Here is a 288,358-nt window from a genome sequence, read left to right as displayed (position 1 = left end):
GGGGAAACCAGTTCCCTCGGATTTACGCTGACCTCTTGGCAGAGCTGCTGCTCCCCAAGCACGCTCACTCAGTTCTGCGTTCTTGGCACCTGCCTGGATCAGACACGCTTCATGTTCTTGCATCATCTGCATTTCTCAGTCCCCTCACTCACATACAGACAGTCCTGCTGGCCTGAAGTTAATATTGCATGACTGCTTTCTGAAGAAAAAGGAAAAAAACAAACTCCTTTTATTTTTAGACTATGGCACAGCTTCAGATGATCCTGGACTCATTTCTGCGTCAACTGACACTTGCCATTAATCTCATGGATCTGTAAAGAAACAGTTATAAAAAATGTTTTGACATCCTTTATCTCTGGTAGAAAGGCCCTGGGAGCAAGCTGAAATCCAAGTCAGAAGCAAGAGCTGTTTCTCCCTGGTGCTTGTTCGCCTGTCAGCATCGCCTCTGCCCACTCTCCCAGAGAAGTCAGGCTTTCTGGAATGTGGGAGGAGTATCAGATGGTGTCTGTCTACATCAAAGACCAAATAATGCCGTTACACAGAATGTAGAGGTGTTGTGTTTTGATTCTTTTCAATAATTCTTGCTATAAAATATGCCTTCACAGTCAGAATATACCTTTTATAAATGCTCTTTTAGTAATGGCTAGTCTTTCTTTGGGAAACCATAACGATGCTACTGTTTTCCTTCACCTAGAAAATTAAACATCTATATAAACAGAGGTTGTTTATGCATAGAAGTCTTTCAGAGTGCTAAGGTAGTGCTGCAGCATATCCAGTCTTCAATATAACCCACTGGGTACAGACCAGCTCCATCATTTGTAAGTATTAGCATCTGTAGGCTAAGTATCACTGTCAGAAGACAATATATCATGCTGGATCTAACAGCCCAAGAGAAGCGAGGCTGCAGCAGCTCCACATCCCCAGGTCCAACCAGCAGTGAGGCTGAAGATGTGTTCCTAGTAGGCACATGCACACAGAGCACATATATATGACATATATACATCTACACATGCCCAGACACACAGTTCACAGATATACAGAGCACTCACGAACACTGAGAACCCACAGGAAATTTGCCTTTCTTCCCCCTTTCTTTTTGAGACTCTCCCCTCTTCTCTCAAGGTTCTTTCTCCACTGGCAAACCACAGCACTGCTAACTTTCACACCCCAAAGTGTCTGTGCACAACGTGATCACCTATTTTTTTTACCAAAACTGAAGAAACTGTAATGCCTGTTCCCACAAAATGTCAAAAGGACTTGTTACATTTGACTATTTTGCTAAAATGATTAATGCTGCTTTACAATTTATTTTCATTAATGATACATTGGGGCAGACTTGTTTTCTATTACTTAAGCATAAACAACCAATAAGTAAAGCATTTCTCTATTTTAGGTTTGGAAGAGACAAGTCATGCTGCATTTTTAGACTTTGAACATATGCCTGAAGCAAGCCATCATCGCATTCTGGTTTCCTCAAAAATGGGGCTTTTGTGACTATAGTGTGCATCCATCCATCCATCCATCAGTCCCTCTCATAATTTGTGAGCCACTGTCTAATATCAGTAAGGTTTGACAGAGATTTGTAGTTCAAAGACAATTAGGTTCCTACAAGTTTCACCAGTTTTCATGAAACCTGTAGGACATAATTGTCTTTGAGAGAGAGGAAAGCAACCTAAATTAGTGTCCCTCAAGGAAAGGCCCCAGTATAAACTCAACAATCTTCTGTTTGCCCTGCCAAACAGCATCAACACAGCTCCATACTGGACACAGCTGTACTTAGGTAATGTATTAAGAGAGCCTTTGTGTGGGAAATGATGGTTAGCTATTAAGTGGGGGGTTACTGGAGGCATTACAGGTGCAAAGAATGTCGCAGGGGACGCAGCAAGAGAATCCCGACACAACATAGTGAGTGTAGAAGGAGTACACAAAGCCTTAGAAATCAGGCATTACTAGTTCCATCATTAATGTAATAAGTTGTCCTTTCAAGACTTTAGTGCAGTAAGTCTCTCTTCTTTTTCTTAAAGAGACCAGGACCTCAATTTTGCCATTTGAGGAAACTTCTAATGTCTGAATTTCCATTTCAATGTGCAAAAAGGGCTCTGTACTTGTGCTGTCTGAGCTGGGATGCCTCATGTAAAAGCAGGAAAAAAGAGGACATTGGATGAACAAGCTTGCCTAAAGTGTGCCTTGCTTCATTGCTTGTGGTCTTCAAATACTGAACTCTCTTACTGAAGTTACTAACATGCACAGGTGTGTTGCCGTAGAACTTCTGGCAAACAAACGTTAACCCAAATTTCAAAGGTCCTTTGGTACACATAAAAAAAAAAGAATAATTTAATATGAGTTTATCTAGAGTGTTTCTCATGTGTGCACAAAAAGCATTCTGTACTAAAATCAAAATTGTGTGCTGTTTCATGACTACTTACAAGTTACTGCTGCTGTGCTGCTGTGAATGAACAGCAGCAATCCTGTACACAGAGTCTGGCTACGAACCACTAGGATGCTCTTTGAAATTACTAAGATGTCAGTTATGAAATTACATTTCTGGAAAAAAAAAAAGGAAAACAAGGAGACTTGCAAAGCTCAAGAAGATGGGCTTATTAGTCAGTGCTTATTCATGCACTGACTAATGTGAGATGTCACTTGTACAGAACACCTCTCCACAGCCTGCAGCACTGGAGGCCCACAGGTGGTCTCCAGACAGTTACAGTCTTCTCCTTAGATCAGAAAATATTCTCTTTAAACTATATTGATGTTTTGTACAATGCACAGTTCAAAATTATAGCTTAGCCTTCCCTAGCGTGTTGTGTCATTTTCCTGAACTCATCACTCTTTGGGAATTTGCTGTCTATACTCTTTGCTTTCTTCATTCTTCCATTTCTTGTCAGTATAAGAGAATAAAGAGGAGACCATATGTACACAATGGACGATTCTGTCCCAGAGCACTTACAACACAAACTGCTGTTGTAAGCTGGAATCTCATGTTTTGGAGGCAAGAGGATCTAGATGTACTAAATAACAAGATACTTCAGAGTGCCAATGAAGGGCAACTCTGAAAAAGGCAAAGGCAATCCTTGGGTGTATTAATTACGGTATTTCAAGTAGAGATATGAAAATATCAATGTTATTGTGTGAAGCATTTCTGCTGTCTTCTCTGGGGTAATGCATATCATTCCAATCAGTTATACCCAAAGGGGACACAAACTGAAAGACGGCCAGGATGTCGCTGAATTTGGAGACCCTATCACATAAGGGTGGCTTGGCTTATTTGATCCAGCAAAGCAGCACTGAGAATTGATTTGATCATTGATCACAAATACATCGTTGCATTGTTATGAAAGAAGAATTCTGTCAAAGTGGGAGAACAATTTGTCACTAATAATTACAGGCTCATAATATATAACTTTAGGGTAGAGAACTAGAAAAAAGCTCTGAATAAGAAGTAAACTGAGCTTCTGAAACAGCCTTCCAGCTGTAATAGAGGATACAGCGGCGGCAGCAGCGAAAGCAACGGCAGCAGCGAAAGCAGCGGCAGCGACTTGAGGTTAGTGCGGGGGCGAGGGCGACATCGGGCTTAACCGGCCGGTTTTTCGTACTCTGGGCCCCCCCCGAGCCCCCCGCGAGCATCAGCCCCGGGCTGCTTCCCTCTGACCCCAGACCCGGACCCGGAGGTTCCCGGCAACGAATCAGGAGAGGAGGGGGCGTAGCCGGAGGCACCGCGGAGGCACCGCGGGGGATTTAAACGCTCCACCCCCTGTTATCGTTGATAAAGAGCCTCCTGGAGGACAGGGACTAGTCCCTGCCCAGACGGGAGTGGGAGAGGGAGACTCAGCAGTGCCTGTGTGAGTCTGCAGTGACTGGGTGTGTCCCAGGGCAGGAGAGGCTGCAGTTGTTTGCAGCTCGTTGGGGAGGGCACTGACTCCCTCCCAGTGCACAAGGCGAGGAAGGTGCCAAGGAGCTGTGAACCAGGGGTGCCACCAACAGGTATTTCCCAGTTCAGTGAAAGAACAATGGTATCTACCCGGTGGAAGAAGACCAAAATGGATGTGGGAACCCAGACAGAGCTCCCACGGAAGGAGGCGATGGTGCAGGTTGCGGGCTGCAGGGAATGCTACACCTTCTCTGTGGTGTCAGGGGGCTGTGTGTGCTGTGAGCAGGTAGATGATCTGCTTGGCCGAGCGGCACAACTGCAAAGCCAGGTTGAAAGGCTTCAAGCCGAAGTAGAAAGGCTTAGGAGCATTCGGGAGGCTGAAATGGAGATAGACTGGTGGAGCCAGGCTCTGCCCTCCCTGCAACAAAAATGGGAGCACCTGCCGGAGAGCTCCCAGGATCGAGGGACCCCTGTACTCTGCCCCTCTCAGGTGGAAAACGATAACCTAGAGGAGAGGAGTGAGTGGAGGCAAGTCTATGGCCGTGGCAAAAGGCGAGTGCCCTCCTTGCCTACCTTGCCTCCACAGGTGCCTCTGAGCAATAGATATGAAGCCCTAGTGGAATACAGCCGGTCCAACGGGGATGTGGTGGAGAGGCAACCTATATCAGAGGTCCCACCACAGTCAGAAAAACCTGATGGGCGTATAGCTACCTCCTCCACAAGGAAGAAGAGAAGAGTTTTAGTGGTTGGAGACTCCTTCCTAAAGGGATCTGAGGGCCCAATATGCAGAGCTGACCCCCATCACAGGGAGGTCTGCAGCCTGCCTGGAGCCCGAATCAGGGATATCACCAGGCAACTCCCCAACCTGGTGAAGGCCACAGACTACTACCCCCTGCTGATCTTCCAGACAGGTGGGGAAGAAGCTGCATCCCGTAGTCTGAGGGGGATGAAGAAAGACTACAAGGCCCTAGGGCGGTTGGTGAAAGAGTCTGGAGCACAAGTTGTTTTCTCCTCCCTCCTTCCATTTTCAGGTGATGACGTGGGATGGAATAGTAGGATTCTCTCTATTAACGCCTGGCTACGAGACTGGTGCTACAGGCAGGGCTTTGGGTTCTTTGATAATGGCTGGTTTTATAAGACACCAGGCGTGACAGTGATACATGGGAAAGGTTTATGTCGTAGGGGCAAAAGGGTTCTGGGACAGGAATTAGCAGGGCTCATTCGGAGAGCTTTAAACTAGATTCGAAGGGGGATGGGGTGGTAGCTGGGCTTGCACCACTGGGGCAACGCTCTAGTGTTGAGGTAGACCAGGAGGCCCCCCATCCCCCTGGGGTGAAATCAGGGGGTGAATCTGGGATGAAATCGGTGTGCCCAGCTCGCTCCCTGAAATGCCTGTACACCAATGCACGCAGCATGGGGAATAAGCAGGAGGAGTTAGAAATCCGTGTTCGGTCGGGGCGCTATGATCTAGTGGCAATTACAGAGACTTGGTGGGACGCCTCGCATGACTGGAATGTGGTCATGGATGGCTATGTCCTGTTCAGGAAAGACAGGCCACTAAGGAGAGGTGGTGGAGTTGCTCTTTATGTGAGTGAGCAGCTAGAATGTATTGAGTTCTGTCCAGAGGCGGATCAGGAGCGAGTTGAGAGTTTGTGGGTGCGAATTAAGGGGCAGGCTGGCAGGGGTGATACAGTTGTGGGTGTCTATTACAGGCCACCGGATCAGGATGAGGAGGGTGATGAGGGCTTCTACAGGCAGCTGAGAGCAGTCTCGCAATTACAGGGCCTGGTTGTTGTGGGGGATTTCAACTACCCTGATATTTGCTGGGAGGCCTACTCAGCCAGCCATCCCCAGTCCAGGAGGTTCCTCCAGTGCATTGATGATAACTTTCTGATGCAAATGGTGGATGAGCCAACTAGGAGAGGAGCGCTGCTGGATCTGATCCTCACTAACAAGGAGGGTCTGGTTGAAGAGGTGAAGGTTGAGGGCAGCCTTGGTTGTAGTGACCATGAGATGGTAGAGTTCAGGATCTCATGTGGCAGGAACAGAATAGCTAGCAGATTCACAACCCTGAACTTCAGGAGGGCCAACTTTGGCCTTTTCAAGCAATTGCTAGGGGAAATCCCATGGGACAGGGTACTAGAAGGTAAGGGGGCCCAAGATAGTTGGTTAGCATTCAAGGACTGCTTCTTCCGAGCTCAAGATCAGAGCATCCCAACAGGTAGGAAGTCAAGGAAGGGTACCAGGAGACCTGCATGGTTGAACAGGGAACTGCTGGGCAAACTCAAGTGGAAGAAGAGGGTGTACAGATCGTGGAAGGAGGGGGCTGGCCACTTGGGAGGAATATAAGTCTGTTGTCAGAGGATGTAGGGAGGCAACTAGGAAAGCTAAGGCCTCCATGGAATTAAACCTTGCAAGAGAGGTCAAGGACAACAGAAAGGGCTTCTTCAAATACATTGCAGGTAAAGCCAACACTAGAGGCAATGTAGGCCCACTGATGAATGAGGTGGGGGTCCTGGAGACAGAGGATAAAAAGAAGGCGGAGTTACTGAATGCCTTCTTTGCCTCTGTCTATACTGTTGGAGGCTGTCCTGAGGAGCCCCGGACCTCTGAGGCCTCAGAAGAAGTCAGGATAGAGGAGGAATCTGTCTTGGTTGATGAGGGCTGGGTCAGGGACCAATTAAGCAACCTGGACGTCCATAAATCCATGGGCCCTGATGGGATGCACCTGCGGGTGCTGAGGGAGCTGGCGGAAGTCATTGCTAGGCCACTCTCCATCATCTTTGCTAAGTCGTGGGCAACGGGAGAGGTGCCTGAGGACTGGAGGAAAGCGAATGTCACTCCAGTCTTCAAAAAGGGCAAGAAGGAGGACCCGGGTAACTATAGACCAGTCAGCCTCACCTCCATCCCCGGAAAGGTGATGGAGCAACTTGTTCTTGGTGCTGTCTCTAGGCACATCAAGGATAGGGGGATCATTAGGGGCACTCAGCATGGCTTCACCAACGGGAAGTCTTGCTCAACCAACTTGATAGCCTTTTATGAGGATGTTACCCGGTGGATAGATGATGGTAAAGCTGTGGATGTGGTCTATCTCGATTTCAGTAAAGCGTTTGACACGGTCTCCCACAGCATCCTCGCAGCTAAACTGGGGAAGTGTGGTCTGGATGATCGGGTAGTGAGGTGGATTGTGAACTGGCTGAAGGAAAGAAGCCAGAGAGTAGTGGTCAGCGGGACAGAGTCCAGTTGGAGGTCTGTGTCTAGCGGAGTCCCTCAAGGGTCGGTACTGGGACCAGTACTATTCAATATATTCATTAATGACTTGGATGAGGGATTAGAGTGCGCTGTCAGCAAGTTCGCTGATGACACAAAACTGGGAGGAGTGGCTGACACACCGGAAGGCTGTGCAGCCATTCAGAGAGACCTGGACAGGCTGGAGAGTTGGGCGGGGAGAAATTTAATGAAATATAACAAGGGCAAGTGTAGAGTCCTGCATCTGGGCAAGAACAACCCCATGTACCAGTACAAGTTGGGGACAGAGCTGTTGGAGACCAGCGTAGGGGAAAGGGACCTGGGGGTCCTAGTGGACAACAGGATGACCATGAGCCAGCAGTGTGCCCTTGTGGCCAAGAAGGCCAATGGCATCCTGGGGTGTATTAGAAGGGGTGTGGTCAGCAGGTCGAGAGAGGTTCTCCTCCCCCTCTACTCTGCCCTGGTGAGGCCGCATCTGGAGTATTGTGTCCAGTTCTGGGCCCCTCAGTTCAAGAAGGACAGGGAACTGCTAGAGAGAGTCCAGCGCAGAGCCACGAAGATGATTAAGGGAGTGGAACATCTCCCTTATGAGGAGAGGCTGAGGGAGCTGGGTCTCTTTAGCTTAGAGAAGAGGAGACTGAGGGGTGACCTCATTAATGTTTATAAATATGTAAAGGGCAAGTGTCAAGAGGATGGAGCCGGGCTCTTCTCAGTGACATCCCTTGACAGGACAAGGGGCAATGGGTGCAAGCTGGAGCACAGGAGGTTCCACTTAAATTTGAGGAAAAACTTCTTTACTGTAAGGGTGACTGAACACTGGAACAGGCTGCCCAGAGAGGTTGTGGAGTCTCCTTCTCTGGAGACATTCAAAACCCGCCTGGACGCGTTCCTGTGTGATATGGTCTAGGCAATCCTGCCCCAGCAGGGGGATTGGACTAGATGATCTTTCGAGGTCCCTTCCAATCCCTGGGGGGAGGCCACAGCCGTTTGCAGCTCGTTGGGCAGGGCGCTGACTCTCCCCCAGTGCACAAGGAGAGGAAGGGGACAAGGAGCTGTGAATCTTCTGCTGTGAGTCAGCAGCAGCAGTGGCAGCGATAGCGACCGAGGTGAGTGTGGGCGAGGGTGAGATCGGGCTGTACCGGGCAGGTTCCGTACTCAGGGCCACCCGAGCAGCAGCCCCCGAGTCCCGTCCCAGGAGAGGAGGGGGCGTAGCCGGAGGCACCGTGGGAGATTTGAAGGGCCCCCTGGGGAGCGCGAGCGACCCGGAGCGCGGCGAACAGGAGCGCACAAACAGGGGCATGGCAGTTTGCGCAGCAGATCGCGCAGGCAGGGCGAGCAGAGTAGGTGGTCAGGAAGGTATGGTTTCCACTCGGCGGGGCCCTAAGTCCCTTGCGGGTGCCAGAAAAGACATGGCAACCCAAACGGACCTGCTGCGGAAGCATGCGGAGGTGCAGGTGGCAGGCTGCAGGGAGTGCCAGAGCCTGGCCCTGGCACTCAAGGGTAACGGAGACCTCACCTGTGTGAGGTGCGAACAGGTCGATGACCTGATCTCCTTGGTGGCCCAACTCAAGGAGGAGGTGGAAAGGTTAAGGAGTACAAGAGCATCCCAGGAAGAGGATGGTGGGCAGTGCTGTTCCCTGCCTGTCCTGGGGAAAACGGACGGGGCTGATGCTCCCTGGGTAGTAGAGGATCCTCTTCCTTCTCCACAAGGAGCAGGAGGAGACCTAGGGGATGGGGGGGAATGGAGGCAGGTCCCTGCTCAGGGTGGCAGGCAAATCCCATCCCAACCTTCCTCCCCTCCCCACGTCCCCCTGCAGAATAGGTATGAGGTGCTGGAGCCTGAGCGTCTTCCTGAGTGTCAGGAAGACACAAATCTAGGTGAAAGACCCTCTACGGGGCTATGTAAACAGAAGCAACCAAGTAAGAGGGTTGCAACCAGCTCCAAAAAGGAGAAAAGAAAAGTAATTGTTATAGGCGACTCCCTGCTAAGGGGATCGGAGGGCCCCATATGCAGGCCAGACCCCACTCACAGGGAAGTCTGCTGCCTCCCTGGGGCTCAGGTAAGGGATGTTGCCAGGAGGATTCCTCAACTGGTGAGGCCCTCTGACTACTACCCACTATTAGTATTCCAGGTGGGTAGGGATGAGATTGAAGAGAGAAGTCCCAGGGCTATCAAAAGGGACTTCAGGGCCCTGGGGCGTTTGGTAAAGGGGGTAGGTGCGCAGGTGATATTCTCTTCAATTCCTTCGGTGTTTGGTGAAAACAGGGAAAAGACTATGAAAGTACAACAGATTAATATGTGGCTAAGAGACTGGTGCCGTAGGTGGGATTTTGGGTTTGTTGACCACGGGGCGGCTTTCATGGCACCAGGCCTGCTTATGCCGGATGGGGAACAGCTGAATCAGAAGGGGAAAAGGGTTATGGCCCAGAAGTTGGCAGGGCTGATCAAGAGGTCTTTAAACTAGGTTTGATGGGGGAGGGGGATAAGACCAGGGCAGCCACAAATGAACCTAGGGGTGACAGGCCTGCGTCAGGGGCAAGGCCGCTAGCCCAGCTGAAGTGTGTTTACACCAATGCACGCAGTATGGGCAACAAACAGGAAGAGCTAGAAGCCACTGTACAGCAGGAAGGTTATGATGTGGTTGCCATCACAAAAACATGGTGGGATGACTCTCATGACTGGAGTGCAGCTATGGATGGCTATAGGCTCTTTAAGAGGGACAGGCGAAGCAGGAGAGGCGGTGGGGTAGCGCTGTATGTTAGGGAGTGCTTGGACTGTGTTGAAATTGAGGAAGATGGTGAGGATGACAAGGTTGAATGTTTATGGGTGAAGATCAGGGGGAAGGTCGGCAGGGCGGACATTACGGTGGGAGTCTGTTATAGACCACCCAACCAGGATGAGCAGACGGAAGAGGCGTTTTACAAGCGGCTGTCAGAAGCCGCCTGGTCTCCGGCCCTTGTACTCGTGGGCGACTTCAACTTGCCAGATGTCTGCTGGAAATACAACATGGCAGAGAGGAAGCAATCTAGGAGATTCCTCGAATGTGTGGAGGACAACTTCCTCATGCAAGTGGTAAATGAGCCCACTAGAGGAGGGGCCCTGCATGACCTGTTGTTTGTGAACAGAGAAGGACTAGTGGGAGATGTGAGGGTCGGTGGCCGTCTTGGGAGTAGCGACCACGAAATGTTAGAGTTTTCGATAGTGGGGGAAGTAAGGAGGGGCAAGAGCAGAACTTCTGCCTTAGATTTCCGGCAGGCTGACTTTAGCCTGTTTAAGAGGCTGGTGGACCGAGCCCCTTGGCAATCGGTCCTGAAGGGCAAAGGAGTCTAGGAAGGCTGGACATGCTTCAAAAGGGAATTGCTAAATATTCAGGAGCAGGCTGTCCTGGTGTGTAGGAAGACAAGCCGTCAGGGAAAAAGACCGGCCTGGTTAAACAGAGAACTTAGGCTAGAACTTAAGGAAAAAAAGAGAACCTACTTGCTCTGGAAGAAGGGTCGGGTAACTTGGGAGGTCTATAGGGACGTGGCCAGGTCGTGTAGGGAGAAGATTAGAAGGGCCAAAGCTCAATTAGAGCTTGATTTGGCTGCTACGGTCAAAGATAAAAAAAAAGCTTTTACAAATACATCAACAGCAAAAGGAGGGTCAAGGAGAGCCTCCACCACTTGCTGAATGAGGAGGGTAGTGTAGTGTCAAGGGATGAGGAAAAGGCAGAGGTGCTCAATGCCGCCTTTGCCTCGGTCTTTAATGTCAAGACCGGTTGTCCTCAGGAGACTCGGGCCCCAGAGCCTGAAGTTAGGGACGGGGGGCTGTGTGAACCTCCCATAATCCAGGAGGAGACAGTTAGTGACCTGCTGTGCCAGTTGGACACCCACAAGGCTATGGGCCCGGATGGGATTCACCCCAGAGTAACGAAGGAACTGGCAAATGAACTTGCCAAACCACTCTTGATTATCTACCGGCAGTCCTGGTTAACTGGAGAAGTTCCAGCTGACTGGAAATTAGCAAATGTAACACCCATCTACAAGAAGGGTCGGAAGGACGATCCAGGGAACTATAGGCCTGTCAGCCTGACCTCGGTGCCAGACAAGGTGATGGAACAGATCATCCTTAGTGCCATTACACGGCACATGCAGGACAATCGGGGCATCGGGGCCAGCCAACATGGATTCATGAAAGGCAGGTCCTGCTCGACCAACCTGGTCTCCTTCTATGACCAAGTCACCCGCTTAGTAGATGAGGGCAGGGCTCTGGATGTAGTCTATCTAGACTTCAGTAAGGCATTCGACACTGTCTCCCACAGCATCCTCCTAGACAAACTGGCTGCCCGGGGCTTGGATGGGTGGACTCTTCGATGGGTTAAAAACTGGCTGGATGGCCGAGCCCAGAGAGTGGTGGTGAATGGGGCAAAGTCCTGCTGGCGGCCGGTCACTAGCGGTGTTCCCCAGGGCTCAGTTCTGGGGCCGGTGCTGTTCAATATCTTTATAGATGATCTAGACGTAGGGATTGAGTGCACCCTCAGTAAATTTGCAGATGACACCAAGCTGGGTGGGAGTGTCGATCTGCTGGAGGGTAGGAAGGCCCTACAGAGGGATTTGGACAGGTTAGATAGATGGGCCAAGACCAACGGCATGAGGTTCAACAAGAACAAGTGCCGGATCTCACACTTCGGCCACAACAACCCCATGCAGCTCTACAGGCTGGGGGAAGAGTGGTTAGAAAGCGGCCCAATGGAAAGAGACCTGGGGGTGCTGATCGACAGCTGGCTAAACATGAGCCAGCAGTGTGCCCAGGTGGCCAAGAAGGCCAATGGCATCCTGGCCTCTATTAGGAATAGTGCAGCCAGCCGGTCTAGGGAACTGATCGTCCCTCTGTACTCGGCACTGGTGAGGCCGCATCTTGAGTACTGTGTTCAGTTCTGGGCCCCGCACTTCAAGAAAGATGTTGAGGTGTTGGAGCGAGTCCAGAGGAGGGCGACCAAGCTGGTGAAGGGTCTGGAGGGTCTGACCTACGAGGAACGGCTGAGGGAGCTGGGGTTGTTTAGCCTGGAGAAGAGGAGGCTCCGAGGTGACCTTATTGCAGTCTACAACTACCTGAAGGGAGGTTGTAGTGAAGCGGGAGTTGGCCTCTTCTCCCGGGCAACTAGCGATAGGACAAGAGGACACAGCCTCAAGCTTCACCAGGGGAGGTTCAGGTTGGACATTAGGAAGAATTTCTTTTCAGAAAGGGTTATTAGACATTGGAATGGGCTGCCCAGGGAGGTGGTGGAGTCACCATCTCTGGATGTGTTTAAGAAAAGACTGGCCATGGCACTTAGTGCCATGGTCTAGTTGACATGGTGGTGTCAGGGCAACGGTTGGACTCGATGATCCCAGAGGTCTCTTCCAACCTGGTTGATTCTGTGATTCTGTGAATTCTTCCTAAAATCAATGGAAAATACTCACTAGCAGCTGGATCAGACACCTTAGAAGAAAATCAGGCAAAAAATGGTGCCTAAAGTCCTATTTTCTGCTTTCAGAATGAGTCACTCAAATGACAAAGACGGCTGGCAAGACTACACCTCGAGGACACAGACCACAGCCAGAGATGAGGTATAACATCTGCTGCCTTCCTAGAGCTTCCAAAGTCTGCTAGTCTCCTTGATGCAGAGGAGCAGTCATCTGTTGACTCAACTCTAAATCTGCCTGTGGACATTAAAGTATCAGCACTCCATGATGTGTCAATAAATTTCTCAACAGCTCAAATGATGCTATGCCAGTTTTAGCACAGCCCCTGTCTGGAAGGTCCATTATCACCAGAAAGCCTTCCTTGGCACAGTTCATTCACTCCACTGGAACTGTACAACCATTAACCATAGAGGTCCCTTGGTACTCCTGACATGGTTATTTTGGTCCATATTGTTCAGGTAAATAATATGTATGAGAAAAAGGACAGAAAATCTACTGGCTAGTAAAATCCTCTGAAAATATTAATGAGAAATGAATGAGCTGAATGTCCTGAAGGGGACATATGGTGGCTTATACAACTGTTTGCTCAAAAGCTGTGTGTTCTACAGCTCCACTCTTTGCAAATTATAACAAGAGACTCAAAAATATTGGTCATTGTGATGCTAGAGGTTCACAGAACATGTGCAAAAACTATGACTAGCAAAACCCCCTCCTCTGTTAAGCACAATTCTACTCTCCTGTGAAGGTACCTGATTCTCTACATACTCAATACTGCAGTGTACTTGGCCATGTCAGGGTTGTCACTGTCTTCCCAGTGCTGAGTCCTGTAAAGCCTGATGTGATAAATAGTGGCTTTTAGGCACTGAAGTTCATGTCTGAGAATATAGCATACCTATAAACTCACTGTTCTACATCAAGAGAACCAGCATCTGAATGATTTAACAATTCCATCTGCCAGAATTATTTTTAGACCATAAAACCTCAGTGTTCCTGAAATAGCAACAGAAAAAAAAAATCAAAGCTTTTAGCACATAATTTACTATGGTATATCGGGACTCATAAACTGTGTGATTTAAAAAGTTGTTTAAAATCACTACTGGGTGCCTTATATTGTGGGTGTTACGTTAAATTTGAATGTGCTGCCTCTGTAATTTGGATTGAAGAGGAGTGGGGCAAATGTGCTCTTAGTTGCTTTTCTACATGTATGTAAGAGCTGAGTATGGCATAATGATGCAAGAACGGGTGTTTCCAGGGAAAACTAACTGTTGATGCAAAGCCAGATGAAAATCCACCCTTCGAATAATTTAGTCTTGATATTAAAGCAGCAAGAGTGAATTTACTCTACGTTCCTTAAATGCTTGTGGTGTGATCCTGTGTCACAAGGCTCTGAGGTAGGTGCCCCCCTGGCCACCTCCTCCTTTAAAGTGAGGTCACCAAAACAAGGCTGTTCAAATCTAAGCTGTATTAAAACTGGATGCAATGTTACATAGCTATAAATAAACATTTCTTTATAATTCAGATGTGGTCATCAACTTTGTAAGAACACATGGTATTATTTATAATACCTTTTTGAATGAAATGGCCAGGTTATGTACATGTGTACGTCTGTCTTTCTCTGCATGCAATTAATAAATGGTTTGCTAACAGGTAAATAGTGTGTTGCTAGAATTTGGTATCTATTGCGGGTTAACTAGAGTTATACTAGCTGACCCCGCATTGACCAGGGAGGGTTGGACTAGACCATGTCCAGAGGTCCCTTCTAACCTTAAATATTCTGCTATTCTGTGATATTCAAGTATTATGTACAGAATGAAACATACTTGCTATCAACCATTTGGTATTTTAAATATCATTGAACCCTTGGAAGCAGATTAACTGAGATACAATGTGAATATACATTAATGAAGTAGCTATGGATGCATTCCCATTCCAAAGCATATTGCATGTTTGTTCAGTTTTGTCCACCTGCATCTCTCATCATTTGTCTCTTCATCTGTGTATCTTCAATAGCACCGTCCCTTGTCTATTTAAATCTCTGTGCTCACCCACAGCTACATGCTGCCCTTTGAATTCCAATTCATGAGTAATTCGCGTATGGGAACACGATAGTAGTGCTCTTGCCTTGTAATGAATGTGGCCCCACATTGAGAAAAAGAACCCTTTTCTTGTTCCAGCGAAGAGCTTGTCCCACTGTCCTTCAGTAACTCAAGACAGTCATGCAAGCAGGTGTGAGCAGCCAGAAAGGTGACCTCGTTAGAAGGGAAAAGTACTGCCAGAAGAAAATGGCTGCTGGCCTGGGAACTAGGCATGTGAACCAGAACATCCTTGCTGGTGCAGCTGGCACCTTGAAGTACAGCTGGGTACCTAGAAACCACAGATATCCTGAGCTACCATTGATAAGGGCAAAAACAAGGAACTGTAACAGCAACTTGCCATCTGAAAAGGTGAAATGTAGTCTGGAAAAGGAGGAAAACATCCTGAGAAGGTCAGTAGCTGCTATTGGATCTTCAGCTCTAAGAGCTGTTAGTATATGCTGCATGCACTTTTCCGTTTCCTAAACAGGTCTGCACAAACTTTCTATGAGATCTTGGACCCTCACCAGAGATGACTGGCTGACTCCAAACTCTTCAAAGTGAGAAGATGGATCATCTTCAAAGTGAGACTCTGTCTGCTAGTTTATTGGTTCCCCTCTGGGCCCACTTGCGGGGTTGATTTGGTTTGCCCTCCCACTTCTGGGATGGTTGGATCCCCTTCTGAGATCTGTTTAATGCGCTTGGTACTATGCATATATATATATAAGTAATCAATCACAACCATATCTGCTGTTATATTATTGATGTTTGCTTCATGAGTAAGAAGTTTGTAGTAAATTGTAGTACTACATATATATGCTTGATGGCTGCTATTATTGGGTGCTGCTATAATTGGGTGCTGCTCTAATGGGTTGTTGCTATACCTGCTCTAGTCTTGATTGCTAATAATAACTTGTAATAACTTGATATATATCTGCTTTATTAATCATAGGTATACTTGCTAGTGGTGATTTTTGTGGTATTGGTGGTAATCTGTAATAAAGTAGAGAAATATTATGGAACCTACAAACCCACGGTCACAATCTCTATACACCTGCAGGCCGGGTAACCCTTTAGGTCACGATGGCAGGTATCCGGAAAACAGTAGATTAGGGGGCATAGCCAGTCATATCACGGACTTCCTGACTGATGAACAATGCCTGTAGTCTCAATAAATTCATGAAATCAAGAACCAGATAGAATCAAAGGCTGTTTCTGCACTGTTGGAGGCTTCTGCCCCGAGGCAAAGCCAGGTGGTGCACAGAGTGGACTTTCAGCAACAACTCAAACCAGTTCAAGGATCACCCTGAAACTCTGCCAGAAACCAAAAGATGGTTGGGCCAGTTCCAAGATTTGAAAGGAATACTGTAATAAAACTTTAATGAAGGAAGACCAGTCCCAGATCCTGTAATAATGCTACAATATTGATTTAAGTTTTCTCAGCATCATGGGCTTTTAAATTATTCTCCTATACTTGTAAAAATATTGTTCAACTTCTACACTCCATTTTTCTATAATAATAGGAACACAGGAACACAGTATCTTGCCTTTATTGTATCCTTTCAGGGTTTGCAGGGCTAAGTCCTGCCCTGGCAGAAGAAATCCAAGAGGAGAAGAGGGAGGAGGAGTTTTATCTCTGCCCAAGGGCTCATAGCTCTTCTTTTTCAAGACAACTCGGAGTCTTGAAAAGGCCCAGAAAGCTTTGCACGTCTCTACCTAAGTCAGGGACATCCACCTACAGTCCCCGGTTTCATTTCCATTACGGTGTTGGGGGGTGCCTGCCCACTTTGTCAGGGGAGCCCCTGGGAGCTCCCTCCTGCCAGGCACGTTTGTACTTGGTGTGGTGGCCAGGACCTGCTGAGCCGGGCGGTGGAGACGCAGGCTGGGGCTTGCTGTCTGGGTGATGCTGCTGTGGTGGCTGTGACATCACAGGGGACAGGTCACAATGGGAGCTGTCCCCAGGGACATCACCAGGCAGCCCTGCTGCAGTTTGACTTGGGCGATCGGTGAGTGCAGCACGCAGGGGGAAGGCTGGGCTGGATGGGGGACGGGGCAGATGGCCAGGGGGTTTCTAAGCCACAGCGAGAGCCAAGCCCCTCAGGGCAGGGCACAGTACCGCCCTCGGGGCTGGGGACAGCAGTGCTGGGGGCTGCCCGTGGTGGCAGGTGCCCAGAGAGGCTTTGGGGATGTGCTGGGTGCCCGTGGCTCTGTGGGATGCTATTGTGTGGCAGGGATGGGGCCTCGGGAGACTCTACTCGCGTGTCCCTTGCCCTTTCATGGGGCACAGCCCAGCCAGGGGCTGGCCATCAGGGCGGCTTGGGCAGGATGGGCCCCGTGCTGTCTCTAGCCAGGGCCTGCAGCCCATTCAAGCCCGTCAACACCCGTGCCCAAGTGCTTTCCTGGGACAGCCTGTGGCTCCCATCCGTGCAGAGCTCACAAACCTGCCCTTGCTCTCTCCACCTGCCTCACCCCCTCTCCTACCGGTCCCCAGCTCCATGCAGTCCCTGCCCTGCTCCCCCAGCCCCGTCCTCCCTCCCACCCAGCCCTGCTGAGCCCTCTTTTCTCCTGCCTCCTCCAGGCCATGGGTGCGGCAATCGCCTTCGTCGTGGCTTTGCTGGCCATACACCATGCGCTGAATCACGATCACCCGACAGAGGTGACCACGGACAAGCGGATGCAGCAGCGTGAGGAGTATCCGCGTCAGGAGATGACTCGGCTGCTGCAGGAGATTGAGCAGAGCAGGGGCATGGAAGACACACTCCTTTCCGTGTTGCAGTTGTGGCCATTTTGGAGCATTGCTGGAGTCCTGGTCGTGCTCGCTGTGGCCCATCAGCTGACCAGGAGACAGAAGCTCACCTCTGACAGCTGCAGTGAGCAGGGCAGCTCCAGCAGCAAGGAGGAGAAAGGCCCCAGTGGTGCAAAGAATGTCATCAGGTCTTTGCCTGCGTCCACCCCATCGCCAATGCAGGGCCTGCCCGACATGTGCGAGGTGCTGAAGGAGCTGGTGGGTGACCTCCTTGGTGTCTGCCGAGTGCTCTGCAAGAAGACTTCCATGCCACAGATGCACCCAGCCATTGGGATGGATGGCACCTGTGAAGCCTGGAAGGTCCACATGAACAACATCGCCTACAGCCTGCTGGTGGTCCTGCAGCCACCCCCCGGGCACTCTTTCAGCGTGGAGATGGACACCATGGGGCAGCCACCAGCAAGGAACTCCAGCGTCCATGTGGTGCTGGAGTGCACGTGCTCGAGGGAGCAGCTGCTGGGGATATTTTGTGCTTTCTCCACCACCCCGACGACAAGCTGCCGAGGGATCAGAGCCCACCCATCCTACACAACCTCTGCACAGACTCCTACTTAGATGTGGAGGAAATCGCCTCCTGGGTCCAAGTGTTGGTGAGATCAGCCTGGCTGCTTTTGCCTCAATCACTCCACTGCCAGCTAATGGTGCTGCCCTCCTCCCGGTCCTGCAGGTTCCAGCTGACAAGCACCTCCAGGATGAACATCTGCGCTGAGATGGTCTTTGGAGTGCAGCAGGGCAGCTCAGGCCCCTACCCGAGCCTTGAATAGGCGGACGCCAGCTTCACCAGCAGCACGCCATGGATGGAGAGCTGTGCTCTTGTGGAGATGCCACCCTTCAGAGTCAGGGCGAGGCACACCCAGCAGGACAATTTCTGCCTCAGAGGTCTGCAGCTCTGCACCAACATCCTGGTGGTCACAGGCTTTTCCACCCATGCCTGTGACCATGAGGACCTGGTTTCCTCTCACACTGGTGGGGCCTAGGGGACAATTTCGGACACTGGGACAGAGAATCTGCCCATCCCAGAGAGTGCCTGGGGGGTCTGTGCTGCAGATCTGAGCAAATTAGGCACAGAGATGACAGCGCTCAAGAGGAGCTCGGCATAACCAGGGCTTGGGGAATCTGTGCCAGTCCGGCTGAAGCTGCCATTGCAACTGAGGCTCCTGTTACCACCTGTTACCAGGACGACCCATCCTGTTGGAAAGAGCTGATCCCCTCTGTGACCTTTACACGATGCAAAGATGACAATAAATTAGCTTGGTTTAACCAACCCTCTGTCTGTGAGTGTCTGTGCAACGCTTTGTTGGGGAATGTAGGTAGGTAGCAGGTTGCTGCCCGCTCAGATGCAGGAGCAGCGGGGTGGCATTTTGAGGTAAGTAAGTAGTACCAAAACAGAATGTTTCCCCTGACCCCTTTTTGCTTTCCAGTTTCCTGCTCCGGTTCCATTCCAGGGTGAAGGTGCCTCTGTGCCTGTATGCTGGATGGGAGGGAACGAGGGCAAGGGAGTCAGGCCTCTCTGAGGAGTGACCACTTACAGGACAAGAACCCATGGGCACAAAGGAAAAAACATGAAATTCCATCTGAACACAAGCAAGCATGTCCTGACTTTGAGACTGCTCAGCATTGGTGGAATGAGTCCCACAACTGGAGTGCTGGGATGGAGGGCTACAGGCTGTTCAGGATGGGTAGGCAAGGGAGGCGAGGTGGGGGTGTCATGCTATATGCAAGGAAGAGGTTTCATTGTACAGCCCTTACAGTTAGTGATGATGTGGTCAAGAGTCTCTGGGTGAGGATTAAGGGGCTGGAAAACAAACAAGATGTTGTAGTGGGTATCTACTACCAATTGCCCAGCCAGAATGTAAGCACTGATGAGTTATTCTTTAGGCAATTAAGAGAAATTTCTGAATCGGTAGCCCTTGTCCTTATGGGAGATTTCAACTTCCCAGACATCAACTGGGAATACCATACTGTGGGGACGAGCAGGTCTTGGAAATTCTTGAAGTTTGTAGGAGATAAATTCTTGTCACAAATACTCAGTGAGCCAACTAGGAAAGATGCCCTCCTGGACTTGCAAACAGGGCAGAAGACCAGCCTGGTTGAACAGGGAACTCCTTGTGGAGCTCGAGGAAAAAGTTAATTGTATGATCTCTGGAAGCAAGGTCAAGATTCGCAGGAAGAGTACAGAGCTGTGGTTCATATATGCAGGAAGACACAAAAGGCCAAAGCTCAATTAGAGTTGAAACTGGACAGTGTTGTGTCAGATACCAAGAAGGGCTTTTTTAAGTACATTAATAGCATGAGGAGGTCTAAAGAAAATATTGGACCGATTCTTATTGAAGATGGTCTCCTGACTAATAAGGATGAAGAAAAAGCAGAGGCATTCAATGCTTTTTTTGCCTTGGTCTTTAACAATACATATAGACCTTGGGCTCCCTGGTCCCCTGAGTCTTTTACTTTCCATTTGTAGACACTGAAATTGTAAGGGACCAGCTGTATCAGCTGAAAGTTCACAGGTCCATAGGGCCTGATGGGATTCATCCCAGAGTACTGAAGGAGCTAGCGGATGTTATTGCAGGAGCCCTCTTGATCATCTGCTAAAGATCTTGGGAGTCTGGGGAGGTCCCTGCTGACTGGAAGCTAGCCAGCGTTATTCCAGTTTACAAGAAGTGTGTGAGGGGAAGATCCAGGGAAGTACAGAGCTATTAGTCTGACCTTGGTTCCCAGAAAAATTATGGAGGAGATTACACTGGGTACTACTGAAAGGCATTTAAAGAATAATGCAATCCTCAGGCACAGTCAACATGGGTTCACAAAGGGAAAGTCCTGTTTAACTAATTTGATAGCCTTCTATGATAAGGTCACCTGCCCAGTGGATGAAGGAAAGGTGGTGGATGTAGTTTTTCTGGATTTTAGTAAGGCTTTTGATATTGTCCCTCACAGCATCCTTCTGGAGAAGTTGTCCAGCTGTGGAAGGCTCAGGGGGAACTTATCAATCTATATAAATACCTGAAGGGAAGGTGCATGGAAGATGGAGCTGTTTTCAGTGGTGCCCACTGACAGGACAAGAGGCAACGAGCACAAACTGAAATAAAGGATATTCCATTTAAATATAAGAAAAATTTTTTCTACTGTGATGGTGGTTGAACACTGGAACAGGTTGCCCAGAGAGATTGTGGTGTCTCCATGCATAGAGATACTCATAATCTGACTGGTCTGAGCAACATGCTCTATCTGACCATGCTAGATGATCTCCAGAGGTCCCTTCCAACCTTAACCATACTGTGATTCTGTGAGATGCTCCATCCTGAAGAGAAGGATCATTATATACACAATTCTAGCCCAAATTTCTAGAGATCACAGACTCACAGAATCACAGAATCACAGAATCACAGAATGTTAGGGATTGGAAGGGACCTCGAAAGATCATCTAGTCCAATCCCCCTGCCGGAACAGGATTCCCTAGATCATATCAAACAGGAACGCGTCCAGGCGGGTTTTGAATGTCTCCAGAGAAGGAGACTCCACAACCTCTCTGGGCAGCCTGTTCCAGTGTTCAGTCACCCTCACCGTAAAGAAGTTTTTCCTCAAATTTAAGTGGAACCTCCTGTGTTCCAGCTTGCACCCATTGCCCCTTGTCCAGTCAAGGGATGTCACTGAGAAGAGCCTGGCTCCATCCTCTTGACACTTGCCCTTTACATATTTATAAACATTGATGAGGTCACCGCTCAGTCTCCTCTTCTCCAAGCTAAAGAGACCCAGCTCCCTCAGCCTCTCCTCATAAGGGAGATGTTCCACTCCCTTAATCATCTTCGTGACTCTGCGCTGGACTCTCTCTAGCAGTTCCCTGTCCTTCTTGAACTGAGGGGCCCAGAACTGGACACAATATTCCAGATGCGGCCTCACTAGGGCAGAGTAGAGGGGGAGGAGAACCTCTCTCGACCTACTAACCACACCCCTTCTAATACACCCCAGGATGCCAGATTTAGAGTCAGTTCCCAGCACTGCTGCAAATTCCTATATAAACTGGGAAAAGTAATTTATAACTATGTGCTACAGTTGCCCTGTCGTTAAAAATATACTAATTTGTTATTGTTTATGCTACTGTTGTATCATCCCATGGAAACTCAATGTTTAACTAATATTACTAAAGATTAATAGGTTAGCTTTTTAGGTTCCAAAAAGGTGTGTCACTCAGAAAGCAGTCACAGTGATAACATAATCTTGGAGTGAAACTGCAGAGTTCTTCAAAAGACAGACAAGCCAAGCTGCAAATGGACAACCAGACAGAGCAGCCAGTGTATTCCATAGGCACGTACAGACAGCAGCCCCAAAGCTGTTAAACAAGCACTCAGTGATGGTGATGAAACATTTTACAGCACTTCTGATGAATGAATGAATATCTTGCACACATTCCTGAGAGGTAATGCAGTATTGTAAACAACTGTATTATGTAGACAGTTTCAAAACCAGCTACAATAATTAAAATTAAAGCAGTCAGTATTCAAACTACTAAAGCTTTTTCATGCCTGAAGAGCCAGTAACTAATCAAGTAACTAATGTAAGTTAGAGAAACACTCAGGTCAGGCCTTTACTCAGTAACACAGAAACCCTGGATGCAGTTGCATGTTAGGGTCAATCACAACATGCCACTCGCGCTCTGCCAACCCAGGTAAGTTCTGCCAGTCTAGCAGGAGCCACACCAGGTTCATGAAGGCTTCTGAATGACACGTCATACCTCCTTCCTTCATGGGATGCTTGTGATCTTTACAGCATGACAATATTTCTTGACAGCTTACTTCATATTATAATTCTCTGCATTTAGGAAAAGCCTTTCATTAGGGGATCTCAGAGAGCCTTACAAGAGATGGATTTTTTTTTTTATAGTGAGTTCATATAAAAACAGATTTAATGTCCTGACTCCCCTCCTTTACTCAGTAGCCAAAGCTATTTTTTTAATAGGTACGTCTCATTTAACTGTCCCTCATCACCAAGACTGCCCAAATTTCTGTCTGCTCTCTCCCTGTTCTATAGAGGACGTTGAGTGGGAAGAGTGAATGCCATTCATGTGTGCCAAATAACAGCACAGGACTGCTCACCATCTAAACTTTCTAAAGCAGGGATCAAGTGAGAACCAAAGAGTGAAAAACAAAGTCTCTCTTTCTCTGAAGAGGAATTAGTTTAACCTGTAGGAAAAAAAAAAACCACACACAGAATCACAGAACAGAATCAACCAGGTTGGAAGAGACCTCAGGGATCATCGAGTCCAACCGTTGCCCTGACACACCCTGTCAACTAGACCATGGCACTAAGTGCCATGGCCAGTCTTTTCTTAAACACATCCAGAGATGGTGACTCCACCACCTCCCTGGGCAGCCCATTCCAATGTCTAATAACCCCTTCTGCAAAGAAATTCTTCCTAATGTGCAACCTGAACCTCCCCTGGCGAAGCTTGAAGCTGTGTCCTCTTGTCCTATCGCTAGTTGCCTGGGAGAAGAGGCCGACTCCCACTTCACTACAATCTCCCTTCAGGTAGTTGTAGACTGCTATAAGGTCACCTCTGAGCCTCCTCTTCTCCAGGCTAAACAACCCCAGCTCCCTCAGCCGTTCCACACAAGAAACTACAGTTCAGTCTACTGTATCTTTCAGAGGATACTTAAGGATAAACATGTGAGAAGGCATTATTGGCACATGTATCTCCTTTTTCAATATATTTAATTTAATTGAGCTGACTCTTGAAATCAGCAGACCAATTTTTTATTAATTCCATCTTAAAATAATTGTCACCATTACTAGAGTGCATTCCTCTCAGTAAGCTGGTGATTCTGCATGGTTTTACCATGACAGAAGTGAAAACGTGACCATCTACAGGAAGTGCTCTGTGTCACAAACCCAATAATTTCTAGAATTTTTCCTTTTTAATGAGATGTCATCTAACAAACAGGCCCACAGGACAATCTAATGTCCCTGCCAGTAAATGCTGTTAAGCCTCCTGTCTAAGGACAGGCCTGACAACATGCCATCATTAAGAATCATGCCAAAATCCTCAGCAACATCAGAGTGCTCCTTCTAAAAATTCAAAATTCTTCCTTATATGATAACATCTGGCTAACATGAGGTGATCCAAAAGAGGTGTATGCCTATACTAATTCACAGACATGTTACCTCCCATGTGAACGGTTCCAAAAGTTATTTTCATCCATTTTCAATTATTACGTAGCCCAAAGAAGCCCGCAGATTGCACAACAATCAACAGATGACTTGATAAAACAGTTTAATATCTCCTTATGGTGTTTCCATTATACACACAGATATTGCAGCTGATGACTCTGGTGCAACACCACAGAGAAATTTAGGTTTTAAATTCTATTTAAAGACTTAATTCTTGGTGGTTTCAGTGGAAAGAAGGCAATTTAAACAGGATTTAGATATTTAATACCCTTAAGGATGTAAGCCTTTGTCTTTCTATAGTAGATAGATCACCATCACTTTCTGGACAGTTCAGTGTTAATAATTTTAGCTTTTGGCTCTTTAGGCTCTGTGAAAGGTAGTCATTATATATGATCCAGAAATTCTAGGAGAAATTTGGATCATTATCAACTATATCTATTAAAGCATTAATAACTCCACCATTAAAAAAACAACTCTATCATAATGTCTGAACACAGACGAATAGAGCTAAGGAGCCCATGTGAAACTTCACCACTGTATTTTTTTCTGCTGCTTCGCACTGCATTTTTTGAATGTACATTAAGCCCTCTGAAATAGAAAAATGTTTTTGTCTTGTCCTGTCTAGCAACTATTAAATTTGTAGAGCTTTGAACTTTATAGACCTAAAGTTATTGGAAAGACTCTTACAGAATATATTGGGCTTTGGATTAGTACCACATTAGAAGTACTTCCTATGCAATACGAAGAGTTTCCTGACATTTAACACATTGAATCCCCCGAGGATAGTCATTTAAGAAATTGGTTACAAATGCAGTTAATCTAATCTCACTCAAGGAGCTTCTCAGTTAAGCAGCTCTGATTCCCCTTTCAGTGGGGACATCTTGGCAGACTCTACTTAAAAATCAAGCTTAAAGCAGCATGGAAAACAAAGGTCTCTGAAGGCTACTTAAATAGTTAGGAATCAGGTTTTCACTACATGGAAAATGATACCAACCTGGCTGTAGTTCATTTCAAGTATGTCCTCATAAACGTTGTAGAATTAAGAGTTCCCTTTGCTACACTGAGTAATCCCCCATGTAAATGAACATTTTGGTGGTTTACATATTGGAGTTGAGACAGTCCCTCTTCCAGAGCTCTGCGTAAAGCTTTTTAGATTACATCTTTTTATGGATATATCGTCACATCTTCTGATGCGAATCCTTCTCCACTCATTTCAGTAGTTCCCTGTAGTTAGATGAATTATTCTGTGACACTACTGCTTTTCTGAAGTCTTTGGCCTCTTTTTGTTCCTCTTGCCGTCCAGGCTTCTTTCTAATTTGCATATGTCAGTCTTTGTTGGCTTCATTTGCTTAATTAAGAGTATGGTTCTGCTTTACTAATGAGAACAAAACCCAACTCCTAAAAAGCTTGTTAATGTAGAATGGAGAAACTGTGTTATGATTCTAATTCTTGGAAAGCAATCTAATCTCCAGTACAAGATTAATATTAATATTAGGAGGAAGAACCTTCTCATGCCTCAAGATATAAGAAATATTCCTTATGTTATTAACTATGCTATAGGAACCTTAACTATATACAAGCTACTATCAGAAGGCTGAAGATCAACACTTCCAAATTTGAGTGCTTCAAGGTAATTACTTTAAGCTGTTCCTATTATAGGTCTGATTTTTATGGTGGTACCCCCATATACACATCCCCCCACACTCTTAATGGAAGTGAAGGAACATATTCGCTACACCTGAGAATGAGCCAACCTTATTGAGAGGCCTAAACGGCATTCCTTAACACGCTCAGCTTTGATAATTTTAGTTTGGATTCAAGTTGTTAAAAATCAGAGCACACTGAATCCAAGCAAGTACGCTGAATGGCGCAGGCGAGCTACTGCATCCCAGCGAGCTGTATCTTACTGTGTGCAGTGTCACATGGCAGTCAAAATTATTTTGGCTCTTACCAGTGGCATTAGTGGTATGCTACAGGGAGCAGAGACTAGGACCAGCGAAACGTGACAACTATAAATGGAGTGGCTGAATATCAGCTTCAAAGCCAACATGTAGGAAAGAGCACCAGGACTCAAAATAAAATGCTGATGTCACATTTGAATCCCATATATATGGGATCAGTAAATGAAGGACACTGTCTAACCCTTAGGGGCATCCAAGGAACATGAGTGACAGCTAGAAGCCAATGCATTTTTAAAAAGTCTATGTTTGGCCATAATACTCTTAATTCTATTTTGAAACAGCTAAAACTCTTTGTATGATGAGAAATTCCAAGGATTTTTATTTGTCTCCAATATACTTTCACATTTCTCCTTATGTTGTAACAGCCCCGTAACCAAATATTACAGCCTTTCTTGTCAGACAAAATCAACAATGAGCATTTTAGAAAAAAATATATTTTTTCTGTAGCTGTGTCTCACTATAGGCAGTTGTCCTGGTTTGGCTCAAACCAGGCCAAATAGTCTTAGAGAACCCAAGGTCACTGCTTACAAGTAAAGAGCCGAAGGGGGTTGTACCTGCAGGGAGTAGTGGACGGGGCAGGTGACCCAGGATTGACCAGCAAGGTATTCCATCCCATACATGTCATTCTCACTTTCCTGTTTATCACTAACCCACTGCCTCCTGGAGGTGGGGCCCAGGAGGGAGGGGCCCTCCTGTCTCCCACTGATTGGTACCAGCTTTGCCAAATCTCCAGTTAAAAGCCTGCAGGTGTGATGGCAGTGGAGCTATTGCATTTTGCCCTCTGCCCGTGCTGGGTGGAGCTACTGCATTTTGCTCTCTGTCTGTGCTGGGGGGAGGTACTGCCTTTTCCCCTCTGCCTGTACTGGGGGGAGCAACTCTGCCTGAGGAGGATTTCCAAGCTCTTGATCTTGGTTTTGTACATATTTGTATATATTTGGTTATTTCTATTATTATTGTTATTATATTCTTTTTCATTATTATAGTTTATTAAAACTGTTTTAACTTTCCAACCCAGAAGTCTCTCTCCCTTTTCCCTTTCCCTTTCCCTTGGTGGGGGGGGAGAGGGTTAACAGAGAGCATCTGCCACCTGGTTAATAGCTGGCCCAGCTTCAAACCGTGACAGATTTATTGGCGCCCAACGTGGGGCTCGAGAGAAGCTCCAACAGGTTGCTCTGATAAGTTGAATCCTGGCTCTGGTGGGAGGAGACCTGGAGAGCTCAGCTGAGAGAATATCAGATTTCTTTCTTTGAGATTTACGAGGGGTTGGAAAGTTAAAACAGATAGTGAAGATGGTGATGTCATTTTTGAATGCTGTGTTATCTCATCTTTTTATGGAGTTTCTTTCACAATTGAGTATTGCAATGATGCCTTACCTGCCGTGGGCACTGTGTTATTGCTTGCTTCTTATGAATGTTTACATGCAGTTTAGCAGTGGGCGCTGGTGGAAATGTATTGTTTTGGTATGGGGTTTGATACTGATTTATGCTGTGATAAACTGGGCAGTTAATATTCCGATCTCTTATCTCTATGACACAATGATGGGCAGCTTTAATCGCGAATCAGTAGCAGCAACTTCATCTGCACGCTCCAGGCGCCCTTTAGCTGATTCTGTTAATGATTACACTTCCAGTTTTACTTTGGGAAATAGTACCTTCTCCTTTTCTGCCAAGCTGATTCCACTAGATTTTGCGAAATTAGGATGGTGCTGTCTAGGTGGCATGTTTTTATTTTTGGTTGTCCTGAATGTGTTTCTGATGTGGGATAAGATTAAATATCGGTGCAGGGACAGTTGTAAGTGTTATGCAGCCACCTCAGATCCTACAGTGTGTACTGCCGCTACAGCCTCAGATCCTACAGTGTGTACTGCCGCTACAGCCACTAAACCCACTGAAACCTCGGCAGCCTGTACCACAGCTGCTACACCCCCCAAGATGGCCACTGTAGCTACTCAGACTCTCAGCACTCCCAAGACAGCCACTGCATCTACTCAGACTCCAGCATCTATCGAATCTCTACCAATTGCTCCTGTAACCAGGAAGAAATACCAAAAGAAATCAGCTCGTGAAGTGAAGGATGATGACTCAGAGCCTTCTAAGGCAGAGCCATCATATGACCCAGGTGAGGGCCCTTCTCAGGCAGAGTTAGGGCCTGACACAGATGGGGGTTTCCTCGATCGTCCTTTTAAAGCAGACCCATCACAGAAGAAAGGTCCTTCTAAAGCAGAACTATCACAAGAGGACTCGGACGTAGAGATAACCTACCACTCCTTATCCCTGAAGGACCTGAGAAATATAAGGAAAGACTTCAGCCGTTATGACAGTGAACCTATTATTACCTGGTTGCTCCGATGCTGGGATAATGGGGCAGACAGCATGCAATTAGATGGCAGAGAAGCCAGACAGTTGGGATCCCTGTCCAGAGATGGTGGTATTGATAAAGCGCTCGCAAGAAAGTCAAACACTGTCAGTCTCTGGAGGCGACTCTTGTCAGCTGTAAAGAGCAGGTATCCCTATAAAGATGATGTTATGAGCCACCTAAGCAAATGGACCACTATAGAAAAAGGTATTAACTACCTTAGAGAACTGGCTGTGCAAGAGATCATTTATAGACACCCACGGGACATTGTAGATCCTGTAGATCCTGATGAAGTGGAATGCAACCGATCCATGTTCCGGAAGGTTGTGAAGAATGCTCCACCGACATATACCCATACATTGTCAATATTAGTATGGGGAGAAGATGATATGGCACATTCTACTGTGGGCGAAATGGCTAACTGTATGCGACAGTATGAAGATAGTATTTCTTCCCCACTGCAGGCACGCATCTCGGCTGTGGAAAAACTGACTAAGGAGAACAAGGACTCATTTAAACAACTGTCAGACAAACTGTCCAGGATCGAGAATAAACTTGACTCTCTACCTACGCAGGCGCGCGTTGCAGCTGTTAAGAGAAAACGTTCTCCTACAGGACCAGCTCAAAGGAAAAGGAACACATCACGAGGTATCCTGTGGTTTGCCCTGCGTGGTTATGGGGAGGACATGAGCAGATGGCATGGACAACCTACCAGTACCCTACAGGCACGAGTACGTGAGTTGCAAGCTAAAAGAAATACCAGAGAGAATTTTTCTAGGAGGATGGCTGCTCCAGTTACCAGTGAGCAGGACCCCAGTCAGGGGAGATGGGCCTCAAATCACTTTTTCCCAAGTGTGAATAGGAGAAATGAAGGTCCAGTCCCTGGGAGCAGCACGAATCCATTTCTTGATTAGGGGGGCCCTGCCTCCAGCCAGGTGGAGGAGAGGGACAACCGGATTTATTGGACTGTGTGGATTCGATGGCCTGGCACATTAAAACCACAAAGGTATCGAGCCTTGGTAGACACTGGTGCACAGTGTACCCTAATGCCATCGGATCATAAAGGGGCAGAATCTATCAGCATTTCAGGAGTAACAGGAGGATCTCAAGTGTTATCTGTATTGGAGGCCGAAGTGAGCCTAACTAAAAATGAATGGAAAAAGCACCCCATTGTGACTGGCCCAGATGCTCCGTGCATCCTTGGCATAGACTACCTCAAGAGAGGGTATTTTAAGGACCCAAAAGGGTACAGATGGGCCTTTGGTATAGCAGCTGTAGAGACTGAGGACATTAAACAGCTGTCTACCTTGCCTGGCCTCTCAGAAGATCCTTCTGTTGTGGGGTTGCTGAAGGTTGAAGAACAACAGGTGCCAATTGCTACTACCACGGTGCACCGACGACAATATCGTACCAATCGAGACTCCCTGATCCCCATTCATAAACTGATTAGACAATTAGAAAATCAAGGAGTGATTACCAAGACTCGCTCACCCTTTAATAGTCCTATATGGCCAGTGCGAAAGTCTGATGGAGAATGGAGATTAACTGTGGACTATCGTGGCCTAAATGAAGTTACGCCACCGCTGAGTGCTGCTGTGCCAGACATGCTAGAACTTCAATACGAACTGGAGTCAAAGGCAGCCAAGTGGTACGCCACCATAGACATTGCTAATGCATTTTTCTCTATTCCTTTGGCACCAAAGTGCAGGCCACAGTTTGCTTTTACCTGGAGAGGTATCCAGTATACCTGGAATCGACTGCCCCAGGGGTGGAAACACAGTCCTACTATTTGCCATGGACTGATCCAGACTGCACTAGAAAAGGGTGGAGCTCCAGAACATTTGCAATACATTGATGACATCATTGTGTGGGGAGATACAGCAGCAGAAGTTTTTGACAAAGGGGAGAAAATAATCCAAATTCTTCTGAAAGCTGGTTTTGCCATAAAAAGGGGCAAGGTCAAGGGACCTGCCCGGGAGATCCAGTTTTTAGGGATTAAATGGCAAGATGGGCGTCGCCAGATCCCGATAGAGGTGATCAACAAAATAACAGCAATGTCCGCACCAACTAACAAAAAGGAAACACAAGCCTTCTTAGGCGTTGTGGGTTTCTGGAGAATGCATATTCCAGATTACAGCCAGATTGTACGCCCTCTTTATCAAGTGACCAGAAAGAAGAATGATTTTCAGTGGGGCCCTGAACAACGACAGGCTTTTGAACAGATTAAACAAGAGATTGTGCATGCAGTAGCCCTTGGACCAGTCCGTACGGGACAAGATGTTAAAAATGTGCTCTACACCTCAGCTGGGGACAATGGTCCTACCTGGAGCCTCTGGCAGAAAGTGCCCGGGGAGACTCGAGGTCGACCCCTAGGATTTTGGAGTCGAGGATACAAGGGCTCCGAGGCCAATTACACCCCAACTGAAAAAGAGATACTGGCAGCATATGAAGGAGTTAGAGCTGCTTCAGAGGTAATTGGTACTGAAGCACAACTTCTCCTAGCACCTCGACTACCAGTACTAGGCTGGATGTTCAAGGGTAAGGTTCCCACTACCCATCATGCAACTGATGCGACGTGGAGTAAATGGATTGCATTAATTACGCAGAGGGCTCGAATAGGAAACCCTAATCGCCCAGGAATCTTAGAAGTAATCATGGACTGGCCAGAAGGCAAAGACTTCGGAATGCCACCAGAAAAGGAGGTGACACGTGCTGAAGAAGCCCCACCATATAATGAACTACCAGAGGATGAGAAGCAGTATGCGCTGTTCACCGATGGATCCTGCCGTCTTGTAGGAAAGCATCGGAAGTGGAAAGCTGCTGTATGGAGTCCTATACGACGAGTCACAGAAGCCACAGAAGGACAAGGTGAATCAAGTCAATTTGCAGAAGTAAAAGCCATCCAGCTGGCTTTAGACATTGCTAAACGAGAAAAGTGGCCAAGGCTGTATCTTTATACTGACTCATGGATGGTGGCAAATGCCTTGTGGGGGTGGTTAAAGCAGTGGAAGCAAAGCAACTGGCAGCGCAAAGGGAAACCTATTTGGGCTGCTAAATTGTGGCAAGATATTGCTGCTCGGCTAGAGAAACTAGTCGTGAAGGCACGTCATGTAGATGCTCACGTACCTAAAAGTCGGGCAACTGAGGAACATCGAAACAACCAACAAGCGGATCAAGCTGCTAAAGTGTTCCAAATAGATTTGGACTGGGAACACAAAGGTGAACTATTTTTAGCTCGGTGGGCTCATGACACTTCAGGTCATCAAGGGAGAGATGCAACATACAGATGGGCTCGTGACCGAGGGGTGGACTTAACCATGGACTCTATTGCACAGGTTATCCATGATTGTGAAACATGCGCCGCAATTAAGCAAGCCAAACGGTTAAAACCTTTGTGGTATGGGGGGCGGTGGTTGAAATATAAATATGGGGAGGCCTGGCAAATTGACTATATCACACTCCCTCAAACCCGCCAGGGTAAACGTTATGTGCTTACCATGGTGGAGGCGACCACCGGATGGTTGGAAACATACGCTGTGCCCCATGCCACTGCCCGGAACACTATCCTGGGCCTCGAAAAGCAAATCTTGTGGCGACATGGCACGCCAGAGAGAATTGAGTCGGACAATGGGACTCATTTCAAAAACAGTCTCATAGACAACTGGGCCAAAGAGCATGGCATCGAATGGGTATATCACATCCCCTATCATGCACCAGCCTCTGGGAAAATTGAACGGTATAATGGGCTGTTAAAAACTACCCTGAAAGCAATGGGGGGTGGAACCTTTAAAAACTGGGATAAACATCTGGCACAAGCTACCTGGTTAGTTAACACCAGGGGATCTATCAATCGAGCTGGCCCTGCTCAGTCAGACCTTCTACATACAGTAGAAGGAGATAAAGTCCCGGTGGTGCATGAAAGGAATCTATTGGGAAAAACTGTCTGGATTCTTCCTGTAACGGGCAAAGGTAAACCCATTCGTGGGATTGCTTTTGCTCAGGGACCTGGATGTACTTGGTGGGTGATGTTGCAAGATGGTGAAGTCCGATGTGTCCCTGAAGGTGATCTGATTCTGGGTGAGACTACTTAAGTCTGAACTGTATGTTGTTGCTGCATAAGTGTCTTTCAGGTTAAGACAGTGGTGATGAGACCGGAGCTAGCTTCATCAAGTGGCGTCCAGTAACCTCCTCGAGTCTGACATCTTTAACCTGCAACCCGTGGGCACGAACCATGACAAAAGAGAGACTGCTAGCCAGAAAGACTGCTGAGAGACTGCTAACCAGATGCAAACCCACAATCCTGAACCAAATGAACTTGATGGACTTTTTGCATAAAGATGAATCATAGACTAGTGATATGTATATATATATTTGAAAATGAAAGGTAGTGGTGATCTGAGTATGACATGAATGGTATGGAATAAGGGGTGGAATGTCCTGGTTTGGCTCAAACCAGGCCAAATAGTCTTAGAGAACCCAAGGTCACTGCTTACAAGTAAAGAGCCGAAGGGGGTTGTACCTGCAGGGAGTAGTGGACGGGGCAGGTGACCCAGGATTGACCAGCAAGGTATTCCATCCCATACATGTCATTCTCACTTTCCTGTTTATCACTAACCCACTGCCTCCTGGAGGTGGGGCCCAGGAGGGAGGGGCCCTCCTGTCTCCCACTGATTGGTACCAGCTTTGCCAAATCTCCAGTTAAAAGCCTGCAGGTGTGATGGCAGTGGAGCTATTGCATTTTGCCCTCTGCCCGTGCTGGGTGGAGCTACTGCATTTTGCTCTCTGTCTGTGCTGGGGGGAGGTACTGCCTTTTCCCCTCTGCCTGTACTGGGGGGAGCAACTCTGCCTGAGGAGGATTTCCAAGCTCTTGATCTTGGTTTTGTACATATTTGTATATATTTGGTTATTTCTATTATTATTGTTATTATATTCTTTTTCATTATTATAGTTTATTAAAACTGTTTTAACTTTCCAACCCAGAAGTCTCTCTCCCTTTTCCCTTTCCCTTTCCCTTGGTGGGGGGGGAGAGGGTTAACAGAGAGCATCTGCCACCTGGTTAATAGCTGGCCCAGCTTCAAACCGTGACAGCAGTGTATAATACATCTCTGGGAAGAATGAAAGCTTGCCTGTTTTAGAAGCTATGTATTTCTTTTGTTGTTAGGAGTAACACAGGTATGGCTTCTCCTGTACGTGTCAGTAGACCTGGAAACATTGCTAACACCAGAGTATCTACAGTTTAGCAATCATCTTAACAAATGTGTTCCATTACATGACAACTCTGTCTTGTAATCCCAGATGCAATAAAGATCCTTTTTTACACCACTTAAGCTTGTTAGGAAGAGGGGAGCTTTAACCACTCAACAATTTTGGCAATTGTAAATTGCCTCATTTAATTTGGTTTAGGGTGTTGTGAAATATGGATTCCCTGTTACAAAAGATCATGATCTCATCTGTTTCAGTCAGGATAATTTTCAACAGAGTAAAATAGAGTAGCCCATAATCTAGATCATGTTGCAGACACCAGTCAAAGCTATATGCTCGAAGACATAAAACGTCCACAATACATTCAAGTAATGTTTCACACGGGGGAATTTACACTTACTTCCAGGTGGTGTATACTTTATGCCTTTAATCAGGAAAACAATTGTTTTTCTTCTTACTTAAGGCAATTAGAGATAGTATTCTAATGTATATATCATCTGAAGTGTTATCTTCCTAAGTGACCGAATTCAGTGAAGGAATTCAACTGGAAGTTAACTTGCAGCAAAGAATTCCATGGGTTAATTATGCAACACTCCTATCACTTCTAAATCAATTGCCTCTTAATTTCAATGACTGTCCCCTTAAGAGGGTGAAAAGGATCTAATTGCCTCCCTGTGGACCACTTGTAACTGCTTATCCCTCTGAAATTCACTTTTATACTCCTGTGCGGTAGTTCTGTGCAGTTTAACTTGATTGTGTATCAAAACGCCTTCCTTCCCCTTAGTTGTTAATTATTTTGCCATCTCCTCAGATTCTTTCCGATACATTTTCTGACAAGATGTCCAAAACAGAATTCTATATTACTCATAAAAACACAGATTGGGCTGATACAACACATTTATTTTTTTTCTTTTTTTCAGAATTTTCCATATCCTTTTCCTTTATACAGCCGAGGGTACTAGAGATACATCTTTACGTTTTTCTCAACATTACTGACAAAAACTACTTTTGTTGAGGTAGAATTCAGTATAACAAGGTTATATCCTTGTGTTACTAATAGCTCCAGGTAAAGCTGTATTGATTCAAACACAGAGGGATGTAGCTTCTGGAGAAGAGGGACCAACAACAGTATTTTAACAGATAATCCTGTATTTCACAGCATCTGAGATTAACATTATATACCTTGGAGAAGAGCACAGAACTTTGGCCTTTCCAGAAAGGCCCATATATGATCCTCAGCCTAAAGTGTCAACAGCCTTTACTTTTTATTGGTTTTTTAGGGCTCCCACAATTCTTTTCAACACACAGAGGTCAGAGAGAGATGGGGATTCTGCAACCGTTTCTTATTGCTGGGGCATGTACAGTGCACAGGTGGTTACTATTCCAGTTGTCTCATGACACTCAGGCTTTCCCTCAGCATTTCCCTTGGCTCTCTGACAAAGCTGAGAACCTGTAAAAGAGAGAAATAACCAAGGGTTAGCTCTGTAACAGCTGAAGATAATCTAAAACTGTATTGCTGATTTTGCAACCTTCCTGTCTCACATTCCTAACCCTTTGCACCAACCCCTGAGCTCATTTAACCATCCCATGAAACAGGCCAGTGTTCATTTAACTGAAAACCAACCTGGCAAAAATTTCATTTGGTTTGTCCCAGTTCAGGTCTCTGATCTAGGAATGGAAACACACGACTGCCAGTACCTGAACAAGGGATGGGGGAATAAGGTGTGGCCTGGGGAAACTACAACTGCGGGATTGCAGCAACCCAGAATGAGATTCTCTTAAACTGCAGGGAACTTAATCTTCACCCACCTGGAACAAATGCTGACCCTACAAAGGTCAGTGAGACCAGAATTTTACCCTAATTCTTAGTATGTTTCCATTTTTATATATAAAAGATCATGTTTCTATAGTATTTCTATGAAGACGGTAACTCAAACTATTGTGTTTTTTAGCTTTCCATGTATTTCAGGGTATCAGGGTCAGAAAATATTCATCACAGTCTGTCTTTTTTCATTGATCTGATGATCAGCATTCTGACACGGACTCCACATAAGTCTAGCTAGAATCAAAATTCAGTATTTCTTAGGGCACAAACCAGAGTATTTATCTTGTTAGTATTTGTAATAAATATTTTATTAATAATATATAATATCTAAAGCACCTACATATTGACATCTGGCATTCTAAAGTCTCGTCATAATAGCAGCAGATATGACGTGTAACATTAATTCTCATTTCAAACTTCTTGTTCCATTTCTGTTTGATTATTTGGGAGCAGTTTTCACCATTTATACCTCAAGACAGAGATAAACCAGCTGCAGCCTGGAAAAAAAAAACACAGTACAAAGAAGTATTTTATTTAACATTCCTTTTAGAAAAGCTGATGGCTAATCAGCATCAGAGAAAACTTGTGTATAAATGCAATGCAATGCTATGTTAAGTGATGTGGAAATGCCAATAGACTGTGAAATACTTTCTAAGGAGTTGTTAACATGTGCCTGAGGGTACACTGCTGAGTTGCAAATTTAAGGGGCATGTTTTCATCAGTATTCCAGCCATATTTGTTAGTGAGCAAAGGAGAATGGTAAATAAAGCTAAAAAAACATGAAAAGTTGCTATGAATTTTAGAAATTCCATGTACTGAGGAATGCAACAGCATAATCTTTGATTTTTTATTACTTTCTTAGCTAATGGTCTGAAGTCCAGCCTTAAGCACACACACCTTCCTCACACAATGTTGTCATTTATGCGTACTGTTATCTTAATGCTGGCCCAGAGCCTAAGCATAACATTAGTATTCAACTCTAAATAGGCGAACAACATCTTTGATATCACATGTAACCATCTACATGACTGGAGAACTGAGGCTGCAGGTTGTGAGACTTCTGGAATTGAAATTGATCATTATGTATTTTATAAGCCACTATATGTATCTGTGATCAACTAAGAAAATAACATTTGAGCATTCTCTAGAGCAACCTAATACGATGTCCATGTCGTCACTATGTAATTAATGCTATGAAGATGAAGCACATACTCAAGCAGGTGGCACGTTCACACTCTTGAAAAAGAGGCAGAGAAACTTGGCTTTCCAAAATACTCAAAAATGTCTTAATATGTGCCAAGCGTAAGCCCAGGAGTGGCAGACTTTTCTGGCAGACTTAGGATGGCGGAATGAAGCAGTTAGCACTTGCTGCCCACCCTCTGCCAAATACTACCCTCTCCACAGGTATGCCCATATAAACTGATTATTGGCAGGTCCCCACGTAGTCAGTCATTCAAGAGAAGAGCCACACAACAGCTGGGAACAGTAACTTCTTCAACTATTCCAAATAAATCTGCCACAAAATACGAGTCGGCTGTGATTCCCCAAGAGGCTGAGCACATGCAGCTTGAGTTGGCTGGAAATCTCCATTCAAAAAAACCTCAAGGCTCTGCCAAAGTGTGAGGACGGTGGTGGAAACACGAAAAAAATGGTAAGACTTGCTAGCCAAGTTAATAAAAACTAAGTCAAGTCTTTGGCAGAGGGAAAAGTAACAATTCATCAGTTCCATCCCCCATTATGAGCTGAAACACGGAAGCTCCAGGAGCACCGGCGCCAAGTGTTACCAGTCTACCTCAGATTTGGATTTCTAGCCTCTTAAATACTTGAGGCACTTAAAAAAGAAAAAAATCTCTTCTGAAACTCCAACTTCACATTTTTCACAGGAGCCTCCACAGACTTATTTGCTACTTCCAAGCCTATGCCATTATTTGGATATTTATGAGAAATTAATGAATAAGATATCTATACACATTAGCTACATCATTTCAAGTCATTATCAAATCTATACTAAAAATCTTAGGATGTATGCAGAGGTCAGTGCTTTAAGAAACTACAAAGGCAACCCTTGCAGGGAGAGAAAATATCTTCTATGAACTAATGCAGTTGAAAAGATGTAAACATGATTCTGGGCACATAACATTTTATTCATGTATGTAAGAGAGAATACAGCTTTGGTGCACAAAAACGTCTTATGGCAAATGTAGAATCTTTATTTTGTCTTCAGCACAAAATATTGCCATCATAAATACATACAGATTCATTTATTTCTGAAAAATCCAAACAGATGAAGAAATCTGTTTTCAAATGGGTAGTTTGCTTTTTACTGGGCACTTGGCAATCATTCAAGGAAAATGTAACTCTGTGAAGTCACACATTGGACAAGGGGAAAACCCAAATCCATTTAGTGCAGAAGTGAAAAAGTACAGAAACCTCTTACCATAATCCCCGCATAGTTCTGAGCTGCCCTCCATGTTCCTTAAGCACAGTGCCTACACAAGCCAACTCAAGACAGGTTCTTGGGGAAGTTCTGACGTTTATCCTGAACTGCATACACCTGCCTGCATGAAAGTCTCTATAGCCCTGTACTGCAGTGCTGATTCTTTCTGCATTTGAGAATCTAAAGCTTTATTTCTCTTTTTTTCCCTGCTATGCATTCTCCCAACCCCCAAAGAAGAATCCCCCAGGGCCTCCCATGCCTGTTTTACAGGTCAATTGGCCAAGAACACACCAAGAAGATTGCTGTTACTATATACTATACTCACATGCTGTGCAAGGCAGTCCTGTCATACCCATCTATCCTGATGGGTTTTTTTCCCATTTGATATGAAGAAACTTAACTCGCTTTATGAATGAGGCAACTTAAAAGGACAAAAGCACAAACAAGCACCCACTTTAGGAGTTTCTGCTGATTAGATATGTAAGTTTTGCCTTGCTGTATCATGCAGAACTGAGGGTATACTCATTATTTATACTAATAGCATTGGAAGGAGAGAAAAATAGAATTTATCCAAAGTTATATACGAGACATGAAAGACAGTATGTGGTCTCCTTACAGCTTGCTGACCATGTTAATTTAAGCAGACATCCAACTTGGCCTCAGGGGCAACTCTGGGATAAACTCACAGTTTGTAAAGCACCTCAGCAATTATCTGGAGTTAAATGGCATAAAGCTATGGGAATGTGCATCAGATATTAATAACATAATCATAAACGTTTAAGGGATTAGGTTAAGGGTGACCTTTAAGTAAATACTGCAGACAGGAAGGGCCTTCCCAACACCTCTATAGAAGGAGGAAATAAAGGACGAGAAGACCTGCATAGCCTCTGTCGCAGGAGCTTACTACAGCCGACTCAATCCCTACTAAGAAATATGGTGGCTCCCAAGCAAAACTAAAGGTCTGTCCTGTCCATAACTTAAGGCACACAGCCCGTGTCCCAACAGCTATCACCGGGACAAATTCCCCACAGCTGCTACGTTTAGCGATGCCGTGGGAGTCAGAGGCCGCTGCCTCAAGGTCAAGAGAGCAGGAGCTGCCGCGCCACACGAGAGGGTGGGGAAAGGGGCGACAGCGCAAGCACCGGAGCTCCCCCCGGCCTGTTTCCGCACACACCCGCAGCTCCCGCTCCCTCAGCGTCCCAAGGCCACCCCCTCTGCCCGCACACCCCCTCTCCCTTGGGGTCAGGGCGGACTTCCTTTCCCCCCAGCCCGCCTCCCCCTATAACAACGCCGGCGACCGCCCCCACAGCCCCACTGCGCCACCGCGCATGCGCCGAGGAAGCCCACGGCCGGGGAGGGGGCCCGCGCATGCGCAGCCCGCCTGGCGGCGCCCAGCCCGAGGGCGACCAGAGCCGCCGTGTGGCGCCCGCGGCGGCCTGCGCGCAGCTCCCTTGCCGGGGCGGGGCCGGCTCCTGCGGCCGCCCCAGCGCAGCGCAGCGCAGCCCCCGCCGGGCCCGTCCGAGTCGACGGCATTTCCGGGGGAGGGAGCGGGGCGCGGGCTGACGGGGTGCGGCGTGGCGCGGCGCGAGCAGAGTTGACTATATATGGTCAAAGGCAGGGGAGAGCGGCGGGCCGCGCGGGCGCTTCCTGCTTGGTGCCGCCGCTGGGCGCCGCGCGGCTGAGGCGGCGGCGGGAGAGCGAGAGGCCGCGCCGGGCTGCTCCGCTCCGCCTGCGCTGCGCGGGGCTGCGCTCGTCTGTCCGCCCGCCCGCCCGCCCTTCCCGTCCTGCCTTCTCAACGCCACCGCCCGCCGCCGTAACAAGTGGGCGAAGATGCCGTACGAGATCAGTAAGCCCCCGGCGGGGGGGAGCGGAGCGGCGAGGTGCCGGGCTGGGGAGAGGGACCGGGACTGGGCGGTTGTGGGGAGCCCCGCTGGCTGCGGGACCGCCGGGCGGCCCTCCGCCGCCCCAGAGGCGGGCGCGGAGCCGGCGGCTCCTCACAGCCTGCTGACAGCAACAAGTGACCGCGCCTGCCGGCGGGGCGTTTGCCTGCTCGGCTGGCGGCCGGCAACGGGGGGGGAGAAATTAAACCTCTTATTTTTTTTCCCCCCCTTCCCGTTTCTCCTTTTCCCGTAGAAAAAGTGTTCGCCAGCCTCCCGCAGGTTGAACGAGGCGTTTCGAAAATTATCGGAGGTGATCCTAAGGGCAACAATTTTCTTTATACCAATGGAAAATGTGTCATCATCAGGAACATAGATGTAACGTATCCTAATTTATTTTGTTTCGTAGTATAGAGCTTTTGCTAAGTTTCATTTTGTTTCCCAGCCCCTCTCATTTAATAGCCTGGGCTTCATTCACACTTAGTAATTTCAATTGAGGTCACAGATCTGTGATCAGCAGCAGGGGAATAAGCACGGAGCATGACTCAGGCATAAAACCAGGGGCAGCGACTGTAAAAACCTGTGGAAAAATCTCGGTGAAATGTGCAGTTCTCTCCCTCTCTTTGCATAGGATTTATAGATGAGAGGATGGTATGTTCTGGTTGGCCCTGTTTATCTTCTTAAGTATCACTATTACAAGTGTTGTGTTTGCCTAATAAATGAACTCTTCCCTATTTGCTGTATTGGGCCTTTAGCTTGTAAGAGAAGCATGCAAATACTTGCAGACACCTATCTTTAAATGTATTAGTCCATTTCCCCCTTGTGCTCCAGGAATCAAAACAGTTGTCAGTTGCTTGACTGTGTGGCAAGCTGTCTATGTGTTGAGTTCTCAGCCCTGGTTACAGGGAACTTTTCTCAGCGATTAAATATTAGAATGCCCCAGTTAATGTTTTCAGTGGTGTCAAGGTTTGGTTTTTTTTGTTTGTTTGGTTTTGTTGGTTTTTTTTTTATTTTTCGGTGGTAACTAGAGAAATGTTGAGTTATTTAAATTACTTCTTTTCAAAGATGGCATCCCTTTGAGAAGGATGGAGGAAGTATTACATGTCTAGGCTATTGTCTTGCTACTGGTTTTCAAAAAATGCATTTCTTTAAAGTAAATACTTGTTCTTTAGAAAATCAAATTCTCCCCCTACGTTTACTTTCCTTTCTTACTGCAGATTTGGCCTGCAGGTCATACCTCTCTGGAATTTTTAGGTCTCCACAACAATGGATTTGTTTATGGGTACTTCTGTAAATCACCTTTGTAAACTGAATTTTTATGAGCTATTTTCCTGATTTATGTCATCACCCCCCTCTATATTCAGACACTTCTGCATTGTTATGCCATAATATAGAAATGCTACTAATAACTTAATTCTTTGCAAATTTCTTGTTTGATATCAGTTTAAATTCATCCACTTAAAAATGAGCTTGCACTCTGGTTTCAATGTCTAGGTATAATGTTATAATAGTGTTTCACTCTTGGTATCAAGAAAAGTTCAATTTTCTGAAACCAGAAGCCCCAATTAAACACTGTAATGGCACACAGTGTGATGAGAGAAGAGAGAAAAGCCACTCTGCTTATGTTACTGTTTTTGCCCAAGTTATGGATTGTGACTTCCTCCCTTGCACTGTCAGTAGTGCTCATATGACCCTATTTCGGAGGTTAAATTGGAAGAAAGCGATTTGCTTTTATCTTCCTGAATCAGCTCACTGAAGATTTTCCCAGTGCAAATGTTAGTTCCAGCATGAGCCAGAATGTAGAGCACATGGCATGATCTGAGCACGGGTGAGGTGGGAATGTGGGAATTCAAATTTTTAGGCTGTTTAAACTCTCAAGGGAAGTTGGGAATGGAAGTCATAAATCTTTCAGTTTTATGGTGTAATTCATGCTGATATGCAAACTTACCTAACTGGCAAGGAGAGTCTGCTACAGTTAATAATTGACAGCTGACACTCTGCAGACAACTACAGAATGTATTGTAGCAGTGACACAAAAACTGACCAAAGCCTGTGCTATGGCTTTTGTGTTGGAGAACGTTGCAGTTTGTTTGGAACCTGGCGTGGCAGTGTGTTCGCTCTTAGTTGAGAGTCATGCCTTCTCTGAATACAGAAGCCTGTATGATAGTTTGCAACAACCAAATCAGATACTGTGGGGGGTCTGTGTGTAATCCCTTCATGAACAGTTCTCCAATGAGATGGATGTGCTCTAATTAAAAAAACAGGTCATTAAAATGCAGTGATCACCTGTCTCTTAAGTCAGAAGTTATCTAGTACTAGCTAATCAGTGGTGATGAATGTAACCTTCAGGGTTAATGCTTGATCTTTGAGCATGAGCTAGATACTTACTTTAATGAGAAAAAGTCCTGGAACAGTGCTGGAAAAGCAGTGTGAGTCAGAAAGACTAGTGATATTTGTAAGGTTTCGTACCTTGTTAATATTTTATTGTCTTCATGGGTCTAAACCTACTTTGAAGCTTGGAACTTCAACTGCTCACTTTCATATGTGGCTCTGGTTTCAGTGTTTGAAATAAGCCACATAAGCTCACTCTTCTTGTTGAGTCTGGTATTAGGTACTGCATTTGTCCCAGCTAACAGTATAATCTTATCCTAAAATCTCATCAGAAGTGGGGTGGTTTTGGGTTTTGATATGAAAGAGGTACAAGTTTAAAAACTGACTTTACAAGCAGAAACAATGTTATCAAATAAACAGCATTTAAATTGGCAGCTCTAACTTATTACCTGGTTTCCTGAATCTATTTACTGTATCTTAAATTTAGGAGTCTATCTTTCATTTAACCCCTTAAGTGGGTCTGTGAAGTCCAGTCTCTCATTTTAGCTTCCTGGACTCTTGGAGATTCTTGCTGTAAAGTAGCAGCTACTAATGTATGCCATTACTAACAAAGTGTGGGGGGGTTTGAGCTCCCTGAACTTGTAGGTGATGCAGCTATAGCACAGGGAAAACATTATCTTGTCTTGCTTAGATAAAATCCAGTTGCACACAAAATGGCGAGTGACATGTATGCTGTAAATGCAGATGATTGTGACTTAAGTAGGGCTATAATGCACTCAAGCAATGTATAAAAGCAGCTCTTTTTCACTCCCGCTTCTTGCATGAGTAAGCTGTATTCTGTCTCCTGAGATACAACAGTACTGCAACAGCAAGAACTCCTGCAAGCAGGAGACTGCTTTCTAACACAGAGCAGGTGTTTTAGTTTTTTCTGATTGGTTGGCTGAGTCATGCCATAACATCAGGTGGTTTTCTGGTTTGGTTGTATTAATTATAGCAGTTAAAATGGACTTTTGTTTTGACCATATGAGTCAAGTTTCTGGAGCTGGAAGATACCTGTTAACTGGTAGAAAAAGTTTTCTAAGGAGTAGTGTTACTATTGTAGCATATATGCACTGTATTTGGAAACTGTGCAGATGGCATTTTTTATACAGTTAATTGGAGAGCAGATTTTGCCTTGATATCATCCTTTTCTGATTTGTGCGGCACCTCTGTCGTGTAACACTACTGATCTGCTACTGTGGCACTGAGTCAGTTTGATTGTCCAACCTGCATCTAAAAACATGTTTAAGACTGAAGAGATAAAATTGTGATGCAGTGACAGTGAATTTCTTTCAGAATTTCAGTACAACTCTTGATACTAGGGAAAATGTCTTTTCCTGTGCTAGTCTACTAGCTTTTTAATCAGATGGCAATCAACAAGAAAAAGCAAGCCTTGCACACCTCATTGGTTACTGAGTGATCTTGACTACAGGGTGATGATTAATGGCCATGCAATATGGTCAACTGTATGCTTAATTTTCATACTTAACTATAGTAGAACTTTTGCATGTGTGTTGCGAAGCACAGCTCGCATTTAGTATTCTACTTGAGTAACTGCCTTACCTGGGCCAGCCCCATAAAAAGAAAGTCCAGTGCTTGGCCTACTATTTTGGAGAGTGTCTTGCTACCTTTCAGCAGGTATTGGAGAGGAAATGGTCACAGCAGTTCTGGCTGTTAGAGGAAATACTTTGATTGTTTCAGTTGTTAGAAATTAGCGTGTTGTTTTAGTCGTACTGGACAGCCGTGTCCTGCAATGTGTACAGCACTTCTCAGTTGTAGACAATAGCTCAATTTAAGCTGGAAGGAAGGGTGTGAGAGAAGGAGCATTAGGAGAAATTCTGAATTTTATCTTCGAATGTCTGATTTTACTCATTTGAAAACCAGGTAATACAACTTAGTAACTTCTTTTTTTTCCTTTAAACTAGAATCCTGCAATTGCTGACATCTACACTGAGCATGCCCATCAGGTTGTAGTTGCCAAGTATGCTCCCAGTGGATTCTACATAGCATCTGGAGGTAAAGTATCAGTGCGCATGCTGCATGAGATATGTGGACAGAGCTGTAAAGTGCTTGACACAAAAGTTAGTGGCAAAACAGTAGTTACGCTTCACATGTGTGTACAGAGCATACGTAGTGAGCGTGACATGCTTCAATGGAATTACGTGTATATGCCTGAGAGAGGAACAGTTTCTGTAGTTGTTCCTCTAACCCCTTTCTAAAGCAGTGAGTTTAGTGACATGCTTGGTATTTGTAAAATCTATTATTTAAATCAAAAAGAACCTGAAAAAGAACTTTAAATACTTAGTGTGAAGCGTTAAAAGAGAACAGATCTTAGTGTAATGAAGACTTGTGTACATGCAGCAGAATGAAAAGTTATTTCTGAAATACAAGATTATTGTTTCTGTTTGTTAAGAAACTTTTATACTTCAGGGACAGGGGAGGGATTCTAGAAGAGTGTATACTCCTTTCTTTTCCCTCCTCCTTTCTTTTTCCTCCCCCTTTCTTCCTGACCAAACTTGGCAAGTCTTGGTGTGATTTTTCTTACATTTGTAACCTGAACTAAAAAAAGCTTTCTTCGGTGAGTTAGCAGAGGAGGAGGCTGACTCTCAGTTTCCATGTAATGCATATTTATCAATAGTCTGAGAATGGGTAATGTGAATTTCTACAGCATTAATTTCCTGGATTGTTAGCGGAAATGGCTGTATGGTTTACAAAGAACTAAACAAACACTTTTAATAGAAGCTACCTTCAAATAATTGATCTTTTTTTCAGGAGGACTGGTATACAGTTAAGAATATTGATAAATGCGATACTATAACTTCTATTTCTTAAAAATATTTGCAGTTAATCTGTGGATTTTTTTTTTTTTAATCTGCTTGCCAGTGTCAATTAGAAACACTTCAGAAGCAAGTAATGTGCCCAAATACACAAATGCTTTCTAAGTAGTGTATCTGAAAACAAAACATTCTGAATATGAGCTCCTTGGAAAGTGAGTTCAGACTCATGCACAGGTCTTAGTAGAATGGGAGGTTCTCTCTCAGCAATTTAAAGGGAACAATATTTTTAAAAATCTAAAGTGTTCTATCCTTCTGGCTTCCTGCATATCAGAATACATCCTGTATTAGGGTATGTATCTTTTGAGTACTGGGGAAGCCTTAAGAACACTGATAGCATAGCTTTTGCTTTTTTTTCCCCCCCCCACTTTTTTCCCCACTCCCTGTCTGAAAGGAACCAGAGCCAGGATTTTCTTGGCTCAGTCTTGTGTGTGGACCATATGTCAAACTGAATACCTTCTTAAAATCCAGTTCACACCCTTTATTCTACAGACTTGGTGCTCTAGGTTTGTGCTGTACATAACCCTCAGAATAACCATCTATTTTGTTCTTGTAGCCTTGTAGATTTTCAGTCCTCTGTAAAAGAACAGTAATATATACATAGTCTGATCTGTGAAGAAGTTTTTCTTTAATGATCAGCTTAAAGAAGCTCCTTGCTCCTAGGGGAGTATTCAGTTGACTTTTTGCAGAAGTTGTCTCTCATACCCAAGTAAATTAATTTAAGCTGCAGTATTTCCCTTAAAAAGTGTCTTCTGTATGTCATTTATAAATAGTTTTGTGATACTGCTGAGCATGGGGTCTGAAGATAGTATCAGGCTGTTTAAGCTGTTTCTAAGTATAACATGTAAGATTCATTTCTCTATCTATAAACCTGCATAAGCCATGCATCTGCATTAATACTTCATGTGCTTGGCAAGACAGACCTTTGGCAATATGCTTTGTGGCTTTTATGGTAATTTCTCTTACTGCAGCCATAACAGATGTAGTAATGGGAGATACCACAAAGTTAAAGCTATATGTGTCCTATCTATTCATAGATGGAGCAAATGATTAAATTTTGAAGTCCACATTAAAATTCTGCTCCAGTAACAAATTCTCTATGTAAAATGGAGGATTCTGCATCTGTCCTTTTAGCAGCAGTGGAGAAGATGAGTCTGTGATCAGGTCCCAAAGGTACAGGGTTGCTATAAGTTTAAATTGAACTGTAAAGATGCACCAGTAAATGGTGAACAGAACTCAAAAACGTCCTGCTGAGGTGAAAGGTATATATTTTAGCACATGGTTTATTCTAAAACAGTGGCTTTTATGAAGGGTCCAATAGATACAGAATTTGCTGTGTAGGTTTCATTAGAGATGTGTAGACCTGTCTGTATATGGAACAATTCCTCTGGTTACAATGTTGCACCACAGTAATTGCTCTGCATAGAAGCAAGCTCTAGGGCTGTGTAACACTGAGAGGAAGCCGTGACCGAGGAAGCTTTCATTATATTAAGTCTTAAATTGTTACAACCTGTGCTATGTCTGCTGCTTGTGACATTATGTTTTTTGAATATTCTGTTGGATTCCTTTGTAGTAATCCAGATAGTGCAGGTTAAGTGTGTATATGCTTCTGTATAGAAAAAGTATGCCGATGAGTGTGCATGAATCGAGTTCTGTGGGCAGAAATCTCCTCGTGTGTTTACGTATACATGATATTTGTATGCAGAACGGGTTTGCTTTGAAGGTACAAAAAAGCTGAGGTATGAATTTTAGTGCATCAGCCACTGTCCACCAAATTGCTTTCTTACTGTAGAGGTAGGGTAGCTTACTTCCCAATGAAGTGTGGGTAAGCTATCTTATAGCTGCTGGGGAGGGAGGGCTAGTTTGGGGTTTGTTTTCTGTGGTTTGTTTTTCTTTGTTTGACACAGATACTTAACACACACTGCATGATAACATTAGAGTTCCTGCCCTCTTACTGTGCAACTTTTTCATGTGTCTGTTTGCAAAAGTTGTCTTTGTATTTATTGCTGCATGTCTTGAACCTTAATATCTGGTTAAAAACATAAATCAGTGGAACGGATGTAGTCTTCAGTGTTCCTAAATTAAGTGATTTGTAGTAATTGTAGTCAGGTAAGATAATAGGTCCCTAGTACAAGTATTCAGTGTGGTTGAAAAGCTGTATCCTGGCAGATTGTTGAGTCATGTGTCTGAGTCATGCTGGAACAACAATAGTTATATTCTATTTTATTATGGCAGATGTCTCTGGAAAGCTGAGAATTTGGGATACTACTCAGAAGGAACACCTACTGAAGTATGAGTATCAGCCATTTGCAGGAAAAATAAAGGACCTTGCCTGGACTGAAGACAGCAAGAGAATTGCTGTGGTTGGAGAAGGGAGGGAAAAGTGAGTAAATCTTCTGCATGCATGTGTAGATATATGTATACACACATACATATACTGTAAACGTCTGTATTCTAACAAAGCAGGTTCTTTGCAGAAAGCTTTTAATTCTTCAAGGGAAGAAAATTATGGCTTGTTCCTTGTTTAGACTTCCAAGTTGTGCTGTTGTGCAGCAGAACTCTTTATGCAGTATTTGACAGCTGTAAAAAGTACTTGGAAAGTACAGTCCTATTAGAATTGCTCAGTTTAAAAATAGTGTGGGTCTTGTTTAGTTTTTAGAGGTGGGTTTTACTTTCAATGATAGCTGTTCAGTATGCCTTTTGGTGGATTTTTTGTCTAATCCTGATAGAGTAGGAAGGGAGAACCACAAGACAACTCTCTTTCTGTCTTCTTTCACCCCTCCCAAATGGAGAGTACATGATTGAATAAGAGTAAAAAAAAAAAAAAAAGAAAAAAGTGTATCTGAACTTTCTGCATCAGCAATGCTACCATAATAAGGCCTAAAAATATGGACGTTAAAAGAAAATCACAAGTTGTCCTTATCTGACTAAGCGAGGTGCCCATTAGAGTCAGGTTTGTGTCCTTTCTTTGATGTTGAAAGACTGACAGATCTTTAAGGCAGAGTCCAGACCAGGTAGTCTTATGCCTAAAGGCCTGAAAAACATAGTGTGGTCCTGTTCACAGGCCCCCTGCACCATTTTTAAATCGCTGTCGTGTACTGTGTCCTGGCATTTGAGAAAGATTCTTTGTCCTTCATCCCTCCCTCCACCCCCACCTTCCCCTGGGTAGGTACTATGGAAGTTTTCTCTCCTACTTCAAAAACTCTGCCGGTTTCCTGTTAATTGGATGCACTTGCAGCCTAGAATTTTGCTGAAGTGATTCTATAGAACCGCTTTTTAATAGCGATGCTCTGGCAGTTTAATGCCGCTCTATTGATTATACCGATTTTTTTTTTTTTTTTAGGTGACTTAAAGTAAGAACTGACAAAAATGTTGTTATGACTCTTCTTCCTTAAACCTTTAAGTGATAATAGTTGTAAAAGTGATGGTACCCAGTCTAGGCTAAATACTCATAAATGATCTGATGTTGTTGTTATCCTAGCTTTCTGTGTTCTGTGTAGTGACTAGGCAGACGGAATAATTTACTGCTTTCTTTTATAAACCAACAGACTTACTGAAGAATATCTTTTTGATCTCAGAATTTTAGAAGCTCTACATAAAACCTGCTTGTCTGTCCCCTTCAGCAAATGTCTCCTATTGAAGATAGATTCTCTCTCCAGCAAGATCTCAGCCTTCAGGGAACTGTGATGCGCTTGCATGAGATTAACGAGATGACCTAATTTCTTTAAGTGCACTCAAATCTGCTGTTTACAGATGCTCAAGGAGTTAATCTACATGTAACTTTTATGAATTGTAATTATTGTGTGCTTTTCTAACTAGATTCGGAGCAGTTTTCCTGTGGGATAGTGGTTCTTCTGTTGGCGAGATTACTGGGCACAACAAAGTGATCAATAGCGTGGACATTAAACAAACAAGACCATATCGTCTGGCAACTGGCAGTGATGACAACTGTGCTGCTTTCTTTGAGGGACCGCCATTCAAGTTCAAGTTTACAATAAGTGTAAGTTTAAATTTAGGTGTGGCTCTGTTAAACTGCAGCAAGTTGACTAAAAGCTTTCCAACAAGCTCGAAGTTCTTGTCACAACTAGCTGTTAAAACAAAAGTTCTTAGCGCTCTCTTTTGAGGCATAATTGGTGTCAAGTGGCTCTCTTAAACCCATGTATGAGTATAACTGAAGGCTTATCTCAGGCCAAGAAAACTGAGATAAATGGCTAGTTAAGAATAAAACCTGAAGCACTTTCTCTGGGTTTTGGGTTTTTTTTTTTTTGGCTCTTCATCCTCTTCTATAAGTTAAGAAGTAGGATGTTTCATTGGCCCTATTGCTGCTTTTTGAACTCAGCTTCCCAGTGCATACCTGCATAGAATTTCTTAATACTCTCCAAGGTGCTTGATTCAATAAATATGGTGGCGTGAATGGAATTTTCCAATCTGCTTAAGAGTGCTCAAATCTGAAATCCCAGGGCAGCTTAGAAAGGGTGAGTGTAGATGTTTGAAAATGTAACTGATTTCTACAACAAGGAATAGGTATGTAACTTCTGTGGGCAGTTTTCTGTTTCTACATTCCTTTTCACTTTTTGTTTCTTATTCTACTAGTTAAAATCTCTTATGTAAATGAAACAAAGTCTGGAACTACCACTTTTAAGACATTCATTGTTATTGAGGCCAAAGAAAACAAAAAGCCAAAAGCTTCTGCAGCTGTTTCTGATGGCAGATGTGTCTTGCCTTAAAAAAAGGATATTGCAGTAGTAAACTCAAAATGTTTAGTTCTTATTTTATTTTTAAAAACACAGTAGTAGGCATTTTATTAAGTATGTGCCTTGAGTAGTCTTCATACACTGACTTTAGTAAGGATTCCATTCCAGTTCTAGAAAAGGAATTGTTTTGAGCTCTGCAATCCAATGAAGTGATGTAGTTGCCTAATATATTTCTGAACTTAAGTTGATACTTGCATTTTGCTAAGCTGGTTCTTTTGGAACCCTGAAGTCTGAATTGCTTACCAGTGCTGCTTAGACTGGTATGTGATGCAGTCTTGCTTTTAAAGTGATATTTGAATTGATGTATGGGATTCTGGTACAGGCTTTTACATGGTTTAGATTAGAGCTTGAGGTATCATCAGGAAAAAAAAACCACTATAGTTAAAGAAAGTAGGTTAGAACCTGCCTTTCATAATACTAAAAATAGTCTCCCAAATCTCTTTGCTTGGGAGCTTTGGCCTCATTGTGGTGTTTCCCTATTTACCGTGTGTTTTCTAGTTAGCATGGTTTGAATAGTCTCCTACTTGTAAATAGTCTATTTGGGGAGCATACATCAGTCTTGCCTGGTTACTTCACAGAGCTAACACTAATGCAGTCTCCCAGAAATTGAATTCCAGTCAAATAATAATTTATTCTTCATGCTTGTATTTTTTACAATAAGAAGGGTAAAGTACTCTTCTGTGTATAAAACTTGCGCAATGAAGCAAGTGTCAAAATTGGGAGAATCTTGCAGAAGAATTCAGTGACCAGAGGGGAAGAATCCTATGTTTGCATCTAGGCTACAGCTTGAGGGGTTTTTCCTACCTATCCCTGAAACTGGCTACTTGTTCACCTGGTATTGTGCTAAATTGTTTGAACTATATCAGTATTGATGTCACAGTTTCTTCCCTGGGCTGTTCATGATCCCCATGATCCTCTTCTGATAGAGGCTAGACTTGCGCTGTAGCAATTTTCTACAGCAGGCATCTCCTACACAGCTAATTTATGGCTCACATTTAAGAGAACTTCATTGTTACTGGATTATCTTCTATGTAAAAAGGTCTGTTCTTATTTTGTGTGCTGATTCTTACTATTTTCCTACAGGACCATACACGGTTTGTGAACTGTGTGAGGTTTTCTCCTGATGGGAACAGATTTGCTACAGCTAGTGCAGATGGCCAGGTAAAAAACAAGGAACCTTTTTGTAGTGATTTTAGCATGAGAAGATTTTCTTGTGCATTTGGGGAATAGGATTAGTATTGTAAAATCCCTGTTGCTTCTTTTTGATGCCAAGAAATGACTTGCTTAAACTTTTAAGTATCCTCCTATAAAGCTGCAACAACTGATGTCAGCCAGACTATTCTCACTCAGCTTTTTTCCCCATTCCATCTCCCTAGTATATTATAGAATCATAGAACGGTTTGGGTTGGAAGGGACCTTAAAGATCATCTAGTTCCAGCCCCCCTGCCACGGGCAGGGACACCTTCCACTAGACCAGGTTGCTCAAAGCCTCATCCATCCTGGCCTTGAACACTGCCAGGGAGGGGGCAGCCACAGCTTCTCTGGGCAACCGTGCCAGTGTCTCACCACCCTCACAGTAAAGAATTTCTTCCTAAGATCTAATCTAAATCTACCCTCTTTCAGTTTAAAACCATTCCCCCTTGTCTTATCACTACTTGCCCTTGTAAAAAGCCCCTCTCCAGCTTTCCTGTAGGCCCCCTTCAGGTACTGGAAGGCTGCTATAAGGTCTCCCTGGAGCCTTCTCTTCTCCAGGCTGAACAGCCCCAGCTCTCTCAGCCTGTCTTCATAGGAGAGGTGCTCCAGCCCTCTGATCATCTTCATGGCCCTCCTCTGGACTTGCTCCAACAGCTTCATGTCCTTCTTATGTTGGGGGCCCCAGAGCTGGACGCAGCACTGCAGGTGGGGTCTCACGAGAGCGGAGTAGAGGGGCAGAATCACCTCCCTCAACCTGCTGGCCACGCTGCTTTTGGTGCAGCCCAGGATACAGTTGGCCTTCTGGGCTGCAAGCGCACATTGCCAGCTCATGTTGAGCTTCTTGTCAACCATGACCCCCAAGTCCTTCTCCTCAGGGCTGCTCTCAGTCCATTTTCTGCCCAGCCTGTATTTGTGCTTGGGATTGCCCTGACCCACTTTACTTCTCTTCCTGGTTATTTTGGCAGGAACACATTAGACTTTTGTAATACGCCTGTCCTTGTTATGATCCCGCAAAGCCTGGCTGAAATATTGAACTCGTAGATAGCAACCCAGCTCCATGCGGCCTCCCTACTGATGAGGACAGGTTTGACAATGACACTGTTACCATAGGTAGCTCCTCCTAAGAAGGGAGATACCCATGACTGCAGTACTAAGCAGCTGCCATCACAGCAGGAGTCGAAAAATGTAACATCTTCCAGAATTTCAAATGTCAGGATGTACAGAGTGTTTTAGTGTGGTTATTTACAATTTTCATCTCATTTGTTTAGCCTTAAATATTAAATGCAGGAATACTTGGTGCTTCTTCATAAATCTAGTGTTTGATAAACCTGCAGGTGTGCCATGTAAAAAAAGAATGATCTGTGTAGTGCAAGTAACAATGTTTCAGTTCTTGTTTTTTTTTCCTGTTACTTCTTTTCCCTTTAAGTTATATGTCTGTGTGCTCTCTTAAAGATTTTTGTCTATGATGGGAAGACTGGAGAGAAAGTGTGTGCTCTTGGTGGAGGCAAAGCTCATGATGGAGGTATTTATGCTGTAAGTATAACTTCATTTGTACAAATGGTCTGTAGTATTTCATTACCAAGTTCATGGACTGTGAAATCTTGCAATAATAAATGCATTTACTATCTTGTGGTGACATTTTTTTTTACAGATTAGTTGGAGCCCTGACAGTAGTCAGTTGCTTTCTGCCTCTGGAGATAAAACTGCTAAAATCTGGGATGTTGGTGCTAATTCAATTGTCAGTACTTTTAACATGGGATCAAACGTGTTGGATCAGCAGCTGGGTTGTTTGTGGCAGAAAGACCACTTACTGACTGTCTCCCTGTCTGGCTATATCAATTATTTGGACAAGAACAACCCAAATAAGCCTTTACGTGTCATAAAGGTAGGTTAAACTTCTGTTATTGCAACAGTTTGTGCAATAAATGACTCAGTGTTTGAAGTTGTCTAGACAGAATAACAACTTGAAAAATGGTATTGTTAAATTAGCATTGCCAGACAAGCTATGTGTGACTGACTCTTGGAAGTCATGTGAATCAAGAAGTTAAAATGTGTGTGATACTGTTCTTTGTGCAAATATACGGACTGATTTTGATTTCAATTACAGTTATCAACTTATCTTTCATAGCAGCTTTTAAGCATTCTTGAGATGAGAAAAGAAATAATATGGATAGAAAACTACCAGTAATGTCTCATTCTGCCAGAGCTAGTGTGTTGTGAACAAGGTGACTAGGGTTACTGGGCAATTGAGCTTTAATTTTAGGAATTAGAGTTCACTGATACAGCAGTCTCACGGGAACTTACATTTTTACATGAACTAGAAACAGATGTCCCAGATTCTTGCTATTGCTGCTATAATTCTGGCAGTTGGTGTGGGTACGTGGCCGTATTTAGTCCTCTTTCTTGAATCATAAAGTATCTGGAAAGCAAACTTCGTTGATGAAAAGGCCATGAAAGTATTTTGTCCCAGCAGGCTAATAAGGATATTCACGGTGTCTATTCCTTCTCTTCAGGAGCAGTACATGGAAATAGCAATGCCGCAACAGTTAAAGGACTGCACCGTTAATTAGTGATTTGTATTCTGAGTGGCTTTTAATGCGTGTGAAGAAATTAGGTGTTATTTTCTGAGTAACCTGTAATTCTTCTCGGATAGGTTTGACTTATGTATGTGTGAAGATGAAAAATTGCCTATCAATAATTACTGTTTGTGTCCTATTCACAGGGTCATAGTAAATCAATTCAGTGTCTTACAGTGCATAAAAACAGTGGGAAGTCCTATATTTACTCTGGAAGTAATGATGGTCATATTAATATCCTTTGAATGATAGTGTATTTGTTCTAGCCTTACAGTCTGAGAGAGCTCATTAGGAGAAAAAAGCTTTGCCAAAGACAAAAACTTACGTTTATTGGTCATGAGTATTTTATGTCTGAAGTTTATTTTGCTTTCCCCTAACTTGCCTATTTTATTGATTGGCTTTAAATTTTCCTGCTAAATATAAGCCAGCTCTTAATTTCTAATTGTCAGTTCTTTGTGGTAGATAGATTGTTAGCACGGAGGAGCAAGTAAATATATAAATTAGCCTCTTGTAACTTTCCATTTACTCTGTCATACAGGCAAAATATGTATTGCTGTCTCTTGCTGTTACATGCGGTAGGTAGATCTTGGCATGTGCTGAAAGTCGTATATCTTGTTTTTTAGATGTTTAGGACAAGAAAAATAAACTCTTGTTGATCTGTCTCTGACCCGTTAACATGCATTTCTCTTTACAGTTGTGTTTTTCCCACTTGTATTTAGGTGGTTTTTTTGTAGTTCTGTGAGACATTGATTGTGTCTTTATTTGATATCCCAGATGTCATCAGGCTTTCTCACTACTGAACAGAACTTGTACTTCTTTTGAGACTCTGTTTCAGTCCTCTTGGTTTCTGGAGCAAAACACTGTGAATGCAGCCTGGTTCCTGAGGGCGTGTTAAAGGGTGAGGACGGGTTGTATTCAGCTAGGAGACTGTTGGCTTTTCTTCAGTGTTGAAGCTTATAAATAAAACTGCAGTCCTTCGTCCTGCTTGCTGTGATGCATTAAAATGGTGTCATGTAAAGGACTTGTTTCTTTGCAAAGCTGTAGTATAGTGTTTTTAGTTCAAGCTGGTGTTAACATATAACATCAGGGCAAGCCAATGTTGCAGGGCTGATAACTATAATTCTTTAAGAAGTATTTCCTGTTGTCAGACCTAATACTAATTGTTCCAGTTTTTGTTATGTTTGTGGTAGGTCATTTAGCTTGTTACAGAACATCAGAGGTTCATTTAATAAATATTTTGATGTTGGTTGAACCCTGGTACAGGTTGCCCAGGGAGCTTGTAGAGTCTCCATCCCTAGAGATACTCAAAACCCAAAGGAATGGGCAGCCTGTTGTAGCTGACACTGTTTTGAGCAGCGTATTGGAGTAAACCATCTGGAGAGGTCCCTTCTAACCTTAGGTATTCTTTTAATTATTTAACTTTTTATGATGCTGTATCTGACTGCATCAGTGTCCTCAAATGTTCCTTAATTCTATTATGCACATTATTGGGATTCTGAAACTGGAGAGAATGATGGCTTTTCTGGGAAAGGCCATACAAACCAGGTTTCTAGAATGGCAGTGGATGAAATGGATCAGCTGGTCACCTGCAGTATGGATGACACTGTGCGCTACACCAACCTTAGCAAGAGGGACTACAGGTTAGTTAAAATACTGCCTTTTATTGTAGTATTGCAGCCCTAATTATTTTACAGCAAGAGTTTTGTTGATCTATATGGTAAAGAATTTTATGCTGCAATTTATTCAGGTTTTAAGTTACCATGGAAACTGTAGAAATCATTGCTGTACCAACCTTGCTTTTTCCTGTGACAAGAAGAAATGCATCCCAGACTTCTCAATTTGTCTCATCCCTTCCACATGTTAGATGGAGATCTGCCTTGTATTGGGTGGCTTAGTTAGGGGACTGTGAGAAGGATGCCTGTTTTGTGATTCATAAATACCCAGGAATATTGGTAATAAATGTGGTTAGGAGGGTGGTTAGTTTCTTCATGGAAACCACAATTGAAGAAAACAACTTAAAGGAATCCTATTAAGATCACATAGTTAGTTTAAAAAAATTAGACTCTAGTGTAGTAACATTGACTTTCGCTTCGAAGGTGTGTACTACCTGATAAAGATATTAATGCTTTAAGCAGTAAACAGAAGGAAACTTTGCAGATTATTTAAAAAAAATTAAATTATGCATGTTCTTGATCATTAGTGGGTGATTATTTGAATAGGCAATTTTAAATAATGGTAGGCATGGAATAATTTTTTTTTTTTCTGCTTTGTGCTTCCTGCTTCTCCACCTTGGCACCTTCTTCCAGTGGCCAGGATGCTGTGAAAATGGATGTTCAACCAAAATGTTTAGCTGTGGGTCCTGGTGGTTATACTGTAGTTCTATGCATTGGACAAGTAAGTATTAACTTGTGGATTATCAACACAATTGCTCTGTTAATAATGCTGTGTATGGTAACATGATGGTTTCTGACAAACCTATTTAGTGTGGGATCACCTTGCACATCTGCAGAATTTCATAATAAGAGCTATGGGGAACATAATTAAGCAGGATACTTGATAGGCTTGTCTTTTTGCATCCTGTACCAATTTGACTGTCTTATGTATAGATCTAAATTTCACATGGTTTCTCGTGTGGATGCTTCTGAATTTGTTATCAATACAGCTTTGTGCTGGGAGCCTACACCAGTCTGAATCATGCTCTTCAGTGACGAGATTTTGGGGAAAGGGTGTCTTGCTCCTGCTTTTTTTTTTTTTTTTTTTTTTTTTTTTTTTTTTGCAACTAATGTAACTAACCAATTAACTAATGCTGTTGTAGAGCATAAGTAGCTCTAGCTTGCTTGCCACTAGCATTCAGATCATGCAAAATCAGAGAGATTGCACCAGGGCTGTCTTGTATCAAAGTATGCTTGACTTCTAATGATTTATGCCTTCTGGATGATAGTTTTATGCTTGGGACTTTCAGTAGTGTTGTCCAACCATGTTTTCCATGGGAGTTTTAATTCCAGTTGTCCATAGTATAGAACTGGATAGCAAATAGCCTTTAAAATTTAACACTGCATTATTGACTTGCTACTAATTTGGTCCTACCTCCCTTCCTTTAACAGTGAACCAGGAAGGGAGTAAGCATTGCTAAAAATACTGTTTTGTCCATGTTTCTTTCATGCTCAAACCAAATAAGGCAGTAGAGCATGCCCTGCACTACCTAATTTAGAGCACATAAGTACTCCAGTACAGCAGATTAGTTAGTCACCACACATAGGCATTTCTTTCTTTTTTTTTTTTTAAAGAATGAAACTGTTCCCTTAAGATCAGAATATAGTAAACTTGTGAGCAGTCAGAGTGGATTTGTATTTATGACTAAGCAATGTGGCTTAGTCATACTTTTTTATTAGGCACTTTGAAGAAAGGTCTTAGTTTTTGGTTTTCTATTTACAGATTGTCTTGATGAAAGATAAGAAAAAATGTTTTGCAATTGATGACCTTGGCTATGAGCCTGAAGCTGTAGCCATTCACCCTGGAGGAGGTACAGCAGCAGTGGGAGGAGCGGTAAGGTTGCACTTCCTAAAACTGTGCTACTTGGAACACTTGAACTAGGAACAGAAGCATTTAATAATAGTAGGTGTGTGGTGTTGAGAAGTAGTTGGTGGCAGTTTCTAACAACAGCAGTATTGTAACAAGTAAACTATGTGTAATTGGTATTCTTGGGCTTTCATTCCCTGGGTTCTCCCACCCTTGTGACCTAATGTCCATTTAATTTTTTTATCTTGTATTTGCTATTTTAAAACTGTCAAGATTGTTTTTACACAGTTTATGCTTAAAGTAGGCAAATTCTAGAAATCGGGTCTATATTCTAGACTTGGATTACAGCCAGCATAAATGATGGGTTCTTTAAACTATTTCTTAATATAAGCACTACCAGATAGAATTGATGCAAAAAGTTCAAGAAACTCAGTAAGCCTTCCTCTTTCTATTGTAAAGTGATTTTTATAACTTCCCTCCGCTTCTTTACTATTAATTTGCAGGATGGGAATGTCCGTTTGTATTCAATCCAAGGAACCTCTTTGAAAAATGATGATAAGTCTTTGGAAGCTAAAGGTCCTGTTACTGACCTGGCGTATTCTCACGATGGTGCCTTTCTTGCAGTCTGTGATGCAAACAAAGTTGTCACTGTCTTCAGTGTCACTGATGGCTATGCGGTAAGAATTGTTGTATCAGGAGTTTTGTTTGTTTAAAAACAAATTGACTGACATCTCATTGACTGACTTAATTGTGAAATCATTGATGTATATTTGGTGTTCCTGTGACTGTTTACCTGACTTTTTGAATTGGTGTTGCTTTTCACAGCAGCCTATGTGAAGCCTTCAGATCATAAGAATAGGTGAGGAAATGTACAGTGTAGGTTGACTATTGGGAAAACACTCAAACCCATCTAATAAAAAACACAGAGTTAAATGGGGGAGGGGTTGGATTTCCACAGGCTAGCAGTAGTTAAATACAAAACATGACAAAATATGCAGGTTCCTTATTCAGGTCAACTGAATCACTAGTGTGTTTTAAAGGAAAAAAAGTCAACCAAATACACTCATGCCTGTTAGAGAATTTGTGTTCATTTTTGTAAAATGGACAAGAATGCAGCCTCAATTTGATAAGAATCATGCAGTACAATAAAATTTAATGAAGTAAATAAAGCAGAGTTGGCAATAAAATTCTGCTGGCTGTGGCACACAGTTCCATGGTAAGAACTAAGCAATGAAAGGGATACATTATGGCAGGAAATCTTTTATCCTTCAATCTAGTGTCTTTTAACCAAGAACCAAAAAATGGGCAATTTCCACTATTTAGTCAGCAGTCAATATGTGTATCAGCTTGTAAAGTCATTAAGCTTTGACTGAAACCACACTGAAGTAAAAAATGCAGGATGGCGTTCCACAAAAACATTTCAGTTTCTAAGTAAAAATTGAAAGAATTTTGCTTTTAGAAACATCCGTGGGGTTATTTTAAAAGCCTCTAAGTAAGAAGTGATTTGTTGCATCTGCACTTTACAGATCCAGCTTTCATAGAAAAAGTCTTAGCGTTTTTTACAAGAGGTTTGCATTTTATTGGCCTGATGAGTGTTTAAATAAATAGCATAAAGTGGAGCCACCACTTGGTTTAGGGCATCCATCTGCACCTGAGATGTACATTGTCTGGAGTCTTGCAGTAGCTTATTGTGATGCTGCACCTTAAAAGCCAGTGATTTCCTGAAGTAGCTTAAACTAATGAAATAACACCATATCTCTAACTTTCAAATAGGAACATAACGTCTTTTACGGACACCATGCAAAAATTGTTTGTATTGCCTGGTCACCAGACAATGAACACTTTGCTTCTGGAGGCATGGACATGATGGTGTATGTTTGGACCGTAAGTGATCCAGAGACCACAGTCAAGATACCAGGTATGTTTCCTTCACAATCTTACTTTTGGAAGTTGCTAGTAGTTCTTGAAATCCAACACAGTACCTGTTTTCTAGAACTAATGCTAAGCAGGCTTTGAATGTTCCCAAACTAATTTAGCCTTCATGTTAATCTCTGTCTACCTACGATAGCCAGAACTCTTCTGTTATTTTGTAGTCACTGTTAAAATACACTACTAGTGTTTAATGCAGCTGAAAATCACATTTGGAATATGTGCATAAGTTATTTTGTTGGCCTGGCTTTTCTAATTCTTTTCCGTTGTTTCACGCTGCCATGCAGATGCTCACAGACTACATCATGTAAGCGGCTTGGCGTGGTTGGATGAACATACTCTAGTAACAACATCCCATGATGCTTCTGTCAAAGCGTGGTCTATCTCCTACAACTGAAATAAGCCCTCTCTTTGGAAGGACCTAATCAGGGACTAGAACTACTGCAGCGGAACATAGCATTTCTCTTAAAGAATCTGTATTGGCCTCTGGGTCTGCTATCATATCCTCATATCTTTACAGGGTGTTCATATCTGTAATTAAATGTACTTTGAAAGCTTTAGCCAGTAACAGTTTGCACATGAAAAGCACTTAAATTATGTCTGGAGCTTAACCTTCGTGCTGAACATTCCAGAGGCAACAGCTGAGCAAGATGGTGTGAAAGATTCAGGTGTGAAAGATTCAAACTCAATCAGTTGTTCTTTTCTAACCAAGAAACATGAGACTGTACAGCATGAGAGTACTACTTCTCATTTTTTCTAATTACAGAACATTTCTGTACTAACGGTCATAGTAAGAGTATTTAGTTGTGATCTGAAACCAATCAAGCTGTGTGCAGCTACTGTATATTGCTTTGCTTCTCTGTACTGCACCAAACTGTTGCCTCAGAATTTCTCCTCCAGATAACAAAATGGGGTACATACATAATAAACTTTTTATGTATTTTATGTCAAAGCTTTGTGGTTTATTTTAAGGTGGAAGTGTGGGGTTTTGATGTACTTACTGTTGTGGGTATAATGTTTACAAGTAATCGTTGTGGCAACTTCTTGCTTCAGAGACACATTTGTTACTTTCATGAATTAAGAATGTCTGGTCATTTCAATGTCGGAGAAGAAAATCATTCTGTTTCAAAGATTAAAGATATTTTCTGTTTGAAGGAGGAGAAGCATGTTATTGTTTTAAAAAAATGCAGTACTTCTACCACCTTTTCGAAAGTACAGGAATTAAAGTGAAGCATTGTTATGACTTGAAGTGATTTTTGAGAAGATGGTGTTTGCTGAGTAAGTTTTATGCCTTTGCATGTGCGGAACAGTTGCATGGAAGCCGTTACCTAATGCAAACAGATCATGATCTTGTGCTTAGTTCCCTTCTCACACTCTACAACACATTTAAGTGACTTGTAGCTGGGAGTCCAACAAGGATCGAGGAGGACACTCTGATGCAAAGTAGTAGGAAGATTTGTTACCATCTCTAGTGGCCAAAAGAAGTTGTTGCTGTGCAGAACTTTGGAATACTTTTAGAAAAAATTTTTCTCTGCTAAGTCTTCACCACCACCCCCCCTCCAGTGCTCTTTGGTTTTTATTAAGCTTTTCTTTCTGTGTGGAATTGTGTGCTGGTTTTTTACCAATCGTATTTCTAATGACACTAATTATACAGCAAATAAAATGCTTTTGCTGCTTCTCATACTGTGGACCATTGCTCAATTGCTGAAAAAAAATCTGCCTGTCAAAAATGATTTGGTGAAACATCTTTTTAAAAGGAAAAATGGTGATTTCTTTTTAGGAGTAGTGATCAGATGTCTTCTGCCACGCAGACCAACATACACATTAGAACAGTTGTCATAGGTTTTACCTAAGAAGCAGAATATTTTGTATTATGGTTTCTTTGTGCTTACTGCATCTCTCCATTAGCAATTTTGCATGTCTGCTTATTAACAATGCAAGGACAAGAGAAGTTTTGGAAAAGGGCATGTTTGAAATTAGGCATGAGATCAAAATGAGCAAGATTGCTCAGTGTCTAGTCCCTAAAACTTGTTCTGCTATTGTTGTTGTGCCAGTCCCTGTGCAGTTCATCCATTGTTCCCCGAGTCTGATCTGAAAGAGTTGCTATTGAATCTGCTCAGTGGGTTCCTGTTGTAGTTGAATCCCTGTCATTTAAGTAATGATAAAAGGGAGCGGGGCGGGGGGAGGAAGTTATGCAGAGGGCTGTGGGCAAAGAACAGAATTCACTGGCAAATCCTGCTTTTTGTAAGAGAGGGGCCTGCTAGCAAAATGTGTTTTTTGAGGGAAATGGCATCATTTCCTGAAGCCTCCTACCACTAGTAGTCAGTTCTTCCCTGCGCATCAGGGCTTGTGCACCATGTCTGAAAGGTGATGTGTAGGACGAGGTATCTTTTGATTCCTGGAAGACCTTGTAATGTTGCTCATGCAGAATGCCTGTTAGCTAGAAAGCCTGTATTAAGACTTGTGTTTGGATGCCTGCCTGTGGAGGTGGTTTCTCGTGCTTCAGCTTCCATTGGATTTGTTTATTGGCATATGGCCTGAGCTTCTAATTCCTTAAGGACTAATATGGTCTTTGTAGTTGGATAGCAAATCCTGACTACAAAACTGAAAAGAGATTCTTCTGTTGAACCAAATGTCATGGCACAGGCTGCTTGTTGATCCAGCATAGGCAGATCACAAACTTGAGTCGAAGGAGCCTGGCTGTACTGTTCTGAATCAGGCCCCTACATTACTTGTATTTGCCCTAGACTGAAAAAGTCTTGCACTAAACTCAACAGTCAAGAAATAGTGACGGGGCAGGAGCACCTAGCTACAGCATGACTCTTGCACAAACAACCCCAAAGTTGGGTTTTCTTTCACTGAGCTTTCCACTGATAACTTAATGTCAGGTGTATCATGCTTTAGGTTTGTTTTTTTTTTCCAAAAGGGGAAACAAATACTGAACTCTTATTTGGCTGTATAAAGCAAAAGACCTTTTCCAAAGAGAATGCAGACCTTTCTGGAGGTAGCTACATCGAAGTAGAGCATTGCTGAGTTGAAGCTTTCTCCTCAACAACCCTGTTTGGTCTGAAAACTGTAGACTGTCAGCCTCTGTAAAACAAGAGGAATAGCCATTCACTGTTGGGGTGAATATAAAATGCATGTGTAGGAATGGAAGCCATTCTCTCTGTGGGACAAATTGTGATTGTTTCAGCCATCATTTTTCTTTCCCATTCCCTGTGAGACCTCTTCTGCCTGTGATGAAAGAGTGTGGAGATGGCAGCTGGTGGCAGGCTGCTCTTGCAGTGAGATATCGACCCCTTGGCCTGCTCTGGAACAGAGAAAGAGGCAGACTAGACTGGATGGACTGTCATGAGGTCCTGACTTCCATGATCCCTAAATTCTGTTCTTCAGCAGTACTGTACAGATGTAGTGACCTCAAAAGGAAATATGTGAGATACTTGACATGAATATGAAATTAGACTGTAAGTGGGAATACAAATTAAAAAAAAAAAACACAACAACAACACAAACCCCTTAGGTGTTGCTATATTAAGAGTTGTGAGTATTTTAATGCTAGTTCAAGCCCTGCCCAAACATGGCTCCTCAAGCCCCATTACTTCTAAAGGTTTCAGTTTTAAGCATGAACATGCTTTTGAGCTCTATCTGGCGGTTACTGGAAAGCAGGTGTCACTTCACTGTGACTGGCAGCTCAACTACTTTACAGTGAAAATGCAGCTTAATTAGACTAGGGATAGATATGGAGAACTAACATGACTAGTTATTCCTCACAAGGCTATATTGCAGGGGTTCTTCTCCCTTCCTCTTTTAACAGTGTGGTGTAATCCCAGTTGCCTGTTCCATTTCTGCCATGCTTGTACAGAACATTGGCCTTCCAAGAAGCTGGTCTATACTGTCAGCCAGAAACTAACAGCAGCTGTTCTGTGGAATATCATCAGCAAATCCTAAATGAGATCTTTAATTGGCAATGGGTAAATGGAGAGGTAAAGAACATCACAAATCCATTTGGAGATGGAAGTTGGTGGTTTTGTAGAAAGTTGGACACATGATAGAATTATAGATGGACCCACAACAGATGTTCTGGCACCTCTGTTGCTGCGCCAAATGCTTTTGCTCTTAACCATTAGAGCTTCTCAGAGTGAGGGGAACTGCCTGAAAATCTTATTTACATGAATATTTTTCTGAAACAAAATGCCAAAGCTGTGGGATCCTTCAAGCCAGAATTGAATTTTTTTGAAGTTATGTTTCTAAGCAGAGAATCCAAGAATTTCTCCTACTGCTTGTGTTAGCATGTCACTGCAGATACTGTTTCATGGTTGTGGCACAAGGAAGGATTTGCTGATCAAACCTTTTCCCTGTGATAAATTTAGCCATGGCTGTCTCTATGATGAAAATATACTGAGGAGAAAAAGGTGCCTTCCTTGTGCCCAGGAGCAGAACGATGCAGTTAACTGGCTGGGCTGAGAATAAGTCACAAGTTCTCATATATACAGCAGATACTTGTACTAAGAGTGCAAAGCTCCCTGGAGAGGCTTGGGAATGAAGCTAGTCAGTGAAAGAATCCTAGAATCAAAGAATATCTCAAATTGGAAGGGTCCCATAAGTATCATCAAGTCCAACTGCCTGCTCCTTGCAGGACTACCTAAAACTAAACAGAATACAGAATACAGAATCAACCAGGTTGGAAGAGACCTCTGGGATCATCGAGTCCAACCGTTGCCCTGACACCACCATGTCAACTGGACCATGGCACTAAGTGCCATGGCCAGTCTTTTCTTAAACACATCAGAGATGGTGACTCCACCACCTCCTTGGGCAGCCCATTCCAATGTCTGGTGACCCTTTCTGAGAAGAAATTCTTCCTAATGTCCAACCTGAACCTCCCCTGGTGAAGCTTGAGGCTGTGTCCTCTTGTCCTATCGCTAGTTGCCCGGGAGAAGAGGCTGACTCCCACTTCATTACAACCTCCCTTCAGGTAGTTGTAGACTGCAATAAGGTCACCTCTGAGCCTCCTCTTCTCCAGACTAAACCATATGACTAAGAACATTGTCCAGACACTCCTTGAACTCTGACAGGCTTGGTGCCATGACCACTTCCCCAGGGAGCCTGTTCCAGTGACCGACCATGCTCTCAGTGAAGAACCTTTTCCTAATGTCCAATCTGAACTTCCCCTGATGCAGCTTCATGCCATTTCCTTGTGTCCTATGACTGATAACCAGAGAGAGGAGATCAGCACCTCCCCCTCTGCTGCCCTCCTTGAAGAAGTTGTAGACTGTGACAAATAAATGCATGTCTTTTGCATACTAAAGGCAGTTCCTTTGAAATACCAATATTTTTACTGACAAGAATGAAATCAGTTGCACCAGTTCATAGATGTGTTGGTGGAAGGGACCATGAATACCCCCTTCATCCCTCCCATCTAGTCTAATCTCATGTATGAAGTAGGGCTATGAGCAATACTAGACCAGGTCAGCTGTGTTTTGTGTTCTAGCTAAGTCTTAGAAAACTTAAAAGGATGGAGATGATGCAACCTCTTTGAGTACTCTGTTTTGTTAGGCCAAGTTTTGCCTAATGTCCAGCCTGAGACTCCCAAGCTGTATTGTGTGGCCACTGTCCCTTGTTTACATTTTCTTTTACTAACAGGAGGAGGTTGAACACTATGGCCTTGGTATTGTCCCCCTGGAATACTTTCTTTGTTACCTGCTGGCCAGCAGTTTGATGTTAAGTTGTTGATTGCTGCTCTCTCAGCCCAGTGGTCCATTCCTCCAGCCCACATAGCTCAGCTTCTAAGAGAGACAGCTGTGGGAGGAGGTGTCTGAGGTCCGGATGTGCTGCATTAGTCCTTCACCTCATCTGCATTGCTATCAATGGTGAAATGCAGAGCTATCAAGTGGTTCAAGTGCGATATGCTTGTGGCAAGTCTGTTGGCTATTCCTTTGTCCTGCAAGCATTTAGGATTGAATTCCAATGGGAAGTGCTCTGTCATCCTTCTGTGGGCTGCAGTGGAAGTGAACTAGCCTCTGTTCCCTGGCTCTTCGTTTTATTCAAAGTTGCAGCAGTGTGTTTGGTCCATCAGCCTTTTCCCAGTCATCAGGGCCCTCCCATGATAAGCGTGATTTTTTCAAGCATGACAGATAGCTATCTCGTCATCACATTGGCCAGCTATTTCAACAACTCTGGGTGGGACTTCAATGCATCCAGTTTTTAGGTAGACCCTAATCTTGCTTCCTCCTGATGGCCACCCCTCTCCTCTTCAGAGCACACTGGCACACGCGGAGGTCTGGGACCAGGCCTGTCTGTAAAAACCAAGGCCAAAAAGTGTGGAGTACTTGAGCTTTTTCTATCACCTGGTGCCAGGTTGTTTCCCTCATTTAACATCAGGCGCCCAGTTTTCCTTGAAAAATTCAAGAGAAAAAACTGCACTGTGTACTGTTACAAATACCTGAAGCACTGCTGTGTTCCTCTATTAAAGCAGAGACAGAAGAAGAAACTTTGTTTATTTTTTGTGGCCTGGTTTCCTGGGACTTGCAGAAAGTGTATTGAGTTTGAGGAATATGCCTCACTTTGAAACTCATTCTGAACTTACAGTCTTTATTTCGGAAATATTCAATCATAGAATCGTAGAATGGTTTGGGTTGAAGGGACCTTAAAGATCACACAGAATCACACAGAAGCACAGAATGGTTGGGGTTGGAAAGGACCTCTGGAGATCACCTAGTTCAACCCCCTGCCAAAGCAGGTTCACCCAGAGCACGTTGCACAGGGTCATGTCCAGGCAGGTTTTGAATATCTCCAGAGAAGGAGGTCATCTAGTTCCAACCCCCCTGCCACGGGCAGGGACACCTTCCACTAGACCAGGTTGCTCAAAGCCTCATCCATCCTGGCCTTGAACACTGCTAGGGAGGGGGCAGCCACAGCTTCTCTGGGCAACCTGTGCCAGTGTCTCACCACCCTCACAGTAAAGAATTTCTTCCTAAGATCTAATCTAAATCTACCCTCTTTCAGTTTAAAACAGTTACCCCTCGTCCTGTCACTACTTGCCCTTGTAAAAAGTCCCTCTCCAGCTTTCCTGTAGCCCCCCCTTCAGGTACTGGAAGGCTGCTGTAAGGTCTCCCTGGAGCCTTCTCTTCTCCAGGCTGAACAGCCCCAACTCTCTCAGCCTGTCTTCATAGGAGAGGTGCTCCAGCCCTCTGATCATCTTTGTGGCCTTCCTCTGGACTCACACCAACAGGTCCATGTCCTTCTTATGTTGGGGGCCCCAGAGCTGGACGCAGCACTGCAGGTGGGGTCTCACGAGAGCAGAGTAGAGGGGCAGAATCACCTCCCTCAACCTGCTGGCCACGCTGCTTTTGATGCAGCCCAGGATACAGTTGGCCTTCTGGGCTGCAAGCGCACACTGCCGGCTCATGTTGAGCTTCTTGTCAACCATGACCCCCAAGTCCTTTTCCTCAGGGCTGCTCTCAATCCATTTTCTGCCCAGCCTGTATTTGTGCTTGGGATTGCCCTGACCCACATGCAGGACCTTGCACTTGGCCTTGTTGAACTTCATGTAGTTCGCACAGGCCCAACTCTCAAGCCTGTCAAGGTCCCTCTGGATGGCATCCCTTCCCTCCAGAGTGTTGACCGCACCACACAGCTTGGTGTCATCAGCAAACTTGTCCATGTCACCAACAAAGATGTTGAACAGCGCTGGTCCCAATACCAGCCTCTCCTCACTGGCTCCTCTATCACTTGGAGAAGGAAGTTATCATCAATGCATTCCAGGAACCTCCTGGATTGCTTATGCCCTGCTGTGTTGTCCCTCCAACAGATATCAGGGTGGTTGAAGTCCCCCATGAGGACCAGGGCTTGTGAACATGAGGCTATTCCTGTCTGTCTATAGAGGGCCTCATCTGCTTAGTTTCCCTGGTAGGGTGGCCTGTAGCAGACCTCCCACTATAATGTCTCCTGTCCCTGTCATGTAGCTGTAATAACAATTACATCCTGATGAGAGGAAGCTCGTAGATGGCTGTAGGTTCATGAAGTTCTACAGTTCATGGTTCACACTAGCTCCCTATAAGCCAAGCTGAGAGAGACACACACACACACACACTGTAAAAGCCAGGCTTAGCTGTTTTCTTTTATCGTGGCGTAGGTTAGCTGGCAGCTAAGTATACTGCCTGTAACTGTGAGCGTCTGCAGTAGGGTTGGTTACTGTTGGTTCCGACCAGGCAGCTTGCGCTGTGGGCAGTCAGCCCTTACATGTCTGTGAGTTAGACCGGTCCGTTCTGATTTCTGTTAGAGAAAGATAAAAGTCTGAAGTGCGGTTTATCCCTGACTCCGAAAGGGATTTCTTCTTGGATCCCCAGAAATTCTTGTCATTCCCGATTGCATGGTCTGCATGATTGCCAGGCAAGGCTGTTCCACATGAACAAATGAGTCATCCGTATTTAGCAACCCCTGAAAACACGGCTTATCAACACTATTCAGGCTGGGTTGTCAGAGGATCTGACTACCTGAGAGTTGCTTAATGTGTCTGCCAGGTCTCAGTGTTTGCCTGTTGATTTGCTTTACTCCGTAAAGCTTGCAAGCATTAAACTGGGAAGGGGGGAGTCTCCTCAGGGTAGCCGGAGTGAATATTTAGGCCAAATAAATATTAACAGGTGTCTATGCTGTGATTCACATGCTCTGAAGACAGGCCAGAAATAACACAGATTTCTAGGCTGGCTTATTTAACCTTTGTTTTCTGTACCCTGTTGCCTATATGCAGCCTGCAGCCTGTGCATGACCTATACAGAACTTCTAGGGGCTTGCTGCATATGTTGCCTCTGAAGGTCCGTCATATGTCTACTGACCCTCAGGGGGGCAGCACTGGCTTGCTGCTGTTCTGCTAGGGTCTCAGGATCACTATCAGTGCAGGGACCCTGGAGGTGGCAATTGTGTCAGGTACGACCCCACAGGGCAGGGGTAGTGGTTTCAGGATGGGGAAATTGTATGGGGAAGTAACGGGAGCCAAGTGGGTTAAAGTGTAAGGTACTCAGACACAGTCTTTCTACACATTTCTCAAGAGCATCCTTTTGGGGGTGGAAAATGGTCCCTCCTGCTGAGTATTTTTTATAATCTTAATGGAGAATCCACTTCCAAGCAGTTAAAAAACAAATCTTAAGTGCGCACAGCAGACTAAGCTGTGCTTCAGTTTACAACTAGAGAAACACCTGCATCATATAAAAATGTAAAATAGGAAGATCAAGGTAAGGAAGGGGTTAAGAACACACCTGATCAGATCATACATGTACATATTTGATATTTTTTAGACTTAGACAATAGGAATGAAAATAATGCCTATAAATGACAAAAAAATGGCCAACTAATAGTTACATCTTTTCAACCAGTAGTTCAGGGCTGCAGCGCCAGGAGGCAGCGCAGCGCTGCCGAGCGCCCGCCGCCGCCAGCTGGCTGGCCCGGCCACACCGGCGCCTCGAAATTACTTCTGTTTCGGAAATGATTTCCCTGTTCCCTTCACCCCGCAGCACACAGTAACAGGGATAGTTCACAGCCCCGGCCAAACATAGCTCACATCTTGGGTAGGTCCATACATGCTACCCAGCTCTCAGAATCACAGAATCAATCATTTAGGTTGGAAAGGACCTTTAAGATCATCAAGTCCAACTGTTAACCTAGCACTGAGAAGTCCACCACTAAACCATGTCCTGTTCTTTTACCCAGCGCTATCGGTGAGCGAGGTCCCACAGAACAGGGCAGTGTGTCTAACAGGGAAGAAGACTGTTTGACAAGCAGCTGATAGTCAGTACATCATGTCAGACCAGCATATCACCATGCCAGCAAAGACGGTTCTTTCTATTACATACTATATAGAAAAAGGCCACTAAGGGAGCTAGAACTTAAGCAGGTAAAAAGAAATGAAGAAATGAATACCTTGAATACTGTGTTCTGTTTTGGGCCCCTCACTACAAGAAAGACATTTAGGTGCTGGAAAGAGTCCAAAGAAGGGCAACAAAGCTGGTGAAGGGTCTGGAGAACAAGTCTTATGAGGAGCGCCTGAGGGAACTGGGGTTGTTTAGCCTGGAGAAAAGGAGGCTCAAGGAAGACCTTATCGCTGTCTACAACTACCTGAAAGGAGGTTGTAGCGAGGGTGTTAGTCTCTTCTCCCAGGTGACAAGCGACAGGATGAGAGGAAATGGCCTCAAGTTGCACCAGGGGAGGTTTAGATTGGATATTAGGAAAATTTTCTTCACTGAAACATTTATCAAGCAGTGCAACAGGCTGCCCAGGGAAGTGGTGGAGTCACCATCCCTGGAGTTATTTAAAAGATGAGTAGATGCGGTGCTTAGGGATATGTTTTAGTGGTGGACTTGGTAGTGTTAGGTTAATGGTTGGACTTGATGATCTGAAAGGTCCTTTCCAACCAAAATGATTCTATGATTCTATGAAAAGTTACACAGTGTCAGAAATATGCATTCATAAATTTTTACTGTATTTATATGCCTATGTTTAAGGGCAAGTCTGTAACAATCTTTCCTTACAAGAGCGGAGAAAGTGATGCCTGATCAAACTTAAATCAAAGACAAGGTGATGAGTCTTCAGTTTACAAGGCAGGAGAGAGGAGCTGGTGGAAGAAGATGCATGTACTGGAGCTTTGGCACCTGGGGTCACTGTAGGGGTTAAACAGTGCTAAGAGGATCAACGAGGTGTTTTATCAGTTAAGAAAAACGCAAAGCTGAAAACAGTGGAGGTTTGTACAGTGGCTTTGATACTGAAACAAAATATGAACAAATAAGCTTTATTTATCAGGGGATCAGATCATATATGGCTTACCAGCAAAACAAGTTAAATCAATTCCTCTTTATTGTGGTCTGCACAACTTGAGTTATCAATGTCTAGGTTAACAGAGTCAGTGAAAGCAGAAGTGAAATCTGCAGTGTGTAACAAGGCAGCAAAATCAATTGTACAAAGGGCTGGAACTGGAGAGAGTTGCTGACCCTACCCTGATAACCATGAATGCACAGAGAACGTCACAGCTGGGCTGTGCAAGAGTCAATGACCAGCTAAGCCAACAAAGGGCTGATATGAAGTAAAGGTCTTTCAAGGTGGTTAGATTATACTCCTTGGCAGAGGAGTGCTATTGGGTTTTGCCAGCAGCCTACTGCAGCTGACTGGTTTGGTCATGCTGCAGACACAGTCCTGCAGTGGCAATGTGGGCAGGGCCCCAAAGGCAATGAGGGATGTGCCATCAGTAGATTACTCGAGGGGCACAGGGATAGCAGCTAACCCAGAAGACAACATTTGACCTGACTTAGATCTCCTGGCAGCATAGCTGTCTCCAGGCTTCTTGGTGATGCAGGTATGCCTGAAAAAATCTGAAGAACAACGGTCCTTCTACACAGGAGATGACTGAGAAAACTGAGGCTTGCCCAGGGCATGTACTATTCAACTATTCTTGTTCTCTTTCTCACAGATGGTCACAGCCACCAAAGAAGAGGAAGGGCTTCCACACACAGTGTCCCTTCATAATGTTGTCAGTTCATCCTCTCACATGCAGCATTTCTGGCAGGGCAGTGGAGAGAGGCTGACCACCATTGGTGATTTCAGTCACCATCTCAGTGTTCTCCCAGAACAGTTCATCCTGCTCTAAGAATACACCAACCTACAGATCATCTAGGGCTGGAGGTCGTCTCTCTTAGCTGTAGCCTCCAGGTCTGCTCTCCAACTCCAGCCTCTTTTCAAGGACCCTTCTCATAAAACCTTATGACTCTGGGAAATCTCCTCGTTTGCTCATCTCTGAAGGTGTTCAGGAGGACTCCTCTGTACCTGGTTACAGGATACCAAAAAGGAAATGAGACTGAGGCCCGCACTGGATACAAACAAACTCAGCTGAGTTGGGTTGTCAAGATCAAGTCCAAGACAGAATGGCCAGGCACAGTGCTGGACCATATAGCTGCTTGATTTGCAAGTCTAGTGTGAACAAAGCTCAGTGTCACAGTAGCTGGCTGGACAGCAAGAAGGAAGGTTGCCAACAGGCCCTGCCCAGCCTATGGCCCTGGAGAACATGCTAGTAGGACAGGGGAGCTGTGCCTGCCCTCACCATAACTGGGCACACTCCGCGGAGACACTGGGAGAGACGGAGGTGGGCACGTGGGCTGGGAGGCCCCAAGGGGAGAGCACCGGGGTCTGCAGAGGATTCACCTGGGGACAGAGGGAGACAGTTTTCCTGTGCATCCAGAGGAGACTATGTAGAGTTGGCTGGATTTGTTTACAAACCTTTTTCATCCCACCTTTGCCAGAAGATGGAAGTTTCTTTATCTGAAAGTCCATAGTTCGAATCTGTGTTATAATCTAGAGTCAAAGCTCTTTCCATGTGCCAGCAGTGTGCATTTTAAGGAAGAAGCACAGGCAGTTACATTTTTGAGTCAGGTTCCTGTCACAACAGCTGGGATTGGGGTGCAGGTTTTGTACGATCTGAGTTTTGCGTATCTTGCCTGGCATTTCTGTTTTTCCCGAAAAAGTCATTGGGAGCTTGGGGGGGCACCTATATCATTAACTGGTTTCAGTTCCCACTATTTCAGCTGTTAACAAGTTCAAGGGTTTTTTATCGTTTCTTCTCAACAGCGGCCCATCTGCAGAGAAGAGACATCATGGCACACCTATATGGACAAGTGGCTGAAAGAGCATTTTTTTAACAGCAAGTAGCAAAATACCTCCACCTCAGCCAGACAGACTGCTCTGTCTTCTCCAAGAAGTTCTTGGATTTTATTTGATGAGGTTTCCAACACTGACAATGATAAGAATCTGCTACTTTTTGCCAGACCTTAGCCAGATCATGGCTTTTGATTAGTGTATCTTAGAACCGGACCTCCCTAAGATCAGCATTCCAGACCAAAAAACCAGGCCTCACCTTTTAAAGTATTTCTGCTAGGCGCCTATTTTATCCCTTATTCAGATCAGGCGTCTGGCTGGGTGTCCCTGTGGCTGCTCTCCTGTTCTGCATGCTCCACCAAGAGAAACAAGATCTCACCAGCCAGCACTCGCTAGCTCCAACGTGACTGTTTTCGTTCCCAGAGGGTCTTAGCCTGTCATCACAAGGTCCTGCTAGACCTTTGGAAATGCTGTCCTGAGATAGAAGCTACTTAATTTAAACTCTTTAGGTCACAGAATCACAGAATCACAGAATCAACCAGGTTGGAAGAGACCTCAGGGATCATCGAGTCCAACCGCTGCCCCTACACCACCCTGTCAACTAGACCATGGCACTAAGTGCCATGTCCAGTCTTTTCTTAAACACATCCAGAGATGGTGACTCCACCACCTCCCTGGGCAGCCCATTCCAATGTCTAATAACCCTTTCTGTAAAGAAATCAGGTCATCGCATCTCTTCCTGTTCCCTTGGAGTAGTGTCTGAATGACCTGACCAATGCAATCTCTTACGTAAAATAAGAGATGGACAGCACAGATCACCCCATTTCTGTTCCAAAGGTAAGGAACTACTGCCAGGTTTATGAAAGGGAAGCTTGAGATAGAGTACACCATGTGCTCTCACTGCTGTTTTTTCCCAGATCCACGGGGAGTTTAGTAGAATGCAGTATCCACCCGGCACTGCGGGACAGATGTCACATTTATGGGCTAATCCTTTTTTTGACATCTTTTTCTTCTGCCTGGCGATACGCATGTGGAGTAACTACGGGGGGCAACTTATTGAAACTAATTATTGGAGGCACACTTATTGAGAGTAAAGTTATATCCACACCTTATAGAACTAAGAAAGCATCTAAGGTGGGACAAGATCGGCATGTAAGGAATCTGTTCTGTGATGGTACCCCAATCAACCTGGCCTGCATACTTAGATGTTCGTGCACCAAGGGAGCTTGGTGTGCTAACTCTGAGAGAACAGAGGGTACGAGGCAGATATGGGAACTTCATGGTACCTTGTAGCCAATAAATCACATAGCCATTGTTAAATAAGAAATAATACGCCGTTCCACCCAGAACACTGGTCGCTGAGCCAGTGATTGGAGTGAAATTGTGTCCTGTGGATGAACTTTGCTCATTATAATCTCATTATAATACCGAAACACACCCCCATCCTAAAAGCCACCCGCCTCCCTCTGCCCCTGAGCATGCTCTCTAAATTTTTCTTAGCCTATACCTTTAAAATCAAAGCAAGAGAATTTTACACCAATCAGTAATAAAGGTATGTATGACTAGAGTCACTCAAGCTCCACCTAAACATAGAAAATAATGTAAAATGCCTTTAAGAAAGAGGCAAGGTGGGGAAGATACCATCACTGAGAAATCAGGGAGACATCACTATGGACTTCTGGGATCAGTCAATGGGCTGAACCTCTCTTCCCCACCCACAGAGATGCTTTTGGGTAAGACTCGTATCCATGGTTATACCAGATGCTTCCCTGGGAAACTTAGAAATCAAGCTTGTATTTGTAATCGTATTAGTAGCACTATACAGTCATCTTGCAACATATATATGTTCATAGGTACCTAAGCGTGCTCTGCAGACAGTGTATTCATCACAGGCAATCTAAAAGAATCTGTATCTGTTGCTTAAATAAATTACCTTAACTGTGGAAGTGGTCGCGAGGATTTTGTTTCGGTGGATGCGCCCAGATTTATGGCATAATCTGGAACCGTGTTAGTTCACTGACCACTACTGGGCCCTGCGCTATGAGTGCATCCGGACCTGTGTTAGTTCAATGTATTAGCTGTTGAATGCAGCCGGACTGATAGTGCTGATTTTGGCCTATTTTAGTCAAAATTTAAGGTATCAAATTGGGCATCGCTCAGAGGAGGCTAAGCTCAGCTGCCCTCAGCCCCTCTAATATCTGAGGACAGGCTGGAACGCAAGGGGGTTCAGTTCTGCCAAATTAGCGCTATTAAACGCAATAACGTGGAAATGTAAGACTGGCTTCGAGTGATTATTTACAGAATGGTGAGTCTGCTTGCCCACGTATCATTGCTTTCAAGCCACTGTATCACCTTGGCATTAAACTAATATAAGTATTAACCTCTGGGACACTTGCATGATATTTTAAGCAGCAATGCTGCAATACTGGGCTTTAGGATATAGTGTGCCAATCACTTACCAAAATTAATTAAATTCTGCCAAGTATTTTTAACTTTCTGGATATTTTTAAGGAAAAGAAAAGCAAGTTTGGATAATGGGAACCTGAATGTCAAAGATAACATCTCCTAGGAGTTGTTTCCTAAATGGTGATAGATTCTGATAAATATAATAGATACTCTTTTTGAATATAAATATATCTGTCTGATTTTGCATTGGGTGGTGAAGTTCACAATAAATCATTAAACTTTAGATTATTAGACTATGATGGCAGCATAAAAAAATGCTATACTTCTAAGGCAGATTAATGTATAGATTATAATTGTCCTAATTCAACTCACAGTGATTTGATTTCTCCATAGAAAACAGGATCTTAAAGAGATCAGTAAGTTACATTTTGGCTGCTCTTTCAGGTGGAACTCAATAGCTTAGAATTCTTCAGCTGTAAAATCCTTCTTCTTTACCATGACCTAGGCAAGCCCTGTAATAACAACAATGCACTCACTGGTATGTGTACTGGAACAGAACTTTTTTAAAATTGGAATTCCAGACCTAAAAATCTTCCTGTATTTTTATACGGGTTTGTCCGTTATTGGCTAATGCATGACGTATCAAATACTTAGGTGATGTGTTTTGATGACCAGCAGGATGCTAGTGCAGTATGTATTACTGAAAGTACGTAGAACTGGTTTGCACTATTTATTTATCCATTTAGCTCCTTGTTTTGCTCTATCGTCTGTCTCATTTGTTATTAGTACTTGCCCTTTCAATACCGAAAGAGAGCCCAAATATCCACCGGCAACCACACTGCGGGTATTTGGGGAGGATTGCCTTTTAGAGCTGTGCTGACAGTGTGCCCACCTCCCATTCACAGCATGAAAGGTCTCACTTCAAGTGGTTTTGGTAGAAGAGGAGCCTGGAATCACTCAACACCAATGTATTTCTCTGCTGAGTCACACATGCCTGCCTCACGAGCATGGCAGGGTTGGTACTCTGCCAGTATGATGCTTTGCCAAAATTGTGTTCTGCAGAGTGTAAGTGGCCATTTGTCAAGTGCAATCGATGATATCCTGATGATTTAGTCAGGTTCATTTGATTATAGAAGAGAGTTTTTTCTTTGTGTGCTGTAAGTAAGTGAAACAATTTCCTGTTTGCTGCACAACTTCCACATCTCTTTTGCAATCTGTACCATCATGTTACACCTACATTATAACCATTGCTACATGCCAGTAGATTTTACAGGAGTATTTTACTTGATGTTGTTGCTGTTACCTTATTTAACACAGTGCTGTCTTAGTACTTTTTTTTCTCATAAATTGTATCATTTCTTTTCTTAGGCAAGAAAATATTTCCCCTGTCATTTATTACCTGAGAAGATGGTAATGTGTCATGCTAAAAATATTGCTAAAGGAAACAATTCAGGCAACTCTTCTGTGGGCTGTAGTTTGCTTTCCAGTGACCCCTGATGAGACACCTTCCTGCGTGGTATATCTCACTGAAGTTAAGGTCAGAAGGAACTATTAGGTCATCAAATTTTGGCCTGATGCATATCAAAGGCATTTAAATTTCACCCAGGAATGTCTTACTTGTTACATATTAAGTTCTCAGGTGATGAAACTACACCATTGTCTGGTGCTTAACAAGACTGACCCCTCCCTCTACCTCCAGCAGAAATACTATTTCTTGCTCTCACCAGGACCAACAAGCCTGGAGGACAAAGACACCATGGCCGCATACCTACTGCAAAATAAAGCAGAGCCAGTTACATACTGCAAGGTAAAGCAGGGTCAACGTGGTGCTTGGATTGGTGAGTGTAACCTCTCCTGAGCATTACAGTTTCTGGGCTCCTAAGACACAATTTTGAGTTCAACATGTCTGAAATAATGTAAGAAGTTCTGCGTTGCAACTCATCAGGGGCATAGTTCGATAACATGATATGACCTCAGTGTGTTGCATGTCTTCAGGAATCACCTGAGGGTACGAAGTCTGCTGGGTTAATGCTGGAGGACTGTGTAAGGTGGAGGAAGCCAAACCTGGCAGAGTTTTGTCCATAATGCCTACGGTGAATGGTCCTTGTAGTCTGCTATCTTCCAGATGGGGTCCAGTTATCACCTCATAGAGGGCTAACTGGGGCAGATCAAAACCATGCCACAGACTGACAGTTGCTACAGTGCTTTAAGTTGCTGCCTCTCCCTGTTATTTAGCAGCATACTCATAGCTTGTAACTGCGTCAAGCAGCAGTTCTGATTTAGGGAGAAGGTGATTCCAGCTCAGATTAAGAACCAGTATGGAAATGGGACCTGGAGCCCCAAACACAGTAAGAAGATCTGGCACGTCTTTTCACCCTGGACGCACGAACCCATGAAGAAATCACACGCCTTCCTGGAAAACATATATGCAAGCTTTTTGTTGACTAAAGATGGATTTTTTTTTTTGAACAGTAAGTTTTTTGAATAAATGAAAAATGGATGGTGACGGAATAATTCTGTCTTTTCCTCTTAAAAGCACCAACAGTGAATAAAGGGCAAACCTACTTAAACATCACAGGAGATTCCTTGATTCCGTAACAAACTGCTAGACAAGAAACTGGCTGGATGTAGAATCCCCTGGGATGCCAGGAAAAGCTGATTTCAGTCAAGTTATACTGACACAAAAACTGAAGGAACACAGCCATTGATAAAGCAAAAACACAGAGGCAATATTTTTTTTTGTTTCTGTTTCCTCATGCTTTTTTCACTGTGGCTTTGCCACAGCCGTTAAAACTACTTGACTTTTAAAAATAATCATTCTCTTTTAATATGTATAATATCTATACAGAACAGTAGGGTGGCTGATATTGGAAGGGGCCTCTGGAGTTTATCTTGTCCAAAACCCTTGCTCAAGCAGGACCATCTACAGCCAGTTGCCCAGGACTGCCTAGATCATGTCTAAACATCATAACAGTAGCATAAATATTTCCTCCTGACGCTCATGCATGACTTTTAATTATCATTTCATCATTTGCTCTTTGTAAAAGCTAATTTGTTCTTTGCATCATCCCCAGCCAAACTCTTTGAGTGTCTTTAAGTAAGACTAATAACTCCAGCAGCGCTCATCTGGGGGAGTCTGTGTACTCTGTGTTTCCATGTTAGAGACACCAAACAAAATATTTACTCATTTGTGGAGGATTGTTTGCTTTTTTAAATTATGTTCATAAAAATATTTTCAATTCTTTTGTCTTGGAAAACAATTTCTGAAATGTAGACTCTGTCGTGGTCTAGATTGGTCTTCCTGAATCTGCCAGTTCCTTTAAAAAACTATTCACAAACTGTGAACAGCCTTTTGGGATTCTTGGCAATACAGTCTACCATATTGTTTGGTCTTTCTTTTCTGATAATTTTTAAAGAACTACTTTGCCAATGTGTCCTAAATTCCCCAATTCATATCCAGCTCCAGTTTGATTCATGACAGCACTCAGCACAAAACATCTGTGATCAAATCAAAACGGTGAACTAGCAGCAAAGCAATAGAATTTAATCTTTAAGTAACTAACTGGGGTGCTGCCTGTGACCATGTTATTCACTAAAAAAAGAGGGATTCTTCCTTCTGAAAGCCATGCTACTGCATACGACAGCCTTCCTGGCCTTCTCAGGTACTCAAGGGTTCTGCTGCAGATTTCAATCCAGTTTGCTGTGTCTTAGATTATGAAATGTTTCTCACAATGTGCCTTGAATATTGAACACAAGAAAGGAGTTAAATGTAAGAATCCTTTCCCAACAGAATCAGAGCATGATCTCCCTTCTGCATCCTGGTGACCAAGCTGTACAGCGCAGTTCACTGGTCCCTGACACCCCACTCACTGCACAAGGGATCAGCCTGTCTTCTTTAGAAGTCCAGGTATCTTGTAGTTTAACACATTTTTAAATAGCTGTTTGGAGTCCTGCTGTCACTATTACGAACACAGCTTGTGCAGCCCTTAATAAAAGCAATTATCTAGATGTAACAAGTAATAACACCAAAAAGTGCTTCTCTAGAGCAAACCAGGCTCGTTGTCCCTGTGTGCAATTTGTTTTTCAGCTGCCTTGAAAACGTAATAGCAGAATACAACCTTGAGGCCTTACCTGTGAACAAACAGCAACAGAAATCTAAAGTGAGGGGAAGCTATGGCATCTTTGAGCAACCATGGCATAACAAGGTTAAGACAAGTATTGAGGTGAAATATGTGGTGGCAATGCCAAGCCAGGTTATAGGTTAAGAAGGGTCATTAATTTTGCAACAGTGGTGCCCTTTGCAAGTAGGTCAGGAGTGTACGTGTTAGCCTTAACCCATCCCAATTCCAGTACCTTCAACTGCAAAGGACTCATAACAGTCATGAACTGTTAAGTGAAAAACATGAGAGTAAGAGCTACAGTTTTAAAAACTTGGACTTTTTATCAGTAAACAAGAATTACAAATCTTGTATGGTTTTCAGTACATCAACATGTTATAACATTTTTCCTTATTGCCATGATCAGCCCAAGACTGTCCCTAGTAAGTTATATGACAAGACGCAAAAGTTTGGAACAGGCTACTTTATTGCTTGTGCAATTAAATCACAACCACTATAGCGTTTTTAGTTCCATGATTAAGCTTTTGCTACATACTGCTAAGGCCTTATCCTAGATATGACTAAGGGATACCTACTCCACTTTCTGTTTTCCTTTTTAAGGAAAAATCAGCACAAATCAGCACAAATTTGGAACCTTTTGAGACAGGAGGGCAAACGCCAGGGATTTCAAATTTCTGTTCCTAATCCTAATCAGGGAACGTCACTGGCATCTTTGGAGACTAGCTGCAGCTTGCATTTGTCTATGTATTTATAATGTGTTATTATTCCTACAATCTGCTAGAAAGGAGAGAACTGGCACATATAATGTCATACCTGGTTATCATATAAACTTCACCCTCTGTAATTGGCTGGACCCACCTCTGTGCTCTCACTTGGTGCTGAGATATGGTATAGTAATGGAAAACTGGTGCAGTTTCCTAGCATAAGCTCTCCAGTAAAACACCTGGAGTCACATGGTCCTTTACCTCTAACTGACACTGACATGGCTGACACCTCTACCAAGGGACTCTGAACCCAAAGAAATATCCTCTCTGGACAAAAGAGGGATCTTTTCTGTTTGGAGGGATCTTTTAGTGCAAGCCCCTGAAATTACACTTTCTTTCCTCCAAGCAAACAACTGTTCTTATAAGGGTAGGCAAGGAATCTTCTGAAACCTACTGTCTTCCTTACCATCTGAGCTGGTAAGCTCTTTAGGGAGGGAGAGGAGTTGTTTCTGGAAGCCCACGGTGAAAGCCAGGTGTCTGCAGAAATAAGCCTGTACTTTGCAGCATTTAAAAATGCATAAATGTATATGCTTTTATGATAGCTGGACAGCTGTAAAACTCAAAGAATAATCTGTATCAAATTAATTGTTTAGCTCAAATGGACTCGTAATTCTTTTATGTTTTCGTCCATGTTAATACCATCCTGAATTTTAAAGATTCCACTTAACTGAGTTTAACAAAGACAAAGCAGCAGATAAAGAAACCTCCAGACTTCCATTTTATTGAGTTCCTTTCCCACTACTTTTCAAATTGAGCTGAAAGATTGTGTTGTATCTGAAATGTAAGAGAAGATGCAGAAGTCATTATTGTAATTGATGCCAGTAACAAAATGTCCATTGGTTTCAATAGGCTCAGGATTCATATGAAGAAATCTGATTTTCATTCATTTGTATTTCATTATAGAATCACAGAATCACAGAGTCGTTTTGGTTGGAAAAGACCTTTAAAATCATCAAGTCCAAGCGTTAACCTAGCACTGCCATGTCCACCACTAAACCACGTCCCTACACAAATTGTTATCCATCACAAATCATGGAATCACAGACCTGAGGTCCTGTTGCTTCAGATGTTGTACAAATGCAAAAGATCTCTTCACTTTCTTTCTCTCTCCAGAAGTGTACTTCATACATGTAAGGTACTTCTTTCTTTCTTATATGTAAGATAGAAATACACTTAAAAGAGAAGTCGATGTTGCATGACTCAGAGCTGTAAGTGATAGCTGGGCCCATGTTTACACGCAGGTAAATTCTTTGCTGTTAGGAAACTCAGATTATATTTAACAAGTTCCACAAGTGCATTCAAGGTAAAAACTAGGGTCCAGTTCCAGTTATTTTAAAGCCTGTGTGTAACAAAAAAAAAATGCTGTACTCCTTGCGTCTTACTGCAGACCTGCCCAAAGGACTAACAGTGCAAAATGGGGACGACTGAGCTGCCTCAGGTGCAAAAAGGAAAAAAGGCCATCTTGGCTCGGTGCTCCCCTAAGGTGGACGAGCAGGCGGACAGGCCACCTGGTGTGCTTCGTGCCATACAGAAGGGCCCAGGGAGACATCAGTGCCACACTGAGCGTGCAACCATTTTGTCCAGCCATGTTGCATCAGGATACTCCACAGAAGACCTGTTCTAAAAGGTAAATTTGAAATGTAAAACAAGTCAAAAGCCTTCATTTTCTAGAAAATTGTTCAAATTAATTAACAATAGACATAAGGCCAAACTCAGCCTTTGAACTGCCCGAAAGCTGTGACGAGGGCATTTCCTTGCAGAGCTGAGCCTTAGGCCACTTCACCGAGAGAACCGTAAGGAAGCCCTATCATACAGTATTTGATATGAGGGTAGATTTAATCTTTATTAATGAATCAACAGGGGTTTCACTAGAAGACTGTATGTTGAATTAATGTATTCCCACATTCACTATCCATGCTTTCTGGCCAGCAGCACTCAATTTTGAGGTGTTGTGATTAGATCTGACCTGCCAATTCTGTGGAAATTGCCTACTCGTGTTACTGCTCAGTCTCTTCGATGCGGTGTCTGTCCCAACAGCCATTTGATGCAGTCAGAGAGAAAATATTCTTCATCTCCTTCACAGAGGATATGGACAGCCTTATACTAACATGTTAATATGTTTAACATTTGTCCTTTTTTAACATTACTTTTAATATTTGAAGTGAAATTTTCATTTAATACAAATTAGAACCTAGTAAAGCATGCAAACTTCAACTAAACATGAACTCATGGAAATTTCTCCTTGTTGAGCAGCGCCATGTGAGCAATGAAGAAGATTTGTATTTCATGTTCATATCGAAAAAAGTTATAGTTTATGCTTACTCCTAGTATCTTTATTTTAATTCTGTGTTCTTCTCTTTCATTCAAAATGTTTATAAGATGGCTTGTAGTAGACTTTAACTTTGATATATGCCAATTATCTGGTAAGAAAAGCCTGATTCAGATGAGATTAAGAGAACGTCACTAACTTATTTTGTTTCCAATGTTTTCTGGTATTTTCTTGAATTTTTGAGATATTCTGATGTTAGAAGGGAGTCCATAGTGAAAGTTCAGAATGATGCAAATTTCATTAGATTGACAGGAGATGTGTCAGATCTCTAAGGAGTATGCATATATCGCAGACATCTGAGCCAGCAAACAGACAAAAAATAATTTGGGCAGGAAGTCACTTGCCACCTCTGCCTCTTGGCTGTAATAGCCATTTTGGCATCAGCAACTTTCTCTTTCCCAGTGCTGAAATCCTTTGTATATATCAGAGAGATCAGTCACTGCAGACATGAATCAATATAGAGGTGACTGCTGATCTGATTGCTCACAGACTCTGTGTTTGTTCATCACCTCTGGCTTTTACAAAAAACTTTTGAACATATTTTGTTTTCTCTGCTTCTGGAAAGAAAAGTTCCTTACAGTCTCTCTCCTAATTCTTCTGGGCCATTTATGAAGGGGTTCTTCAAATAATGGCTGTTCTTTCACAGTTAGGTCTGTCCCACAAGGAAAAAGGTGCTGAGACCTTCAGGTTAAAAATTTAATAATTAACAAAAAAGATTCACAACTAACAAGATACCTTTAACCGTTCCAGGTTTCAGCAGGTAGTTTTCACATCTGCTATCACAGAATGTAAAAGACCTCACTTACATTGTTATACCAGTTCAAATGTAGTTGATATCCATCTCATTTACAACAACTTAGGTCAATGTATGGAAAGATGTAACTATTCTCTGACTGTCCCAGAAAAAGATCGAACTGTCCATGAGAGAGGTGCGATATATGACCTCCCCCAATCCCCAACCCTTTGCTTCCTTCAGGTCTCATTTCAAAACAGCTTTAGAGCATTTTTCTTTAAATACTTAATAAGATGCACTTTCAAATAGGAAAAATTAACCCAGCTAAGAGAGTCTTTTGGGATGTTAAAAAAAAAAAAATCATAGCATAAAAAGATGAAATCCTTACCAGCAGTGTTAACAATGTTTATTTTTTATTGAAATGTGCTTTTCTGTGAGAGTTCGTCATTTTACATAAATTTGAGAAGTCAAAAAAGGCAAACTAAAACCAAAAAATTCCAATCATTAAAAATGGGGAAAACAATCCTACCTTTCTGTATTAACTTTCACTAAAGCAGTAACAATTTTGGTGTTTAAAAAAAGGCAGTTAAAATGAACCAGGAGAGAAGCTGTTCCAAAGCAGCTCTACTTATTGATGTGCTTTGTGTAAACTCTCCTGTTTCTTGCTGTTCTCATCTTTGCTTATTCTTCTCCTCACTTCCTTTCCCAGAGGGAGTTTGCATTTCCTGACTCACAGTTTATCTTTTGAAGTAAATGTATAGGAACAGGAATAACTATATATTGTTAACAATTCAGGAAGTATTAACTAATTAACAGTAGTCTGGAAGAAAAGGAAGAGAAATGAAATGAGATCTGCTTGCAGGTAGGATCAGAATTCATAGGTCAAAGCCAGTCAGAGCATCTTGACGTCATTATACACAGCTGCAAGATGTTCAGGGTTGTATAAGGTAGAAAAATGGTTTTCCCCAGGCAGTTGTTTCCTGAAACTAATACGTAGTCTTTATACTAATCCTGGGAAAAAGGAGTGGTTACTTTTTTGTTTCTTTGATGTTTGTATTTGCTCTTTGTGTCATTTACTCTGTGCAAGAGGAAGGAAATTCAAGATATATACTGTGGTGGAAATGCCCCAAGGAAAGTGGCAGAGATGGATATAGACCTGAGTCATGCTCCACCTGTCCACCACAGGTGTCCTACTCTTCTGTTAGCTCAAAAAAACCGCTGTCATACTTATCTTAAAACATGGCATATTTTAACTTTCTGGATTATTTCATCTGCTTAGTAGGAAGTCAGGAACACTCTGATAGTTTGTCTTTAAATTGAAAATTTCTGCAAACATGTTCATTTGGACTAAACCTTCATTGAGAACCAGGAGAATATGACGATGGTAGCTCACTCTGCCTTGCCTCCAGAAGACAGACTGCATCACAGTGACTGGAGCTCTCTCTAGGACACAGGAAACCACTAAAGTTGTTTCTTGTTAGTATAAGAAAGGCAGGAGATAAGAAGGTATATTAATGGAGAGAATTTCTTTTCTGGGAGAAATCCTGTGGCTAAGGCTTGTACAAAGCTCTAATCTCTTAACCTGGGCTTTCTTCCAACAACGTTGCAGTAAAGCATTCTTGACATTAACAGTCTGATTAATAGACCCAGCAGCTGAAATAGAGGATGAAGAATTTTGTTATTTCTGCAGATGGACTTTCAAACCTTGATCCTGTTCTGTTCAGTGTCAGGCGTGCACCTACGGGCCCTTTGCTGACTGCAGTGTTTCTGAGAGTGCATTTTAAATGCAGATAGAGAGAGTGCAAAAGGCAGTGTTCCTTTTTTTCTACATCATGTATTTGGTAGTTTATTGCTACATATCTTCAGGAATACACTCTTCTCATTTGAACATTGAAACCTATTAAATGCTCAACAAGTAGCAATGCAAGTGGTTTCCTCACTACAGTGTAGCTTATGCCCTAGAAGCTGTGGCCAACTCCTGTCATTTACAGGGAGTTATTCTACAACTAAGAAGCACTTAATTTTACGTATATTCTTTTAAGGTGGACTGTGAGAGCCTACACCAAATTATATTCTTCGCACAGTGTTGAAGTATTGCATTTCTGAATCTGCTTTTAAAAGACCGTGATCTGAGTTGATGACAGCTCTTACCCAAGAATCCAGGGGTCTGAATCCAGTAAAAAATGGCAGAAATGTCTACTCCAGTTTATGCTAGCTCTTGATAACTCCCATGGCCTGTTCCACTAGCTGAGAACTGACTGCACTGGCAAAGCATTTTTGCATTCCCTTGCCCAGAAGCTGGAGTTAGGGAAACAGAACGGGAGCTCTCAGGAAAGAAATTCCTACCCTGAAGCTAGAATATAGAGCCAGGCAAAGAATCCCACAGATTACTGCTGTGTTGGTCCTTAAAGCAGGCTGCTGTTGCCACTCGATTTACAGTGATATCTGTTTATATTTGTATTTTTGCCCTGCTCCCTGAGTTCTCCTTCAGTTACAAACCCTGTAACAGCCCCATTCAGGGATGCTGCCTCAGTCATAGTGGGCCAGCATTCCTACTGCAGGAAAAAAAAGAAAAGATTTATTAACTATTGCACTGTGACCAACAAAGTACCTGAATTGTCAGGAGTTGGAAGAAATCAGAAAATAAATTATTTTTCCCCAATAGGATATTATCAGGATCTGAACAAAGAAATTAGATGTTAGAAGAGAAAGGAGTACATCTTGCACAGGAAGACCTTGGCAGGAGAGAGAAAAGAATAACAAACAGGGCCTGGTACTCAGCCAGACAAAAGTTCAGCAGAGGAACTAAGCTGCACTTACAGCAGCATGATGAAGGAGAGGGGACCTGGCTTTTCTGGGCTTCAAGAAAGGAATTAGATGTGAAGGGTGAACAGAAAGAAGGTCATTGCATTTTGGAAATGGTACTATTTCTAAATGACCTTTACTTTCTTGTTCCTATCCTGAGAACAAAGGACAATCGAATGTTAAAAACTCCATCCAAAGACTATCTCTGTGCATCTGCTTGTTTACATCAGTCATCTATAAACCCAAGATCATCAGTAAATCAGAAGATTCAAACTTTAAAGGGACTGTGTCACTCTGAGGGGTTACTACTAGACCCAGGGATAGGCAATTGGATCAAGGACTCTTGTCTCTCAGGTGGCAGCTGGAGGCAGGAGAGCTATTTGGTAAGACAGGCAGTCACAGCCTGGGGGGCCTGAAACTTTTGGAGGAGTTGGTGGTAGTATCTTCTTAAGCAGTATTCAGCAGGGCAGCTCATCCAGAATATTGAAATAGTAACCTGGAGATCCAACATAACAGTAATCTCCTTGTATTGCTTTCAATGACTCAGAGAAAGGTTTCACTGTACCATAATGTTGAAAAGTATAATTAACTTTGTTCCTAAATCCTTTTCATTTCTGTCTTGATTTTCTTGGAATAGAATGAACCTGAGGTAACAGGCAGGAAATTTTAAGACTTGAATTCTGCAGATGAAAACTGAACATATAATTCCTGGACTAGATTGTAAGACTTATGTAATGCAATATATAAAAATGTATTCTGTAATGTAATATGGAAGTTATATACTTTAATATCAATTGGACTTGCAATGATTGCAATTATATATTAAAATACATAATGCATATAATTTATCGTCATATACAAAAAGTAATGATGTAGTAAGCCACAGAAAATTATAAGGCTAAAGACTCCGACATGCTAAATGCTGTACCCAGCTTCCATATATTGCAGGCTATTCCACAAGGTGGTCTTTTCAGACCTTAATTGATAAGAACTCAATGAAAATGAATTAGATACTTTATTAATCAGGATTTTACAGAGCCTAGATGGAAAGTTTAGCATCCACTATTTAACATGACTTTGATGATAACTGCAGCCTAAAACCCACCAGAGTAGGGTTGGAAACTGCTCAGATTTCATCATTGTAGTGTGAAAACAGTGACACTGAAGATGCTTTTCATACAAGAGAAGCCAAAGGTTTGAGTCCTCGGAGTTTCTGTCCTTACAGATAGATCATCTTTGCACCCTTCATGAGCTTCCAGTCCCAAAACACTCTCAGCAAAAGTCCTCGTATATTCCACCAAAGGTGAAGGGAGGTGCTTATTTTCAGCCTAGAAATAGCAAATGGAGGTCAGCTGCAATATACATCTGTTATTGTCATGGATAAGTATAGATGAGGAATCACTTTTTATGAAGCAGAAGCTCAAGTGTAATTTGAGTGTGTGGTTGTTCGTGTCAAAGGGAAGAACTGCATATAAAAGAAAGTCATAGAATCATAGAATTGTTTTGGTTGGAAAAGACCTTTAAGATCATCAAGTCCAACCATTAACCTAACACTACCAAGTCCACCTCTAAACCATGCCCCTAAGCACCACATCTGCACGTCTTTTAAATACCTCCAAGGATGGTGACTCAACCATTTCCCTGGGCAGCCTGTGCCAATGCTGACAACCCTTTCGGTGAAGAAATTTTTCCTAATATCCAATGTAAAACTCCCTTGTCACAACTTGAGGCCGTTTCCTCTTGTCATATCATTTGTTACTTGGGAGACTGACACCCACCGCACTACAACCTTTCAGGTACTTGTAGAGAGCAGTTAAGTTCTCCCCTCAGCCGCCTTCTCTCCAGACTAAATAACCACAGTTTCCTCAGCCGCTCCTCATGTGACTTGTTCTCTAGACCCTTCACCAGCTTCCTTGTTCTTTGGACATGCTCAAGCATCTTAGTGTCTGTCTTGTAGTGAAGGGCCCAAAACTGAACACAGTATTCAAGGTGTGGCCTCACCAGTACTGAGTGCAGGGGGATGATCACTTCCCTAGTCCTGCTGGCCACACTATTTCTGATACAAGCCAGGATGCTGTCGGCCACCTTGGCCACCTGGGCACACTGCTGGTTCATATTCAGATGCCTGTTGACCAACACCCCAGGTCCTTTTCCACCGGCCAGCTTTCCAGCCACTCTTCCCCAAGCCTGTAGAATTGCATTGGGTTGTTGTGACCCAGGTGTAGGTCCTGACACTTGGCCTTGTTGAACCTCATACAGTTGGCCTCAGCCCATCTATCCAGCCTGTCCAGATCCCTCTGGAGAGCCTTCCTACCCTCAAGCACATCAACACTGCCACCCAACTTGGTGTCATCTGCAAACTTACTGAGGGTGCACTTGATCCCCTCGTCCAGATCATTGATGAAGATATTAAAGAGAACTGGCCGCAATACTGAGCCCTGGGGAACACCACTTGTGAGCAGCCACCAACCAGATTTAACTCCATTCACCACAACTCTTTGGGCCCAGCCATCCAGACAGTTCTTTACCCAGCAAAGTGTACGCCCATCCAATCCATGAGCAGCCAGTTTCTCCAGGAGAATGCTGTGGGAAACAGTGTCAAAGGTTTTACAAGTCCAGGTAAACAATATCCACAGCTTTTCCCTCATCTACTAAGTGGGTCATCATGTCATAGAGGGAGATCAGATTAGTCAAGCAGGACCTGCCTTTCATACACCCATTCTGACTGGGCCTGATCGTCTGGTTGTCCTGTATGTGCCATGTGATGGCGCTCAAGTTGACCTGCTCCATAACCTTCCGCAGCACTGAGGTCAGACTGACAGGCCTGTAGTTCTCCAGATTCTCCTTCCGGCCTTCTTGTAGATGCATGTAGATCCATGACATTGAGAGCAAAGTTTATGGTTTTATATCCTATAAACTGTGTCCTAGCTATTTAAAAAAAAAAACCTCTTCTTGTATGTGTTTCAATGTATAAATGTTGTCCTTTTCCTTTTTTTCTCTGTGACAGCTCTGTTACATGAATGTTTTATAGGGCATAGCTAATATAAAATATTTTTTATATTATTGCAAAATCTGTGGCAAAATCTGTTGTTCCCACAACAAGCAACAGTTAACCATACAACTACTATCTTAACCTGTAATCTAGAATCTTCCATCTATTAATAGCTGCATTTGGAAAGCTGTTACTAGTGGGCTAGGAAAACAATGGACAGAATAGAAGTCCAGCTTTATACAAAATGGACTGTCTTTTTCTCATTATTTGAAGACAGAAAGCAAGTCTTGGCTCAAAATGGCTTGTGTTTCACTTGCATGGTGACTGTAATTCTGGAGTGATACATTTGATGATCAAAGGGCTGGAGAACCTGCCCTATGAGGAAAGACTGAAGGAGTTAGGTCTTTTCTTCCTGGAGAAGACAAGACTCAGGGGAGACCTCACCACGGTATTTCAGTATTTAAAGGGCAGCTACAAAGAGGACGAGGCTCTCTCTTCACAAGGAGCCACAGGGAGAAGACAAGGGGCAACAGGTACCTGTTGCACAAGGGGAGGTTGCATTTAGATATAAGAAAGAAATTTTTTACAGTGAGAAAAATTGGTCATTGGAACAACCTCCCAGGGATGTGGCAGAGTTCCCATCACTGGAGGTTTTCAAGGTGCAATTGGACAGGGTCTTGTCTGGGCTGAGATCCCTTCCACCCTGGGCTGTTCTATGACTCTATGATTCCCAAAAATGACCTTTTAAAAAAAAATTTCCTGGCGTTCAAGAATTTCATTTTGAAATATGTTTGAAGGTTCCTACGCAATGTGACTGAACGATACATATTCACAGGTATTTTTATTTTCAAATTTGTCATCCACAAAACATAGCATGCTAAGAAGAATAAGGATTCATAAGGCACTACAAATTAAGACATATTAAGACCACCAATACAAGGTCAAGGCTGGTGAGAAACTGAGTCTCTGTAATGTAGAATTGTAAAAGAGTATATGATTTTATAGTTAAAGACTATACCATAGTACATATACAAAAAGACCCCCCAGGAATGTCAGTGGTACCTTCAACATTAACTTCCGAGTCTGAGTAGTTGGGTATTTTACTGTGCAATCACAAGGTACAGGTGAAGTGAGGGAGAGGGTGGACATTCCTCATTCTTGAACATCAATGGCTCTTCAGTACAGGAAATTTCTTCCAAATCCTCACATGTATCTTCCAGTGAAGGGAAAAGGGACAGAGTGGGTTCTGTTAGGTCCTTGTCCTTCCGTGCATTATGGATATTAAAATGAATGAGTACACTGCTAATACTGCTGGATTTGAGTTCAGCCAAGCAAGGAGCCCAGCCAGCCCATAGCAATAGCATTTGGGTTTTAGGGAACTGCAGGTATTCCCAGCCCAATAATCACATTAACTTGTGCTTATATTTTCTCAGCCAAATCTGAGAACGATGTGCAATTACCCACAATATAATTACAAACAATTAAGAACAGTTGCATTTCTAGTAAACATGTTTCCTTATGTCTTTACAAATGCCGAGTCTGACTAACCAGTCCAAGTTCTAGTAGGAAGTGAATACCACGACCCATGTACTTACGAAGTGCCCTAATTTCCAATGAGTCACGTTTACAGACAAAGCAAAGGAAATCATCACCTCTCAATTGTGGCTGTTAAGTACAAACAATAGGCCACCTGGGCTGTATGGATGAGAAATGCGTTTAAAGAATGAACAAACTCCATATATAAGCAGGAAGCTGAAATAAATGGAAAGACGTCCATGATTTACTCAGAGATGGAAGAAGCCTGCATAGCCTGAAAACAGGAGTGAGTAGAGTCTAGCCAATGTTTCCTGGCATCATCTTCCACAGTTTTCCTACTCCTCCTCTATCCTTAAGGGGAAAAATCAGACATGTTGTGTGACTCTGCATGCTCTGTGAGAAGGGACAGTACTCTGGGAGATCTCTCCCTGGAGAAGAAAAGAGTCCTTCATGAATTAAAGTAGGGAGGAAAACAAAGAGGAAGAGGAAAACAAAGGAAGAAATTAGCATATGGGCATTAACAGCACTAAAGGAAAGTAAAGTAGGTTCACAAGAGCCTGAGGAAGAATGCCAAGGATTTCTCTAGAAGCCATGGTTTGTGCAGACACTAAGGCTTCAAGCCTTCAAGTGAACCTCCCAAGCTATCATTTTCAAATGAACCAGGAGAAATCCAATATACACAAACCAGAGAAGCAGGATTTGAAAGGATCCCAGATGTGAACTCAGAATCTCTGCTGTTTATTCAGTGACGTTTTAAGAGCTCGTGCTGCGCTGTTACAGTGCCAGGTGACTCTCTTCCCAAGATAGAGATATCAGGGTGGTCTTTAATAAAAGTAGGGGTTTATGCTGGCCTGTACTTCCAATTTGAGCAATAAGTTATTTCTTCATCTGAGGGTCATATTTCCACCTTTGGTTTTCACTTTGCTTTTTTTCACATATTGTAGTTTATACTTATTTCTTTGAGACACTCTGATTTTGAGTTCAGACCTAAATATGTTTTCTGTATGTGGCCCAAAGAGACACTTTAAGCTAGTCAGGCAGGAGAGGTTAGGAGTGAACAAGTGCTCATAGCCTTAAAACCTCTTTCCAGCAAGGTCTTTGTGTAGAATGGTGTGATGTTGAATATCAGAATTGTGGACTTTACAATATCTATGCCTCAGTTTCCTCATCTCTAAACAAGGGTTGATGATAAAGGTAAAATTATTCATGTACTTAAATGATGTGTAAATCAGGTGTCTAATATATGCATAACGTCTCAACTTGGAGATTTCTTGAATTTAAAAGGTACTTGAAGAGCCACCATAGGTTCATTTCTATCAGAGGGAAAAGTCTCCCCTCAATTCTACTTTGTTATACACAAAATCAAAATATTCCGTATCTTTACCTGCTGGCTGAAAAGCAAAGTGCTGGCATGTAGGCGAGACACCAGGGACATCAACTACTGTGCAGTACGGAGCAGAAATAAGTATTTGCGTTCCATCACGGATCAGGGATGGCAATAGAAGGAACTGAACCTCCAAAGGACAGCAAGATGACTATGGGCAGAACAAGGCTCCCAGAGGGCCAAAGAGAGAAGGAAAGGGGACACAGGTAATTAAGAACCAAGCAAGAAAGATTAGAGAGCCAGAAGTCTCATCATGAGCAGAGGGCATTGTGTGGCCAAGAGGGCCAACACCCCAGCTTCTTGCCTGTCATAGAATCATAGAATCATTTACGTTGGAAAAGACCCTTGAGATCATCAGGATCAGGGACAGCTGGGTGACATTGTGTAAGAAAGGTCAGGACTTCAGTGGATTAGAGCTCTTCCTGAGCATGTGTGATATGTTGGTGCCCATAGGGAAGGAAGGATAAGAGGATATGAAAGTAGTGTTAAATGTAGCTGGACTAGAAAGAGAGAAGACTAAAAACACACAAATAGCAGGAAAGAAAAGATAATGACAAATAACTATCTAATTGAGTAAGCTATATAATCACGAGAGCGTAAACCAGAAATAGGTTAACGTTAGGGTGGGAACAGATCTTGACTTTCTTTCTGTGAACTGCTCCAGCTCATCAGCTAGGTAGTCAAAATAATCTCCAATACGAAAAAAATTCATAATTATTATCCAACTCCAACATTCAGACCATTTCTAAACCCTTATCGCTGGCCATGTTTACAGACTGTACCAATAACTGGCTTTACCTGCAGTGCAGTCAGGCTATGAAATGAAGCAGAAACAAATCATTACTTAAGGTCCTGGAATCCATAATACACTTATAATTTGGCACAGAGATCTCAAACACAGTAAAATCTATATGAGCTGTTACCTCCAATCTTCAGTCACCTTCTGCACAAACCTTATCGAGCTAAAGTCTGTCGACAGGGAGTTAAATTTTTGAGGTTTGCCTGACGTACAGATACTTCTGTCTTTTAGAAAAGTAAATGATGTACAAAGTAATTTAGTGCCAACTTACATCCTGATCCTTCAACTCATACATTTTAAAGGGGCTTCTAGTTCAAACCTATCAATGAATCAGTTACTTCTAGGATGATTTTGTGAGTTGCTTGGAGCTAACTCCTCAAACTACTAACTCGCCCATGGTTATGGATCTGCTAAAAAAGAGTTCTCAAATCTTCACTTGCTCTTAGCAAACTGCAAGATGTAAAGAAAATATGACTGGCAGAAGTTTGGGAAGTGCCTATTACAATGAGCTTTTCATTTGTATTAGTTAAACATCCAGCAGTTCAAAGTCCAGTGGAGAATGATGAATAGCCTGAAATATTCTGTGGTTGTTAATGTGTTTTCCTCAAGACTTGATTTAATTTCTAGACTTAATCAGAAAGATTTAGGATTTGTACATGTATATTCCTCATCCTAACTAGAGAATTAGACTGGAGCTACAGTGGACCATTGTCAGTATGACAATGGTTTTATTAGTTTGATTGGTTTTGTGGTCTTTATATTCAGGAAAAGCCCTAAAATAAATTGAAGTATGCCAATTAGAAAGTGCCTTTGGTAGTATAATTTATTTCCTTAAGGGAATTTGCATAATTTATGTTGTCAAAAGCTATATCTATTAAAAACTTTTTGTCATACAATCATAAAACAATTTAGGTAGGAAGGGACTTCTGGACTTCACCTAGGCCAGCGTCCTGGACAAATGGTGTGGGACTAACTTCAGTGTTAAATCAGGTTGCTCAGAAGCCAGCGCTTCTCCAGGTACCTCTTCCAGTGCTTCATTGACCATTGTGAGCATTGTCTTTTCATATCTACAACCAGAATTTCCCCTTCTGCACCCGGTGATCATTGCCTCTGAGAAGAGTTTGACTATGTCCTCTCTCAGCTTCCACCTACCTCAGGAAGTGGAAGACAGCAACTAAATTCACCCCTAAGCCTCTTCTTCTCCCAACTGAACAAGCCTGGAGCTCCCTCAGCCTCTGCTTCTATGTTGGATGCTCCAAGCCCCAGAGAAGCTTCACAACCCTCAGTTGAGCTCCCACCCATCTGCACATCTCTCTCTTGTTCCAGGGGACCCGGAGCTTAACAGGGTATTGCAGAGGCAGCATCACAAATGCCAAGTCATTGTCCATTACCACTTCCCTTGGCTTACAGCCCAGGGTGCCATTAGTCTTCCTCCTGTAATCACATTTTAAGACCAGTGCTTACTCATACAGATATCTTAGAATACTAAAGAATTAAACTAATGAATTATTGAACAGATATCAGAGCTATAATTTTTCTTTGAGAATCTAATTTGGGAATTCCTCTAGGTTGTGTGAGTTTAAAGATCTGTAGTCGTATCTCGGAGTAGCTAAATCCCTACCATAGACTAATCCTTAACTATAAGAGGTAAGCATTATGAAAGAATTCAGGATTCGCTTATCATGTTCCTACAGAAATCACCAACCATTTTTTTATGCTTATTTTTGCCTAAGTTTGCTTTGTTTGAAATTAGAGAACTTCTGAAAATACTGAATAACCAGCAAAATTTTCTGTTGATTTTGCTTTAAAATGAATATAATTCATGTTATATTTTAATTTATTTTTCAAGACCAATCTTCATAGAAAAATGCTCAAGGAAATTGGTTCATTTTTCCCAACAGTCTCTAGGTGTGAAACTTCCTCTTAGAGTGGGATTAAGTGTTCCTCCCCTTCCAGGAGCACTGGAGCAGGGGGAATGCAGCTGAACTGCTTTGCTTAATTAGTCAATTTATCTGAATTAAGGATGGACCAACACTCCTAAGACAAGTAGTATAAGAGAGGGATGTCAGTGCTGAAGAGGAAAAACTGAAGACTTGTTGGAAGAATGTGTAAGAGAATAAATTTCAACCTAAATTAAGAATATAGTAAGTAAAAGATTATAACTAATAAAGCAGGTGCTTTTTTCCCCGTATATTTATGTAGTTCCTTACAAACTGGGATGTTGAATTAGGGCATACTGTTAGGAGAGGAGTGTATCTGTGCAGGGGCAGATGGGTGGTTATTTTGTGCCCTTTTCCATTGTATATAAATACAGCATGCTGGCATAGGTTGTGATCTGTTTAAAGCTTGTATGACCAGACTCCTTACATGCTGACTGATACTGTCTCCTTATAATCACTTAGATGTCTCCATATATATTTTTTGTCTTGTATTTCAGGCAAGGGTTTAATTTGAGGCATGCATATTTTTTTTTAAACATCTCTACAATTGTCTTGACTCACATCAGATTCCAGATCTTTCTTCCATTTTTATGTCCACCTTCACACCTGTTACTCTGTTCAAATTACTCAGGATATGGATTCTAGATCAAAAAAGAAACATTGCTAAGCAACGGTAAACTTTTTAAAAAAAATTTATTTATAACAGACCTTAAAACTATGAAATGCTTATGTTCCTTGACCTGCCTACAACACATGCACAACTTCCAGGAAGGGTCTTTTCCTTTGGATAACTTTCTAGTAGATACTGCTGCTAAGTAACTGACACTGGTCGTTTGCATCAGCAATAAGAATCCCAGAAGCCCCATCCTTTGAGACAGATAATTAACCACAATTTATTCTTCAATAAAACTTAGCATTTACTATAAAATCCCAGAGGCATATTTTTATTCCACAAAATCTTAGTTCATCACATTATGCATAATGGAGCATATTTATTAGCATAATCTAGTTTAGTAATGCTACCTCTCACATTAGCATGTATTTAGTGGGATCAGAGAGAGGTGTTGGAACAGGAAGTTCTCAAGCAAGACTAAACTCTGGTTTAGGTGCAGATAATCTTCATAAGAAGTAGAATAAAGCAACAATCAATGCAAATAGTAATAGTAAGGAGCAGAAATATCTGTTACATAAATGTTGCATTATGGAATAATAGATATAGCTTGTGCTTTCTACAAATTCAAGTAAGCATTTGTGCATAGTTAACATAGTTCTTGAGAAGGAAACCAAGTTAAAGGCCAGATCTTCAATTGTTCAAAATATAAATATTATACACTGAAACCAAATTTAGGTTTTTACTTATCTTCTAGGATTTCTTTCTGTGTATGAATGTAGAGTCACTTTATACTTATATGTAGGTTTTGGAGGTTTTTTGCTGTACTATGCTCACATAAAGCATTGTATAAATTAATCCACATAGTTCTGTAAATTGTACTCCTTGTTCTGTGCTCCAAAACTAAGTATGGCTTGTTCTAGTTCAGCATAAGGTTAGATACATATAGAAAAAGATTCCCTGTTGAAGATAAGGACATATGGCTGGACTGCATATATACTTAAATGAATATTGAAGTGCATGAAATTTCTTCCATTATTTCAACAAGTTTCTTCCACTATTTCATCAAAGTTTTAGTCTCTGGATTAAGCTCTCATGCAGTTCCACAGAGAAGCCCTTCTGGTACAGGAGACATCATGACCATCAGCAGGCTGTCTCTTGAGATCAGAGATGAAACATTGGGTTGAATACTTGTGTATTGTTTACAGCTATGGACTGTGTCCTTCCAGGAGGTATCTAAACTCAGTTTAACTTGACCAATGAAGGGGTGAACCACCTTTGTTACTTACCCTGTCTCCCCATTTAGCCTGGGTCTGGGGGCTAAACTATAGCCAGCTGTTCTATCACCCAGTGACCCCTTCCCAGCCAAGGAGGGGAATCAGGAAAAGGAAAGGAGACATGTGGGCTGAAATGGAAACATTTAATAAAATAACAAAACTGATATTGATACTAATAATAACTACACAGAGTTATACTCAGACCAATGAATGCTGGATGTCAAACACTGCACACCAGTCAGAACAAACAGGAGCACAGGCCTCAGGAGCAGAATGATGGAGAAGACCCTCCAGGGATGGCAACCATTGGGGAGGAGGGCTGTCTATAGCAAACTTCCCAATTTATACCGAGCATGACGCTTACGGTATGGAATACACCTGTGGGTCAGCCTGGGTCAGCTGCCCTGGCTTTTGCTCCTCCTACCTTTAGCACCTGGCTAACTCAAACTGCTAACGGCCTTGATCACTATGGAAACTCGCATACCATGGCTGGCCGTGAACTAAAACAACGTGTCTTATCAGCTTTGTTCTCCCCGTATCAGGTGCTGCAGGCTTCTCAAAAATGGAGCTTTTCTGAACAGAAAATTGATTCTATCTCAGAGAAACCAGGACACCCTGCTAGCTGAAAATTTTCAGTATCTTGTCTTGTTAGTGTATATGAGCTCACAGGAAAACTCCTTAAGATGTATTTTAGTGTGGTCTGTGCACAGCCTATTTTTTCCTGTCTGCAGCTACTTCTACAGTGACTACAGGAGCATAGTGCCGGGACTCACACGCTAGCGCAGTGAACTGGTATAACCCCCCAGCCCAATGTGAAAGGTGAGGTCTCAGGGTCTGGTTCTGTGCTGTGCCCTTCCCCACGTGCAGCTTTGTGGCCACTGGGCTGATGTGGGCTGATGTGTCCTCTTGTCTCCGAGCCAGCCTGGAGCCTCTCCACTCTAATCTCCTGTCAATCCGGCTCCAGGCTTGAAAGCTGATCAGTTCGTGACTGCAGATTAACAGGATTATATGGGGGTTTATTTGGCATATTATGTTTAGCTCAACACAGGATTTAGACAGAATTGGAACATCCAAAACTGACTTTATAAAAGCCCAGCCAACTTTGATTTTAAACGCAGTTGCATGAAGCTGATAGTCCTAAACACAGGAGGTAACTCTAGGCATCTGCTGCTTCTGCAGTACCCGTAGTGCTCAGTTTGGGCTAAGGTGAGAGAAACGGTCTCAACCAGGAATCTCCTCTGAGCACACTGAGAAGCTCTCTGAGCAGATATACTCACTGCATGTTGTAATGCAGCAGCTAGGGCCAGACCTGACAAAAAGAGGCAGCCATGGACACATAGCTGGAGGAGCAGCTTCAATGCCTTCTTCACTCCAGCGACTTTCAAAGGCTTGCTCATCCCCAGTCACAAGCTGTTGGCTGCGCTCAAATGGCTGAAGGCAATAGGACTGTGTCACTCTGCAAAAGATCACAACAACAACAGCCTTTCTTGTGCCCATTTGGCAAGAGTCTATCCCAGGCTGTGAACCTGGCTCTCTACTGGAGTGTCATACCCACCTATGCCATAGCCTCAAGCTTTCCCTTAGCTATGCTTTTTTCTCTAGTGAATCTCATCTTCATCGCTGTGCACTGGATATCCCTTTATCAGGACAGGTTGGAGCAGTGCCTTTCCAAGTGTCTCATAGTCTGAGCCTGATCTATGAGGGAACTTGAGGAATGGGACCAAATTTCCTTATGCTGAGGAAGAGACTGAAGCCAAGTTTCCCACTTCCTAGGCTGTTATGGGTGATGGTAGTGGCATTGGTGGAATCATAAGTGTCCTGAGTTTTTAGGGGAAAAACAAACAGGCAGTGGGTGTTAGTCTGTTCCCAAAAAGAACAGCTGCTGTCATTGTCCTCACAGCAGGTTTCTGAGCTAAAAGTCTCCAAAGCAATAAGAATGACGTGATTGTAAGAGACAAACTCAGCAGCACACTCTGTGACTCACTGTCCATGGTATATGCTTTTCTTTGAAGCAGTTGCATAGTCCTGAAACACAAATTCCCCAGCAAACTCTTCATGGCTCAGCGATGGCCTTGAAAACTAGCATAACTGTTCAGTACTTCTTGAAAATCCTCATCCTTTAGTGTGGTGATCAGAAGGTTCCAGCAGGATGAGATGCAAACGTATCGTCGCATGACTAACCAGGACTTGTTCTTTCTTCTTTTGTTTGTTGTTCTCATCTTATTTTCTTCATCCCAAGTGCTGTGAACTCTCTACCAAGAAACTATTTATCTAGTGGATAGTGAAGTAGAATGCTAATCCTGGGGCTTGTAGTCACTACTGTGTAAATATTTAATATAATGATAATGGCTCTTTGGGAAAAAGAGTGTATCACCCATAAGTGTTACTGGCACTGCTATTACAGCCTCCTGGATCCAAGCCAGAAGATCTGGCAGATGTTAGAGGAAGCACACTTAGATCCTTAAGTGAGGCACTAACATAAATACAACAGCGTGTTCTCTTTCAGTGCCTATTGAAGCAGTGTGTGGTCACTTTGGCTGGATACTGTTGAGTCTGTGGAAGTTGCTAATCTCTGTGATAGTTGTGAGCCCAAGGCTGAGTTTCAGTAAAGTTCGGGCAGGGAAAGATACTGATTTGAAAAGAATTCTGAAAGAACCAACTTGATTCTGCAGTTAACTTCAAAAGTAATTAATTTATTAGCATCCGTGTGACTGAAGCTGTAAAATTCCGGATTTCTTAGATGTGCTTATCCTTCAGATACTCAGCTTGTGTCTCCCTCAGAACTCTCTGTAAGGTAAGATTAAACAAAGAATAGCAAGTACAGAACTGGATATTTCAATGAATATCAATTCTGTGTTAGTGTTTTAATGACTAATATAGAAAACTCGTTTTTCTTAGCTCAAAGACCTTCTAAGATAGGTGCTATTGTCTTTTTAAGGCTTTTGTTGCAGTAAAACAGATTGACTGACAGAAAAACTAATGAAACAAAGCAAATCAATGCATGATTTGTCTAACGACTTACTACGCTGATCTTTGTTCTTTAATCTTTATTTTAGTACACTTAATTGCTTAATATTAAACCAACAGATTAGCTTAGCTGCTGTACATTTCTTCACCTGCTAGCTGACTTTGTTCCTTACATACCATTCAGCTTCTTCCCTCCTGAGAAACTTAAGGCTAAGTACTCATCAGCCCAGTGCAGGGAGAGGATGTGCAGAACGTAGGAAGAGTTTTCTTGGTGAACAGAGAGGTACGTTTTATGATGTATTTGGTTACTGTACTCAAGAGGGACAGAGTGAGACCTTAGCAGTCTGTAGCCAATTGGGAGGGCAGGCATGCCTCCCCCACCGCATCAGCCAGGCACTGACTGAATCCCACTTGCAAACAAGGGGTTGGCTGTCTTTCCTAACACTGCCCTGAGCCCTTTCTGCTGACTGGAAGGAAAGGAAGAGGCTCTTCACTTTCTCATCGTTTCTCTTGAGTGCCAGCACAGCAGAGGATGCCCCGCAATCACTCATCTGTTTACTGATTCACAAAAGGTTTGTTTTTAAGGTAAATGTTCTTATTGAGAGGAGTCTGTGCATGTAATGCTACAGCTTTTATCTTCTGAAGGCCCTGTTCTGTAACCACGGCACGCCTCTGAGGCAACAAATTCTCTAACGCTTTCTTTAATTGATGTAAGTATAGATTAATCATATGCTGACTTGGCAAGTGGCCTTATTGCAAATTGCTTCTGTCTTCAAGCACAGTAAAATGCTCATTATAAAAAAAAAAATTAAAAATCCTGTGGAGTTTCAGCTCCTTGGCACAAATTCTGAGTTGTAAACTTGGGGTCTGGCGTAAGTATTGTAACCAGTACACTAAGAAATAGTGTTACAATTGTAAGATGTAAAGAAAAAAGGGAGTAGGTATGGCAGTTTCTTAGAGTGTGTAGTAATGTACCTGGAAACTTGCAACAGATAGATGGGGACTCTTGTATCCTTGCTTGTTTGTATTTAAGAGGGCTGATCAAATATTTGTGTAAGTTAGTGGGAATTTCTCCATTTGATCTTATGGGATTTAGTTTAGGTCTAAATACATTTTTTAAATGGTGAAGGAAATTTTCTTAACTGGGAGGCAGGAAAGTGGGGTTGGGAAATCTTTGCACCATATCCTTCTTAATAAAATAAATTACGACATTCCTTACTCAGTCAAGGGGCCTAATTCTGTTTTACATATGTTACTTACGGTGAGGCAATTAATGGAGGAAAGATTTAAGCTGTTCTGAAAACCACTGAAAAGTACTGTAGGCTTAAGTAGAGGTTCTGATCTTGTATCTCTTTTTATCCAGTATCTTTTTGAGTCCTAATATAGAAGAAAGTAAATCACAGAAAGCACCTTTTGCTTTGGCACACAGTGTGAAAGGCAAGCAAAGATCACAGACTGCCTGAAGTCTGTCAAGCAGATCAGAAAAACAAACCCATCTCTTTTTAATAACATTTGGTGTTAATTGATTTGGAGTAAATTTTCACTTCAAGATTTTTAAGAGGAACAATACCCCAAGGCCTATAAAATACCTTCCTCCTGCAAGTGCTTTCTGGGGCATCTGTCCTCAGAGGCAGGAGGCAATAACTGACAAAACCAGAGGTGGAGTCTGTAGGCTTGCTTACCAGCTTACTTTGAACTTTTGTTTCCATGTATTTTTTCAGAAATGGTCTCGTCGGTTGTCCCCAGTGTTTCGGACTGCCACATAACGGCTCAGTCCTCAACAGACTTTATTTGGAAGAGCTAGAAAATCCACTTGCACTATGTCATAGAGTTCAAAGCTCTAAGGCTGCAAAGCTGGAAGTTAGGCTGGCCAAGAACCGCAGTTTGGCAGTGAGCATTTCCCTCTCGTATTGGTAGACTATCCTAGGGAATGTATTTAACTGTAATATAAGAGGATGAGACAAGATGTGTATAAAATCCAAATGTTCCCAATAGTCTCAGAGATCTGCAATGGTTGGCCTGACTTGCCCAGTACCACTGGCAGGGAACAGGAGAGCCAGCTGATGCTAGCTTCTGCATGCAGCCCTGCTTGCTCCTTAAGCAACAAGGCTCTCAGGCTTCTAGTCCAGACAGTATTAGCTTTCTCCCTATAAGCCTCTGTTCTAGTCTTGCCATCCTTGTATACCCCATTCATCCCTTCCTTTCCTCCTCACACTGAGGAAGAGTTTTGGTCCTCAGCCTGAGGATGAGTTTTTCTCTGTGTTGCTCAGCCATAGTGGTGAGAGGGCAAGGGCAGAAGAGGAGGAAGAAGGTGGCTGTATGGAGAAAACCAAAGGACAGAAAAATATGCTTCTCAGTTCTGGTAATCTGTGTGTTTTGGTTTGTTTTGGGTTTTTTTTTCCAAAACAACACCTCCCAAACAGCACTGTGCTGAAGCATGGGGTGCTCTCCCTCATCCAGTGCCAGACCCTAACCACCTGGTTATCTCTCTGTACCTCAGGGATGTATGTTTCCTAGTGACTCTCATGTACTCTTATAGTAACAAAACATCAAATTACAGGTTCTAAAACTGTACAGCAAATCACTGAAGATTAATCTTCAGTCCTCCTTCATAGTAAAAACAGTGGCAGCTAAGAAATAGAAAAGAACTCCTTATTTCTGGTGCTAGGCTATAATCCAAGCTGCTTGAAAAGAGTTTATCTCTACTTCTGTCTTTCAAATCGGACAAAACTGGTCCACGAATGACAGAGAAGAAAATGGACAAGTAATGGAGCAAAGGGTTTTCTTTCTCTTCCCCACTGCACTGAAACAGAAGAATCCTACCGAGGGACACGGCACTCTCATGGTTTTGTCTTAGCAGCCAGAAGTTATTCCTCGTTCCTAACCCTGTTGTTATAGTGAAGAGGGCAATGAAGCTTTTGACTCATCCTATGCTGTTACTAGGAAGAAATTTTATGAACAAACATCACAGACAATGGGTAGAAGGAAATATATTAGAGATTTGTTTAACCAGGGAGGTGTCAAATCAGCTTGCTATAATGGCAGAAAGATTTAGTGTTGCGCCACAGAGTTTGGGGAAGAAATGTTTATTACTGTTCCATTACTTTATTACTGCTTCTTAGTTTACAAATTGGAAAGGTTTTTTTGTGGTCACACGACAACTAAAGATTTTTAATTTAAGTTTAAAAGGAAGAACAAATAGGTAATATTGGAAGATACCTGGATTTCCAGCTGAAAAGGAACTTCGGGTTCTATAATAGGAAGCTATTCCAGTACAAATTTTTTTGACTGCAAGCTGTTTTTCAAAAGGATTAAAAAATAACTTATTGGAGCTCTTGAGCAAGTGAAGCAGATAGAATGAAATCATAACACAGAGCATGTATTGCCAGAACACTTTGAAGAGAGAAGTATCAACTCTTACACTCGGACAAAGGGTTTGGAGTCATCCTACACTGCTACAGAAAATGAGTGGATCCTTTCCATGCAAAAACACCTACCAGTAATCTTGAGGAGCAACTATAGCTAAAAAAATGTTTTATCTGCCGAGCTGCCAGTATTTCAAAGCAATCCCTGCAAACATGAAAGAACATGTTGTAGGGAAGAGGGCAGCTTAAAAGAAAGTCACAGCCAGATTCCTCCCTCCATGGGTTTTGGAAAAAAAAGAAGTTAAGCAGCATGTGATCAAAAGTTGTGAGGTCTTGTTTTCAATCTCTGTAGTTGTTTGAATCTGTCACATTATCCCTTTCAATACTCCAAGCATTTCCTTGGCAACCTGAGAGAACAATTCGTATCAGTAGTTAAGATCACTTCAGCTTAGAGGTGATGGTGAATTAGGATAGGTTTGGATGGTTAGTGTCCAAACGCAGTCGGAGTCTTCTCCGTATTCCCTTTCACGTACAGCCCACAGCAACAGAGAAGCATAGATCTGAGGAATAACATCATATATAACCTTCTATCTCGAAAATCTGTGGTCAGTCAGACTTGCACAACACAAACAAGTCTTGATTTGGTCAGAGAGGGCTGTGGCTTCTGTGGAACTGTGTGTACAGGCATGAGTCACAGCAAAGATGTGCATGTAAATGTGCTGCAACCTAACCTCCGATTTGAGAGATTATCTCATCCTTGTATATCCTATCCCACAAAGGATACTAGGCTTTAATCAACCAATGTAGGTCAAGACAGAGGTCACTTAATGAGGTCTGAATGCCATAGGGTCTGGTGTGGTAAACAGTCTTTGACATTAGTATTTGTTCTTGTGGATTTTGGGGTGAAGTGTGAGCATAAGGCAATCTCCCAGAAAGAGATGAGGAACAGTGCATTATGTATTCGTTCCAACTAGAATTAGGTCTCAATTACTTAAACACAGAGAAAGGAGTTAAAGAGTTAAAGCTAGGGTTTCAAGCAAAATTGAGGCCAGCATAATTGCAGACAGCAGGATGCTGTGGTCGTGCTTTGCACCTAGAGGGAATCAAAACGACAAACCAAGCCACGAGGATGTGGGGGCCATGGAGCAGAACTGAGCCTTGGATAACATTATGTTCGGTCTTGCAGAAATTTGAGGAAAGGCAAGAGACAGGGACAGCAGCTTAAGGAGTTTCAGGAATGAATTTTGTGCCTTGTTCGAATGCTGTGGGGGGTGGAATGGGAAACTGTAGTAACAAAAAACAGCCACAGGAAGCTGAATGGAGGAAATCACCAAATTGCCCAAATTTCTGTTTCGAGAGAAGTGTAAAGTCTCTCAGATGTGCAGAATGTGGCATTTAAGCTACCTTGCTCCCTTGAGGATTGCTGAGAGCATCTCAAACTAGAGTTGATACCAGCACTGAACTATTTCAAGGAGTAACATATATGCAGGGTATTCCATGGAAATAGCATATATGTCTATATTGTATGGCTTATGTGACCACCTAATGCAGTTATGATGGCAGGAACTGTAGTGAGAGAGGTTATGTCCATATGATATGTCATCATTTTGCTTCCTTTGAGACAGTAAGAATTCATACAGGAGTAACAGTGGCTACATTAAAACTTTGTCTAGCTTATTCTGGCACATTAGATAGCTGTTTCTTATGGGCTGGCTAGAAGCTGCATGCCTCTTTTGCAAGAGTAATTACACAAGTTAGGTTTTGCTGTTCCTGCTTCCTTGGGTCAAGCTTTTGCAGGCTAATGAAACAATCAGGCAAGTTTCCAGCTGTTATTACTGCTTGAGAACTGATCTGTTCTCTGTTAGGGAAGAAGGGGGAATAGCAAACAGAGTCTGTACTAATCAGTGAAACATCATCACGAGTTTCAGTTTAGACAAATTCATGGTGTTTCCCTCTTCTGTGGTGGCTCTTCTCTCTACATCTGTTAAGATCTTGAGTACAAAGTCAGAAAAAATTACTGCAGTGGCATTATTATCATGTTTGCTTGCAGATTATCAGCTTGTTCTGGTGCAGTTGATAAAACAGTATTTGGTTCAATTTAAATGTCATACCATTTGTTGATAATCGGTTATTAAACTACAGGGTGGATATTTGCTCTCAGTGTTTCTTCAAAACACCATGTTATGCTTTTTACACTGTTTAGTTTGAAGCTTAAACGTCATGCAGAAGATTCTTTCAGGAACAGGGTTCATACATTGTCTTCATCTCACCAGTTGATATATGATGTGTTATGGAAGATCAATGAGCAGTTTGAGACTTAACCATCTATTGAGCAGACCTCTTACTGTTGTATATCAGGCTTGTGAGTTCCACATTCAGAATTTAACTGTCAGGGTGGTGGAGAGAAGAAGAGAAAATGTGCATAAGGCCAGAGAAGTATTTTACTCTATATATGTATTGCTAAAAGCTCTCATAAGTTCCTATAAGACATGTCTGCTTCTACAGTTACCTTCCTGGCTGAGCCAGACCTACTATCGCTAATTGAGAATCCACTCTATTTCATAAAACAAATAAAAGCAAAATAGTTAATGAGTTTACCAATAGGTTTATTTTCCCTGTGCCCCTCCATAGTGAGACTCAAGAGTAACGGGATTGCAGCAGTTTGTGGGGCTCAGGAGCACACCCTACACATCTGATGTGCACAGAGCTTTGTTGCGCAACGTCAGTGAACAAAAACTATTCTGAAAGTCTAATGTGCATGCAGTCCTCTCGGAGAGGGATTGGGCTGTGGAGGAAAAAGGAGCAGGCATGACAGACACATGATATTTAACACTCTGATGGGTTGTATTCCTCAGCCACAAGAAACAGGCAAGTACAAGAATCTATACATTTTTACATAATTGCAATATTTCCTGTTTCAGGTCTTTAGGAATAGATAGCCAGGAGCTGTCAGACCCCTCTCCCTCAGAGGAGCGGGGGACGACACTAAAGATTCTGCTGTACCACAACTGAAGTAGAAACAGCATAAGCAATTATCAAATAAGGTGGGAGCGAAGGGGAGAGAACTTTAAGTAAACCCATTCTGAAATAGAAGTAAACAACTGAACAAGGAACTTTATTGCAGGAATCTTGGGAGGATGGAGAAAAGGTGAGGAAAAGAGGGATTAATTAAATATTGCCCCAAAGGCAAACTAATAACTCAGTCTGATAGTAGTTCAGTCTTCCTCAGGATGTGATTACTTCTCTGCTTTTCCTTTCCCACTCTCAGCCTCTTGCTCTAAGAGGGGGTATTTAAATTGTAGGACTATACTAGCAACAGGCTGCTTCTGTAGGCTGCAGTGCTCTGTTTTGTCGATAACTCCCCTTTGCTGGCTTTCCCAGCAAGCAGTGATGGCTGTGGTGCCCTGCTTTTCTCTCACCTGGAGGGTCTGGCTCCAGCTTGGTTTTGCCTCTGCCCTGAGTGATCTCTTGCACCAGTTCCTGGCAGTACTGCAGCACTCCACTCAGGAGAAGTGGAGAATCTCTACCAAAACAGATATTTCCCATGCCGAGAAATTCCTCTTTAAAATAAACATACCCAACCACTCCAAACCACTATTGGTAGGGGAGAAATCTAAGGCTGAGACTGCCTGTTACAACATTACATGAGGGGAGATTCCTTGGGCACACTGGGAAGATTATGGTGCAACCACAGTGGTGTTTTTGTTTGAACTGCAGTAAATCAAGATATGTTCTGGCTTGTGAAGCAGAGAAGTCTTGGAGCGTGTGAACTGGATGTCTTGTAAAGTTTAGGAAAATGAGAACTGTTTTAATGACTAATTTAGATACAGCCTGTAAGGTATAATTACTTAATGTAGCACAACAGGAGTGTGCCCAGGGAACCAAACAGTTGATGCACAAATGTGCACAACTTCGATTAGGAAGGGTATGGCCGATAAGTCTCACAACACAAGAATTAGGGATCTCCCAGAGAAGTCATCAGAAAAGAAGCTAAAATTGAACACCTCATGTATTGATCCTGTGGAACTCATTGCCATAGGATGTTGGACCAAAAAATATAAATAAATTGGAGAAGTGAAACAGGAGCACGGAAAGTGAACCCAAATACATACTGCAAGTTAGGAAGTTCCTAAGAAACCAATAACCAGAAGCTGGACAGGTGAATTGAGGAAGGCTTCTCCTATATTTGCTTTGTTTCTAGTTGCATCCTTGAATATCCGCTACTAGCTATTATAAGACGTGACTACAGGACCAGACCAAATAGAGCGCTGGCTAGTTTTATTAAAGTGAGACTGTTTGTGTAGTTATCTCTACCTTGCAAAGGTTCTGCAAGGAAAGGACAACTCAAGGGAAAGGGCACATCTCCTTCCTAAGCTAAGGAGTCCTTAGTATACTTAGTCTCACACAGTAGCATTCATCATTTCTGTCCTTCTCTGCATCTTTTTCAGCTCCCCAATACTTCTGTGAGAGGAAAGGTCTGCAACAGAATGTATTGCTCGCTGCAGTTGGGATTGATAGCAATATAAGGACACTTTTCTTAAGATTTATTTTAATGCTTTGCTTGTTTTGTCTGTCTCAGAGAACTGAACTAACAGCTTCCTAGGACTATCCACAATGGTTTCAAAATCTTCCGAAATTAAAAAAACTACCTACCTGTGAGTCCATTACTGTATACGTATGAAGGGGTTTTTTTCTACATTCATTAATATGCATGTATGAGCAACGAATTTTATGTGTCACTTAAAACACAAAGTGACTTTCTACAACTCTCCGCAATCAGCTTTAGATTTTACTGTCCCCAGTACACTGTTACGCAAACATTCTCCTCACATCTGCCCTCCTTTTCAAAATAACTCAATGGTAGGTTGAGCAATACAGTCCCCAGATAATGGTGGTATTGTGCATCACTCTAACGTTTGGTAGAATTAATTTTATGCAGAAGTAGCTAAACTCAGCAGTATGACCAATATCTAGTTTAGCATGGTGGTTTAGTGCCTGCGTAACTTGCTTGTGTGCTTAGATAGCATGTTTTTGCATCTGGTCTGGAACAGTGAGTTACCTTTCGCAGACTGGGTCACACAAAGTACTTACAACCTTGATTTTCATTATAACCATAAACGGGAGGTGAGGGGATCTATACCCAAAACTCTGCTATGCAATTACCAGTTATTTGAATATTTACTTGGGGAATAAGCTCACAACTTTGTACGTGCTTCCTGATGGTTTAGTGTGTACTACCTATAGATTCCTATTTCAGTTCTCAGGTTAATGTTTTATTAATTAACAACGTAAGTCTTAACATGAAAGTAATGCCCCTTGAACCAACAGCAAAGTGGAATGCAGTAACAGTGTTGTTCCCGGATTTTTCGAAATACATGGCATGAGTCATGCACTTGGATATAATTCAGTCACTATCACGTCCTGTTGGTATAATTGGCAATAAAATTTGAGCCTCATGAAATGTCCTCGCTTCTTCTGATAATCTAGTGACAATCTTACTGTTAATGACTTGCCTTATATCATATCAGTGTTCTTCTTTTCATATACTAGCTTACACCATGAAATTACAGTACCTTGCTCAACTTGCAAACCTTCATGAGCAAGAGTGGGCAGAGGTCAACTCCAACTGAACTCAAAAGCCAGTACTTAAGACTCAAGAGACCAAAAGGTTACCACAATGGGAAATGCTTGAGCATGAGTGAAGCGGAGAAGGTGGAAAGAAACCTTATATGGTAGCTGTCAGTAGCAACCAAAACAGAGGATATTTGGCTATCATAGGGTGTTATGAAGACTTATAACTTGGTATGTTACCAAGTTATAAGTCTTATAACTGAGGTATGTTACCTGAGAAGCTGTGTATACATCTGTCTGGAAGCCTGTGTAGTTACAGAATAGGCTATCTTCTCACTGGAAGAGCTGTCTTGCTAAGACCCATTCACCAAATGCATGATACCTTCCTGTGGGGTTTAGGGATCTTCTCTGAAGGCTCAGGGTGTGCTCTTCAATGTCAGTAATCAGTGCCTGCAACAATGCAGTGGAAAACACTTAAATGGTCCTTGGGTAGGCCACTCTTCCTCCCTGCCCTTAATTAGAGTTGTGTTCTGTCCATTACATTACAATCAAAACCACAGGGAGAGCACAAGAAATAAGATTTATGGTGCTATTTCATAATATGACGTAGAGGATTTGAACTTGTGAGAAGTTATTCCTGAAAAGTCATCCTCAACTTTCAATCCCACTGCAGGAGACATGCCCAGTTCCTTGTACTAATGGGCTTTAAATGTAGTAAACATTGTGTGAAGAGGAGCAATGTAAGTTCACCTGTCTCAAGTTATTCTTCCTCTCCATAGGAAGAGTTTGGATACAAAATAATGGATTTCTGTCAATGCCCTTTTATTCCATAAACAAAGATACCTTATTCACTTGGAATCAGCGAAATTAATTTCATTACTAATGTCTTCCTGGAATATGCTGTTCTGCATATATAAAAATTTCTATAAGTGATTAGACCACCTAAATAATTACGTGGTTAAGAAGTATTACCATCTTGAGCAAAGACTAACAATTAAGTTTACTGAAAAAAAATTGTTTTACAATTTGACTGCAATGGAAGGAAGGACTATCTTTTTTCATGGAGAATTCCTTTTGCTGTTACTAGTGCTAACCAGCCAAAAGAGTTCTGCTTTTGACAAATAAAGATATTATATTGAACTCTTGTAGTGTCACCCAGCTCACTTTCTAGAGATCATAGTTCAAATGACTCTGGTTTCCAGAGCAGAAAATCACGGAATGGAAACACTGTTATGCTCAAGATATTGTTTATGGGCAAAGAGGAAGTACATTTTAGATCTGCTTAGAATTTACTGTTAACTGTGAGCTTGTTACTATAATCGGAATTTAAGAGTCTCGTTATTAGTCCAGGTCTATTTATTACAGAGGCAGAGAGAATAACAATGTAGTCAGAGGTGCTATACAGATGCTCCTCAGCTTCTGCTCCTCTCCCTGGTGTTATGCTCATCCATCCCCTGCTCCTCTGGGTCCTAAGGTTGATGGTTTCACCCCGGTGGGGGGTGGGTTATGACAAGTCATCTGCACCTCCAGCCCTTTGTTCTTTTTTCTATTGGTCTGCAGCTTCACGTGGCACCTGAATTTACTATGTAAAGGTGCCTTTTATGTATGTTAGATACTATTTCTTTGTTGACTATGTCTTTGCTTGACTGCCGGTCACCTGGTGGCAGTGGCCAGTTTCCGCCAAGAGCCTTGATCTGCAGACAAACCCTTGGTGATGAGGCAGGTCTGGAGTTCAGATGAGAATTGAAGTCATCAGGTCAGGGGCAAGCCCGTGACCCCAGCACCCTGAGTCGGGCACAGCCCTGTGACCAACAGGCAAGTCCACAAGTGACGCAGCAGGTCCGAGTCTGAGCTGCAAAGTCAGGCCTGCTAGGCAGGGTAAAGGTCTGGGTCAGCTTAACCTGGACCGAGGACAATGGCTGAGAATGTCCTCTTACCATGCCCTCCTGAGTAAAGGTGGAGGGGAGTCCCTGCTGTTCAGAGAGGCTCTCCTCACAGCTGGGTGCCTGCACCCATCCTCAAAGTTGACCCCGAGCCCAGGACGGGCTATGTGCTTGGGGCCCTGACACCAAGAACTGCTGAAAATGGTAATAACTAACAGACTTTGACCCCAATAGCTCTTGAAATGCAAAGCAGGCACTTCAGCCATCAGCGTTTCCAGTATTTCATAACCCCTGGAAATGTAAGGGAGTTTCACATCTTTACGTTCATGTAATTGAAACCTACTGAGTGTGACGAAATATTTTTTGGTAACATTTTTAAAGCTACAACAAAAGACATTTAGCTGTGATTTCCAGGGGCATTTAAAGCTTGGGAGAGGCGGGAGGGTCTATCTCGCTATTTTTTTCTTTTGTTCTCCAATTCCTCAGAGTGGGAGAAAAACACCTATGTTCACAACACACAGTATTTTACCATAATTCTAGCCCAACGGGAACTTAATCTGGCTACAGCTGTAAAAGACAATAAAAAATGTTTCTATAAATACATTAGCAACAAAAGGAGGGCTCAGGAGAAACTCCATCCTTTATTGGATGTGGAGGGAAACATAGTGACAAAGGACGAGGAAAAGGCTGAGGTGCTTAATGCCTTCTTTGCCTCAGTGTTTAATAGTAAGACCAGTTGCTCTCCAGGTACCCAGCTCCCTGAGCTGGAAGACAGGGATGGGGAGCAGAGTAAAGCCCCCATAATCCAAGGGGAAATGGTTAGCGACCTGCTACACCACTTAGACACACAGAAGTCTATCGGGCTGGATGGGATCCACCCAATGATACTGAAGGAGCTGGCAGAAGTGCTCACCAAGCCACTTTCCATCATTTTCATCAGTCCTTGCTAAACCGGAAGGTCCCTGGTGACTGGAGGTTAACAAATGAGACGCCCACCTACAAGAAGGGCTGGAAGGAGGATCCAGGGAACAACATGATTGTCAGTCTGACCTCGGTGCTGCGGAAGGTTATGGAGCAGATCATCTTGAGCGCCATCACATGGCATATACAGGACAACCAGGCGATCAGGCCCAGTCAGAATGGGTGTATGAAAGGCAGGTGCTGCTTGACTAACCTGATCTCCTTCTATGACAAGATGACCCATGGAGTGGATGAGGGAAAAGCTGTGGATATTGTTTACCTGGACTTTAGTAAAGCCTTTGACACTGTTTCCCACAGCATTCTCCTGGAGAAACTGGCTGCTCATGGCTTGAATGGGCGTATGCTTTGCTGGGTAAAGAACTGTCTGGATGGCTGGGCCCAAAGAGTTGTGGTGAATGGAGTTAAATCTGGTTGGTGGCTGCTCACAAGTGGTGTTCCCCAGGGCTCAGTACTGGGGCTAGTTCTCTTTAATATCTTCATCAGTGATCTGGACGAGGGGATCAAGTGCACCCTCAGTAAGTTTGCAGATGACACCAAGTTGGGTGGCAGTGTTGATGTGCTTGAGGGTAGGAAGGCTCTCCAGAGGGATCTGGACAGGCTGGATAGATGGGCTGAGGCCAACTGTATGAGGTTCAACAAGGCCAAGTGTCAGGTCCTGCACTTGGGGCTCAACAACCCCATGCACTGCTACAGGCTTGGGGAAGAGTGGCTGGAAAGCTGCTCAGTGGAAAAGGACCTGGGGTTATTGGTCGATAGGTGACCTATATGAGCCAGCAGTGTGCCCAGGTGGCCAAGGTGGCCAACAGCATCCTGGCTTGTATCAGAAATAGTGTGGCCAGCAGGACTAGAGCAGTGATCATCCCCCTGTACTCGGCACTGGTGAGGCCACACCTTGAATACTGTGTTCAGTTTTGGGCCTTTCACAACAAGACAGACACTGAGGTGCTTGAGAATGTCCAAAGAAGAACAAGGAAGCTGGTGAAGAGTCTGGAGAACAAGTCTTACGAGGAGTGGCTGAGGGAACTGTGGTTGTTTAGTCTGGAGAAGAGGAGGCTGAGGGGAGACCTTATCGCTCTCTACAACTAACTGAAAGGAGATTTTAGCGAGGTGGGTGTCGGTCTCTTCTTCCATGTAACAATTGATAGGATGAGAGGAAATGGCCTCAAGTTGTGCCAGGGGAGGTTTAAATTGGATATTAGGAAAAATTTCTTCACTGAACAGGTTATCAAACATTGGAACAGGCTGCCCAGGGAAGTGGTGGAGTCACCATCCTTGGAGGTATTTAAAAGACGTGTAGATGTGGAGCTTAGAGACATGGTTTAGCGGTGGTCTTGGCACTGCTAGGTTAATGGTTGGACTTTATGATCTTAAAGGTCCTTTCCAACCAAAACGATTCTATGATTCTATAATTATATATGAAGCTTTAATTACAGAAATTAAGGTAGTGACACTTTAAAGTCAATTCTTATATTACATTATCTTTCCCTGCTTTTAGAGAGGAATACTTTGGTAATGTCACTTAACCTTCAAGAGAATAAATGTTGAGCTTCTGCTTGCCAGGTCTTACGAATCTGTGGAGAGAATAATTTGTTACACAAATATCTCTGTGTTATTTTTAGTCCCTAAATTAAGAAAAATGAGATATCAGACCGAAAACTACAGCTAGACAAGCTAAAAGGGTCTGCAGCTTGAAGCGAAGCTGCGATTTGGGCTATTTAAAATAACTGGGCAGGTTGGATAGGGCAAAGTTTATTTTCCTAGATTGATTTCCAGGACCAACTTTCACAAGAAAGCAACATGAGTATATATTTCAACTCTGGGCTTGCTCTGCCTCCTTTTTAGGCACATTCAGCATTGTGAGGAATGTGTGGACTCTGGGCTCGAGCAGCACTCATTGCTCCCAGGGGGTTGGAGCTTGAGCCCTGCAACTCAAGTTTTGAGCAAGCTGGAGACTGGCTGAGAGCACAACGCATGCAAAGGCACTTTGTTTCATTCCCCCTCTACAGAGGTCAAGAGGGATGTCTAAGGCTAGAAGGAGTCATTATATTGTCAAGGATGATACTGTGAGTCAGAACATGGAGCTTCATGTGGAGGAGCCTTGTGTTAGAGCCTGATGTGTTAGCAGTTTAAGTGATCTTTCAAAAAGATCACTAGTTCTCCTCTGAAGATTTCAAGGGAGTAGTAAACAATTCCTAAGTGTAATAGGATGGCTGATTGGAAAAACTGTTTCTGTAGAAACTGTCTGCCTGTTCTCGATGTCTATAATGAGACTTGAGGAAAAGATGTGTAAAAAATTCATCTGTATATCTGCCTGTTGGAAGCAGGTTTTGCTACTACATAAAGAGAGGAGGAAGGCTCAAGCCCATTGTACCCTGGTGAGAAGACATTTCCTTGCTTACAGCATTAACAAATACAACGGAAGCTGCTCAGACATATCACTTTTGGGAATTTTGAAAGTATTCTCCAACATTCAATGAAAAAACCCTTAGATGCTGGGTATTCTGCCTTCTTTGGGATTGAGCCCAAAATTCCCACCCTAGAAGGTCTTCATTTTGGGGCATAATCCTTCTTTATAACAAGGGTTACTCTGAGCATGTTTCCTTTCCACCTGGAAAGAGCCTGTACCCAGGAGCAGCTCTGATCTTAATTCAGGGCATGACCTTACAACATAAAAGCTTTTACTTGTCAATATTTAATTCAACATTTACTAAATGGCAGGTGGATGCTAGTCTGACTTCACTAGAAATAACTTGGCAAAGATTTAACTAGCTTTAATCTACATGGAAGGTAATGTTGGAAATAACCTTAACATAATGATAACATTAAACTCATGGCTCGTAAGATTTTTCCCAAATGATGACATACCAGACTTGCATGTGTAAATGAGAGAAAATGGTTAAAACAACACTAATGGCCAACACAACAAAGGGTAATTATTAACCACTTTTTCTTCCAAATAACTGGGAAATACTTTGCTGTAGCTGATCCAAGGCACTGTTATGAAATAATCAGTAAAAGACTGTTTTCAAATAGTCAATATTCTTGTTCTGGTTTTCCCCCTCTGAACTGTTACACACTCTTGTGTATTGGTAATGATGCCTACGTGCTAAATAAAAATGTTTGGTGTCCTGTCTTTTCTCTTAAAACTATGGTTTTAGCAGTGCAGAAACACGATGCATTTCCATCAAGGACATGCAGCCATGAAAGACACCAAATTCCAGTTTTGGGGGTTTGACTAAGTAAGCTGGATGTTCTCACTTCCACTAGCAAAGTATTTACGTACATGCTTAATTTTCGTACGGAATTAGGTTTAAAACTAAAGTGTGTACTACTGCTTTGCCATATCAGGGCATTTTTATAGAACTAAAATATAAGCATCAGTTTGGCTTACCAATTTGAGACTGAATTTCCAAAGAGACCTACCTGCATTCACACATATAGCTACAGACACTGTATACTCTCTAGTTATCACGTGTACTCCATCATTTCTGTTTCTAACTTCCTAACAATGAAAAAATTCATCTCGAACCTGAAATTAACATTTCACAGAGTTCTATCTGAATATTCAGTTGGTGAGTTTTTAACTTAGTCTTGCTTGTAAAGATTCTCTCTATTTTTTTCTGTTGTGTATAAATTTCAGTTAAAAAAATCTTTGCTTCTTTCTTGTGTGGCATCTAACAAAGCAATTCTCGTTTGTCCTCTTTCTTGGTCATGACTGTGTAAGTTGCCCTTGAGATGGTTTCTTTGTATTCTTGCTCAAGTTGATACAGGCCAAATTTATAAACTTGAATCTAAAACTTGGGAAAACTTGGATCGAAGAGGTAGCTTTGTTTAGTCTGAAAGGATTAGTTCTAGCACAGAGTGAGCTGCTCTTCAGCAATCATTGAATTCATGCTTTTTGAACAGGCACATCTTCCCAAAGCTTACATAACCACATATAACTGGTTTTATAATGTAGCAATGCCAGCTTTATAGCCTTGTCTTGTGTATTTTCCTGTCCTTGTGCTAATCATGGGACATGCTTGAGCAACAAGTCCTTTCCACAAATGACAGATGCTACTAAGAAGTAGTGCACCTTGCTTTTAGATGTCACAAACCTAATCACTTTAGATGAATTTAAAAGTTGTGAAGATTTCAGTTAAAATGTAGATTATGTAAAATGTAAATTAAATGTATATAGGTCTGGAAGGTATCATCTATCACTTGCATCTAAGATACAAGATATGTTTGAACCTCACCTGCCCACTCCCTCACTCTCACTCCAGAGAGTGAGGACAGAATCTCCTATTTCCTTACAACCACTGTAACACCTGTGTTACAAATGTCTAAGGTACAAGCCTTTCTTTTTTTCCTGTTAATTGTAAGATATTGGGTGCCAAGTTTAAGACACTTTTAGATAAAATACACTAGGGGATCTTATGGAGAACTTCTTTCCTATCCCCCCAAAGTGACATTTTGTCCCTCAGTTCAAGAAGGACAGGGAACTGCTAGAGAGAGTCCAGCGCAGAGCCACAAAGATGATTAAGGGAGTGGAACATCTCCCTTATGAGGAGAGGCTGAGGGAGCTGGGTCTCTTTAGCTTGGAGAAGAGGAGACTGAGGGGTGACCTCATTAATGTTTATATATATGTAAAGGGCAAGTGTCGTGAGGATGGAGCCAGGCTCTTCTCAGTGACATCCCTTGACAGGACAAGGGGCAATGGGTGCAAGCTGGAACACAGGAGGTTCCACATAAATATGAGAAAAAACTTCTTTACGGTGAGGGTAACTGAACACTGGAACAGGCTGCCCAGAGAGGTTGTGGAGTTTCCTTCTCTGGAGACATTCAAAACCCGCCTGGACGTGTTCCTGTGTGATATGGTCTAGGTAATCCTGCTCCAGCAGGGGGATTGGACTAGATGATCTTTCGAGGTCCCTTCCAATCCCTAACATTCTGTGATTCTGTGATTCTGTGATTTTCATTGATTAGCATCTTGTAACCGTAGAAAGATGCCTATGTTTAGCAGAAGCAAATGTGATGGTAGTATCTTTTGAGAACTTCACTGAGATTTAGGTAACAGGCTCAAAAGCTATCCATAGGAGCTGCCAGAACAATCATAACCTGAAATACAAACCAAGCACCACATGCTCAATCATGTCACCTTCCCTAAAAGAACAACATTACTTCAAATCCCAGCCAGAATTTACAGTTTCAGCCAACTCACATCTGTACAGCTGCCTCTCTACCTAACGCATCTTGGATATCTTAGCATCTGCAAGCTTACAGATGACCCAATTAAATTAGCTATTAAGGTCCTTGAGGAAATGTTGATGAGCCTAACTTAACACACATTGGATTTTCAGAGAAAGCAATACACGTATCAGCAGGGAAAAGACAAAACAGAGTGCACCTTTTCACACCAAAGAGTGTTCTTATCTCTGCTTAGCTTTGGGATGTAAGGAACTGATAGTAAAAGCAAAGTCAGAACTGCTACACCCTTGTCCTGAGCCATATTTTGTTTAGTACTTAAACTAACACTGATATGGAGTTCCTCTCCATGGCACAATGCCAGAAGGGCAGACAAGGAAAACCTCTTTATGAACGACTGCAGTTTTTGTTACCGTACAATATGTCTTGTCCCAGCCTTTCAAAACCTTGCAAAGGGATGACTCCTGACAAGTACCACACACTGTCTCACACGCACGAGTACTGGCCCAACACGTCACTGTTAAAAGCCATGTACACCACGTGGAATGCTGTGGGTGTTCCTTCACCTGGTCACTCATAATCGAGTAAAAGTATATGAATGCAAGCCCTAGCCTTAGGCACTTGCATTTCAAATGTCTATTGATTTGAACGTGGGAAGCAAAGCTTTTTCACATTTTGTGGCGACTGAAACAAAGACCTCTTGTATGGTATTGCAGCCATACAAGGCAGTTTGGTTTTTACTGGGTAGGAAAGATTTATTGCATGAATTCCAGCTGAAGCGTCATCCTATTCTTTGTTTTTACTGTTAATTATTTATTACTTCTGAAAAAGGTATAAATGAGTTAAAGCTGGCTCTGAACATAATTCAGTTATTTAACTGTCCCTATTTCAGAGCAGAAGGCTGCTGTAGCAATCCTGGAGAAGGCTACTTCTGAACTGCACTGAACTTCAGAAATCACTGGAAGCGAAGAATACTTCGGATAAGTGGTGAGTAGTGCCTAGAAGTTGGACTTGATACTTTGGAGCAACTTCTCAAACTTGGCAATGTTCTCAATGGTTTGACTCGGTGAGGAAAGAATAGATATATCTTGGTATAAACCAATCTTGTGAAATTTGTAAACAAATAATTTCCTGTGCTAGTCAAGTACTCAGCTTCTATATAAGCAGTCATTAGCTCTGAAATCTCTGTCTTCCTCTTCTGGACAACAGATTTCTGTAGAAAATAGCTTCAATTTTTCCCCCAATTTATATTAAAAGAAACCACAAAACACTTAATTTTGAAAAAGAAATTCAATCTTTCCCCTTCTCAGTGCAAGAGATCAGATTGTGACTTGTATGAAATACTGAAATCCAGATACAATAATTCGTCATCTTGTAAAGACACTTTAGGACAGATACTACAGATAGAGATAAAGAGAGACATACACATTTTTAAATGCTGTCAACTGATTACTTAAGAGAACAGGTATTTCTGGAAGCTGGGGTGTCTACAGTATTTGAGATGAACTCTTGCGAAAAGGTTCAGTACCATAGGAATGCTCTGTGCCAAGTCAGGTCATGCCACACCTGACTCCAGCAATGGTATTTTAATATTGGGACTGTTTGACATTTTCCATAAATGGTATAAGAAGCATTGACTTGTACAGTCTCACTTGCCCCAGAATAGATCTAGCTTAACAAAACTACTTGAGAAGAAAATAATCCCTTCAGTTCTTAATAGACTTGCAGAACACCTATTTTAACCATATAGTTATATCACTTACTAGGATCTAATATATAAATTGTTCCTGATTTGGGGGACACACAAACTTGAAATGTATTCTTCACATTGAATGTTCTAATTAATCAATCTTTTCATTAATTGACAGTGGATTTCTTTTGTGTGAGTGTGTATGTGATTTACAGTACCAGGGAGAGGAGCACATTCATTGAAGTACACGCCGTAGACTAGTGACAGAAGCATCTAGCTAGAAGCACAAGGAACACCTCAGCTGCAGTCTGTTACCTTGCAAGGATGGCTCCTTTTCTGAAAGGCACAAGTGGTCAGACACGGAGAATTTTGGCTGTGAGTTGAGTGGAAAAAGGTAGCAGCAGTAGCTCTAAAGCACACGAGCTATGGGATAGGAGTGAGATTCCAAACCTTTCTCCTCCATCCTCTTTTACTAGAGTTTTAGTGTTGAATAAAAAAAAAAAAAAGGGTCTTCTGAAGCATCTACCTATTTCCAGTACAATTCATAGGGAACCAAAGTTCTCAAGTTGGACAATTTTGCCTTCCCAAAGGCAAAAATTATTAGATGTCAGTCTACCATGGCCCAGTAGGTCTTCCTGAGTCCATCTGGGTTATTTTTACACCATGTTTTCCAAATCTTTGTGATTCATACCCTGTTGCAGTGCTGTCTCTCTTTGTGCTTCTTTTTCCCATTTTTAAAAGAAACCAAACTATTCTGTGCTACACCTGAAAGAGGTTTACACCGAGGAGTGCAAAGCAGTCTCTTTCTGTCCCTGAGAGGCTATGCTGGTTTATAATTATGAGGTTTTTTGTCAGCTGGAAGCTGCTCTTCTGACTTCCACATTTTCCCTGGGCATAGTAGTGCAATATTGACACAGACATAATCTTTTTATAGAGGTAATATATTTTGCACTTGGGAGACAGACACGGAAGCCGTGTATCCCTATCATGAGGAATTTGTGTCAGCAGAACCTTTTATATCGCAGATGAACTGTCTGAAGCTTGCTTGTGTTGTGTCTTGGGTGGAGTGACCAGTGGCTTAGTGTAAGTCCAGGCCACCTGAAGGAGATGATGGCAAATGGGCCCTGACTGGGTACTGGCCCAAACAGTGCTTTGCACTCAGACTGGACAACAACAATAACTGATCTATTCCAGGTCTTACAATCTTCTTAGTTTGAGTTTTTTTCTTAGTAACTGTGACTTATAACTCAGCTTTTCTGAGATGGTCAATTTCTTGGTGATTTTGTCATCTAACATAAAAAATATGGCTATTTAAAATCTGAGTTCCTCTGAAACTGCTGCCTTTGCATATTTGCTTTTTGTAAACATGACAGCTTTCCGATAGCTTTTGTTTTTCCTGACTTGCAGTCAGTTAATGAATGCTGAATGTTCAATAGAAGTTCAAAACCAAACCCAGACTACAGTAAGTTTATTCATACCTCCCTCAAGTCAGTTTGCTGTGCCAGTCATAATGCTCCTGCTCTCTGAACTGCTGAGCCATCCTTGCCAAGGTTAACAATTTGTAGGAGTCAGTTGGATTGCATGTCCTACTAACAAACTCAACGTATACATTGCTAAATAAACTGCTGGATAAGTAGGTGAGCAAACTGTAGCTCTGTTTGTAATGCTGGAATGGAAGGTGCCCACTGGCCTGACATAAATGAGCCTTTCCTGATTCATGGGTCACCTCCTGACTAACTGTACAAGCTAGGGAGCAGACAGATCTAATCTTCTATGATAAAGAATGAATAATGAATGAATATTTCTGGATCCACAACTTAAGCAACTTACCTGGTACTAGCAATATGAACTTCAGGGGGAAGGAATACACTTTTCCGCCCTATCTGTTAAAACTTTTCAGTGAATGGCCACCAGCAGCAGCAGTGAAAATCTCAGACTTTCATTCCCCTAAGTGGAACGTTGTTGCTTTAGATTTTGTCAGATGCTGCAATCTGAAGATCAGGTTTCTGCTTGCTTGTTATGTCTCTTTAGATGCTTAGCAGACTGTTTCTGACGGAGCCTGTACTGTTTCTGTTTCAGTGCCATGCCCCATACACTCTTTGTCTTGTATGATCTTAAATTCTGTTTTGATCATGCTTTGTTCGTGCTCTGTCAAAACCTTCATTAATTTAATTATCTACATATGAAATAAGGTATGAATAAGGTATAGCATGTGGGTGCTGCAGTGAGCAAGTCTGACATTATTTTTGGTATGCTTGCTAAACGTGGCATGGGACAGGTGAAATGTTTCATAATGAGACTAAGCATCTCTTACAAAGTGAAATACATTTGCCTTGAAAGCTCTTTTTGAAGAGTAATTAAGCAGGAATTAACTAAGGCTCTTTGCAGCAGAGGGTAAGGAATTGTTTGCAGGTTTATGGTATTGACTGCACTGGAAGGTAGAGCGGGAAGAAGGTAATTTTTCTGGCTTTTGCGCTTATAGGATGCTGCCACGTCTCTAGCTTCTCTTGCTTAAAAGCTCAGCCTGATTTCTTGGAACCATCTGAAATAATAGCCCCAGGACCGCCAATGGCAGTACTTCTTTCAGACAGAATTTCTTCTTAGAAAACCTCTTGTATGTGTGATGGCCTCAACACAATTTCCACTCCAACCTGCTGTTTCACTAAATTGCCTGTTACTCCCTGTATATCATAGCTCACTATCTTGTAGACTCTTGTCTACAAGACAACTTGCATTCAAGACTGGATCTACTGTTACTGATTCAAAGGAACCGACTCACAGACGGACTGTAAGCCAAAGCACCTTGCCAAGCAAGCAAAGATCTTGAAATGTGCTGTCATCTCAAGATGTTGAGACAGAAGGACCCAGTAATCCATATTCCAAATGAACTAACAGACCGACAGACTGCCCAAGATCATACAATGAAGCACAGTGTAAATAACAGATAATCCACTGTCTCCGAAACCCCAGAAATCAGTTTAGTTTCTTAATAAATGATGATTAAAATGTCCTTTAACACTATTAAAGCACATATGGTTCTCTTCAGGCAAGAGTTTTCTTGACAGAGCAGTAAACAAATGGACCCCTCCTTTGCAAATGCGTTCAGGCAGTGTCCCAGCTAATATAAGGTCTAATAATCATTAGAATCACACCACAAATTAATCCAAATGTCCTGGTTGCAACTCAGCCATAGTAATGTAGTTCCACCTGACTATCTAAACTCCTTTTGTAGTTGCAGTGGTCTGATGTTCCTATTCTAACAGAGACAGCGTGTCCACTGAAGGGCCTGATACCATAGTTACTTTCCTCTTCATGCTTTAGTTGTGCTAAGAACTAGTATTCCTGCTCCAAAGAGCATGCTGCCCTCTGAGTAGACTACTTAAACACAGTTAACATATATTTTTTTGGTTGCTTTTACCTGCATTCAGTTTGGTGCTGCTGTGCCTTCCTGAATGAGGGTCTGACTTTCGAAGGCAGTAGCTATGCTTCTTATACACTTTTTCAAGTCCTTCCTGGGTCAGATTTATGATTTTATTAAAAAACTGCGTCAGCTGAACATTACCACAACTTTCCCTCTTTTCTTCCTTAGCTATTACCTAAGAAGGTAACAGAATGGAGAACAAACAGCAAAGCAACGGTGAGATTAAAGAAAATAAGGCAGTGAAGAAAAAAAAGGTGAGTGAATTCCCCAAATCTTCTGTTAACACATTTGTTTGCTATTTGGGGACTGGAGGCAGAAAATAACTACTTGGAACCTGTGTGAATACTTGCAGGCATGGGCTCAGTGTCCTAAACACAGGAATGCTGCAGTTTCCTTTCTCCCTTTGGTACCTGGATTGCTAATGGGCTTACTGTGCAGCTGCATCACAGGCATCTAATTTTTTCCTGTGTTTCTCTTTATATGTATGTCTGGTTTTGAGCTAGCCAAAAAACTGTTTAGACACACCATTCTGGGATTATGTGACTTTAGGATAGGTGAAAGCCTCAATTTTATGGGAGGGACTCTGTCATCAAGGACAGTGGTAACATTTTGGAGGAGAGTTTCTGTGCCTTCCAAAGGAAATTTTGGGAGGATGTATTCTGTGGAAAAAAGCTTTGATTTTGTCTCTGACACTTTTCTTCTACAAGAATTTGCAAAGCTGTGTATTCTTCCTTTTTTTTCTCCTTCCACTCTGACATATAAGAGAAGAGCAAACTGATGCTTCTTTCCATGGGAACATGGAGATTTGAGCAATGGGAAGCTGCCAGGATGAAAATTTGAGGGGTGTAGAGAGTAGCATGTGTTTAGTTTTTGTAACTTACTAACGGCGATTGTAAAAGGTCAAAAAATGTGAGTGTGTTAAGGTGAGAAATTATGTATGCATTAATCGCATGCAGCCATATTATTTGTATTTGAGCATGAACTGAACTACTTGTACTGTGCTATTTAAAAAGAAACTAAATAAAACACAGGTGTCTGATTCATCTCAAATACACTCCATGTATTTTAGAGGCTTGACTCTCCTAACTTGACTTTTTTACTGCTTATGACCATTCAAAGAGATTATAAATGATGTCCTGATCATCTATCTATGCTGACGTTTCTCAATATGTGTGATGATTTTACATGTTAATGAGCAGCATCTGGCTTTCTATTCAAACACTGCTCAGCTTGATCCGAGCCAAAGACACTTCAAAGTTGCAGTATCATAAACTGCTTTCAAACCTGCAGTACTTTATGGCATTATTTACTGCGTCTTTGAGAGCTCTAAGCTAGTTGTGAGGTACGTAGCATGTCAGAAGTGGAAACAGCACAGATTTACAGTAATATTAACTGCAGTCATCTGTGAATAGCTCCCAGATGCACTTAATACTCATCCACTGCCAACTAGAACGTGTAGTTTTAACTCTTAGCAGTTCAAAATTCCCATGTTTGCAAATAGGTGCCTTCAAAAGTAATAGCCGAAAGCTTTTATCTTCCCAGGTAGCATGTCTAATCACCATCTGTCACATAGCAGTGCTGTGGCGTGTCAGACCCAAACCTCCTAAGCCTGTGGAAACATCCATACACCGTGTGGTTAACATCTTAACTGCCTACAGGTCTTGCGGTATCTTCACTTTCCAGCCTCGGCAACACGGGAGAGCTCTTCCCCTGCTTACAGATAGGCAGCCTAGCTTTCCAGACGGCACCCGCGGCACAGGCACCCCCACCACCCCCTGGTCCCCCCGCCCCTGTGTCCCTCGGCGAGGGACCGTGATGAACACCCCAGTCCTGACATTCCCCTGCCCTGCTGGGTCAATCCCCGCTGAGGGAAAAGGCCTGCCGCGAAGCCACAGGCACGGCGCCGGGCACGCACATTTGCTGAAGCTCTGAACGAGCACGCAGATAAAGCAGCTGGGGCTCTTCCCTCCGCCAGCCCTGACCGCGGCCCGCGGGCGCCCTGCGCCAGGCGCTGCCTCTCTCCCCTCCCGGGAGCCATGTCCTCCCGGGGCCGGCGTTGACACACGGGGCCACCGCCGCTGCTCGCCCGGGCACCCCACTAGCGCCAGGCGCGGCCCCTCCGCCCCGCGCCGCTGCGGCCTCCGCCGCCTCCCGCGGCCGCGCCCCCGCTGCGCCCCGCGCGCTGCCCGGCGGCGATGCGCGGCCGCTGCGCACATGCGGCAGCGGCATGGACCGTGCGGCGGGGCCCGAGACGGCCACGCTGGTGGTGCGGGCGGAGGGGGGCGGCCGCCGCGCAGGCAGGAGCGTAAGTAGCGCGGGGCAGCGCGGCGTCCCCCCGAGGGTGTTTTGCTTTGGAAATGACCGGCGCTGTTTAAGCGGTGGGGGAGCGGGCAGCGGGGCGGCAGCGAGCCCGGCGGCGCGGGCGGGGAGCTCGGCCTGCGCTGCCCGCGCCTCGGGGACGATTAACCGGAGAGGGGGGTGATTTCAGCCCTTTCCCAGCGTGGCGGAGAGGCAGGAGAAGCGAGGCTGGTGCAGGGTGGCTGCGGGAGCCGGAGGGACTCCCCGCCGCTCCCCCGAGAGCCGGGCAGAGCTCAGATTGCACGGCGGCGGCGCTGAGCCCTTCCCCGCTCGGAAAGTTGTTGGTGCCGGTGCAGGAGAGGCCGGCGGCGGGCAGGCGCGGGGGCAGAGCTAAAAATACCGCGGCCGCCGAGCCGGGACCCAGAGGACGGGCGGAGGGCAGCGCCCGGAGCCGGCGTGCGCCCGCCCGGGGACAGCAGCCACCCCCGCGGGTGAGGCGACAGGCGGTGGGAGCAGAACAAGGCGAGGGCGCACGGTGCTTCACCGCTTCTTCCCGAGACCACCCGTATCGGCAAGTCCTCAGGGCAAGGGCAAGCCCGGGGAGAGAGGGCTGGAGGTTTCCCGTCTCCTCCGGCAGCCCCAGGGGCAGGGCAGCCCGAAGGACTGCCGTGTCCGCGGGCGCACCTGCCGGGAGCACCCGGCTTGCGGCCGCGCTCTGAGCTCCGGGTGCCTCAGGTACCTGGTGCTTTCCTGAAAGTGGATCTCGTTAAGGGTATCAGGTAAGGTGCTCCAAAATACAGGTTCCTAAGGTCAGTAGGAAGTCTTAGCAATATCCATTCAAGAGTATTAAAACTTCCTTATGTACGCTTACAGTTGTGTTTTAATCTGAGAAGGGGATTGTAAGTAACTAACCAAAATACAACATCTAAACTGTGTTTTGAAAACTGAAATGCAAACTGGCATGCCTTTTAAAAAAAAACAATTTAAGGCTCATTCTAGCTGACACGGATGCTACGTTGAACAGGGATAGGAGTTGGGAAGAGCATCTTTCAGAGCACAGTGCCGTGGGATCTGTGGTGAGACCAAAACTGTGGATTTCCAGAAGTAAGCAGTTCTCAGGTATCTGGAGGGCTTTGCTGTGAACTGACATGCAACTTTCCTAACTGAACGCTTATTTCTGTGGTGACGGTCACACCTACCTGCCCTTGTGCTGACGGCAGCAACGCGTGAGCACACGGATGTCGGCGAATTGAAGGAACACCTATGAGGGAGGCGTGGTTGCTGCCTTGTTTCCTGATCACTGTAAAACACATTGGGTTTTTTTTCCTTTCCTTTTATTAACGTTGCCACAGGGTTAATATTTTTCTGAGCAACAGTTTAATTTTTTTTTTTGCATTCTTGCTTCATTGTGCTTTCGTCTTTTATCTGGCATTGCTGAAGCCTGAGCAAATATTTAAAATGGTGTGTGAGGAGACATGCCATGGAGAAGCTGAAGTTCGTGTTGCAAGAACTGTAAAACTCTGAATCGAGTAAGTCTGAGGTTTTCTGCAGCAGGCTATATACTTGAAAAATTCTTGGTATTGAAGTAGGCTCTAAACCCAGCTATTTGCAACACTTGAAAATAAAGTGGATATGAGGTTTTATAATTTGGCAGCACTTCCATGAGTTGTCCTGCACTATCTTCCACTTAGCCTGGCGTGCATTTAATTTGCCTGTGCTGAAAGGTTTAAGCATTTGCTGGAGTTTTTAATTAACACTAGGCTATCTGGTCCAAATCATTTTGTTTGCAGGGTTTTTCTGATGGGCCTAACACTGTTGGAGCAGAGCCCTTCAGCAATACTGCATCAAGATTACCGCAAAGCACTTGTGAGCTCACGCTTATCATTTGTGAACCCATTGGGAGCAGCCTGGTAGACCTCCAGGAATAATCTCCTCAGCATCATTAGTTCAGAGTAGTAGCAATCCCTCCTAAGTGTAGGAACACTTGCGTGTAGTAGAGAAATAATGGGCACCTAATTAGGTGTTATCACCACAAGCTAAATAAAGCCTTGTGTCAAAACTTCTATTTTTTGCTACCAAAGTAATGGTGCAAAGCTTTGTGTGTGTGGCAGGTTCATTTTAAGGAGCTGGCTAATAATAAGAAATTGCATTTGGCTTATGTAATGAACTCAATGGGATATATTTCTTACAGGGGGCTTCACTCTCCCCCCTGCCCCATACACTTCCTTCTGACCTGACTGGAAACAGGCTGGTTAATGAACTGGGTAATCTCTTAAAAAGTTCCCACATCATGTGGAAGAAGTGAAAAACGCTCGGCTGCCCCACAGGGCATGTTTTGAGCCCTCAGGAGTGGCAGATGCGGGGCGTGGCAGACCCCACACACGCTGGGCTGTCCGCTGCAGCCCCTGCCCTGGCACCTGACTATCTCATCCCTTCTTCGTGGATTAAATTGAGTCTGCGATGACAGTGTGGAAATGTGAGCTCTGGCACATGCTAGCCACCACGGTGTGTTCACTTGCCCAGCCATGCCTCTCCTGAGACTGGTGGAGCTCGTTCCAGTGCATCGTCACTGCTGCTATGCCATGTGCTAGCTACGCAAACCTAGTTCATGCTCCAAATCTTAATTTTCCAAAGCGGACATACAGCTTTGTGCAGTTGACACAATGTATTGACTCATTAACCTGTTGTGTCTGCTATAAGTGATATAACTGAAGCTGAGTTTACTAGGCCTGCTTAAGCAGATCTTTCTCTTTTTGAGAGGATTGAGGCTTCAGTGAGTGATGAGGCAGGGCATAAAATGACAGTGAGCTGTGCCTGAAGTTCTAGGTTTTTAGCAGAGTTTGTTGTTTTTTTTTAAATTCAAAACACATTAAAAAGCCATCCACTTTAATGTATTCAGAAGTCAAAAAAGGTGGGTTGTCATCAGTGATCTACGAAATGACATTCATAACCAACCAGCCACCGAAACACTTAACATCCCTTGGGAATGGCGATGGTCACTTCTGCCGCTCTCTGTGATCCAGCGGGAGAACTGAGTGGCAGAAAGTCATACTGGGGAAGGTGGAGAGGACCCTGAAATGCAAAATCTCTCTGAAAGTCCAGTACCTAAGCAGTCTTACCTTATATTCCACAGCTGGTGTGGAGGAAGAAATTGTTAGCAGAGGCAGGCTAAGAACAGGATGAGGGGGATGAAGGGAGGAGAGCTGAGAAGGGGGAGTTACAGGTGTGTCACTAGTGAAAAAGGGCAAATGGCGTCTCCACAGGAGTGTGTCTGTGGCAGCAAATTACTGTTGGAAACTTGCATTTGGGTTACAAAACCTTGTTTGTAGACATGATTTTATTGTTTGGCGTAACAGTTTCACTAATCCTTATACTCCTGGGAGTGGGGGGCACACCATCTCCCCGGGGTTTCACCTAAGTCAGGCCTACCCACAGACATGTTGCATCAAATATACGCTCCTCGTTGCTTTGTTGCGTTAATGGTCTATTGCCAGCAGTTCCCTTTGCCAAGGGTATGCTTCTCCAGCATTGTACTTTTTGGGGCGGGGGCTGATGGGATGCTTGCAGCAAAAATCTGTGAGGTTGAAAGAAGTTCAAATGTTCACTTATGCCTTAGTAAGCGTTAACTGAGATGCTGTCACTTCAAATTTACTGTTCCTCAGTTGCAGCAAGTGGAAGTGTTTCAGGCCACTATTCTGCAGCAAGGAGATCTGCCTGCAGGAGCTAAGCAAGATAGCGATAGGAGTGTTTAAAACCTGGGGTTCGTTACTTTGAAGTATATTAACAATGGCTGTATCTTTTCTTTGTTTTTCAGAATTGGTCTGGGAGTCTTATCGTAGCCTCTTTAACTGGTGCTTTTGGGTCGTCTTTTCTTTATGGTTACAATCTGTCGGTGGTGAATGCTCCTGCAGTGGTAAGTGACTGACAGAACTGGAGTTTACTATCAGTAGAGGGCAGCCATGTCCAGCCAGTGTGTGCTCCTCAACATCCTGCTTCTGTCATCCTCCTGGTGTAGGAAAAGAGGTTAAATCTCATAAAGTAACTTTCCTTTGCCTGAAAGCTGCTTTCTGCTGTCCATGCAGTTTTCACATAAATTCAGTAGCTGTCAGGAAACTAAACGCCGCTGTTGAGGTGAGTGGGTGCATGTGGTTTGCTTCTCATTCTCCCCAAGCTCAGACTAATACTGAACCTTCTTGCACACTTCTGTGTGATAAGGTATTTTTAGTAGTCTGTCTGACTGGTGAGTGCTTGGTAGCTCTATGCACATGTTCAGCAACTTCTGTTCACGTCGTTCAGTTCTGGAGGGTTGCACAACATTTCATTCCCACAGTACCGATATTATAAATAATGCCTCTGGCTTCCTCTAAATAATGGACCTCTTCTGCGTTTCGTGGTGATGCCTTGTTTGGTTCTGAATGCGAAACTGCTGTGTTGACCATCTGTTGGCTGCAACATATGGAATAGATTTGATGAATAGAGTACTGTGAAATCAGTGTACAATATTTGGGGGGATTTCATTAAAATATCAGTTATCACAAATGAAAATCTGAACGTTTTGTTTTTACACTGGTTATCTAGAGATCCTCTTAATTCAGTCAAGCAGTGAGCGATTCAGTGGAGTTGCAAGCAACACTGTTTCGAAAAAGTAGCTAGTAAATTTTGGGAACTAACTGTTGAAATTCCATTTCAAAATAGTTCCTTTCCAAAGCTAAGATCCTTCTTTTATGGAAATCTCTTATTAAAATGTGTGGCTAAGTTTCGACCTAAACAGGTTGGTCACATTAAAGATGGATGCAATATTTATGCAAATAATGAAAGAAGAATTTTTTTTTCAATTTATGTTTCATATGTGTATTTTATTTGGTAAACTTATGACCCAAAGGACTAGGAAGAGACTCACCCTGTAGGAAGTTTTAATTGCCCCCTTTGTAGCTTCTGGGAATTTTCTTGAAGTTCCTGGTACTTTTTGTACCAATAACACCGGGTTGGACAAATTGGTTATTTATTCTAGCACGGCATGTCTAGGCATCACTTCACCTTGCAGTCATCAGAAGATAAACACGGCTTAGAAGAAATCAGCAGGAAGCTGAAATGCTGTGAGCAGTGGTATTGATTGTCCTGATGGTAGACATCCTCTATGTGCTGTCTCAGTACTGTCAACAGAGCAGTGAGAATGATCTGATTTCTAAACTTTTAAGTACCATTTAAAAAATGGGCTGTCCTGGTAATCAGAGCTCTCCTGTCACTTTCTGCAGGAGTAAAGGAAAGAAGGGATGATAGGACGTGCTGTTTGGCAACGCTCAGACACCTAGGTTTGAACCGTGTGATAGATTATAGTGGAGACCAGAGTGCGGGCGAGGAGGTTGAAGGTGCAGCTGGATCTTGATGAATGCTAAATTTCAGGTGTCATGGTTAGTAATGCTTCCAGGATTGTCCATTTTTGCTTGAAATCTTTACTGTTGCTTTTGGACTAAACTGGGCACCATGCTGATGATGGGTTTGGTCATACTATTGACAGGTATGCATGAAGTCTTCCTTTTTCCAGCATGGTGTTTCAGTGTTTGATTGAGAACTTCATGACTTTCATATTCATGTTAAGCTATACATTAGCTAGGGCTAAGAAGTAGTCCTACTGACAAAGAGAACATAGTCGTGTAGTTCAAAACCAAAATACCAGTGTGGCCTCTGGTCCTCTCTCTAGCCCAAGGATTGATCTGTGTCATCTGTTTGCCTAGGACAGGCCGCCTTCCTGTCCCTGTCCCCAGAGCTGCAATGACCAGGTTGAAAGGAAGAGTCTGGGCTCTGCTCACAGCTGTGGTGGGGAGGAGCGAGCCATACCAAAGCTGTGCTTCTTGCCCCACAAGAAAAGGAACCTTTGCCCCATCTGTTTTCCCCCATATGTCACCAAATCAGACTGCTGCAAGGTGACCCTTTGGGACCCCTCACTGACGTGAAGTGACTGAGGAACACCAAAGGGGAGCAGCTTTTAGCTGTAAACAGCACTCTTATTAAGAGGTTATTATATTGGGAGTGCAGTACTTCCTAAAAGCTGCAAGCTGAGTTTCATTTATAAACTTGGTAGGACAAATAACTTGTTCTGGTAATGTGCAGCTGACAGCCTGCGTTGTACGAGCATCACTCTGTATGATGTTGGATATCTTCTGCCCCTGTTTACTTCAGTATAATTCCTTTTGATGTCTAAAGTCTTCCAACCTTAGAGAAGGACTATATGATGCTTTGAGAGGTGTTGAAAAAAAGCTTGATAATGACTGTTGGCTAAAACATGGGATGTTTCCAGGATTCTAGAACTGAACACACACAGAATCACAGAGTCACAGAATGGTTAAGGGTTGGAAGGGACCTCTGGAGATCATCTAGTCCAACCCCCTGCCAAAGCAGGTTCTCCTAGAGCATGTTGCACAGGGTTGCGTCCAGGCGGGTTTTGAATATCTCCAGAGAAGGAGACTCCACAACCTCCCTGGGCAGCCTGTTCCAGTGCTCTGCCACCCTCAAAGTAAAGAAGTTCCTCCTCATATTCAGATGGAACTTCCCATGTTTCAGCTTGTGCCCATTGCTTCTTGTCCTGTCACTGGGCACCACTGAGAAGAGTCTGGCCTCCTCCTCTTGACACCCACCCCTAAGGTATTTGTAAGTGTTGATAAGATCCCCTCTCAGTCTTCTCTTCTCCAAGCTGAACAGACCCAGCTCTCTCAGCCTCTCCTCATAAGAGAGATGCTCCAGTCCTCTGATCATCTTTGTAGCCCTTCGCTGAACTCTCTCCAGTAATTCCTTATCTTTCTTGAACTGGGGGGCCCAGAACTGGACACACGTCAGCACGATGACTGTGCTGTGGGGGGAAGTTCATTTAAGACTGAAGAGTTGAAGAACTGTTTGTAAATTCTCGTGTACATTTCCTTTCAGTGCTCAAAGTTGTGCCGCTCATCAAACTGCAGGGGAATACTCTGCAGTTCTCACCGGTGAACTTTACTGCAGCTCATCTCTTAAGGTAGAGTCAGTCCAACTTCCTTTTTGTTGCAAGGAGGGAATAAACTGTACCAGCTCTGCTCAGAATAGAGATCACTTCCCACTCAGTCACCTACGTCTCTGTGGGAAAGAGCAGTGGCCCATCGCAGGTGTGCTTCCTCCTGCACACAGTGCTCGACCACACAAGAAACCCAGAATTAGAAGTCTCCATGGGCTTGTTGAAAGAGTTACCAGAATTTATTAAAAACCTATGGGAGTTTGGCAGTAGGAAGACAAATGCTTTAATTGAATGCAAGTTAAAGCTGTCTTTTTCTGAGCTGAATTTCTACAGTTCATTCCGTGGACTGGTTGTGGGCAGGGTCTGTAGAACAATGATGTGCTTTGTGCTCTGTGCGGGAAGGAAAGTCTCTGCTACTTACTGCCACGCAGCGCTTGGCCCCTTCCTGTGCGCGGCTGCAGCTCTGCATTCCTTTTAAAGCTGATATGGTGATATTGAGACTATTGCGAAAATGTATAGCCTGCTGTGTCAGCCAGTTCAATAGTTGTCACTGTGTGTGTGACCCTTGTCACTACGAGTAAGGTCATTTTTCTTCTCTAAACATAAGCTCATCTCTTCCCTTGGTGTAAGTTATTTACAGTTAGAGAGACAAGGGAAATGTTCCCTTATATTTAAAATATATCCTTTATATATAAAAAAATATATATCCCTTATATTCCACTTCTATTTCCCACCCTAGCACTGCTACCTTAATGAGCTGAGGCAGCAGAATACGAGATACTGATACCAGTCAGCTACCATTCCTTGTAGGCTTTGGTTAGGGGCTAAATTTTTTGTATACAGGTTTATGCTGTTAGCATTGTTCAGACAACTGATTAAAATCCCAAAGGAGACTTTCCACAGAATTCCATGGATTCAAATCCAGTGGATTTGTTGGATCAGATGTGTTTTGTTTCACGTGCAGCTTCTCAAAACCCGTATGTGTTATTAGCTTCCCACTTGGGAATCCAGACACAGGTGATGTACATGCCAGCACGTTTATCTGTTACTATTGTTATAGTTTGTACTTTCTTTTCCTGAATATGTGCAATTATTTGATGGCTCCTTGTAAATAACAAAGCTATGCTGAGAAAATTAGTCATAACACAAGGGGAGAATAATTTGCATACTATTTTTAACCATTTTCATTAGCAAGAAATGCTAATAGTGTTCTAAAAACGTTTTCTCTTAGTATTCATTACTGTCAGGAATGAACTTCAAATAAAAAAAGAAGATATCTGAATCTAAATATAATCTGAGTATTGGTGTTAAAGAGATAAGGTGCATTACTTGATCTAATGGCAGATTCATTTGGAAGTTTACTGTGAGATTCTTCTAAATGGACCAAGCACTGAATTTTACTTTTTTTTTCTTTTTTTTGTGTGTTTTTTTCTCTCTGTTTGTATAGAAACATATAAGATAGGATGGGAGAAATAGCCCTGTCCTTCTTTTAATTCAGGGCACAGGAGGCCTACTAGATAAAAGGAAGACAGTAAATGGTGTGTTCTACCTCCACCTTTCTTAGGTAGTTTGCAGCTGGAGAGGTGGTGTTTCAAACTAAATAAAGTCCTAAAATCAAATAGACCATATGTCCAAGGCTGGAATACCTGAAGTTTGAATTTCCTAGTTTGAACAGGGAAAATGTGGTGTTAGCCTTACCCTGCTGAGTGCTGCCCCAGGATAATTTAGTAGCTATGCCATGCTGGAGGAAATCTGCGAAGAAACTGGGGAAAAGTGCCAAGATTAAACTTTGATACTGCAGAGCTTGTTGGGGAGCGGTGACACAGAACAGGTGGGAGCGTTACAGAAGTGTGCTGTGCCCTTCTGCAGTAGTGGCTGCCTGGTGGCATATCCTCGCCAGAGCATCACACACCACGGTGGCATTGGAGATTTGCTTGATTTCGAAATGGGAACAGCATAAAACTGAGGAAGCTTGACTAAAAAGAAAGTAAATAGGCGATGTCTCTGCAGGCAATACAGAGACTGTGTAAAAATGTCATACTGGAGCTGTGACATCTTTACCTTTTAGAAAGATTTAGAAATTAATTTAGAAATTAAACATCAGGGAAGGGAAGTTGTTAGAAGGCATCTTTCAAAAACCTGCAGCTGTGCTCATGTGAGGAAAGCAGAAAAAGAATATAAACTCTGACACATCGAAGGCTAAAAAAATGAGCTGGTCCTGGAGTTTGGGTACTTTCAGTGGGCACAAAAAATGTCCAGACAGAGTGCTTGGGGATATAAGGATGATAAAGGAAGCTGAAAAAGGATGTTCAGAAGATAAAAGGACAGAGCAAGAAACCTGCATTAATGTTTTGGATTGGAAAAGTCTGGGGAGATCCCATGCTGGAACCTTCTCTATAGGGAATGTATTCGAGAGCTGAAGTGTCAGTAGAGATATGGAATAAAATCAGTGATAATTTTTTGTCAGATTGCCAAAATATGTTAACATTTGTTCAAGACCAAAAAAATAACTCAAAATATAGGTTTCATGTCACAGTTCACAGCTTCTTATTAAATAGCCTCAGTAACAGAGAGATTGAGAGGGTTAATGTGACTTTAAGAAAAAAGTAGTTTTTAGGGGGAAAACTTGGAACATACATGCTAAGAATTAGTTATTTGTATCTGACAAACTCACAGAAACTGTAGGAGAAAAGTGAGAATTTGGGGAAGAACTGGTATGGCTTTGGCAAAGGAGAACTCAGGCATCTTTCAGACTTCTCCAGAGATTCAAGAGGCACTTGGACTTTCAAAAAATACCCTGTAAGGGCCCTTATGGAAGGCTTTTAAAGAAATTAAGCTGCCATGGGAGAAAAGTGTAGGTCTCGGAATAGCTGAAGAGTTAGAAGATACGTCTCAGGTTTTCATTTCTTAAGAGAACCAGCTTGTCTGGCAGATAGATTCATATCAGGATCTTAGGTGTCTGATTTTGTGTTTGAGCAGCTTTCATTACTGAAAAGATATTGCTTACCTTGTTTAGCAGCCTGAACTTCGTTCAAAAAGCAGCTTTTGTAAATTTGAAGGGGAGAAGCTGTAACATACAATTGAATTGGGGTTCTTAATTTTAATGGTGTCAGACAACTAGCTCATTTTGACTGATACTGTGGGCTTTTTTTTCCCCCATTAGTATCAAACCAACAGCTGTCAGCTCTTCCCTCCCTCCTCTAACAGTTATTTGTCTTGGCTGTAAATTCTCTGGGAGAAAAACGTTATCTCTCATTGCCTGGCTTAGTAGGTCCTTGGTTTTGTATGGCTGCCAGATGTGGCAGTGTCATAAATACAATGCAAAAGTGGACACAGCCTCTCTTCTTCCCTCAATACATGAATGCTAATTGTTTTAAATTCACTCTTTTTTTTTTTCCTAGTGTTATGCTAAAGAATTTGTAGAATCACTCACTTTGACAATACTGGCCTTTTGGGAAAAATAAACTAGTAAAAGGCACTTAATTTTGAGCAAATCTGAGATCTGCATTCTACGACTGAAATACAAAATAGAGATGATAAATGTTGTTTCATGGTGAGCACAGTGTAGGGTTTTGCCAAAAGGATTCCTACTTCTATAACTTGTAAAGGATCTTTACAAATTTTCCAGGGAATTTCCTAAGTTATATGTGAACTCCCCTACACACCCCCAAACCTATCAACATATGGCTTTTGGTGCTGTGTCCTGTAAGACAAGCCAAACTCTTCTCTTGATGTTAGTCTTGTTGCCATCTGGCAGGAACTGGTTGCAACTCCCTTCCTCTTTGTTACCTTTGCATTTCTGCCAATTCACCAATTTCTTCAAGGCGTTTTCACCTCTACCTGCTACTGAAGCCTCCTCTCCCTCCTCTCCCTCCTCTCCCTCCTCTCCCTCCTCTCCCTCCTCTCCCTCCTCTCCCTCCTCTCCCTCCTCTCCCTCCTCTCCCTCCTCTCCCTCCTCTCCCTCCATTATTGGCACTATAGATCAATTAAAAAGCAGTAAAACTATTTGCTCTTAACATAACCCTCTGATTAACGATCGGTGACTCAACAAATTGATTAACAGTAGTTAGCATTTAAGCATTTGTGCATGTTCTTTTGTTTTGAAAATCATGGCAAATTACTTTCAGTGCAGTTTTGCTTGGCTTGTCCAAAAAACCATTACACTAGGATGTGGTACGTCACCTGCCTGAGGTTAAGAGTATGTATGTGCACAGTGAGCGGAGCTCAGCTGATGTGCAGTACCGTGTCAAGCATGGGTGGCACGATGTTGTGGAGTCTCCCTCCTTAGAGATATTAAAAACCTCTAAGCATGGTCCTGGGCAGCTGGGTCTAGGTGACCTTGCTTGAGCAGGAAGCTTGGACAAGATGGCTTCCAGAAGTCCTTCCAACCTCAACCATTCTGGGATGCTGTGTCTGAGCCCTTAGCCCCAGTTCGGGCTGAAATGTTTAAGTATGTGTACACAGCAAGGCTAAAACAAACTGTTGTTAATGTTGTACTGACAACCTAAATGGTAACATCCTTGCTTTATGGGAGTTTCTCATTTATAAGCCTCTTCTACATTCATGTCTACCTGTAGTTTTTTCCCCACCTTGTTTATGATTTGCATGTAGTTAAACATATGTATGCTTTGACTGGTTCAGGTAGTCTGTATTGCAGTTGCATCTACAAGTGAGGCCCCATTTTTTGGAGGAGGGAGATAGAAGAGCAAGGGTGATTCCTGCAAGCAAGCTGCTGGGTTTTTTAGTTCTGTTTCTGTCAGTTGTGTTCTTAAAGAGTTATTTTTACATGTATTATTGTTATGTGTTTTCTTTCAGTATATCAAGAAGTTTTACAATGAAACTTGGGAGAGAAGATACGGCTTCTCAGTGGATGAAAGCACACTGACTCTCCTCTGGTCTATAACCGTTTCTATTTTTGCCATTGGTGGCCTTGTGGGTGCCATTATTGTTACCCCAATTGTGAAGTTCTTCGGACGGTAAGTGTGTTGGAAAACTTCTAGTTTCTAAAGCAGTTTCTGACTTGGTGTCTCTAGAAGGCTTTACTTTTGTTTTGTTTTGTTTTTAAAAAACCCTCTTCACCAGAATGCAAATTTAAACGTCTTCAAATTAGGAAAGCTCTAAGCTCTTAAGAGTTCCAAATTTCCAAGAGTAAAATTAACACCTTTCTCTCTGGCCTTACTGTGCATCATTTGAGTGCAAAAGCCATTTGCTCTGAATGGGCAGTAGGTTGAGATGTCAAGGAGGCTGAATTGTCAAGACTGCAAAAGGAAAATAAAATAAAATAAAATAGTAGAGATTTCACAAAGGATTGGCAGATACTTGTTTCATGAGTCTGCTGAGTATCTTACTGTACACAAATAAAGCTATCAACATGTCTCATTTGCTTCTCAGCAACATCTGTTGTCATATGATAATAAAAATTTGGGTTTTTTTCTTCCTTTTGTCAACTTAAAATACAGTTTGAAGAACTAAACTAGGGTGAAGTTTGTGTTCGGTCTTCCCCAAGCTTGCGGATGCCTTACCTGCTCTATGCAATGCAGAATTGGACCAAGTCTTGACCATAGGAAATAGGAGTATTTTAGGAATGTTTGTGCTGGTGTGTGTTTGCGTTTTTGCTGCAGGTACTAACTAGATATTTCTGACAAATTTTTGTTTCATACAGTCTTCCAAACAGAATTTTAAAAGTAATTTGTAATTTACCTATATTTAGAAGGGCATAAAAAAAAAATCCATTCTAGCATTCATCTTAACTGCTCATTTGGCTTTTCCTTATTTGTAAATTCTATATCGTTTGATAATTTTTGCTCAGTTAAGTCACTGGAGAAGGTGATCACAGAGGCTTAAATATAAGCATCCACCTCCACTGTTCTTACCTTTCTGTTCTATGTTTTCACTATTTCCATCACTTTAGATTGTACTCTCCTAGGCCTGTTTGTCATTCTCCCAACTCTTCCACATCCCATTTTTGACCTCAGAGAGTATGTTTTCAGGTTCTTCCATTTCATGCTTACAGCAAGTGAGTATTCTCTGCTCTGTAAATCTATTATCCCTTCTTCATTGATTTATTCTGTTGCTTCACTTCACCATTTGATTTTCAAATCTTAAATATTTTTCATAGTCATACTATTTTTTTTAGGTTTGCAGTTTCTTCAGCCAAATTGTCAATTTGGCTTTTTACACACTGCTTAAATATATGAAACTATGCCTGACTCAGAGTGATTAATTCCCAAAATTGTCAGTGAGTCATCTTTATTTAATAAAGTGAAGTAAAAAATGGATTTGTAGAAAGCTTGAATTTTTGGTGAAGAGTAGAACAGCTTTGTGTGCAGGTTTGTTAAACTGGTAGCTGATCTCAGTCAGGAAACGGCCTCAAGCTGCACCAGGGGAGGTTTAGATTGGATATCAGGAAAAAATTCTTCACTGAAAGGGTTATCAAGCAGTGGAACAGGCTGCCCAGGGAAGTGGTGGAGTCACCATCCCTGATGGTATTTAAAAGATTGAGTAGATGTGGTGCTTAGGGACGTGGTTTAGCGGTGGACTTGGCAGTGTTAGGTTAATGGTTGGACTTGATGATCTTAAAAGTCCCTTCCAACCAAAATGATTCTATGATTCTATATGAATACCACTTTGATGGGAGCAGATCATATTTCCAGGGCAGAGCTTTAAATCTTGCAGACTCTATCCCTGTTTGTTATGTTTATCCCTGTTAAACCATGAAAATAGCTCTCTTAGGGTGTATGAGTACTTGATTAGAGACGGGAAGGGATTGCGTCTCTCAGGGACACTGGATAAAGGCTGCTCATCAAAGTGTGGTTCTTGAGTTTGCTGTTCACACTGCAGTATATTCATCTGGTCTGGGAAACCAGACTGACATGTCAGCGTGGTAATTGAGGAGCACGTTATGAAATGGTGACAAAACAATAAAATACTTTGCTGTTAAATTGTTCAAGTGTAGGTTGGAGGGATGTATGTATGATGAAGCTGAGCTCCATTTATGCTGACATGGAATAATGAACTAAGGGAGATCAAAAGCATTAGCCAGAAATAGTGTGTGACTTTAAAAAGAGCACTCTTGAGTCGTATTGCTGTAAGGTTAATAACATAATTTGCAAATTACCGGATTACTAGGCCCTACTTACTTCAAGGGAGATGTAGAGTAATTTTTTCAGAGAGCTTTCATCCACATAAGCATAAGTCCCAAGTCCAGTTGTGGCTGTGACACTTCAGAATTCAAATTCTCTTCTTCTACCAAAGAGCAGCTGCTGTTGGGTGTCCTGAACACCCGGAGCGATAAGCTCAGGGGGTTTCTTAGGCCACTCCTAAGGAAGTATTTGCAGGAGGGGGACAAGGCCTTTCCTCAAGCGTGGAGAACCATTTTGAGTCTGAAGCGATTAAGGGAATTTATCTGGATTTTCTTAGTCATGCTACCACTTCTTTTATTCTGAAGTCATCTGTAGTTGAAATGGTGACCCACTATTTAATCTGTTACTGGCTTCGACAGCTTGTTATTTGAACACTTAGTTTCCTTACTATACTTCTTGTATGTGTCGTATTTGCTCCCATGTGGAGCTTCTTTCTTATTACTGAACTTTGAGACAACAATCCATTTTTTGAGGAAACTTTAATTCTATTATTTTCCTGGTTGTGAGTTTTAGACAAAAAGTTTATTAATTCAAATCCCTAATTACAGTTATTGCAGCCGTGGAGGGCACATAGTCTCTAGGATTGTGTTTTGGCCTCTGGAACTATCCAATGTCATGAGAGCAAGTGGCAACCTTGAAATCACAAGAGATTAATCATATGTGATTTTGCAAAAGGCCAAGGACAATTCTGAGGAAGGATTCTCAAGTGTTTTCAATATCTAAAATACTTAAAAAAGAAGGCAGAAAAAATCCTTAAAGCCTGGCTCTGTTTGTGTCTAGCTGATGGGTGAACTGTCTGTCTCAGCTGGAATGCTTATAGAAACTGATTTCTATTGAGCAAATGGCTCTTCTCTTAGGACTATTTCAAGCTGAGTACAGGATTGGAAGTTACATTCCTGCAGCAATACAGACACCCAGTCTTAGAGAGAACCAGTTTTGTTACTAAGTTGCAAAATTTACTGTTTAATTTAGGATTTAGCAGCTTGTGACAGACACTGTGCGCTCAATCAGAAGTTTTTGAAAGCATCTGCCTTTTGGAATGCATAAATGCTTTATTTCTTTTGGCTGGAGAAAATTCTGAATTATTTGAATGGAAGGAGCAAAAGTCTTCGTATCTAAATGAATGCTAGTCTAGTATTTTTAGTGCAATAGCTGCACCAGAACTGTGTGGGGCTCTGGACTGGAACTTGAGTCCAGGTTCTCTTTCCCACCTCTGGCACTGTTTTCCACGTTAGCTTTATGTTGAGTTCACTTTGCTGTCTATTCTTCTGTTTACCCAGTTACAAAAATAGAGATATTGGTGTGCTCTATAACCTTCAGCAAGACTGAAAAATGAAATGTGCTATGTGAGAACTAAGTATGATGAATACACTTCAATAGCTTTCATGTACCATTTGGACAGTTGCTTGATCAGTTTGTGTTTTGGGATGTGAAAGAAATGGTTAGGCTGACCGACGCATCAAGGTGTGTCTTTTCTTATGGTGTCTTCGTTTTGCGGTTTGCACGCTTATACTTTGTAAGTGTGGTGAGCACAGTTACCTGACAAGACTGGTTGGACTTTCCTGAGGGAAAGTGTCTGCTGCAACGCTTCATGAAGTGTGATATCTTTGTATCACTTATATTAGAGCTATACAAGCAGTGTTTCGTCTCGGTTTTTTGATTTGTTTCTTTTTCCTGTGCCTTGCTGCTAAGGTAATACAGTTTTGCCCTACGTGACCAGGAAGGCACGGCTTTTATATGATCATAACAAATCTGAGTAGAACATGACTTGATTTGAACTAAACTGAGACAGCATGGGGAGTTTGGAGGGGTTTGCTGTATTTTTTTCCTAGAAGCCATGATGAGATGACGTTCCCACTGTTTATGTTTGTGGTGGGTTGGCCCCAGCTGGCAGCCAAGCACCCACCCAGCTGCTCATCACTCCCCACCCCCCAGGTGGGAGGGGGGGATAGGAGAGAAAAAGGAGGAACAGGAGCAAGAAAACTGATGGGTCAAACTAAAGAAAGGAAGAACACCAATTACTGTCATGGGCAAACCAGACTCAGCTTGAGGAATTTAACTTAATATATTGCCAGTTAGCATGCGTATTTAATTACTGATCAGGTATTGGGAAAGAAGACAAACATTAGGATGCTTTTCCTTCCACTTTCCCAGGCTGAACATCACTCCAGGCCTCCCCCTTGGTACCACGGCAGGTCATACTCAGTTCCTTCAGCAAGAGAACAGGCAGTGCAGGGGGTCGGGATCAGTGCGTAGCAACTTCTCCCTGCCACTCCTTGCACTCTTCTCCTGTGCTCCAGTGTGGGTCCTTCATGGGCCACAGACCCTCTGGGGATGTACCTGCTCAGTCCTGGAGCACCTTCTCCTCCACTGGCCTTTTTAGTCCCCTGTTCCATCTCCTCACAGAAGCCACCCCTTCAGATGAATGTATAGCACTTGTTTGACCTGAACGAACATTTTGTTTCCATTTTTGGCATTATTTGTATCACTTAAACCCTCTCAAATTATATCCATTTGAAAAATCTGTTTCAAATGGTAAAATCATCACTCTTGGTAGCTATGTTGTATAAACATATACTTTAAATAAGCTGTCTCTCATTTTTTGATTTTCAAACCATGTTATTCATTCAGTGTTCAAAAATCACTAGAAAGCAGGAAAAGTAATTAAAAATACAAGTATTAAAAATATTTCCTGTCAAAAATGTATTGATCTGTTGTAAGAAGTTGGATGCCTTGTTCAATGAGTAGGAGACTTCCAGTTGGTACCTATGTGTTGAACTTGAGAAGAATGAGGACTGCTGGGTTGGTTTGTTAGCTGCTTTAGAAAAGAAAAGGGTAGACAGCCTTCCTGGTCATTGCTCCTCTTTTGCATGGAAATTACAATATATAGAGATTGAAAATCCATTGAGAATACTTACAAATTTAGTACCACTTCAGTTTTTCAATAAAATTGGTGTATTCTCAGCCTGTGTCATTTACTGTCAAAGTTAATGGATTTCTCATAATTTACATCATCAGTGATGTTTATCTCCAGATAAATTTGTTTTCAAATCAGTTGTTTCCTTCATATGTTGTTGAGTGGGATTGGAGGCTTCAGTAGTGAGTTGTACCTCTAGAGCCAAAACAAGACTGTGCTTAATTATGTGGCTGCAAAACCTGGTAAAGACAAAGCTCAGTTGCTTTACCGTGTATGGCTAAGGGACGTGATGCACAGATTGAAAACATAGGGTATGATCATTCTCTTGCCATGTAATTGTGAAAATTATGGTGTTTTGTCTTGTGTTAGATCATAAGCAATGCAAAGCAGCTATCTCATTGTGATGTGCCCTAGAGAGGCCACGACATCTCCAGCAGATATCACTCGGACTCTGCTTGGGAATCGCAAGAAACTTTTCAGTCCCTTGCAAGGCTGAACCTGATGATAATGACTTCTCCAGCCATTCACCTGCAGGCTGTAATTTAGCAAAAAGCCACTTAAATCCATATTTGTAGAGAGATGTGTATAAGGAAGCAGTGATTCTCCGACTTCTAGGTGGGTTTTCTACTCCATCTTTCAATAGAGAATCATTGCAGCAGAGCTATTGATCTTATGTCTTTAACCATTCTTCTCCCATGTGTTCAGGAAATGAGACCTTGGATGTCAGTGTTTGAGTGTCAAAGGCCCGTGAAATCCTACGTACCATTTCTTTTGTAAAGTATTTCCTTTTGCAGAAGTTATGAGGCTTAGGAGTCACTTTTGAATTAATGAGTCCCTCAAACTTGAGCAGAAAGTTTTGAAAGATGAAAACGATAAGAAATGCAGCTATTGGTGTAGTGTGAATGAGAAATTGAGATATTTTGAAATTTTTTAAATATATTTTTGTGATTTTGTTTATATTTTTTAAAAAGTAATAATCTTCTATAAAGAATATTTATTTGAAAGAAATATTTTTTCATGTTTTATTTGACTGCTATAGAATGAAGTAATTTAAAAATTGAAAAAAAAAAAGATGTAAATCTATATTTTGGTTAATTTCAACAATTTTTGGAAAAAGGTTGATTTTTATCAGTTGTGTGAGCCCAAGTGTTTTTTCTAACTCTACAAGTAGTAAGTAATTTTCCTCAATGTATATTTTTAATATCATGGGTTTAAGGATGGCTTGTACTGACATAAATATGTCAGTGTTGGGAAATTCTCAAAATGGCAAAAACTGTATGTAGCATAAAAATGCCTGTAGTTATATCAACTCATTGCTATTTGAAGTATATTCTCTGGTTCCTACATACATACGTTTACCTGGAGTACGCTTGTTTATATTCATATACAGAGTCTCAGACATGGCACTTGGGTTCTTAGGATGTGTAGGATGATGTACTGCTGTGTGTGTGAAGTACAGCTCTTTAGTTAACTATGATATGTTTTATTTTAAAGGTGTGGTATAGGTTTGGAACAATATCCATTTGGGTATAGTACTATATTTTGGAACTCTACACAGCATCTAAGAGGTAGTGTTTGTTAGGTGCTTTTTGTTTTTATTTGTGGATATTTAAGAGTAATAGCCTAGTGTGCTTTGAATATGACTAGTTTAACTGTCACGAAGCTGGTATCTACATAAAATATCTTTTCCTTTTAGGAAATGTACGTTGCTGCTCAATAATGTGTTTGCAGTGACAGCTGCATTGTTGATGGCCCTCTCTTTGTTGGCGGGGTCGTTTGAAATGCTCATACTGGGCCGCATTATAATGGGTGTTGATGCAGGTAAGCTTTTATCGTGTTGTATGTATCTGAAATACTTGCGCCGTGCATCACCTTCCTCCTCTCCCCCAGTTAGATCTTTACATTAAAGAGGCATTTGGGGGACTAGCCACACTGATTTCACTGGGACAAAACAGCAGACTGAGGGTTGGAGGATCTGATGTTTGGAGAAGACACTGGAATGGATGCTGGTCGCTGCTGTCCACCCTGGTTGTTCCTTCCCCTTTCCTCCTCCAGCCCCGGTAGAGCATATCTGTCTTTATGCCATGGAAAATCCTTTGGCTAGGAGGGTGTAGTCTATTTATTAAAGGTGCTTGCTGCTTTATGTTTAGAAGTTGTTGGATCCCATGCTAATACCAGTAGGATTAAGTGGAAGGTTTGGTACATCATCATTTGCTCCTAGCAGCATGGTCTTCCCGGTTTAAAAGTAAATCACGGAGGCACTGCTGCACCAGAATAGTCTTGCAGCTAGCAGTGAGATTCTCGTCAACTTCACAGGTCACTGGATGGTGAGAAATATTTACCTAATGTGGAGACAGACTTGATGAATTAAGATGGTTTTACACTCTCAGTGTACTTACGTGACTCTAAACAATGGAAAGTGCTTTGACTTTTTCATCACCAAGCCCCCTTTCTGGCAAGCTTTGGCTATGTTGTTAGCAAGCATAAACTATGGTTGTTTGAAAGTGGATGTGTCCGTCACTTGCAGTGTGAAGTTGATGGGTAATTTTGGTGCTGCTAATTTTTGTCTCAGATTACCACCAAATGACCAAACTTCTGGAGCTGTGTAAATATTGTCAGTGTACTAACCAGAGTCATGCATTTGTTTTCTCCTGGCTTTGAGCAGCATTCTTGCCCTTATTTTATGCCTGCTATTAAGAGTTCATTGCAGTTGTAAGCCTGTATTGAGAGGAACATCTGCTAATACCGTTTACAGTAAAAAATATTTCATCTGACAGTGCGCACTCTGCCTGATGCAGTGGGATTTTTTTCCTTACCTGCACCAGTGCAAATGTGATTTTGCTTCCTTTGGAATAAGCAAATTTAAAACACAGAATCTGTTCTCCTGGTGACTCTCATCTCTGAGTAACCTTTGGTGCTTCTCATCAAATATCAGCCTACGCACATCACTGTAGATCTGTAACAGATAATCAATCCCATGGTTATTAAATGGTGCAAGAGTAATTAGACATGCAGAGAAGATAATTCATATTATCTGTGGATAGATATAATTCTGTTCTTTGCATGTTTTTATGCCAGTCTTGTGAGCAGATTAGTGCTCAGACTCCTTTAAATAGACATTTGGTTTTGTACCTGGCATAATGAAAAAGTGATTTGACTTAATATATGTTTTTTCCTTCCTTCATAGGCATTTCTCTGAGTGCCCTTCCCATGTATTTGAGTGAAATATCTCCTAAGGAAATCCGTGGTTCATTGGGTCAAGTCACAGCAATTTTCATCTGTATCGGTGTTTTCGCTGGTCAAGTTTTGGGGCTGCCAGAAATATTTGGGCAAGTGAGTATTTAACAGATGTTTTCTGTGGCAGAACACAAGCATGCTTAAAGTGTTATATTTTCATATTTTGACTGAGTTCTTTACAAAAGTGGAAAACAGAAACACTTATTGTTTTGTTGTGAAGCAGTTTGAAAAATTGTTTCTTCCATATCTTTTAAAAGCGTGTACATGTGACTCAGTTTGGTAGACATGGCAAGCAGTTTAACAGCTTGAGCGGCTTGTGTCTGTGCATATGCAGGTTTTCCCACCCCACCCCTCTTTCTTGATGTACATTTATTTTTTGCTGGTTTCCAGTTTCTTTGAGTACCATGAAAGTGCTTAAGAGTGTTTGCGTTTTTCGCTTACCGTTCTTCAGTGTGAGATAGAACTGAAAAAAGCTTGGTTAGTGTTCTTATGAGGACCTACATAGAAAGACTCTCGCTCAATTATTATAGAGTTCCTTGTAATGCACTCCTAATTTTAGACTAGGAGGTGGAAGAGCAGAGTTAATATATACCTTTATAGAAAGAGATTATCTATTCAGATATAAGAGGTTATCTTGCTGTCATAGGCTGAGATTAGCTTGGTGGCCACTGGATGTCGTCATTTCTCTGAATAAATAAAGTCGAGGTTTATTCAGGCTGGCACTTGGAAATACTTTTCACCCAGAGATGATTCTTCAAAGCAGTGTGGGGGAAATGTCTGCAACAGTCCTCTTGCAATTAAACCTGAACGAAGAATCCCTTCTGACAGCCAGCAAAAGTAGCATACAGTTGAATAGTGAGGAGAGCTTGTCCTCCCATGTCCGTCCAAATTCAACCCCTTTGTAAACACGTGATACCATCCTCCCTGACACTTTTATTTTTGCCTGACCAGCTCTCCCATTCTGTCCCTTTATCCTTGGGCTCGCTTATTCTCGTCAGCTCTCCTGGAGGCAAATGGTTTGACTCAACTTACCCTTTAATGAAGGACAGATTATTCCCCCTTCACCAAAGCAACAGATTTTAGGAAAAAGCTGAAAATGGCTTTCCCTGGCCGGCATTGTGTGGCTTCTACAAATGTCCCTTCTCTTGCTTTGAAAGGTAGTCTATTACAAATGAGTGTATTAAATGTCAAGAGGCTGATTCACAACTGCTTAGAATATACATCAGCTCTTAAGTAGTAGATTTTTAAAATTTTTTTTCTTTTTGAAGCATGCATACACTTTAAAAAGTGAGGTGTCGTGAAAATTCTTATTTCTCTGTTAGGTCTTTGGGATATTTTGAATAGGAAATACTTATTCCTTGGTTTCAGCTCACTCTTGCTCGTCTTATTTCTCTTCTCCCCTTCCTTCCCTTCCACTCCCAAATTGTGGAGGTTGCGATTCTGCTTCTACAACCTGCTTTATTATGCAGTTAATTAATATTACATCATTAAAGATAGACATTAATTTATGTAAGAATACACATTATCTTTAGAATTAGTTCTTTTCAAGGTGGGTAACATCAGCATGTAAAAGGAACAAAGTTTTGGCTGGTGCGAATTAGTATAGTTCCAGTAAAATTATTGGAGCCAACTTGGATTTTCCAGTTGGGTAAGCGGGTGTATTTTCTTTTCAATATATTAACATATTAATAAAAATTAGCACTGAGGGGAAACCTCAGGCTGTTTGAAATATGATTCCCTAGTGTAGTTTTATCCTTCTTTGAGGGCTTTATAAAAATTCATGTTGGTTTCAGTCAAGCCAGGGTTTTCTTCCCTAGCTTCATGTGGTTCCCATTGAAGTCAGTGGTAGTTTTGCACCAGGAACAGCAGTTGTTGCCAGAGGATGTTCCTGCAGAGGGTACGTGTGATGAGTTCACTTCTGTTGAAGCTGGGAAGCATCAAACATGGTGTTCTGAGTTCTTTAGTCCTTGCAACACTTTCCTCTCTCCCCTCCCCAGCAAACATCTTGCTCAAATTTCTGTCACTTTGTTTGTTCACATTCAAAAGTAGGTTCAAGAATTTTGTAGGCTATTTTCTAGTTGTAGGCATCTCTCTGATGTCATGACTTTTGTTCACTAATGATGTAAAAGCTTCTTATCAAGTCATTCCCATATTATTTAATTTTTTTTCTCCCTTTTCTTCTGCTGGAGAAATCTTTGTTGCATTCAAAGTGAGGCCGGTATTCCAGATCCACAGCCACTGTATTTTGGAGACAGCTATGCATTCATGGTGTCTTACTGATTTCAGCTGTAACTGCAAACTCTTGCTTTCCTCAAAAGCCTGAGGTCATTGCATTATACTTAAGCCATTCTGTAATGTACCAGTCTGTGGTATAATTCTACCTTTGTAAAATTCATAAATTGTTTACAGCAAATAGACAGGGAAGTTGTGATCAGTAGGAGCTTGTTGCCAGTGATCACCGTTCTGCGCAACTGCTTGCATTAGCATGTTGAAAACCACCTTTGTTAAGGCTGTCTGACAATGCCCAGCTTTGTAATGATCATGGTGTAAAACCTCACAGGAGTATTTTCGTATTTCTCTGTGGTTGATCGGTTGTTTCTATCAGAATGGGTTGTAAATAATACTAGTTGTATATTCTTGTCTTCTGTCATGGCTTCATAACAATTTTCTCCTGAGCTCTTTCATGTAGCTATTACTTATAATGAGCAAATATCTAAGAGGTTATTAACCATAGTATCTAAGCAGTGATGGTTTTGAAGAAAGCAGGGACAAAGGCAGAGTTGAGCATCTTGCTACAAGAGACTGGAACAGGAATGGATATGGGGAGGTGTCTTTGTTTAACCCACACCCGTGGCTAAACAATAACCAGTTGGTCTAGCACCCAATGCCCCTTCCCCAAATGAGAAAGGGAATTGGGAAAAGGAGAGAGACTCAGCGGTTGAAATTTAAGGAAACCAATATCAATGCTAATACAAAAGACACAAAATTATACTTAGCTCACAGAGTGGTGGCAAGTTGCTCCAGGGATGGCAATCATTAAGGAGAAGGAGAAAGAGTGAGGGGAGAAGAGAGCAGAGCAAAGAGCACCCCCTCCCCAGCAGCTTTCCCATTCGTAGTGAACATGACATTAATGATATAGAATACACCTGTGGGCCAGCCTGGGTCAGCTGCCCTGGCTTTCACTGCTAATGGCCTTGATCACCACACCACAGCTGGCCACAAGCTGAAACCAAATGTAACAGAAACTTGATTCTATAAATTTTATCCCCATGAAACCAGGAGAGGAGGGCTGCAGGCATGGCTGAGGTCCTGTCTTGTAAGAGGAGTTGACAGCAACATTGCTTGTGTGACCAAGTAAATGGAGGGAAGGGAGAGAAACTGACTGTACCGTGTTAACACGGGAAAGAAGAGCTGCAGAAGGAATAGAGTGGCTTAATCTCAAGGACAATATTGCTACAAGAATAACTTTTTATAAATATTCTGTGAGAATCTATGATTCTAATTGCATGCTGAAATTCAACAAAGTGATGTTTGGAACAGACTCCCGGCTGAAGTAACTTGAGCAGAAAATTTAACTTTTAAATTGGAGCCTGATGCATTTATCTGGATTACATGAGGCTGTTGCCTTCAGAGGTTCTGTAGAAGTCTCTCCCCACAAAAGGAAAGCATTTTCATAGGCTGTGGGGCATAGCCTTGCAAAGCTTTATTAACAACCTAGTTGATAACTTCCTCTGTTATTGAATGCAACAGTGTTCTCTTAAATGTGGAAGTGTGATTAAAATAGCTCCAAAGCACTGAGTATTACTTGAGGCAGTTCAGAAAGCCCTTACTGCTTCTTGTGTCAGGTAGGTTAAGCAGCCCCAAAGTGTTTTTTTAGCAATCCTTTATTTATGAAGACCATCCCAGGTTGAAGCAGGAGGCATGTGGGCAGCCCCAGGTTCGGGGCTGGGGGGCAATGGTTGGCTTTGGCTGTGTCACTGTCTTGAGGCTGGTTGGCTGTTTCCCATTCCTTCAGCCTTCCCAAGCTTTCTACTGGAAGTGCAGAGGGTTGACAGTCTTCTCATTTCCTTCTAATACCTTTTCATGCCAGTTCTGTCAACTTATGCTCATTATTCTTTTGGTCAACTGTTATTTATCCCTTAATATCTTTCTCTTTCTTTTTTTTTTTTTTCCCCACCTACTGCAATGTGCTTCCTTTCTTCTCCCCCTGTCACTTGTGATCTTTGTGTTTAAGGTTAGACTTCATCTTCTCTAGTAAAACAATCTCTTTAACCTCTTTCTTATCCTAGGTGCCTTTCTCTGTAGTAATTCTGGTTTTAAATTTCAACCCAGGAGAACAAGATTACACAGATGAAATTATACTTTAAAAAATAGAATTTTTTAATATTTTTTCCTGTTTTTCCTGGAAATGTTTTGGCTGAAATATTACAGAAATGCATTTACTTTTTTTTTTGGGGGGGTGTCATGCCATATTGACACGAACTTGCCAAACACTGCTACATCCAATTCTAAAATTATAGTATAAAAAAGCAGATGCAAAAATCTAATAATGATTGTAAAACTTAAATACAGGCATTCTTTTGGATTCTGAATATACAGGCTTTTATTCTATTTGTTTCCAAAGGTACTAATTTTAGAGTATTGAGTCTGAAGAAGGTGTTCCTTTAGCATGCAGTGCTTACCAAGAGTGATTATGCAAAGGAGAAAAGCTGCAGTCGTGACAATAGTCCTCTGCTGCTGTGGTTTGATATTCTTACTTTCTTTCCTCTCTCTTAATTCCCTCCCATCCAACAAATCACAGAAATGTTTTTTATTCAAGATTCTGATTCTTGTAGGTCATAATCTATGGGAAGCCACATCTGCTGTGTCTCCATTGAGGCTTAGGAAATTACACGATGGTAAAGCTTGCTGGTGATCAGACTACAGAGCACAACGACTTTACATGCTGGTGACCTGCTTCTCTCCATCACCCTGACTGCTGACAGTTGTGTGCTCATTTTCATGTGCTAGCATCTTGTTTTAGTTGTCTGTAAGCCTGAGCCGTTAATTCTTCAGGAAGCCATGGCAACTGTAGATGACAACTTGGTGCTGGCCCACAGGAGTGCAGTCATGTTATCTGCCTTAATGTGGGCGCTGAGTTATTGCTACTGGCTACAAGATTATTTAACTTATTTGGGGCATTTTTTGTTGTATACCGTGTGCAGCTTTCCATATATCTGACTGAAGGAGAAAATAGATATTTAAGATAAGGAGAAAGTGTTTCAGACCTGTCACTTCTTCAAATGCTGTTCTTCAGGTGTTTCCATTCTCTCTGTTTCTGTGGTTCTGCAATTAAATCACCCAGCCCATTTTTCTGACAGATTGTTCCCTGCAAAGCAAGGGCCAGCACGTTGTCAGCTTCAGTTTTGAAAGTTTGAATCTATGCTTACTGTCTCAGGGGAATATTGTCTGGCCTGATTCTGGCATATTTCGTGCATCCTCAGGTATCTGTCTGAAACTAGCTCATCTAGTTCTTCCTGCATGTAAGCCTATGTACCACTCTGAAAGTTTCCTTAGGCTGGTGTCATCTTTTAAGTGTTGTAGACCACCAGGCTGTCTCTCCTAATGCTTCAACTTATTTCATGAAGGTGAGTTTTAATCTTTCCTTAAATGATAAGAGGATTTAGTTTATGGATACATTTGCTGTTGTTACTGTATTCATAATTTTTTTTTTATACATTGAGCCTCAATATCTCTATCATCTGTGTACAGATATGAGAAAGGGGAGAAAAAAATGTTTCACAGTATATATATGTATTCAGGACAGATAAAACTGGACTTGTTGCCTGTTGCCATCTTTTCCTCAGCCTTCTGCTTTGAGCCCCATTTCCCACGGTGTGTAAGGCTTTGCCAAGCCGTAGTTGTTTCCCCTGGAGCTGCCCCTGGTGGCTGCTGGCTCTGGCTGCTCCTCTGACCAGAACAGCTGTTTGCCATAGGTAGGCCAATGGAAAAATAGATTTTGTTTACTTTGGGAACCCTATTTTGTACAGTTCAAGTGTTTCTAGGTCATGCACCCACAAGCTTGTCTAACTATAATGCAGTGTTTCATAGTTCATAGTATGTCGCCCTAAAAACCTTGCTTTGCTTGCATCCTAAGACTTATTAGGGCAACACTTGCTGAATAATCTCTATTGCTACTGTAGGTGTTCCCAGCAGAAAAAAAAAGGTAGAGCAAACAGGAAAACTGTAAAATTCCTGTTGTGTCCATCTCACAATGGAATGAGTGAGATGAATGCTGCAAGTAGTTATGGTAATCCTGCTTTAAAAAGAGTGTTATCGAGCAGTGTGAGGTACAGGAGGGAGCAGCAATGATCAGAGGTGGGAAGTGGCTTCTTGAAGAGAAAAGACTGGGTTAAGGCTCAGCAGCTCATATGGGTAATCCCATGCTGAGTAAACACTTAAAGCAATGCAAAACAAAGTAGACCAGAGAAGACTCAGTATTTGTCTTTAAGTGACATGCTGTCTTTGTCTAGATTTTCCTCCATCTTTCTTTAAATAAATTTGGAATTTGTCATTGCAAAACTGTTGTGTAAGTGGTTACGGTTATGAACTTTATTAATTGAATGTTGTCTTTGTCTTTGAAACAACATGAATTACAGTTTTTTGAGGAATGTGAGCAGCTTTAATGCATATCTGGCTAGAGATTACCTGTTTTTAAAAAAGGAGTTAGCTGGAAATAAGTTTGTGACACATGGTGATATTGGGCAAACTGTCCTACCCCCACAACTGATTATTTTAGCAAAGAAATTCTGTTGTTGATATAAATATCAATTTCTACAGGAAAATGAGCTAAATTTGGGAAGGGGCTAATGAACTTCACAGACACTGTACTACATGTCTAGTAAGGAAAGATCTCTGTGAGTCCCTTTCAAGTTAGTTCTTCTTTATGCAAGTGGACCTTTCTAAGGAATAGTTATGATTTTTTTTTCTTTTTTTAAAATCAAACTAAACTTCTGTAGATGCCACATCAAACTCTAATTTTCTTTACAAGACCCCTTAAAAATGATATATTTGAAGTGATAAATGGTTGTATGTTTAGGAAAGTTTATATAGGAATTTTTCCTTTTGCTTTACCAAGTTCTTTTGAAAGTACCTCTTCACTTAAACTAAAATAGACAGTGATGGAATAGGTAGTTGTACAGCCTGTGCAGTTGAAGGCTGTTCTGAAAACTAAGCTTTGATTTTACTTGTCAAAGCTTCATTTTTAGCGTGTTTTTTCCCTTGTTTTTCTTTTTTTTTTTTTTAACTGATCCTTCTTCCTAAGACTATTGACTCAGATTCAAGGATTCCTTAAAAACTGTGAGTAAATTATAGATGAGAAAAGAAAGCAATTCAGAATTGCTCTGGGGACCTGCAGCCTGCAGGTGGACAACAACGACAAAATGGTCTGTTGGAGATGCTCTTGAAATGAATCTTACACATTAGCATGATAACACAAAGTATAAATCAACCAGTTTCCTCATATTTTCCTGTGACCTCTTTTGTTCTATGGGTTTATCTTCCCCTTCAGCCATGATAGTGACTATAGTTAAAGATATTTATCTTTCAAGACATGAGTGAGAATTTATTTGAGAATATAGAACTGAGAGCTCTTGTGGCAGTAAGAGACAGAGGAGAACTTATGCAGTTGAACTCTTGCAACTGCGTGAAGTATCTTGGAAATGAAAGCAGTTTATGCCTCATGGATTCATGCTGTTTACAGAATATGAAAAGGTGTTTGTAGCTTCCATTAGAGTAGGATGAAAGCATCCACTCGTTTAGCATTTTCCAGAATCATTCTAATTTCTGAAGTATCCTATTTGCGATGATTTCAAAAATCTGGCTGTGTAGAATAAAAAAAGGTAACATCTTCATTCTGCCTAGGTATATTCTAGAAATCTACCAAAGTGTAGCTGGAGGCCAGTAACTAGTGGTGTACCTCAGGGGTCAATACTGGGTGCACTCCTGTTGAGTATCTTCATTAATGACCGGGGTGATGGTGCAGAGTGCACCCTCAGCAAGTTATCAGAGGGTGCCAAACTAGGAGATGTAGCTGATATGCCAGAGGGTCGTGCTGCCATCCAGAGGGACTTCAACAGGCTGGAAAATTGAGCTGACAGGAACTTCAAGAAGTTCAACAAGGGGAAGTGCAAAGTCCTGCACCTAAGGAGGAACAACCTCAGGCACCAGTACATGGTGGGGGCCACCCAGCTGGAAAGCAGCTTGACAGAAAAGGACCTGGGATCTTGATGGATACCAAGCTGAGTGTGAGCCAGCAATGTACTCTGGTGGCAAAGGCAGCAAATGGGTTCCTGGGCTGCATTAGGAGGAATACTGCCAGCAGAGAGGTGATCCTTCCTCTCTACTCAGCACTGGTGAGGCCTCACCTGGGGTGCTGTGTCCGGTTCTGGGCTCCCCAGTACAAGGAAGACATGGACAAACTGGAGAGTCCAGAGAGGGACCACTAAGATGATAAAGGGACTGGAGCACTGAGGAAAGGCTGAGAGAGCTGGGCCTGTTCAGCCTGGAGAAGGCTCAGCTCAGGGGGATCTTATCAATGTATATAAATACCTGAAGGGAGGGTGTAAAGAAGGCTGAGCCAGGCTCTTTTCAGTGGTGCCCAGTGACAGGACCAGGGGCAATAGACACAAACTGAAACACGGGAGGTTCCCTCTGAACATCAGAAAACACTTCCTTTTACTGTGGGGGTGACCGAGCACTGGCACAGGTTGCTCAAGGAGGTCATGGAGTCTCCATCCTTGGAGATACTCATAGAAACACAGAATCATAGAATGATTTGGGTTGGAAGGGACCTTAAAGATCATCTGGTTCCAACCCCGCTGCCACAGGCAGGGACACTTTTCCACTAGACCAGGTTGCTCAAAGCCCCATCCAACCTGGCCTTGAACGCTTCCAGGGAGGGAGCATCCACAGCTTCTCTGGGCAACCTGTGCCAATGTCTCACCACCCTCACAGTAAAGAATTCCTTCCTTCTTTCTTCAAAAGCCGTCTAGACATGGTCCTGGGCAGCTGGATCTAGGTGACCCTGCTTGAGCAGAGGGGGTGAACCAGGTGACCTTCAGAGATCCTTTCCAATCTCAACTATTCTGTTATTCTGTGAAATACTAAGTGTACACAGAATTGTATGTAACAATTTACAACACAAAGATCTCAGTGTATTCATGTTGAACTTCTGAAGAATGATTTCCTAAGGCTCTTAAACCTGAGCTCAAAAACTTTAACTAAGCCATATGCCCAAATATGTGAGTAGTCCTGTTTGTTAATTTCAGTGGGGCAGTTTATATTCTTAGAAACATTCTGCTTTATGGAGCCTATTGTAGTATAGAAATTACTGGTTCTTAGTAAGATCTTAAGAGTAGAAATTAGTGTAGGACATGGGAAAAATAAACCAGGCATTTGGCTCATGAGTTCTGGTCCCCAATATTTTTTTTTTTTTTATCAGGAGTCACCTAAGTTTGGAGCAAGAGTTTGAGGAGGTGGTTTCAAGTACTCCTGTAAATGCTCTGCCATTGAAACCAGACTTGCAAAAGGTGCCTCCAAATTACCCTGGTCCCAGCCATTCCTCTGGACTGCTGAGCTTGTACAGTGTTTCTTAAAAGCACAGCAGCAAAGCTTCTTTATGTTTTTGTAGTAAAATGCAAAACTCTGAATTAAAAGCTAGAGCCTTCACAGAAGGGTGTTTTAAAACTTCTGCTAAGGATACAGGAGACTAGTTGGTGCTTGTAAATGGCTGCTCAAATCCATAAGGGGATTGATTATGTGTATCTGGATGGAAATCTGCCTTCAGTTCCTGCAAACTGGTACTAGACATGCTAATTAAAAATTGCATAAGGTAGTGATTTTGAAGATGGCAATCCTTTTTAAAGTATTCTCTGGGTTCTTTTTTTATCTAACACATAAGGCACAGAGTTTCTTATTGCTGGAGCAATTTCCGTGTCATTTATGAAGGTGCTTGCACTCAGTTACAGGCTGTGAGTTGCTGACCAGGGACTTGGAGGTCACCTCACCCAAGAGTTGATGCAGCCAAGGGAAGCTGCTGTGCAGCCACCAGGCTAGAGATGCACAGCCTTGGTGGTGCTGACAAGGGTACAGAACTGCTGCCAGGACCCTCTGGGTTGTTGCATATTCATAGTTCAATAGTACCCATGGGAAGAGAAGGTTGAGGGGATGTGGTGGGTGTTGATATATTTGTAATGGAGACATTAAATGAGGTATTTTGTTTATATCTACTGTGGAGCAGCTGAGATATGTATTTACTGGCGATTATAAATCAATGTTTTATTGGTTCCCCTGAGACAGACACAAAGGTATTTATTCATCCCTTTTCTGTACAGAACTCATTAAGTAATGCACGGGAAAACAGCTGTGAGTCTTCATATTTGCAAATGAGTTTCAGTCCATTAAAGTTGTGCTGTGAGACTTCAACTCCCGAAGTTTTAGGAACAACACGTGGCTGATGATTGACAATGTGTAATATTTAAATGTTGCAATTTTGCATTTGGGAAGGAGAACATCCCACGGGAGAGGATTTCTCTGAATGTGGAAGTGGGAGTGTGGTTATAGAAGAAACAGAACGGTAGAGATATATGTATGTATTTGTTTATTTTTAGACTTACTGCTGAACAACAGACTTCATGGCAGAGCATCTAATGTTTGCATGAAAGTTTATCATCAGTGAGGACTACTTTCTCATAGACAGTTGAAACAGTGCCCACCTAACTCTTGAGAAGATAAGGTTTCTATGTAGCGATACCCTCGTTTAATTAGATCAGTTGGAAGAGTAGTAGACAAGCTGTTACGACCTGGTCGCAACAGATTCATGGATCCCTTGGAGTAAATTAAGGTGAAATGACACCAAATAACTGGTATGCAATTAAGAACAATTTATTAATACAGGGAAAGTGGCATGGTCATAAGTGTCTTAGGTTTCTTAAGGAGCTGAGAAAAGTGAGAGAGAAAGGGAAAAGAGAAAAAGGATAGAAAATATGAGAGAGAGAAAGAGATACCACCACCCTTGGATCCAGCAATGTAACTTGTTTGTAGAGTTGGTTGGTCCTCAGGTGGCAGGCGCATGTGCACCGGCGTCCCAAGTGGGAAGTTTTAAATACTTTAGGTCATTTACATGTGAGATAGGAGAGGGTGGTGCCATCCCTCTCGTCTCCTCCCTCCGCTCGCTTCTCACACTAATTGGGACGCCTGCGCATTTGTAGGCTTAGACTGTTCCCGAAATGAGTTGGTGGTCCCCCAAGGGGTCTCTGGTGGCCATTGATCCCCCTAGACACCTAGACATGTGATGTCTGCTGCATGACTCTGCTTCTATGCAAGCGTGGTTGATGCCTTGATGTTGCAAAGATGTTGCATATGTAGGTTGGCCTCAAGGAAAAAGGTACCGTCCTGCCTCTGCAGGACTTATCTCTTCCTCTGGCCAGAGTTGTAAAACAAGTCGTTTAAGGCACAGCAAAGGTACTGTTCTGCCTCTGAAGCCCTTATCTGTTCCTCCGCCCTTATCTCTTCCTCTGGCCAGAGTTGCAAGACAAGTTGTTCAAGGCATAACAAAGGTACCGCTCTGCCTCTGCAGCACCCATCCCCTCCTCCCTCCAGCCAGAGTTGTACAACAAGTTAAGGCATACATACTCTGTCCATCACACAAGCTTTCATGGAAGGATATTCTTCAACAGGTATGAAGTGAAGAAATACTTCCAAATACCGTGGAAGCTGAGCGCAGTTGCTTATAATTTGTCAGACTGCTTTCTCTTCATCCACTGAAACATAGTCAACACGTGTAACTAAGCTTAGAGCAATTGTTTATGTTGTCTGTATATTTAAGGTTTGCCAGACTTAAAAAGGTGGACTTTTTCACTTACTGTAGTTGACCTAATAGCAGGCAGTATCTGTCTGCGAACCTCGTCTTATCATCTGTTAGCTGGACTCTGCTTCAGAAGTTTATGAGCAAGTAAACCTTTTAGGTGAAGATTTGCCTGTCTCATTAGTGCTTGAGTATCTGTTAATATTTACAAATCTGTTATTAAGCAATAAATCTAAAATTATTTGACCTGTGACTTCCTTCCCAGTGTGCTTCACACACTGGGGAGACAACCACCATTTAAACATTTTTGAAGGTTCTGGTTGATTAACATTTCAGTTTTAATTTCCATTGTCCTTTGTAAAATCACCCATTATTGCAAAATCGTGTCCTAATATGTAAATTTATCCTTTACAAATTGGGTATTAATGCTGTGGTAAATTGGTCAAGCATCATAGGGTAGCATTCAGTCATCATATTGAGCAGTAGGGTGTATTTTCTAGACTTGTGTTTCATAGTTTGCTTTTGAAACCATTGGCAAAAAGAAAAATCAGGAGGTATGTTCATGATTAGTATTTTGAAGGATTTTTTTAACTTTAAATGTAAAATTAAAATGAGATTTTTTTAATCTAAAACAGATGTCACCATTAAAAAATGTCGAGATTAAATATTAAACTGTTTCAGCTGTTTTAAAAACACCAAGGTAACCGAGTAAGAGGGTTGCAACCAGCTCCAAAAAGGAGAAAAGAAAAGTAATTGTTATAGGTGACTCCCTGCTAAGGGGATCGGAGGGCCCCATATGCAGGCCAGACCCGACTCACAGGGAAGTCTGCTGCTTCCCTGGGGCTTGGGTAAGGGGTGTTGCCAGGAGGATTCCTCAACTGGTGAGGCCCTCTGACTACTACCCACTATTAGTATTCCAGGTGGGTAGGGATGAGATTGAGGAGAGAAGTCCCAGGGCTATCAAAAGGGACTTCAGGGCCCTGGGGCGTTTGGTAAAGGGGGTAGGTGCGCAGGTGATATTCTCTTCAATTCCTTCGGTGTTTGGTGAAAATAGGGAAAAGACTATGAAAGTACAACAGATTAATATGTGGCTAAGAGACTGGTGCCGTAGGTGGGATTTTGGGTTTGTTGACCACGGGGCGGCTTTCATGGCACCGGGCCTGCTTATGCCGGATGGGGAACAGCTGAATCAGAAGGGGAAAAGGGTTATGGCCCAGAAGTTGGCAGGGCTGATCAAGAGGTCTTTAAACTAGGTTCGATGGGGGAGGGGGATAAGACCAGGGCAGCCACAAATGAACCTAGGGGTGACAGGCCTGCGTCGGGGGCAAGGCCGCTAACCCAGCTGAAGTGTGTTTACACCAATGCACGCAGTATGGGCAACAAACAGGAAGAGCTAGAAGCCACTGTACAGCAGGAAGGTTATGATGTGGTTGCCATCACAGAAACGTGATGGGATGACTCTCATGACTGGAGTGCAGCTATGGATGGCTATAGGCTCTTTAAGAGGGACAGGCGAAGCAGGAGAGGCGGTGGGGTAGCGCTGTATGTTAGGGAGTGCTTGGACTGTGTTGAAATTGAGGAAGATGGTGAGGATGACAAGGTTGAATGTTTATGGGTGAAGATCAGGGGGAAGGTCGGCAGGGCGGACATTACGGTGGGAGTCTGTTATAGACCACCCAACCAGGATGAGCAGGCGGACGAGGCGTTTTACAAGCGGCTGTCAGAAGCCGCCTGGTCGCCGGCCCTTATACTCGTGGGCAACTTCAACTTGCCGGATGTCTGCTGGAAATACAACATGGCAGAGAGGAAGCAATCTAGGAGATTCCTCGAATGCGTGGAGGACAACTTCCTCATGCAAGTGGTAAATGAGCCCACTAGAGGAGGGGCCCTGCTTGACCTGTTGTTTGTGAACAGAGAAGGACTAGTGGGAGATGTGAGGCTCGGTGGCCGTCTTGGGAGTAGCGACCACAAAATGTTAGAGTTTTCGATAGTGGGGGAAGTAAGGAGGGGCAAGAGCAGAACTTCTGCCTTAGATTTCCGGCGGGCTGACTTTAGCCTGTTTAAGAGGCTGGTGGACCGAGTCCCTTGGCAATCGGTCCTGAAGGGCAAAGGAGTCCAGGAAGGCTGGACATGCTTCAAAAGGGAATTGCTAAATATTCAGGAGCAGGCTGTCCTGGTGTGTAGGAAGACAAGCCGTCAGGGAAAAAGACCGGCCTGGTTAAACAGAGAACTTAGGCTAGAACTTAAGGAAAAAAAGAGAACCTACTTGCTCTGGAAGAAGGGTCGGGTAACTTGGGAGGTCTATAGGGACGTGGCCAGGTCGTGTAGGGAGAAGATTAGAAGGGCCAAAGCTCAATTAGAGCTTGATTTGGCTGCTACGGTCAAAGATAAAAAAAAAGCTTTTACAAATACATCAACAGCAAAAGGAGGGTCAAGGAGAGCCTCCACCACTTGCTGAATGAGGAGGGTAGTGTAGTGTCAGGGGATGAGGAAAAGGCAGAGGTGCTCAATGCCTTCTTTGCCTCGGTCTTTAATGTCAAGACCGGTTGTCCTCAGGAGGCTCGGCCCCCAGAGCCTGAAGTTAGGGACGGGGGGCTGTGTGAACCTCCCGTAATCCATGAGGAGACGGTTAGTGACCTGCTGTGCCAGTTGGACACCCACAAGGCTATGGGCCCGGATGGGATTCACCGCAGAGTAACGAAGGAACTGGCAAATGAACTTGCCAAACCGCTCTCGATTATCTACCGGCAGTCCTGGTTAACTGGAGAAGTTCCAGCTGACTGGAAATTAGCAAATGTAACGCCCATCTACAAGAAGGGTCAGAAGGACGATCCAGGGAACTATAGGCCTGTCAGCCTGACCTCGGTGCCAGGCAAGGTGATGGAACAGATCATCCTGAGTGCCATTACACGGCACATGCAGGACAATCGGGGCCAGCCAACATGGATTCATGAAAGGCAGGTCCTGCTCGACCAACCTGATCTCCTTCTATGACCAACTGACCCGCTTAGTAGATGAGGGCAGGGCTGTGGATGTAGTCTATCTAGACTTCAGTAAGGCATTCGACACTGTCTCCCACAGCATCCTCCTAGACAAACTGGCTGCCCGGGGCTTGGATGGGTGGACTTTTAAATGGGTTAAAAACTGGCTGGATGGCTGAGCCCAGAGAGTGGTGGTGAATGGGGCAAAGTCCTGCTGGCGGCCGGTCACTAGCGGTGTTCCCCAGGGCTCAGTTCTGGGGCCGGTGCTGTTCAATATCTTTATAGATGATCTAGACGTAGGGATTGAGTGCACCCTCAGTAAATTTGCAGATGACACCAAGCTGGGTGGGAGTGTCGATCTGCTGGAGGGTAGGAAGGCCCTACAGAGGGATCTGGACAGGTTAGATAGATGGGCCGAGACCAACGGCATGAGGTTCAACAAGAACAAGTGCCGGGTCTTACACTTCGGCCACAACAACCCCATGCAGCTCTACAGGCTGGGGGAAGAGTGGTTAGAAAGCAGCCCGGTGGAAAGAGACCTGGGGATGCTGATCGACAGCTGGCTAAACATGAGCCAGCAGTGTGCCCAGGTGGCCAAGAAGGCCAATGGCATCCTGGCCTCTATTAGGAATAGTGTAGCCAGCCGGTCTAAGGAAGTGATCGTCCCTCTGTACTCGGCACTGGTGAGGCCACATCTTGAGTACTGTGTTCAGTTCTGGGCCCCGCACTTCAAGAAAGATGTTGAGGTGTTGGAGCGAGTCCAGAGGAGGGCAACCAAGCTGGTGAAGGGTCTGGAGGGTCTGTCCTACGAGGAACGGCTGAGGGAGCTGGGGTTGTTTAGTCTGGAGGGTCTGTCCTACGAGGAACGGCTGAGGGAGCTGGGGTTGTTTAGCCTGGAGAAGAGGAGGCTCCGAGGTGACCTTATTGCAGTCTACAACTACCTGAAGGGAGGTTGTAGTGAAGTGGGAGTTGGCCTCTTCTCCCGGGCAACTAGCGATAGGACAAGAGGGCACAGCCTCAAGCTTTGCCAGGGGAGGTTCAGGTTGGACATTAGGAAGAATTTCTTTACAGAAAGGGTTATTAGACTTTGGAATGGGCTGCCCAGGGAGGTGGTGGAGTCACCATCTCTGGATGTGTTTAAGAAAAGACTGGACATGGCACTTAGTGCCATGGTCTAGTTGACATGGTGGTGTCAGGGCAACGGTTGGACTCGATGATCCCTGAGGTCTCTTCCAACCTGGTTGATTCTGTGATTCTGTGAAATGTGCTTTGGGGTTTCTTTATTTTTCTTAACTTTCATATACCTTAGTCTAGCCTTTATAACTTTAGTTTTGCAAAATATAGAGTCATAGAATGGTTTGGGTTGGAAGGCACCTTAAAGATCATCTAGTTCCAACCCCCCCTGCCATGGGCAGGGACACTTTTCCACTAGACCAGGTTGCTCAAAGCCTCATCCAACCTGGCCTTAATCACTGCCAGGGAGGGGGCATCCACAGCTTCTCTGGGCAACCTGTGCCAATGTCTCACCACCCTCACAGTAAAGAATTTCTTCCTAAGATCTAATCTAAATCTACCCTCTTTCAGTTTAAAACAGTTACCCCTCGTCCTGTCACTACTTGCCCTCATAAAACGCCCCTCTCACGCTTTCCTGTAGGCCCCCTTCAGGTACCGGAAGGCTGCTGTAAGGTCTCCCTGGAGCCTTCTCTTCTCCAGGCTGAACAGCCCCAACTCTCTCTGCCTCTCTTCATAGGGGAGGTGCTCCAGCCCTCTGATCATCTTCGTGGCCCTCCTCTGGACTTGTTCCAACAGCTCCATGTCCTTCCTATGTTGGGGGCCCCAGAGTTGAACGCAGTATTCCAGGTGGGGTCTCACGAGAGCGGAGTAGAGGGGCAGAATCACCTCCCTCAACCTGCTGGCCACGCTGCTTTTGATGCAGCCCAGGATACGGTTGGCTTTCTGGGCTGCAAGTGCACATTGCCAGCTCATGTTGAACTTCTTGTCAACCATCACCCCAAGTCCTTCTCCTCAGGGCTGCTCTCAATCCATTCTCTGCCCAGCCTGTATTTGTGCTTGGGATTGCCCCGACCCACATGCAGGACCTTGCACTTGGCCTTGTTGAACTTCATGCGGTTTGCACAAAAAAAAGAATTGCATCTAATGTAATTTCTAGATGCCCTTAGGCATTTTGCTTTGCCTCCTGCTGCAGCCCCAGGAAGATGCAGGTCTCTGGAGTTGTGTGTGTCGCATCTGCCAGTCCCACAGGGACATCTGAGGTACCTTAGGGGGTCAAAATGATACTATATGCTTATGTTCGAGCAACTGACTCTTATTCTCTTCAATTATTTTAATTTACTGTTATTTTAATTTACTGTTTTATATTATGTTATTTATGGAAGTTAACCTGCATTGCTGAAAGGAAGTTTGTCTGAAATTTTGCATAGCTCCAATGTGCCTCTAATACTTCTTTCTAAATAAGTTTGAGTATATATGCTGGCTGCTGCTGATAATCGCCTTTGAAAGCTCGCCATTTCCCATTGCTTTTCTCAGAAATTTTTACTTTTCTCTGAAATGAATAAGCCGTGAAGACAAATTATGCCATTTAAGTGTTCAGTAAAAAGCTAGTTGTTACTCAATAAAAAGTGGCACCAAAAAGCATCTTGGGAACCTGTAACAGACACTTTAATTCTCCCTCTCAATACGTACAACATGAGCTAACATGCAATTTAATGAACAGAAGGTCATGGGATTTGGACACCAGCCACTTCTAAGGCTATTTTAAGCCCTGATCCAAAGGTGGTTTACTCAGTAACAAGAAACCTCCTGCTGACTTCTGTGAATTTTACTTTAGGATTGTCCAGCCTTAAGTCTGGTAACTTTCTGTACTGTTTAATACCTGGGAAGGCACTGAGACTTGACTAATCTCGTTGTCAGAGTGTGTCTGTAGTAGTGACATATAAAAATAAATATCCACATGGGTGCAGAACAGAGGTGAAAGACGCATACTATCTGGGTTGCCTCTGGTTTAAACGAGAAGGTAAGCACTTCATAACATATTTTGACAGAAGTGGGTTACAGGAATGGTCATGCAAAGAGAAAACTGTATTCAGCAGGGATGCAACTGGTAGACAGGGAGGTCAGTGCCCTCCTCTGCAGCCGGACGAGGTTGTAGAGCAGTGTTTGGAGTGACACAAGGAAGGTAAGAGGAAGGTAGTTGTCCTGCACATTATGTGAGCAGCTGGTCTGAAGCCGGAGGTACAGGAGACATACTCATTTCTCAGCTGCCCCATGATCATCACCACTGTGCCATACCCTTGACTCAAGGAAGAAAAGACAATTCTAACGCTAAGAAATTGGTTCCGTCTCGATGCTTTTTCAGTCCTTGGCCCCAGGCCAGTGAGGTTGTCCTTTACCTTTAGGAGTGTTTTATATGGCACAGTAATAGATTAACAGAGAAGCGCTGGACTTGTTCAGGCTTCTTAGCTTTGCATACACGAGTTAAGTCTTCTCAGTCTGTTCTGAGCAGGGATGTGATTTTTTTTCTGTGGCAAACAAAATATTTCTGATATGATACAAAGTTTTTGTGCCAACTCTCTATTAAAGAGGATAAGATTCAATTACTTGAACATAAGCATATAGTATCATTTTGATGCCCTAGGGTACCTTAGATGTCCCTGTGGGACTGGCAGATGTGACACAGAAAACCCCAGAGACCTGTATCCTCCTGGGGCTGCACTGGGAGGCAAGGCAAGATGCTTCAGGGTATCTAGAAATTATACTAGATGTAATTCTTTTTGTCTCTGTGTGTGATTATATTTTGCTAAACTAAATTTTAAATGTGTTCCTGCTTCTTACAGGAACATGAAAAAGAAGAGACTGCCAAATCACTAGTTCCTGGACATTTTGAGTATCTTGTATTGGCAGCAAGAGGCTTTTATCTCTTTGCTTCCCCACATATAAAATATGTCATTTTACGTGAGAAAGGTATTATACAAAAAAAATTGCTGTTTGTAAAATGTTCAGTGCTGTAGTAAACCCACCATAACCCCACCTGCCCAAGGAATTAATTCCAGAACTAATATTTAAAGGGGTTTGGAATAGTGACTGGAACATAGACCTGCTCACTGAGAGATCACAGTTCATCCTGTGCACTGGATGAGAAAAAGAGAGAGCGAGTATTTATTTTGATATGATCTCCTGCCAGTTTCAAGCAGTAAAGTTAAATGAGGCCTGTGAGGCGGCGTGGCTGTTATGCTGGGATGCAAAGCAGGGCTGGAGTCCTCAGGGCAGTGCCCTGTGCTGCCCTGTGTGCAGGCTGCTGCCTTGGAGGAGGTGTTTGGAGTGCTGTGATTTCCCCACGGCTCGGGAACGGGCAGAAGGCAGGGATGTGGGGAGCGTGCCCTAGGGCAGCTGGGGTCAGGGATGCTCAGCTGGACATGGGGATCTCCACAGCAGAGAAAAACAAACTTGGGGCAGAGGGCAAACAAGGAGCCTGACTGCAGTGTAGTGGTTGATACTCAGTTGGGAATGGGGAGTGGGATGCATGTCTAGATTATGCTTTGTAAATAAATAAAATTATTTAGAGAGAGAGAGTAGAGCTTGTGGCAGTCATGTATTTCTGTACTCAGTTTTTTTTATCCTGTCATACATCTTGTACTGGAATACTTAATTGGCCTCACTAGATCTTTCCAAAAATGAGTCCCCACGTATAGGGCAGCACAGCACTTCTTCCCACCTCTGTTGTATGACCTTGTCAATTGTTCAGTTCTCTCTTTTAAAATTCGTATACATATGTGCATATTCTTAGCCTTTTCTGTGTTGCAAGTATCTTCACATTTTACCAAAATCTTCCTAATTAGGGAAAATATTAAATGTAACCAGTGCTTAAATAAGTCATTGAATTTTGTATGGACCAATAGTTCAGCTTTCAGCAGTGCCTGTTGACATTTTCCCCATGCCAGTTTCTTTCCTACCTTTTAGTTGTTACAGTAAGTTCCATTTTCTGCACTTCAGCTGATGAATCTCTGGCATAATAACATTTGCTTTACTGTATTCCCGTATCATTTAATCTTGCCTAATTTTCAGTTGATAAAGCCATGTCGTGCTTTATCCATTTCCTTTTTTTTCCCCCCACCTCTTATTTCTGCAGCTTTGCACTTTATTATATCAACCGTTGAATGAGTCTGTGGTTGTCAAACTTGCTCTACTATTTAACTGTCTTTTGTAAATAGATCAAAGCTGGGTTTTTCGTGCTCCAGCCTAAGCAAATATCCATAATGTGACAGTTTAAAATGAAAATTTAACCATCTTGACATGTTATTTGTACCAGTTCTGAGCAGGTGATGAGTCAGGTCCCTTGTAATTAAAATATTTAATGCCCTTTTATGTGGTTGTTTTCATTTCTCTCAGTAGCGCCTGTGTGCTTCTCCTTACTGATGACAACTGAGGTAAAGTGTTAATGTGTCTTCTAAGTCATGCCTACGCTGTCTTCTGCCTTTACCTTATTATTGCTTCTGAGCATTGTCCCAGTTTGTATCTTGTCTTGTTCCTTCTTAAAAAGAAGGAAAAATTCAAATAGATTTTCAGCAATTCGTATTTTATAGTTTCAGACCAACAAATGTATGGACCTTTTAAACTCATTTTAGTCCTTCTGTTTCTTTTCTGTAGTGGGATGAAGAATTTGAATGTGAATAACGTAAATTAAGAGAAAAGCAAGTAGAATGCATGTTCTATAGCATTATAATCTATGTTGCATTGGTGAAGTGGGAGAATGTAAAATAAAAACTATCAACAGAAAGTAGTTTGGGGGCTTTTGACCTTTGATTTAACTGTGGAAAATGATACAGGAATAAAATTTATCCAGCTCTGTTTAGGGAAATGTGAGCTCTGAATGGATGGATTCATTCTGGTGGAGGGATGGAATCCAAACCCCCAGTGCCTCTTGGAGCTCAATCAGCCAGGATGCAGCGCAGTCTGCTTTTGATGTAGCCAAGCTTTTGAAAATGTGCTAGACATGATGCCTGAACAGTAGTCTCAGAAGGCTTTTCAATTAAGAACCAATTCTCAAATTAGAAAGCATTGGATTAAATAGATGAATGCTGAACTTGGAGAAAACGACTAAAAAATTTTGTCTTTGCACTCAGTTGGAACAGAAGGCATCTTAAAAACGTGGACAGAACAAGGGCCATTTTGCAGGAGAAAATAATACTGCTGGCACTTTTCTCATTCAACTACTTGAAAGTATCCTGTCTTGAGAGTAAGCCCAGAGAGCTAGATGAGCTCTTTACTGCCTTTCGTAGCCTTTTCCTGAAAGAGCTTTGCTCAGGTCACCCTCTATAGCTGGTTTTAAATAATGAATATATTTGAGGATGTTAACAACTGCTTCAGTGGATTTCAAAGAAAATTATCAAAGTCAAGTTGTATGTGAAATCAGCTAGCAGTTGAGTAGATTCATATAAATAGTGTTTGGATAGGGCAGCACCTTGTGCTCCTCACCTCCACTGCAGTGGGGCTCTGGCAGGTTAAAACTGCTTGGCTTCTGTATGGCGAACTTACCAGAGAGGGGTCATGGGTGCTTTGTGTAGGTAGGGATGCTGCACGTGGCTCTCATGTTTCAGGTCCTTGCTGGAGACTTCCAGCAGATCACTTGCAAGACAATAGAAAAAATACTTTCTATTTCATGGACTTGGGAAGAAGGCTGTCCATGTTTCGTTTGAACATCTGCGACAGGTTAGATAATTCAGAGTGGGAGACAGTATAGTGTGTTATTCTTGGTTACGCTACTATAAAACCAAAGATCCTCTTTAAGGTTCCACGGTTTTGGGCAGGAGGATAGGTGAAACCCTTTTCTTTCTTACACTTACTTAAAGTACCATGGAAGCCATCTTAAGAGGTGGAATCATTGGCTGCGAGAGAAAACATTCCTAAAGACAACCTCACTTCGGTTAGCCAGATATCTTGTTTGTTGTTAAATTATATAGCTTTCGCTCTACTTGTGTTGAACTGTACATGTCTTCTTTTCTGAATGGAAATGAAAACTGCCTGACTGTGTGCTTGTTGTACCTGTAAGGCAAATGTGTTTTGCCAAGTAGAAGCAGCTTGTGGTGAGACCTCAGCCCAACTTGTTTCATTCCCAGCAGCAGTGAAATGCTGAACGGTCACTGCCTTCATTATATCGAGAACCACAAACCTGTGCTAACCGGCAGCTTAGCTGAAGCGTTATCAATCAGGATTTTACGTGTACTATGACAAATAGAGAACTGAGCCAAATAGATACATGTTTTTTTAGATCAATTAGATTAGACTAAAAGACAACATGCAAGTGTACATAACTACATGAAAACAGTGTTGTGCTGTTCTTAAAGCTAATGAGTGATAACACTGTGAGTGGGGATGACTTGTAGAATATGTATTTGAGTATCAGATATATCAGATTTTTACATGTATAGTTATTGATGCTGAAGGAAAGGAAAAACATGTTATGTATTGCTGTTTTCCAGCTTTCCTGCCTCTCTTTTATCATGCTCAGTCAGTTCATGGCTTGAATTCTGTCTTCCTTGGCCCTTGAGTAAGGTGATCTGAGGGGGAAGTGTTCAAACTGCTTACTAAGCTCAGGCAGAAGACAACACTCTGCTCACTGACACTATGTGTGGAATGATGAAAAGTTACAGCATTTCCCATCAAAGCTATTTTTTCTTCCTAGTATCACTATGGGAGAGTATTACTGACTTACGTTTGCATCCCTTTGCAGGAATCTCGGTGGCCTTACCTATTTGGAGCGATCATTGTTCCTTCATTGATACAAGTCGTGATTCTGCCTTTTCTTCCTGAAAGTCCTCGTTACCTCCTGCTTGAAAAACATAACACGAGCAAGGCAGAAAAAGGTACGATGTGTTACTTTCTTGCAACAAAAGGTGTTTAGTGTAGGGCTGCAGGCTAGAAAGTAGTTTTGATATCACAGTAAAAGCGGAATATTCCAATAGGAGAGGTTCTATTGGCAATTATTTTTCCCTCACCTTTTTTGTTTGTCTGTGTAAATATAACTTGCTTTGTTTTTTTTAATAAATTAGATTCTCCAACAAACAACCTATGTAGCATTATGCATGGTGGTACACACCTAACCAAATCATCCTGCTGGTCTGCGTCAACCGCTATATGCAGGGGTTGTTCAAGAGTGAAAGGTGGTTTCAGTCTTCATGACTCTCCCTCATCTACAGTCTTTGCAGTTTGGCTAACAAAAACACCGATTCCGTTGCTGGGTTTTGTTCAGTAGTCACCGTGTTTGACCCCGTGCTTCTGTAACTCAATAACCTTTGTAGATCTAATAAAAAGCTCATACACCTATTTAACTGAAAATTTTCAGTGCTTCTGTATAGCTTACTTCAGTTTCACAGACACAGACCAGAATAATTTGTTCTTACTTTAGGTTCTATGTATAAAAGAACTTTCTTGTCTGATCACAGCTGCTGTATTTTCTGCCCCAGTAAAATTACTACGGTCAGTTGTAATTTCCAATACATCATCACATTATGGCTGAGAGAATGTTGAAAATTTGGTTTTGCTTATTATAGGGACACGTCAAAAATAAGAGTCTACAAAGAAGGAAGAAGTCTGATTATAATACCAAAATGCTTGCAGAACATAACTGCACTTTAAAAATTATTCCTAAAAAACTTCATTTGAATATAAACCTTAACATTTTCAATCACAACTAGTTGCTTGCAAAATTACTTGCAAAGTGTGACTCGGCCCCTGAAGCTTAAATTTAATAATCTTTTAGCAGAAATTAATGCAACTCACTCTATCCTGTTTCTTCTCCTATGAAATGAAAAACTTTCCTTTTTTGTTCTGATCAGCACCATGAAATAGAAATGGCACACTAATGAAGAGACCACCCATGTTGTCTCAGTTTGATGTTGAATGAAGAATTTTGTAAATGTTGGAGCCTCAAACATTTGAAGATACAGCAGAGTGTTGGTTTTTTTGGGGGGGAGATTTCTTTAGCTTTACAGAGTCAGCAGAGATTTGGTGAGGCAGAGAACAGCTTTTCCAGGGACCATGAAGGAGAGGGCTGACCTGCCAGCCACGGTCAGAGCACCCAGCAGGGACGCAGTGGTGGGCACCTTGGGGCTGGCTGTTGGGGAGGAACTTCTGCAGCACCACAGCTGGGCTGGGAAGAAACACCTTTGGGTGCCAAGATTAAACTGGCTCATTTCTACCTGATAAAATAGTAAATGTATTTCCGGAGCTATAGCTGGCAAAGAGTCTTCATTTGCAATGCTATTGCATAGTGTCAACACTTGTTAGAGGGATCTATTGGAAATACTGCTGCAGTACCTGGAAACCTCACCACTGACAGTGAAGCTGGGCCTCTCATAGGTAGAGTTTAAAAATGGTAAAAAATTGGCAGTAAAATAACACCACCTGCCTTGAAATTCACACCATTTACTGTTGCTGGTAATGGGCCAACTGCAGTCTGGGATGTTTTCAACATGCATGTTCTGAAAATGATTTGAAAGCTAATCTAGAAGCATTGGAGGTGGATTTTGGAGTAGAATACATGAGGAGAGCAAAGTTACCCGCACCTTATTTGGTGGTTGAAGGGAAATGAGCTTTAGCAGCTGTCTTGCTGATTAAAGACTATGAATTTAAGACACTCTGAGAAAAAAAGAGGAGGCTGATACAAAAAACTTTTCAAAGTAACTGCTTATCAATAGAAGCTTTTGGACCTGATTAGTTCTAAAATAGAAATTTAATACTGAGATATGTTGTAGTACAGAGTGAAACTCATTTTAAGTGTAGTCGAGAGAACTTCAAAACAGCTAGGGACTGATGATTCTAGACAGAGATTTGCAAAGGACCATAGGACAGTGAGGTGCGTACATCCCTCTGAATTTCCCTCACATTCCTTGCCTATCAAGCAGCCATGCTTTCAGAATTGGCCACTGTGTTGCATCGGCGAGGTAGCCTGTAGGATATCAGCTGCAAAATAGGTAAGGATGATTCTTAAACATCATTTTGGAATTCATAATCCATTAAATCCACCTGTAAAGCAGCATAGATCCTGTCATCTTATACTTCTGTGCTATGAAGTATCTACATGCCTTATGATGAAGCATGTTAGGAACACAAGTAATTTTCTTACCGTTGCACATCCTTTGTAATTCCCTCTCTCCTGATGTAGATTTTCAAGTGAGAATAACTTCATATCTCTGTTCAGCATGGGGATAGGTGTGAAAGATTTTGATTGATGCATAGAATGAGAGAGCAGAGGACACCTGTGATGTGGGAGTTTGGAGCCCTCCTCCTCTCCCCAGAGCACATGGAGAAATCTAGATCAGGCATGAGCCAAGTCTCGAGTACCTGGAATAATGCAGTGGAATAATGAAAGCAAGGTGGGGTGGGAATTCAGAAAATAGGAGGGTGAATAACTGTGAATCAACAATCAAGAAAAATTGTCTGGATGTTAGCATTATCTGCAGAAATGGGGGAGGATAAGCCTGAGTATTTAGGGAGACCAGAGGAGTTTGGGGGTTATTAAAAAAACCTGCTGCTTGTAAGCCATATAATGACAATGCGGTATTCTCCATTTTAATGATGACTACAGTAATGCTTTTGAATTATTTGCCTCTTAGGTTAAATCTGCATATTAATATCAGAAATGTACAAGTCTCTCTTCTGACTAAATCCTTTTTCTTTGCCCTAACGGATCAAGGCTATTCATGCAAATATACATTTCACTGTGGATTATATCTTGTTGGAGAAATATAAAACTGTTATTTGTAAAAGGTCTGCTGTATTTAAGGCAGATGACTACATAAGTCTTTATAAAATACTCTAAAATGTACATGTATGTCAAAGCTTCTAAAATGGAGATGACAACATTAATCTTCCTAATTGTTTTAGAGTAGCAAAAATCCAGTGGGATAATGTAGGTCATTGAGTTTCCACGAAGTTCTGCTCCTGCTTTCATCCCCTCCTTTTGTTCTGCCCTCGGGAGATAACCAGACTATAACTACCAAAATAGAAGAGGCCTCATTCTCTTTTTTTCTGGCAGAGGTGTAAAAGAACATCACAGAATCACAGAATCACAGAATGTTAGGGATTGGAAGGGACCTCGAAAGATCATCTAGTCCCATCCCCCTGCCGGAGCAGGATTACCTAGACCATATCACACAGGAATGCGTCCAGGCGGGTTTTGAATGTCTCCAGAGAAGGAGACTCCACAACCTCTCTGGGCAGCCTGTTCCAGTGTTCAGTCACCCTCACCGTAAAGAAGTTTTTTCTCATATTTATGTGGAACCTCCTGTGTTCCAGCTTGCACCCATTGCCCCTTGTCCTGTCAATGGATGTCACTGAGAAGAGCCTGGCTCCATCCTCATGACACTTGCCCTTTACATATTTATAAACATTAATGAGGTCACCCCTCAGTCTCCTCTTCTCTAAGCTAAAGAGACCCAGCTCCCTCAGCCTCTCCTCATAAGGGAGATATTCCACCCCCTTAATCATCTTCGTGGCTCTGCGCTGGACTCTCTCTAGAAGTTCCCTGTCCTTCTTGAACTGAGGGGCCCAGAACTGGACACGATATTCCAGATGCGGCCTCACCATGGCAGAGTAGAGTGGGAGGAGAACCTCTCGTGACCTGCTAACCACACCCCTTGTAATACACCCCAGGATGCCATTGGCCTTCTTGGCCACAAGGGCACACTGCTGGCTCATGGTCATCCTGCTATCCACTAGATGCCTTTACGTGGCAAATGAGAGACTGGAAGAAGGAGAAGGACCAAAATGTGTTGTGGAAGTGATGAAAAAGAGAAGAGATGAGGTTAGAGCAGGCGGGCATCATGTGTGAACATAAATCGCACCACCACGAGAGAGCACAGAAGCAGTGAGGTCTCAGATGAGTGATGTCTTCTAAGCTCCACTGATGAGGATCTACCCAGTTCCTTGCTTTCCACTTTCTAACAGTGCAAACAGTACAGGCTGTGGGTGGCTGAGCCGATGTCTGGCTGTTCAGCCATTTGGACACCATGGCTGACTGGCAGTTGTCTGCTGCCAAAAGCAATGCTAACAGCCAAGCTCTGCTTGTCCTCCTGGCGGTCACCATCCTGTATCCGATTCCCTGAGACCAACAGGATCTGCACTATCATCTCCCATATTCCTGTCTCACTGCTGAATGTGGAAGAACTGATTTATGTGTTGTGGGGGGAGAACAGTTGACTGGACCAACAGCACAATCTCTAAACCAGCTCTGCACAAGAAGCTAAAAGTCTGGTAATGGGGAGAGGGTAGAACCATCCCAGCTCCTCTCCCAGGTCCCATAACTAACATTCTACTCTCTTGGTAAGAACAGAAGGGAGAAAAATGCTTGACATTTGACTGATGTGATCCTTCTTCATAATGCTCACCAGACAGCAGAGGAGAAATGGGTATTTAAATGGTTGAGGGGAAGGACTTTGGAAGGAGATTGTTATTCAGTTTCTAGAGAGCAGTGGGAGGGAATGGTAACAAGGATAGAAACTGGAAGAACAAGAAACCCCTGCTGCTAGAATTACCTCAGGCGGTTTACCATCCAAGCTCTAGGACAGTAAGACAGGAATTTGACATTAGTTGTCTGTTAGTTATATGCCGTGTGGACCTGTCGATCTGTGACTGTGGCAACGATGCAATGTAAATAAAAACAGTAGTAGTAGTAGTGTGATAAAACAGAACATTTTTATGACTAACAACATTGGTTATAAACACTTTCAGTTGGAGAGTTGATGTGTCTCTTTTGAAGAATACGGTTACAAGGAGGAAATGCGAATTTTCGGTGCAGCTACAGTAGCAGGTCATGAAAATAAATAATAGAATTCAGCTGGCATCCCAGCTTGTCAGAGAACAAGAATATTGTTGTGTCTTATGGGCCAAATACCTTAGATAAAATGTCACAGTATCATCTCCTGGTGACGTACAAAATCTGTTCATCTAGTGTATTCAGTCATACATTAAAACTCCCGTGGTTATGAAAGAAGCATTACAACAGGTATAACGAGAAGTGTAGATTTAAATTCTTTCTGCTTATCTGTGCTTTTTGTATGTCTCTAAGTGTTAATCTGTGCTTAGGAGAGGAAGAGACAGCCATGACTACTACACTTGCTGGCTTATAGTAGGGGCTCCATCTCAGATGGTTGCTGACTGCCAAAAGCTGGAGTGATCATAGTATGTCTGTCTATCTTGTAAATTTTTCATAAACTTCCTATCCTTGATAGGCGATACTTGGTTCTCTGGACCTTTGATACAACTCAGTTTACCAATTCTTGTGCCATTTTAGGGTGGCATGTGGATATTTTGTTTTATCTGTACATCTTGGCTAGTTTCAAGTGAACCTGAACAGGCCTATTTTGTATTGATGGTCTGTGAAACCAGATGTAAGAACAGGTAAAGATGTAATCCCAAACTGCATGATAACTCACGGAAGATCTGTGTGTTTCTTTACTTACAAGGAGAAGGAGGTGACACATGGGAAAAGCCTAAGCCTTTTGCTTGCAGTTATATTTACTGAATTGGAATAACAAATTTGAGGTTTATTCTTAAACTTTGCTATGCTATGTGCTAGTAGTTAATTGATATTTTGCTAGATTTAAATAGCTGTTTAAATCTCTTCTAGCAAGGTACATCTAAATTATTATTCTGGCTATTCATCACTCTAATAAAATTAGTGGTATATGAAAAATACTTTTTTTTCATTTTGCCGAGTATTTTTGTGTTGACATGAAGTTACTACAGGGAAATTACTACAAATCTGTTTCAAAAGCACTGAAGTTGAGTGAACCTTTTGCAAGTGCTGAGACAAACAGCAAGGCACCCTGTGGGTCTACTGCCACTCAGAACAGCAGCCAGCATTAATAGGAGATGCTTCAGCATTCTGTCTCTCACAGTGGCCAAAGAAGATGCTGATTAAGCAAAGCTTATACAAAGCTTTGTGTTAAAGACACTGGGTTTAATATACCTAGTCATCAGTGAAGTGAAAGTGAACATGTCCGTGGGAAACAGATAACAATAATACTCATGCAGCTTCCCTATTGCCCAAACTACTACCTGTGAGCACTTCTCCCCTTTTCTGCCTCCTCTTGCCTGGGGCTGGCTCTATTCTGTAAACCACGCAATAGCATTTTCATCCTTTTAAATGACTTTTCAAAGTTTACATGCTAATTCAGTCTTTACAATAACAGCTGATTTCTTTGCACAGTCATGGAAGTACTACAATGGAAAAAGAGTTAGTAATTCCCCATGTAGTTGAGTTCTTGAGTGTCCATCTTCAGTTAATTTAAAGGCCTGATTGTTTTAAAGACAGTACCAACCTGATTTTGTTCAGACTTTTGAACCACTTTCAAATGTTTCACCTTCACTTAGCTGAGATGAAGAAAAGCTGGTGTTGTATATAGAAGGGTTTCCTACCTCCTTTCCCCTTGACTGGAGCCATCTACTTCTTCTACTATTTATAAAGGCAGTGTACCAGATTTTGAAAGCTGAGCATCTAGGACCTTCTCATCCAAGGGAATTAAAAAGAAATCTGGGGAAGCCCTAAAAGTTGCCAGAACTGTAACTCCTTAGATGGTTTTAAGCATGACATGAACATAAGACTTCCCTATAGAGTGAAGCAGCCAGTCATGGGGGGAAATGAGTCATTTGCAGTGGGGAGAGGAATGACTGCTGTGCTTCTCAGTGCCGATAATGCAGGGGTTTAAAATGCAAAATGAATAGACTTAAACATCACACATTGAAAGACCTTTGGGTTTTCCTAGCTCCCTGCTAATGCAGAATTTATTTCTGCATTAATTATGTATAAAATTGTGATTCTTACTGTACTGAAAAACTATTAATGGAAGAAACTTAAAGATGTGTTGAGTAGCAGGAAAATGTTTTTTTTCCAAGAAGACGGAGTGTTGTCTACTCAAAACTATGCATGTGTAGCGTAGCATTTTCTTAGCATTTCTTGACTTGTTGGTAATTTTAAGTATCTGTCAAAGTTTCCTAGTGGCATTTACATCTCTGGTCCTAATACTAGGGAGGGAAGAAGAAAGCAGGTGTCTATATTTTTCTTGCCTTGTACTTGGTAATTTTGGTAATTGCAGTTTTATACTTCCTGGTCCCTCTAGAAATGTAGCAAGCTCCCTTGTGCGGAAGAGACAGATTGCTTTCTTTTTACTTGACTGCATCTATATTTTTGACTTGTGTGCCCTACAGGAATGCCAAGGATTCCAAGGACAGGAAAAATAAAGAAAATTGTGCACTGACCTAATTTACACTGATAAACCAGATGCTTAAAAATCTGAGAGAATCTTTTCAAAGAAGAGTATGGTGATATATATCTGGTTGTTCTCATCTTTATCTGAATTTTTCTTTATCGGTGCTCTAATAATACTAAGGAAAGTGTAATTTAAGAGTGAGACATTGACTGTAACATACCATAGGCATACATTGTTCTAATTTTACATTTCTTATCATAGCCTTTAAATCACTCTCATTTTAACAAACGTTCAGCATTTCATTTAATAATAAGCACAAGGACAAGACTCAACAGCTTAAATTCTGGGTTCTGAGGTCCGAATTTGTTAGCTCATTTCTAATTGTAAGGCCTGTGTGAAAAGAAAAATCTTATGCTGTTGCTGAGGTATTTAAAAATTGTGACCTCTCCTGTCCCAAGAGAGAAACTGGATATCAGAATAAGTGAATGTTATGAATTGACTCAACACCCAGAGGTGGTCAGTGTTCATCGCTTAAAAGATCATCCTTCTTGTTACACAGAGTCACGCAGGGCCCATTAAAATGCAATAGAAGTGCTAACTGCCTCTGAAAAGCTTGGCCCAGAGCTCAAGTTAGTTCCCTGCACTGCCAGACTGGGAGCCAGGCAGTGTGCAGCGTTGAGCGTTCGCCGAAGGGACAGAGAGGGATGCTCCGGGGAGGTCACTGGTTCATTTGTGTGACCTATCCCTCACGACATTGAAATGCCACTGCTTGGCCTTTTTACTTACTGGGTGAAGTTCAATTTTGTAACTTCAAAACCTATATGGAGTTTGGGCATTTTAACCGTGACCAGTCAGCATCTCTGGCTTTCTTGACCATCCAAGTCCTTTCTATGATCCAAAAGAATGATTACTCACTGCAAAATGTGAAGGTCATTTATTTATAGGCAGTACTCTGCAAAGCTGTGGATAAAAGAAAAATGGATTTGGCTCTTAGGAGAACTAAATCAACTTATTCACTTAATGAAAATAGCTGTTTTAAGCGACCTGCTGTGTAAAGGATTGTTTTTAGTGTTAGCATCCTACTGGGTTGCAAAGCCTTGTTGCAGGGGTATGTGTAATGTAATTGTTTCTCTGCAGTCATTCCAAGATGATGCGCATTTTAAACATCTCTTAAAAAGCCAGCCCCTGGGGTATGTTTATAAGATTGTGACAAAAGTGTCATCAGCATATACAGTATCTGTAAAACAAGGTTGGTGGAGATACACCACCTCCATTAGGATGTATCTGTTTGTAGTACCTCTTGGAGGAGGTGTGAGATGGAAAACTTTTATTATTCACAGTGGAAGGATAGCTCAGTAAGTCACCGATGTGCACTACTATAATACTAAATGGTATGTCTTTCTGGGGAGAAGTTGTTTGTTTGCTTACGTTTCCCTTGTAAATTCACTCCTGTGTCTGCAGCATTGACAAATAGAAAGTCTTAAACTGCTCTGGGTAATTCTTTCTAATATTAATCAGTTTGACAAAGTTAATTCTTGTCTTTATGCTAGTAAAAACAAGGTAATATGAAGAGTAATAGCTATTCCTTTCAAATGTCTGCCTTTTCTTGGTTTACCAGACTTATGTACTTTTTACATGTTATTATTTCTCTATCCAATCTGTCTCCAGCAGTGAAGTCTACTATATTGTTAGGCTGCAAAAGTAGCCAAGTCAAATAATGTTCAGAATTGCTTTGCTATTAAACCCTTTTTTCAGATTACACAGGTTTTGACTCTGCACTGGACCGTAGGCTGTATTATATATGAAATAACATATGGAGAGATCTGGTAGAGTGCCAAATAGTTTATATTCTTGTTGCAGTTTCTGAGACCAATTGCAAGGATGAGCCAGATCACACCCAGTGCAGAATGATATTGTTGGCAGAAGAATGATTAAGTTGTAGCCTGTGTATGTGTCCTATTTGTGTCACACATTTCCATTTCTATGAAACAAGTCTGTTATAAGTGCACATAGTGCCAAGTGTCTAGTCTAAAGTACATGTCCTCTCTTTGTAGCATTTCAGACCTTCCTTGGGAAAGACGATGTGTCTCATGAAGTAGAAGAAGTTTTGGCAGAGTCTCGAGTCCAAAGAAATACCAAGTTAGTGTCGATACTTCAGCTCCTGAGAACCCGCGCTGTGCGATGGCAGGTCATTACGGTGGTCATCACCATGGGCTGCTACCAGCTCTGTGGGCTAAATGCTGTAAGTGTCCTTCTTCAGGCCATGGCATCTCCTGGAGTGCTCCTTTTTTTCTTCTGATATCTAAGACAACTAGTTCAGGCTTATTTATCTCAGGTATCTCTGTAGCTTTAAAACACCTAATACAAAGTAATTTGTCCAAGACCATTTGAAAGATTAATGCAATTACAACTCTGGTATCTACAAGTTTTTAACGAAATACTAGGAGGGAGCTAGTAGATTTTTTCATACTGTGGAGTGAACTATAGAAACTTTTGTATGGGTGGTGTTTTCTTCTAATTGTAGGATTTCAGTGCTAATGACAGGTTATTTTGTTCCTCATTGTGGATACTTTTTTAAGAAAAGAAATGGAATTACCTTGTCATCCAGTCTTTCTAAGATTTGTCAATGCATAAGTGAAATAAAATGACACTTACAGTAAGAAACAGACTGTTAAAATAATGAAGCGCATCACCTAAAAGAAAAAAAGCAAAGAATGCCACAGCTAAATTTTCAGGGGAAAGAGTTTTGTGGCTTTGAGGATATTTAATAGATGACAGAAATTGTCCAGTATTCTGTGGCAGAACAAAGCCACACTCTCATAGCTTGAGTGGGGGCATGGGGGGATAGTGAGACATGTCCAGTCCAAAATGAATACCAGAGTTGTTTTAAAGTGTCATTAGGTGGCCACTTTGTGAAAATATGCCTCAGAAAAACTATTTCTGTCAGGAAACCTGTGTGTGAAGTTGGCTGTTTTAAGCCTCACCTTTTTTTTGTTATTACTTTTGTTTCTCCTCCCATATAATGCCACTAAACATGAAAAAAAATATTCACACAAAGTTTGCATTCTGAAATGGATTTTTAAAATAGTTCATCCAGGAAAAACAAGCATATGATAAGAGAGGTCAAGAGAAACAGTTGGACCACTTGATTAAGAGACCAGGTTTCAATTCCTTGTCTCTTCTATGTGGTTTTCCTGGCCAATCTTGCTCAAGTCGGCTGAAGCTCAGAGATGAGGGGGCAGGTACAGGTGTGACAGATACTGCTGAGCCCGGGTCCTGGTTTGCCTGGCTGCATCTCTGCTGACCTGCTGAGTGTGAGCCAGCATCAGCAAGGTATAACTGGCTGCGAATGCTTCCTTCGAACTCATAGCTCCCATTGTTTGTTTCGTCTGTAGTGCCCTGTTAGTCAGTCTGGTCTTTTCCACAACTGCCATCTGGGCAGGGCATATGGGGAAGTTGGGCTTCTTTAAGGCGAGAGTCTCAGGTCACTCTTAGGGGGAAATTACCAACTGGCAGGCTTCTGTTAATCATCCTGCTGGTATCTGAGAACACTTGCTTCCTTTTAAGGCTTTTACTTTACAATAAAAATTTGTTTTGCTTAAAAACAGTACATTGGTTGGTTTCTACATGTCACAGAAGTCAATGTGAAGCCCTGATCATATTAATGTATTCAATTATAACAAAATACCAGACAGTCTGATGTAAGTGGACAAAAGTAAATGAATTCGTATTAGTCTCTTTTCATCTGATAAAATTTATCCATGACACATATGGTCCATAATAAATTTGTCTTCCACCATTATATCTCAGTTCTAAAGAAGACACAAAACTACAGTGAAGTTCTCATTGGTGAGCTTTATCTTTTTTTCATATCAAGAAATATACTGCACTGCATATTGCTTTGACAGAGTCATTCCCAAGTGGGATCCCTAGGCTTCTGTGGAGTCTGTCCTTAAGGCAGGGACTGTATTTCAAATGGCAAGAAATCATGCAGGGGGTGAGGGGCCATGCAGCAATGCATGTGTTCAGTATGCAAAAGACCTACCAAAGTGTGCGCTTCACACTTGCTATAGAGAAGACCTGGCATCAGGCAGTGTAGGAAGTATGAGTACGCAGTATGCATCCAGCATGCAACACAGTTTATGTCTGTGTTGTTGCCCGTCTTTTTTTTGTTGCTTTCTTTTCCTGTTGAAGAGTTGAATTTCTTAGGAAGAAATGTATGTAGGGAGCTGGGTGAGAAATAAAAGGACTGGAAAAATGAGTCAATGCTAGAGAGGTCCCTGGTGTGAAAAAGTTTGGGAACACCACTGATAACTTATGCCACGTGTCACTTCAAGCTAAAAGCTTATAGGAGTAAAAGCTTATGATAAGCCAAGAAAACAACTTTCATGCGGCTGACTGTAATCTACAGACAAGAATGCTAAAGTGTTTCCAAACTCACAGAATTCAGACAGCAGAGATACAGCTGTTCCTCGTGGCAGCTGTTTAACTGACCAGTGTGGTGAAGTTTTGCTTCAGCCTGTGAAGCAACAGAAACCCACCATGAATGTTGGAAGTCAGATGTCCCTGTGTTGATTTGGGCTAGACAGTGGTTATATCTGGGGTTTTGGACCTTCTGCCCAATTTTCCACAGCTCTTTTGTTCCAAACCTTTTAGCGCAAATAATTAGCTAACAAAAAACAAGTTAGAAAAATAACTTGAGTGAAAGTAGAGTAATCATCATTAGCCTAGTAAGTTTGTCTCAGTAATATCCTAGAGCAATGTATTTCCCTGTTTAATGACACACAGGCTGAAAAACATTCACTTTTATTGTTTTCAGATGTGTACATCTTGTTAATTTTCTACCCTAATTTATTTTTGTGCTGCTACAGAGGCTAATAACTCAGTGAACCTCATCCTATCTTTGCTATGCCAGTTTTTTAATCTAGCTGTGTTACTACCACTCTTGCCATCAATGGTCAGTCACGCTCTTGTGTAAAACCACTTGTGAAACGTCTTATGTTCTAGTTGTTATATTTTGGCAAATTGCATTCGGGAGTTGGCTGCTTAAGTGGTTCTTCAGCCTCTTTCTTCTTGTTCTCTTTCAAGGTCTGCATAGCTGCATGATCACCATCATTTTTAGCTCTACCTGGTATGCAAAACTGATATCAAGAATGAAATGCCTAAATTTCATGGTTTCTAACTTCCATTACATGAATTTTTCAATCTTGTAACTTGTAGTATGGAGAAAAAAATTACTTTTATCACAGTTTTGTGGTACCTTGTTTTCCTTACAATCACTGGGTAGGGGTATGGGAGGTGAATATGTTGTCAGAGTACTGGGTCCCAAAAAATTCATCAATTGTAAACATTTTAGAGGGAATTGGGAGCTGATCTTTGGTTTTGCTTCAGTCTTTGCTCTGTATCAGCAGGCCAATGAAATGCACAATTAACACCTGTGCACGCTACACAAAGGCAGATTACTTCACGTAGAGAAGTTTGCTGCTATTGCTTGTTGTCACTGCATCTGTTCTGGTGAGAGGTGATGTGCCAGCAGTAGGCATAGAAGTGTTAAGTCAGCTTTTCTTTATCTGTAGGTGATATAGGTGACTTTTTAGTCTTTGGTGTTTTATTTTACTTTTATGTAAAATGAGTTGGATTTTCTTCTTTGATCTGGGACAGGCAGCTTTACTGAAGAGCTAGTTGGGAATTTCAAATTACTTTTTTTTTTTTTTTTTTTTTGCAAAGCTCCTGGGTTAGTAGCTTGATGAGCAGATGTAGCATGTGCATAATAAGCTGGCAGGCAGCAGGGTTTTCCTCATGAGATTAAAACACTTCCATTCATCGTACAAGCCTTTTCTTTAGCAGTGCTCACCCTGTTAGGGCTTGCCACATGGACAGCATATGGAAAAAAGTACCACTGCTACTTTTATGTTTAGTGCCATTATTATCTCTGGCTTTCAGTTTTGTTGTCGCAGGCAATCAGCTGTGGTTTAGAACTTTTATTTTCTTCTGATAATCAGTTGTTTCAATTGTTTTTCACCTTCTTTAGTAAATCAGTTATCTTTTCTCTCTCCAAGGCAGTCTATCCTTGTTGTGTGCTTTTGGCAGCCAAAATCTTTGGCTAGTTCTTTGTTGTCACCTTGAGTCCAACATAAATATCATGTGGTTTTCAGACTTTATTTGTGGTGTGAATGGAGCTCTGGTACTTACCAGACTTGTTATTGTAAAGTATTACCACTATATATTCTCTGTCTGGATATTATCACCACTGGGTATGGTTTTACTGACCAAACACAAAAGTCTTCCTCTACACTGGTAACCCTCTGCTCCCTGGATTTCTGTCCGTTAATGATAGCTCCTTCTAGCCTATGATTCATTTCATCCTAAGAGCAGATGTTTACTTTTCACCAAACGACTAACTTTAAAAGTATCTTTTCTTTCTGTTGATAATAGAGAGGTTAGGGTGGTGGCTTGACTGTAGATGTCCACACTGCAGTGAGGTTAAAAGTGAGATAAATCTCACACCTTCTGTCCAAAAAGGAGCAGTTTCTGCAGTGCTTCTCATCATCTCTTTCCTGTTCTCTCCTCTGTTGTTAAGTGCCATTGAAGTATTCTTTAAAGCCACACAAACTTGCTTTTTAAGCAGTGTGGCTTAGCCACATGAAACCTATTTGTGTATCCTCTTGTTCAGGCTTAAAGTGAGTTTCTTTGATTTACTCCTAAAGTGAATTAAGCTAAATTGAGTTAAAGCTGCTTGTAATTCTGCCTGGGTCTGCAGGCGGAAGTACAGAAGTGTTGTGACTAATGCACCTGAAATTTGCACCTTTCCTTCATTTGTTGTCCTGCCCAGCCCTTGGTCATTTGGGAGTGCTTAGTGTTTTAACTAGTCTGGTCTCTGGCAGATCAGATGCTTGAACTGAACACCGATATATTGTAGTTCAAGCCATAATGATTAATAACTGGTTTTCTTCTCTCTGATATAGATCTGGTACTACACAAACAACATTTTTAGTGAAGCTGGGATCAATCATGAAACAATCCCCTATGTTACTCTAAGTACTGGTGCTGTTGAGACTGTGGCTGCTGTATTTTCTGTAAGTATGGTTATAAAAATCCATTAACATGCTTGATATTTAAATTACTGGTTTTATTTCCTTATACAGGTTAAAATATAAACAGAATAGTATATTGAGGATTAAGTGTAATGGCTGCTAAAGCAATTGAAATTATTATTTCTAGATTTAATCCTAAAACCAGTTCTGTGGCTTGGGATTTTTTTTTTTTAAGAAGATGCTCTCTGGTTTTGGTTGCATAAAAAGTTGGTAGATCCTGAGGTGCTTTGTATAAGTGAAGAGGAAGAAGGCAGGAACAGCAAGGCCTGAAGTATATTAAGTGATAACTCATAAATGATTTCACCTGGTAGAATGACTTTACCTGGTAGCAGTTTATTCACATCTTGGAGTCTGCTCATGTGCCTGCTGGGAAGCAGGCAGTGTTGCTGGAGAAGGCTCAGGCATAGTACAGCGAGTTGTGTTCAGTGCAGATTGCAGAAACAGCCATATGTCCTACTGGGTATGTTTTAATGACATGTTTTCTATACCAGCTTACAAAGAGTAAGGAAAATTCTTCAGCCGTTTAAAAATATGGGAGTAAATATTTGTAACCCAGCTTGTTGGAAAAGTAAGCCAGCGCGCTAGAACAAGATTGTCCCATGTTATGTTAAATTCTGCTATCTCATTCACCAAGGACAAGCAGGCATCCTTTCATAACACATGAGCTCGTGAGCAGGTCGTATACCTTTGCTATGCACTGAACGTAGAGGAAGATGTTAATAGAAAAAACTATCCATGCACATGTTTTCTCTTTCCTATTTCAAAATGGAAAAGTTGACTAGGAAAAAAATATACACTAAATGAGCAAACTAAAACTGAAAGTTTTAGTAGGGGAATACACCATTAATTGCTGAAGGAAATAAGTTTCTGTTTGCACTGCAATAAATAAGAAACAATGGGAGAGGTCTTTGGAATGGAAAGTTGCAAAGAAGTAATACTCTTTTCTTTCTTTGTTAGAATTTTACCTTATCGTCATATATTCTATACCAACTGTATTTGCACAATACTAGACACACTGGACAAGCATTTTTAGATGTCAGAAGAATGGTTTTGGCAAAAAAATCCTTTCCAGTGGCAGAGCAACTGCTTATGACCTATATATAAAATGTTAAACTAAATCCAGCTATCAAGTGTATTTTCTTATAGTCTAGGGCATAAGGGCTGTCAAAGGTCACAAAGATCTTCTTCTGATCTTTGCAAATTTCCACAAATCTATTTTTGGGTAAACCATCTTGGTTTTTTTCTTTAATTAAAGGGACATTCTTTTTAATAGGTGGAAATAGTGAAGTATGAAAATCCCTACCTCTTACAATTTCTTTTTTGTGATACTGTAGAAATGCTTCTTTGTTTAAGATATATGTAGAAATAATACAGATAATTCTGCCAGTGATTTAAGTGAAGAATACACCTCCTTTTTGTGGAAACATGAAAATTGCATGGAGATGATTCCACGATATTGAAGCCATTCTATAAATAGGGTCTGTCATCTTTTCAGTTCCTTCTGTGCTATCAGTTTGTGGGGCTTATGCAGAGCACATTGTTCATGCATAATGAGGTGGATGTGTCTGCTTTGGTTCCGGGTATGTGTGGTACCTTTTTTTATGCCCAAGAGGAGTGTTTTTAATACTTTTCCTGTTTAAGCTACTTGCTGTGCCTCTGGAAATGCTGACGTGTTGGTATCTCCACTCTCTTCAAATTTGCTCTTTCAGTTCAAGAGAAATGCTGCTTTGTAGCCTTAATTTTGTTTCAGTAATCTTCCTTGCTGCTGTTTAAAGGAACAACAACATTAATTTGTTTTTTTAGTTAAAGGTTTTGCAGTTTCTCGTTTCTACAAGTAAATTCCTCTAAATTTTTTTCATGCCTAGAACTGAGGATGGGGGATTTCCTCCCACTCCCAACCTCTCAGCTGCTCTTTTTGCCTTTTTTTTTTAATGTATTTGACAGCATTAAATATTAAGTCAGGTGCATATGTCTTATGTACTAGTCAGAAGGAAGAAGGGAAGAAGCAGGAGAAAGCAAGGGGAGAACTTAATTTTCCTGATTTTTTTTATATATTATGCTTGCTAGCAGAAACCAGATTTTACTAACAATAAATTCCAGGATTTCAGTAGATACTCCTATCAGTAATAGAAGTAGAGGTTTTTTTCTTGTAAATGAAACAGTTTTTGGAGAGGTCCACAATGAAATCATGTACCATCTCTGATCCTTATTCATATATTAGGTGGTCATGAGAGCCTGTGCCTCAGTAAGAATACGTGGGGTTCATCCATTGCTGAGCCCCATATGAATGCTAAAGGAAAAGATTGAAATAGATGCATTTCACAGAGATGCAAAATAATATTTAGGCGATAAAATATCATTCAAACTGTGGAAAAATTTGAGTGTCTCCCTTTAACATGTCTCCTGGGAGCAGCAGCATAATAGTAATAATGTTGATGTGGTCCTTGAGGAAAGGCAAACAACATCTCATCCTTTTTATAGCTCTCTGTTGCCTCAGATGACTTGGTATGCCTGCTAGTAGCATGCTTTGCCTACAGCTCCATCCCTCTTCTTCTCAAGCAAAAGCCGTAACGTAACATAAACAAGACATTGAAAAATTAAACACGTGCATCATCGTTTTCCTTTCATTCGTATAATTAGGCTGCAACTCCTGCTTATACCATCAGTTCCTAGTTTACTTCATGAAATACCTGTGTTGTAGCATTGCGTACTTGGTGCCCTAGCTTCTCTCTGGGGAGACCATGTAAACTTTATGTATGTGTTTCAGTTAATTGTAGACTTCTCTACCCACTGTACTGAACACAGTTTCAGTTTAGAGATCTGTCTAGACTTTAATGAGAGAACCATTAATTTCAGTTTGCTTCTGAAGAAGTTTGGTATCCTCTAGAATGAAATACTGAATAGATCTACTTATAGATGTGCTGTAGCAGTAAGTTATCTAACCAGATGCTGTGCTTTGAAGCAGGATGGAATATACCTAAATAATTCCCTGGCAAATATGTGTTTATTAGAAGTCTATTCTTTAAATTCCACAGTAAGGGGACTCCACAAACTTAGTTATTCTTTAATAAGATTGGTTACTGTGGCTTTTTTGTAATTTTTAGTAATTAAGGTTAATTTAATTTAGTTGTCTTACGCTTAGTGGACAGAAAGAACAATTTGCTAGTGCCTTTCTTTGACAAGGCAACAGGCTGAATGGAAAGAGAGACAGAAGTAAGCAGGTGAAAGATTCCTCCCCCCCCTTCCATGAAACCAGCATAGAATAAAAGGGAATGTTATTCAAATTAAGCATCACACGTCCAATTTTGCCATCTGTGGCACCACATTTGGTCTTTATATGATGTTCACAGAAATAGACTAGCTATGACTATATTGAGAAGACTATGCCTTAAGCATTTCCCATCAAGGTGTTACTAATGTGCATTCCTAAGCCTGTGACAGAGACAAGCCGTGCGAAGCCTGGAATGAGTTAAAACATAATTCAGTAGTAGACCATAAAAGTATATAGGAAGTCCTTTGCAGTATCACGCGGAAGTCAAGGAAGCCAGCTTTCTTAGGTGAGATGATGTTATTCTGCTTTGGGCTGTCATGAGAAAGGGCTCTTAGACTTGTTCTGTGTTTCTTTTAATAGAGCTTAACATACAAGAAGGGATTCCCTGCTTAGGGCATGGCATATCTTAAAACAAGGGTACTCCAGACACTTCAGTAGGTATTCTCATCCCTAACACATTTCCTCCATGGTATCCAAAGGGTAATGCAAGGTATCTCCATTGAAACTCTGTGGCTCTGCTGGGGTCAGAACAGGAAGAAATACATTCCAGTGACAGCCAGTCACAGCAACCGGAAAAAATGGGGTGACAAATACTTTAATCTTGAGGGTTCTTAGGAAGTTTTGCTATAATCTGATTTTTAGTAAGACTTTTAATGCAGTCCCATGTGACATTGTTCACACTAGGTCAGAATCAACCTTCACCTACCCATAATCCCCACTAGACTGTAAGTGGAGTGCAAGAATCAGGCAAACATGGCGTTTTCCCCTTTTTTTCCCTTCACCCTGACAAGCTGTTGCTCAAGGAGTATTTTGGCCTTTAATAGCCTGGATAGATTTTTTCTTTGAATTTGTCTACTTACTTTTCAACTTTTGTATGTTTTTAGAACCCATAGCATCCTAAAGCAGTGAATTTCACAGTTTTTCATACATATTGTATGAAGAAGTCCGTCATGTTGAGATTAGAGAATATAAAATACAGGAGGTGTGGGCTGGATGAAATGAGAACAGTGTGGATGCTCAGCTAACTGCAAAACTATTCTTAGAGAGTAGCTATCAACACTTCACTGTCACACAAAGAAATATCAAGTAGGATTCTGTGCTGGTTTGTCCTGGGTCAATTAATCATAAAAATATCCATTAATAATATGGGAGAGGTAACAAAGAGCCTTTTGTAATCAACTGTCATTCAAACTCTCCAAAGGGAGAAACTCAAAAGTATTTGCAAGAACTATGGAAGCTCATAAGAAATTGGACATGTGGCCTGAAATCGGTAAGATGAAATTCAGCAAGGAAAGGCACCCAGTACTGCACTTTGGGAAGGAAAAAATCATATGCACAAATACAAAATGTCATGTGGAACTGTGTCAAAAGGCTTACTGAAGTCAAAATCTATCGTGTTTTTCGTTTTCTTTCTATCAACTCACCCTTCTCCCGGACAGTGAAAGCAGTCACACCGATCTGCACTGAGCAAATCTGTTTTGACTGTTCTTATCACCTTACTCTTCTCTAGTTGCTGTCAGACTGTTTAATTGGTTAATAATTCATCCTAGTGTTTTGGAAGCAAGGCCCTCTCTTCCTTCTCCCTGCGGAATGGAAGATAGGTGCTCCATCTGCCCAGATCCAGCACTCTCGGATACTGCTATCAGCTCTCAAGATTTCCGGGATTTTCATTAACCATCATTATGAAAGCCTCGTTTTAACTAATAAATTGTGAGGTGAAAAAATAGTCTTTAGTCAATATGCTACTGCATATTGATTTGAGGGGAAAAGTTACCTGGCACCTAAGACCATTACTTTTATCCAAGGAAGATATTTATGCAGCTCATCATCTATAATTTTAAGAAGCCATAAATAGTTGCCTACGTGAGCGAACAGTTGGCTTCCAAAATTGCCTACCACACTAATTTGTTTTGCTGATATAAATTTTCAATTGCTGAATTTTTAGATTATTTACATATGCTTTGCTCAGTCCTATGAAAGCACTGCTAAGTATGTCTAATAAGTGAAATCCAAAAAAATACTCGGTGATTCATTTGGAATATAAGATACTGAATTCTTTCAGATGCAGGGAGTCACTAGTTACTCCCTAGTCACAAATACATCCTCATTTCAGATCTCAAATGTAAATGCGTGCAATCTTTATGGAGCAAATTTGTGAGTGGAAAAATACTCAGATTTATGTCACTGTATTGGGCAAAATGTAATCAGAAAGAATGAGCAGTAGAAAAGAGATACTGACCAAGCAGCTTCCCAGGACATGATATTTGCCGACTGCTGGAGTGCGTGTGGGCACATTTTCACCGCAGGGGGAATTGCAGAGTGTGACTGTGTTAATGCACGCTAGCTTAATCCACAAGTGGTCAATGGGATTGCTTTTAGACAAAGACATTATTTGTTCTTAATCTTTTTATAACACTTGAGCTTTTGGATAGACAAAGATTACATTTGTTGAAGTGATGATGTAGTGCCTTCCATGAGAAAAAGTCTCCTTATGAAGGTCTACCTTACAACACCACTCCTAAGACCCAAGACATAGTGGGTTAGAGACTGTGTTTGTCTAGTACAAATCCTTCAGCAGGATATATTCAGAAATTGAAAGTTTTAAAGACCTATGTCCTGCTTTCAAGTATTTAAAAAAAAAAAAATTGAGAAAAGTTTTTCCCCCAGTCTATTCAAGATGATCTGCGTCAGGGCATTCAAATACCATCATTAGAAAATAAAGCACCAGCATGGTAATCTGTCATAGATCAAGGCCAAGATCTAGTCTAGCTTTTATAACATGAATCTGACACAAGACAAAACTTAGTGCTTTTAACAAATCATCAACTGAAGGAGCTTTGTTTCAAAAATATCTACAATTTACTGAAGTGACACAATAGGAGTAAAGTAATGGGGGTTTTTTTGTGCTACCCTAAGGGCTGTTCCCAGGCACTGCTGAGGCAAAAGTGGCCGGCAAGAGTGAATCCCTGCATGGGCTATGCCTTGGTCATGCTGGTCTGACAGGCATTGAGTATGGAGACCCTCTTTAGTGAATGGAAATTTTCACTGCCAAGTGAAGCTGATTAAGGATGCTTTACTGCAAAACAGTTCAGACTGAGCTTAGAAACTTACCAATCAATTCCACCCTTTGCTGATAGTAATCCCTAGCCTGGTACCTACAGAAGATGTGTAGGATCTTATCCTGTCATGGCATTAACACAGATATAGGCAAACTGATGTGAGAGCCAGGGTAGGCAGAGATTTATTTAACGCTTATGTTTACTTGGTCAGACTTGGTGCTAGGCCTCTAAATTCCAGTTTAGGCACTTAAACAAAATAGCCTGTTTCTTTGTTTTATGACTGTATAATTCATACAGTAGACAAATGGAAATACATAAAGATATGAGTAAAAAAAACAATTTACAATTTATAACCCTCAGTCTTCTGTTCCTCTCCTTTTCCTGTATGCAAGATACTACACATTGTGTCATAAATAGACCTGACAGTGATACGAATGTGATTATCCATTTTAATCCTGTTATTTAAAATGGAAATAACACAGAGTTAGCTTGTCACATTAAGTCTGAATCTAGACATACCATCTTACTCAGACCTATATCCAAAATACATGAGAAAAAAAGTGTGGCTACTCTTGATGTTAGCATGTAGATCAAACTTTACAGAGCTGAGACATCAAGAAAATCTAATAGTGTTTTCTTAGTATAATTTAGGGCCAGGAAATAAGTAGGGAATAGTATTCAGTGACCGCCCATTTGGGCTGTAGAACTGGCTTACGTATTCGTTTTATCCAGAGAAGCTTGTCTGATCTTTTTCAATGCGCTCTGCTTTCATTATGTCAGCCCCAGTATCTGCAGCTGACTTAAGTGAAAAGATTAACATTTGATTTTTTAACTTTATTCGCAAGTGTTTTCTGCCAGACAAAAGTCAGTTGTGTGAAGTGTTAACTTAGTTTGCATATCAGTTGCCTTATCGCCGTTGTTGAGAGAATTTTGATTGCAGTATTTTTTAACACGTTTTCAGTAATTTGAGTTGTGTTAATTACCATGACTGGATATAGGCTTCTACAAATGCATGTTTATGATCACACATAAACAAGTATCAGCCTACACAATTTCGCAAACAACTCAGCATGCTGTCACAGAAAACAGTTGTAAGACTATTTTTTTGACTGTACTTGAGCATATACTGAATTTCTTGTTACTTCATTTACTTACCATATAGTATATTTTGACTTGTTATAGGCCTTCAGTAGGTAACAGTTACCAGTGGATAGCAGTGGAGCATTCAGAACTATAAATACTTGAAAACTAGTGAATCATCTTCCACTTCTTATGAGTCATAAGCATCTTAGTGCTTAGGCAGCTGAGAGCAGTCTCGCAATTACAGGGCCTGGTTGTCGTGGGGGATTTCAACTACCCTGATATTTGCTGGGAGGCCTACTCAGCCAGCCATCCTCAGTCCAGGAGGTTCCTCCAGTGCGTTGGTGATAACTTTCTGATGCAAATGGTGGATGAGCCAACTAGGAGAGGAGCGCTGCTGGATCTTATCCTCACTAACAAGGAGGGTCTGGTTGAAGAGGTGAAGGTTGAGGGCAGCCTTGGTTGTAGTGACCATGAGATGGTAGAGTTCAGGATCTCATGTGGCAGGAACAGAATAGCTAGCAGAATTGCAACCCTGGACTTCAGGAGGGCCAACTTTGGCCTTTTCAAGCAATTGCTAGGGGAAATCCCATGGGACAGGGTACTAGAAGGTAAGGGGGCCCAAGATAGTTGGTTAGCATTCAAGGACTGCTTCTTCCGAGCTCAAGATCAGAGCATCCCAGCAGGTAGAAAGTCAAGGAAGGGTACCAGGAGACCTGCATGGTTAAACAGGGAACTGCTGGGCAAACTCAAGTGGAAGAAGAGGGTGTACAGATCATGGAAGGAGGGACTGGCCACTTGGGAGGAATATAAGTCTGTTGTCAGAGGATGTAGGGAGGCAACTAGGAAAGCTAAGGCCTCCTTGGAATTAAACCTTGCAAGAGAGGTCAAGGACAACAGAAAGGGCTTCTTCAAATACATTGCAGGTAAAGCCAACACTAGAGGCAATGTAGGCCCACTGATGAATGAGGTGGGGGCCCTGGAGACAGAGGATAAAAAGAAGGCGGAGTTACTGAATGCCTTCTTTGCCTCTGTCTATACTGCTGGAGGCTGTCCTGAGGAGCCCCAGACCCCTGAGGCCCCAGAATAAGTCAGGATAGAGGAGGAATCTGTCTTGGTAGATGAGGGCTGGGTCAGGGACCAGTTAAGCAATCTGGACATCCATAAATCCATGGGCCCTGATGGGATGCACCCACGGGTGCCGAGGGAGCTGGCGGAAGTCATTGCTAGGCCATTCTCCATCATCTTTACTAAGTCGTGGGCAATGGGAGAGGTGCCTGAGGACTGGAGGAAAGCAAATGTCACTCCAGTCTTCAAAAAGGGCAAGAAGGAGGACCCGGGTAACTATAGACCGGTCAGCCTCACCTCCATCCCCGGAAAGGTGATGGGACAACTTGTTCTTGGTGCTGTCTCTAGGCACATCAAGGACAGGGGGATCATTAGGGGCACTCAGCATGGCTTCACCAAGGGGAAGTCATGCTCAACCAACTTGATAGCCTTTTATGAGGACGTAACCCAGTGGATAGATGATGGTAAAGCTGTGGATGTGGTCTATCTCGATTTCAGTAAAGCGTTTGACACGGTCTCCCACAGCATCCTCGCAGCTAAACTGAGGAAGTGTGGTCTGGATGATCGGGTAGTGAGGTGGATTGTGAACTGGCTGAAGGAAAGAAGCCAGAGAGTGGTGGTCAATGGGACAGAGTCCAGTTGGAGGCCTGTGTCTAGCGGAGTCCCTCAAGGGTCGGTACTGGGACCAGTACTATTCAATATATTCATTAATGACTTGGATGAGGGAATCGAGTGCACTGTCAGCAAGTTCGCTGATGACACAAAACTGGGAGGAGTGGCTGACACACCGGAAGGCTGCGCAGCCATTGAGAGAGACCTGGACAGGCTGGAGAGTTGGGCGGGGAGAAATTTAATGAAATATAACAAGGGCAAGTGTAGAGTCCTGCATCTGGGCAAGAACAACCCCATGTACCAGTACAAGTTGGGGGCAGAGCTGTTGGAGAGCAGCGTAGGGGAAAGGGACCTGGGGGTCCTAGTGGACAACAGGATGACCATGAGCCAGCAGTGTACCCTTGTGGCCAAGAAGGCCAATGGCATCCTGGGGTGTATTAGAAGGGGTGTGGTCAGCAGGTTGAGAGAGGTTCTCCTCCCCCTCTACTCTGCCCTGGTGAGGCCGCATCTGGAATATCGTGTCCAGTTCTGGGCCCCTCAGTTCAAGAAGGACAGGGAACTGCTAGAGAGAGTCCAGCGCAGAGCCACGAAGATGATTAAGGGAGTGGAACATCTCCCTTATGAGGAGAGGCTGAGGGAGCTGGGTCTCTTTAGCTTAGAGAAGAGGAGACTGAGGGGTGACCTCATTAATGTTTATAAATATGTAAAGGGCAAGTGTCATGAGGATGGAGCCAGGCTCTTCTCAGTGACATCCCTTGACAGGACAAGGGGCAATGGGTGCAAGCTGGAACACAGGAGGTTCCACATAAATATGAGGAAAAACTTCTTTACGGTGAGGGTAACCGAACACTGGAACAGGCTGCCCAGAGAGGTTGTGGAGTCTCCTTCTCTGGAGACATTCAAAACCCGCCTGGACGCGTTCCTGTTTGATATGATCTAGGGAATCCTGTTCCGGCAGGGGGATTGGACTAGATGATCTTTCGAGGTCCCTTCCAATCCCTAACATTCTGTGATTCTGTGTGATTCTGTAGTGGGTTTTGCAAGTTAACAAGTTTTGGATTTGTATAATCATAATTAAAAATGAAGTTGTTGTCTGTTTATGACCTCAAAACCAGCATCTTTTTCACCAGGGAAATTTGCTGTTATAGAAGACATGTTAGATCTTTCTTTTCAAGTGTTTGCTGAAACGTCAGAGTTTATCTGAGCTTTCTTTTCCCCACCAAGAAAAGGGGAACAAACAGTTCCACAGAGAAATTTGATGTGCTTATGCATTGTCATAGGTTTTCTTAAGAAATCCTCAAAAATAAATCATATTGAGAATTTAATTTTAGTTAGAAATACCGTAAACCTAAACAGCTTGACGGACTGGCTGTTGAAGTGTCTGTGTGCTTAAACGATTCAAAAAATCTTTTTGGCCTTGGTGAAAGATGGTGCCTCCTGAGAGGCTTTTCTGGTGTGGATTGGCTCCCAGTTGAACAACTTCGATCTGCCAGTGGGTCCTGGGATGCTTCTGCATTGCCTCCTGACCAGCAAAGCCACAGACTCATGTCTTTCCATGCACCCGTGCTGCCTTTCACAAGACCACAGCTTTTTAATTTATAACCAGGTAGGGAGCATGGTTTTGATTGTTGCGCTTGGCTTTTCATGAGCTTGACTTGGTGTAGTATCCCATTTCAGCAGACTGGTGTGCCTCGTTTGAATCTATGCCATAAGCAGATGTGTTTTGTTGGGTTGGAACTGATGATACAAGAGGTAGGTCACACATATGAACAAATTAGAGGTGTCCTTAGCCTTAAAATGGAAGTAGGCATTTCTCTCCTTGTAATTGTGCAAGTTAATCATGTCTAATTGAGAAGCCTTCCGAGTCTGTGTTTCCTAAATTTATTAGAATTGTCAGTGTACTTAACTTCATGTCAACTTTGGAAATGATTATAGGATTCCCAGCAATTCTGGTACATCATAGTGTCCCCGTGAATAAGGACAAAATTGCTGCTTATTTTTTCCAGTGAACAAAGTTGATCCATTCCATAAATCACAAGAAATGTCACGAAGAATTGTAATTGTAAATTCTTTGGGGCAGAAACTGCAGGGAGTGCCCAGAAGCTGAAGCATTCAAGTTCCTCATTGCTACTGTATTAAATAAATAGCAATGATGAAGGCTTGGGAAACCTGGCATCAGCTCAGGGAAAAGAATGACTGTACATGGATTTACTTTATTTCTTCCCAAATTGTCTCCGAGTAAAAAAGAATTTAAATATTTTAGAAATGACTGTTCTCTTCTGTGAAAAGGATACGGAGCCCACAGATCTGCTGTAACTGTATCTGTGCTTGGCTGGTCTCAGTTAAAACTGGGAGTGTCTCACCAACCCACCTAGATTTGCCCAAATATGTCCACACTACTTATTCTCAGTGTATGTAGGCACAAGTGCATGCACACGTCTTTTCGGAGGACTTAGTCCAAACTATTCTCCCTTACTGGGATTTGCTTTACTTTGAGCTTTACGACAAAAAACTATCTATCTATATCTACCACTTTTTTCCAATGTTTTGCTCTGTATGACAGGCATCTAAGAACCTTATTCCTTCTAAAAGAACATTCATCCCTTACCCCCTTTTAATACAAAACCCACCAGCTGTTGTAACACCAAGGTTTTTAATCATTACCACCAATCCAGAATTGAAAAAAATAAGAGAAATTCCTTGGTATCTCAAATTACATGCGCAGCATCTATTGCTGAACGTGTAATTCATATCAAATTACATGTGAAGCATCTATTGCAGAAGTCTGTCTTCTTACGGACCCCTCAGATAACTTTTCATCCCTCAAAGCCATTAAAAACTGTCTCTTGGTTAAGTGTATGTGTAGCTACATGTGTTTGTAAGATGGATTCATTAATCATAGTGGAAAATACTCGACATCTTGTACAGGCTTTGACAGTGCAGCAGTTGGAGTTTTGGAACATTTGGACCCCGTGAACACAATGTGAAATGTTAATAACATCAGTGTGGGTCTATTTTAAACACGGCTCTGAAATAAATTCTATTATGGAAGCTATGGAAACTGTCAAAATGAGTATATTTCCTCATTTAAAGTAATAACGAATGGTAAAGCTCACCCCATAGCTGCTTTCCGTGTTCTGCAATGTCACAGTGTGTGTCTCTGCCATGGAAGTCCAGCTCAGCAGGGTACAGGCGTGTTTTGAAGCCTGTCCTAAAATCTGCTGGTGAACCTGTTGCTGTGGGAGAAGCGCTTGCCACACAAGGCGTTTCTTCTCAGGGTGACTTCATACTTTCCCTTAACACGTTTCTTCATTTAGTCTGGAGAAGAGGAGGCTGAGGGGAGACCTTACCGCTGTCTACAACTACCTGAAAGGAAGTTGTAGCAAGGGGGATGTCACTCTCTTCTCCCAGGTAACAAGCGATAGGATGAGAGGAAATGGCCTCAAGTTGCACCAGGGGAGGTTTAGATTGGATATCAGGAAAAATTTCTTCACTGAAAGGGTTATCAAGCAGTGGAACAGGCTGCCCAGGGAAGCCGTTGAGTCACCATCCCTGGAGGTATTTAGAACACGTATAGATGTGGTGCTTAGGGACATGGTTTAGCGGTGGACTTGGTAGTGTTAGGTTAACGCTTGGACTCAATGATCTTAAAGGTCCTTTCCAACCAAAACAGTTCTATGATTCTTCTAGGTGCTCACGGTAGAACAGTGTGCATCGTCTCCCAGAATTAAGGGTATTGCTCCAGATTTCATTTTAGTTGCTCATTTTATCTTTTGCTCGAGGGAGGTGTGAAAGGGGGATTTTAGTCTCCAGTAAATAATGATGTGGCACAGTTGTGTGATTCTGACTTGAATCACACAAGGTTACTTGACATGATACATTTCAGGCTTTATTATTAAAATCTTTTATCCTTCTTGTAAGAAAGCCAATTGTAATTAGCAATTACAGTAGTTATCAGCAGGAATAGTACATTAGATATTATGACCTAAAATATATATATTAGCCTATTTTAATGAGTCAGACTAGCAAAGAAAAGACAGTTCCATGTTACGGCTTTTCAAGAATCTCTTCATTGTGTTCTGCTCTAGCAGATAAGTATTCAGATTTTGTGATTGCTTTCAACAAAGTTGATTTATTTTCAGGTGTTAAATAAATGCAAAATGTGTGTGAGTGAACAAATATCAGTGTTACAATCCCCTGTCTGAGAATTTTTCTGATGAGTGGATTTGTTTTTTCTGGCTATTTCAATTACATTAAGTATCCTAGATCATGACTATGTTTTTTCTGTGTTTGGACAAAAAATAAATTAAAAATAAATTTTAGATTAATAAAAAATTACTTAATCTATGCAAAAAAGTTCTTAAGCTTAAATTTTAAGCCTTTTAAGCTTAAATTCCGAAAGATGTTGAAATTAAGAAATAGTCAAAACGTTTGAACTTTTTGACATTTAAAAATGACATATTTTAAGAACATTATTATAGGAATTTGGTGCAAATTTGTAAGCAGTTCAACCAATGTAGAGTTATTTCTCCCCTGAAAAAATAAACAATAAATAAGGAAAAAAAATAAAACTTTGTGTAGTTATCATCATATTAATTATTTTTATATAGCTAATGTACAGTCCTTGTTTTACTATTAAATTGTTATGGAAGAAGTTTAATGTAGTAGTAACTTTGAAATCTACCATGCTAATGGTATTAAAGTTGAATTTACCAGTTGCACACATTCTTATCAGTATGGCTATTTGTTCTGTAGGAGGAAACTCAGGCGTAAAAGTATTAACAAGTACTGGTTTTGATGGTTTCCTTTTTTTTTCAGTGGTTTAAATAACGATCCTATGCTAACTTGTTTTTTCAAAGAGGTTGAATTATGTAAACATAATTGTGAACACAATTACGGACACATCATAGCTGATAAATAGTACAAAATCATCTCTCACGGTTTTATTTTTGGTGTTCATATTTATGAGGAGAACACATTAGAATCATAGAATCATAGAATGGTTTGGGTTGGAAGGGACCTTAAAGATCATCTAGTTCCAACCCCCCCTGCCACAGGCAGGGACACCTTTCCTCTAGACCAGGTTGCTCAAAGCCTCATCCAGTTTGGCCTTAAACACTGCCAGGGAGGAGACATCCACAGCTTCTCTGGGCAACCTGTGCCAGTGTCTCACCACCCTCACAGTAAAGAATTTCTTCCTAAGATCTAATCTAAATCTACCCTCTTTCAGTTTAACACCATTCCCCCTCATCCTGTCACTACTTGCCCTTGTAAAAAGCCCCTCTTCAGCTTTCCTGTAGGCCCCCTTCAGACCATATTCACATGGTCTGTGTTCATCAGTGCTTTATCAAGAAAGTAAAATGCCACTTTTTGTTTTCGAGGGCTTAGTTATTGAACGGCTCGGACGCAGGCCTCTTCTCATCGGAGGTTTTGGGCTGATGATTGTCTTCTTCGCAGTCCTTACCGTCTCTCTGACTTTACAGGTAACACGACAGTCACTACGTATTTTTACTCTCTCTTTTGCCTATTTTAAACACCGGATGCTCGATACCTGTTTGCCTCGGCATTCCTACATAAGCCAGTTCTTTTAATCAGTTTGACATAAGGATATGAAGGTCTCTCTTGTTTCTTTGTGAATCTGTTGGTTTCAATGTACTGTGGTCAGCCATAGCCATTTTTGCATTAAAACACCATAGGGGCTTTGTCACCTTCAGCCTCCTTAACTCAAAGATTCATGCGTATCATGAACTATTATGAAGACAGTTTTACCCATAGTTGGGTAAGTGGGTGATACATGCAATATACTTAACATGAATGTATTTTATTTATCCAGAAAACCGTGCATTGGCTTCCTTACCTCAGTATATTTTGCATCCTTGCAATCATTGCATCATTCTGCATTGGACCAGGTATGTCTATATTTTTTCACGTTTCTTTGTACATCAAAGCACAGGTATTTTTGCAATGGCACTATGTTAACAAATTGCTTGTAGGAAACTTCACTTTACCCTTATCTGAAGACCACAAGGGGTCTAAGACAATAAAAGGTGATAGCAACACAAAGTGAGAGAAACATTTGTGATAAAAACCGATGTACACAGGCAGTCGCACTTAGCTGTCAGCATAATTGAGAACTAGTGCCTAAATTGCAATCAGTACCCAATTAAAATGTTGGCTATTATTGTAGGATCGCTATGATTTTATAAATCTGTAAAAAACTCTCAGACTGGAAGCTGAGTGTTTTATTTATCAATGCTTGTGTTAGCAGTTCAGTGCTGGGCAAATGTGACACTGGTGGAGGGTGAAGAAGGGGACAGCTGTGTGTGGTTCCTTTCTTCTCTTCCTTTCCCAAGATAGAGAAGTGTTGTGCAAGAGGGTTTACACATACTCTCTTTAGGAAGATGATGGAAAAGTAGATGTCCTGATGGTGGAGCTGCTTCTTGTCTGGCAGTTCTCTACTGATTGCATGCATTTCAAATCCAGTGCCCTCAGGTAACTGTTTTTGAGGGTTGTAATGAGTTTATCAATCAGAGCTATTTCCCCAGCCCAGTTTTGATTACTTTGAGATTAATACAACTTTATACACAATCCAGTATTCACAGGTTGTAACTTTTTAATTTCATTTTCTTTAACAAAGAACATGTTTAAGGTATAAAAAAGTAATAAAGCCAGACCTTTCTCAGAAGTGTAGAATGAAAAGACAAGAGCAACAGTCAAGTCTCAGCAAGGGCAATTCTGACTGGATAGAAGAGAAAAAAATTTACACTGAACACTGGAAGACGTTGCTCAAAGAGGCCATGAAATGTCCATCCTCAGAGCTATTCAAAACTCAGCTGGACAAGTTCATGAGCAACTGGCCCTGCTTTAACCAGAGGCTGAACTTCAGAAGTCCCTTCCAACCCAGTTTATCCTGTGATTCTAATTGCATCATATCTTCGGAAAACACATTTTAATAGATATGCATAATATGCAAATACTTGCCTAGTGTAATATTTCTCTAAACAGTGTTGCTTTAGCCTTCAGATACTGGATCAGAATCAGATCCTGCAGTTATCAAATAATGAAATGTTAACAAAAATTATTTGCAGATAGGTAAAGAGGAATTTAATCCAAATTCAAATCACAGAGAGAATAAGATGTCAAAACAGTGCTTAAATTTTCAAAGATTCTCTCACAAACTGTTCTCCACAAAAAGGCGAAAAATCAGCTGCTTTTTAGGAGTTTTTTCACAAGTGTTCTGCTGTAAACCTGAAAGTAAGACTGCAGTTCCCTTGAGTTCTTGGTTTTTTTCGTGCACCATTTATTGCCTCTTTTTCTTTATAAAGAGTTTGACATTAAACATTAATCAACTGTTTATACATCTTCACCACTGAAGTGATCTAATTAGTTGATGGTGGTTTATTTGGGGAAAGAAAAAGTTGCTGATGTTTCGTGTGACTTTAATGAAACATTGCTGTAATTCCGTGGATCCTCTTTTGGAAAAGCTGAAGAAAAATTATGCTGCTTTAGAGGAAAATGGGGAGAAGACGAAAATATTCCTTTTCCCTTTGCTTCTGGGAAAATAGTTTGTCACTAATCTCTGTGCTTATTCCTTTGCATATGGTAGCTGACTGGAATCCAGACAAGTCAAACAGGCTTAACTAGGGTCATTAACGCACCTAATGTTGGATTGTACGTGGCCTATGAAGACTGTTCTCCTTCCTCATCTCCAGCTTTTCTTGCAAGGCAAATACTGCAAAAAATCTTGCAATCCCTTTTTCCTTCTGTAAGGACAAATCTCAGGTTCAGCAAAGTCTCTGGTATTGCTGACGTATGTTCCTTAGACTGAGATTTTTTTTGAAAGAAGAATTCTGTGGAATAGAACTGCGCTTGCATTTTGAATCCCTAAGGGAAGTCAAATGTTGACTTGAAATTTCTTGAAAACTTCCCTTCCAGTGTTTTAAGTAGTTCAGACAATTTAAGTGCAGCTGCTTGCAACGTTTACCTTTGTTTTTTCTAAAAAGCTGTTGAACCAAATTGTAATTTTTCCCACATTACAGACATGTTCAACAGATTTTTACAATTTGCAGATAAATATGTTCTTATATATTATATTTTCAGCATATTAAGATTAACCCTCTGTATTTCTCCTTCACCTTAACGTTCTTCAGAATGGATTCTGGTTTTCTTCATTTAGCTTCTTTCCCTTTACTGATGCTATTCAGGATTTTCTGTTGTACTTTGCACTCTCTTTGGAGCAAAGTGTTTGCAGATACATGCAAGACAAACAGCTTTTGTTTGATATGACTTTTATGATCAGAAAATCTTTAAAATTAAATCTTCTTTTGTGTTTTTCATTGTGCTCATTGCTTTTAAAGCCAAAGAACATGAAAACTGTACCAGCAGCTACCTAGTTGGCCTCTCCACCTTTCCAGTGTGTGTTCAAACATTTGTACTACCTGACAATAGTGGGAATATCTCAGTAGCACTGAACATTGATTTACTTTTAATGAAAATTTTGGTAATTGACACTTCAGCTGTTGAGAAGTTGCAAAGAATCATATTCTGATTCCTCTGTAAATCAGTAGCAATATCTCTGTAATTCCTCTGTAAATCAGTAGCTGACTTTAATAGGGCCAGGTTTATCTTCAGTGAAACTTCTCTGTTCCGTTTAGTGGGGCTTAGGAGATCTGAACTACTTTGCTACCTCTTAGCTGGGAGCAGTTCTCTTTCAGAATATGAAAGCAACTTCCATTATTAGCCATGTTTTAAGATGAATGAATGAGAAGAGAACATATACATTTTTTTTCTGAAGAAAATATTATCAAAAAGTGAGACATCCACTTTGCATCCACTGCTTTTTGTATCACAAGGCACAACTTCAATATTTGAGTGCAATTACTGTGTCAAGTTTTGCCTCCCCCCAGTATAGGAAAGACATCAGTAAGCTGGGGCAAGTCCTTGGAGAGTCACCAAGTCAGTGAGGAGAGGCTGAGTGAGCTGGACTCATTCAGCCTCGAGAAGAGACAGTTTTGGGGCACCTAAGAGCAGCCTCAGCACCTGTGAGAAGGGTATTGCAATGACAGAGCCGGGCTCCTGTGAGTGCTACGTGGTGGAATGCTTGAGAGACAAAAGGCATATGTTGAAACAAGAAAGATGCAGAGTGACTATAAGGAAAAGCTTTTTGCTTATACACAGTTGAGCAGGCTACCAAGGATTTTGAGTCCTTAATTACTACACAAAGATCAAAATTGAGTAGTTTGTACTTCTGCTGTCTTATTTCAGAACTCTGTAGTCCAATGGGAAATCTGTATTTCTGGGTCTTCCTAGATAGGGAAGTACTACTCACAAGCAATTATCAATTGATTTAAAATCAGCTTTGTTTTGTTCAGAAGTATACTGTGACAGAGTACTAAGATACCCTATATGTGACAGACATATATATATCATACACATACTAAGGAACTAATTTCTTTCTCGGGGAAGTGTGCAATGGCAGTGGAGTATCACAGTACTTCATTTCCTACTAATGTTAGAGTTTTAGCAAGAGGGAGCAAGTAGAAAAGAACATATTTGTGAATGCATCTCCAGTGCACTGGCTGTTAGTGTCTAGCAAAAGGTACAAACAGGGCAAGCAGTTGAGACACTTTTCCAGAACCAGTACACATTTTTTTTGGCTTAGGGTCTTCCTGAGACATAGTTTCTAAGATTTTTGTAGTCTTCCATGCATTTGTTCATTCTCCATCTGAAACTGTGCAAAATTTTAGCATCCTCTTGCAAAGAAAACTACATATTTACCACCTCTCATAAACTCATCCTTTGTTGTGCTTTGTGTGATGCCCTCTAGGTCTTGCATTGAAGGAAATGGACCAAACAGTCCCCTTCCTCCCTCTTCAAGTTTCTTGTGATCTTGTAGACTTTTACCTTATCACCCCAGGTTTTTCTGGACTGAGTGGCTATTTCTTATTGCCGCCTTCTCAGTGATATTTTATGACACCACTTTAACAGGAAAATTTCACACTTTAATATCTAGTATTGTTTTATAGCACTCTGGTAGTTTAATGAGACAAGGCTGAAGTTTAGGAATAACTTTCCCACCTTTCTGGTCAGTAAAAGGGTTTTTCCCCAAGAAAATTAATGCATATTCTTTATTATTAAGTTGCAGATTTTTAATGTTTTTAGCCTTTTGTAGAAGTTGTGAGCGTCATTTGTTTCTGTTGGTTAAACAGGTATTATTGTCATGGTATTACTAACACTCAGTATCTCATTTAATTCCTCCTGTAGTTATTTAGAGCATTTCAGCATTCTTCAGAGTAAATCCCACATGGTTTGTAATACAGATACAGATCTTCATCTAGGATGAATTCAGTTTACATTCATTGAGCTGTTGGTACTTGGAAGAATTATCCCATCTGAAAATAGTAAATAACATGAGGAATAGAGCTTATAAAAATACTGCTATAACCTTCTAGAGCATAAAATTGCCTTTAAAAATACAATCTTTTCTCTCTTGTTAGAACATCTGATAGTTTCTTGATAGCTTAGATGTTGTGTGCTCTCCCACTTTCTGATAGCATATGGATGAGTCCCATCTGCTCCTTTACAGCTAGGATCAGCTGTTACTATAAACTGGGGGGTTTTTTTGTTTGTTTCATTTTTCTGAACTCGGCTTTTCAGCTTGCAGATGTTTTTCAGGCATATTGCTAGGGACTGAAACAGTAATGCTATGAACAGGTATGTTCAGGCATGCGTGTGATTTGGTACTTCTTCATTTGTATCAAAAGAAAGACAAACAGCAGAAAGTTTTCATTCATTTACTAAAAATTAAAGAGACCCTTATGTTCAAGATAGTCAATCTATGATCTGAAAGAAAAATAGCCTTCAAAAATCATTTATTGTTTTATAGATTAGGGAGCCACACCATTTCAGACAGTTGCTTCATTGTGCCTATTTGGTTAATTACACACAAGTGAAGGTATTTGGTTGCAGAGAAACATACTGCTTTCCGATATTACTTTTGATTGTGGGGACATGTTAGTAAATAATTTTACATTTTCACCTCAAGAAAAAGGCAGAAGCTTCATGGAGATGTTTTTCTTCATCACACATTTGACCTGAAATAGATATGACACATTTCAACTGAAGGAAGTGCCACCCAGCAAAGAATAAACAGAAGGGACTGGGGGGATTGGTTCTGGTTCCTAAGAAGACAACAAGCAAAAAAATAATCAACAGAGAAAACAAATCAAAGAAAAATAATAAGAGAACTTTTTCAATGTCTCCACGAAGCATTAGTGCTATTCGGGTTAGGCGTCATGAGCAAATGCATTGATTTGGAATGCCTTTACTGAGTGGGTAAATAACGTGTGGCTCCTTGGAAATTTGGGTGGTGATAGATGGTGCATGCAAAATGTCTTCCGTCTTTAACCTTGTCTTAGATATTATTTAAGGAGAAAGAAAAAGCTAAAAGCAGTTAACCCTGCTTTCTCAATTAAACCTGTGTGGCTGCCTCTTTGTGGACACTGAAGCATGTTGAACTGTGCTTGCAGAATCTATGTCTGTTTCAGGAAAACCACACTAAAACCTGACTTAAGCAGAAAAAGTTGTAGGTTCTGCTTATTTTTATCTATTTACGTGAATTCCCAGTTCATCCATTGTGCCTTTGCAACAGTTGCTGTGCAAACAAGTGATTTTTGATTTTGCTGGGTGAATTGAAAAATATCTATATGCATGTGTGTGCATTAGGTGATTTGAGATAGTTTTATAAAGCTGCTGGAGATTGACCCCTTTTATCTAAGAGCCAAATAGTTTAAAAAAATGAAACAAAAAACAACAACAACAAAACCAACTGACCCAGAATGTGTCTGATACATGGACAATTTCCTTATTTTCCTGCGGGGATGTGACCCCACCTGCCAGCGAGGCTGTCACATATTCTGGGATGATGATCTTTCAGTCTTTGTTTTTGTTGCTGTTCCAATTTGTATAAAACAATTAAATGTTCATCTGAACCAGAGAATGTCTGTTCTGCCATGGGTCAAGAGATTCACCCCAGATGGTGGAACGTGTGGGGAAAAATCCCCCCAGTTGGGGATTACAGCAATGTTGTCATGGACTTCCAGATAACCTTCCCAATGGAAATAAGCATGACAAAGATACAGCGAGACCCTGAGAACTTTGGAAACTTGGCATAAAGCATTTCCATGCATTATCTTTGTATGAAGGGACTTATTAATATTTCTTCCTTAGAAGAATATTCTGTTTTAAGTGTAACGTCCTTTTATCCGGTTTTGATAAATGGAGGAGGCAATGCTGCAGAGAAGGGAAAGGAAATCATGGTGGAGGAGGTTAGGTATGATGCCTGTCTTTAAATGAAAGGCTGGGAGGAGGTGGACCGTTTTAATAACATACCTAGCTTTGAAGTAATCCTTCCTTTATCACCTTCTTTTAGAAATTGAAAAAGTATTGTCTCTCTTGAATCAAACCTTTGCATATTTGGTGGCTCTGGACTTATTTTACCACTGGGAATAAGTAGAAATAACCCAAGAACCTGTTGTTGCAGTGAGACCTGTAAAAGGTATTTGTGTGGGACAAGCGTGTTGCCCTTCCTTCAACCACTGTAGCTGTGAGGGAGGTCAGCCACATATGTGCCCAGGCAGGCGTGCGGTAACGTTCTCTCTTCCAGGGAACATTCCCCAAGAGTTCCTTGGAGTCCTCTGGAAGGAAAAAAATCAGCTTTTATTACAGCAAGCAGTAACACTAGGGGAAGTTCCAGAAATCTGAGGAGTTGCTCTTATATCCATTGCTTGATTATCATAACTCAAGCCATCTTTGTGCAGGAAATTTGTGTTATTTTTGTAGCACTTCAAGTTTGAGATTAGTGATTTGTCTGAAATCTCACTTCATCTTTCACAGTTTACCCATTTCTAGTAATAGGACATGTATAACCGCAGGCAGTTGGAGAGAAGAAGCTTAGAAACTCAGGAACAGGGTGAGGATTTATGGATGTCTGAAAATGCCAGTTAGCTAAGGAAGAATATAAGAATGATAACTGTAAGTGTCACATGGAAAACTTCTCCGTAGCTGTTTATATTTTATCTAAGTCATTTGAAAGATTGTTTTATATTAACACTCTATATGCACATTCTTTTACATATTTTCTTAGAGGCCTAATGCGTCATATTGTCGTGCATTGTCTCTCTGTATTGTAGTGTGAATAATGCTCATTGTGTTGTCATGTGTCATGTCATCATTTTTGAGATGAAGACTTAGAGCTGAATGTTGGAGCACAAAAGTGCTCATGCAGCAGTTTGCCAGGAAGGCTGCAAAGAAGGGCTACTGTGAAGGTGAAGAAGATAGATTTTTATATGAAAAGATATAGAATAGCTTTATAGTGTCTCACAATAAAAGACTGAGAATAGGATTTTCGTTTCTAAATACATGGGCAGAAGGGAGGGTAATACTGAGAAGAGAGAATAAGCTGAATTTAAATGTTGCTGCACAAAATAACAAAACCCCAAACCTAGGTGCTAGCTAGCCATGAATAAATTTAGAATAGAAATTGGAAGAAAACTCCGAGCTACTAGAGGAGCTGAGTTCTGTATCAGCTTCTCAATGGAAACAGCAAAAGGAGAAGCTAAACACCCAAGTTTTATAGATTTCTAAAAGGACTGTGTGAAATACTGCCTGAAACAGCCGAGGATTGGATTTGAACCACATGATACAGCCTGATCCTGGGTTCCTTTGTCTCCCAAGTCCTGTGTTCTTCCTTTATCTCCAAGTGAGATGCTTGATCCTCTGTCTAAAGACTTTCTTTTTTTCCCTTTGTCAAAAAGCCTGCGAAGATGAGCTTATTCTCAGAGAGGATTTTCTAGCTGGTCATTACATAGGGCACTTAGCCCATGACTTAATTTACATCAATAGCTGCTGTTTTTAAATCAGTGGTGCTACAGTGAGAAGAAAGCAGGAGTGTCTGGTTAATCCTTACACAGTGGCTTCAGGGCATCTGACTTCACTGTTTTACACTGTGTAACATCTTAGAATTAGTTATTCTGGTCCTAAATCCTGTACGTATTTCTGTGGATGAGTAGCACTTCCCTTCAGAAGAAGTCCTGCTGACTTCAGTGGAGTTTGTGTAAAGTTGAATTTCATGTGAACAGGATCAAACATGAACCAGTGTGATTTTGCTTCAATTCCTACATTTAAAATAAGTTCCTATTCAGTATGTATAAGGATGACAAAATCCGATCAGTGGTATGTTTCCAGTCACATTCTCATCACAGAAAAGGGAAATCAATAAAATTCACTCTCCGATGAAATTTGAAAAAATAATAATTTTATGGTAGCGAGACCTTCATTTTTCAACTGTTGCTTTTTATAGCGATTGCATTTTCAGACACAGCTAAGAAACATTAACAAACCAGAACATTTCACAAAAATGTTTCCCTTACTTTTTGTGTCTTTTTTGAGAGTTTTATCTTATAATTGAGTTTTATAATACTTGTCATGGTTAACGGAGTGTGAGTGAAGTCTTCCCTAGCACAGCTGAATACATACACAATAGAAATATGATAATGGTATATTCAGCATGTGTTAAATTGACATTATGAAGTAAGCAAAAGAAAACTTGGAGGAAATCAGTGCTGTGCCCTGAGGTGTATCAAAGATACTTTGATATTTAAAGTTTAAATCAGCCTGTGCTCTTACTCTGAATGCCAACATGCAGCTGTATTGACAGCGGAGCAGTTGTGATAAAAGGGTCACTTTGAAAGTCATGAGGTTTGTTCAATCTGAAATGCCATCAGGGAAGAAAAAAAATCTTCTCTTGGATGTGAAACACAAACAAAGGTGTGATAGCACACACGGAGACATAAAAGTACCGAAATGAAAGGCAGCATCAGTATTATTGCCTGAAATAGGCATTTACAGCAGCTTTGTGTGATGTTGTGTTAGCTTCTCCACTTAGAGTGGGATGTAAGAATTTCTGATGCTCGTGGCCTCCCACGGAGGCATTCTTTTAGTACACTTTGAGAAAGAGTTTGGAGGTTGATTGAGTGGGGAAAAAATGACTCTTTGTACTACAAAAGTGTATCACGTTAAAAAGAAACAAATAAACCCATGCTGCTATATATCTAATTAAAAAGTGGTAGATTTGAAAGTTTAGGTTAATTTTCAAAATGTCTTTTATTCTGTAAACTAGAAGCCTTTACAGTCTTTCCAGCAGGTAAACATCCTTTCATAATGCCAAATAGTTCCCGCATCAGATAAGAAGGGTATTTGTGCAGAAATAACCTGTAGTTTTCCTGGGTATTTAAGAAAAGGTTTGGTTTGTTGATAGTTGTAAGGCTTTTGTGGGCACAACAGTAGATTTAAAACATGCTGCACTAAAAGTAGTTAAATATTCCAAACATGAGTTACAGTTCAGTTCAGGAACTCATAATAACCTGGAGATACGTAATTATTATGCAATACGTACCAGTCTCAGTTGAAGATTTGCTGAGGGATCTCTGGTCCCATCCCCTGCCCATTGTGCCACTCCATTGCTGCAGACTTCCATCCATCCAACACAAGTAGTCTTAGGGTTGGCATTTTAGCCTCCAAGCTGCCACCCATCATGGCATGCCATATTAATGCCGTTGCTTTAATTTATGTGGGCTGTGAAGCACCGCAGCGGGAGATCTAATTTACCTTTCCATCTCTGGTTTTCTCTAGCAATGGAAAAAGCTTCTGCCTACTCTTGGGGGCAGGAGTATTTTCAACTACTACTAAGTCAAGGAGATGAAAGGATGGGAAGTTTAAGGGCTTGACATGAGAATTTCTCTTTTGGTTGCCTTTCAGTGAACAAACTGAGGTTTTGGGCTGTTCAGAAAAAAAACTAGAATTGCTATCAATCTGGCTGCATCTTCATTGAAGTTTTTTGGGGGAAAGATAACATGCCCCTTGAGTATATTAAATATGGTGTTGTTCAACATGTATTTTGGGATTAATACCTGTTTTATGTTTTGTTTGAATGCCTCTCTCTTTAAAGAGTAGCATAGAGTAAATGTGTAGATTTTAACAGTTCTGTTACAGAAGTGATATCAATTCTTTGTAACTAGTGGGCATTCTAAAGAAAAATGAACCCCTAGTATTTGAAAGGAAACCATATCTGTTGGATATAGGAATTGCTGGAGATGACACATGGAGTTCTTAGCAGCAGCAAAACTTATGAACTTTATCTCTTTAACAATAGATTTCACAAATTATCTTAATTGAAGCTTTCAAAATGTGAATGCTTTGACACTTGAGAGCACTCCTCTTAGCTGAACTAGAGTGTTTTCCTGGATGATCATTAATTACTTGCTGATGGCTCACAGCTCCAACATTTAAGAAATTTACTGCTGGAAAAATGCACCCATGTGTTTTAGAGTTTCATGTAACCGTGAAAAATTGATTTATTCAGAATCTGATAAGTGACTTAGGTACATTATTCAGATTAATAGGGACTGGATATAAAAAGCCTAGTAAAAAATACACTGTTTCTTCTGTGAATTAGTATAAAATATTTATACTTACAAAAGTGCAAACTAATAAATCTATAAATGGTAGATGTAGAACTAATAAATGTAAGACAATAGAAATACTTTCTTTTCCTTGTGCCTAGGCAGAATGCACAGCAAAGGAAAGTTCTAAGTTTATCTCATCTATTTTTGGCTAAGCTCCATGGCTAGTATTTAAATGCAAGTGTTTACTAGTTTTATGCTGCAGAGAAAGTTGCTCTATGGTCTAGATAGTGCTTCCTGATAGCCAGCCTACTACATAGAAAGTTAAATAAACAGCAGTAGGAGACTTTCAGGGGGAAAAATAGGTCAGAAAGACAGCTGCATGAACAATTTGGTGTCAGTTTGACCGAGTAAGCAGTTGTTTCCTTTGAATCTCCAGATGTTATCTGTCCTGCTCCGGAAACTTCACTTTTTTGGGAACACTTAGTTATGGCTTTGATGACTTCTTTCTGAATTTCATCAGAAAGAATGTTTATCTTTCATTGCAGCAAGACTGTTACTGTCTTTCTTCAATCTGATACTTCTAGTCAAAGGCTCTCTCTTGGATGTCAGGAAAAATTTCTTCACTGAAAGGGTTACCAAGCACTGGAACAGGCTGCCCAGGGAAGTGGTTGAGTTACCATCCCTGGAGGTATTTAAAAGATGTGTAGATGTGGTGCTTAGGGAAATGGTTTAGTGGTGGACTTGGCAGTGCTAGGTTAATGGTTGGTCTTGATGATCTGAAAGGTCATTTCCAACCAAAATGATTTTATGATTCTATGATTCTATGATTCTTTTTCCTTTCTGTTTGGTAGCAAACAGATATGGCTATTTGCCATATCTATTTTGGCTGTCATCAGCCACAGTAAGGAAAATAAAATATTTTTATTGTCCTACATTCATTAGTTCTGTCTCTACTGCTCTCCATACCCTGCCTACCATTACTGGAGCAGCAGCCAAATTCTTTAACTGCTGGCATTTGAGGCACCATGTTCCAAAGACTTCAACAGTTTCCAGAAATCATAAACAGTGAAGACGTGGTCTGTTACCCATCTTAAACAGGAGAAGGAGGACAGGGAGAGACTCTTGTGTCCAAGCTTCTCTAAAAATTTGATCCACTATTTTTACTCTTGGGGTCCTTCAGGACGAATGTAGCTATACAATGATGTAATTGTGCACTGCTACTATGATTAATTTGTTTGTTAAAATATTTCATGAGGAAAGCCTGACATGGCACACTGAGTTTTCAGACTGTTTTAGCTTGCATAGGTTCACAACCAGCAGCATTTTGTGCTAATGGGCTGTCAACCTGAATTCCTGACAGGGAAATCATGTCTGATGACTTTATATTTCTTTCAGTAGATTATTGTAGAAGTAATAAGCCTAGACTAGATAGGGGTTGGGTTTTTTCTGTTTTCAGTCCTGTCATAGTGATGTGACTGTATGAATATTTCACTTACCTAGGACTGATCACACTTGTGAGTCTTTAATTCAGGTAGTTCCATGATACTGTCAACTGTATAGTGGATGAAAATGTAAGGGACACTTCTGTGCTTTTATTAAAGTAAAAACTCTCTCGTCATTGATCTTGCCATTGAGATAATTGTTTTTAGTAATGTAATATTAACAGAATTTATGTTAATCAGTGTCTGATCATCATTGTTACTGAGAATAATTATCAAATTAATTATATCATAAAGACTCTTAGTCATAGCTCAGTAAAGACATTTTTTTTCATGTTCAAATAGAACAGAAAGTCAGGCTATAATTAGGGTACTGTGATAAAGTGAGTCTGAAAATACAGCAGAAATATTTAAAAGACTATTTACATGCAGTTAAAAGTTGACTGTATTTTTTAATTGTATTTTATTCTTCAGTAGTTATGCAGAATTATAATGGTGAAGCAAAAAGGAATATTGCTAAATACCACAGTAGAAATTTAATTCAGTTTTTACCAAAAAAAAAAGCCAACACAGAAAATAAACAACAACAATAAGCAAAAAAAAAAAAATCACAAAATACCCCACCAGATTGAAAGTGTTACCAAAACACAAAAAAAAGATGTATTGGATTTGTACAGCAGTTGGCAGAATGGCCTGTGTCTGGACTGCTGATTTCTGTTACAATAAAAAAAGCAAAAAAGGAAAAGCTATTAAAAATTGAAGATATTACTCAGGCTTCCAGGAAACAGCTGTATTTAAAAGGAATTATTATAACTCGTGTAAAGAATGGTATCTTAAAAGTACTGAAATTATTTGGGTTCATCAGTTACGTAGTAAGTATTTTGCCTTCATTAAACAAATTTTCAGGGAAAAAAGATTCAGTCAGTAAATGACTGCTCATAAAATTCTGCTTGAGGGCACTGCCTTATGGAACTAAAAATTATAGGAAAATGCACTAATTATTATTCAAGAGGGGGAGAATTTCACTGAAGAAGAAATTATCAGATGGTTCAGATAAGGGTATTCTTATGTCTCTGGCATTACAAAATTACATGGAATATCTGCATTAGAAATAGTTACCTAAATGGATGTAGAAAGACTGTTGTTTGATTTCCACAGTAGCTAATAGGCTTGCTGTATGTCAAGCATTTTAGTGTAAATTATCTGAGAATCGAGAATTAACATTTTAACCAATGATGTTACAAGAGCGTATATCAATATTTTTGTTCTGCACCATGGCTTAGTTTATTTTTTTACCCTGAATGATATGGGTTACCTTGCAGCAACAAAGTTCTTCGTAATACCTCCAGAACTGGCTTTCTATATGCTGAGTAACAGGTTTTATAGATGCTAAACCAAAGGCCAGTTAATAAATGCAAAAACCCTTTCTACACAACATTGTATTAAAAACTAGATTGTTAATAACTATAGCTACTCATTATTATATTACTGGGTTTTGACAGGTTTTGTATTATTTATGTTTTCTAATTTGGTGTTATGGTTTGCACTTTTGGTTTGCCATAGACTGACTTAGCCTTAAATGTTCTTCATTCAACTAACCTTTAAGGCAGAAAAGACCATGGTCTTCAAATGGTACAAATTAATGTGGTTAATGAACTATACTGTTTTATACAAGCGAAGTACCTGTTTTGCTTAATTCAGTGGTAGATGAGATCAACAGTTGTCCACTGGAGAAGAGCTGGAGACAGATAGCGGAGTCTGTAGCACGAAGCTGTGACTCAGTACACCCTTATCGCACGTTCTGCTCCTAGTTCTCTCAACAGGATTAGCTGGGCAATACAACTGTCATATCTGACTGTGTAATGTTATTTGCTGGGGTGTTACTCTATCAAATACGATGTACAGAACACCTCTTTAAAGACTGAGATATGTATTTTGCAAAATTCTTATTCTATCATCTGTAGACCCATAGAGATGGAAGAACCTCAGTAGTTGCATTGCATCCCTCACTGGCAGTACTCCTGCAGTGTATTTTCCCATGGGGTTTGGTGGGGATTTTGGGGGGTTTTAGTTGGTTGGCTGGGGGGGTTTTTTCGTTTGTTTGTTTTATAGCTAAGGTCTGGGTAGAAACTAACAGCCTTTTGCTCTCTCACTGAAGTATATTGGGTTGGTTTTCCAGCAGTCCTTTTCCGGGATCTGTGTCTCACTTCCATTGCTTCTCTCCCACAGCTGCCCTCTAGAGTTGTCTTTTGCCCCTTGAGTTGCAGATACTGAAGCCTTTCATTTCGACAGTACTTTATCTCCCAACCCTATTAGGATACAGAATCACACAGAATCACAGAATCAACCAGGCTGGAAGAGACCTCAGGGATCATCGAGTCCAGCCGTTGCCCTTACACCACCCTGTCAACTAGACCATGGCACTAAGTGCCATGTCCAGTCTTTTCTTAAACACATCCAGAGATGGTGACTCCACCACCTCCCTGGACAGCCCATTCCAATGTCTAATAACCCTTTCTGTAAAGAAATTCTTCCTGATGTCCAACCTGAACCTCCCCTGGAGAAGCTTGAGGCTGTGCCCTCTTGTCCTATCGCTAGTTGCCCGGGAGAAGAGGCCAACTCCCACTTCACTACAACCTCCCTTCAGGTAGGTGTAGACTGCAATAAGGTCACCTCGGAGCCTCCTCTTCTCCAGGCTAAACAACCCCAGCTCCCTCAGCCATTCCTCGTAGGACAGACCCTCCAGACCCTTCACCAGCTTGGTCGCCCTCCTCTGGACTCACTCCAACACCTCAACATCTTTCTTGAAGTGCGGGGCCCAGAACTGAACACAGTACTCAAGATGCGGCCTCACCAGTGCCGAGTACAGAGGGACGATCACTTCCCTAGACCGGCTGACCCATTCCTCTACAGAACATTTGAAAGAGCACAGAGGAGCTGTTAATTTCTTTTTTTTTTTTCAGACCTTGCAAAATACTATTTTTACCATCACTAGATTAATTGATTATTTTCCAAATTAGATTGAAGAGCTTTTGTGGCAAGTGTGACTAATAATACATTTTAGTGATGATTAATATGTATCTAGCGATTACATTTTAATTTCAAGGAACAATTTTCTGAGATAGTGCCCATGCATTTTTATTTCCGTAACATTTATGCTTTCTGATCTGTTTCTGTCCTTTTGTACTTTTTTTTCGTCTTTTTTTTGCCTCTGGCTTTTTTCCTCTCTTGTACAATGTGTATTTTCCCAAATGGGTCTCAAACAGCATTTTTTATTATACTGACAGGAACAGCAACACCTCTGTAGATTGTCCTACAGCAAAGGCATGACAGAATAAATGATCATAAATAAATCATATTACATGATTTCTGTGTTTCTAGTCCTTCAGTTCCTCTCTCCAAGGGGCAAGTGCCCTGGCAAACCACTGCCTCGCATGGCATTTGAGATCTAAAACGGATGCTGACAGAACAGATGTGATAGTGGTTTTGCCTGCCATGTCTTATGATTTGAACTCAAATCTCAAGTGTACGATACAGTAGGCACTGGAAGCCACCAAAGATTGATAGACCACGTGTTACTTAAATTTCATTATTATATGCCTGTTCAGCTGTTTATTCCACATGTTCAAAGTGCTGTTGGGAGAGGTCACTTTTTTTTAGTCACAGAATTCAGGTACTACATATGGCTTGTAGAAAGACACTAAGCTGGGGTTTAGATGGCCTAAACTGTCCATATCTCAGTTTCCTATGTATAAAGTAGGAGTAAATAAATCTATTTGCTCTGTACTTTTTTTTGGTGTAATTTATACTGTCAGTCTTTGGGACAGAAAGTTCAGTTGAAGCCTTTGCTTCATTGTAGATATGTTCTCACAAAAAGTCACATTAGCTGATGACAGAGAGTGATGCCTACTAACATATATAGCCATTTGTTGCATCACATTGCCTTTCTTTTATGCATATATTCATGATCTCTGCATCTGAAAGATCTGGAATGGAGGAATATCTGATACCATGTGTCATGAGCATGTCCTGTTATGTGTTTACAAGTTGCTATCTCGTACTGCTGGTAGGACAGCTTCTGGTGCATGTGTTTAAGTAAGTGTAGTGCCACTGAGCACAAGGAGCTACATGATGATGCCTCACTATAAAGCACTTACAGATGTATTCACAACTGTCCAAGAGTAAGGGTAGTGCAAAAGATAAGCATGTAGATCAAGCAAAGGCATGCAAGGAGAAGATCCAGTGGATGGATAAGTCTTTGGTGGTGTTTTTATCTTAATTTATATATATTTTGGAAGTCAGGATTGTTGTAGAGGTTTTTGAGAGGAAGCGTGTCCCTTAATATGCTTTTTGATTGCTCACACTAACTTGTTAAAAAATGCTTAAAGCAGCGAAACAACTTGCACAGTACGTGTGTACCTGGATCTCACCCACAAAGCTAAGCGATGTTGATGATACTGGCAGACATGAGGACCTAGAGGAAGAAATTGGTAGCACCAGAACACTGAAAACCTGTCTGATGTTACTAGGTTTACAGCTTTCCAAACTGTGGTGAAAGAATTCTGCAAGTAGATGCCTGTCTAATGTGCAACATCATTAACTGAAATATGTAGCAAATCAGCAAATGCAATCCATGTTTTATTCTATAAAAATAGAAATATTTCTATTGAAATATCCTATTGGAATGAAGGAAGCTGAAGATCATAAATTGAGACTTTCAGCTACTAGACAGCTGTTCCCCAAGGATATTGTCAGGCCAGCAATATGCCAGTGCTGTACAAAATAGTCCACTGTCTAAGTGGAGGGAAACACGAGTGACAAATGTGGTATTCAACCGAGCTTGTTATTACGGAGGTCAGAGTCCTTGACTGATGGCGAAATAGACCTTGCCAGAAGTGCCAACAATATATCTAGTAAGGGAATGTATTAAATAAGCATCAATGAAAAGTATGCTTATAGAGAAGCAAAAGTTTTGCCTTTTTTATTGCTAAAATAAAGTGGGTAATAATTATCCAATAATAGTCTTTAATCTCTTTGGAGCCATCTTTCCAATTGTTAAGGTCTAAAAGAATTTTGGAATATTTCTGAATTTTTAGAATTTCAAGGATTTTAATAGAAACAATCATTCTTATTTTTAATAAATGGCTCATCATATGGTACGCTGGAAGTTGTTGTGTGGGTTCACTGCTCTGTTGCCTGCTTGCCATCACTGAAAGTATGTAAAACAGGAGATGCGGTGGTGGGAAAGAGTGAAGTGTCACACTTCTCTAAAGTACAATTTTGACAAATCACATTTTGCTGGTTCAGAAGCCCCTGCATACACCTGAACAGGGAGCTGCAGAGCAGTGCTAGTCACTGAGATGTGCAACACCGAGCATGTTCGTCTCTGTAAGTGAAACAGCTGTTGGCAGGGGAAGTTTACTAAAACCACTGATGTTTTGGGCCCTTTTTCAGGTGGGATTCCATTTGTCCTCACCGGAGAGTTTTTCCAGCAGTCTCAGAGGCCGGCCGCATTCATGATAGCTGGGACAGTCAACTGGCTCTCCAACTTCGCAGTCGGACTGCTCTTCCCTTTCATTCAGGTACTCAGCAGCCATGATATGGGATATACTATGGTATAGCTGATATAGTGTAGCAAATGATGTTTGAATAATACTTTTCAGGTAATAATAAATGGCTTTTTATTGAAGTGGATTAAATTCCCATCATGTTTGTGATACAGTTCAGTTGTGCTACCCACATGTCTCCTTATTTTGGAGAAAATTGTCTTGCAAATGAAAAATTATTGTAACCATGGACAATCCTATATGGCAAATTCTCCATGGGAGTGCTTTAGCAGTGCAGTCTGATGGCCGTGTCCAGAGTTCACAGTCATTGATGGTGATTTTCACTGCCTTTTGCTTGAGCCTTTAGGCCACCATCTTCTGGTTTATCCTATGCTTTGAGAATCCTTATTAGTTTCATTAAGGAATAGATGCTCTCTGCTCCTCCCTCCATCTGAGCTTGGCTTTATGGCTCTCTTTTTTTCAATCTCTTCTGTCAGGCTTTTATCTTCTTCAGCTAGTCCCTTCTTGCTGCAGCCTAGATGCTGCATGGATGAATTTGTTCCTATCCCAGCTTCCCCACGCTCCCATAAGCTTCACTTTTAGTGGATTGCTCTGTTTCCTTGGCTGAACGAGTCGCATGGAGGACAGAGGCCAGTTTCATCAGGAGCTGAAAGTTGGTGTTTGTATTTTAACAGGACAAGTTTATTTTCTAAAAAAAAAATAAAATAAAATAAAATAAAATTGAAAGTTCAACATAGAACAGCATTTTTCCTCTCTTCACCTCTGAAGTGAAGAACACTTCATCATTGTTGATGTGTCATTGTCTGGCAAAGAGGCCTCAAGCAGCTTCTCATTCAAAACCACACTGAGGTCCTTTTCCTCACCATGAATCTCTCCCAAGTGCTGTCTGCAGTCTCTGGAGCTCACACAGGAGCTGATTCTCTATCTCAGGAGCTGAAGGACAGCTGATCAGTCCCCTGACTGACCATGTCCAGATTCTTTAAAGAGCCATCCTGCTCCACTGATAACAGTTTAAGCGTGAAGCTCACAACTACAGCACAAAACAAAGAAGTCCTAATTGTTTTTTTTAAATACACAGAGGAAAATACAAGGGGCAGGGGAGGGGCACAGAGGGGAGCAAGCCCTCTAGGCTACTTGCAGGTCCTCACAACGAGGAGAGAGATTCTGCATTACCCTTCAAATCATCTCTGAGTAAGAGATTTGAATAACAGGCAAGGAGGTGTTACTGCTGTTTGTGCCTTCTTACAACTGAAAATTATATGATACTTTTATCATATGCAATACTGCATAACAGTATTTGCAGATACTGTAAAACTATGTCATACTGTAAGGCTATATATTCATTTTAATTTGACAAGTAAAACTGCTTTTACTAAGTAGTACTGTTTAAAATTATCTGTATGAGATAGTTTATGGGAGAGCTTGAAAGTCATAAAGTCTGACCTTTGATCTAAGTTTGACACAATTTAAAATTTCTTGTAAAAAGAAAAATTCTCTAGTCGTTTTAATTGCTTGGATCACCTTCAAAAGTTAACGTGAGTATCAAGACTGTCATCCTTCCAAACTCTGCGCTACTACTAACAGTAACTTCAATTAGACTGCTCAGAGGTGTAAGTCTTAAGAGCTTGTTCTAATGCTTACCAAAATCAATGAGTGTTTTCCACCAGTTTCATGGCTCACAGTAAGGACTTCCCAGCTCAGACATTTAAGGTGAGATTTTCAAAAGCAGGTAGAGACGTAATTCTTTTTCGACTGAAGTCATTAGAACATCTACCAAATGACAGAAAGAATTAGACAATTCCCTTGTGTTTTTGAAAACCTAATCTTAGTCATCAGCATGGTCCAGGAGGCAGCCACAAGTTCATCCAGCAAGTGGATGCTTCTGTGTGGTTTAATAGCTGTTTCTCCAGGAAGATGGGGACTGACTATTCAAGCAGTGTTGGAGATTGCCTTCCAGCCTGGCTGGCCAGGCACAAGTGGTCTCAACACCTGCTTCTGTGGCATCTGGGCAGGTGGCAGGGAACGAGGTCACAAATCTAGGAGTGTGTCATCAGAATGCTTTTATTTGTTATATTTTTAAATTATCCAGAGACATTTAAGGAATAATCGCGTTTCTCAAAAATTGCAGTTTCTGCTTCCTGCACAAAACTGAGGAGTTACCTGAGCTCTGGCTGTCTGTCTTATCTGAATTCATGCAACTCGGAGCTCTTCAATTAACATAACCTTCCTTCTTGTCCTGCCAGTCCCACCTGACAGGTCACCTGGTGGGACCTGTTTAAAAAGGCCCTCAGTAAATTCAGATAACAAGGCAAACTACATTCTCTAACTTTTCATATGCATATTACTTTTTGAGTGATTTAGTATGCATCCAGATGAAATTTGCTGTAGCCTTGGGGAATTTATCATTTTGTGTCGTAAAAATTTCCCATTGTGTGATTACAAAATTACCAGTTTAGTTTTAATGAAGGTAAATTATATTTCTACTTCACAGGTTTTTTTTTTCTTCTTTAAAAAATAATAAAGACAAAGAGCTTAGAGTTTGCACCTAAAGATGAAAGCAGTGTTACTCAGACTTTGATCTGTAAAGCTTTTTCACAAGATCAAACTATGATGTCTCCTCACTCCCTAACTTTCACTTTTTTCCTCCTATTTTAGTCAACCTTTTTCTCAAAATTCAGCTTGTGAGTCACCTGTTTCCTTATAGAAAGGGAATAGCCTCGCCTTAGCTTATTTTTGTAATTCTGAAACAGGAAAAAAAAATCTTTAAATTCCTTCACAGAACAAATGCATAATCCCTTCTCTGTATTTAAATACTAATCTGGTTGCTTGAGAGACAACAGTCATTTTTTTGGTGTGCCAAAATTATCCCAAACCTTTGGGAAACAAGTATGTTAACTTTGGAGTTATTCAAAAAATCAACCAGTGTTTAGTTCTCGAAATGTCACTGATTAACTAGTTTGAATGCCTAGATTTTCTCCCCTCAACCACCTGTAGATACCTGTAATAGAATAAAACACTGGCCTGAGTCATACATTAAAATGTATGGATGAGATTGAAAAGATAGTGTACAAATCAATTTTTGTCAAATTACAAAAAAAATAAAATTTGGCTACTCTTCCAGCCCTCATCACTGCCTATTTGAGAAATTCATGTGAAGAATCAGAACTGAGGTTAAAACAACAACTGATACTATATTGAATTCATAAGTACATTTGATATTGTATGATTACTAGGAGGTGTCTGATAGTAGGTGTCAAAAATGTGCATTTTTAGAAAACTTTTTTTACTGCAAAATACAATAATTTCAGAAGTGTTATTGCATGGGATCTTGGAAAACACAGAGGAATTATAAAAGATCTGGTTTTAGGTCTGAAGGCATTTGGGACTTGCATTTAACATAGAACTTGACCTTGTGAAATGCCAAACGTCACCTTGAGTGATGCTCAACAGTGTCTCTTTCCCATTGCCGTCACATGAGAATGAAGGCATGAGCCTTTTCTGAGCCATGAACTGTGAAGAGGCAAAGACAGCTTTGAGAAGGTCTCCAAGCCAGTAAACCAGAGATGCATGAAATGGTTCATAAAGACATGGTGACCCCTCCTTTCAAAGCATTTCAGTGCTCCCCAAGGTGCTAGAGCTGGTGTTTAATGCTCTGTTATTTGGATGTCAAGTCTCCACATTTTTATTCCTACAAAATATCCATCAGTGAGCATTTGGAGTAAGTTAAGTAAGCACTTCAGCCCTCTGCCCTCTCCTTTAACTTGCATATCTCACTTTTTCACATGGCACTTGCATGTCAGAAGATCATAGCAGACCATAAATGACCTCCTGCGTCCCACCCTGTGAGTGGTGGCATAGGGAACATCTCTTCGGAATGGAGCCACAGGGTGTGTCAACATTCACTGTATCAACCATGTAATAGTAAAAAAGCAATTTGGCCACTTGGGGAAGAATGCCTGAAGTTATAATAAAGCTTGTGTAAGCTTGAAGGAATTGAAATGCTTTATCTGAAATAATTACAACTTCAACGCTTTTCATTTTGCCTTTCCATCATATACTATGCTTCATACTATACACTTGATGCTATCAATGCATTGTAATTGGATTTGAATCTCAAATTTTTGTGAGTTAACCAAAATAGCCAGTTAGAAAGGTTCAGGCTTTGTGTGAACTGATTAAAAGCTTATTGAATATATTGTCATATGTAAATAGGTATGTTGTGTCCTCGTTCTTACAGAGACTTATGCAAACACTTAATTTCAGTATTTGATTTAAAGGTGACTTGCATTCATAAGGCTATCGATGTGCATTCATCTGCCTTTGAAAGATCTGAACCTAAAATACCCAGTATCGGTTGTTAAATTCATGTCTGGTTCCTGTTGTTTATTACATTTTTCAGTTTTTTAATATATAGAGGTGAAAATAATAGAGTTTTTCCTTGTGCATGTCTAATTTTTTTACTTTCTTAAAAGATTTATAAACCTTTTTTTTAAAGGTGCAAATGACTCAAATTTAAAAAAAAAAAAAGAAAAGAAAAAAAGATGTACAGCTGTGCAGTGTGTTCTTCCATGTAAATGAAATTGCTACACTAGACACCACACCATCTGGTCAAAAATTTTAAAGATCAATTCCTGTAAGTTCTTAATCCAAATTACAAAATTTATCTGCTTTGCAGCTGTGTTGCGGAAATTTCAGCAGAAATGCTTCAGAGTTAGCATCTCACACAAAGCATTTAATAGCTGTCTGGGTGAAGACCCAACTCAGCTAAACTCAAACACCAAATCTTTCTCCCTGGTTTGCCCTTTGTGATGATTTGGTTGCTATAGATAATTCAGGGCAGCAGCAGGGCTTGTCTCACAATCGTGATAAATAATATTGATTCTTGCTTCAGTCCTATATTGCAGTTTTGATGCGCAGTGCTACAAATCATCCGTTATTTCTTTTGTGACTAATATCCTCTGAAAAATGTTTTAAAGCACTGTCTCACTCAGAAGGCATATAAAAGCGCAACTGTTCTTCTTGATGTGGTCATAACAAATCAGTCTTTGAAAATACGACTCTTTAATATATGAAATTATTTTAGAAAACAAAAAGGAGAGAAAACAAAGTCTTCTAAAGGTCAGCAATTGTCCTGAGACCTCCAAATAATGCAGTTTCTTGAGATCTAAAATAAGCATTTCCATCATGGACACCTTGTGCACAGATCACCCAAGCACATAACCTTCATGTGGCGCATAAGTTGTGTCACAGTTGAGCTTGCAGTGGGAGCATTAATGTGGTTTGAAATTCCCTCACAGAGTTTGTGGTCTGTCTTCTTGGGAAAAAGCACTAGGTTTTGTCCCAACTGATAAAATTCACGTACTCATTTTAAAATAGTATGCGTTGATGGAAATGGCTTCTGGTTGCTTTATGATATCGACAGAGTATCTCAATATATGAATGTGGCATGGCAAGCTTGGAGGATTAGTCGTCTTCTCCGTGTGTTCCTAAGCGTAACTTCTGTTTCCTAATGGTTTAGCTTCTGGGACTATAAGGCATGTTCTTTTAGTGGTTTCCTTCTAAGTAAATACTAAGCTAGCTGTAACACCTGGAGCAAACTGACTATCATAAAACAGACTTCAAGTGATTGCTCATACTTGAAGAGAGTTTATGCTCAGTGTGCAGAACTGTGAGTAATCAACTTACCTTTATTTTTTTTTGTGTTCAGAAAGGGTACTGAGAGTGAGCTTTTGTAGTTGTCCACAACAAATCATTCCATCATTTATTCATATCATCCCTTGGGAATGGGGATAATATTTTATGTCTCAAGTGAGCAGACATAACAAACCAAGAAAGTCTTTGAAGTGAAAGTTTTGGGCAATTGTGGATTTAATTATAGAATCGTTCCTGCTGGAAGGGACCCCAGGGGGTCTCTGGCATAGCCTCTTGCTCAGAGAGTTTCTTAGGACCCAGTTTATTAGGACCTTGTCCAGTTGTGTCTTAAAAACCTCCAAGATTTGGTACTTCTGTGTTAGTTTCCTTTTAAATTTAGAGGACTCGGTAATCAAAACTGGTGGTAGCTAAAATGCAACCAGAGTTTGGCTGTTTTCTGGAAATAGTTTTAGTCTAGTTTTAAAAATTGAATATTATTCACTATCAAGCCTGAGTTGGAATAAAACTCACTAAAAAGTTGGAAAAGAAATTGTGACTTCCTGCTGCTCATCAATGTATTTTGTAGGGTAAATGATGACAAATGTTTCACTCTGTCTTAATAAATGGATGCTTTCTGGATGTTAACAGGTGCATCTCTTCTACTTTCCCTCTGTGAAACTGTATTTAGAAAACTAATCAGGAAGAGTCTATGAGAGAGATGAGTCTATGAGAGTTTATGGGACACATATATATCTAACTGTACAATCCTTCTTTTCTCTCAAGATGATCAGATACCGCTGATCATCTTGAGAGAAAAGAGAGATTGTACAGTTAGATGTATAGAAGAAAAAATCAAAATAGGACCATTTTAAGTTCCTGTATAGTGTGAATTTTGTGAACTTTGTGCACATATGAGATAGAGTGCAAAATATTTTTTGGACTTGGCAGTGCTAGGTTAACGGTTGGACTTGATGATTTTAAAGGTCTTTTCCAACCAAAACAATTCTATGATTCTATATTTGTGATAGTGAAGTAGACACATTTGCGCTCAAGCTCTCTCATGTTTCAGAATAAGCAAGCAGCAGCCACATGGTTCTTCCTGATACACATCTGCAGGTGTAGCTGGGACACTTCTCACCTTATGCATTATGGATCAGTGATGTTAATGGTCTGCAGAAATCAATGTGAGGCAACCACTTTCTTTAGTTTCTTCTTGAGAAAAATACTAATGCCCCTTTGATGAGAGCACGAGTGTCAATGGCGCTACTGTTATTTCCTGTAGGATTAAGCCATTGCTTTCCCACGGAAGCAGTCATGGCGCCAAGCCTGACAGCATTCAAGAAGCATTTGGACAATGCCCTCAGACACATGGTGTGAATTCTGGGGCTGTCCTATGCTGGGACAGGAGTTGGACTCGATGATCCTTGTGGGTCCCTTCCAACCCAGGACATTCTGTAATTCTATGAAGATCTTTCTGTGCTGGGGATAAAACTAGCACTGTCCCTGACTAGGGGAGCACAAAGCCCACCTTCACCAAGACATGCTTTACATGGAGGTCTTCCTTGTCACTTCCTCTTTAAATGCTTCAGTTCTCTGTTCTAATCTCATTAATGGGGATATATAACTAAATGACAGCTCAGGATAACAAACCTGAATACGTCAGGTTTTCAGGTTAAATCCACTGACTGGAATGGATAGCACTAGCAGAATAATTAGTACATCGTTCCATAATTTATTTTAGCCAATGGAAATTCTAGGGGAAGAAGAACATATACATTTTTAATTTTTTTATTGTTGTTTTGATGAGTACGTAAGTTTTAGTGATTAATTCCAGGTATCTCAATATGTGTAGTATGTTCATCTGCATGGTTAGACTGAAGCAATCTTTTCAATAATTACATTGTAGGTATTTTATAAACCCTCCAGGTTGCTAAGAAGCTTAATACATGACATCAATTAGTCTTTGACTAGAATTCACAAAGAGATTTAAAAAAAGAAGTGAGCCTTTTACGCGGGGAGCAAAAGCGTACCTGTTTGTGGGCAGCATAAAGGAGAATGTTGAAGGTCCCTTCTTTGTGTTCTGTGTGCGTTCTTCCTAGCAATGTGTGGTTTTAATCTAGACTTGCACTTGCAGGACTTTTAAAATTAAGACTAATTAAAGCAGTGGTTATGTGGCTTCTGTTTTTTCCCAAGATAATAGATTATGTGGGTTAAGTTTGCTAACTGTTGTTCCAACATGTAGAGCCTGACAGATATCAAACCTTAACTTTCTTTCCTGGAAAGTGACTCCACACTATGAAAGCGTGAATGTTTGTATAATAGACATGAGAACAGGTATTCTTTCGGGTCAGAGTCAGTTAAGAGCATCTTCATCACTTTCAGTGGGAAGGGTGCTAGTCTGGAAAATATACAAAGCTATTTTCGTGCACAGAGCTACTTGATTGCCAACTAAGGATGCTTTAGCAAGAATATTAGTGCCTGTAGTTCCCTTTTTTATATTAGCACTGCACAATCTCCAGCAACAATGCTTTATCTCTCCATACTTCACACCCCAGACCAGACTGGGGTTGCATTTGCACCTAAACATCTTCTCAGAAGAGGGTCTTGAAATGTGAGAAACTTACATTTGCGTCCCTGCTCATGTGGAAACAGTGTGTTTCACTTTCAACAGGGCACTTGCACCCGGCTTCACAGGTGGTAGCATTTACTGGTCTAGTAGTGTGTCCTTAGGAATTTTATTGGTCTAATCAAGGGCAGAGCTGCCAGATGCTGATATCATGCCTTAATCTGCAAGACCGAGCACAAAGTACTCAATGGTAGATGAGACGACACATTCAAAAAGTCAGGTGATGGCAGTGGTGGTGGGATACTCCTTTTAGTTGTGGTTATTTCTGTGGTTATACAGAAAGAATAAAGCACTTAAGAGACTGTAGTATGTATTTTTAAGAATAGGATGCTATTTTATTGCTGTCTGCACCATGTCCAGCAGCCTGCCTGTTTGGTCAGAGCTGAATGGTGATAGCAATCAGAGGCTCCAGCTCCTCAGCTGCATGTTTCCCCATCCCAGGTGGATTTTGCTGCCTGTCAGATATGAGCGGAGCCTTGTTTTTCAGGCTTCTGCAACCCTCATGAAGCATAATAAAACCTTTTTATCAAATTCTGTTGGAATTAATTGATTCTTTTATTGACTGCTACAGTGAATGTGAAGTTTGCGTTTAATGAGGTCCAGCACAAGGACCTCTGCAGTAACTGAGCATCGCAAAGAGTTAGTTCAGATAACAGCTCTAGCAGGGAGGTGCTTTGATACCCAGATTAGTTTAGAAAGTTTCCAGACATGCCAGACCCATGTGCAGTTGGTTCCCCATTCTTTATTTATCTTGGCTACAGGCCTGTTTCTGTTCACTGATTTCACCAGCAAGAAGGGTGATGAAGCAGAGAGAATGCATGTTATATTTTCAGATAACTGCATCAAGAAGGATATTAGGAAACCTTTTAATCATGAGAATAGTGTAACTGTGTAATGATGTGTGGAGAAATTGTAGCTTGTCCATTACTGGAGATCTATAAAAGGCAGGCAGACAGATGTTTGTCCAGAACGGAGGCTGCCTTAGTAATGGGAATGGACTGGCTGGCATCTGGGTTCCTGGTTTTCTATGAGTTTATTGACATTTTGAAGCCTTCAGAGCAGGAATTGTCTCTCATTAAGTGTACATACAACATGTGGCTCCTTTAAACTTTTTTTTTTTGTTACTGTGATACATCAGTGTCACTGCAGGAGAATACGAACAAAGAAAAGTAGAAGACAACTGCAAGGACTCCTCTCCTTGGAAATGGTGACGGCATAGTAGGAATACTGTAATGATGCTTTGGGCTAAATAATCTTGAAAAATGCAGAAAAATTAAGAGGAAGAAACAGCAAAAATTGCAATGAACTTGGAGTGAAAGAAAGCAAACCTAAAAATATTCTGTCTGGAGAAAAGATTTGAGAAGGGAAAGGCTAACTGTGAACAACTGAGAATGGAGAAAACATCACTTGTTTTCTTCAGTTCAGAAGGATCAGAAAGTGTTAAACTTCTGTGACACATCAGAGTAAACCTGGTGAATTTCAGAACAACTTGGGCAAGAATCAAGCATCCACAGAAATCTGAGGAATCTCTAACCTGAAGTCCTTCAAGGTTGTATTAGTCATCCTTCTGTAAGCTTATTACTATTTCATATGTTCCTCCTTTTATGGATAATGAAAGGAAACAGATCATTTTCCCTTTGGCAGTAGTGACTCATTACCAAAAAAAACCCCAAATATGACCAGAGGAACCTATATATTCTTGTCTGGTGTAAGGTACAAGCTGTCAAATATCACTTACTTACTTCTGCATTAGTATTTCCTAATTGCACCAGTGTGTCTCACATGTACAGTATTCAAGTTACCACTGAAGGTTTCCAGTGGATTTCATACTTCTCAATATGGTATTGATGAATTCAAAATTGCATCTATTTCTGTTTTAAATTTAACTAACTTCAGCCATCAGATACTTTATTTCTTGCAAATTTTTGTTAGTTTAATCTTCTGTTGAACAGAACAGGGTTTTGATATATTTTTAATTGCTGGCTGAAGAGTTCATGTGAATGTATTTCAGGCCGTGGAGTTTCTGTCAGTCACCCACAAACCATAAAGAGTTCATCATCCCCCAGTCTTTGATTAATGAAGAACTTCTTAAACAGAAGAATAATGAATGGCTGAATAACATATAAAACAAATATGCTTGCTTGTCCATAAGCCTCCTGCTTTCTCTTTCTCACTGGCACATGTATAAACAGAAGCTATTACCAAAGCGCTCAGATGAACAAGACCCAAATCTTGTAAATATGTACGTACAAAAATGGATGCAGGCACACCCACATTAATTTAGCCAGGCTCAAAATTGTTACTTGTGGATATTGTTTGGCATGACCTCATTAGGTTTTCTGTTTTATGTTGCTGGAAACAAAATCTGAAGCCTTGCCTGACTTTGCTGGAGCTTGCAGTTCAAAAATCTATTTAAAGATTAGCTGGTAGCAAATTGTTACACTGAGGAGGTGCTGGAGTGTGGACAACAGGGACACTTGGTATCAAGTAAGATCAGAATCAAAATCAGGTATCAAATCAGAAAGTAGAGTGTAGGTATATGTGGAAATAGGTGGAATGAGCTGAAGCAGGGAGAGGGGACAACAAATTACATCAGCAGAAAAGCATAATCTAAAAGGCTTTAAAACCTCTGGGTGCAATAGAATAGGCACGTGTTAAGCTGTTACTCTTAGTAAGTTTGCAGGGACAGGCTTCTGTAATCTGATGGTGTAGCAGGACTTTAAATTACGAGTTGTCTAGAAAAAGGTGCTGTTTATTTTTTTGTAATGTATTGTGTAAATACAAAGAATTACTAAGCATTAATAATTAGCAATTAATTTCATGACATGTTATTTTCATTACATGCTGATGCATTCTTATTTCATATTTCAGTATGTTCCCTTAGATCGTTATGAGGCACTTTAAGACTACATGGTAAATGAGTATTATACTGCAGGACAACATAGGAGATTTCTCCAGTTCTTTCATAATAATTTCTCTTTCTAGAAGACTGTGCAGAGTCTTTTTTGGTGTCAAAGTCACAGTGTATATTCAGTATGTATTCAAGAAATACTTAAATTGCTATGTATTTTATTGAAATTGGAATCTTAGCATGGATATACTGAACTACATTTTAGAATAATGCACTTCTCTTTCCCAGTAGCACACTGGAAGCAGATGTAAACCAGAGAGGACATAAGGCAATTAGTCATTTTTATCTGCCGTGAATATTCTTGGGGTTTCGTACTTGATTCTGTAAACCTCTCTCATGTTACCTTTGCCTGCTGCTCACCCCCTTGCCCCACGCGCATCCCCCCTCTCCCTGGGTTGTGGTGACAGCAGCTGGCGGAGCTTATGTTTACCTCTCTTTTGGTCCCTTCTTTGCTGGCCCCTGTGCCATCCTCATTCGACTGGCCTTCAGTCTGTTGAGTGGGCTTTAGTGGGGGGATACCTCTGCCTGGCTGCTCCATCTCAGCAACCAGAACTGACTGCCCAGAGCCCTCCTTTTCCAACCTTCTGCCCTGCAGAGACCAGCTGCATCTTTACTGCTCCTCCAGTTCCCTCTCGATCCCATCAGTAATTTTCCAAAACAACTCATCTTTGGGCTTTCCTCCTAATACAATTGTTTCCCATAACCAGGGATCGCAGAGGAATACCCACTTATGATTACAGGACCACTAAGTGGAAAGCTGATTTTACTCCCGGCTGGGGTTTGACTTTTACCTTTGGCACCGTGGGGACACACGTCTACAGCAATGAAAGAGAGATTTTTGAAATCATTAGAAGTGTTGGGGAAGTGATCGATGAGGCCTTCAAATCTCTCCACATGGTTGCACTAGAAAATTATGTAACTCCCTATTGAAATAACAAAGAACTGAATTGCTGCTGTGGTTTCCTAGGAAAAAGAAAGGACTTACATGAGGTTCATTTAGAAATGGCAGGAACTGCTTTTTCATTTTGCCAGGCCTGCAGACACTCCCTGAGGACTGCAGGGATTTTAACCGTCTTTTACTTCTGCCACGGAAGAAACTTGTGCTATCCCAAAAAGGGATACAAAGGCATCATTCTCTTGCAGCAAGACGGAGGCAATAAGAGTAATAAACTGTTAAGTAGTACTTCCGAGACATTATACTTGTTACTGGAGGCTGTCCTGCACTTCTGCTCTGTTTCTTCCTTATTTCTACACTTGAGATTTTCCTTCTCGTGCATCAGGATTCATTTACCCAGCAAGATTGTCTTTTAGTTTTCCTTATTATTTCCTTACTGTGTAATAATACCTCTTGAGTTTTTCTATTATGCAGTACAAGAATTTCAAGAACAAAGGTGTGCACAGAAGCCTATACATAGATTCCCTCAGCCAACCTATTTTAAGCTTTTGCAAATACATCTGATGTTTAAAGTAACTGCAGTGCACCTGTATTAAGGGAAATGGCTTAAGTTCCCCTCAAAGATGAGAAAATTAAATGTAGGCTATCAGAAGGTTAGATATGAGAAAAAATGCTCTTAATCAGAAGCAACCCACTTCAAGTATAAAATACAAGGATCTGTTAACTTTTTTATGAGGAGATAGTGAATGTGTGAGTGTTGGGGTTGAAATTGCCGTTCATGTCTGAAAATGTCTCTATTTTTTACTTAGGAAATACATTTCATACATTATATCTCAGTGCTCTGTCCTTCTTCATTGTTCTGTACCTTCAGCAGAACCTTAAATTATGTCTGAAACTGAAGAAGGACAAGGGGTAAAGGACACAAACTCTCTCATCCATTTGTTTTAGTGGGTTTTATTAATTTGAAGCAAAGTAAGTAAAGTCAAATGTCTACATGAATAACTGTTTTGCTGCTGATCATTTTAGTAAGACATCTAACCATTATCATTTGACCTTGTCACTTCAAAATCCAGTTTGACCCCCATCTCATGACTCTAATCTTCATGGCAACTTCCAAATGCAAGCACCCGTTGCCAGTGCCGAGGGGCTGTGACACTGCAAGTTACAGAATCACAGAATGTTAGGGATTGGAAGGGACCTCGAAAGATCATCTAGTCCAATCCCCCTGCCGGAGCAGGATTCCCTAGATCATATCACACAGGAACGCGTCCAGGCAGGTTTTGAATGTCTCCAGAGAAGGAGACTCCACAATCTCTCTGGGCAGCCTGTTCCAGTGTTCAGTCACCCTCACCGTAAAGAAGTTTTTCCTCATATTTATGTGGAACCTCCTGTGTTCCAGCTTGCACCCATTGCCCCTTGTCCTGTCAAGGGATGTCACTGAGAAGAGCCTGGCTCCATCCTCATGACACTTGCCCTTTACATATTTATAAACATTAATGAGGTCACCCCTCAGTCTCCTCTTCTCTAAGCTAAAGAGACCCAGCTCCCTCAGCCTCTCCTCATAAGGGAGATGTTCCACTCCCTTAATCATCTTCGTAGCTCTGCGCTGGACTCTCTCTAGAAGTTCCCTGTCCTTCTTGAACTGAGGGGCCCAGAACTGGACACAATATTCCAGATGCTGCCTCAGCAGGGCAGAGTAGAGGGGGAGGAGAACCTCTCGTGACCTGCTAACCACACCCCTTCTAATACACCCCAGGATGCCATTGGCCTTCTTGGCCACAAGGGCACACTGCTGGCTCATGGTCATCCTGCTGTCCACTAGGACCCCCAGGTCCCTTTCCCCTACGCTGGTCTCCAACAGCTCTGCCCCCAACTTGTACTGGTACATGGGGTTGTTCTTGCCCAGATGCAGGACTCTACACTCGCCCTTGTTATATTTCATTAAATTACTCCCCGCCCAACTCTCCAGCCTGTCCAGGTCTCTCTGAATGGCTGCGCAGCCTTCCGTTGTGTCAGCCACTCCTCCCAGTTTTGTGTCATCAGCGAACTTGCTGACAGTGCACTCTATTCCCTCATCCAAGTCAAGTTGAGAATTCAGAGTCACATTTTGGCATTTGCTAGGAAGAGACAAAAGTTCTGTTTTAAAAACATTAATTTGTTAAGCTTGCTAAATCTGATTCAGAATTTATTCATTTGCTCATTTATTTTGCTGTATTTGCCCTAAAATATCAATTTTCCTGTTTTCAGTATCACAGTCCTGCTTAGAATTTAACCTTTGCTACAGAATGAGTTAAGTCAGTAAGGAGCCATCGCTAAATAGCACGTGATGATGTTATACTCAACTACTTCTACATTTTTCCAGACTACAGTGTTCACAGCATGTAAGCTATTAGCAGGAAGACTGTTCTCAGCTACCAGACTTTAGAAGTGGCAAATTGTTAATTTTTTTTTTCAATCAAGACCAGAAATCTGATCATTTCAATGCCAGGTTTTTTATTTGTTTCGGTTTACTTTTTAGCTTGAAAAAAGCTAATTCATTCTGGGCACTTTAAGTCTGTTCATAACGGTAAAAATTAAGTATTCTTTACCATTTTATTTAAAGGGAGGTGGAGGAGATGCCTGTACATTCTGCCTAATGTGTATAGCAGTCATACACAAGCTGGGAATATGTTTGTTAATCTCTCTGCTTAAGAAAATATGGCTGGGCTGCACCTACTTATTCATACACCTCGCTTATGCAGCTACATCTTATCCTCAAAGTCAGGTTTGATTGCTTGACACGCCTGGGATTTGGTTTGGGGGAATTGCCTGAGTCCTTCAACTTTGATTCTTTTCTGCGGTAACTGCATGCGTGTCTTAGGTGAATCGTTTCCTGGTTTTCCTTTTTTCTTGACAAATACAGAGCCTCGATCAGCTGCAGAAAAAAAGAAGATAAAAATGAGTAATTCAAGATTCAGCTGGCAGGACATTTGCAGAAATGCTGTGTTTTAAATAGCCTCCTTAGAAAGCTGGAATGAAAATAGAAGGTGATGCATTTAAAAGTTTATGCTTAAATTTAAGTATCCTGTATAGCAATAGCCCTCACCAGCCTTGAAAAATCCAATGTAAATCCTGCTTTGGAGAGGTTTTATTAGCCTGCTGACTAAATAGGAACAGGCTGTAGGTATCCAAGGTGCTTTCCTCAGGAGGTGGCATCAGTAAGTGTGTCTGTGGTTCTCTTGCCCTCCCCTGTGCACCTGAGAAGGGCAGGTGACCTTCAGTAACCCGCAGAAAGCCTGGCCTTTCTGAGCCTATCAAGAGAGAGAGCCGCTGTTACTTAGGAAACCACCTGAAACTTTGGCCAGCTTTGAACCTTGGACGTTCCTGCAGGAGGGCGTACTGAAGAAAGGTTAGGGGAGAACAGCTACGGGGCACAGACTGATGTAGTGCTTTGTTTTATCTTCCTTTTAACCTTTTGGTTTCTCACCTTGTATGTAAAAACCTGGCTTCAAGTATTGGTAAAGAAATGTGTTGCTAGCTCTGGTGAGCCTGTCTGCTGTTGGAGGAGGAGAAGGACCTTTGTGAAGGTGGCAGCTTGTTCTGAACCTGAGCAGTACATGCAGGCAGCCTGAAGAGACTGGCCTGAGTGGATGTGGCAGGGGGGGTACAGATGGGGCTGGCTCGGTGCCTCCTGCTTGGCCAGAGTTGATGCTGCTGCTGCTGCTAGGAGCTGAGTGTGAGGAAGTAACCCGTCCTTACATGGGAAAGCTGAGAAGTAACAGAAACCACATACTTTCCTTGAATTTATTTTGTATTTACTTAAAATTTCCATTCAGAATTGGCTTGCTTTTGCTTCTTACCCCACCTTTCCCTTCCTCTTTTAACCCTTTCCTCCAGCTGTTTGGATATGGTATTTTTTATTAAGAGTCAAACCACTCTTCAGGTGGATACAAGTATTCAGTTTTTGAACACTGGGGCTTCTGTCCCATTTAGTTAATGAAATAATGTCACAAAGTATAGAAAAATATTTACCTTTTCAAATTTTATCATATATGTTGTCATTATTCTTGTATCATTGAGAATGCACATGTCAGTAAAGGATCTTGAGACCATGTCTGTTGGGCCAAATACACAGATTGCAGAGTATCTGTGCTTTGCCTCCGAAGACTTTAATTTAAGTTCTTCCTCAGTTTTTTACTTGGGCTGGGCTGCCCAAGATTAGCAAAACTCTGTCAGCTCTCTCTGTCAGTACCTTTTCTGTAGTAGTCATTATTCAATAACCGAGTACCCTTTTCCCAGCACATTATCCTACCTTCTGGAGCCCTTGGCAGGCACAGCAGATATGCTGTGGCCAATCTATTAATTCTTCCACCCCTTAGATCTTTCCTGCAGCACCAGGCAATTCAGAATACATCAGAAACAGATAAAAATGTATTAAACATCTAGGCTGAGCTGTATCCCACCCATGTCCCACTAAGGGTTTCTACTGAGTTAGTATTCACTATTTAACATTTTCCTTCCACTTTATCCTGTACTTCTGTCCTTCATCTTTTATCAGTGTGCGGTGCAGGTAGAAAGTTTCGTGCTTATACCAAGTAATTTAATTCACACGTGATGTTCTTCTGTGCTAAATGCAGGGTTGGGTGATATGAGTTGAACTCTGAATGAGTTACGAAAGGCGTATGAATATGAATGTTTGTCTTTCCTGTGTGTGTAAAATAATAACCAGCTTTAAGGAAATATTATGAGTGAAGACTGACTGGTGAGAAAAGGGCATTTTGTGATTCCCCTGCAGTGTTCCTGTCTGGGAATTAGGGCTCCCTTGGGCTAATCCTGCTGAACACAAGGAGTGCAAAGTCTTGGTCTCTCCCCACAATCCCATTTGTAGGATTTATAACAAAATTTAATTTTTAGCTTATTCTCTGTCAAACTTCAGTTGGAGGTCCTTGGGGGCTATTTCTAAAGGGATCTGCAGAATTTAAGGAGAGCAGGTTTATTACCAATAAATGTAAATAGCTTATGTAAAATAATTGCAAATAAAATATGCACTCATGAGAGTGTTCAGTTCAAGTAGAAAAGGTTTAAGGAGTCATGAATGAAAGAAGAAAATAAATGCTAATTTAGATCATGGACAGCAAAGAAATAAACAGGAATAAGAAAGGTGGGACAAAGTCGTGGCTGCACCACCAAGAGATGCAGGTAACTTGTGGCATCTGATTGCCAGGCTTATTCATACTAGGCATTAATGGTTCGTTTTCATCATGGAGATGATTTAGTTCAATGAAGATTTATAAAAGAGAAAAACAGGATTCCAGACTGGAGCTCTACCATTCAGCTGAACAACAATTTCAAATGCGGAAGATTCAGATGCAAAATTTTAATTCTTAACATGACAGGATGATTTATGAGGCACTGTGAAGTTTTTTTTTCCCTGTCTACTAAATCCTTTTGCTTCTTCCTCTGTATAAGCTTGAAAGCCATATCTGTTCCCATGCTGGAATATTTCCCCCCCTCATCATCCGTGCTCTTTGACTTGTGATTGTCAGGTTGCTCGGGAGTTCATGCTTCTAGGTTTTAACAAAAAAAATCATTGATGATCTCCAGAGTCCATAGGCAGTATCAGAGAATGCACTTTCCAGCTTTTCCTATTACAGACAGGAGTTGAAGGGCAGAGCTGGGTAATGAATTATCCACGGAAAACATTGTGGCTAGGAAGGCTGGCAATCAGCCATGGCATTAAAAAGCAGCTGCAGAAAAGGGTTTTTTCTTTTTTTCTTTCTTGTTCCACCCACGAATTCACGTTCTTCTTCCACGCCATACATGATGTATACTGAGCAAGTGAAACATAAACATAGTCCTAGGAATTGCGTGTACTGTGAGCCCCCAAAGCAGGGAGCTTCACCAGCCTGTATTGTAGGACTGGTGTAACTAACAATGGTGGGAGTGTAGTAGAAAAATGTGGAAAGTCAGGGTTACATCATTGTCTAGTTCTTGTCTTAATTGTTTCAGATACATACCTTTAATGGCAATTGTAAATATGTATATATGGGAAGCCACATCTGCTTTCTCCGTCCTGAGTGATTTTCCCTGGGGTAACCTCTGCCTTGCGCTACCTGGGTGGTGTGTGAGCGGTCCAGCTCTCCTTGTATTCGCTGTGCACGACCTCACGCAAGGCACCATGGAAAGGTCGCCTTATTTTTGGAGCTGGAGCTACCCCTTTTGGTTTAATTCAGCCTCCTTAATAAAAACAAGTCAAAAATATGGGTTTGTTGGACATTTGGTTTCAGGACACAGAGTGAGGTAAATCAATAGGGGAGGAAGGGAGGCTGGCAGTGGCTTCACTGTAGCCACAATACCAAACCTCTTCCTAGTTCAACAAAGCACAGCTGGCAATATTGTAATTATCAAATGTTTTTCAAAACTGTACTATTGAAACATAACTGAAAGCTATTTAATGATCTAAGAATCACCAGGCAAGAAATACTTACATTTCAGTGAAGTGCAACTCCTACTAGTTGGTTGGAGCCTTTATAATCAGTTTATAAATTAACTGCTTTGTGTCTATACTGGTTTTTTTTGCAGTCAAGTAAAATCCAAAACATTCAAATATGGCCTGTGCTTCATTTTCAGTTAATTCTTACACTAGTTTCTAGCATGAAAAAAGTGCTTTTTATGGATTTTTTTCCTGCTGTAAGCTCCCATAACCTTAGAAATGATACAAATGTCTGCCATTTGGGGTTTTTTCCTTGTTTAATTTGCAAATCTCAAAGCTTGTAACTACTGTGATGCAGATGCCCCTGGCTATGGCAGGTTTCCCGTGTGTTGTGTACAGGTGCACGGCATTGCAAAAGCACGCCTCATTTTTTGTACCTCGAAACTGCGAGGCGGTACGCAGAACAACCCCGTGAAACATCTTCCTCGCTTCCAGGAACGCCGCGGCAGCGCAAGGCTCGGCTCAGCCGTGCGCGTAGCGGGAGCCCTGCTGCCGCCTGCTCTCCTCACACCCGCCGTGCCTCAGCTCAGTCTGGTGTTTCTCAGCATCACCCAGACTGCAGATCTCTGTGCCTCTGCCAGGAACCTGCGTTTCCATCGATGGGCCACAGGCAGTGTTGGAAGAACTAACGATTCATGCATTTTTATGAAGTTCTATGAACTCTAACTTGCAATGAATGCCAACACTTACTGTACTTAGTTCAAAAATTGCTCCATACCACCTGTTTTTTCTTTCAAACCATTCCTGGTGTTGCTTTTCTTACGACTTTTGTCCCTTTTTAATGACCATCTCCTTTGTTTTCTATTTGCAGAGTGGTTTACAGACCTACTGCTTCCTCGTGTTTGCTGCCATCTGCTTTGCAGGAGCTACCTACCTGTTTTTCGTCCTGCCTGAAACAAAAAATAAGACATTTAATGAGATCAGCCAAGCATTTGCCAAAAGGAATAAAGTCTCTTTAGAAATGCAAGAAATGAACCACTACCCGGAGGAGAGGAAATCGAGTGCTGAGCAAGAATCAAACTTCACATCTTCGGTGGACAATGGGGAAACCAAAAAAGGGATTGTGTAAACCCAAAATGCTCTTTCGGGGGACTGGGGAAAACATGCTCTTTTCTTTCAGGACGTTTATATCGGTGCACAGCTTGTATTTTTCATGTGACAGCATGAACTGCTTCCCCCTTGGATATGTTTTAAGTGAGTATGGGTGAATTTGTTAGCGGGTAGGGCCATGGTTGAGGAAATGAGAGGTGGGAGTAGCGGCAGCTGATTGAAATAAATAACAGCCAGAGTTTTCTTGGGCACCTGTGAAATAGGTGCTGCAATGAGTGGGGTGGGGAATATCGACTCAGAGAGGTAAAGTGGCGGTGGGGAGCTGGGGTTGTGAGCAGCAGCTGGCTGAGCACCCCTGTATGCTCACGGGGAGGGGTGCGTGCAGTCGCTGGGGAGGAGGAGGCAGGGAAAGGGAAGAGATCCCAGCAGGGGTCTACTAAGAATCGATGCAAGCGAACCTGAAATGGTACCGGCTCACGTTTCTCCACGTTTCCCAATATGTCATTCAAGTTGCACATGAGAACTGAGGACTTGAAAGCAGGCTCGTGACACTCCCCTGCCCTCCCATTCTTTTTCCAGCTTTTTTGACTTTCAGTTGCTTTGTCTGAACATCTCCCACCTTCCCACAAATGGGGAGCTCCACGTCCTGATGGGTTTCCTTGTCTCTTGCAAATCCTGATCAACTAGTAATAGAGTTGCCTCTAGTTTCTGGGTTTGCTGGCACTGCATTTCTGTAGATATATATATTTTTTAATTTTATTTTTTAAGAATAGCTATAGAACCTTTAATATGAAAAGAAAACTAAACCTCATGGTGAAGTGAGAGAACTCTGATGGCACATGTAGGGTGTAGCATTAAGAAAAATCAAACACCAAGTGTTTCAAGGGTTGGGGGTTTTTGATTTTTTTTTTTGCTTTTCTTTTCAAGTTCCTTTTAAAACAAGTCTTAGGAGCCAAAATTTCACTGAGACCTAATACGTGTGATTTCTTAACACTCGCATCTCTCCAAAGGAATTTGGGTGCCTATTTTTTATTTAAACACTAATTTTCATTTGGGCATTAGATTCTGAAGCTCCAGGCCTAGTTCACAGTAGTAAGTTTCTAAGCTATTTAATGCTTTGTAAAACTGTCCTCAGAGCCTGCTTAATTTTGTGATAGAAAGACTCAGCAGGCTGTCGGGGGTTCGGTGACCCATTCCCTTCCGCACGGGATTTTTTTTATGAATATCATCTTTCAAGTTTGTAATTTTGATAATAGTTTTTCTTGATCCTTCTAGGTACCTGGATGCTGAGGGGGTAATAAGCACTTTTAAATTAAATAGCTGTTTTATATGAAAAGTCGGTAAGTCTTAGAGCTGCTTTCAGTTAGGAGTAAGGCACAAGAAGAAAGTGCAGCATGTAGGTAGAGCCAGCTGCTTCCACAAGTTATATTTACCAACCCAGAAGTTCACACTTTTGGAGCATTTTGGAAAAAAAAATATATTCATATATATATGCACATACATATATGAATATATATATTCCAAATAGAGAAATACAGATTAATATTTATATTCTCATATATATACACACAATGGAGAATTGTTTTCCAATATTTGTTTTTTTCAGATTTCCCTGAGTGATAAGCTGTTCATTGTTTTGTTCTACACTGTAAATTACACTATAAATTAAAATCAGACATCCTAATGTTCAGCTATTACTACTAAAATATGTATATGGTTTTATACTGTGATTTATTTATATGTGGCATGTTTACTGCACACATTGTAAGCTGACCTAATAGGGCAATTTTACTACTGGGTAATAGAAGAAAAATTGATCTGAGCCTTTATGCCAGAATTTATGCTGTTTTATTGGTATAGAGGTACAGCAGCAAGTAAGAAAATGAAAATATATATGAGCAAGAGAATCAAGAATGAAAAATCAGATTTATGATATTGGTGCTACTGTTAAGAAACAGAGTGAATAAGGATTATGCCAACTGATAATCATAGATAGAAGCTAATCAAATACTATGGAGAAAACTAACGAAAAATGTTTTCTAATAACTATTTGTAAAATTATATATATAGCAAATGAACATGTCATCTTTCAGTGGCCTTAGTTGCCTATTCCATGTGTTACATGAGGCTTGCTAAGTGAATGGCTATGTGAAAAATGAGTTTGAATGACACCCCTGCCACCAATTCCAGGAAGAAGTTCTTCCTCTTCTGCCTGCGGGGCAAGACTGGCAAAGTCAGACCCTCTCATTCAGATTCGGAATTACCTTTGCAGTTAGGGCTGCTAACGTGGTGTGATGTGATCTGATTGGAGTCAAGGTGGCAGGATTGGAAACCGTTATTATTATTAGAATGAGGAGATTTAGCACTTAGTGCTGTTCATTAATGTACATTACAGGCATTACTTGTTGATAATGTTGTCATTTGGGTAACTTAAATAAAATACCATGTTGGCCTGATACGGCAGTTGTATTGGACTTCTGCAGCAAGATAAAATCATCTTACAGTTGCTTACAGTCACATTTGGAGTCCAGCTGTGAATGTGTCATTGGTACAGCGATGGCTCAGTAGAATTTCCTCTCAGAGCTCAGGGGCTTGTACAGCATTAACAAGAGGGGGGTTGTGTTTTTCTCTTCTGCAACCCCGTTTGCCCGTCTCTTGCCCTACCTGAGACAGGCACACTCCAGCTGATAGGCACTTTCCGTGCAGCTGCAAAGAGAGCTGCTACAGACCAAGTACGCCATGGGACAGTGGTTGCACGTCTTGCCAGCGGTTTGCTGCAGCCCATGGTACAGGTTAAAAGCAATTCCAGTCTCCAGACATGTATGTGTGCAGGTTCTTTGCTCACTGGCCAGGGAAGGTGGCTGCAGTCTCCTCTGCCGTGGGTTGTGAAAGTTTCTGAGGAAACGTCAGATGTGCTGGTACTGCATTAACTTTCTCATCTCTGACCCTAACAAGAGTTTTGTGTTGTTCTTCAAGTTGCTCCATAATGTTTTTTTTCCATTGTTATGCTGCTATAGCTTCTCCAGCAATGAGAGGACAAAATGGAAAATATCAGCGATTTATCATTTGGTTTTCTTTGTTGAATGTATCAAATTGTCTTCAGCCCATGTGTTTGTCAGTGAGGGTTGTGTGGTGCCACGTTCTCTTTTCCTGTCTGTGACACTGGGATGAGGTGCTGCAAGATGCTGTTTGTATGAGTACAGCCAGTGGGTTACATGTGTGTGATCAACTATGTCCATGCACAGTGATTGCAAAATAAACTTTTGGAATGAAACTAAAATGATGTAGACTTTGTTCTGGGTAAATCTGAATCTTTACAGCTGTACAAGTTTCCCTGTACAGTTCCCTGGGTTTTTGTATGTCGCAGTAGAAGACTCTACAGTCCTACGTGTGGGTGACCAGAGTCATGTGGACTCTACAGTTCGGTGGTTAGGAGTTATGGGGAAGAAAATCATCCTTGAAACTGTATATTTTTTGAGCATTATTTACATTTTTCTTCTCAAATCAGATTCCACACTTTATTCTTTCATATATTTATATTGAGCTTTAGAAATAAAAATACAGACATCAGTGAGAGGCAAATGATTAAAACTGGCTAGTAGTAGTAATAACTGTGTATAAGAATTGTTGAATCTGGTGAGGCTTTTTTGCAGAAAGCTGTCATTTGCAATGGATGACTTTGAGTTGCTAAAGCTCTACTTTCTGATGAGAAATTTAGTCAAATGACTATTTCTGCTACAAAGATATGCAAAACCTGAGATCTGAAATATGGATAAAAAATTGAATTTCATACTTCAGGTCCTGAAGCCAATTTTCACTCTACAAGGATCTGCTTTCTAGTGGGGGAAGATGTGAGTAGTTCAGCCATATGGGACAATTTTCATCTTCAGAGTAAAATACAAAAGAAAAAAAAACTGCATCAAAAACAACTCTTTGAAATTTGCTTTCTTCCTTTTGACTATTTTTAAATGCTTTTCTATACAGAAATTACCATATAAACTATTAGAGCTCCTATCACCTCACGCAGCAGGAAGAACAAATCTGAGTAAAGCATTCTTAGGAAATGCCTGTGGTCTTTTCCTTTCAGCCTGACTTCAGAAAATAGAGTTGAGAAACAATCTAAAAACCTGAACTATTTAGACCCAAACTATGAAGCAGGTTTGTTAATGCAAATATTCAAGCTATTTAAAAATCCAGGTTTGGGTGCATACTTAATTCTCTCAGCAAGTGATTTTATTTGGGAGTGAGCCCTGTGAAAAGGTGAATTTCATGGCAAAAGCTTGGTACTTGGGCTCCTAATCAAGTTATCACAGCTCAATAAGCAATCACGAGTAACCTGAGACACTACACCCCTCTTCCTTGCAAGCTGAGTTGCATTAACCTTGCTTTTTCCATGACCTAAGAGAAACACAGGCAGTGGATGGTCAAGCTCTTTCTTGATTCTCCTGCTAAAGTGGCACCACAGTCAAATTCTTTTAAACCTAGGATTGCCATTTTTAAAAGCATAGAAGAAAAGATTTCAGGAGGCTTTTATCCAGTGATTAGTGAAGTCAACAGAAATCTCCAGTGGCTTCAACCGTACACATGGACCCAAGAAAGAAAGTAAAGGCATAAAGGGAGTTCTAAGCTCAGCAAACCTTGTGCATTTTTATCTTCTTTAGATAGTAAACCAATGGCTTGCTTTCTCAGTCTGGGAAAACATAATTATTCAGATGCTGCAAAAGCACTGATCTGATGCTTTTCCTCTGAGTTTGAGGTTGGTTGGTTGGTTGGTCAGTTGGTTGGTTGGTGGTTTTTTGGGTTTTTTTTAAGTGGGAGCACTAGTAGTCTGGTTCATACGCCAAAGAAGAGTACGAAGCATGAGACTGCTGGAGTTGCTGGTTGTCTTTAAGATAATTCCCAAAAGGTAAAAAGCAAAATATAACTCTGTCAGATGTCTGAAACACAATATTAAGAGCATCTTGTAAGGGTAGGAGATGATTTGTCTGCGGCTGTGTAAGCTACCATGCAGACATTGCTTTTTGTTTCATTTTCTCTTGTTTCTGTCAGTTAAAAAAGAATCAGTCAAGGTAAATGCGATACTCAGCTCTTTACATTTGTTCCACCTTTTGTTTCTGATTTGTTCAACCCAATTATATAAATATTTTTACAGTTCAGATTTGAAAACAGGAAAGCAATACTTATTAGGAAAAGCAAACATGACAAAGATTATAAAAATGATAAATACAATTTTCTCTAGAGGCTGACATTTTCAAAGATGAGCTCAAGACTTAATCACTTAGATCCAAATTTCATATGGTTTCATCCCTTTGAATTAAACTCTACAGACTATATATATGCATATGTATATATAGAGAGACTTTTATGTTATCCCATGGAAAAAGTTCAGCAGCTTTGATTCTCATACATAAAAGAAATTGGGCCATTTGGATATTATGTCAAGTTGTGAACTAGACTCTGATGGTGCTCAGATACTTGCATTAACAAACTTCGCTAAAGTTTGCATGATCTTAGGTTTGGAAAAGTTGTCTAGCAAGGCTGTCTCCTTTTGGCCAGCCTTAGATTTTACTTTTTGCACTGTTCTAAATTGCTAGGTAGAGACTACTATGCTAACATATATGTATATATATATAAAAATGTATATATAATTTACTTAAATTTTATATCTATAAAATGTATTTGTACTTTTGTGTGTGTATTATATATTAAAATATATATAACATTTTCATATATAGACAGTATTATAATATATAATTTACTTTCCTCAAAGGAAAAAGAATGGAGTTTTGCTTAATTCTGTGAAACTATATTTTCTTAAACAAATGTGAGGTAAATAGCTAATACAAGAAATTATATATTGCTTTAACACAACACTGCAATAAACCAAGGTTAGACAGTTTATATTCTGTCACTGACTGGCTGAAGCGTTATCTTCCTAATTGATTCACTCACTGATCTGTGACAGACTGATCATCTGGATAACTAACAGCCAATAAGAGATTTCCATGTGCTTGTTGCACAGCACCAGAATCACCTTGATGCAAAGCTGAGGGAAATCCTCGGGGTAGCTCCAGTTCTGGACATTGATGCTAAAATAATTGCCAATGTGTAGTAAGGGAACCAATTGCCTTTCATCAAGTAGGCTTCAAGAGGAATTTATGAATAGAAGAGTTACCCTTAATAGTAACTTTTGGCGTTTCATTTGAGGCATCAAAGGAAAACATTAAAACTCTTCGTCCAACTAGAGAACAAGTTTGCACTGAAGACCCTCAAGAAGCAGGATGTATGAGCATAGCGCTCAGTCTGGGCTAAGCCAAATATACCCTTCCAGCATCTAGTGAAACCCAGATGTATTTTATACACCAGAAGCTCTCAGCTGTGCTTTGCCTCTTGTGCCAGCACGCTCCAGGATGAGGTGCGCCAGCATGTCGTTACAAACGACATCTTCATCAACTGAGAAGTGAAAGAGTATTGAGAGGCAGAAAGTGGGGGGTTCACTTCTCAGCAGGATGAAAGCATGACGCTGTGCAACCCATGGCCCCCTTGCAGACAGGTATGGCTTCACTGTTAAACTTCTTTTGTAGACTTTAGAGAGGGCATGAACGCTGCAACCATGAGGAAGGTGGAAGAGACTCGGTTTGTGACCGAGCAGCTGCCGACACATGAAACCCATGTCTGAGGAATCATCTTAGATAGTGCTGCTATCGGCTATAGTGTTGCTATAATTGGCTTAGATAGTGCTGCTGTTGATTTAATTAGTATAAAACATATAGGAAGGCATCTCAGATATCACTTGGAGCTAATGATAAAAGCAGTGCTCACTTCGCAACAGTAATGAAAGAAAACAAAGGGCCAAAGGGATAGCAAAGCACATCACATGAAAAATGTAATATTACAAGTCTGATCCCCCTCTCTAAAAAGGGGCATAGGAGGAGGCAGGTGATAATTATTTTAATTTTTCTAATAGAAAATGAGGGTAAAAAAAGTTAAGAACAAACATGGCTGAGGAAAACAGAATGCAAGACAGGTGGCTTTTTTTTTTACAGTGTATGACATGGGACCTATTCAATGAGAAATTAAAACTAAATTTTAAAGTAATAGAAAAATTCAAAAATACATAACTAAAGCTGTAGAAATCATTGGCACAAATTAGAATTAATGGATTTTTATAGGATTAGATATTTAAATTTGTGATAACTTTGAAATTTAAATGAGGCAAAGGAAACAAAAAGGGGAAAAGCTACAGCTAATGGGAGATAAGAAATTTCTCTAAGGAGCTGAGTAGCCTATAATTGGTCATTAGAACATTCTTTCACCTTCTTTTGAGATGTAAGGATAATTTCTGGAGACAAGATACGCTCTATCTGCTCAGACATGCTGTCATAATCCTTACAGGTTGCAGTGAGCACTATGAGCTGACCCAGAATACAACAGAAGTGGGGAAATCCCAGCACTACTCAATAAATAAATAAATCAGACTCTAAGTCTCCCAATTGTTTCAAAAAAACACCAAACCCGAAGTTTTCTCCGTACAAGGGAGCTTTTCAGATGAAAATTGGAGCATTATGCCTAGTGATAATCATTGGGAAATCATGTGCTGAGCTTTCTTTGCTCTTGTAAGAGCTTTGCTACATTTTATTAACTCAATTTTGCAAAGCTTATATGGTACAAGTCTCAGCCTCTTCTGATTGCTCACAGCCTTGGCTAACAAGCATTAGAAATTAGTGTTAGTAAGACAGAAAAAAATGGTAACAATTCAGCAATAGTAGGAGGAGAATCAGCATGTCTGGCAAGTTTGTGTATTTTCTATGAACTAGGACAGCTGGCTTCAATTATTTAAAATTTAAAAAGCCTAATAAGTAGATTTCTTAGATATTCTCAAACTACTTTGCTAAATGGGGTCAGCTTTGCAGTCCAAACTAACGGCTTGAAGAAATGGAGTCCAAATGAAGTGGGTGATGTTGGCACGTGGGATGTAGGTGGTGCTGAAGAAATGATCACTCTGGAATGCAAAATCGTTCACAGCTCTAAGACAATTTCTTTTTTTAAATTTAGAAGTGACAGAAAATTGTAACACATCATACATCCTTTCACTGTCATTAAGCTACTCAAGACTACTTCAAAAATAAGATTTTGAAGGCAAAGACATTTCTTTTCTCTTTCAAATGAAAGATGTTGACAATACTGCCTTCTGTACATAATATTAGATCATGGATGCCTATTTGATAGCCACTTTTGATCAACAGCTTCACCAGACCAACCGGAGAAATCTCTTTCCAACACCACACAATAATGAGATGTCTTTTAGGTTGCTCATATTTCATGATCAAAAGAAAAATGACAAAATAGTCAAATATAAAAGCCATACAGCTCTGGATTTCCAGGCCATAGCTTCTGGAGAGGTTTTGCCATTAAATATTGTAGATGGGATCTGAGGTACGCAATGGTGGGCATTATCCTGAAGGCAGTTAACTGGGCTTTTCCCTTTCATCACAGGTCAGGATTTCACTCAAAACTTTTACACAGCATTGAATATTCACATAAAGCTTGTGGCACTGTGGAAGTGATTGATTACCAACATAAATGAGGGCTAGTGAGAAGGTTAAAAATTAGCAGGACTGGGTCCTGGTTCAGTAAACAGCAAATACAGCAAATATTACCAATTTCTCCTTTCTGTGGTTCTATAGATTTACTATGGAGCTAACCAGAGCTTCTTTTAACTAAGAAAAGTTAAATTAAAACCACCTCTACAATTTGCTTGCTGCTTTGACAAACTGCTGTGTAGGAATTAATACAATGAACGGATTTGCCCTGGGCGTTTATCTGTAATATTTCATCTGACCTACATACATGACTCCACCAGCACGCAATCTGCCCTCCTGACAACTGATGGGGCTGGACCGAGTTCCTACACATTGTCGCTGCTGGCAGCAGAGCTGAGGTCCGGTCCCTCCCCCTCAGCCTGGCAGAAGTGCTCGGTTTAGTCCTTTAACAGTTACTTAAAGGACAAAAACCTTACAACTTACTGAGATGATAAATGCTTAATCTGCTCTATGACCTTTTGTGCTTTGTATTTATGGAACTCAAGAATTGCTTTATTCTCTATTTTTTGGTGGTCTCTTCATTTGTATATATGTCTTCTATAGCAAAAGTACTCCAGCCCTTGCCTCCTTCTAAGCCACAGACACCTGAGAGACCAGATTATCTTGCATTATACAGCCAAAAAATAACCTTGCACTGTATTTATTTAACACCTCACCAAATAACACCTTCACAACCCCTTTCAAAGTCTATGTTTTTGTCAGCTGGATTTAGCTGGGAGCTATAAGAGAACAAGGACGAAGCAACATAAGAACAAATGTCATAAGGGTCCACGAAGGTGTTGAGGTTGGAAGAGTCCCTCTTCTCCAGCTGCCTCTGTCCTGGAAGGAGCCAGCTCACCTCTCAGCTGCAGGACAGCATTGGGGGCTGCGAAGCTCCTACCACATGTCAGGAGAAGGGGCAGCACCGCTCTGCCTCGCATTTTGCTTATGTTTCCAACAGCTTCTCAGACAAAAACCAAACTGTGAAGGGGATGTGAGAAGCAGAAATAGCAGCTAAATGCCAAGCTCTGACCAGCCAGGCTCTGTTAGCTGGTCCTCTGACCTAAGGTGCATCCTTAGCACATTAGACTTAACACATCATAGCATAAATGTCTACAAACATTTCTAGCTCAAGGAAAAAACACTGCTTGAAAAAAAAATTATGTGTAATGGTCAAAAGTTTGCTTATCTTCAGGTGTGATAGTCCACTGACAATAACACTGTGCTCATACACCAGTTTGGTTAGACCTCACTTTTATTTGGTGGAACAAATACAGTTCTGTCACTGTAGTGACTTATGGCTCCGTATCAGATGTATCCCGATGCAAAACAGAAGGCAAAACATACATTAGGCAGCTAGATATTAGTCAGTTATTCCTTGTATACATTCAATAGAGTGTGAAGAATGCTCATGAATTTTAAATGCCTTCTGTTGTTACGATGGTAGCTGATTTTTTTAATAGTTATTTTCAGATAATTGTTCTTTCCAGATGTTTCTTCCACAACATATTCAAGTAATAGTTATGCACAGAGAAACCTGCACCTCAGACTCAAGAAAAGTCTTGCCCTTGGGTTAATAGTGCAGCTATGGGTTTAGTTTCCAAAATTTCATTTTATTCAAAACAGAGAATGTGTACAAAAATGGCCTGTCATTGTAATAATTGCATTCAGTTACCAGATCCATTCCCAGAATAATGGAAGTCATATGCACACTAGGGGAATAATTATATATATGTATTTTCATGTGCAGAGTTCTTTATACATATATGTTTTATATATATAAAAATACAACTTTACATGCCATGCAAAATTAAAATTTTTCCATAAAATCCATTAAACTGTATGTCCTTGCACATGTCGTATTAAGTATGACCTTATTAAATTGCAGAAACTGAAGTACTTCTGCAGACCAGCTCACAGATTTTTAAATTAAATTATTTATCTATCTGTCAAGAGTTCAGTGATTTGCTTTCTTTAGTTAGAAAGGAGAAGTTCTATGAATCGCCACTGGAATAGTTCTAGTCCTTGAAGTTTAAATGCAACTGTGCACAATTAGCGAAGAGGGATTGCAGCTCCCTGCTCGTTTGGACTTCTCTACATTCCTTCCCAGTTATTGATGCAAAGTTTGTAGTACCTGTCAGTGTACTCCCATGCGAGCTCTCTGTGCAAATCTAGGGCACAATAACAATAGGCTGCAAATCACAACTCTCACTGAACTTAGAGCAGCTTAAAAAGCCACTGAAAATAAGTTTTTATGAGTTATTTTCAGTCTAGTCGTACATAAATTGTGTTCAGAAATTCTCACACAGCTTAACTAGCAGCTTTGAATGCTTCACGAATTTTTATGATCTTGTTAATACTGAAATAGTGAAGTTCTTTCTGTATTGCTTAGTTTATATCGGCAGTAGAATGGGGAGTTATATTAATCTACTGATGCTTGCATCTTTTTACATACTGTAGCATAATGCTTATTTAAAAAAATGTGCGTGATAACGTAGGTTCAGAGTCTTTGGCATTTGACAGCTAAAGCCTACGTTTACACATTACTAGATGGCTCAGGTACAGTAAAACAATTTGTAATTTAATCCTCCAAAGAAAATCCACTTTTTTTTTTACACAAACTGGAACTGTTCTCCATGTTTGAACTGGCCAAACAGCTTCATAGCTGCTCAGCAGGTGCTCACTGCCTGCCTGACCAGCTCAAAATCCCTGCTCCTGATAGATGTTTTCAGGGGAACTGCTAAGGATATGGAGGGGGAAATCACATTATTCAGGCTACCTGTTGACTCCATTTCAAAACGACACCAACCTGTTGAGAACATCCTTTTCCTTCATCTCAGCTTCTTCTTTTAAGCACGATTCCCAGGGCATCTTCACTCCTCACCCAGTTCCAACCCTCTCCTCATGCTATCTATCGCTTACATTGTCTTCTGCTTTCTGCCAGCTTATGCATCGTTGGCGCAGACAGTGTTTTTCAGGACTGGGGTCCTGCAGGCTTTTGATGAAAATTGTGATTTATACATTTTTCACTCAGACTTCAAGCCCACCACGCATGTTTGAGCCACTACTCAGGGTTCACAACAAGGTGAAACAAAGCCGTGCAGACACAAAAGAAACCGATATACAGGTTTTGAGAAAAAAGGTTTTGTTGTGCTGGCAGACATCAGCCTCTGAAGAGAGAATGAAAGAACCAGGGCTGAGCATAAAGAAATCCCACTACACTGAGAAAACCGCTATATGTAAGAGGCTGCTGCAGAAAGGCAGGGCATAAGCTGTGCTCTTGCTGGATGCAACAAGAATGAGTGGGGTGCAATTGCAATTTGAATTTTTTTAATAGCAGCAAAGATAACATGGCAGTAGGGTAGATGGCTGTGGGAGCTGGGGAAGGTTCTTCTCTGGGTTATGCCAAGGAATAAATTGTATAAACGTGGTTTAGATGCAATCAATACCTCTCTGACGAAGCACTAGGTGGCTGCCATGGATCTCCCACGGCCTTGTGCAACACCCTTCTGGGGCTTGCAGGTTCAGACTTCTGGAGTAAATCATTGGCAATGTGGTACAAGGCAGGATAAAGCCAACAGCATCACAACAAGCCTATGAACATTCAGAAACCACATAGCAAGCAGGACCGTAATGACAATTTCTCTCACTCCTTGAAGTGCCCCCAAATCACCGTGGCCCTGGCTGGGAGAGAGGTGCAAACAGGCAACTCTCAAGCCACAGATCAGACACGGATGTTTCTAACTCTGTGTGGAATAACCTCTGTTTCAGCTCCTTTAATCTTTCATCCTTTTCTCTTTTTCTACACTATAATCAAAGCCTTCCAGCGCAATTTTCTTAACTGACAGGATACAAGAGATAATTGTTGAATTTTTGAGTGACTTCACCCAGAAATGCCTCTCTCCTGTTAATCCATGTATTTCTGTCTCCAGCGGGAGCAGGCTGTAGTGATGATCATTTTTTTACTTCCTCGGAACTTATTTTACCCTGAAATTGTTTTACAGTGCATCAGAGGAAAAGTTAGCCATAGCCATACTGACTGTATCACTTCTAGCTAACACTGCTTCAAACACGGCTAGCTGCTCTCGTCCGTACGTTATCCGCAGAGACAGGGCTTAGCACTATTCCTCTTGGCTGTGATGGAAAAAGTCAAAAAAAGGAAATCGATGTGAATAGGAAAAATGTTTTAATTAGCATCTAAAATTTAAAATGCTGAACATATTGATCTGGAAAGTCTCTAGTAATTACATCTGAACCTTACAACATAGAAATGCCACAACACACAACTACACTGTGTTGTGGCAAAAAAAAAAAAAAAAAAAATTGCTGCCGAATAATTTTATTCTATTTGCTCAACTTTAGTGACAGCAGCGATTTGTGTTGATATTCCAGAGTGGGAGACTCTAATCTGTGTCATCTGGACGGGACCAGTGGGTGATGTAAATGCGCTCCTTATTAAGGCAGTGCAGTTAAATGAAGCAGCAAACTCTACCATCAACCATCGAGAACTTTCAAGGCACCTTGCTGCACGCTAGGATCTTGGTAGGCACAAGTTTAATCTTCCCGAATGAGTCATGATAACATAGACTCAAGCAAAAAACACCATGCTGAAAAGAAACAGAAAATGGAGTCTCTTCAATATATATTTCCAAATCCCAACAACTGCTCCACAATCAACATACTCTGCACAGTTGCAGAATATCAGTCCTTTCACTAGCAGTGGTAATGAATTTGGAATAGCTGACTATCTGCTTCCAGTAGTTACATAGTGCTTTACCTTAAATAGCTATCTTTTTGAAGAGAGACACCCCGTAAAGTATGTTTTAAAGATTGCCTTTCAACAGCATGTTTACATCAACTTAGTGATAGGTATAATGTCTATATCAGGGGTGAGCTATGGCCCACGACCTCTCTCAGCATCTCCGGCGTCACTGTGGCACTGGCTAACACCACACGACAAGCGGTGGAGTTGTGCTGGTACAAGAGCTGCCACGATGGGAAACAGTGGAACGTGCCTGCGGGGAGGCTGGGAAAACTCAGGGACCCATCTGCAGACCCTGCTTGTTCTCATCTGAGAGCAGAGCAGCAGGACTCCTGAGGAGCTACTCTTATCTCTGCTCATCATCTTCTCAAGGTCTTTTTCTCCTGTCAGAAAAGGCCTTTGGAGGCATGGGGGGATCTGATGGCTCTTTCCCTTACAAAGATTGCCAGATGAGGCTGAGAGGAGGCAGGGAAGCTGACCATGCCTATCATCACAGCCAAAGTAAATCAGAGTGCTTCTGAGCAGCAGGATAGAACCAAATGCAACACAGTCTGCTCTGTGGCAGTAGTGGCTTGAGGCAGAAAGGACTATCCATGGTTCTGCCCCTGCTCTTAACTTAGCGCCTCACCAGGACACACTAACAGGGAGAGAGGACACCTCTAAATATCCCTAACCTACTTTTTCCCAGGTAAGTCCCACCGTAATCCGCTCTCAGGCTCTAGAAACTGCTGATGAAGGTATATTATTACATGCTCAATTGGTAATGACATACACAGCCAGAACTCACATCAGTACCAGTGACCCTGGGAATGGGAATCACAGAATCACAGAATCAACCAGGTTGGCAGAGACCTCAGGGATCATCGAGTCCAACCGTTGCCCTGACACCACCCTGTCAACTAGACCATGGCACTAAGTGCCATGTCCAGTCTTTTCTTAAACACATCCAGAGATGGTGACTCCACCACCTCCCTGGGCAGCCCATTCCAATGTCTAATAACCCTTTCTGTAAAGAAATTCTTCCTGATGTCCAACCTGAACCTCCCCTGGCGAAGCTTGAGGCTGTGCCCTCTTGTCCTATCGCTAGTTGCCCGGGAGAAGAGGACAACTCCCACTTCTCTACAACCTCCCTTCAGGTAGGTGTAGACTGCAATAAGGTCACCTCGGAGCCTCCTCTTCTCCAGGCTAAACAACCCCAGCTCCCTCAGTCGTTCCTCGTAGGACAGACCCTCCAGACCCTTCACCAGCTTGGTCGCCCTCCTCTGGACTCGCTCCAACACCTCAACATCTTTCTTGAAGTGCAGGGCCCAGAACTGAACACAGTACTCAAGATGCGGCCTCACCAGTGCCGAGTACAGAGGGACGATCACTTCCCTAGACCGGCTGGCTACACTATTCCTAAGAGAGGCCAGGATGCCATTGGCCTTCTTGGCCACCTGGGCACACTGCTGGCTCATGTTTAGCTGGCTGTCGATCAGCACCCCCAGGTCTCTTTCCACCGGGCCGCTTTCTAACCACTCTTCCCCCAGCCTGTAGCGCTGCATGGGGTTGTTGTGGCTGAAGTGTAAGACCCGGCACTTGTTCTTGTTGAACCTCATGCCGTTGGTCTCGGCCCATCTATCTAAGCTGTCCAGATCTCTCTGTAGGGCCTTCCTACCCTCCAGCAGATCGACACTGCCACCCAGCTTGGTGTCATCTGCAAATTTGCTGAGGGTGCACTCAATCCCTACGTCTAGATCATCTATAAAGATATTGAACAGCACCGGCCCCAGAACTGAGCCCTGGGGAACACCGCTAGTGACCGGCCGCCAGCTGGACTTTGCCCCATTCACCACCACTCTCTGGGCTCGGCCATCCAGCCAGTTTTTAACCCATTTAAGAGTCCACCCATCCAAGCCCCGGGCAGCCAGTTTGTCTAGGAGGATGCTGTGGGAGACAGTGTCGAATGCCTTACTGAAGTCTAGATAGACTACATCCACAGCCCTGCCCTCATCTGCTAAGCGGGTGACTTGGTCATAGAAGGAGAGCAGGTTGGTCAAGCAGGACCTGCCTTTCATGAATCCATGTTGGCTGGCCCTGATGCCCCGATTGTCCTGCATGTGCCGTGTAATGGCACTCAGGATGATCTGTTCCATCACCTTGCCTGGCACCGAGGTCAGGCTGACAGGCCTATAGTTCCCTGGATCATCCTTCCAGCCCTTCTTGTAGATGGGCGTTACGTTTGCTAATTTCCAGTCAGCTGGAACTTCTCCAGTTAACCAGGACTGCCAGTAGATAATCAAGAGTGGTTTGGCAAGTTCGTTTGCCAGTTCCTTCATTACTCTAGGATGAATCCCATCCAGGCCCCATAGCCTTGTGGGTGTCCAACTGGCACAGCAGGTCACTAACTGTCTCCTCCTGGATTATGGGGGGTTCACACAGCCCCCTGTCCCTAACTTCAGGCTCTGGGGGCCGAGTCTCCTGAGGACAACCGGTCTTGACATTAAAGACCGAGGCAAAGAAGGCATTGAGCACCTCTGCCTTTTCCTCATCCCCTGACACTACACTACCCTCCTCATTCAGCAAGTGGTGGAGGCTTTCCTTGACCCTCCTTTTGCTGTTGATGTATTTGTAAAAGCTTTTTTTGTTATCTTTGACTGTAGCAGCCAAATCAAGCTCTAATTGAGCTTTGGCCCTTCTAATCTTCTCCCTACACGACCTGGCCACGTCCCTATAGACCTCCCAAGTTACCCGACCCTTCTTCCAGAGCAAGTAGGTTCTCTTTTTTTCCTTAAGTTCTAGCCTATGTTCTCTGTTTAACCAGGCCGGTCTTTTTCCCCGACGGCTTGTCTTCCTACACACCGGGACAGCCTGCTCCTGAATATTTAGCAATTCCCTCTTGAAGCATGTCCAGCCTTCCTAGACTCCTTTGCCCTTCAGGACCGATTGCCAAGGGACTCGGTCCACCAGCCTCTTAAACAGGCTAAAGTCAGCCCGCCGGAAATCTAAGGCAGAAGTTCTGCTCTTGCCCCTCCTTACTTCCCCCACTATCGAAAACTCTAACATTTTGTGGTCGCTACTCCCAAGACGGCCACCGAGCCTCACATCTCCCACTAGTCCTTCTCTGTTCACAAACAACAGGTCAAGCAGGGCCCCTCCTCTAGTGGGCTCATTTACCACTTGCATGAGGAAGTTGTCCTCCACACATTCGAGGAACCTCCTAGATTGCTTCCTCTCTGCCATGTTGTATTTCCAGCAGACATCCGGCAAGTTTAAGTCGCCCACGAGTACAAGGGCCGGCGACCAGGCGGCTTCTGACAGCCGCTTGTAAAACACCTCGTCCGCCTGCTCATCCTGGTTGGGTGGTCTATAACAGACTCCCACCGTAATGTCTGCCCTGCCGACCTTCCCCCTGATCTTCACCCATAAACATTCAACCTTGTCATCCTCACCATCTTCCTCAATTTCAACACAGTCCAAGCACTCCCTAACATACAGCGCTACCCCACCGCCTCTCCTGCTTCGCCTGTCCCTCTTAAAGAGCTTATAGCCATCCATAGCTGCACTCCAGTCATAAGAGTCATCCCATCACGTTTCTGTGATGGCAACCACATCATAACCTTCCTGCTGTACAGTGGCTTCTAGCTCTTCCTGTTTGTTGCCCATACTGCGTGCATTGGTGTAAATGCACCTCAGCTGGGCTAGCGGCCTTGCCCCTGACGCAGGCCTGTCACCCCTAGGTTCATTTGTGGCTGCCTTGGTCTTATCCCCCTCCCCCATCGAACCTAGTTTAAAGACCTCTTGATCAGCCCTGCCAACTTCTGGGCCATAACCCTTTTCCCCTTCTGATTCAGCTGTTCCCCATCCGGCATAAGCAGGCCCGGTGCCATGAAAGCCGCCCCGTGGTCAACAAACCCAAAATCCCACCTACGGCACCAGTCTCTTAGCCACATATTAATCTGTTGTACTTTCATAGTCTTTTCCCTATTTTCACCAAACACCGAAGGAATTGAAGAGAATATCACCTGCACACCTACCCCCTTTACCAAACGCCCCAGGGCCCTGAAGTCCCTTTTGATAGCCCTGGGACTTCTCTCTTCAATCTCATCCCTACCCACCTGGAATACTAATAGTGGGTAGTAGTCAGAGGGCCTCACCACTTGAGGAATCCTCCTGGCAACATCCCTTACCCGAGGCCCAGGGAGGCAGCAGACTTCCCTGTGAGTCGGGTCTGGGAGACTTCTCCCCACGGAGTCCCCCTACAGAGAGGGGACTTCTCTCTCCGTACTGTTATCTCTTTTGATTATTGTTGTTGTAAAAGGCATTTTGCAGTGCACCTGTGGCCAGTCCACACTTCATGGACCATGTCTCCTTCCTGGGCAGTTAAAACTTAGCTCCCATCCTTGGGCTATGACACCCCACTGGCAGCAAGGCTGTGCTGGCTCAGGAGCTCACACGTATGTGACCAATCCAGCCAGGCAGCATCTCCTCTGGGGTCATCCTACCTAGCTCATCCTACAGCCAATCATATCACACACCAAACTGGTTCTCCACAGCAGCTGCAGGAGCCCTGGGTAGCTGCCATCATCTCTTGCTTGTCAAACATGGTGCTTTTCCTGGAGTACCTGATTTATGCCCATTGACTTGACCATTTAGAAGCATTTACAATGTTGCTGAGGTCGATGGAGCTACTGACCCTTGTAGTAATTCCCTTGTCAGAGAATTTACAGAATCACAGAATCACAGAATCACAGAATGTTAGGGATTGGAAGGGACCTCGAAAGATCATCTAGTCCAATCCCCCTGCCGGAGCAGGATTACCTAGACCATATCACACAGGAATGCGTCCAGGCGGGTTTTGAATGTCTCCAGAGAAGGAGACTCCACAACCTCTCTGGGCAGCCTGTTCCAGTGTTCAGTTACCCTCACTGTAAAGAAGTTTTTCCTCATATTTATGTGGAACCTCTTGTGTTCCAGCTTGCACCCATTGCCCCTAGTCCTGTCAATGGATGTCACTGAGAAGAGCCTGGCTCCATCCTCGTGACACTTGCCCTTTACATATTTATAAACATTAATGAGGTCACCCCTCAGTCTCCTCTTCTCTAAGCTAAAGAGACCCAGCTCCCTCAGCCTCTCCTCATAAGGGAGATGTTCCACTCCCTTAATCATCTTCGTGGCTCTGCGCTGGACTCTCTCTAGCAGTTCCCTATCCTTCTTGAACTGAGGGGCCTAGAACTGGACACAATATTCCAGATTTAGCTGGGGTTTAGGCATTCAGAAGTACTTCTGTAATAGGCTCTGAATAAACGCTTACGGCTAGAAGGAGAGAAGCGCCAAACACCCCGGCATCTGTCCACACCAGGAGCATCCACAGCCCAGAGGAGGAACAAGAGCATCCCTCACATGACGATAAAAGAGTCCTGGAAATACCAGTGAACACTGGGCATACCAGGGCAGGGAGAGGGGGGGTGATGGTCAGCTCTCATATGTATAGCAACCTCCTATCGCAGCATCTCTGTTATAGCAACCTACCAGCCAGTAAAATCATCTTGTCCACAGGATTCTTCTTTACCTATGAGACGGCAGTCTAAAAAGCCCTCATGTTGATGAATGTGGTGAATAACTGGTGAATATTAAGAGTTGTCTTCACTAAGCTGTGCCATTTTGTCAGCTGCTAAAATATCTGAATGACCGAAGATCTTCAGAAAAAAGAATAACAAAACTTTGACAATCTAATGAAAACAGAGGAATGAAATGTACCCCTAAAATTAGGGCAGTGCCCTGAGTTTTACTGCTCTAAAGCTGTTCTTCTCTCAGTGTAAGAAAAATAAGGGCTAGTTTTAAAATTGTTCCCTCCCACGCAGAGCCCCGGTCCCACGGCTGGACACACACTTCTTGTGTCCACTTCATCCACCGCCCACAGACTGACACTAGCGACTGGCAATGTTTAATTTGTTGGATTTTTCTTTTTTAAAATACTGGTGATAAAGGACAGGCTTTTCAAGAGACCGTGAGATGCATTTGAGCAATAACAGAAGTGGCTCGATTTTGACACATGAGTATGGCGAGTTGGGCCATGAGCATCTTTGAAAAAGTGCTCCTCTGTCAGCACCTGAGGACTGGGAAAAGGTCTGGCCCCAGTGCTGCAAGCAGAGAGATTTTGAAATCTGCTTCTTTCAAACTACTCAAAATAATTTTTAAATGTTATGGTTTGAGCTGGTCTTTAAGGAAGTAAACTCAAGTGCCAGCTCTTTGCAGCAAGGTTCGTGCAGAGATCAAGTCTGCCTCAGTCAATTCCTGTCCAACTGCTCAGTAATCTAATGATCACCTTCCTATTTTACAGGTTACACAAATTAACTTTAAATAGAAAGATATGACAGACAGGGGGAGAAATGAACCTATGAATTATCTAAATTATTCTTTCCCGGTCTATCTTGACATTGCCTATTTTGTCAGAGATACCAGGGTTGCTGGAGTCACACTTTTAATCACTTTTTGCCAGGAATATCAGGCTGCATAGATGAGAAATGTGTGCAGTTTGCAGAAAGACTGAGAAAAATAAGTAATACCTGGATACCATGGTGATAAGTGAAGGATAGCATTGCATTGCTTCCCACCAAAAGTATTGCCCCAGCTGTAACCAGGACTGAATGCAGGGCTTTGTTTCCATGGCCACACAATTAAATTTTAGATCAACAAGCTGAAAAAAATAGTATTTTCCTAAAGTAAAAATAATCTTCTAAATTCTGGTGAGGCTCTGACTGCTATTGTGCCAATGTAAGTTTGCATGCATTGGCCCTGGGTTTATGTCACTATAAGGGCGATAAAATCCTGGTCCTTTACACTCTCGAGAAGAAATGTAAATTTTATGCTAAGATGAGATGAGAAATATTGAAACTCTCCTGATGATAAAGGATGGTTATAGGAAGAAAAGACTTACAGGCTTGCCAAGGCACTGAGAGACATCCACAAAGGCTGCCCTTAGTGCTGGGGCTGCCTGCCTACTGCCTGCTACCCAAAGTGTGTCCTGGGGAGCCCTTCCCTCCCTTGACTATAGGGCAGCCAAGAAGATGAGCCCCACGAGGCGAAAGTGAACCTTTTTTTTTTCTTCTAAAACTGCTTCGCAACGGGATACTCATTTTGTAGTAAGTGCAGGCAATCATACGACTGAAGAGGTACAGCCCCTTTTCAGGGATTTGTATTGAAATGCATATTGGTGTCCAAAGATCAAACCTACAAAGACCAACTGATTATTGCTCACTAGATCTCGCATGAGCTACAGCCATTCCCGTGCTTGAACAGACCCTGTAGGAGCTCTCATACCATCCCTGGATGTATTTAAAAGATGAGTAGATGTGGTGCTTAGGGACATGGTTTAGTGGTGGACTTGTCAATGCTAGGTTAACGGTTAGACTTGATGATCTTAAAGATCCTTTCCAACCAGAACAATTCTATGATTCTATGATCCCAATCCAAGTGGGAGCTTTCCCCGTGACCTGACAGCTCCAGCCCAGCCACAGCCAGGTGAGCTGGGAGAGGGGAAGCCCGACTCCAGCCTCTCCTCCCGCACTCTGGCAGCCCCCGAGCAGGTGTAAGTAGGGGATGGAGGGGGAGGCAGAAGAACTGCACAGAGCACAGCAAAAGATTTTAGCTGTCACAAATTGTCAGCAGTGCAGATTATCAGAAGTGCCCTTCGTAAATATTTCTGTATTATTTTATATTACACACATGCAGAATCAAGACACTGTACCTTCAGTGCATTGCCTAATGCTACTCTAGGGGCAGCTAACCAAAGTTTTATTTTCAAGCACAGCTAATAGTGTGAAAGCCTATGATGAAGAAACAAGGCCATTACTCCATTTTCCCCCTTTGCAATTAACTTTAATTAGTACTTGTTTCATGGCGAGAGATGCTGTGTAAATGTTATTGCTGCTATTCATAGCATACAATCAATCGACATATATGGTTTCTTCTGATGGTAATGTACAAATAGCATGTCTCATGTTTTGAAAATCACTTGACTTAATTTGTACAATGTTTGCAGATCCTTCCAGTCAGAAAAGATGGTATAAGTATAAATTATTGTTTCCATGTGCTCTTTTCTTCAAATAAGTATACATTTGATCTAGACTCCATTTTTTTTTCTTCCTGGATCTTTCTGTTGATTCTTAATCTTAATGAATCTCTGTTGATTCTGTCAAAGGCAGACACTGAAGTGTAACGGTAATTATTACCATTACAAGCACAGATGATCAGACTATTCAGTGCACAGTTTTTGTGCTTTTTAGAAAAAAAATCACTCCTTCTACTTATGATTTTTATCTAAATATGCTTTTAAAACAATTTATCAATGGAATAATTATTATTGTTTTCACAGCTAGCAAAATCCAGTTTCTACTATCATTGCTGTGATTTTCAGTGAGCACTAATAAATAAGTAAGAATAACATAAGTAAAAATATTTGAGTGTAGTTGATTAGAATGCATGGACATGTCTAACTAATAGAGTTGAATTCTGTGGGATCAGGCCCTATAAACCTGTGTTTGCTCAATCCCTTTTCCTTCCCTCTTGTCCCTCTGCAGAAAATGACTTGCAAGTTTTTTCTAATGATCTCTTCAAACTTGAAAAAAATCAAATATCTTGAATCTATTTTAAGATTATAAGCGCAGAACAAAAGATAGCATTTTGTCACAGAAGATTAATTTAGTCATTGCAAAACTTTCTTATTTGCAAGTGCTTTCAGCCATTGATCGTGTCTTGGGCTCCAGCTGCAGAGGACTGAGTGCACTATTTGTAAATTAGTTTATCTGCGAGCACAGGAGTGGCAGAAGCTGTTTGTTTTACTGGTATTCCTGGCAGTAAGTCAGCCTAAGTCCTGAGCCCTATTTACATCCACACAGAACCACATCAAACTCTGGGACCCTGGTCCTGAACGCTGGTCCCATGTTCCTGGAAAGCCAGAATTCAAGTATTTCAGAGCCAGAGCCTTTTTAAAAATTAAGGTATGCACTGGATTAATGTACACACAAGCTCTGAAACACCTGGAATAAACTGACATTCTTCCATTTCCAAGCTACTTCAGATGTAACAGCCAGGTGTCTGGAACTGATTTAATTGTGATATTACAGCTGTCAGGGAAAACCATATTTTTCTATCAATCAGTTCATAAGACATTTTATAGCATGTAATCAATGAGCATTAAGTTCCAGAATTTCTTACCTACAAAGGCTTGAATTCAACTCCCAAAGCACACCCTATTACTATATAATGTGGCACGAGTAATTTCTGGAATCACTCTCCTGTCCTTTAGGATTAAATCCAACGTTAGTACATTCCCCACATGCTTCAAAACAAAAACTGTGTAAAAGATGGTAAATGCTGCAGTTCAGCCCAAGACCACTATTAAAATAATAAACCAAAGCAAAATTTATTGTGTATTGGAAATCACCTTTCAGATCACCCCAGAGGGGATATGAGTCAGCAAAGCAGATAAATGTCTCCCTTACTGTATATCCCTCTTTTCACCCCAGCACAGTAGCAGGATATATTTAAACTCTAGGGGACACCACCACCTTGCCCCTCTTGTTGGTAAAGATTTTAACCACTACATTTGTTCTTAAACAAGTCAGTATTTGTTAGGCTCTCATCCAAAGCCTGACATTCACGAAGCTCTGCACACAAGTCCTGTATAACTCGCTAATTTGCACCCTTATTGCAGAGCCAGAATTTGTGTTTCAATTGAAATTCTAATAGGTGATGTTTGTACCAGCTGCCCTAGGCTCTAGTGGAGACCTCCTGCCATACATCACAGCAAACTGCCTGCCCCTCCATACGGTTTCACAGCATAGCTGCTGGGGACCGAGGGAGCGACTGGAGCTGCTCCCTCTGCCACCGCTGCCTGTGCTCCTGGTCCATGGCAGGGAAGCTTCCAAGCTGCACAGCCCTCATGCACACATCCCAGGGCAAACAGCCATGTGCTGCTTTCAGAGATGCTCCCCGTGCAAATCTCACATGGGTTGAGGGGCCAGAGGTGGCAACAGAGGTGCACAGAGGAATGGCATCTGTCTCGGTGAGACCAGATGGTCTGAAAAATAATAACATTCTGTATGATCTCTGATGGTTAATCCTGAGCCTGTAAATCAAAAGGGAACATGTCTGGGCACTCTAACCTTACAGTTGTCTCTAGTGTTAAATCACTATAGGGGTCCCTGGCTCAGTTTTGGCCCATGCCAACTGGCAGACTCCCAGAAACTTCCTAGGCAGAGTCTGGGAGTTGGGACAAGCCAAGGACCGTTCCTGATGAGCAGTTTCTCACTTTTCTGTCATTTCTTACTGCAGAGACTGTGATGAGTTCATGCATCTTGGTAATAGTTCCAATTTCCCCACTTTTTGGAGACAATACTTGTGTGTAGCATCACTATCTCTCAGTAAAGTGCTGTGCAAAACTTACTGGTTATGTTTTTATCAAATATGGAGTAGGAAAACAGAAAAATTTTCCAGGTTCACACTTGTCAATGTTTTCCTATCTGCTGGCCGCTAAAAAGCTTCCACTGGTTACACAGATTCCTGTATGAGACAAAGCCCACTGACAATAAAATTACTTTTCTTAGACACTTGCATGTACCTTCCAAAATAACAGCCAATGCCCCAGTGACCAGCCACGGGGCAAAGCCATTTGTCCAAACACAGTGCTGCACTTTTAGGCTGAGGAGAGCCACCCTTCAGTTCACGACATTTTTCATACTGTACTTGAGCTCCCTAAAAGCAAACGGCTGCCTTAATTCTTCGTGATCATCAAGTGGCAGGAGATGACTCATTTTGAGCTAGCAAAAAACCAAGAGAGAAAGAAAATGCCAAAGTTTCCAAGTTCAGCACTCCAAAAATGACTTTCAATTTGACAAGCATGAGCGGAAAGAGCTCTTCACCAGACTCCGAACTGCAGCTCTGCTTAGCTCAGGAGCTGCAAAGCACAGGTCAGGCCAGTGAGATATGCAGTGGAGAGCAAAACAGAGAATACTGACAAGGCATTTGCCTTCACAGAAGAAAAGGAGAGGAATCATTCTGACATAAATCTAAAAAGCCTGATGAGCATTTTGTTCTTAACTGGAATAAAAGGGAGTGGATTTAATTATAAAAAAGGGTGCAGAACCCCAGTAGGAAACTAGAAGACTCCTAAAGGGCCTGTACATCTCCCTTTCACAGAATCACAGAATGGTTGGGGTTGGAAGGGACCTCTGGAGATCATCTAGTCCAACCCGCTGCCAGAGAAGGTTTCCCTAGAACATGTTGCACAGGGTCATGTCCAGGCGAGTTTTGAGTATCTCCAGAGACTCCACAACCTCCCTGGGCAGCCTTTTCCAGTGCTCTGACACCCTCAAAGTAAAGAAGTTTTTCCTCATATTGAGGTGGAACTTTGTTTGTGCCTATTGACCCTCGTCCTGTCACTGGGCACCACCGAGAAGAGTCTGGCCCCATCCTCTTGACACCCACCCCTAAGGTATTTGTAAGTATTGATAAGATCCTCTCTCAGTCTTCTCTCCTCCAGGCTAAACAGACCCAGCTCCCTCAGCCTCTCCTCATAAGAGAGATGCTCCAGTCCTCTAACTATCTTTGTAGCCCTCCAGTGGACTCTCTCCAGTAGTTTCTTGTCTTTCTTGAACTGGGGGGCCCAGAACTGGACACAATACTCCAGGTGTGGCCTCACCAGGGCAGTGTAGATGGGGAGGATAACCTCCCTCGACCTGATGGCCACACTTTCCCACATAGCTGTGATAGCTGTTAACATATTTCCTTGCTAATTGCACAGAGTTTACTTTTATTCTCTTCAAAGGAAAAAATACTAACTTTCAGTTACTCACTTGATTAGTTTCTTTCTTAGTTTCTTACCTCCAGTGTGTAAACATCCTCTCCAGATATCCCCCTTTCTTCCTCCATACTCTTCCTTGCCTGCAGGTGAGCTCCCCCTCAATGCCAATCCAACAGCGAGTCCTTCAGCGGAGGGCCACGCTCCGCTCCTCTCCCACTCCTCCCTCCTGCCTCTGACACTGCTTCGCCAACCCTGTCTGTGGGTGCATCAATAATTTACATTGAAGATACATTAGGGAAGAAGAATCATACTGATCCCCAAGCCACAGACAGTCCTTTGCTGTCCCACACAGCAGCAGCGCCTGCAGCCACAGGACCAAGGTCAGTGTGATGGCGTTCACATAAAATAACCAATGCTCAGGAGTGTTCACAAACCTCAACTTTAGGGTGACATCCTGTAATTGCTTCCATTTTTTAGAAGTTCCTGCCAAGGATCATGACCCTCTTTTTCTGTAGAATCCTTAAAAAGTTGACATGAATGAAATAAATTAATGAGTTTTTCTATCCTGGCTGCTGCTTCTTGGTGCTTTATTGAGAACTGTGGTGGGATTTACCAGATACACATAAGGTGTGTGTAGTCCACTCTGTTTGCACTTCACTGTGAAGCTGTGTGATTGCATAGGATGGCCGACCCTGCTCACACCAGGCCACCTCTGCCCCTGGTGCTACACTAAACCACATGTGCTTTACCTCCTCTACTCTTCTGTAAACTCACCCACAGCAATGGCTACAGAGTCACCAACAGGCAGGGGAACAACAAGGGTATCATCAGGGGATTAGTAAAAATAGAAAGACAAGCATCACCTGGAAATTTGTTTGCTTTTGTCAGCTTGTGTCATTTTTAGCTGAATTGAAAAGAAAATTAAAAAAAGAATTTTTGGCTTGGATTGAAAATAGCTATCTGAAAAATAGCTTCTAAATAAGAACAAATGTAGCTCAATAGAGTGGTGAGTCAAGCTGCTGGAATAAAAAGAGAAAATATTTCTTTTTATAACGGTAATGATAATTCCACTGGCATAAGTATCTCTCAATGCATGAGTGAAGGTAATACTCAGACAGAAAAATGTCTGCATCATTGGAGACATAATAATCACCCATAAATTTGGGGTGTATTCAAAAAATTGAATTTCATCAAATCATCCGTGCAAACAGCAAATTCTTCAAATCAGTCTACCTTCATCTTGCTGTTCCCACCTACAGAAGGCACTAGGCAGCCATCAGCTCCTCCCCTTCTCGTGTTCAAGGCAAGTTTATTTTCAAGGCAAGTTTCCAGGTCTGGCAGGCCACTGGGCTAACATGAGATACACTGCGGTATAAGCAGGAAAGTGGTGCGGGCCATTATCACCCACAAAGAACCTAGAGGGAACAAGTCCCACCATCTCATGGTAAGAGACCCTGTGCCCTGCCTGGCCCCACCCCAGCTGCCTGTGCCTGGGGATCGGGATGCAGGGGTCCTGCAAGCCCCACCGATATCACAGAGCTCCCTGGGCTCGGGACCATCCCACACAGCTCCAATTGCAGCTCCAATCCAGCCCTAATGGGGTTTCTTTCAGCTTTCTTCTTTGATTTATAACAGACTGACTGTCAGCAAAGGCATACTCTAATTGCCTTCTACTACTATTGCTTTCATTGTAATTTTTTCTCAGTTTTGCAATCAAGAACTTCATCTTTTCCTCTGCTAGGGGAATTCTTCCCTTGTATTTAAAAGCATCCACAGTAAAAGGTTATGCTGGCCAGTGCAGTGAAATAACAAGGTCCATGAGTATGGTGTTGCTTTTGGTGACCTTACGCTGAAGTGGATGAGGCATTGGGATGATTTTACACTAACAGGTCACACAGTGATCTAGAAGCAGACACAAAACTGTCCCCCAGAGGGATGGGGAAAGAGGAAAAAAGAAGAGTAACAGTAAGAAAACTCGTGGGTCAAGATAAAAATAGTTTAATAAGTGAAGGATGGAAGGAAGGAAAAACAAAACAAGTGATGCAAAGGCAATCACTCACCTCCTCCCTTGTGTAGACCGATGTCCAGCCAGTTCCTGACCAAAAGACGACTAACCTACCTACCTGTTTTATTGCTACTCCTCTCTGTTTTATTGCTGAGCATGGCATTATACAGCATAGAATATCTCTGTGGTTAGTTCAGGTCATCTGCCTGGTTGCATCCCCTCCCAACCTCTTGCACATCCCCAGTCTATTCAGTGGGGGGGCAGAGTGAGAAGCAGAGAAGGCCTCGATGCTGTGCATACACTCTTCAGCAAAAGCTAAAACATTAGTGTGCTATCAGCATTGTTCTGGTCACAAATCTAAAACACAGGACCATATGGGCTGCTATGAAGAAAATTAACCCCATCCCAGCCAGAGCTAGTACGAAAAAGCTGATTTTCAGATGAAACGTGCGGCTCTGGCTGTAAATAGCTACATTAACAACACAGAATTCATAGCCAGAAGCTGATCATATTTTTGTTATATTTATCAAAATTGGCTCTGCATCTTCAAAGGCAGATTTAATGTACTTGGGCGAGCTGGACACTGAAAATCTTATGAACACAATACTAAATTTGATGTCAGAATTGTTTATGTAGCACAAGTTGCAGAGTTTTAATACAGGTGTGGGTTTGTTTGCTTTCTACAGAGAATGTAATGATACTTCTCTTAAACTGCACCTAGCAGCCTTGTCTTTAACTTACTTTTTTTGTGGGGGAGGAAAAGAGCTATGGGAAATAAAATATTGCTGATAGAATTTCCTAACAATTTGACAATCAATTGGAGAAATACAAATTACTTTAAATGTATCTGAGTGAAATATTTTGACTTGAATCCACACGTTTCAATTCCTTGCTTGGAGTCTGAGTTATTATGATTTAGGTCGGGACGGGGGAGAATCAAACTTAGTGAACTCCTAGACTCATCAGACCTTGGCTGTCAGCTGCACCTCAAAATCTGTCGATGCATGACAAGTCCGCTTTCGTTATAAGGCATCAGCTTTAGAATGAGATTTGTCTTAAGAAGGATATAAAAATGACAAACCCACTCAGCTACAAAACTACTCAGTTACTGCTATCAGTGCAGGATGCTGCAGTTATTCTTTTGTTGCTGTAGTTACCTCCAAATTTTAACAGTGAAATAAACAGGCTTCCGCATTTCAGTTGTGGGAAGGAAAACAACAGTTGGCCTTTGCGTGCAGCCCCACTCCTTCGCTCCTGCCATACACATATGGCTCCTGCCATTACTGCCACTCACACACCCACAAATGCAGGACTGGAGCTCCCATACAACGCTGTCTACAGCATGTTCTGTCACTTAAAAGCATTTGATTTCTTTCCTCAGCCTAATACTTTTTTTTTCCCTACTAAACCCTGTATATGAAAGTAGCTATAATCCTCCAGGCATGGAAAGAACACTGGCTGAAGAAGTTTTTTTAATGTCATGTTATCTGCACAGCGCTGACTCAAATTGTTAATGATGTATGGGAATGTTAAGTAAAACTTGAGTCATTTTCTTTTAGCAGGCCTGCCACTCCTTAGATGTATAATTTAAAAAATAACTTCAGTGTTTTCCCAGATCTGCATAGGGCAAGACAGTTACTCTCAAAACTTTTCCATCAGATTGAAAATACATGGAAGAAAAAGATGATTCTCTGGCAAATGTCTCTTTGAGTTGTATTGGTGAGACAAACCCTTCGTCTGAACCACGCTCCCTGCTTTGCTCTTTTTTTTTTAGTTTGGCTTTTCTTCCTGCTGCTTTGTCATCAAATAACGATTCCTATCAATCTATTGCAAATTTACACCCATGCTCTTACTGAGACAACGCATTAAGAAGGTGTAAAAGTGCCATAATTCAGTTCTGAATCAGGCCTACAGGGGTTACAGGGCACTTTACATAAACCAGGAAGGCACAGCTGTAGTAGGACAGAGGTTTTGCACAAGAACCATACGGGTCATAAACAACTCCCCTGTAAAGTGTAACTGAAAATTTTGGAATGATTTACCTTAGAAGCATATAAGCTCACAAATAAACCAGACTGGGAGTTCTTGATCTCTTTGCCACGAACACAAGAAATAAGGAGGCATTCGATGAAACAGGCAGCAAATCAAAAGCTGATCACAGGCACCAATTTTTCAAACACTGTTTGACATCCTCAGATTTGAAAGTGAAGCTGTAGTGAACTCAGACCAAGTTGGATATTTACACAATCTTCAGTAATATCTAAAGTTAGTTAAAATTGCAGAGGAATCACTGCTCATCAAGGCTACAAGGAGAGCACTATTTGTAGCAGGTGGCAATATCTTTTATTATTCTCTATGACAAACAAAGAGACTTTCAAGCACATGCACTTTGCTTCATCAGCTATAGAGGCAAAATACTTCAGACCTGAAGAAGGGCTTTTGTTCCCAAAAGTCTGACTGTTTATTGTACCAGTTAAATATAAGATATTATAGCTTTCTTGGGATTTATAATAGTCAATGACAACAAAAAACAGGGACATAGTATAAAACATCATGCCTCAGACACCAGTATTTTAAGCACAATTTAACAAGGAACAGCTACAGAAAATGAAATGCCTTCATTTTGAGCTGCAATATTCAAAAGGGTTAGACAAACTGTGCACATATCTTACCAGGTGTGATAGTTCCTTTCTTCTGGGATTTCAGTGCAAGATCTTCCTGAAGACCCCAGCAACCTCCCTCCCCGTGCCAGGAAAGAGTTATTGGCTCATTTTCAAATACCTTCAATACCAGACTGGTAAATAGGACATAAACTTTCTTAACTGAGGAAGAAGTTAAATCTAACACCTTGCCATATCTGCATTAGGGCTTATTAGAAGTTTAACAAGAGATATTAAAGACACTTTTCAGTGCTCTTCCACTTCTTCCTACAGGAAGAACTTTGTGCTGTGGGAGTACGACGGTTTGTCTTGCATAGGTTGCTCTATGAACTTCATTGATCCTATAATTACTAACCAGATCTGGATTCCAACCAGAGGCCAAATACAGAGACACTTTGCACAACCTGCCTTCCAGGTACCTTCTACTGCTGTATGAAATATTTGCTAAGAGGTGGAAGTAGGAGAAACCAACTGAGGCTGAAATGAAGCCAGAAAGCAATCCAACTACTGCTTGCTAAACGTAGAGAGGTTTTTGTCTTTAACTTTTTAAGCATAGGTTTGTCAGACCGGACATCTCATCTTTCCTGCTAATCAAATTCAGAGGTTTACCAACGGGGAGCAAATCAAGCACAACATGGGCTACACAGCACAAAATCTAAGAAGGTGGAAAAGCATTTCCAACTTCCTTTTAGCTCTCAATTTTGGAAAATCCAAAACAAGCGGAAGCTAATTTTATCAAGGATTTTGATCTGGACTGGGCCTTTGAACAGGTGGGAACCGTATCTGGGCTAAGCTTTCAAAGCACGTTATTTACACTAGGACCAGACCTTCTGAGCTCTGCCTGCTGGGAGAGGAGAACTGGACTGAGAAATGCTGCCAATGTGAGCCTGGGCATGAGCTGCCTCCAAACCTGTCCTTGCTGAAGGAAGGAGATACACAGGTTTAGCCAGTTCATGAAGAGTCAGCCTTGCATGTGATGCTGGGACCATGAACTGTCTTTGTGTAGCTATTAACTTTTTCTTGTATTTCATCCATCTTCTTTCCTGTATTATCTTCTTGTATATGGATATTCTAATTCACAAAGATGGGGACTGGTCATAGTATGTTGATCTTCCTCTAGAGAAGGCAAGAAGGCGGTGCATGAGAAGACTACATTCTCACTGTTCAAAGCCTCAATAGATATGGTCAGTCCAAACTGCTGGCAGCTAAGGTTGGTGCAGATCCCATCTCCTCCAGCAGAGTCAGAGACTTAACTGAATAGCTGAGAGTAGCAGGAACTTTGTAACCTGACACAAGCAACAAATGAGACCTCCAAGGACTTAGGAAAGTGTGCATCTCTTTTCCCAAAGGCGAGCAGATTCTCAAAGGGAGCTAGTCTAGCTCCAGTACCGGACAAAACTGAAGTCAATATACCACCCTGATGGACCGTGAATGGTCCATCCTCACTTCAGTCACAGGTCAGCTGCAGGTAAACTAGAAGCCCAATTCCAGTCTGGCCCGAGATCATCACTGCTTGCCAACTAGGAAGAATATACAGAGCCAAAGAGGTATTTTCATATGACCTGAAAGCCACTGACTTGAACACAGAACATGACATGCAGAAATGAGTCTCCTCTGAATCTGGAGTTCCTTCACAGAGAAAAAGAAAAGAGAGTTTGTGGAGGACAATTTCTAGCATATAATCCTTTCTAGCTGTTGTAGGTGAAAGAAAGAACTTAAATTATGAACATTACCAGGGTGCAGATAACTGGTATGGAGGAGCAGTATCTGAAATCAAAACTTCTGAACTCTCAAGCAGAAGCCTGCTGCTGCAACCGATACAGACAGGTAAATTTTGATGAAACCTGGACTGAACTAATGTAGCACATCCTGAATCCTGCAGTAACAGACAAGTGAGACACCGATTAGAAGGCTGATCACGTAATGTGCTTCTGCACATAGACTGTGTGGTGCTTGGGGTCCTGGAAAGCAGAGGTGGTGCATAAAAGCAGGGTTTCCAGAAAGAAGTAGTCATCTTGGAAAGAAGAAGGGAGCCTGGAAAGAAGAAAGTTGAGATCTTGGCTACAGGAAAGATCTGGAAAGTAGGTTTCCTCCAGCTATTGATTAGCAGCTCCCTGAGGAGACTATCAGACACTTTTAGGACAATTTATTATATCTAACCAAATAGAAAATAACTTTTCCTCCTGGATCAAACAATTTTCTCTAGTGCTCCAGCACTAGGAAATGGAGAGGAGAGGAGAGGAGAGGAGAGGAGAGGAGAGGAGAGGAGAGGAGAGGAGAGGAGAGGAGAGGAGAGGAGAGGAGAGGAGAGGAGAGGAGAGGAGGACAACAAAAAGGAGAGACAACAAAAAAGACAATTTTAGAATGGCAAAGTCATCTCTTTTAAATCATCTTCACCACTGAATGATCTGTCCTAGTAGATTAAAGTTATAAAGTTTGTATTGCTGCCATCACTGAACTCATGGCATTTGCTTTTATACACAAAGCACTGAAGCATACCATCTTTTAAAAGAGCAACTGAAAGTAGGCTGTGCCTCTTTGAGCCACAAAATAAAGTGCTCATCCCAAAAACATGAAGTTAAGGGTGTCTTTTAGCCTCCCCGAGGCTGACTGAATGTACAAAGAGGCACAGATGTAGCACAAGCTGTTCTCAGGCCAGCCCGAGCTTGTGGGCACATCACATAGGATGGTCCTCATTTTACATCCACTGGTCCCAGTGCTGCAAACTCCTGCTCCAGGGTGTTTCAATAGCCCCTGTACATGAACGGATGCAGTAGCATGGGCGGGCCAGTGGTTTGCTTCAGATCACAGCGAGAGAATATAAAGCAGATGCTGAACCAGGTGATGCTCACAAGCGAGAAGGGGTGATCCTGCTTAATCTGTACTTGCAAAGTCATTCAGTTTACACAATTTTTTGTTGCATTTCAAAGCCTGTCCAGCTGGGATCCAGATTCATTTGCAGCATGTACAGGCATACTTGAGTAAATACATCTGTAACCTGGAAGGTATTAAAACACTTATATTTCCATTTACATGGAATTTAGGTGCCTAAGGACAACAGTCTTGAAAAAAATCCCACTTTCTCACCCAGCTGATTTTTTAAGGCAATATTGTCTCCAGGTGCCTAAAGCTGTGCCATCACATACACCCCATTGGTCTTCATTTTTGCTGAGACACCTTCCCACCAACTATGGAGGTTCCTGGAGACTAGGTATTCCTGCATTGCTGACACTCGCTCGATTCAGCGAGCACACTCAGAACCTGCCATTTAGCTTGGCTCAGAAACGTAGCCAGTAAGGACAGTATTTGCAATGTGTATCATAGTCTAGTGGTTAGAGACCCTGCTGAAAACAGAGAGATTAGGCTTCTGCATCCTCCAAGGAGAGCTGCTGAGCTGCAGCATGAGCAGGGGCACTGTTTCCCCTTCTCAGACCTGGGGCACTATTGGGCCAAGGCTGTGGTGTGCACGGATCCAGGGGGAGTGCGGGTATGAGATGCTGAGCTTTACCTGGTGAGGGTCTTTGTGCTAACATGGTGAATACGTTCAAGCAGAGGTATTGTCACTTCTCATCCAAACAGTATGTAAGCAAAACATTTAAATGTTGGAGTTTACTCTGCAGATCTCTGCAGGCTGTTACCATCACCTGGGTATCCTGACAGGAGCCACTGAAAGGTTAAAAAAAAAAAAAAAAAAAGAGAAGCATTCTGCAAAGATGGAAACCAGCATGAGCCTTGTATAGTATAGAAGAGAATATTTTCCTGTTAGATATTACATGATATATAAATATTTCTTTATGAAGTTAAGCTTTCTGTCTCTCAAGCTCATTTCCAAGCTTCAACACAATGGAATAAATATGACAGCTCTTCATCTGCTGCACTGTAGCCTGACATTTGAGTTGTACCTCATTAATGATAAAATGAAGCGGCAATAAATAAGTTATTCAGAAGTGGTAGGAGGGAATTGCACAGAGCAGGAGAGTCTGTGGATCCTGGGAGGGGAACGGGTGGGTGAGTTGTCCACTCTCAGCCCTCTTCTGTCAGCTTCCCCACAGAAATCTCACCCATCTCTGTACAGCCTCCCAGAGCCCCACGAGCCCTTAGGGATGCTCGCTGCCCAGACCCCATCCTGTCCCCTTCCAGTCCCCGTTCACCCACTCGCTCCAAAATGTACTGACCTCTGTTGTCATCCCTGCCTCAGCCACCTGGGACCATGTCGATTCCTCCTGGCCCCTTGCCGCCTTCAACCACCACCAAATTTCTGCCTTCCTAGACCCTCAGCTGGTTACTCTCATTCCTCTCTAAAATCCTCTCCCTGCCTCCTACACAACTATTTGCTTTCCTGTCCTCAGACATTCTCTGCTATTGCCAGGACATTCAATCTTCCCTACTTTGTTCAGTGCTGCTGAGCTGGTCCTCGAATTTGCACTTCTCTGTCCCATTTGACCTATGAAACCCTGACCCTTTGCAAATATTATTTTTAAGAGAAAGGCATTATTTGAATTATCAAAGTAGTTGTTTAATACAGAAAATACTTCTGCCTAAGCTGCCATTTAAAATTCAGACACTGTGTTACCTAAATGGGATGTTTTGAAAGGTTATGCAATACATTTTGTCTTCTGATGAAGCAGAAACTCTTCGCATGCTGTCAAGAAGTTTGCACCTTTGTTTCACCAAACTGTAAAGACAAAAACATTGTTTAAAGTCTGTCGTTGAAAGACATCCAAGAGGTACTTCTAAATCATCTCCTCTTCTTGCTATCTGTCTCAAAATGCTCATAGATTAAGATCACTTAGCAAATCATTATAAAAATGTTTTGAATATAAAATAGTTGAGAGAAAGAATTTTGTACGCTCCCTCTCACTGCATAACTCAAGTTGAGATTTTCAAAGATTCTCAACTCTAAACAGCCAAAATGCCTTTTAAACATCTGGGAAGACTGTGTACTTGTATTTGATCATTGTGATGAAAGAATAATAGCATAATTTTAAGATCTGACTTGTTTCCTTCTCGATGAATTTGCACATTTTGTATTTACAGAGAGAGAAATATATTTAATTACCCTGTAAATATGATGAAATATATTTGTGAGTATGTATACATATATAAAAGAACATATGTATGCATGAAAGTGTATAAAATCAAATGCATATACTCTTCACAATGAAAACGTCCAGCTTGTATTCCTATAAAAAGCCAAAAATTAAACCTCTTGTAGAAAAAAACGCTGTTTATCTCTATGCCTAATACCAATCCATTCTCATTTTGTATAATCAAGCAAAATCCCTAAGAGCTTAAAAAAAATTCTATTTACGCTTGTCCTCTAAATTATGTTTCTAGTGAATAATCTTGTGTTGAGGAGGGAAGTGCTGTCGCTTGGAAAAAAAACAAAAAAGATCTATAGGATTCCCTTTGGGCTCAAGACATAATGTAATTTAAGTGTAGCTTGAGGTAGTTCCAGATTTTGTGGCAAGGAGGTACTCAAGTATCTAACTCCATGCCAGGAGCTTCTGTTCACCGAAGGAGAGTAATTATGTGAAGCTAGTAGAGAAAGAAAAAGGTCAAGGCCAAAGGCTAGAAATGTAGATTTTTTTAATCTTACTAAAAACCTTTCAGATTCGAAAAATGAGGTCAAAGGGTGAACGAGGGCATGCTGAACTTCCTCGTTCATATTTTACTCATGGGACATTTTCAAAACTGCAGGTGAGTGCAGACTAAGCTCCTCCGATGTCCTTAGAAGCAACAAAGCTCAGGCTGTGGTTGAGGCTCATCTCTGCTCTGCAACCACCACACAGTGTTTTGCAGTGCTCCTCAGGGGCTCTGGAAAAACGATCTGAATTTAGGATTTCTTCTGCTCAATATTAGGCCCCTAAAACATGACATAGGTGCAGTTCAGATACTGAAACCCCGAGCAGCTATCATAGCCACATCTGTTCAAGCACTAGCCAGGCAACAGCTAAACCGGTGAGGCTACACCAACCACATGTCATTTGCAACCACTTTTTTTCAGCGCATAACCTCAAAAAAGAAAAGCGTGGTTTCTCTTTGATGTAGTAAACAAAAGTCAGAGCAGTTGTTAAAAAGTTCAGATTTCCTAAGCATTACATGCAGATTTTGAGCATCCACCTTAGGAGCAAGGGGTCTACCACACAGCCAAGGTCTCGGGAGTCAGTGTTTGTGGTTAAGGCCAAGGTGCTCGTGCACCACAGGAATGCACGTGCCTCACTACCATGCAGTCCTGTGCTGGCTGACGCTAGACCAATTTCATGCGAACTGAACCTATCTGTACGTGTTTCTGCCATTTATTTCCTTATTTTTCTGATCTTCCTCCTAACACGAATCAGCAGATTATCAGTAGCAGGTTCAGAGCATACCAGCTTCTTCTAGTAGCAATGAGAGTGCCGCACAAGATACAAACAAGTATTTGTTGTTAACAGTGTTGAATAAATCACAGGAAGAAATTTTTTTCATGGACTGGAATTTTTAATTATTTTTTTATGATTACCGGATTGTGTTTTGCAAACCTCACAAATGTGACTGTGATATAAATGATTAAGACATAAAAATGTTTAGCCTCCTTAAACAGCTATCTGTCCACTATGAATCTTATTGAACGCTATCTCCAGTCACAATGAGAATGGATTTAGACATATAACAAGATAAAGTTATCTTGTAAATTTTCTATTAAACTAAACTATCCTGGGAGAGCCAGCAAGCTTCCTGAAAGAAACAATCCATCATCTGCCTCAGTAATATTATTTGTGTTTCCACTCTTTACACCCCTAATCCCATTATTGCTCACTGCAATCTTACCACTGCTACAATAAACAAAAGGCTGAAGAAAGAGGCACATCTTTGGTGTCCCATGAATAATGGAAATGTCCCCATTTATAGGTATTTTTGTGTACATCTTTGCTTTCAGACCAAAAAACATACCTTCACCTTTGAAAACATCAGCTTAAACGTACAGAGGCATAATCCTGTTCATAAAAGCATAGTGCACTATGTAGTTACCGGGGCACTAAAAATGCAACCAGTTGTTGCTGATCTGAGATATGATCGAAGTGGAGACGCTCTGTGTGGACTTTGTGAAGCTCCTGGAAAGTCTGAAGTCTTCTGAATTTTGAAAAGTCTTCCAAAGTTTGACAACAAATAAGTAAATCTGAATAAAATAACTATTTCTGTATATCATCTGGTGAAATAGTTTGTTCAGCATGCCAACTTTAACATGTCATCATCCACTAGCAGAGAATACCAGTAGTAATATTCATAAGAAGCCAGGAGAAATAATTTCATTGCTCTGTGGCCCAAGCCCACATCCATCACTGAGGTCTTCTGCTGATTTGAATAGGCACTGAATAATTTTAAAGATCTGATGAATCCAATTAAACAGTAACTAAGATGGGCTCAGAGGAAAGAAATATCTCCACATAATTAGTAACACCGACATAAGTGTATGCCCTGTCTTCTGTGTGACAGTGACGAAAATCCCATCCTTGTTAAGAGTGGCAATTCTGGCACATATAAGCAGCTGAAGGACTTGTGACCTCTCAAACCTCCAGTCTGATGCATGTTCTGAACACTGCCTCCAGTCTTGTCAGTCTCTTGAATGCTGAGTTTATACATGATTGACTCCTAAATGGTATGATTGTGCTTAGTGTGAAGCCTTCCTAATTTTGGAGCCTTTATTTTTGTTATATGTTACAAAAATACAGGAGTTCTCAGCAGGGAGCCTCCCTGCAGAGACACATCAGATGTGGCTGGCAAAAGTAAAAAACACAATGAAAGCAAAGGGATAAAGTATCAAACTTACCAAAAAATATTGTAGTAATTTTTCTCCCTCTGAAGTGTGTTTTGTTTCTGTTCACCTCTGAGAAAGTCATCTCCATTTCTTTAGCTCTACAACCCACCACTCCTTGTTAAAGCCAGTACTGTTAAAAGCTCTTTGGGGGTCTGAATAGTGAAAGAGTCTTCGTGATGTTTGCAGCATTTTACATAAAACAGTGTACGTTCATGTCCTCCATGTCCCAGCATCTTAAAAAGGAACTAAGATGCTTTCACATGTTCTGTTTGTTCATTAAAATGAACTCCTCTGTCATTAGTTAACTCAGACAGAAAACATACAGACTACTGATATACTGACCCTCCTTTGGTATGGAGTTATCCAGGACTAACAGAATAAGCCGTAACAGAAGATCTGGCTAGCTCAGAGGTAATTCAACAGTGACACGTAAAGCAAGGTAAGAGTTCTAAACAATAACACAAAATAGAAACTGAAAATAATCTGGGACCTTGAAGGTCAGCCGTCACTCAGGACTAGATTAAGTAATGATGACTCAAAGCCAAACTGCACTGTACATTCAAATCATTGAAGTACAAAGGAAAAAAAAAAAACACAAAACACAAAAAAACCCAAAAACCTGAGCTAGCAATAAGTGATCATGCTTAATTAGGGAGTAAAATGCATGACAGGAGCAAGGTGACTTTCATGGAAGAAAACATGTTGATGAGAGGCACAGAACCATTGGCACAGATGAGATCCAGAGTGACACCACAAGGATATGAGGATTACAAAAACCCACTTGCACTTCCAATGAACTCTGCTCCACGGCTAGGCAGATGCATTAGTCCTTAAGAGGGAAGCCATTAAAAAAAGTAGGGCAGCAGTTTCATCTGAGAGAAACAAGTTTAAAAAGCCTTTTTGGGGATGTTTTAATTAAAACAGTCTGCTCCTTTTTATAGTTCAAGGCAAGATAGACATTTCTTTTAAAAGTTGATCTTACTAATTCTGAATACACTAGCAACAAATTGTCCCTATGTTACAAGCCAAGAGAAAGGTTTTCTTTCAGATCCTTAAGGTCAATCTGTGCTTTTAGCAAAAATGTACCTTCTCTCTGTCTTTCAAAGCAGAAATGTTCCCTTTCTGATGCTCCCGGGCTCCAAAGGATGAAGCTCCCCAACAGGTACATATTCCAAGGAGAGAGATTACATCATAGAGCCACCATCAGAAATAATTTACCAGCTGAAGTCATAAACTAAAAATTAGTAATGGAGAGTAGCAATTTGGCCAGTTTTGTGTATTGTCCTAATCTTGCTCGCAAATTCTGGGGGCAGGCTAAAATTTGTCTTCCTTCAGATCTGAGATAAGCCTGTTTCTAATATTCTGTGCAAAGTTGTTACATAAACCCATTGATGGAGATGTAATCTTCTTGCATCCCAGAGTTAGCCCACCCACTTACTCCACATACCCAGGCAGGTAAAGCCTCAATGAGGAGAAAAACCTCTGTCAAGGGGATGCACCAGCATCTTCTTGTACACATCTACCCCCTCCACCACACCTGCAGGGAACTGGATCCAAGGGAACTGTTTCATCACCAGCACAGGGATTATTCTGAAGAGGAAAAGCTACTCGGGGAGGTAGGGGGACAGCCACCCTCCTCACTGTTATCACTGAAACTGTGGTGCTGCTCTGTGCTGCTGCTGAGCAGGGTAACACGCAGCATCAGACTGCACAGCCTGTTGGCACGCAGGTGCTCAGGAAGAGATCGTGTTTCCCCTTCCCCATTTCCCTGGGCTGTTTCTGATGTAATATGGACAAGATTAGATAAAATATAGGCATTGCCCTGGAAGCTGGAATCAGCACCATGTGCTCGCACCTCTTGCTCCTGGCTATCATTCCTGGATATCATAGGCTTTTTGCATAGATCCAGAAAGTTTAACATGCTGAACTAGCCTCAAAACTTGAGTAGTAACTAGAAAATGCAAAAATCTAAATTCTGGTTGGGATAATTCATCACCACACCACCAGAGGCAATTTCTTTCATTTTTATTTGGGAAAATGATTTTATTCTGGGCAAGTTTACTTACCCAGCAGGGCTAGAACTATGGTTAACTCCTGGCAACACGTGATTGCTTTAGTAAAGAAACGACAACATACTCACCCTCAATGTCAAGCCATTAGTAGGTTGAACCTGGTTCTGCGCATGGGATTTCTGTTTTTCAAGCTTCCCTAAGCCACAGTCACAAAACCCTTCTTTGAGGACAGCTGTGAAGGGATATTACACTGAGACTTCATATCAACAGCAAAGGAAACGCTCAGGTAGATGTCAATCTTCAGTGACAAGCAGTTGAAAAGATAATCCAAAACGACAATATAACCAATTAATATCAAAGACTACACACACAAAACATTGCTTGCCGATAAAACCGGATTGCAGCAGAGGCAACCACAAAGGGATCTCAATCATATGCTTCCTGCGCTTCTTCCACCCCATATCCCAAGGGGAGGTAAGACAATCCCCAAAGCAGTATTAGGAGCTTGACTTCCAAAGAGGCTTAGTCCTAAGGGTGTAACATTCACAAATCCCAGCATCTGCTTAAATGACTTCCCCTGAACCATGCTGTCTCATGCAGATCCTGCTTTTCCCCCACACATCATATAGGGGCCTTCAGTTCCCAGTTAGGCAGGATGGGGGGAAGCCCCAGGTCAGGGTCATTAGGAGCAAGTGCTACTGAATCCGCACCTGCAATGTGACTTAAATCTGCTCAGCTCATGGCACAGGTGGGTAAAAAAAAAAAAACACACAGAAAGGGTAAATTAATTCAAATGTTGTATGTTTTGTGAGCCAAAACTTGAAATAAATATCGGTGTTGCTTTTACTACCTTTGATCATTTCTCTTGGAAATATGATCACTTTCGATTTCTGAGCTGAAAGCTTACAAATGTTTCTAAATAAAATAGTCCATTTGATGTAAATGTTTCAATAGTAACAGAGATGAAAATACTCTTTTACAATTTTTAAAGACTGCTTTAAAATGTTTTGGAGAGTCAAAGCACTTGAAGTATATTTATGTTCTGGTTAATAAGTAAATAACTAAAAAAATACATCAACGGCATTTTTTTCTTCTTTTGGTTTGAATGAGCTCTCTAATGTCTACACTGGGAAATGGTAATTATTAACATCATTTTGAAACATAATTATTGTTTTTAGACACATCCAGCTCCTAATTCTACCACCAAACTCCTCATTAATAGTATCTTTAAAAAGTAAGTTCAAGTATAGAATTAAGTGGAAAGTTTTAAGAGCTTGTAGGTATGTATACTTGATATTCTTAGCTGCAGAGAGGGACAGCATCAGTTATAATACTAAAGAAAAACAGGCATAAAACTAGCTGTAAGTAGAGCCATATAAAAGGGTTCATTTAAGTCAATCATTCCTATGAGCCTTGCTTTTATTCAAGAATTGTATTTTCTATACAGACTATTTTGCTTTTAAAATAACAGGGTTTAGCTGTTAGTCATTCTAACCATTCAAAAAGACATATTAAAGTTTGAATACTTGCTGTAAACCTTTCAGGGTGATAAATGAAAGATAATAACCCCTTGATCAATATAACTTTTATTTATTATTCATCTGGAAACATGGCAAGGATATCATAGGCAACAATGCCGCCTAGGAGAACATAGATTTCACATAAACTGTTCTGGCTGAAACACGCATTTAAATAATTATCCAAATCACCACCTCACTATTTCTATCTTTAAAAAAATACAACAAAAAAAACCCAACCAAACAAAAAAAAAACAACAGAGAAAAAGAAACATGAGATCTGAACAAATGAACGGCCTAGATTTTTTTTTCTATTTAATGTCTACGCCAGCCACATCTGTCCCTGACTTTAGAAGTTGTAATACTTAGCACTGACAATGGCACCTTTCATTTGCAAACACGTTATAAACAAGAACTGACTGTAATTATACCACAATACCTCACCACAGCTAATCAACGCGACCGCCTGGTCCTCTCTCAGCCTGGGGAAGTGCTGAATTAAGTCTGTCCTGCCAGCTCCATGTATGACAGTGTTTACGTCCTGCAAAGTGCTACACGTAGAAGTGAGCTTAGCATGAAGTGACTGACCAAACTACCGCATAAAATCAAGCAGGTTTTTCCACTCAGTGGTAGTATTTTGTTGTATAATCCAAGAAGAACTGACCAGGACAGGATGCAATTTAATGTAAACCATTTGGAGTGAAAGGTGTTATTTTGCCTAGTGAAATCTCCCCCTCACAGTCCAGCTCACAGACAGAGTCAGTGGCAATCTCGTGGTCAGGGGAGATCTGGGACATCCTATCAAAAGGGTCCTCGCGATTTTCCTCACAGTCAACCACATTTGGGATCATGTTAACATAAGCAGTCACTATCTCCTTATGGAAAAGGGTGTCCTGGTTGTACGAGATAAGCTCGTTACTTATATTAACAGTCTCCACTGGAGTACTAGAGCAAAACTGGCCGCATCCCAGGAGGTTGGAGAAGACTTTTCTAAAGTCAGCATTGAAGGCATAGATGATGGGGTTGAGAGAGGAGTTGGCCCAACCAAACCAGACGAAGATATTAAAGGTGGTCTCACTGACGCAAGGAAGGCCAGCATGGGGGTCACTGGGTGGGCTCTCGCAGAAGGGAACCATGCAGTTCAAGATGAAGAATGGCAACCAGCAGCAGACAAAGACACCCATTATGATGGAGAGAGTCTTCAACACCTTGGTCTCTTTCCTGATGGAGGACCTGAGGCTTGTGTGATGGTGGCAGTTAACATGGCTGCTCCGGCAGCTCTGCGCGTGCTCAGCTGCCCTCTCCAATGAAGAGATTCGACGAATCTGCACCTGGGCAATGCGGTAGATTCGAGTGTAGGTAACTATCATGATAGCCACCGGAATATAAAAACTGATCAAGGAGGAAGAAATGGCGTAAGTCCTGTTCAGGCTGGAGTCACAGCTCTCTGATGGTCCAGTGAGGGTATCATTGCTGCCAGAGGTCCCATCAGAGGGTCTCATTGCTGCCAGTGCCACCCATGTGGTGCCCATGTCTTCTGCCCAGGTGGTGACAGCACCCGCTGCTGCCCAGCCAGTGCCAAACCCATCTCCCATATCACCAGCGGCAACAACAACATCCCCACCTTTGTGCCAGTTGAGCTGGACAGGGATGAAGGAGATGAGCACAGACAAAGCCCATGCCACACTGATCATCACCAGAGCCAGTCGTTGGGTCATCTTCCTCTCATAACGGAAAGGACTGGAAATAGCCCAGTACCTGTCCACACTAATCACACAGAGGTTCAGGATGGAGGCTGTGGAGCACATGATATCGAAGGCCACCCAGACGTTGCAGAAAGCCCCGAAGGGCCAGTACCCGGCCACCTCAGCCACTGCCTTCCAGGGCATGACTAGCAGAGCCACCAGCAGGTCCGAGACAGCCAGGGACACGATGAAGATGTTGGTGACCTTGCTCCGCAGGTGCCGGTAGCGGACGATGGCCGCGCACACCAGCACGTTCCCAAAGAGCGTCCAGAGGATGAGCAGGGCCAGCAGGCTGCCCGCCGCCACCTGCGCCGCCCCGGGGCCGCCCGCCGGCCCCCGCTCCGCCCCGGGGGGCCCCGCCGCCGGCGGCAGCGGGCTCCGGCCGCCCCGCAGCATGGCTGGCGGCTCCCGCCAGCGGCGGCGGGGCGGCGGCGGCGGCCGGGACGCGCCGAGCAGCCAGCGCCGCCCCGCCGCCCGGCCCCATGGGGCCGCTGCCCCCCCGCCCCGCCGCCACCCCTGCCGGATGCCCCCCTCCCTGTCCCCGCGCCTGGGCCCCCCTCGGGGTCCCGGCCCCGCAGCTCAGCGCGTCCCCCTGCTCGGGGTCTCGGCCCCGGGGCCCCGGCTCCGGGTTCCCACCCAGCGGCTCTGCGCGCGTCCCCCTGCTCGCGGTCTCCGCTCCGCGCCCCGTTGGGGGTCGGCGCTCCGCCGTTCGGCGCGCCGCCCTGCTCGGGCTCTCTGTCCCGCAGCGCCCCGTTGGGGGACCCGCTCCGCGTCCTCTCCCGCTTGCGCTCCCCGCTCCGAGGCTCGGCGCACCCTCCTGCTCGGGGGTCTCCGCTTCGCCGCTCAGCGCGCTCCGGTCCTCCTCGGGCTCATCGCTCCGCGGCTCCGCGCGCACCCTGCGCGGGGTACCCGCTCCGCGCCCGGTCCTCCAGGTGGCCGCTCCGCGCTGCGCGGCTCCGCGCCCCCGCGACCCCGGCCGCCTGCCGCCCGGGCTGCCGGCTCCGCCCGCCCCACGCCCGCCGGGGCTCCCAGCGCGACAGTGCGGAGCGGCGCCTCCGCTGCCGCCTCCCCGCTGCCCGCTCCCCGGGCCGGCCCCCCCGCCGCCACCGCCCTCTGAGCATGCTCCGCCGCCGGGGACGCCCCGTCCGGGCTGGCGGGCAGCGGGGTTTGCGGGGGTCGGGACGGGGCGGCGCGGCGGGGGCGGCTGCCCTGCGGCGCTCCTGTCCTCCCTCCCGAAACCGGGTCACCCTCCCCATTTTTTGCAGCTTTGTGAGGCGGTTTTGCGCAGCTGGCAGGAAGAGCGCGGTCCCACTGCGGGGAACGGGGAAATACCCCGCCTCCGCCGCCAGCATCCCCGGGGGAAGCGGGGCTGTCGGGGACGGGCACGGCCACAGCTCCCTCGGCCTCTCGCTGGGAGCGAGCGGGGCTGAAGTTGCCGTGGGAGGAGCGGGACGGGCTCGGTTTCTTCCATAGGGATGGGAAGCGCAGCCTAAATCGCTAACTGGAGGTTCTGCTGGACGGCGGCAAGGTATCACAGGCAAGAAACCCGGCAAGCGGCATGCGATTCTCTCTTTTCAGCTCTCTTATGGGGTGAATCGTTGGTCTCGGTAGGGCTCCGGCGCAGCTAGAAAAGGGAGTTATGAGCCTGAGCAGTACAGGTGTGAGTGCTGTGCTGCTGGACTCGCCCTGCGCTCACGTCAGCTTGTGTTTCAGAGAACATGCTTTAGTGATATTTTATTCACAATGTTACCGATTTAGTTTCTCCAGACCTAATTCTTTTTTAACACCATTGACAGAGAGCAAACCCGTTTTTGATTCAACAGCCTGTTTTGGCACTAAAACGACTGAGAAAGCCACTCTTTGGGAGCCTTCCGGCTGTTTCTCCAAGCAGGTGGGGATGGACAAGGCTCACTTATACCTTGCTGGATCTGCAGTGACATGAAGGAAGATTAACAGTTAGATTTACTAAATAAAGAGTTTTAAAAAAAGAACTCTGCAACCTTTTAGGCAATTTTCTAAAATTGCACAAGAAAAGCTGGAGCTTCACTTTATCTCTCACATAAGAAACTGGCACTGCTTTTCCACATTTAAGCAGAGTTATATTTAATATGGGAGGGAGAATTTAGCTTTTGCCACCACTGAATTCTAAACAGCATGACTAAAGCTGTGATGCTGAGGCAATGTGTTGCTTGCACAAACTCTACTTTCCTAAGCAATGTCTCCTACAATTTGTATAAACGAAGGGACGAATTGCACAAGTGCTTGTGCACGTGCCTGTTGAAGCTGCTGGTCCAGAAATTTGCATCTTCTACGTAAAAAAACAGTGATCTGATTTGCTTCTTTAGCTGATATTCATTGCTTCACCAGTGTAGAGGTGTGTGCATATACATGCAAATTCATCAGCACAGATTATATATATAATATTGTATCTATACGCACATATATATTTACATGCATGCAGCCAGAATGCATTAGCTATTTAAATAAACATATGTGTAGGTATCTGTCTGCTTAATAATAATAATAGCCGATAACAACCTCGCCTGCCCCACAGCTCAGCAGCACCACGCACTCGCTGGTGGCTCGGTACAAATCAGCCCCAGCGCTGAAAGCGAAGACCTTGGGCTGTGGCTGGGAGCAGCGGAGGTGCGGGTGTATGGTATCTCCTGCCAGCTCTGCTGTGTGTGGTGGAGTCAGGCAGAGAGGAGGTGCAAGCAGGAAAGGCACCTTAACCCATTGAAGCAAACATTGTCAGTGCTCACATGTCAGCCATCTAAAGAATGAAATTTTACTCTGCTTTCTACACTACTGTCTGCAATAGGCCGACACAAAGTAGGGAGGAGTTTCCAAAGTTACCTCATTTATCGGCCAAGTGTTGCATTTGGCTGTCTGGCTTCTGCGTAACTCAGAATTTAGAGGATATATTATCCTCTCCCACCTATTTCATCTTTAGCAAATGTTCTTGAATTTCAGCTGGTGTGACTGAAGTTGCTTACCAGAGATACCTATGGAAAAAGACCTATCATTGAGCTGGGGGAAGTTTCATCAGCCAAAGACACACCTGGACCTTTAGGTGCACTGGTGATAGAATCTTCAATGTTGATCCAATGTTTTTCATGCGCACTCAAAACTTTCAAGTCACAGGAATGCATTAGCAGATCGGGAATAGAATCATAGGATCATTTTGGTTGGAAAGGACCTTTAAGATCATCAAGTCTAACCATTAACCTACACTACCAAGTCCACCACTAAGCCATTTCCCTAAGCACCACATCTACTCGTCTTTTAAATACCTCCAGGGATGGCGACTCTACCGCTTCCCTGGGCAGCCTGTTCCAATGCTGTATTGTCGGTGGCAGTAGAAAAAAATATTGTGATGGGGTGACATACGAGACACACTAATAGACTCCAGTGAGGTGGGAAGAGGTGGGAGCAGGAGTGAGCAACAGGACAACTGCTTTGCTGCAGCACTTGTCCCAGATCATTCATAGCGGCACCAGGTCAGAGCAGCAATCATGTAATGGGGACGTTTATAGTGTGTTACAATATTCCATCCATTGCCATCAACATTTTGTGAGCCTGGGATAAAAACCTTTAACATTTATAAGTTATTAGCATCCTTTTTTTTTTTTTACTTTATGTAGGCAGTTTGCATATAAATGTCATTTTAAGAATAGTCCATTAAAACCACAGCTGTGACTTGCTGAGAGATTTGGCATGGGTTTTTCATCCTGAAATCATCTTTGTAATGGCTTTTGTGCTTTTCCTTCAGAGCTTTGTCTCATTTTTCTTTTTTTTATTCACCTGTTAAAATTGCACTTCTCTCTCACAGCTGGCAGATTGGAAGTAATGGAATTTAACTGCTATTGCAATGGTTCTGAGGGGAAAAAAAATCTTTGCAGTTCCTGATTTTAGAAATGTATGTTTTACTAGCTCTTTCCCTTCGTTGCCACATATTCTATTTCCATTTCAAAATACAGACCCACTGTTCTGCCACATGGTATTTATTTAAAAATAGGCGATGCTCAGAAATTCACACATTCTCTCATCTAAGAGATACTCAATGTAAAGGGTATGTAAATGTAAAAAATAATTAACACCAAAAGGGAGTTAAAATATATAGACACAGATGTACCACTGAGGTTTAGGCTAGAAAAGCATCCCATCAAAAACCTCCCATTATGGTTAGGCTCTAAAACAGGCAAGAAGAGCTAGCGGTAGAGGTGGAGGAGGCTGGAAGTCACTGTACATTAGGCCAATTCAGCAAAGTAGCTGAACATGTTCTTAACTGTAGAAGTACGCTCAAGTGGAGCTATATTTAGGAGCACAGTTGAACGTATGCTTAAGGTCCATCAGTTTTACTCACTGAAGCTGAAATGCTTTACTGCACAGGGATGGACAAAGGCGCGGGTGTATATATAACAACGTAAAAATACTGAGGAAGGAAGGGAGAGAACTGGTATCATCTATTTCTTCAGCACAGAATAATCCCTGCAGACTAGGTCGGGCTCTGCTGTTTGTGTTTCAAACAAAAATAAATGCAAGCAATTGGAAAATGATCAGAAAAGCATTACAGGAATGATGTCTGAGAAGCTTCCTTAGCTGAGCAGAGGGCACCGGGAGGGCTAGAAACAGCTGGTGATATCTTATGGAGGGAAAAGTTTTTTGGTAATAGGTGACTTTCAGTCTTTCAGGTAAGGTGTTAAAAACTGCAGGCACTAGAAACTGAATCTATGAGAAATCAGGGTAGAGGTAAGGTGCTCATTTTTAACAGTGAGGATGATTAATGGCTGATGCAATTGATTTTGGGTTGTAATAGATTCGCCATCATTTGCAGCCTGAAAGCCAAGGCTGAATGCACTTCTTAGACTGTGCCTCAAATCACCCCCCAGCTCTCTCTTGATTCAGAGGGTACCAAACAGCATCCTGTAGTCTGCGTCGTGGGAAAAGTCATTTTAGACGGTTACAGTTACCCCTGCTGGCCTTAAAACCTATTTAAGTTTCTGTTGACCTGGGACTGTGATGGATAGTATTAATTAACCAGATATAACAGAATGAACAGTTCTCCCAGTATCTCGGTTGTTTTTTTCTCTGTAATGAGTGCGATATGGTTCCTACATCAGGCATTGATCACACTCTGGGTGAAATCATGAAGTAATTGATGCTACCAGAAAAGAGTTCCACAAATTTTCCTTTTTTTTTTTTTTTGTTACTCATACTGAGCCTGACTTCATTTAAACCAATGGTAAAAGATGAAAGATGAATGCTAGCCAAGACAAAAAGCAAAGGGAAGAGGGTTTTGTCAATATGATTTCCTGGTGGACTGTCTTCGTTCATTTTGTGGCTTTTATCTTATAAAATATTATCTCGTATTTTTGGATAATAATAATCATATACTAAAAATTAGCATAATTATTTTTAATATAGCAAGAGCTTACATGATGAAAAACTACTGAAGATCAGTGACATGTGAAGCAAGATAAAGAAAAAAAAAGGAAAAAATCTGATTTATATGATGGTGCAATTTGGTATGTTATTCATATTCTCTGGGAGTGCATGGCTACATCCCAGGTGAGCATCTGTCCTGAGAAAATTATCAAGATGAAAAAAGTAATTGTAATTTTCTAATACTGAACATTCAAGATTTTTATTTTGTCTTTTGTCAGCTATACTACCAGACTGCAAATAAAAATCAGGTGGGCTTAATTCCCAAAGAAGCTGCTGTAATTTTGTCTCTGGTTTAAACAGAGAACAATTTGCCCTATGGAGTAATTTGAAAACAAATTTCTTTTCAGTGTTCTGATCTCTTTGTTTCTCTAACCCACTGTATATTTAACAGGACCTATGAATTTTATACTGAATATGTACATTACATGCTTTTTTAGCTAATAATTTTTATTGAAACACTTGCAACCCATGTCATTTATTTTAGGATTTTAACCTGTCTGTTAGCTTAGTGTGAGATTGTCTTCCACAAAATGAATAGGAAAACCAAATCCTTCATGGAATCAGACAAACAGCAATGTCTGTAATGAAAACAGATGCTGTTGTGGAGACTTTTAAGTCTGATAGAAAAAGGGGACTCAGAAGACAGAAGTCAGCGGCTGGGTCTCGGCTTCTCAAGGAACAGATGGAGTCTCTTAGGGTCAGACAGTAACTCATCGTTGGGCCTCCCTTGTCCCAAAAGGCAGCTGCTGGATGGAAGGGAATAGGGTTGAGGAGCAGGACCCCCAAACCTCGTCCGCTTCGCTGGCACTGTGGAACAGCTGTATCCTTGCAGGAGAGCCTGTTGCAAATGCTAAACAGAAAACTACAATGCAAGGTGATTTTATATGTATGTTAATAGTTAGAGCTGATAGATTTTTCTGATCTGTATTTTTAAGAGTTGTATAGGACCAGGGCTAGATTTTGTAGTTCAGTATTTATTTATATTTAAACACCAGTGGTAGAATGAGCAACTTTTGTCACTTTGAGATAAACAGCAGTAAATTACTGCCTTTACTTAGCTCTGCCTTTCTTTTTTTTTGCTTTAAGTAAGACTTAAAATAAAATGCTCCTTTAGAAACAGCAGGTCTCATCCATCCCTGTAGCAGAATATCAGCAAGAAGGATTAGAAAGTTCTTTATTAAATACCTGTCGTAATAATCCTAAGGACTATTAGTGCTGTTACAGAACACAGAGGAACAGCTGATGAAGACATCAGTCTGCTGACACAAGAGTTGTACTGGAGTTGACAAAGAAAAACTAAAGTGTATTCTTCTGTCCATCTGTGAGACAGCAATAGCATTTTATTCTGAATTGTGAGTAGCCTCCTGCGTGCTAGGCAGTGGCATTTCATCCTATAGTGTGTCTAGATCTTTCATGCTTTTGGTTTCTCCTTCTCCAACACGCATAAGGAGGGTCAAAGAAGAAATATGCACTTTTTCAAGTGCAGGGAGCATCAAGCACCCCTGTAATGCCTTTATGATGCCCATTCTTCTGCCTGACACACTGCAAATTAAACGAGGGAACATACAGATCGAAAAGCACATGCTCCAATAAATCAAAGCAAACACCCCAAATGCAGCAAAAAGTCGTAGCCACAGTGGACTGGCACAGCGTGCAGCCTTGGAACAAAAATCACCTTTGGAAAGGGAGGAGATAGGACCTTGACTGCATCGTATGGGGCAGGCCCAGGATCTGATCAGTCCTGGCGAATTGGTCAGTCTGGGGTTCATTTGGGGAATGGCACAGCTCTGCACCCCTCTCAGGGAAGGCTTCTGTTAAAAGTCACGGTGAGACCTAAGCAGTGGCTGTGATACTGGGAGCCAACAGTTTGTGCCAGTGACCCTTGTGTTGGTAAACCAATAACTCTACCCAGTGAGGTTTTCTGTATATTATTTTGGCAGGGTTGGTCAATCAGAAGACTCTTATATAAACTAACTTTCAAGATATGTTAAAAGACTGGTTTCGCCTTAGGGATTCAGCAGAGGTAACTGTGCACAGGCCAGTCTTCATGAAACATAAAATGTGTATTGATCTGAGACAAAAAGAGTTGCCATAGGGAGCAGCAAGTTCCCAAATGTCAGAGCAGAAAACAAAGCCAAGGACAGAAACTATCAATTGAAATATTGTCTAGCTGCTTTCATCAAAGAAAATATTGCAGATCAAATTATCTGATATTTGTGAATTGTTTGTTGCATAAGGGCTGTACTGATTGCACTAATTACCTGCAATAACGATACCCAGCTCTGAATCTGAATTTTCATTTCAGAATAATTTGCAACTACTTACTGTTTGTGCCAAGGCCTTTCTAGTTAAAAATGTTTAGCTAATGCAATTCCTTTTAGTACTATTGACCGAGATTTGTGGCTTGGGGAGGGACGGGCTATTTTATTTTAGCTGTAGCTCTATCCAAACATAAAAGATAATCATGAGAATTATAGTTGCACAGAAGTTTAGCATTCATTTCTGCTTGAACAGAACAATGCAGAAGTAGTTTCCTTCCTTGGGTCGTTTAATCTATTAATTATGCTCCACTAATTTCTGTTGTCACAGGGTCAGGTCCCCACCTCGCAGTGGGGCTTGCCCCTCTCGGGTCTTATCTGTACCTGATGGCTGCATCTCACAGGTTCAGTGTCCGTGGCACACCTACATGCAGAGCTGATGTCAAATGCCAGCACAGCCATCTCTTCTTGATATAGTCTTGACTTACTGCACTGGAAAGTTTTTCCAAGATGATGAGCAAAGGAAAGAAAATTAAAGGTTTGGACAGAAGAAAGACACTCTGATGCTTGGAAAAGGACTTGAGAATGTTTTCAAAAGTATGTTTGGCTAGTGTTATGTCTTATTCAAGTATTTCTTGGGATTGAAGGTATTTGATTCAAGCAGGCAGTGGTGGAAAATCCCACCTGGGGAGCACTGCAGGAGTGCTCCTCATACCTAGGAGAGGAGCAAGGGGAGGGATGAGGAAGGGGGCTCACGTAACAAGCTACCATTAAGAGGTTGTTATGAAGCTGTTGCTTACTACTGCATAGCTGTTAGTTGCTGCCTTGCTACAAAGATCATTGCCTGTTAGAGGGGAAATTACTAAATTCAGAAGATAGTGGACTCAAGTCTGAACCAAACACCAAGTGCAGATTTAGCCCTAGATATGTTATGAATTGTTTCTGTGCATTTTTAAAAAGCATTCTGATCTTCAGTTAAGCCTGGTAAATATTTAGTTGAAGAATAAATTAGAATTAAGAAGTTATGGTATCCTTGATCGTCCTGGCTGTGTGGACAGGAGCTGTTCTTCATTCTGCGCTGATTATAATGCTGATGTGGTTCCCTGGAATTAATACATTTATGTGTGCTTTTCACAAACTGGCTTTTAATTCCAGGTATGTTGCAGTGACATTCAAGCGAAGATTTATTGGAAAATAAACAAGAAGTACCCACTGCTTGTGCAAGTTTTGATAGAAAATGTTGTGTAAAGATAATAAATTGTGTTGCAAATGAAGAAGAGAGATGGCAACTGGTTTTCCTGCCATCCCTGTTCTTTCACAAAATTCCACCTGCTATATCTATCTTTCTTTGGTAACATATTCTCAGGCCTGAATAATGGTCCATTTGCTTCTGGCAAGTATTTGAAAATGTGTTGGTAAAGTTTTTACCAAAGGATATATTTATAGGAATGAAACTCAGTTCTTTCTTAGGTGAAGTATAGTAGCAGAAGAAGACAGGAGACATGCCATAGAAAACTGCAAGTTTTGCTTTAAATCTCTGACAAATTAATATTATGGGACATAACACACCTCCTAATAAAAAATAAGGACTCTAACCATTGACTATTGACATTAAAGTGAGATTTCCCACTTTCATCAACTTCAAGATCAAATTCATCCTTTAAAGCTAAAAGAGCCGACCCTGTTTTTTAAGGTTCCTATTAACAATTGCAGCTGCTTCAATGCTATATAAAACCAGATCTCATTTTATTCATGCATGCACAGAATGAGGCCAAATCCTTGGGACAAGAGTTCCCAGGGAATAAGAGATCCAACAAGCCAGCTGTACATACATCATCTCTCATTAGACAGAGTGAGGTAGGAAAAATAAAAAAGAATGTTTGTATTAAAATCTTGACATTTGAGGATCTTTTTTATTTCATGGATTTTAAGTGCAATTTAATGAGTGCATATTTGGTTTTGATAATACTTCATATAAAAAAAATGGTCAGTGGTGTCCACAGATTCATTTTTCAGGATGCAGAAATGAAGCATTTAAGGGTATTTGTACATCACTACGCACGGATACTTGTATCTCCATTCAACCTGCATTTTGCGTACTGTCAGGTCACATAGAGAATAAATAACATTCAAGTAGCATTCATTGTTTTTGCCAGGCTGCTTTCTGACCTGCCTTGCTAAGACTTCAACACTACTCAGATATAAGTGAAGAAGTGGTGTTAACTGCAAAAATGAAAGCACTGTTTGTAAATCCACAGTCTGCTGGTGTCCAGAAACCTCACCTTAGAGAAAGCTCTGAAGAACTATTCTTTTAAAAAGCCTTTTTCTCTTTATTCTTGCAAATGTGGTTTCTAAGCATCTCTTAATCTTGTTAAGTAATAAATTAAATTAAAACTCATATTGGCTACACATAACATTGTTGTCAAATCAACAAATAAATTACCCTGGTCACATTATTGTGATGATTCAAATTTGCACTTCATTTTCAGCTAGAAACAACTCCAGCAAACAACAAAGCCTATGACTTAACAAAACTACTATATCTTTAATTTTCTTTTTAACCAAATCCTGCTTTGTTCAGAGCTTTTGCAGGAAAAGACAGAATAACAGAAGCAGGATATACTGTGTGCCCCTACTTAGGAAAGAGCAGATTAGATCTTGAAGGATTTATTACGTGCTGCTCAATGGAAGAGATAGTCAGCTCTTTTTTTTAAAAAAAATTAACTAATTATCCCCTTAAGGCCTTAAATTCCCTTGTCAGTGGAAAGAAGCATGTACTTAAATTACTTGGATAATTTACCTCTCTGCTGTTCTCTGGAGCCATCTACTTCCCTGCATTGATATAGTCCACTCAGACTCTATGGACCACAAGTGGGCCATACAAAACAGCAATATTTGCAAAATTATCAAAATGGTCATTGCAAATTTCTTGTAAATGATTAAAAGAGGAAATTCAAAGTATCGAGAAATACTGGTAAAGGGAATTATGTTCTTTTAGAAATATTTGACCATGACACCTCCACCTTCTTCCATCTTAGAGTTAGTGTCACTGACACTAAAAAAACACTTGGAAAAAATCTATGGTCATGCAAGTTTGACTCTTCAGGAAAATGCTTGAGGATTGTAGAAATCTTTTTGCACCTTAGCAGCCTTTATTCCTGTACATATATGAGTTTAAATGCTATCCAAGCATATATTATTGAATAAATGAAATTATCTAGGGAGGAAGGGAAGGAGTGGAAGGGTCTAACAGATGGTCATGATGAACATCAGAGAATAGCTTTCTGATTAAGATTATGCAGCAAAAATTCAGAATCTTTTACATATCAAGTGCATTTTGGAGTTGACTGAAGGAATTCCCTTAAAAAACCCTAAATCTATTTTTGAGTAATATTAAATTGGTCTCCAAGACATTCCCTAGAGATCTCAACGTAGGCAAACTGACCCTAGAGACACCTCAGGAACATATCAACGAGCAGCTGTTAGACCTCTCCTGGGTAAGCCAGCTCTCCTGCCTCCTGTCACATGCTTGAGCAGATAGGTAGGCAGAAATAGGGTAACTTTGTGCTGTTTCTCATATTTTAAAACCTGTGATAAATTAGTATTGTCGATATATCCTAGAGAAAAACAAAAAAGAGAAATTTGAAAGTGGATGTTTGAGAAAGCCCAGGTTCAACATTGATCAGAGAGCTAGAGGTCACACTACATTAAACAATCTGATTATTGTTCCTGGTCCAAAAATATATGTTTCTTAAAAGTATGTTTTTAAAAATGTTCAGAACTTGACGACTCGCCATTGCTTCAAGAGTAGTTAAACTAAGCTCTGCTTCCATAAAATATTCTGCATTTGGATGAAACAATATTTTTTGAGGGGAGTCCTGTTGTGAAAACCTCTTAAGCTTCTCAGACCAAAATCTAGCCTCTGGTTCCCTGAAACAGAACCATTTAAGTCAATGGGGTTTCATCAGTGCAGCTCAGAGTAGAATTTGCCCGTTAGCATGTTTAAAGCAATTGCTCACTGCCAGAGTGCTGCCTTAATCCACTTTTCTCAACGAACTTCAATTTCAGCACTCAAAATTAATTTAATATTGTGCACAAATGAAATTATTTCAATAATTATGTTAAGAATCAGAAGGGGCTAAGTAATTGCAGATTAAATATAACTAAGTAAGGATATTATTTATTTTTGAAACTTCCAAATGTGTATTAAGTGTTTATAATAGAGCATTTGGCCCCTACTTGGCCCTAGGGATTAGCTAGCTCTGCTTTGGCTGAACACAAATGCTGGGAAACAGCTAAAGAGCACCAGTTCTAGGTGAAGAATGACATGAGACCCATCCCACAGAAGGGGAGGAAGAAGAAACAGGCTTCCTCTAGCCATCTTTATGAGCGCTTAAAGGATGAAGTGGAATTTGTGGGCTTACCTAGTGAAATGAATTTTTCTGATGCCAGAATTAGCTGAAGAGTTGGTCCAAGTGTTGATTTGGAAGGAAGATTAAAGCTTTATTTGATTATCTGGATGGCCCTATGCACTCTGCTTAATATGAAACCAGTCTGAGAGACAACCAAGTGAAGTGGTTAGAGCTGGTATGTGCATGGAAGAAGCCGAGATAAAGCTACTCTGTTCAAGAGGAAAGATAGAAAATGTTACTGTCTAGAATGAATGTAAGAACTAATAGCAATTTGATAAAAGAGCATGACAAGCAGCCCTAGAGAAAAGCAGAGATTACAGCGATGTGATCAGGTGGTGACTTTTCTAAAAACCATTCAAAAATCTAACTGAAATTGCTTTGCAGGAATGTGGGAATTCTCATGCTCAGCCTCATTGATGGGTCATCTTAATCCAGACTTCACCTGAGACTTCAGATGAAAGGTGCTTTACCTGATCTGGGTTTTGCAACAGGTAAAGCAGGTAATGGCTGTGTGTACTGCAAAATAGAACTGAAGATTAATGATGATGTGAAGCAACTCCTGGAAGGAACCAGGTAGTTTATGGCATGGTCTGTGTTTGCCATCTAGTGGTACAAAGCCAAAATTTTTGTTCTGATGTGTGAGAGCAGACAACACAGCTGAAACCTTGTGTCTCCGAAGCAGACCTCTCCCATGCAGAACTACGACTGCTTCCAGGCAGATGGTGGTGGCAACTGTGGTTAGAAGTATAACTGTCCTTTTAGGAGCTAGGGGCACAAATTTTGCAGCCCCTAACCCACCAGGACTAGATCATTAGTGAGTTAGGGTTATCCAATAACTGATCTGTTGCTTTTAGTATTCTGGTCATTGCTCCAATGTTTCAATCTTACAGGTCCAGATTCTAAAAATGTTCAGGCACCCAACTTTTCGTGGCTTTCTGTGAGAATTCAAGCAACTAAATATCCCAGGGATTTGAGATTATGTTCTAATAGCTTGTAAACCACGCTTGTAAAATCCTCAGCCAAGGGCCCTCCAGATTTCTAGATGCACCAGCTATGCCTTACAGCATCCTTGTATGAGGACATACGATTATCTTCCAATCAGGAGACTGAACTACAAAGAAATTAGCAGCTCATAAAAAAATTTTGGAGAGAATATATACCATTCTGGCAACGGAGCATATATACCTAAACATAAGCTAGTTTTTCTCTCTTAAAACTTTTCAAGGATGTGTGAATAAAGAATTAAGTAAAAGGATTAACATTATTTCTCAGGTATGTCATGTAGTAAATACAAGACAAGAGGGATGCATTAACAGAAATATATTTTATCAGAAGAAATTATATACAGCATGATACCTAACCATACATGTTATTTACCTGGATTTCTTGCTATGTAGTTAAGAAAATAACAATTATATATTGATTTTTTTATCAGTATTCAGGAAGGTTAAAATAATTCCCACTTCCCCACTAAATAGCAAATGTTTTCAGGTTTTACTATAAAAAAAACATAGCTAGGAATTAAGAGTTGGAGATTCCATAGTATCTCTGTGATTCAGGAGCATCACTCAGTTTAGCTGGTCCTGGGATCTTCCCTCCTAAGTCATACAGATCTTTTTTTAAAACCCCTTTCACAAGCCACAAGGAATTAAAACAAAGCAATACAAATTATACAGAG

The 288,358-nt window shown here is 42.0% G+C and overlaps 3 protein-coding genes and 1 long non-coding RNA gene across 7 annotated transcripts; 2 read left to right on the top strand and 2 right to left on the bottom strand.

Annotated features, from left to right (window-relative positions):
* Nucleotides 1–34,264: 34,264 nt before the first annotated feature.
* Nucleotides 34,265–37,763, bottom strand: LOC137665382 (uncharacterized). The gene is made up of 3 exons (XR_011048497.1): nt 37,711–37,763; nt 35,289–35,445; nt 34,265–34,573 (listed from the first exon to the last, which is right to left on the bottom strand). It is a non-coding gene; the product is annotated as an uncharacterized lncRNA (long non-coding RNA).
* A 1,304-nt stretch (nt 37,764–39,067) lies between these two features.
* WDR1 (WD repeat domain 1) lies at nt 39,068–59,390 on the top strand. The gene is made up of 15 exons (XM_068402948.1): nt 39,068–39,231; nt 39,519–39,640; nt 43,558–43,648; nt 46,702–46,849; nt 48,286–48,466; nt 50,304–50,381; nt 51,867–51,947; nt 52,066–52,299; nt 53,137–53,226; nt 54,476–54,630; nt 55,297–55,384; nt 56,426–56,536; nt 57,013–57,186; nt 58,283–58,427; nt 58,726–59,390. Exons 1-15 carry the CDS (start codon nt 39,216–39,218, stop codon nt 58,833–58,835), a joined length of 1,824 nt encoding a protein of 607 aa, XP_068259049.1. The 5' UTR covers nt 39,068–39,215; the 3' UTR covers nt 58,836–59,390.
* Nucleotides 59,391–122,056: 62,666 nt separating this feature from the next.
* SLC2A9 (solute carrier family 2 member 9) lies at nt 122,057–234,976 on the top strand. 4 transcript variants are annotated; one of them, XR_011048360.1, is made up of 13 exons: nt 122,057–122,134; nt 125,942–126,040; nt 133,925–134,085; nt 140,865–140,989; nt 142,356–142,501; nt 164,979–165,111; nt 174,513–174,700; nt 179,424–179,534; nt 194,024–194,125; nt 194,476–194,551; nt 211,999–212,126; nt 231,458–231,840; nt 232,972–234,976. XR_011048360.1 is itself a non-coding variant. In XM_068402786.1 (13 exons), the coding sequence occupies exons 2-13, from the start codon at nt 126,027–126,029 to the stop codon at nt 231,713–231,715; spliced, it is 1,527 nt and encodes a 508-aa protein (XP_068258887.1). In that variant the 5' UTR covers nt 122,696–122,906; nt 125,942–126,026; the 3' UTR covers nt 231,716–234,976. The 4 variants fall into 4 exon arrangements, 3 of the variants coding, with proteins under 3 accessions (XP_068258886.1, XP_068258888.1, XP_068258887.1); XM_068402786.1 differs by lacking the exon at nt 122,057–122,134 and adding exons at nt 122,696–122,906; nt 129,049–129,133 and having other exon boundaries at nt 231,458–234,976; XM_068402785.1 differs by having other exon boundaries at nt 231,458–234,976.
* Nucleotides 234,977–273,497: 38,521 nt separating this feature from the next.
* On the bottom strand, nt 273,498–274,958 carry DRD5 (dopamine receptor D5). The gene has a single exon (XM_068403770.1). It carries the CDS (start codon nt 274,956–274,958, stop codon nt 273,498–273,500), a length of 1,461 nt encoding a protein of 486 aa, XP_068259871.1.
* Nucleotides 274,959–288,358: the final 13,400 nt, after the last annotated feature.

The sequence above is a fragment of the Nyctibius grandis genome, chromosome 6, assembly GCF_013368605.1.
Source record: "Nyctibius grandis isolate bNycGra1 chromosome 6, bNycGra1.pri, whole genome shotgun sequence".
NCBI lineage: Eukaryota > Metazoa > Chordata > Aves > Nyctibiiformes > Nyctibiidae > Nyctibius > Nyctibius grandis.
Note: the sequence above shows the minus strand (reverse complement) of the source record. Positions and strands in the feature narration are given on the sequence as shown.

Excerpts from the sequence above, each read along its gene's own strand:
- WDR1 (XM_068402948.1), top strand. Across the intron at positions 39,641-43,557 it reads TCATCATCAGGAACATAGAT|AATCCTGCAATTGCTGACAT; the intron begins GTAACGTATCCT and ends CCTTTAAACTAG. Across the intron at positions 56,537-57,012 it reads CAGCAGCAGTGGGAGGAGCG|GATGGGAATGTCCGTTTGTA; the intron begins GTAAGGTTGCAC and ends ATTAATTTGCAG.
- SLC2A9 (XM_068402785.1), top strand. The coding sequence starts at position 122,057 with ATGGACCGTGCGGCGGGGCCCGAGACGGCCACGCTGGTGGTGCGGGCG. Across the intron at positions 126,041-133,924 it reads TGGTGAATGCTCCTGCAGTG|TATATCAAGAAGTTTTACAA; the intron begins GTAAGTGACTGA and ends GTTTTCTTTCAG. Across the intron at positions 194,552-211,998 it reads ATCATTCTGCATTGGACCAG|GTGGGATTCCATTTGTCCTC; the intron begins GTATGTCTATAT and ends GCCCTTTTTCAG.
- DRD5 (XM_068403770.1), bottom strand. The coding sequence starts at position 274,958 with ATGCTGCGGGGCGGCCGGAGCCCGCTGCCGCCGGCGGCGGGGCCCCCC.